General features: G+C 32.1%; 1 protein-coding gene across 1 annotated transcript; it reads left to right on the top strand.

Moving 5' to 3' along the window:
• The first annotated feature begins 41,984 nt into the window (after positions 1 to 41,984).
• On the top strand, positions 41,985 to 174,817 carry LOC125075890 (glutamate receptor 1-like). Its single transcript, XM_047687730.1, has 18 exons — positions 41,985 to 42,024; positions 73,303 to 73,455; positions 97,589 to 97,716; positions 101,575 to 101,704; positions 135,459 to 135,712; positions 136,924 to 137,073; positions 144,179 to 144,385; positions 144,774 to 144,881; positions 147,445 to 147,670; positions 148,562 to 148,650; positions 160,345 to 160,512; positions 162,384 to 162,515; positions 163,323 to 163,411; positions 164,765 to 164,912; positions 165,587 to 165,735; positions 169,793 to 169,907; positions 173,046 to 173,306; positions 174,682 to 174,817. Exons 2-18 carry the CDS (start codon positions 73,356 to 73,358, stop codon positions 174,745 to 174,747), a joined length of 2,520 nt encoding a protein of 839 aa, XP_047543686.1. The 5' UTR covers positions 41,985 to 42,024; positions 73,303 to 73,355; the 3' UTR covers positions 174,748 to 174,817.
• The last annotated feature ends 74,707 nt before the right edge of the window (positions 174,818 to 249,524 follow it).

The raw sequence follows: 249,524 nt of genomic DNA, 5'->3' as shown, positions 1-249,524 counted from the left end.
ATCTTCCTGCTAATGAATTGATATCACTAGGTATTCACTATGAGCTGTGCGTTTACCCCTAAAAGTCTAGATGCATTTACGTCTTTTTTGTTTTGTATATTAATAGATCATTCTTTTTGATGTCATTTATCATAATTTGTTCGCTAGCTTTTACCTCAACTATTTGGAGTCTGCTGCGCGTAAGCTGTACGGTACAAGCTGATGGATTTAGGAAGTGGAATTTTATTTGAACATATTTTATTTTATTTAATAATATTTAATTTAATTTTTTTTTAATTTTACATTAATGCCATTAAAAATATTTCAATCGCTTGGTTGTTTCGCGATGCTGTTTTACGCAAGAATACTATATGTTAAAGGAACCGTCCAATTTTTGAAAACAAAATTACTCTTACCAATATCTTTAGATTTTGTAGAGCCGTTGATGGTGCATAAATAAAAATTCTACTAACTTGAAACGAATTCCGTTTTATTATTTTTAGCGTAAAGCGGTGTATTTATATAACAAAGTCACAAATCTAGCATGCTAAAACTGGGCGTTACACGAAAAACCAACGAACAATCACATGTGTTGGATTAGTGATTTCAAATTTCTAGTTCAGAAGATTCCCTTAAATTAGGAATGAGGACCATATTATGAGGAAGGTCTTGGAGTATGGACGTGGATGAATATAGAGGAAGGGGATGATCAAAGTAACGATGGATGGGTTGTGTGAACGACGATATGGCTGGAAAGAATTTTACCTGTGAAATGACGTCAGACAGAGAAGTATGGAAGAAGAAGAAATGCTGCATCGACCACAAATAAAATTGAGATAAGAGTAGGAGGATGATGATAATGATGATTCTGTAAATGATCCCTAATATAGCAAAATATTATGATAGTATAAATATCATCATATAAGCGTTGAAGAAAATACTATTTCTATGTTTTTAGAACAGTCTGGAATCTCTTTTGAGAACACGATCGTGAAAAGACATGTGACATTTTGTATAATAATTACAACATTTAAAAGATTCACTCGCTAAAACAGTATTTTACCGTAAGTCGGTTTTCAACGTTTCGAGTGTTCACAAAGGGTTCTTACTGAATAGCACTGCAGTAAGTGTTTTGGTTAGATACGTTAGAATATTTAGGTGCAAGCTACGAATTAACTTAAGTATTATTTTCATAAATTAATTATGTTTTTATCTGTAGCAATAGTAAATGATAAACAATATTAATCATAAAATAAACTTTAAAATTTTATTAAATCGGATTTGGTAGGCATACAACCGACAACGACGAAACGACGACATACCATACGAGGTCACCACCGTTAATAGACACTGATACTGTAAATATTATTAACAATCCTTTACATCGTTAATGCGCCATCAACGTTAACTAAAATAAGATACAAAAATACGATGAAATCAAAATTTTCTTTATTCAAGTAGGCTCATAAAAATACTTTTGAATAGTCTTGTTACAGTGTTAAATTAAATTCAAAGCTAACACCGGTTCGGTAAGTAGATTCAACCGAAAAGAACCGACATAAAACTTAGTAGTTACTCTTTTCCACCATTTTCATAACAGAGTATGTCAGTAAACAACCATTATTTTTTTATGATGAGTAGGCGTTATCTACCCTACCTCTAGTAATTATTTATAAGAAAGTGATCACATAAATTAATATCGTTATAGCATCCATTCATACTGTAACTTGCCAAAAACAAAAAAAAAAGAACATTAAATCACCGCCATCATTCTACGGGATAACACTTGACGTATCAAGTTATAAAACTTAATATGTCAAACGCCACGTCTCTGAGGCCATTTGAGTTGGAAACGTGATGACGGTCCTGTGAAAGATATTACTGCGAGAAAAAGTTAATGTGATGTGCTTATCTCCGGGTAGTCGGTTATATAGGAAACTTGTTATGTAACCGAAGGATTGTAATGATGACATTTTTAAAGTAGAAATTTTTCGGGTGAATTTATTGCAACGTTTCGCGTGTAACGTTCGAGACTTTTTTTGCTGAAATCGGGGTTTTGAATTTATTAAGTATACTTTGCAATTTCGATTTGATTTCCTTCAAAAGAATATAGTATTTTTTACTATATAAAAATATGGTTTTACAAGATATTGTGGTAGGTACGAAGTCATAAATAAAGTATATTTTTATTTCATTTTATTTTATTCCTAATTTAAAATGTAAATAAATAATAAATCTTATAGTAAGCTTATTCTATTAACAGTCTATGGCATAACATGTTTTAAACAGATTAATGTTCATAAGAGTAACTAAAACATGTTGAACAAATGCGGTCTTATCTCAGCTCTCAAATACATCTTATAAAGGGAAAATATTGTAAAAAACTAATTTTTAAATTTCGAATTTGAACTATAATAAATAGTCTTTATAATTGGTGATTGAATTACAGGTGAAAGAATAAATTAATATTCAGATAAATGGCATTTGAATTACCAGAACACAGGACGACAAAATTAAAAGTTAATTGCTTTATACAAATACATATAATGTCAATATTATGTAATTTTTAATTAACAACACTATTACAGTGAAGGGATAGACTAAACCGTTGTTTACATTTTCAAAGTCCGCACAAAACACACGATCCGAAGGTATTATTTAAATAATGTATTTAAACAAATATAATATCTAAATTATTATAGAATACTTTAAAATAATTTATATTTTAAATTTCATTTATATATTTGCTTTGTAGAGTTTTTGTATCGTAGTATTTATTAACGCGATAATATCAAGCAAATGTTGCATGTGAAACTTTTAAATTGAAATTATGATAGCTGAATGCAGGCATATAACTCGTTATGTAGGCTTGAATCTTCGAGCTATGATTGTACGTACTTATATGAAATGTTTTACGCAGCATTAAGTTTATATAATTTCTCTGTGGAAACAATAAAAATGTCGTAAGTGACTTATAGTATAAAAGGTTCCTCTTACGAACTGCAATGCTGGATCACTGGGACAGCCTACTTTAAGCATTTTAAATGGCGATTTTGTAGTATAGCTATAGCGAATTGTAATTTATTTTGCTGTGAATCTGTTCAATTTAAGATAATTTAATTGATAGAAACAAGTGAGGTGAGGGAGTGATTAAAATATAAGATCTTTTTTTTTTAATTTATGATGTTTAAATATTATTATCTATTCATTATTCTTCTAGAATGATCTTATGAAGAAGAGTTGAAACTTGTACGCAGTGGCATTAACAAAATTGTAACATACATTAGCAGCCTGTAAATTTCCCACTGCTGGGCTAAGGCCTCCTCTCCCTTGAGGAGAAGGTTTGGAGCATATTCCACCACGCTGCTCCAATGCGGGTTGGTGGAATACACATGTGGCAGAATTTCGTTGAAATTAGACACATGCAGGTTTCCTCACGATGTTTTCCTTCACCTCCAAGCACGAGATGAATTATAAAAACAAATTAAGCACATGAAAATTCAGTGGAGCCTGCCTGGGTTACCCGAAATCTTCGGTTAATATGCACGCGTTCTAACCACTGGGCCATTCGGCTCTTATTATACAAAATTGTTATATTCCCTCATCCTGTGGAGAAGATTTAAAGCTAAACCACCAGATTTCAATGATTGCAGCAATAGTGGGAGATGGTTTTATCATGTTTTTATTGTTTACGGGCAGTAACATTACATGAATTATGAAATCTAAGTACATGAAAATTCATTTATATACTAGTCGCGTATTTAAATTTAAAAAAGTATGATTGAAATAAAAAATGTGGACGATTTTATAAAGTATCAATTTATTATATTACATATATAAATTGAAGATGAAGTTCCTATGTCGTGGTCTCTTCGTATTCATCTGATTTGAACATAGATCAGCAATATTGAATAGAAATGACATTATTATAATGTAAACTTAAAAGTACTTTTTTTTAAGTTTGAAGTTACTATGTACACTGTGTTTTCTATATGTAGTATGTATGTTATCCTTTATTATTATATACACATAGAGTTTTGCTATATAATTTTATTCATTCATAAATAATACAGCAAATAGTTAACTGCATTGCCATATTACTAAACGTAGCCGTTCAAACAGCGGCAGCGGCCTGAACTCAGCCATATATCAAAAAGGGTTTAGTCATTCCTGAACATAAAAATATGATTTTTTTATTAATAGTACAATTTTATTATTTTTTTTTATGTATTTGTTGAGTCTAAAGGAAAATATTCTTATTTTATGAAAGGAAAGGCTAGGCTGATAATTGAACGGCTAATTCAGCTAGTTGCTTTCGACATACATACAATGTTCTAATCGTGATCAAATATTATATAAATATATTAAGTAAATTATTTAACTATGTTAATATATACTCTCAATTCTACGGCATTCGATGTCAGAGTTGATAGAAAGTTTCGATGAAATAAAGTTTCAAGTTGCTTTTTTTTTCGGTCTCAGAGCTTTAAACTGAAAGTACTAATTTCAAAATTAAAATACCATACGGTTTTAAATATGTAAAAATCCTTTTGATGTTTAAAAATATAGAAATATAAAAGGATTTGGAATGAATATTCGAGAATCTTAACCAATTTTTTTATCTCGCTGGAGAGACGCGTTTTGCGTTTCCCCCACGGGGGGGGGGGGTGCTTGTTGCGACTCGCCGCTGGCCTGGACACCGAGTGCACTCCGGTACACTGGAATATCCACAAAAACCCAGCAGTACTCTCTCCGTCTCTTCGGCGGGCGCAACAGGATCGCTTTCGCCTGCTACCGTAACGAGGGTTACGAACCTTTTTTTTTTTTGTTTAACGAGGAGGAAATGCATTTACGCATGCCGCCCGGTCGGGGGACCGGGACGGGTATGTGGGACTCAACCGGGAACTAATGCCCCGTGCCAGGGCACGCTAGTGCTAATGCCCTGTCCTACCCACTAAAACCATCCTCGGGTTTCCACCATGCCGCCGAGTGGTGAGGCCACAGGATCGCCAAGGGCATGCAACCGCGACCCCACCAGGCGTAAGGCGGCTGAATATTCATGAAAAGCGCGCCTAGTGCGCGCCTTCCCCCTCATCCTCCACGCGGGAATGTGGCGAACTCCCCCAAGTCCGCCACTGGAGGCTGGGCGTCAACGAAGCTGACGCCCTGCCGCGGATAAGATAGTAGGCTCCGCCGCTGACCGCCGGTGTAAAACACCTGGGAGGCTCGAGTAGCGAGCCCTACCACTCCCTCCTAGCCAACGAGGCCACTCACATGGTCCGCCCTGACGCCGATCAGGGACGTACCAGGAGCAGCCCCGCGGCATCCCTCCCGCCAGTCTTAGCCGTGGCCGACGAGCAAGCTCAAGCCAGCCCCGTTGCCCAGGGTACACCACGAGGAGGTGACTGACATGTACCCCAGGGTTACGAACCTGGGCCAACATCATCGAATATTCATATATTTAAGAACACTTAATCATTTCGTATTTATAAAAATAAATAATATTTAAATATCCAATGTTTTGAATAATAATACATTAAATAATAATTCCAGAGACTAAAATTATAAAAGATAAATTATATATTTCGTATTATTTTTGATTGAAAGATAATTAAATTAAAAAGAAATATGGTATTGTACACTCGCGTCGTCTTTTGTTTGTTTGAAAATTTTATTACACACGAAGTATGTGATAAACATAATGTTAAAAGCGTGCATAGACTGATGTATATAAAAACTCCAGACAACCTTTGTACAACAACCTTTGTATCAGAAGTTTAACACATGGAATTAAAAATAGAGTAATAAAAAAAGAACAAGTTTTCTTCTGTACAAAGCTTGCAAGTTTATTTGTTTAAACGAGAAATTCAGCAGTTTGATTTGTAAAGGCTAATATCATGCCTGCATGTGTCTAATTTTAATTAAATTAGACACATGCAGGAGCAGCGTGTTGGAATAAGCTCCGAACCTCATTTACAAAGGCCTCTCGCCTTAGTTTAGCAGCGAGACATTTACAGGCTGACAGATGATTTAATGTTGATAATATACGAATGGCTGACTTAAGTATAAATTTATTTTTTTACAATTATCACTAATGAAAAAATATTTTAACCGAATATTGCGGAGTTAAATCGAACTGAGCAGCCAAGAAAAATGTCCCGAGAAAAGCTTCATTCGTCGTATGACATTCTGTTACAAGCGAGTTTAATATTTTAAAGTTTATTTCATAACGCAGTATTAGTGAATACCCACCATGAATTATAAAACATTTATCAACAATTCAAATGTTGAATTTATACTTTCAGTTTTTATAGTGAAGTATCAGTTAAATTCCCTACTTATTGGCGACGTTTTCTTTCTAGGAGACGGTATGGGAACTTATTCTACCATATTAATTGACGGTTTTCAATAGAAATTGATAGTAATATAATTTTATAGTCTTGCTAGTAATATAATATGTATTTAAATGCTCATAACATTGTGCTGGCATCCAATTTGTAACGTGTAATTTGTGACCAGTTTTTCCAGTACGTAATTAGCTAGAGCACGGTATGAAAGTAATTTTCCCAATGAAGTGTGCACATGACAGGTAAAAATGAGATTTTATTTTATATGAAATGTAGCCAATGCTGTTTCAATTGATTTTGCACGTGTGCGTACATTTAGAATCCGAAATTTTTCTTAGAAAACAATTCATTCAGAATACCAAACGAATACCGTTATTCAACTCATAGATGGTAATTATTATTATAATCCTTGACAAAAAACTTTAAGGCCTTATTTATACATATAAAAAAATAGTAAAAAGTAAAAACTCTTATTAAAAACAAGCTTTTATTTAAATGATCAAAAAAATTAATAAACTTTTACACTGAAGGTTTTACTGTTAACTTTTTTATATGATATAAAAATTTGGCATACATACTTACATTTCAAGTCAAATTAAAGCTTGTAAAATAGATGCTGTACAAATTACCACGTGGAGTAGTGGCAATTTCTGCAGCATTTTCACGTTGAATTGCAATTCCGATCCTCTGGGCCAAAAAAAAAAGCTCTCTTGACACCAGTGATTGCAATAAGGCGACGTGTTACACTTTTAATTAAGGTTTTTACACTACAACTCCGAAGTCCAAGTCTTCTAAGTTAATAAACAAAATATAAGGAACATCAACAGGCTTCTGAAAATAAGTCAACCACTCAGAAAGGCATACGTCGATACTAATATAGTAAATACATATTCTGAAAAATGGCCTTTTAATAGATTCAAAAAATTTGAATATCAGTAGAGCTCGGCCCCGGAGTCATGGTATATTCGATGTATTTCAGTATACTCCGATTTCATTTTATTTGCCGTCGTTAAATATATATAAGACACAAATAGTTAATAAATTTCTAAACGTATTTGCCAGTCGACATCAGGCAGTTATTGGCATAAGTTTGGCATAAACGTAAGAGTGTAATACTGATTAGGACGTGGGCTTCTCGATGGTTTAGCAAAATTTAGCTTATAAGACTGCAAATCTCGAGGTCCTAGAATAAAACCATGGGTCGGGTATTACAAAGTGTTTTTTTTTTGGATTTTTAGTTAATTATTTAAATTATGATAAACAAAATTATTCTTACTATACCATATTTGGTACAAATGAAAGCAACGATAGTCTTTTATTATAGTAACGTATAATATTTCATTCATTAAAATATATTTAAAAAAACACTGTAGTAAGTAAAAAAAATGAAAATACACTGCGAGGCATATTGAAATGATATACAAGAATTACTTTGTCAAAAATTTTATGCTTTAATATGGTTATCATTTCAATTAAAAGAGCAGTTCATGAGTACTTTCAGGTATAATATTATAGTACGGGGACCGGATGTAGAGTAACAGATACTAATAGCTTAAATATTCCACTTCTGATCAAAGGATGTATTTGTATTATGTTATTTAAGTGTGAATTGATGGAAATGTGGAGAAGACGATATGGTTAAAAAGAATGTTACTTGTGAGATGACGTCCGACAGAGAAGTATGGAAGAAGACACTTGGTGGTAGGGCTTTGTGCGAGCCCGTCTGGGTAGGTACCACCCACTCATCAGATATTCTACCGCCAAATAACAGTACTCTGTAAAAGCTCAAGTGGCTCCCAATCCGGCTTCGCAGGAATACTCACATCCTTCAACTTCTGTACTGTATTCTGTTCAATCCGTCCTCTCCTTCATATCTAAAAGAACGTTTTCAATTTCTCACTTCTTCACATAGCCATAATCTTCGTTCTGAAGAGAATTTGGTGCTAAAAATACCTCCCCATACAACATCTTTTTATAGTGACTCATTTACAGTCCATTCAATTCGTCTTTGGAACTCTCTTCCACTAGAAGCAAGACGTGCACCAACTATTACTTCTTTTAAAAAAATGATAAAAGAGCACTATCTTGCTTCATGAAGAAATACTGCAATTCAATATTTTATTTATTATGTAAGTATCTATAGCATGTAAATGTATATATTTATAATGTATATGTATATTATATTGTTATAATATACATATACATTATTTTTTTATGTATTAAATAATTTGTACACCCCTACCATCCTATCTCTCTCCTCTACCAAAGGTTGCCTGGAAGAGATCGCTGTTTTAGCGATAAGGCCGCCTATTGTACATTTTTCTTTTCTTTGTTTTTGTTGTACTCCTATTATTTTTGTCTATATTGGTGTGCAATAAAGAGTATATAAATAAATCTGTATTGTTGTGTTCCGGTTGGAAGGGTGAGTGAGCCAGTGTAATCACAGGCACAAGGGACATTACATCTTAGGTCCCAAGGTTGGTGGCGCATAGATGATGTAAGGAATGGTTAATATTTCTTACGGCGCCTTTGTCTATGGGCGGTGGTGACCACTTACCATCAGGTGGCCCATATGCTCGTCCGCCAACCAATGCCATAAAATAAAAAAAGAAGAGGACATGCTGCGCCGACCCCAAGTAAAATTGGGAGAAGGACAGGAGAATGATGAGGATTACGATGGAAATGTGGAGAAACTATCATCCCATAGATAAATTGACGTCTATCAATGTTTTGATCACAAAATAAATCAAAACACTCAAACCGCTTGCTTGAACACGAATTTCGCTAAAAAGCTCAATATCTGAATATAGCATCAATATTGTAGAAATAAACGGATGTCAAATTTGTTTTAGACTAAAATAAAATAAATTAGTAGAAAATAATAAAGAAAAGTTAATGAAATGAATGAACAAAGGTTATTCAAATACATTTATTTTTAGTATTACCTATTATAAAAAAAGATAGATAAAGGTGTAATAAGTAGATAAAGGTGTAATAAGTAGATTAAAAAAAATAAATCATATTTTACACAATTACACCTTAGACTACTTTCAACTCGTGTTGGAGCTTTTGTGGCGTCCATTCTACGTAAATATATTTAATACGAAGTGGAAGTAAATGTATAACTTTATCAATATCAGTAATAAAATATTGTATAAAGCGTATCCGAAAATAAACAATTTTGTATAATAACAGTGAGATAGTTGTCATGATGGAACGAAATAGCTTTTGCTATGTTTTACGTATTAAATAACAGACAATGAAATAAATCGACAACGTTTGGGCAAAAGTTAAAGAAATAAAGAAAAATAATAATGTTTGAATTAAAACAACAACAAAAATTAGTTTGAATAATATTATTTATAACCGAGTAAGAGATAAGAGAGAGAAAAGAAAGGAAAAGGTCACCTGGAGGGGGCAAAACGCTTTTACCTTAGATGACAAAGGAATCAGAACCAAAATAATAATCCGTTCCATATTGTTTGACTTTGGAATATTATGGGATAGTTATAATCAGATATCGAGATAATTCGTAGAAAAGAAGAAAGAATAGTATTTATGAATGGATGAAAATAAAATCACGACTCATTCTGTACCAGCATATGGACTTGTTCCATTTGGTAAGTGACCAAAGATCAAAATTATGGGAATTAGCTCTCCGCGGCCCTTTGAGAAAGAGGCTAAAAGAAGAAAACGTTTGGACTGGGCGGCATTCTGGAGATTATGTCATATTTTTGAATCATCGTTCCCACAATCACTTAAGACCAGGGCCTTCTGTCAGTGCGACCTACTTGTAATGTACAATTTACGGTACCAAAACGTGGACACACACTGTCGGACTGTGTGGACAAGGCGAGCATTGGGAAGCGCCGAAGTGGTCTGTTCTACGCGTCTTAATTGCCGATGGAGTTAATGTGGACTACCCTTAGACAAATGTACACGCTGTGGCGAGGTGGACACACAATTTATAAAAAAGGGGGCAGATACGGGATGGTTAGAGGCTATCCAAGATTAGGATGGTTGGCGTTTTATGGGGGATGCTTACGTCCTGTAGTGGACGGCAAAAGGCTAAAATAAAAAATCTGTAACTGCAGTTAAATCATGGCCACGTGTTTTATTACTATGCTCTGAGATCAAGGTATTTCAACTGCAAATGTAACAAAGACATCATTTGCAATAAGAGACGAATATTTGAATCATTTGTTCGCTTTAGCTTTTTATAAATTGTACGTAGCTACGAGCCAAAGGGACCAAACATCTTAGTTCCCAAGATTGGTATAATAAGGAATGATTAATATTTCTGAAAGTGCCCAAGTCTATGGTTAGTGGTAACCACTTTTGAAAATACCCAATAATTTACTCACCCTACATTAGCTCTTGGTTAAGCACATCTCTTGAATTACTACAACTATGCTCCACGAGTACTTCCCTCCTTCTATATAATATAGGATATTGGCTTGCATCACATCTAATGTTCGCCAATGCCAGTGACCCTGATTACTTTACGATTATTTGCTGGATTGCGGCATTTTGGTGCCGAACTAAGGATTCTGATAGTGAGATTCTGAAGGTATGCTTTGATTACCTTGAAAACCCCATTGTAAGTTTCCGAGCATCGCGACAGCAATCTAAAATAGATAATATGTCTCGAAATAATAATAACTATAAAATGATTAATGTATCGAGATGTAGACTATATTCTAAGAGACATTTATACAAGTTTTTCTTGTATTTTTATGGACTTTTGCAGTCTGGAATAAATTCGCTCACAATTTAACATTTCTTCATATACCTGAACCTCCATAACGCAATTGATAGGCCGATATTTAATTTAAGAAATAAAATAGCTGGATATTCTGTATTAAATTAAACCTACTTTCCATTGAACGTACTCACAATGTTATAAAAATGTAATATGTTATTTGTTTTTTCCTTTTTATTGATAATATACCTATTTATTATTAGCTTAGGAGTTGTTGAAGATAGACTTACACATTGAGCCTAAGGTCAAATTAATGTAAAATAAATTTAGAAAGTAATATTAAAAAGATTAAAAGTCAAACTGGAGCATAATGTATTCTTAAATACAGGCCGTTATTTTTAATATTTTTCTTTTGTTCAAATTTTTCGTTAATATTTCAATAATTTAATTTTATGTACTATATTAAAAAACAAAACAATATTTTATTACAAAGTTAAAAATATGTGAACAAGCACATTCACAGGTTAAGAGTAATTCCATAGTATTTTCTCCATTTACAAAATTTATAAACAGTATTTAATCGCGTTTCTACGGTTCCATAGCCAAATGGCAAAAAACGGAACCTTAATAGATTCGTCATGTTTGTCTTGTACGTCCGTACGTCACAGCCAGTTTTTTCCGAAACTATAAGAACTATGCTGTTGAAGCTTCGTAAGTAGATGTATTATGTGAACCGCATTAAGATTTTCACACAAAAATAGAAAAAAAAAACAATAAATTTTGGAGTTCCCCATACTTAGAACTGAATCTCAAAAAAGAATTTTTTGTCAACCCCAAACTCGTAGGGTATCTATGGATAGACCTTCAAAAATGATATCGAGGTTTCTAACATTTTTTTTTTCTAATCTAAATAATTTGCGCGTGAGACACTTCCAAAGTCGTAAAATGTGTGTCTCACTCTGCATTTCTAAAATAAGAGAATGAAAAAAACTAAAAAAAATATACGATGTCCATTACCATGTAAACTTCCACCCAAAATTGGTTTGAACGAGATCTAGTAATTAGTTTTTTTAATTTCTTAAATTGTAAATCCCAATTTACCTTTAATTCAATCGACTCAAATATAAAAAAAGACATTTAATTTCATAAACATAAACCTTGTTACTTGCTGCTACGGAATCCTTCATGAGCGAGTCTGACTCGCACTTGGCCGCTTTGTTTGTTATAATGTAGTGTCATGTATAGGAATTCAAGACTTTTGCGTCTGTCCAATGTAAGGATTACCTTTAGCTGATTTCAAAAATAGGATGTTCTCAATTAGTGTGTCTAACTTTTAAGGTCTTAAGCGTTTTTTTTTTAAATAATTTTTGTTAGCTTAAGATAGTCTCATCTCAATTTAAGTGGTTTTGAACTTTGTTTAGTTAATATTTTAAGTGTACACTTAGACAAAATTTTGAAGTCGGCTTATATTAAATTATCACTATGAAGTGACTATAATTTTTGACTGTAAAAATTAAATTCATATACTCATATTGTATAAATATACAAGGATATCTACATCAATACTTTAAATGTTTCTTATAAAGAATGTTATATAATGTACATGTGAATTGGTGCAAGTTTATTACTGTGGCGTGAAATCTCCACCTTCGAGGCTTACCCGAGTTAGTACATATTAAGCATCCCATCTCTCACTTAAGTGAGCTCTTTGGTAATCACAATGTTTTTCGTGTGAATTTTTAATTAAAATGCTTAAAAAATGCCGTACTACTAACTTATTCCTCTTTTTTTATGATTTAGTTAGGTGTACGAGCAAATATGCCATTTGATGCTAAGTGGTCTCCTCTGCTTATAGACACTGGTGCTGTATGAAATATAATCCTTTTAACAGATCACCAAAGCGCCGCCAACCTTGGGAAATGAAAGGTTACGTCCCTTGTGCCTGTCGTTGAGTAAGTTATAGTAAGCATTGGTATTTGGTAGTAGAATATATGATAGGGAAGTACCATCTTCAGCATAAGTTCTTCTTCTTAGATTCCAAATTCCAAGTTTTTTTTTGTATTTGGTTCTATAATAAGGAGATGGTTCTTTATTGAAGAGCATACATAAACACATACCAATCCAAAACAAACAAATACACATACACATTAGGATAAGGTGGTGAAGATGTCGATTTCGAGTGACTTCAACGTTGGCGGATTAGCGAGAAATTTCATCATGTAGTTTTCATGTCACGCGCATCATAAAAATTCACTCTCATCATTTTTTCATAACGCGCCGAAAGAAATATAACTTCAAAAAAATCCTATTCCTTTTGTTTTTATGATCATAGAATGTTTCTTACGTATCATAGAATGTTTCTTGGTATTAGGGCTTTATTGGTTTTCTTTAGGGGTAGGTACCACCCATTCATCAGATATTCTACCGCCAAACAGCAGTACTCAGTATTGTCATGTTCCGGTTTGAAGGATGAGCGAGCCAGTGTAACTACAGGCATAAGGGACGTATCATCTTAGTTCCTAAGGTTGGTGGCGCATTGGTGATGTAAGGAATGGTTAATATTTCTTACAACGCCAATGTCTATGGGCGATGGTGACCACTTACCATCAGGTGGACCATATGCTCGTCCGCTTACCGATATCATAAAAAAGGGCAGCCCTTTTTACTTAAAAAACATGCTTTGATTTGGAACTACACCTATTCAATATCCCTTTATGTCTTTAATAAAGTTTTGCCAAATTTCATGATGGTTTTTAAGACTGTGTGAAAAAAATTATGACAAATAAATAAATTATATCAAATCTAATTTAAAATTTAATCTGAGTTAGGATTATTTAAGAAAAGTGAGCACTATGAAAATACTGAAAATGGTTGCAAAATTGCTAAGTTGATTTCACCTTTCCACGTTTAACGTATAAGTTAAGCGGAACAACCTTGATTCCGTTAAAGCCGTGTTTTGTCGACGTTACTGTGTAATTTTCAGAGCTTCTAAATCAAGTATTTTATGACACCGTAATCATTCGAGTTTGTGACTCTCAGCTCTGGAATACAAATGTGCTAGGGTAAAGAATTACGATACGTCGATGCTGCAATATGTACAAAAATATACCACGGTATAAAATATATACACGTATGTAGTAGAAATTGTAAGTAAGTATATCTATATTATAAGACTAAGATTATTTTTTCTTTAAATCTCAGGAGCAATGAAATCGGTTTAAAAAACATATTACGTTATATAACATATAATGAGAATCGTTATCGAATCTATATCCATGTAAGTCGAGATGGCCCAGTGGTTAGAACGCGTGCATCTTAACCAATGATTTCGGGTTCAAACCCAGGCTGGCACCACTGAAATTTCATGTGCTTAATTTGTGTTTATAATTCATCTCGTGCTCGGCGGTGAAGGAAAACATCGTGAGGAAACCTGCATGTGTCTAATTTCAACGAAATTCAGCCACATGTGTATTCCGCCAACCCGCATTGGATCAGCGTGGTGGAATATAATAATACTAGTTGTCCACTCGACTTCGTTCGTAAATATCATTAAGTTACAATGAAAAGATTAACTGTGCTAAATTTCAAGTCTATCGAACCTGTAGAGACCAATGGATTATGCTACAGCCCACAGGTGGGAAGCTAGTAAACTAGTTTATACTCTTTATGTTTATATATTATGGTGTGTTTTGTTTATTTGTTTTTTTTAATAAGAACTTCTCATATTATCCCTGTATATAGTCAGATATGGGCTGAATATGTTTTGAGATGTAGCTTAACATGCCGATGACGGTCAAATTGTACAACAGCCAACTAAAACGGATATACAAAAATCTTTGTAAATCTTTACTATTTTTATAGATAATTTACAGTGATCACTATAGTGTTTAATTAAGGCAAAATGATAACTGGCCATTCATTGGCGATGTGAGGAATTATATAGTATAAAACAAAGTCGCATGTCGCTGTTTGTCCCTGTGTATGCTTAAATCATTTAAAATGACACAACGGATTTTGATGCGGTTTTTTTTTAATAGATAGATTGATTTGATAGAAAGGCTTATATGTATAAAACATGCACAATAAAGTAGAGAAACACTGATTATTTTAGAGGTTTCTAAAGTGATGTCGTAAATAAACACATTTTATTGTCCTTACATTTCAAACGTTTGCAGAACATTTAATATAAATCAACATGGCCCTTTACAGTATGTAATTTAAATGAATATTTTCGATGATATTACAGATTTAAAATGCAGGGACATAGCGGTTTGTATTGTCTAATGACAAAAAAGCTGTGAACGTTGTACGACATTCTGTAGTATATTTAGTATCAGCATTGCACCCGTGCGAAGCCGGGGTGTGTCGCTAGTTATTAATATTTCTGACAGACTATTTGTAAAAATAATGATACGACTAAAAACTGAAAATAAAATGTCAAAATTTTGTTACTTATTTCTTAATTAGTGATAGCAATTAATAAAAAAAATACTGAAATATTTTCACAAGTTTTTATTTAACTACTGGGTTATTTACAGACGGATTAGCCGTTCTATCGAATTATGAGCGTGTATGTAGAACCTGTGTTTGCTTGTGCACTATAATACGTCTTGTTTAGGGTTGCTCTTTTTTTGAGAATAGCCACCGTGGCTAAATTCGTTTAGCACGACATGATTTAAGTCAACCAATTCAACCCGAACCTACGGTTGATTTAAGTGACAATGCAATCTAGTATATTATTTTTCATTTGTTTTTTTTTCTTTTCATGTTAGCATTGAATACAAGCTCATTTTGAAATATATTATTCTATAAATACATCGAAAAAATACTTTCACTGGGTACATAATAATTTGTTTTACATTTGTATAATAAGGATTTTTAATAATATACTCTATATAATATAATAATTATGTAGTTTGATTGATTTTTAGCAACAAGATATGGTCTTGTTCCCATTCAATGTTATCTCTTACGCAAATTATAAATTAATTAATTTCGCAATGAACTTATTGGTACTCTTATAACTTATAAGATGGAAACTTGGAAAGTACATTTCAAAGATAAGTGTTACCTGGCTGACGATAATATGATACATGACTCATTTGAGAAGGATTCGATGAAATTGATTGTTTTTACATATATTACTGTTATTGAATATGGCATTAAAGAAATATTCGACACTATTTTCGAATACTTTAAATAAAAAATATTATTATTGTGATGAGGACTGGTTGATATTGATATTGGTTGTCTATGGACAGTGGTGACTGGTAAAAGTTATTTCTGTTTACGAGTTGAAACTATTCATATGGCATATTGTACCATCATGGAACGTCACATTATCGTTTGTGTTGTTACTCTTTGATGTCAGGGTCGAGTAAGCCAGTGTAATTAGAGATACAAAAGCCATCTCATTGAAGTCCTCTCGGTTGACATTTCAGACAATTCTAATAACTCTTTCAATATCAGCTCTCATTGGCTTTTTCCTCTAACTAATTGTCCCCTGCCTGACCATTTTCTCGCTTACCATATAGCCGTAAAGAGTGTTATAGCATTTTCTTAATTTATAAAAATATATATAATATAATTACCCAAAAACGTTCAAGTGACTTTTTTGAAAGGAAATTTTAGAGAGAGTGATATCAATAAGTTTTAAAGAATAGAGGTCCCAACGAGACGGTCGCGGCAGCTGCGTCATTCTTGAAATTTGATTTCAATTAAGGAAACAAAAGCCAGAACTTTTATTAAAAGGGAATATCTCTTGCGGTTCCACGACATTTAATATTTAAGAATACATTCTCAAAAGTCCAATGATAAATTTAATTCAACATTTTTGTGTTAAACAATCTGTTGGATTGATAGGCGTCACGTTGAATTATGGTAATAAATACAGAATATTAATTTGTTTTCTTTGTAGTTGTATATTATTGCCAGCGGTGAAAATATATTTGTCTATTACATATATTATATGGCAAATATTGCGAAAAAATCTAAAAAATTTAACCATGAAGTGCAAGGTCATTATCATCATCCCTAAAAATCTCAAAGTATCGATCGAGCTTTACAGAAGTTATTATCTCGAAATTTTGTGAGCAGAAATTTTCAAATGAACGAACTTCAAGAATAAAAATAAATTGCCCGTGAAATTTAAAAGGTGACTAAATTTCAAGTGAAAGGAGACGATATTTTAATTCCTTCCGTATTGTGAAGTCGGGCACAGAGATAAGCTGTGAAAATTTTGAGCGAATACAGTCGGCGTCTAAAAAATGTAAACATTTCGAACTTGTTTTTATCGTTCCAACATTACTGGCCTATTTTTTAACAGTAATTTAACAATATATTCTTTTTATGAAAATTTTATAATTTTGAATATAAAAGGAGACTATAAATACGTAAATACGTTTTTTTATAAAATCGTTGTTACGTATACAAATAAAAGCAAAAACAAGTATTGCAATATTTAAATATCTTGTTTCGTTTTATCGTATGGATAGCAATAAATAGTCTTTTGTACAATGACGTATGGATTTTATTAAACTGCCGTTCATGTGTTGGAATTTTCGTAAAAAAAGGACTTTTTATCGACTGCACTACCCACGATTTGTATGTGATATTGTTTTAAAAGTTATACCTTTTTTATTATTTATATCAATATAATTATTACATATCAATATCAAAAAAATAAAAAAAATAGTTATAATAAATTATAGCGTTTACACGTGTTTTCTTTTTGTTTTAAGATGGTGTTTTGTGTTAGGGATTAAAGTTGGATTGGCTTACTAGATTTTTTCTTTCCTGATGCAAATAAAAGTGAACTACTAAGAGTACCTTAAGTAAATCTAAGAAATTTTAATACTTAAAATGCCTCGCACAACCACTCTGTGGAATCAGCTTTCGCCGGCGGTTTTTCCGAACCGATACGACTTGGGAACCTTTAAGAAAAGAGCTCCTTCCTGTTGCAGATGTCCATGGGCAGTGGTAGTCGCTTTCCATCGGGTGAGCCTAATGCTCGTTTGCCACCTCTGACATAAAAAAAAAACTTAAAACATTTTAAAGCTTTTAATTTAAATATAGCAATGTGACGACTTAACGCTAAATGAATGTAATAATATTTATTGTAACAACCTGAACTCTAATCTCTCGGATCCGAGTCAAGAACAATTATCAGGAGTTTCAGTGAGTAAAAATCCCACAAAACCATAATTCCTTGGTTGTGTTTCTAACAAACAGGATGAATATGTTAAACATGTTGTACAAAATATATAAATCAAATATAGCTTAGTATTTTTTTTACTTCATGTCACGTACCTATGTTATTCATTACAACACGATCATATAAACGGATAATAAATAAAACTACAATTAGTTTGATGACATCCTTTAAATTTAGCAAATTTAGCAACTTGTTTGTACTTATTCGTGCATGTCAAAAACTTTTCGTGTTTACACTATAGAATTTATGTCGAAATTATAAAGCCGCGTATTTTAATTAAAATTGATAGATTGACATTTTATTCGAAACACGAACCCTAAACGTACACACATTATTTTTTTGGCATTAGCAGCCTGTAAATTTTCCCACTGCTGGGTTAAAGGCCTCTTTTCCCTTTGAGGAGAAGGTTTTGAGCATATTCCACCACGCTGCTCCATTGCGGGTTGGCGGAATACACATGTGGCAGAATTTTGTTGACATTAGACACACGATGTTTTCCTTCACCGTCGAGCACGAGATGAATTATAAACACAAATTAAGCACATGAAAATTCAGTGGTGCCTGCCTGGGTTTGAGCCAGAAATCATCGGTTAAGATGCACGCGTTCTAACCACTGGGCCACCTCGGCTCTACGTACGTAGTACACACATACTGACTTATAAATAGTGTTTCAGTCTGTTTACATAAATAACAATAATGTTAAGATATTAATTATTTTCTATGATAATATAATATGTCATCATCATCACTATTAATGAATGAATGACTTGGAATAGAAATTTTATTCTCACACTCTCGTAACCCAATTGAACGGGAACGACAGGACCGAAGAAAGTTCAGGCGCAGGATCCAACAATTTACATCCTTTCCGTGGCATGTATTACACGGCTAATGACAGAAAAACCCGATAATTTTTGGTTAGAACATATATTTCTTTCATTATATGATATTCTCCAACCAAAATTTGACTTCGATTTGTTACTACTATTTCTCTTGTGAGTATCGAATTGTTATCGCAACAAATAATAATTAAACGATTTTTATTACGTATCAATTATGTGATTTTCATTCACTTGCTGGTATGGCTTTGTGCAAAACTATCTGTATTGCACCACTTAACAGAAATATTCAGCATTGTATATGGTCCGTTTTCAAGAATGGGTAAGCTGGTGAAACTACAAGCACATGGGATATAATCATATTTTCCTAGATTGGTAGTTCTTTGTGGTCGTTTGGTATTGCCGATGGCATACTTATTATTACTTAAATGGTCAATATTTTTGGGCCAGAGTGTAAATTTACAATGGTGGATATTTGCTAATATTTTGCTAGTATAAATAAAAAAAATAAAAATGTCATAAAAAAAATGTCGATGAAATAATTTCAAGCCAGCGTACGAGCATGGCACAGTGCAGTGACGAAAGGACAACAGTTACACGAGTTTGTTGCTATTAACAACTCACAGTGAAAATACGGCACTGCATGGCAAACGTTTGCAAAATACGGTGTCTCTGCAATAAGGTCGAATAAAAATGTCAACACCTGTGTATTGATTGTTATACAAAAATATGTACTACTAAAATTGATGTGGTTTCATCACACAATAAAATCAATACTAATTTTCGTCATACTTTCGTAGCTATTGTGGACACAGAACCAGGTCAAAATTTAATTTAATGTAATTTCGATTGAAGCATTCATTCGTCATTTAAAAACTATAGTTGAAAAGGATGCCGACGTTGTCTTCTATTTCCTAATGCAACATCAAAATATTTACTTTCCAAATCAATGTTTTCACACAAAAATATGCCCGTTATAAAAATTCCAATCACTGTAAAGGTTGAATACAAAGTATTTTTTCTGACAAAGGACTTTTAATCCAGAATATCTATGAGGTACAATATTGACTGCTGCACTATCGAAATCGTTTTTCATTCGAATTTTCGTATTGATTTGAAGGCTTTAGTATCCTTTCAATGCTAATATTTTGTTAAATAACATTTTCCCACGTACAAATTCAATTTTAACAATATAGACGCGTATTTGTTTTTTTTTGTGTTTGCGATAAATTTTATTTTGCACACCTCAGACAATAGTATCGTAAGAGTATTATCATTTTTACTATATGAAAATTGCGAATCAATCTACTTTATTTTTTAATTATTGTCGTACTCGTATTCATAGTTAGTATGTTATAATGCTAACTTAAATAAAGTATATTTTGATTTGATTTGATAAAGGCTACTTTATCTCTTTCTAACATACATTGTACTTATAATTTTTATTCTAATCTAAATTTTTGTTTTAGTAATATGAAGCAAATTTTATTTTATGGTTAACAGGGAGTGTATATATACACACATATATATACAATCCCTGTATATATATAGTAAAACACGATTTTAATATTTTAAAAATATTGGTGAACAAACAATTTTTGCTTGTGGACGACTTTATCTGTCACCGATTTTAAATTGACCCATAGGAGCTTACAGTTCTACAATCTACCAAAGTAGTGCAGACCCACAAGCAGACCGCTGTTATTCTGCAGAACCTCGAGCTCTGTAGCTATAACACGTGATTCTCGGCTAATGATTGCAGATTCAAGCCTTATTTAGCTTTTCATGGATATCGTTTGTATTTATAATTAATTTCGTGCTTGTCGTTAAAAACTGAAAGGATTCAGAGGAGCGTCATGAGTTCTTACTACCTTGCTTTCATTTAAAAAAGAAACAAAATTTAACACTAAATAATCATAATTGACGTTATTCCGAATTTTTCTCATATAGATAGTTTACGTCTAAAATGACCCTGAACGGATAAAACATTTCTTATATTATATACGAACATTACCTCTACACGAGTGAACTAAGAATATATAAATGTCTCAAGAGAAATTTTTGTAAAGTGTTCGACAAAGGCCGTACGTACATACTCGATAAAATAGGTCTTTTCTTTATTCCTGCATTTTCTTGGTAGAGAAATTGTTTTATGTTACGGGTAAAGTGTGGAATTTTTAAGAAATAATAAAACCTATGTGAGTAACTGCTACTATTAACATAACGGTGCAGTCTCGGTTAAGTTGGTCTTGGTTTTTCTTTCCTGTTCTTCTACATCCTTCTTGTCACAAAGTACATGTAACGAGCTAGGGATAGTGTTCAAACGAAACGAAGTTTTGTTATAAAATAATATCTATTTATTTAGACTTTTACAATCAAATATGCACAACGAATCTAGAATATCCAAAAATGAATTCGCACCGAAAATACAATCCATCAATAACTGGCGAGTTGTTTCCTTTTATACGTCTAAAAGCCAATAAAAAAAGTAAACAATAAATAACATATTTTTGCAATACTCCCAAAATAAAACAGATTTAGATAAAATTCGTAAACCGTACTCAAAATTGACATAACTCGTGTTGAGTACATATTTTAGTTAATTGTAGTGAATTTATTTAAAATGTACTGTCGTTATTATTATTATCTCTCATACTAACATAATGATCCCGACAAATTGGAATATGACAATATATAGAATAATACAGAATATCTGATGAGGGGGTGATTCCTATCCTATCTTAGGTGGATAGGATCTCGGTTTGTAGGGTGAGTTGGCTAATGTAACTACAAGCACCAGGGATATGAAATCATAGTTTCCAAGGTTGGAGGCGATGTTAGGAATAGTTCATATCTCTAACAGCACCAATGCAGCAGGTGGTGACAGCTATACCATAAAATGCCAGTATTAATCACACATCAAATTCATTATGGGTCATTATTCTGATTCGCATATTTTTGGAACCCTACTTGGAAGCTGAATGGTACACCTTTAGGACACGTTAACAATCATTGTTTTGTTTTGTTGTTGTTGTTTTTTTTTTGTAGATTAAGTTAGTAGTTATAATTAGTTAATATGTGTTTTATTTATTTTTGTTGTTTTTCTTTTTTTTTCTATTTTTTAATTTTTTATATATTTTATAATTGTGTCGTGTACTAATAAACATTTTTTTCTTTCTTTATAAAGGTCAGTCGATAAGTCGCTTACAAATCGAAAATTCATACCATAAATAGGTAAAATTGGCGATGAGAATTTCTCTAGAAATTCGTTATTTTTTAAGTTAGAAATATAGCAATCGGTGTTGAATTTTCTTTTTACCAGCGAAAGACCAGCGTGTTGTGTTTTCCGAAGGCATATTCCGTCGAGTGGTCTGCTATTTATTTATGAACTTTAGGTGAAGTAAATATTGTACATCTACTCATTGGTCATATATATTTAGTCCTTTCCCTTTCTACAATGGAATCGGCTTATAATCTATATTCATGTTATACTAAATTAAATACTTGTAATGACCATGATTACAAAATATTTAATGAAATATCCAATCGAATCAAAATATTAAATAATTACTGTTAAAATCGAATCGAATCGTGGGATGTTGTTCAGGGTTTAATCGGTATTATCTCGTTGAATCGATTTCAATAAGCAATTCATTTTCTTGGGTCAAAATATTCCTCGGTATTTTATTACCCGCGAAAGAAAAGACAATATGTTAAATCAAACAAATTATTTTGAGAAACTTGTATCTATTATCTTAAAATGATCTTTTTTATTTAAAATGCTTGAGCGTTTTAATAGAAAATTACAATATATCGGACATAAGTTCATAATCAGTAAAATCGATGCTAACTTTTATTATACCAGAAACTGTTGTAGATTCTATCGATACAAACAATTTTCTTATCGTAAATATTTATTCATATTTCTTCGAGATCTGAAAAGAGCAATACTTTGAAAGTTTGTTAACTGTTGATGTTGTTGTTGATTCTCTAAAGAATTAATGAAACCAATTGATGCGTAATACATATATAACAAAAATAAATCGAGATGAAGGCGTGTCGTGCTCACGGCCTTGACTTTTACGTAGATATGTCGTATCCGGGAAATAACCGATAATATTTCTATGAACCTGTTATTTTTGTGTCATAACCATTTAAAACCCTAAGATTCGACTAGAGTTTCGGTTGTGAATTTAATCCCACTAAAATTCAAGCGTTCACTCAAAACGGAGTCTGTTTACTTTAATTGTTGCTCTCCGAGGTTTATTTGAGAATCGATATAATTGAGTTATTTAGGTATCTCAATATAATCAACTATCAACTTTGGAAGATCCACTTAAGCTAAAGTCACTACCGAAAAACTTGGCATCCTAAACAAGGGGAAGTGTTACTTCACACCTGGCAGCTTTATAGCAAGTTCAGGTTCATTCAAGTTTGAAGTACAGCTGGTACTTATTGGATGGCTCAGCCACATATCAGTTATATATCGTAACTCCTCTCATTGTTTCAGATTCTATCTAAATCCCACAGTTTAGGTTATTTTTCGCAAATTAAAGTTAATACCTACTTCGTATCATTGGACCACCAGACGCATGATAGACCGAACGTCATCGACATTCAACCCATTTGCACAAAATGTTTAATTGTCTCATTGCTCATTTTGAACATCTCTGTTTCCTGATGTATAGCAAACCTGTTTGTGATGTATTGGAAACGGGTATGAACCTCACCTTTTTTTTTTGTTATCGGTAGGCGGACGAGCAAATGGGCCACCTGATGGTAAGTGGTTACCACCGCCCATAGACAATGGCGCTGTAAGAAATATTAACCATTCCTTACATCACCAATGAGCTACCAACCTTTGGAACTAAGATGTTATGTCCCTCGTGCCTGTAGTTACACTGGCTCACTCACCCTTCAAACCGGAACACAACAATACTGAGTACTGCTGTTTGATGGTAGAATAGTTGATGAGTGGGTAGTACCTACCCAGACGGGCATGAACAAAGCCCTACCACCAAGTAAACTGAAAGTCATAGTCAAAGCTAAAAAATGTAACTAAAACGTAAGTCAACAATTAAACGGAGAGTATGTGTTGTGGTTAGAAAATTTAGACAACTAACTTATATCGATAGCACTCGACTAGTATTTTTTGGTCATTCTTATATTATTATGATCTCTGACATATTACTTCGAGGTAACGCTACTTGCATTGAATCAGTTTTCATGTTAGAAAGTAGTCCCGTCTGTCGTTAATATTTCAGCTCGAAATACCATTCGGGATCTTTTTAACAAAGTTGGAATACTTGCAGTTTCGTCACAATATATTTATCACATTATTATGTATATCATAATAATATTAATAATTTTAATAGATTCATAGATAATCATAATATAAACACGAGAAATACGGATAAGCTTATAACGCCAGGTTTCCGTCTCCGCAAAGTCAATAAATCCTTCGTGGGGCAAAAGATTCATTTCTATAATACAATTCTGTATATATTTTAACTTTGCGAATTCATAAATTTAAATTATTTAACACAAGATTATATAAATAATATATAATAATAAACTGTGGAGTTTATTACTTGAAGTCTTTCAGGCAGAGATACAAGTACATTGCATAAATTTAATTTTGATTGACATAAGTTTGTATATAAAATGTTGGAAAAAAATAACTAACGATTTTTTCGATTTTGTCGATTTTTCTTGGCTGAATCTACATTTCGAACCAGTGGTAGCTGTACAATACATACGATACAAAAGGGCTCGTGAAATTTAAGGTACTTGAATAAAGTAGATTTTCATTTGATTTTATTTGCCGTTAAATGACGTCAAAATTGTGGCACTGCCTACTTACTTTGCTACGTCTTACAATCCTCACTCAACGTAACCAATTCTCTGCTCCTTTAATAACGAGTGATGTAAATAAATGTTGTGTGTACTATTATGACAACGATGTTCATGCAACACCAATCTGTACTTATGTATGTATGTATTCACGTCAGTAGAAGTATTTAAAAACACCACTTATTATAAGTAATACCACTTTTGCACACCATTAACTTAAATTATAGTGATGTTAATACGATAAGGTCGATATGATTTCTTAAAGAATATATCAAAGTTTGTGAAGTATTTAGGATAGGCTATATAAAACTATGTTGTATGTATTGGTGTGTTTGTTTTTATGCATCGTTTGGTTTTGCTTCAAAGTATGCCTAATTTTAATATAAAATTATGCATACTTTGATTTCGAGGTGGTTTGTTATAAAGGTTATTTATTACAAAAAATCAATCAGTACAAAATTTTTTAGGTTATTTAAAAAAAAGAAGTTTTTTTTTCTTCCAATAATTGAAACGCGTGATTCAATTTTGAGGGATTTTTTAAAGAGTATTAAAAAAAAAAGTTAAGTTTTTTGAAAAATAGGTAGAAAAGATATTTTTACTGCTACTGGACGTCAAGCTGTTAATAGTGGAAATCCATTAGAATATGATTTCCAAAAACCGAGGTGTAACCGTAACATCGTAGAGAAAAAAAAAGACATTTAAAATAAAGCGTTATTAATTTGTTTAATAAGCTCTTTTTATTGCGTTCATTTTATTGATGAAAATTAAAATGAAATCGGCTCTGACATAAATGTAAAAAGAACGGCCTGTACAATAACATCTTATTAATAATTAACTTATTATAAATTTACTCGGATACCATTCTTAAATGGTAGATATTTAGCAAAACGATTTACGGTAATTACTGAAAACAAATAACTCGTTATTTAACTATTACAAACTTCGGACTAAAAATGTAATTTTCGTTTCGTTTAATTTAAAAAAAAAAACCTTTCGACATAGTTCGCAGCCGTACCAACTTTTTTTTATTTCGAATCTTTGGATTTCTCATCTAGTGTTATGTATATCTGTGTGTATATTATGTGCTCCAGAATAAATGAGAGTTTATGTACTCATGAATCCTTGTGGTTTTCGTCAATAAGTGATTTCATATAGTCGTGGATTGTAACTCCGTTGAAACACCTCAGCATATCTCTTAGCATGCAATTTGCTTCAGCCCTTCGTCAACCTGGTCCAGATTCATCGCGCCACTTTGACAATGTCATCGACCTATCAGGCTGGTGGATGTCCGTAGCTCCGCTTTCCTTGGCTGTCACTTCGTCACTGTCTTACTCCACCTGTTGTCACTTCATTAGTTTAAGTTTAATAAACTTACTCTACAAATTTTCTTGTTAATATGTAATATTTTTGTATATATTTTTTTTCTGGTACAAAGGTAAATAACATCTTAGTTTCCAAGTAATGGTTCCCCAGGAATGGTTGATATTTGTCTCCGGTGACCACTTACCATCCATCTGATTTTGCCCATTTGCCCGTCCGCCTTACCATAAAAATATATATTTATTTATACAAAAACACTGCGGCAGATTATTAACAAAAAAAAAAAGACGTGAGCTGTTTTTTTTCTGTCTGTTTTCTTCGACTCAAAATATAAAATTCAAATCTAAATAAAACGAGCGATATAATATGAAAAACAGTAACGAGACATACATAATATCATCAACCGCATACATATCAGCATATCAGAACACATGCGTCTAAAATCTCAGTGTTTAAATGTGATAATGAAGTGGCTACAAGCTCCTGAGATGCCGCGCATGATGTTGAATAAGTAATGAATGATGGTACAAGTAAACCATGGAACATAACACGATGCGTAAGCGGACGCGATTTTACTCAAACCAAGGTAATTATTATTATTATTATTATTATTAAGATATAATCGTTAATGTAAAGTTTATTTTACTTTGTGTATATACTACTGACATAAATCTGACGTAAATACTTAAAACAGGAATACAGTTTTTTTTTTTTATACGATAATAAATTCTTTTATTCCGTTTACTTTGATAAGTTTATATTTGACGTTGCCCTTTTTGTAATAATATTAATTACAGTTAATATAACTTAATGATAAAGCTATAAAAAAATATGCAACAAAAGAAAATTGTTTAAAGCAATATGAGTGACTACGAAAACTGATTTGGTGCTAGTAAAGGTTGAAGCCTTCCACCTCTAACAGGATCGAGCCCGATCACCAGAATTCCATGCTCCTCTCAATTATTTTAATTTAATAAAATGTAACTAAATTTTCACTGTGCACAAATTTATCATGCAATTTTAAGTAGTTTTCTAAATTTTGTACGCCCTTTAAAGTGTACCGCTACAAGAATCGCCTTTTCCATGACCCAACCTAAGACACCACGTTAAAGTTTAAACGAAACAAACTTTGTATTGCGTGTAAATAAAAAGAAAATTAGCCAAGAGACAGTTTAGTGAGCGTACGTGGAAAATTTAAGGCAATGCAATATATAATGCAATATATATTGAAACACTATATCAAGTGTATTTTACTAAAAAATAAAGTCCCACTGGTTTGTGGGTTGGAGGATACAGGCTTTGACGTTTCTTTGCCGTCGAGTTGGACATGGACTTTAAATTTGCTTTTAAGATAATAATTGTGTTATTTTACAAGTTTACCCACTTCGGCTAAGTCTTTCTGAATTAGCTAAAGCCAATTAAGCGCAGAGGTAACTCATCTCTACAAAATTGTACTCAGTTAATATTTACAAAACCGCGTCCCGTTTATAAATGCAAAAACCAATATTATTTTCTTTTGTTCAATAATAAATATGTCCTAATATAAAAAAGAAAACATTTTTATTTCTATATCAAACGAAAAAAATAAATAATCTATTTATTAACATGAAGCAAAAACTTCGTACAAAATCCGCCGTCCTCCGTCCGCGTAATTTTCGTAAAACGAGTTCTACGAAAATTACGCGGACGGAGGAGTATGAAATTTAGCACAGTTTATATAGAATAGGGGTGCAAAAAGCTAATCATTTTATATATTATTAGAAATACATTGAATTAATAAAAAAAAAAATATCATTACACACACTATCATGAGTTTGACACACACAAACACATAATATATAAATATTTAATATGAAACTGCCAATAACAACACATTTCATGTCAAAGTTCAATGACGCCTTTTCTTTTATTGTTATAATGACAGAGACATATTTTTATTAACAATTATTCATCGGTCAATAATCGACCAATGAGCGATTATTAATTATGTCATTACGAATGACCATTATTTTATTTAAATTACGAAAAATATTATCCCTTAAAACCGCATGTAAATACATAACAAAGAGCTATAATAAACATTAAAAAAAAAAAACCACATTAATCGTCGGGATGCTCTTAGAAGAACGATACAATGTTAACCAGCGTTCAGTGTAACATCATTATCGTTTAACAAGGGCTATGCGAGGCGAGGGCGACTCACCATCTCAACAAAGACGGCTTCTCGGAAAATTCTGCCTTTACAAAAGTTATCGCCGGCTCTTTAGAGCCAGCGACGTCCCACCGACTTATTCGTAAACGAATGTAATAACGTCTTTACCAAAGCTTACCGTCACATCGTCCTGGCTATTTTATACCGAATAAAATCTAAGCCTACGATCAGAATTGGTCCCGATGGAGGCTGTAAGTTATCCAAAAATCCGAGGTGATTTAATGTGGCGAGGAAGGTTTTAAAAGATCTCACCGAACGTAGCTACCAAATGGTACTCTAGAGGATATCTCTTTATTCCTTTTAATGCGACTTCCGAATTAGATTAGGCGCGAAGATACGGAAACGTGTTATAATAAAGTTGGATTGGTTCCCCGTTCCGTTCGGTGTTATACAATTCTTTGCGATTTTTAGGTGACTTAACACGAGTCAGTCGAAAGATTGTGAATTTTGAATGCGCATCAAAATGTAACAAAACGCTGTTCTCATAGCAATGGCCCATTAATTTCGAGTATTAAAAATAATATCGTGTAAAATAATTTCGAATACACTCGAAAATGAATATTCATGGTTATTATTGCTGAATAAATATTTCTTTACCGTTTTATTAACAGCTTTTTATCCATACTTATGGATATATTTGATGACAAAATATTGATTATAATTTAATTTTATATTCAAATATCGCAACAACAACAAATAACTTATTGTTATTTTATATTGGTAATAAAATTACTGACATGATTTTACAAAAAGGTTTTAATTGTAGTAAAAAAAAAATATAAAAAAAAATGATATTATCACATCTAGGGCAGATTCATTTCATGATCAAATGATTGTTTATTGAATATTTTTTACTTTTTATTGGTAAAATTTAAAAAACGTCTAAGTTTTATTCGCAAAACGCAAAAATTCGAATTTTAAAAATTTAAATAAAGAATGTAAGTTCTATTTTTTATTATTCAGCGAAATTCTCTTTCGTATTTTAACTGGCTGAGACCGTAAAGCTACCAACAAGTCTCTTTACGACAGCACTCATCGTAACTGAATGATTGCGCTCTGAGTAAGCTGTGAAATACAATAAGTTGAAAAAGGAACGTGTCACGAATGACGTGTGTATTACAAGGGAATACGTGTCGTGAAGATTGATATCGAATTATGATTACGAGGTAAGCTGAAACCTTGCTATTGGACAGGACTTTGTGCCCGTTACGTTCCAGCTTGAAAGGCGAATGATCCTGCATAAGAAATATAATATCTTAGTTTATAGGTTATTGGCTCATTGTCATTAAAATATGGTTAATATTTCTTGCAAGGAAGACAACGTCGCAGGTGGGAAGACGACATGGAGAATAAGAGAGAATTTACATGGAGAATAGAGACACAAGATCGTACTTTGTGGCAAGCTTTAGGGGATTTTAATCCTATGCTGGCAATCAAGCAAGACAATCTTGGCGAAACTGGTGTCAAATATTAAAATTTAGTATTTAAGAAACGAAAAAAAAAAACGAAACGAAAAGAAACGTATTATGTAAGATTGTTAAATAAAGGCTATTATTATTATTATATTTCTACAGTACTATTTTACTCACTCAAACCGGAACGCAACAATTCTAAGTATTGCTTTTTAGACACGTACCCAGACAGGCTTACACAAAGCCCTCCAAGTTATCCTTCCTGTTATATATTATATAGACTCATAGTTAGATATCTGACTTTTCTAGAAAAGATCGCTACAGCACAAGACATTGCACACTTTTAATAGATTGTACTTATATCTTGTACTATGTTGTTGTTGGTAATGTATGTTTTGTTTGAACGAAGAATAATTCTAGGCATAATCTAAATTGATATCATCCAGTGGTTTTTGGTAGTTTTTACATTAAGTGTTTCTTTCAACGCATGTTTTCTGAAGAACTTAACCACTGATTGCTAAATTAATCGTTTTAACATGAAAAATATTTTACTGTTTATAGTAAGATAAAATTACTACAACAAATTTTACATGTTTTCTATTCACAGGAATATGAGTATTGACTTTATTTGTATATAAAATGATACCATTTAAGATTTCTTAATAATTTTAATTTTTAAAAGAACAAAATTTTTTTTAAACCTTGCTGGTAGGGTTTTGTGCAAGCCCGTCTGGGTAGGTACCACCCACTCATCAGATATTCTACCGCCCAACAACAGTACTCAGTATTGTTGTGTTCCGGTTTGAAGTGTGAGTGAGCCAGTGTAACTACAGGCACAAGGGACTTAACATTTTAGGTTGGAAGCTACCAATGTTGGTGGCGCATTGCCGATGTAAGGAATGGTTAATATTTCTTATAGTGCCATTGTCTGTGGGCGGTGGTGACCACAAACCATCAGTTGGCCCATATGCTCGTTCGCTAACCTATAAAAAAATATATATCCACTAATACAAATTGTCTTTGAAAACTTAAAACATATCAAGTGATCTTAACTACTTTATAGGCACTAAAAAAAATTGCTCAAACACTAAAACACTATCAGAAGCTATTTTAAAAATGTTAATCCTCCTACAATACTAATATTCTTTGAGGCTCTATAAAAGAAAAATTGTAAAGATAAGTTGGAAATAGTTTACTCTCGTACCTATGAAATAGGAATGTGAAATATCGCAATCTTCCTCGCCCGACATTTTTATGGTATACCATAGACGTATATTAAAAGAACATACAAAGAATACATCGTTCCCTATCCCATAAAAATAAATAAGATCTCTTCCCGCCCGTCTCGATATTTTATTCAAACACCAACTTTGAAGTAACTATTAAAGTCGTGATATTGCCACTGGAATCAATCTTAAAGTGTAACTTTTCCTGACGGAGGTAGTCGCCTAGTCGTTGGCACAAATAATGGGGAGTCTGAATGTCTAATGAACTTCTGCACCTCCTCGCTATATTCGAATAGGTTTACAATCCATCGAATTTAAAGCGCTGTACGCTGCAATACGTTGGAATATTGTCGCGTTTGGTTCACACGTGCTGATTGACGCGACGTGTTTCTTCCTAGCGCTACGTAATCCTCACGCTCTTTGTTAAACGTGACGTAACAATAGTGTCATGAGTTATACAGTTTCGTTCAGTGCTTCATCGTGCTATACGTAGTGGAATGTAAGAACTATTTCTACATCTGAAATAATTTAAGCGAGTCGTGGTCCGCGACGGGTTCTCTTGCTCAATTAAGTGTTTCGGCTTTCATTGCTAGAAACTTGAAATCACTTTTGAATTCGCCTCAAATTCGTATACCAACTATATTGGAATGGAATGTCTTTTCGAATTACACTTAACGGGCGTCAGATGTTGGCGCTATTATTTTACGATATATTCTCTTTTTAATCCACGTGTGCAACTATTTGCTTAATTTTACAACAGATTGTTTATGTAAATTATTCACTCGCTATTGAATAATAATAAGTCGTAGTATTAAGCAAATTATGACCGGATTGTTGTTACGAAAAATTTTGAACGCTTTATATCTTTACATTTTGATGGCTTATAATATTTTAGGTCCTATAATTTACCTATCTAATTTTTTATATCGTAATATTTATATCCATAATAAGTAAGAGTTTTTAATATGTGTGAGTAATTTACATTTCGCTCTCATCATAGCGGGTTCGATGTATGTATGTACTATATGAGTACTAATAAATAAAAAATATAACTATAGAATAAAAGTAACGTCCTGGATGATAATTTTAGGTTCTCACTTAGAAAATTAGCGTTTTTCACTTTGGTCTGAAATATCTCCTCTTTGGTTAAGAATTCCAAATTCAAATTTATATAGTTGATATATTTGAGTTTTAAAAACAGTCATTCATTTGTTTTTTTTTGTCATTATTTTTTTGTTTGGCGTCACTTATTACCGCACAATGGAAAACATGAAATATCTGTATATTTACGAGTACGTTCTACCGTGGCACCAGTGTTGCAGAAACAGCTCGAAGGATTAATTAAGTTTTTGGTGTCAACGTTTTCATTCTGAAAATTTTGACCTTCAGAACAAAACCAGTGGACGGCCGGAGACCAAAGTGGAAAATGAAGAATTAAAGGCTGTTGTGGAAGCGGGTCCATTACAAAGCACTTCAGAGATAGCTACAAGCTTCGGGGTAAGTGATAAAACTGTATTAATCCACTTGAAGCAAAGCGGGAAAGTAAAAAAACTTGAACGATGGGTACCTCATGAATTGAGTGAATCGAACTTGCAAACACGCGTCGATTGCGAGCAAGGTCCGGCCTTGCTCGAACAGATTACCATTTTTTCCGGAATTCGGACAACTTCTTACGAGGAAAAAAATTCAACTCGGATGCGGCATTCCAAGCCACCTTCAAAGAGTTTATTGATTCTCGCCCCCATGGTTTTTTTAGTAAAGGGATCAATGAACTAGCTATGAGATGGCAAAAGACTTTATATTCCTCCAGCATACAATGCCAATTTCATATATTTGGAAAATTTTCATTTGGGAACTTGATGACTTACATCATGCTATGGCTAGAACATTGGACTTAAATATTACACACACTGCTGTTGTGTTATGTGTGTGTGTTATGTTTGAAAACATAATACATGTTAATTTTAATTCAGTTCAGTCGTTTAACTTGAAGGTGGAATTAAATAATAATTCTAAATAGATATACCACAGAACAAGTCGTTAAAATAATTCCGTAATTAAGATACCATGTGTATTATTAATAAATCTTCGATCACTTTGTACTGAATTTCATAAAAAAACCGTTCCAGCGTAATGTTATTTAAGTTAATTATATTTAAAAAAATTGCAAGTTTATAATATTAGTAAGGACTTTAATATGAGTCTACTGACCGGTTATAATTTACTAACAATGTATGGAATATTGATTATCGAGTGCCGAAAGGAAGTTACATCTTCACACACGTCATTTCCAAACATATTTTGTTTGAAAAATAACTGGTTTGTGGTTGAGTTTTGTCTGACAGGAAGATGACGTGTAAAATAAAGTTGGTTTCCATTTGCAAATCAATCGCACAAAATGAATCTGTGCATTGGAAACATGAGGAAAATTTAATATCTGACTTGCTATGCTAAAAAATATACAGGGAAAAAGAGACTACGCTTGCGTCATAAAGGTGCTACGCCTAGAGTTAGGTACTCTGAGATATCAACAATAAGTTGATGAACTGCTTAGGCAGAAAATGATGATAATAAGCGAACTCATAGCATTACAGGAACATTCTTCAAATATTTTCATATTGAACCAAATTAAAACTTTAAAACTTTAGAAAAAACGAATTTATTCAAGTAAGCTTTTGAATCGTCATTTTATACAACTGTTTTCAGATATATCTATCAACGGTTCGGAATGTAGATTCTACCGAGAAGAACCGGTAAGAAACTCAGTAGCATTATTATACTATATATATATCAATAAGTTAAAGTAACAAAGTATTTAAAATCTGTAAAAATAAAGTTGAGAAAATTGGAATGTACATCGAATCTACGTTTCGCCGGCCACTAAACAATATCATAGAAAAATGCTGAATAGCCACTCGGCCCTGTCTCGGCGGTCTTAGCCGCTCACAAACTTTTATGTTGTGAAACTTGGCTGTTTGCGCTTGACATTTATTGCTTTTATATTTTACGATCCCAAGGAAAACTCGCTAAATGTTATTATACATTGTAGGTAGGGAAATGAAATGGAGCTATTCAATCAAAAGTAGGTGGCGTTGAAAATCTTTTGAGATGTCTCGTTTTCTCGTTTTCATTATTTTAAAAGTATTACAATAATAACGTATTAACTCAAATCAGTGTCAGTTTATTCTCGAAGAATGTTCACCGAATTCATTTACGACATACAGTATTCTTTGGTTTCCCAAGCCTTTGTTTTATAATAACAATTTAAAGCGAATAAAAATGACATTTGTAACTTTTATAAATTAGATCAATCAAGGAAGATAAAGGGAGATCGTTGCTGCAAAACAAAATAATCAAAATAGTTGTGATTATAACCATTAAAAACTAAAGCACTGGTTTACATTTATTAATATTATTGGAATCTAGGACTTATATCCCTGTATACTTAATACAAATTTAATGTATTCATATAATATTTATAAATATTGGTCACCGTGAAATTACAAATACCGTTAGATTATAATCTATCCCGCGCGATTGAGTACGATTTGTGTTTGTATATACAATATATGTATACTGCCTCATAATACACCCGGAGTTGTATTGGTAACAAAAAAACGAACATGTTCACTGAACCCGAGACAGAAGCCGTACCAAAAAAATCCCTGTCGCAAAAAATCACGAAACTCGTCGTTGGTCGAATTGTCACATGGAATAGTACATTGTTACATACTACATTTGTTTCTGTGACTGTATCGTTACGGACGAGATGACATGTATCTGTATTAAAAACTAAACGAAAATCGGTGTATCCGTTGGGGAGCTGAGATACTATAGACAGATAGGTAGATACACAGACACGTTAAACTTAAAACCCCCTCTTTAAAAACCCTCTCTTTTTGCGCCAGGGATTAAAAATGAAGATTTTTGACCCTGAATCGTATTATATGCAGAAAATATGGTTCTACATTTTAAAATGTTTGTTTTATAAATAATTAAATTTAATCGTTAGGTTAAATGAGCATGTAAATTATGTACCAAAATATTATATACCTATAATAAACTTCATGGGTAAAAATATGGTACTAGCAAAAGAAGGCATCACTATGAAAATAAGGTGCGAATAATTGAGATGATAGTTCGCTTTACGGCTAATCTGTTTTAATCTCTTACCCCAAGTACACCCCTAAGTGAATCTTGCGATCGGCGGATAGTTCAGAAGTCAAGCAAAGGTGTAAAGCAATAGTGTAAATTGACAACAACTAAAACAAAGTTTATAAATCCTGGTATCGAGTCTGGCCGGCATGGGTTTACTGATTGATATCTATTTGAAGTTCGAATCAATCGAATTACAAGCGTCTTTAAATAGTCATTAAGCCTATGTTCTGGATTCTACAAAAAAATACACGAAAAATTTGTACGAAGACTGGTTTTGTCATGGTAATCGCTTAAAACATACTAAAATTAAATCTAAGGCGAAAAACGAAAATAGACTGTAGACTTTGTAAATGATATATGAAATTGTATATTCACTCTTTAAAGCAGTTGTTACTTGTTCTATGTACGTATATTACTCGAGATATTCGACGATTGATTTAATAGTTCCGTCATTGAATTCAATATAGTTTAGTGAATTTAATACAAATTGGTTTGTCATAAAAAGTGCAATGGTTGAATATCCGGCCATTTATATCAGGTTGAGAGAGTTTCAACGGTGAATATTTTAGTTCTCAATCTGCTATTTTATTTGTAAGTTTAGAAAAATATGTTCATTCGTTCAACAAAAGAATAAAATTGAAGAGCTCAACTTTACGGGGACTCGTTAGGAGAACCGACGCGAAGTATAGTATAAAACAAATACTTGATAGCTACCAATGTCGACTAAGATCCGATTTCTTTTTATTTTTCTTGACCAAACGGTTATAATCAGATTGTATTACTGGATGCATTTCTCGTCTTCGTAGATTTTATTCTTCATATAAAAACTGTTCAAATTCTCAACATTGCTTTAATTTTTAACATAATGTACACTTATTCGGTTTTTCCGTCGAATTTTTAATATTACTCCCCTGATTTGGAGAGAACATAAACTCGGTGTTCGTATCTGATTGTCATCTTCCCAACGGACCGTAAGAGTGAGGAAATCGAAAATGTGAAACTTAAAGACGAGTATATATGTACCTACTACTTCTTGCACACTTGGTGAGAAATACCGCCGTGATCGAAATTTGATTGGGATGATATTATATTCGTACATTAAATTTATAATTACATTTTCATAGACTAGCTTCTAGTTAAAACAAATATTATAAAATAAGGTCAATGCAAGGAGTTTTTTGACAATGGTTGGACGATAATTGAGAATAGTAAAAATAGGCAACGATGTTTTATTAATACTAGCCGAAACAGCTGCTTTACCCGAACGAAATAGTACATAAACCGTCAACCCCCATTTTAAACAAACAGTCCTTTCCCGGGACTTAACTATCTCCATACAACAAAAAAAAAACATTTAAGTCGGTTCTACGGCTTAAGTGTGAAGAGATAACAGGCAGAGTTATTTTGACATAACATTAGTATATATGTAGATTAAGAATATTGATTAGAATTATATTCATTTGAACTATATTTTCTGCTTACTTTAAATATAATATTAAACATAGTGCACTCCGTTGTCGCAGCATATTTGCAAGTGGTAATTGCATCTCATAAAATAAAAATGTAATGTTATAAATTGTAAAGCGGGAATGTCAATAATCAGTTACGTATATTGTTTCTAAGTTAAATCAAAGTCGAAAATCTTTATTCAATATAGAATTGTTTACACTTGCTTATTGATAGTCAAAAATTTACCACCGGTTCGGAATTTAACACCTCGGACCTGAGAACCGGCGAAAGAAACTCAGCGGGATATTTTTTTTTCCATTTTGCGTGTACAATAATAATTATATTTTAGTTATTTGAAACAGCCTGGAGGCGATCATTTCATTCCCAAGGTGTGCAGTCAACTAAAAAGTCATTAGTGTTGTAATATTATGTTATTTGATATAAAACAAACTGTAACATCAGTTACTATAAGTCAATACAATAACTGATGTTAAATCGACATTGTATCGTAAAATCATACGAATGTCTATTATAGGAACCCAAATACGGCTTCAAGATTAAGGAATAAAATTACTGAATGATGTATGATCCGCATTACGTTACTGGGTAATAGTTTCAGAACGAACAGTAGTATTAACGAAGTATTTACACATATTGGTATGTCTATACAGATTATTCTGTCATTGTATTGAATAGAAATTTTGTTCCAGTAGAGCCATTCTTTTAGAACACACTCGATATTTACTGCAGAACACTTGATATATATCAGAAAGTAAAATGCTATACTAATTAATTATAAAAATATGGATCATTATGATAATTTTTATGAGTGAAGTCCGAAGTAAGTCAAACAGTTGCAATCCAAGAGTACTGCCGCTACTAAAATAGAGGATGTACACAAACATTTCCTCAAAAAAAATGAGACGGTATATTATACAAATGTATATCTGTATCTTTGATTACATTTTTATCTCTACAGTTTTGTAGTACGAGCGTTTGGCGTGTCTTTGTGTTTTTGTAAGTGTGTCGGGATGTTTCTTTTTTATTATATAGATAAGTGTGGGAGTAAATAGGCCACCTGATGGTTAGTGGTCGGCAGCCCTCATAGACAATGGCGTTGTAAGAAATCATTTCTTATATAGCCACCAACCTTGAGAACTTAGTTACACTGGTTCACTCACCCTTCAAACCGGAACACAACAATACTGAGTACTGCTGTTTGGCGGTTGAGTATCTGATGAGTCTCATGGATAGGATAGGATAGGATAGGATAGATAGATATCCAGGTGGGCCTCCATAAAGCCAAACACACACATACCACAAGTATTTTACCAAATATTTTACTATGTACCTATTTATTTAAAAAATAAGCCTTTTATTTATACTCTGTTACTTTTTGTGCTTTTAAATACCAGAGACTCTCTTGTATCCGATATTTTTTTTGTATTGTTTATTTAACGTATCGGGCAATGAATTAATGAAAACGGATAAGCCTAAGTGCATTCAATAAATTGTATATTTGCAGTTATTCCAAGGCTCTGTCTTGCTGATATGGTCTCAAATCGCTTCTAAATTACTTTTAATACTATCGATCGTGTAAGTGCATTAAAAATATAAATTAACATAAAATATTTAGAGTTACTCGTTAAATTCGTCACCGTTTTTACAAAGTAGTAAAGTAACCCTGGGAATTTGCAACTGCTGGATAAAACTAAATAATTCAAAACTGAACTCCATTCCTCGAGAATAGAAGCTACTTGAATGCAGGTTAAACAAGGGAGCGGAATTTCTTCAAACTTCTGCATTCCTTAACATGTTTTAAATAACTATCGAGCTTGAGGTGGAGTATACAGCATATGGAGGCTCTAGCTTGCTTTAGCCCAAGTTTGAATCGCTTATCTTCAGTTGATATTCACATGATGTAAATCTTACTAGGTAAGCTGAGTTGCAACTTAAGAAGTCTTCTTAATCCCAACAAAACTTCCGAGGCAAAAATATATTGAGAAGTTACTTTGCCAGTTTATTATTTTTGTGTAACACTTCGTAGTTTCAACTTGATTTAATAATTTCATAAATTTAACACCTCAAGTCAAGAAACTTAATACAGATAAGCGATCGAAGATCGGTTCTTTAATCCTTGGAAGCTCAAAGAGAAAATAAGAGATATTTCCATTGCAAATTTTGGCAAGTTTGATTTTGATCGCTACTTTAGGCAGGCCAATGAGGAACAAGATTGGCTCAACTCGTAGTTTGAAGTGAGTAAAATGCAAATTCGTTTGTGTCTTAAAGAGGAAATTAGACAAAGTTACAGCTGTGCTACTTTCATCTTAAAATTGATTAAGATGGTTCCTTTTTAATTAGTGATGTAATTATTCGAACACAATTATTACAATATTCTTATTTACATTTAAAATAATCCACACATACCTATAGCCAGTCAGCTAATCACTGCTATTGATATCTAATAACGTTTGTAATAGGTTAAAACGCGTGCATCCTAACCGATGATTTTGGGTTCAAACCCAGGCAAGCACCACTGAATTTTCATGTGCTTAATTTGTGTTTATAATTCATTTCGTGCTTGGCGGTGAAGGTAAACATCGTGAAGATGCATGTGTCTAATTTCAACAAAATTCTGCTACATGTGTATTCCACCAACCCGCATTGGAGCAACCTTCTCCTCGGCCAAATGAGAGGCGGCCTTAGCCCAGTATTGGGAAATTTACCGGCTGCTAATGTAACGTGCCCTTTTTTTTGTCCAATATGTTAATACGCGTATTTTAAAATGTTCAATTATGTTCCTATAATTAGTAAATCGTAATTTTACTTAAGAATCTTATAGATTTTTAGTTCGATTCTGGTTACAGAATAGAGTGAGTCAATTAAATTAGAGTATCATAACATCTTAATAGTTTCATTAATGGCACTTTGGTAAAGTGACATGGTAATTATGTAAGGGTGTGTGTGGTATAAACCCTGAGGGCTTAAAGGATATTGACCCTAAGTGTAATTTATCATCATACTGCGTTCTATTGAAATTCGTCTGACTAGCCGCACGTGAGATATTACAGTGTACAAGTGTACGTGAATACACGACCGCTATCTCTTTTCATTCAGTCTCATCGGGCGCAGGATCTCTATCAAACGTATTTGTAATGTAATAGCATTACTACTAGCTTTTAGTCTGCGACAGAAAAATTCTTGATAAATAAATCCAATCATTCATATTACTGGTACCAGCATCGAAACCAATACATCAACGAAATCAATTAGGAAAAAATATCCGAAAAATTTTGTAAAATAAATGATTAATGTGCTTTTTTATGTCATTGGTAGACGAAGGGGGAAATGATTGCCATTGTCCATTGACTTTGTTGCATTATGAAATTTTAATCATTTGCTATTAAAATAACTAGTGCGCCACCAACTTTGGGATTTGACATATTATGTTTCTCGTGCCTGCATTTATACTGCCTCACTAAGCATTCAAAACGGAACATAACACAAATTAACATGATGTGGTACCTACCCAGACGGGTAGGTACCACCCACTGATCAGATATTCTACCGCCAAATAACAGTACACTATATTGTTATGTTCCGGTTAGAAGGGTGAGTGAGCCAGTGTTATCACAGGCACAAGGGAGATAACATCTTAGTTTCCAATGTTGGTGGCGCATAGGTGATGTAAGGAATGGTTAATATTTCTTACAGCGCCTCTGTCTATGGGCGGTGGTGACCACTTACCATCAGGTGGCCCATATGCTCGTCCGCCAACCTATGCCATAAAAAAATATATACAAGTGGCAGAATTTCGTTGAAATTCGACTCTAGCAAGTTTTCTCGCGATGTTTTCCTTCACCGCTGAGCACGAGATGAATTTTATAAACACAAATGAAGTACTTGAAAATTCAGTGGTGCTTGTCTGGGTTTGAACCCGCAAACATCGGTTGAGATGCACGCGTTCTTACCACTGGGCCATCTTGGCGGAATATAACAATACTAAAGTATTACTGTTGGAAGTATTCTGGTGGAAAAATATAAGTTGGTGCCTAACTTGCTACCTAGACAGGTTTACACAAAGTCCTACCGCTTATGTCTTATTAATAACTTCCTAGTACTTACAGTAATTAAAATATGTACTATGTTTTTTTTTTTATTATTATTGTACACCATTCTGGATAATAACAATTTAATTTTCTTATACGAACTCACCGAGCACAATCACTTGTATATATTATTGTTCGTCTTCATTTCTGCTCCTTCGAGGTTCTATTCAGACACGTACAAAAGGAACTTTATTTTGTAGACTCTTGATATTGTGATTCCTTAACACTTACACACAATACATCTGATGATTATGAATATTTGTTATCTGTAAATGTTCTTTTGAATATCGAACTATTATATTATTTATTTTTTAAATTTTTGTCGGTAAAACACAAATCATTAGGTATACATTTTCTTTTATGAATAACATTTGGTCATTTATTAACAAACTTTAAATTTTATTTTAATAGTCCAAAACTAAAATCAAGCTGTAATTTTTAATTTTAAAGAAATCTATAAATATTCGAACAGAGCTTGTTAATTGATAAAAATATAAAAACGTAGTTCATACTAAGTTTTGAATCTAAAATTTATATGCCATTCAATACATTTTATATGCGTCGTAGTTTCAAAATTGTATTAAATAAATTATTTCTGAATGGAATATCAGAATGAAGAACATTTTTTAAACATTGTTACAATTAAAAAAATTACTAATAAGAAATTCTCAGAAATCAAACGTTGAAAGTTTTCAAATATAAAAGATCTAATCTTTTTTATTTGAAAACTTTCCATCTGGTATTTATACTACTATGTACTATAGGTATTTTACAGAGTGAGATGCTCATTTCCATGAGTGACACAAGTTGATTAATATTGTTATTATTTCAAGTTGAGTGTCAGTGTTAAGAACAAACTATAGTAGGCGTTTGTGAGTTTCCAACGAGTGGGAGAGAGGCAGCAGGGTCGCGTCCCCCGCGTCCCATGCTACGGCCGCCCCGCCTAGCCATCAGTCGCCCCTAAGTCACAGGTTCGTACGCAGCATCCGATTTCGAAACAATTTTCGCACAGAATCTTTCGTAAGCGTGACATGCAAGCTAGTTGAGTATGTGACATAGCGGGTACTAACCTGTACTTTAAAGGATGTATGCTAAAAAGTCAAATCAGAAGTGGAAAATGTGTATTTTAAACGCTGTCGGTTTATTATTTTCTCTCCTCGGGGTGTTGTCGGCGCAGTCCTTTCCCGTCGAAAAGATCGCTGTTGGTAAGTTTCTGAACACGTGATACTTATTTTTTTTTAAATACTTTATTTTTTATTTATTTTTCTATTTCGTTAATTGATTTGATTGCGGTGTTAATTTATTGTTATTTTATAAGACTTTAAACTTTTCTTAACATTTTTTTTTTATTTTTTTATTTCGTAGTGTTTTGTTGCTGTCTCGCTCACACGAAATGTCTTTGCGGTTGGATAGCGATATCGATTTTCTCTTTCTCTCTCGTCGCATTCGTCTCGCTCTTTCGTGAAATCATGTGGGATAACAGCTATGAGATCGCGTTTCAAAATATTTGCAATTTTTAACCATTTTGTACGTTGACTGCTCTTTTAAATATAACGCTCAAAAATACAAAGCATTTTTTTTTTAATTTTTTTATTATAGCACTTTCATGGATGGTTACTCACTTTTACTGTTTTTATTAGAACACGTATTTTATAGACTTATACTACTATATAAATATACTACTATATACTTGTATATAAAAACTTCACCATACATGGAATTATTAATGAATAATAATTATTTAATTTCAAAAAGAGAATATCTATATCCGTTATCATATATATTGGATGCCTCATTGGTTCAATGGCTTCAAGCTTCAGGTCTCGAGGTCTTAGGATCAAATTTCAGATCGGAACGATAAATAAAAATTGGGTTTTTTTGTTAATAGATTCTTAGAAGCAGGCCGTGGTAAGTTTTCAGTGTTTACGTGGCCACACGAACATCATGAAAAGCTGTTGGTCATGCGCCTGAAATCTTAGGTCGCTCCCAGTGGCCGCAGATTTGGCGCATCTTTCGTCTCATTCCACTATGAGAATGAGGGAATAAGGCGCACTTGTGTTTGCGCACTAGTAAATACATCATATTTTGTTTATAATATTAATTTCACTGTCATTGTTGCGTTTTAAAGAAATAATTAACAAAAGTTTAGGGTAATTGGGATTAGTTGTATTTAAAATATATGGTACTATATTTTTAGGGGAGGGGTCAGGCCGTAAACAACTTCTTTATATTGAGTAAAATAAAAACAAGAGGTGTATATTATATGTTTTTAACTATCTTTTACCTTACACGTAGGCGGAAAGGGGGTATGATGACGTAAGCAACATGCCGTGTACCGTCACGGAGTACGAGTCAGTCATACCCCCAAGGCTATTAGGTGTTTCACAACAAAACCTTTATAAATAATCATCTTCATTAAGTATTAACAGTATAATTTTTTCGCAGTTACTCTTAAGATGCCAGGTAAATCCTTTTAGACATTATATAAATCCGTCTTGATGTTAGGTTTGACTGACGCTATTGACAGGACACAAGTCATTCATCATTACGTTTTTTTTTTGTAAATACAGCTCGTTCAGGCACAGCTTATTCGATACAAAATGATCTTAAATTAGGTTTACAATCGAGATTTTAGAGAAAATAAAAAAAAAATATTGGATTTTTTTTTTTCAAAACGGTGTATAAGAGAATATCGGTTGTATACTTTAGAATGAGCACATCTTATACAGCCTAACATTTAATATAGTTTAATAAAATGACGATTCGTAAGAGAAAACTGAATGACGAAAACAATTAATTTTTAATTTGTTTTCTTTTGCAACTTTTGCCGCTACGCTACTGTACTTTTGTACTACTCTCTCTTGTCCCGTCTCTTTTCATATTGCGACAATATACATACAGCGACAATTGTTCTTCTGCGGTAGAATTACGCAAAGATTATAAGCCGTTTATAATTTTCGAGTTGTAACTTTTTTGATGTGAAACATCTTTTAGCACGCCTTGGTAGTCAAATCGGTTTGCCGTCACGGCAAACGGCATGACGCTCTGATATCTTCGTCCACGCCGCCGCTCAAGACCCCTTTGTATGTATGTACACATACATACATACACTACACGCGTCGTGACTTCTCTTTATAGGCAGCGTACTATTTGTTATTAATTAGAAATTCTTATATTGACTTGAATGCTTCACATTTGCCGGGCGGCCCATGTCGTCATCATTATTCCTACATCTCGCTCTCCTACATTTTTTTTTATTTTCTATTTAGTGTAATCTAGCTTTTAAACTTTTGACAAATTAAGTAATATATATAATTAAAAAAAAAAAGTAACGTCATATTACATTTATAAATACGCCTAGATAAAAAGGTTCCGATTAAAAAAAATAAATAATAAAAGGTTAGTTTAAATGATTGCAAAGTTTAAAGAGCCCGCCTTAAGGGTTAACCCGCCTCCCCACTCTGGTAATTTACGCATTGATTAAAAATAATAGGCAATTTTTGTGTCGAGTAATAAATCAATCAGTAATAAATAATAAATATATGAATACCTCTTAATGACTTGTGAAGTCATTTAAAAAAAAAATGTGACAATGACATTCATATCGATAATATTATTCAATTATAACTCGTCGAGTCAAGCTGCTACAGATTTTTAACACGTTTTCCAGTTCGCTATTTAAATTACCTTTTTGTAATTTTAAAATACGCTGGCAATATTGGAATTATTCTGTATTAATCGTACTACGCTATATGATATATCGAAATTTTTTTAATTCTTTATACAAAATATATTTTTTTCTTGTATCAAATAATCGGGTAATTCGAAGTTTTTTTAATAAATCGATATCCAGTTATATCTATTTAAAAATCAAAGTTAATTCAATTGAACTAATAGTTAGTTGTCTTTCTATCGCTGAGATGATATTATTAGTTATTTTGAATTATTTTTTGCATAATTAAGAATATTTTAAAGCTGTTTTCATAATTAAGAAATTATACAAGTACCTAAAACGATTAATGGAATACTTGCTTACTATCCTGACTTCGTCCGGTTGAAATAAGATTTCTTTTTAATTTAAATTTCGATTGTAGCGCCATCTAGCGGGGCTAATCTTATGCATACAGGGATAATGGTTAAGATATATAGAGAATCAAATACACAAAAAATGTTATTGATTTCGATCCAACCATTTAGATAGAGTTCAATAACATACATATATATAAACTAAAGTGACTGTCTGTTTATCGTTGTCTCCGCTAACTCATTATAATCACTTAACGGAATTTGATGCTTGGTTGAATGGTTGATGAATGGTTCTTACCGATAGCGATAAACGAGGAGGGCTTGTACATATACCCACGATTGTCTACCTTTTAAGTAAAGCTCATAAAAAGTACTCATATATGATGTGTAACGTGATATCTCCTCTCGGTAATAAGAAACATCAACATTACATTCTTTCGGAGAACGAGTTAATGCCATGTGACGACCGATATTGACCAAGCGTGATTAGTAATAGATGAACAGCAATGACTGAAACGATGTTATAATGATATAGCTTGTAGAAAATACCTTAAAAGGGCGTTGTTGTGGATTATCGGCCATCGAGGTGGTGCGGATATCACTTGGAATTCTGACGCGATATTCGAACGTGAAGTTCTTCAGTCAATGGAAGAAACTGTTACTAGAGAGCTCCCGCCCAAAAGTGAAAACAGTACTCTTTGTTAGGACAAATTTAGGCAATGGGCTGACGTGAAGTGACGTCTCGCCTTGCTGAGCAGACCAAGCTTTTTAGACACCGATTTTGCTTTACCTACCAATTGAATGCGAACCAAAGACGCTTGAAACATAGACGTCAACAATTCCGATGCTAGCTGCGACAGCAAGAGGAATGTTCTCAAAGTGTTGACAAAAAGTAATTTTTAAGCGGTTAACGCACAATAAGAGTTCATTTGAGGTTAAATAGGACTCGGTTTAGCCGGTCCCAGTATGAGACTTTGGTTAAAAGTCGATTTGAGACACAAGTTTGTTCTGATTCTTGTCAACGTATTCCCGAGAAAAATTAGCATAGCTGGTCCACCGTATACACCTAATAAGGTATTTACTTTACTGTCATCTACATAGCAGAGAATATTGCTGATTTGCAACAATATGACAGAATTGATACGCAGAAGAAACAGAGTGGGTGATAGTACGCAGCCTTATAGAACACCAGAGTTTTAAGTCAGAGCATACACTGTCGACACTGACCTTGATGCTTCGATTTGTCAAATAGCTGGTGATTTAGTTGCATAATTTCCCGGGAAGCCCACAGGAAGGAAGCTTCGAAAGAAGCGCTTTGTGCCAATCAATCAATGCAATCGAAGGCCTTCACTATGGCCAAACCGGTTGCAAACGTCTTTGGTCTTAACTGCTTCCACCCATCTACATATGTGAAGCCAAGCTGGTCACTAGCAAAGCTTAAGTAAATGTTTGACTGTATATTAGAAATATTTGTCCAAAATTGATCAAGTGGCTTCTCACTAATTATCACAAAGCAAATTGAATATATTATCATCATTTAATTATAAGTCTATATTTATATGTTAGGAGTAGAAGGACAGCAGATAGGAGCAGATATCATATAAATCATGTGATCTGGCTAGCTAAAGGTTTATCGTGGCATTTTTAACATCCCTGTTTAAAATACGGCAGCCAGTTTATTAAAAATATGCAAAAAAAACAATCGGTACGGAACTAAAATATTAAGATTTTTTTTATCGTTTTCTACGTAATAACAATCTAATAAAGCAATTTATTTTTAAATCATTAATAAACACATTTGATCATTCACATCATTTGATAATTACTATAACACTTTGATTATTTTTATAATATAAATACTATATGTTAAATGTATACTCCATGTATACACATCGTGAAAGCTCAATGTGTACAAATGTGTAACTTTTCAGAACATAAATGCTCCTTTCATAGTTGTTTCAAATTCATACAATAAATCTTTTATGTACTTTTAACATATACAGCTAATTTAACTAACAAAAAAATATTATTTGGCTATGGAAGTGTTCTAATGACGTCATTTTAAGTTCAATACTATTCGTAAATTGAAATGAAAGAAAACGTCGTTCCTTCCGATAGATAAAGAAATGTATTAGAGGTGTATTATAGGAATGAAAAAAATTTAAATATATTTGATACATATTTCATACAAAGTGACAATTAAACGAATAAAATAAATTTGAATAATATAACTAAAATAAATATTTGTCAGCGATACTGTTGCGTTATATTCCATTGGTCCATATTATTATGTGTCGTTTAAGTACCAGCAACTAGAGTTTAGTATATACTATAGTTATACCATAGTCTATGTTTTTAAGGTTTTGTGTTTCTGATGAAAAAAATATTATATTATCGGTCCGCCAGACTATTTTTACGAATCTACTGGACGAAGTGGTTTTTATTTGAGAATCAAATAGATTTAGATTAATAGTGTCAATAAACGGATGCCATGTTTGGCATTCAAATTAATAAAATAATAAGAAAAATAATCATTATCTCAATCAAAAGGTCAAAGGTTTTATCGTCAAGATACCACATTTTACGATGTAGACAGATATGCTGTACCAGTATGTAAAATAAATTAAGGTCACTTTTATGAATTAAGAATTCCTAACTTCAAACTAAAACTGAACTAAAGCGTCATTGACAAAAGAAAGCAAAAAATGTTATTCGGTTTGGCCCGATTTTGAACCTAGCACACCATAATCTAAATCCGAATAAATCCGAATAGAATCGTCACTCGACTAACTAGACAATACAAAACCAAAAATCATTTAAAATGATATTGCTTGTCAAGAGTAAACAAAATACTCTGCTCAAAGAAAAATATACGAATAGAGAAGCAAAAGCTTATAGCTTTTCAAGCCATTTCTAAAAACAACACGTTTTTGTCAATACACGGGAGTTTTCAGTTAAACTGAATGAGACTACACTCGAGGGTTTTAATAATAGCCATTGAAAACCACTACAATCCACCTCCTGGCTCTATCCATATATTGGCAATAAAATAGTATATTTTCATTCTAACTTTGATAATTTTATACAATTGGCCGGGATTCAAATATATAAGTAAACATATAACCAATATCTCGCTAGGCTGTTATTGACCGCTTATCTTAGTGGATAATATTTAGTCATTCTCTAAGAACACTAAGCATTATCCATGATAATACCCATACCTGGCCTACCATTATTTCGAAGCGATAAAATTTGACTTAAAAAGCGTGTAAACATATTATATAAAACCTTTAGCGACATGTGCGACACAAATGCTATTATTAATTTGTAAACTGGAAGTGACGCAACGTTGACACATACAATTACGTGCTCACTAAAGAACAACATTATAATATGTTGTAAAATGCGATATGCATCACATTATCAATTAAGTGTGATAATTCATTACGGTAAATGAAAATACTCCTGCCGCGTTATTTACACTACAATACACTGCATCGACCGGAGCTCGCGTAATAAACGAACGTTTATGAAGTATATGACGTAATAAATTGTCTGACCACAGATTAAAATTATCAGTAAAGACTTTTATCCCATCAACGTCAAAAATATTACAATATTTAATTTTCATGTTTAAAGGTACATTTTTTATTCAATTAAGTCTTAACGAGCACTTTAAATCCGTTAATAAAATATGTTGTGACAGTTTTAAAGTTAAAGCCTTGATGAGTTACGAATGTAATCGAAATGCTAATTGAAATTTAGGTTAATTATTTTATATAAGTCCACATTTATTAATCTGAAACGAGATTACAGGCCGATCCTCGGAATTGGTTTAGTTCTACGGCATACTATTAGAAATGTAATATCAAAAACTCAGCTTAGTTCTACTGGAAAAAATACTCAAGGTTAAAGATAAAAAGTTGTTCTTTTGTTTTTTTTTTATAATGTGTGAGTTATCATAAAAATAGAATGACAAAATAATTATCTACAAAAATAGTTTATATGTTTTTCATAGAATGGTGGATACTGGTATTCATATAAAATATTGATACCAAAAATATTGCTTTCGCACAATTAAAGCCATATTCATTATTTGATTACATTCAATAATTAATACCAGAATTTTAATTATTTTATTCACGGTCAATTATATGGTAATTAACGATATTATTTATACAAAACAACCATTTTAGGACCGTTATAATTTTCGTTTTATTTAAACATTACAGCGTTAAAATAACTTTTAATTGATTATTAATTCAAAATAATGATTATCCATCTCGATTTCTGAATCACGTTAACTTTTTAACGATACTTATGTATATACTCGAGTTTCATAAATACGTCTTATACCTGTCTAAGATTCCATGGTCTACCGAGAATCCCCATAAGTCCTGCGATCACAAAAAACCATAACTTTATTTATAAAATGTCGCTTAGGGCTGATTGGGCTGTCCGGTCTACTAATAATCTTGAAGCTAGAGACTCCCTATGGGATGTTTTTAACAAAGTAGGAATACTTACAGTTACGTCACAATGTTGCGTATATTTACAATAATACGATTCTTATACTAATATTAATAAATAGCGTTAGTCGGATGTTTATATAACGAAATAATATTTACCCGTTATGTGATATGAATTAATAAATTATTGAACGTCATCGATATCGTGAATCAATAATAAAATCAGAGTGCATCATGGTTTGCTTGTTTATTAATTTGTTAAATTACATTCAATAAACATATTTAGTCTCATAATTAATTTAAATAAATAAATATATTCAATTATTTTATTCACGTGAGGTGTTATTTTATCATTCCCTATTTCGTTTGCGTTTTATAAACCAGGGTATAATAAATATATTTGATAAACAAAATATATTAATCAAAGATAAACTTATGGAATTTTGTATTTTTAATGTCCGAATTTATTTTTTATGAATTAAACCCATTTATTTTGTTCGTTTTATTTATTATCATAATAATAAACTGTTTAGTGGTTTTGTATTTTTTATATTAGTATCAGTCTGTAAATATCGTAGTACTAAACAAAAGCTACGCTCCTTGAATGTATGGTTCATATAAAGCAGAATATCATCGTAAGGAGGTTACACAGGTACATTGCTGAGGACGATATAATCTATAAACACAAATTAAGCACATAGAAGTGGCTTTAAAATGTGTTTAAAAATATAATATTAACATATATTGGATGATCTTTGAGAAGGGTACAAATAATAAAATTAATAAAAGTACTTATCTATAAATTTTTTGTTTAAAAAACTATATAATAAAATTAAATTAAATCTGATACAAAGTATCACAGTAAACACAGACGACCAAACTAAACCGTAAATGAGATTATCAAAAAGCTGATGAATGGATTATATTATATGATTTTAATATTCGAATCAATACTTTGAACCCAGCAACAGATAATAGCTGACCTTTGAAGGTTGTACAATAAGCTTAAGCAAAATTTGATTTCTATCGAAGTTCGCAATCAATTAAAAGCGAGCGAATAAAGGCTAATTGACCTCAAAATGTTTCTTGCTCGTAATTAGACGCTAGAGCTGATAAATACGATGGATGGCTTAACATACTCTACAATCCTTTATAATCCGTCGTAACAATAGTAAACCTGTCTTAAATGTATTCAGTCGATAGAGGTTTAATATAACTTTATTTAATATTTTCTCTAATTATCTCATAATTTCCAATATTTTCACAGGTTTGAACGCGATCTTATTTTGTTTTCAACTCAACGTCTACTCTTTTATGTTTCGATCTCAAAACTTCGGCTTAAGTGTAGTATTTTTTTTTATGATATAGGTAGGCGGACGAGCAAATGGGCCACTTGATACTAAGTGTTCACCACCGTCCAACCACCACAAATTGCGCTGTAAGAAATATTAAGCATTCCTTACATCACCAATGCACCACTAACCTTGGGAACTAAGATGTTATATGCTTTGTGCCAATAGTTAGACTGGCTCATTCACCCTTCAAACCGGAACACGACAAAACTGATTACTGTTGTTTGGCGGTAGAATATCTGATAAGTAGGTATCACCTACCCAGACGGGCTTGAATAAATCCGAAGAAAAATGTAGTATATAAGATAGAATAAATAAATCAATAAATAAGAAAATATACCCTTGATATATACTTAGACCATGACGAATTGAATTTGTCTAGCTGAACATCATATATCTCCAGTATGTATGAAATACTGCGTATTGTGTATTTAAAAACTCTTACTGGAGTTACTTGGTGGAATAGGCTCCAAGCGATTTTCTTAAGAGCGCAGATCTAAATTCAATAAGCTTAATTACAGGTTGTTAGTATTTTATGGCTCTTAAAATTTTGTCTCGAACTAAGATTGAAGTCACGCCTCATCTCATAGTACAAAATCTACACCAAAAAATTAAGCCTTCAATAAAATATCTTTAATTAATGCGAAATCATACTGAGATAATAGGACTACACTTAGTAGAATTAATGATTGAACATCAGATGTTTGACATAATGATAAAATGAAACTGATGTTCATGATACATACGTGACTAAATACTTGCTATATAAAGCAAGGAGTAGTTTAGTTTAACATGCGGCGCATTCAATCATAATAAAAAAATGTAAAATAATAATATTTTAATTTTTTTTTAATTTTAAAAATAGAATTTATGTTAATTTGTTAGAGTTATTTCAACCATTAAATATCTTACGTAATTTAATATAAATATAAATATTGGACAACATCACATACATTACTCTGATCCCAATGTAAGTAGCTAAGGCACTTGTTTTATCAGAATCAAAAAATCAGAAGTAACGACGGTACCGCAAACACCCAGACCCAAGACTACATACAAAACTAATGAACTTTTTCTACATTGACTCGGCCGGGAATCGAACCCGGGACCTCGGAGTGGCGTAACCATAAAAACCGGTGTACTCACTACTCGACCACGGAGGTCGTCAAACCGTTTTACGAAACATTTCAAATAGGTTGTATGTGTGAAATCGCACCGATGCAAGCGATGAGATAGTCTTTTTGCTTCATTTTGATGTGAAATATCTATTTACATGCCTTCGGGTTAGACACTTTGGCGACATTGTCTGTCTCTTTCTACTGTATACAGTTTTATAATATATTTTTTGTTATTGTTTTAATTTACACGGGATTTTCAATAACAATTTTGTCATTGGTATTTAATTATTGTCAAACGTTGTTTATTTGTTTTATTTCGTTTGTTTTTTAATCAATGGCTTTATAGCGAAAGCGATTTTGTTCCAATAGGGTGTGCCAAGAAACCTTCCGTTTTTTTTTTTTAAATAATAAAAATAATAAATATAATAAATATTGGACAACATCACATACATTACTCTGATCCCAATGTTGTTAAGCTAGGAAATTTATAAATGAATTTCAATTTATTTTACGTAGCCATTCATGAGTGTGTATTGGTTAGAAATACGTACTATTATTGGCTCCATTCTGAGATGAGACTAATCTCAAACCACATGGTCCATCTTACGGTCGCATAATTGTCGCCTTAAATTTTGTGTTATTTATTATCTTAACAATCTCACGTGTTTATTCATAAAATCGCAATTCTACTGTAAGTATATAATTTAATAAAACCTATAATTATTTTCCTTTCAATGTTTTCCTTTATGTTTATCTTTGTTTTTGACCAAATTGTTCCAGTAATTTCCGGCTTTTTGACGCTAAAAAAATATTGTGGAACATATTCCACATTTAAATAATTAATCAAAAGATTATCGATGGACATATCATAAATGAGATTTTAAACTGCTCTCGTAATATATTTAACCGGTGATAAAGCTTGGGCTTCAGAAGCTGGTATTCGATAAAAACATAATCGTAAATATTAAGCAGAAAAGCGGGGATGTCCATTGTTGAGCGCTTGGCAGTTGTATTGTTTTGCTAAGTGTGAACGAAATCAACTTTATGCCTTTATGGCATGCGATAAATCCGGATGATATCGCCATAATGGTTGTTATTGATATCTATTTTGTTCCGTTATCCGAATGTATATCAGGCGTTCGTATTATTATCTTTTCTTTATTCGAATTATATTTATTAAAATATTAAATAAATATCCTGAATCTTAAAAGACGATTGTGCTTTCAAACCAAGCGTCGCTGATTTTTTAATTGGTTAATTTGTTTAAATCGTTATCTACGGAGAAGAATTACGAGTATAGTGACGAAGACCTTTTGCCGGGTGAAATTCTGCCATCTGTGTAAAACCATGCAACCGCTTTGGAGCAGCGGGTGCAATAACATTTAACTACTTTTACCACCACTTACTTTTTTATATAATATCTAAAAACTTTAAAAAAAACCCAGTGTGTGACTAGGTTTTTGTTAAAGTATTTAGAATTGAATACATCACGTAGCAGATAGTATAACTAATAGTAACTATTTCAATTAAAAGCGAAAATAATGAAACGTGAAATATATATATCCAACATCATCTTACTTGGTGGTAAGGTCTTGTACAATGTACCACCCATTCATCATGGATTATTCTGTCAAACAACAATACATAGTATTGCTATGTACCGGTTTGAAGGGTGAGTGAGTAAATGTTATTATACGCACAAGAGACATAATATCTTAGCTACCAAAGTTGGTGGCGCATTGGCGATGCAAGAAATGGTTAATTTAACAGCGCTGATGTCTATGGTGTCTGATGGTGGTGATCACGTAACATCAGATGGCCCATATAGCGTCCGCGTACCTATTCCATAAAAAAAAAATAGCTTTATAGAACTTCGATACATAATATCAAAAGTGAATACAAGTCACCAGTAGTCTGAAACGACGCATCTTTTTGTTACTACATTAATAACTAATAATAAAAGTGACAACACTTTTCACGTGTTAACAAAGACACTTGATGTGATAGAAGATTTTTAATTCGCTTTTGTTGCTCCACTTTAATGTTCTGTGCGCTCCTCTCCTCACCTCTTATGTTATAATATGAGCCTTTAATAACACGCATACATAGTTGGCTGACATTTGCTTTAGTATTTGATTACTCCCTATAAGTGGTATTAATTGGCATTCTAGCTATTGTATTTGGAAGTTATGCGTAATTAATCAAATGATTATTATTCGATACCATTGTCGTTTGTAGCTAGTTTGGTCAAGATAATCAACATTTCACTATTCAGTAGCTGAGTGGGGAGAGTGATTGGATATTAGGCAGTACAGACGATATATTTTACCACATTGTTGATGGTTTTATTAACAAATAATACGATACGTTCATAAATATTGAACATTTCCAAATGTTTCACAGTTCGGCAAAGGTTTTTCTGCTGAAAAGTTTTGGACTTTGGACTTTGTTCCATCACACTGCTCCAATAAAGGCTCGAGGGTTCAGAAATTTAGGTAGGTTTCCTCACGATGATAATCTCATAGATTAGCACGAGATTGATTATAAATACTAATCAACTCCGTTGCGTCACCAGTATTACAATATATCATTCGTCGTAAGAACTAAGGGTTGGAACGCTTGAATGGATTTCCATTTGCTTTGTGTTTTGTTTCGATGATGTTCTCCTTCAACGGTTTTACCGCCACCTTACTAAGCGTTCGCATATTTTTCTTAAGAATCGTGTTAATGATTAATTTCTATTTCTATTATAAATATTCGTCTCTGGATATTTTAACTCAGAAGATGTAAAAAGGGATCTTGTTTATTCCAAACTAAATTTTTTTTCGATCGAAATTATCAAATTTAAATAGTAATATTATCAATGTAAAATGAAACATTCTCAACTGTAAAGGATTTGTTACCCGAGGTTATATTACAATTAAATGGTACGTTTAGTATTTTCGAGAATGTTCGCCTATGTTGTTAAAGGTTTTTGTCCCTGGGGCATTCTTTACATTTTTTAGGCATCCTATTCATATTACCTCTGAAAACTTAATCCAAGAACAAATATAATAAAAAACTATACCTTCTATTGTCAAACTTTGAATTCTACTCGTATCGAACGAAATAGTGTATATGAATAAAAAACTGGGCAAGCACGATTCGGACTCACGCAGTGAGGTTTCCGTATCGCCAGATAGTTAGACAAACAGACACTGATTTAACAACAAATTTATGATTTTAGATTTTTTTCCTGTACTTAAATATTGATTCTTGATGAATATAATGATTCAAGATTAACGAGAGGATCCGTTTAAGAATGTAATGTGTACTGAGTAATGCTATATAATCGCCTATATATTTTAATTGCGTAGACATAGAGGTTTGATTTTTTCATAGCTCCAAGGTTCTCTGAATTTAGTATTAATTTCTACTGTATACCTCCAAGTGTTCTTGGTCTTGACGGATAGAGAGGCAGACACGCGGACGACGAACTGGTAATATAAGGATTTCTTTTTTCATTCAAATACAAAAAAAAAATTATTATATTAATTGAGCCGAGATGGCCCAGTGGTTAGAACGCGTGCATCTTAACCGATGATTTCGGGTTAAAACCCAGGCAGGCACCACTGAATTTTCATGTGCTTAATTTGTGTTTATAATTCATCTCGTGCTCGGCGGTGAAGGAAAACATTTTGAGGAAACCTGCATGTGTCTAATTTCAATGAAATTCTGCCACATATGTATTCCACCAACCCGCATTGGAGCAGCGTGGTGGAATATGTTTCAAAACTTCTCCTCAAAGGGAGAGGAGGCCTTAGCCCAGCAGTGGGTAATATATAGGCTGCTAATGTAAAAAAATAAATATATATTTATAAAATTACATTAACAACAATAAGTAAATAGTTATTCAATTTAAAACTGATCCGAGTTTATTTAAAATCAATTTGTGTGTCGTTGTTGTTTGTACTTTTTCTAACTAAAGAACCCGAATGAGCCATGCAATGGCGCTATTCAAAACTATTGAGTGCTTTTTGTTTTATATATAAATATTTCGCTTTGAAATCCAGCTAGGCGAAACAACGGCGTTTATTGGTATAAAAATAAACTATTACAATGTGTCATCGGCGCAATGCTACGAAACAGTGAAAAGGGTTTTCGTTAAATTTATTCGAACGTAAAAAGTAATACTACTGTTTTAATTTGCATTGTATATGTCAATTGAAATAAGACGACGAATATGACTATGATGAAGAATATTCTAAGCCTACTGGAATCATTCATTCATTCTATATTTTATTATTATTTATAGTCGCGTATTAACTGCGATCATATAATAGCTTTATATTTTGTCCGACGTATCGACAGAGTTGCGCCTGTCGTGGTCACGAGCCGCTGACTTTTGCGGTTAGATATGATAAAGCGTGTCACCCCTTCACAATCGTCGTATTTAAGTAGTTTATTTTCGACTTTACTTCGAAATTTAAATTATGTGTTAATTTAACTAGTAGTCAATTGTTTTTTCAATCTATATAATTAATCATCCCATTGACGTCACTAGTGATTAGGGATGGTTCAATTTTCGCTCAAAGAATGGAATTACGAGTCAACGAGGGCATACTGCTACTGGCATTCTTTACCACCATTCCGCGCGTTCTTTATTTTTTTTATAGTAGATTTTTTTATAGTTTCGACTTATTTCAAATTATTTAATTTTTTTACGTAAACAATTCTTATATAAGTAAAATATGAATTATTTGTAGATTGTTTTGACTTTTTTTTTTAATTCTTAAATCACGAAAATAAAGACTAATTAAAACAAAAAATATAAACAATAACAAATAATATTTGAAATAATTGCCTACATAAATACATAAAAATAATATTTAAATTTCCATACCAATTACTTATATTACGAGCTTATACGGTATTTTTATTAATGAAATTATGATATTTTTATTTTCAAGTTAATAGGTAAACTACTGTTAGGTGTATATAATAAAATATTACGATATGATCTATATCAAATATGGAAGTTTATCTCTTACGAATTAATCAGTGTTTGTAGAGACAAGCACTGCTACACTGAGACAACGTTGCTATGAAAAATAAGGTTTGAATTTCCATTTTGAAACGAAGTCCTTTTACGTGGTTTACAGTAGTGTGAACTGACAGGCGACCTTCTCCTGTCTTTCGTTTTCTCTCTCTTTCTATTGCGTACAGTTTTATTAACATTTTTTTTTTGGTTTAATTCATATGGTAAAGGAATGTTATTAAATGAAAACGACACATTTATCTAACCTAGTGGGAAAAGATTAATGATTTTTTTCGTTACGGAAGTATTCAAGCTATCGGCATGGCAGTTATATTATGTTACCATAGGCAAAATATAATTTTGGATGCATTTTTTCTATATAACATTATACTTATTCACTTAACTAGTGTTTTGAATTATTTGGATCGTATTGTATACTGATTTCTTAATACAAAAAACTTTTTATAACAAGAAAGGATCTGAATTTATTTTTATGTTGCCGCAAGGTTTTTTAATTAATATTGCTTGAGTGCTACTGATAAGTAAAATATAATGATTATTACAATATTAGAATACTATGCTAGATAATTTTAGAGGTTTTTAAATAAATACATATACTTAAATTATCACTTTACTTGTATAACTAAGACAAAAAAGGCTTTTTAATAAATTCCGAATTAAGTTTAGTTTTCGAGTAAATGTCAAATGTGATGTATCTAATGCATATTATAGAACCTTCATGTAAAACTATAAAGCTTATCGACTTAAGATTAAGTTTCGACGAAAATTAAGTAAGCTTAAGTTAGAATATTATAATGTACTAGATGGCCGTTCTAACTCCGTACGGGTAAAAAAATGTTTTATAATCATTGAGATGTAATGATCGCGAGCAATGCTCCACTCGTGGCTCAGTGTAGCTTTCCTCAGATGGTGAAGATGATATCCCCACCCCTCTGCACTCTACACTCCTCGCTAGTGCATTCGATAGCACTAGGGAATCCCAGTGGCCATCCTCCTCATTGCCGTCTAAAATAGGACAAGTGAGGCCCTCACATTACGTGTCCATGGCCAGGGTCGCGCCCTATCTTTTAAGCTCCAGATCTCCGGTACTCGTACTGTGCCTATTTCGATGCAGCTCTACTGTGTTGTCCCTGTGCAACATTTGTGTATTTCATCTGGTAAAAGCAGTTGAGAAAATAAGAACATGTAAATAATTATACCTGAACTGTCTTGGGGGAAGACCGTCGCTTACTTGTGGCTAATCTTTTCAAGCCTAACTTTTGAAAAATGCGTATATTAGAATGTACTTAAAAAGGAATTGCTAATTTTCTTTTAAAAAAATAAAGCAGCAGCTTGTACTATTTACTATAAATGGTACAATAATTGAGAAAGATTAACACCTTTCTCGTAGCCGAGTCGTAGCCCAGCGGGCAACGTAACTAACCGCTACAATTCTAAAGAGCGTAGTAGCGACCTTGAACGCTAACTAGTCTCGCTAACTGCAACCGATTACAAAGAACAATTTCTTTCTTTTGTTTTTTGTGTCAATTCCTTAAAGGTATTTTGTATTGTGATGATACACTTGGGATGTACTTGCTTATAAACATTATTAAGTGTAATATTACTTTTAGGTTTATGAAATGAAACTTAAAACCATTACAATGTATATATATTTATATACATTAAAATAACTTACAAAATAAAATAAAATTGATGGTTACTTTTACAACCGATTAACCGTATTTGATTTTTTATAATAAAATAAACTGAACGAATCTTAAAGCTACCATCACACTGACTGCTATATAACACATATGTAACACATTCAATTGTTTTTATTTGCGAGCTGTGAGAATCATTGCCTTTGATTCGTCAGGCAAAAATAAAAATATACGTCAGTTAAATTAGTTTAGAAAATGTTTATTTTATAAAAATGAATGTCGGTATATCTGTTAGAGATTAATAGAGTTCGACACTGTTTGACCGATCACCGTGAAAATTGGCACATACATGGCATATTTTTTCATGGAAAAGTTATTATACAATCCACTTTGTTGTAACTCGTCGACAAAAGACGCTGCAGTACATGAATTTCTATACCACTCAACAGATTGATATGAATATTTGTTTTGCAAGTAACAATTAAAAAAATATAAATGTAGCGAAAAGTAGAGTAGGAATATATTAATTGATGGTATTAGTATGCATATTTTGGGAGAGCAGATTGGTACACGGTTACTAATGTCCTTATACATTGGTTCTGTGAGAAATTTTGATCATTACTTATATCAACAATGCGTTTCCTACGCTATGCAACTAAGATATTATCTGACTATGGATACACTAGCTTAGTCACCCTTCCAACTGGAACACACCAAATAAGTATTGCTGTTTGGTGGCAGAATATATAATAAGTGTTTGATAACTAAATAAATTAAAGTACATATTATGTACTTCTTCCATATTTAAATTAATATTTTGAAAAATATTTGATACAATAGAGTATTAAATTAATTTTCTTTTTAATGAACTTAAATTTTTATTTCGAAGTTAATGTTTAATTACAATTCAGAAATTTAAATTGTATTTATCCTTTATTTTAAAAGTGACACTTAAATTTGATTAATTTTAAAAATATTACCGACTAAATTGCCTAATTATACTTTAAGTTTCGCACAAACGGAACATATAGAAATGATGCACTTAAAATCTGCATAGAAATTATAGTATCTGTGAAAGCAAGAGATTCACACTTCTAATGAAAAAAAAATGTTGATGACTCTCATTCGTAAGGAGCTAAACAATTTATCTCACTCAGTCAAGTATCGTCAAATAAACTCGAAGCGTTTGGTGACAAGTCAACAATTTACATGGAACGAGTGAAACATCTCGTTTACTGTAGATAATATTTTGTTTCAGAGAAATTTCCATCCATATTGAGTTTACGAAACAACGGCGCTAAGTTTTAACAATATTTCGTTGGAGTTCACTTTACCAGTCGATACTGTATCGATGGTTCTTTAGAGACTTTTTTATATAAGACATACAATCGATGTTGCAGCTTTACTCACAAAGCTTGTGGAGACTATAAGTCCTAAATAAACAGAACACAACAGTAACAGCCTCAAAATTTCCCACAGCTGGGCTAAACCTTCCTTTTTTTGAGGAGAAGGTTTAGAGACTATTCCACGCTGCACCAATGCGGGTTGTTGGATATACATGTGGCAGAATTTCATTGAAATAAGACACATGCAGGTTTGCTCACGACGTTTTCCTCTACTGCCGAGCATTACATGAATCATAAAAACAAATTAAGCACAGGAAAATTCAGGGCTACTTGCCTGTTTGAACCCGCAATCATTTGTTACGATGCACGCGTTTTAACAGCTGGGCTATCTCGGCTCTTGGCTGAAAAGTATGCTACATTTGTTTTTTGAGTAAATAAGATATTAATTTGTCCATTCGTTCATAATTCTAAAAACCATAGACAATGAGTGATTACACATATTAGAAGTGTCAATTTTCATAGAGGACCTTTTATAAAAAAAAGTTGATACCTGTCTTTTGTATAGATTTAAAAATAATAATACGAATATCAATCCTGAGTTTTATTTACCGGTTCTTTTAAAAACTGAGATTCACAAATTTTGAAAATCACTTAGCAAATTTTTGAAGAGAAATGTCTTCGTACTTTCGAAGGACAAATGTAGACACTGCATGTCTAGACTAGTCTATAAACTCAAGGTCGATCAGCGTCCTGAGCTCTTACTATTATTGGAAAATAATCTCAGTAATGAGACTATCCAGAGAAGAATATGAAGATACCAACTGCGATAGAGTTATACATGAACTTGTTGGTAGGGCTAAGTTAAGTAGAGCCGAGATGGCCCAGTGGATAGAACACGTGCATCTTAACCGATGATTTCGGGTGCAAGCCCAGGCAGGCACCACTGAATTTTTATGTGCTTAATTTGTGTTTATAATTCATCTCGTGTTTGGCGGTGAAGGAAAACATCGTGAGGAAACCTGCATGTGTCTAATTTCAACGAAATTTTGCCACATGTGTATTCCACCAACCCGCATTGGAATCGCAACAGCGTGGTGGAATATGCTCCAAACCTTTTCCTCAAAGGGAGAGGAGGCCTTAGCCTAGCAGTGGGACATTTCCAGGCTGTTAATGTAATGTATGTTAGTAGGGCTTTGCGCAAGCACAATATCTCAGATACTACCCACTTATCAATACATAACACTATTACGATTGTATTAATTAATCATTCAAACGAAAATAGCTTGTTAACTTATTAAACGACGATATTCAACATAAAATAAAGGATAATATTTATATATTATGCTATTTTAATATTAATTGCTTATCGTGATTATACAAATGTAATACACGAATACAATACAATAAAATATTTAAATGTAAATGATTAATGGATAAAATGTTTACAATTTGACAATATCTCATGTTACAAGTTCGGTACATTGTTGATATTGATTTGCGGCGTTAATTATATTGTTTTCCTAATTGTATTAAACAAGCTGGACGTGCGTCCTTACTGCGCACGTGTAAAGTTATTGTTTAACCGCATTATATTTTGTTAAATAATATGACAAACATAAAATATATACTATATAATTCAATCACTATCAAGCTATGTGATCAGATACATACAATTTACTGATACGTAATGTATCTGAATAAACTGATACGTTTTCTTATAAGGGTTAATACAGTGAAGCGATTAGGTAGAACTGGAGTCTGTTATAATTTATACAACACTAGCTGTCCGTGGCATTGCTTCGCCTGTGAGTGAGGCTCTGAGAAGGGGACCTGTGAGGAAAGCAACACACACACACACATACACCAATATCACTCTCGCCTCACACAAACACATATGCACTTTATAATAATTATTAATATCAGTTATCTTTATTTTTATTTTATTTTTTCTCTTTAATTTTATTTATATTAAGTAAAAGTTTGTGTATTCTTTAGTTGCTTATATAACATGTTATTATGTAAGAGTGGGTCACACTGACAAGAGTATGTATCATGCGCACTAGAGAAACCCAACCTTAAATATATTATGTATTCTGTGGTAAAAAATGGCTAGACCTTTCCACCCACAGATATGAAAATGTATAGTATTGAATAAAAATATATTGTTAATGGTAAAAGAAAGAGGTTTTCAAAAACTCTTTTCCGAAAAATAAAAAAATAAATAAAAACAAAAAAAGAAGAAAATTGTTAATTGAAAATGTTTTTAATTGAAAATTCATCCTGTAAGAGGATTAGACGGGAGTTGAAAATATAATGAAGGGAAATTCATAATTTTTGAAATTCTAAATATGTAAATTGTAAATGGAAACAGGTTCCCAAAAAAATCTAATGCTTAAGAAATTTGGTGGTATTTTATCTAATTCTTTCGACGGGATATCCCATGCCAAAATTTAATTTAAGCGATTACCAAATGGTCACACAAATTAAATTTCGTTATGAGAATTGCAAAATATTTATTGCAAAATTTGACGATTGAACTGTAAATAAACTTCTTATACTCAAATATTTATAGTTATCTTGCCACTGGGACATTCCATTAGTGACGTTCTGAGGAACCATCTGACTTTTCTCAATGAATTATTCGTTTTTGGACAACCTATACTTTCTATACTAACTTTTTTACCCTGTGTTCGAGTTGGGGACATCGAGGATTTTTTTTATTCTGTGGTTGAGTTTATTCTAGCGAGGAATTAGTTTCGAATAAACAAATGAAAACTAAAGAATCCACGGAACCATGTTGATAATTACAAAAATGGCAAACTTCCCCTATAAACTTTCATCCTATTTTTTGTCCCCTGGGATTCCAAAAACACTGATTAATCTGAAAAATATTTATTAAGAGAAGCCCATGCACCTATTTTCATGACTATATCATAAAAAAATATTTTCCATAAAAACAATAATTCCCCGTTTAACTTTCTGAGGTTATGTATGAATTTATAAATATGCTGTTAATATTTATTTTTATTTATAAAGCAATTCCTTTAAAAGCAAATTTTTATATTCCTAACATTAAAATGGACGATGTAAATCGTTATCCCTTGTGAACCTTTTTTATTTCGCTGGTATAACGCGTTTACAAAATTTCTTCCTCATGAAGGGATTGGTGTATATGTAACTCATCGGGACCCGAGTGCCGAAATACCCAATAAATAGCCAGCGGTACCGTCACTGTATCATCGAAGGTTACTATTTGATGTCTTGTGCAATAAAATCGTAACGGTTGGCCTACCTATGCGGGTCTCCAATACAGAGGGATTCAAGGAGTGCAGAGAATTTCCCTTGTCCCTGTAACGCTTAAGGCGTTAGGAGAAGGTGTGCATAGCGCCTTACCACCGGTATTCTTAGGTGGAGTGAGTCAGCAGAGGAACTCTCCTCATGCAACCCCCGCTCCACGGCTTTTACCTGTTATATTACGATGATAATTAATAATAATGAAAATTCATAGATTATAACTACTATACGAGTATATAATCATTCAATTACAATTATATATATCATTTATATGAAAATCATTAAAATTGGAAATTCAAATTTGGAATTCTTAATAAAATAATAAAGTAATTTCAATACTTCCAACTACTGCAATATGAACAATAATCGCGTATACGGATTCAAGGATTTAATTTCGTATGTAATATCTTGTCTGGACTTAAAATGAACAGTAAATTGGACGATACGAGGGTAGTATGAATATAATACGTTTAAAATGCGGATGAAACTGAGCTACTGAATAATTTAAAAATAATAAAGCCTGTCGTCAGAACAGAACATCTTATAATGGTTTTAATATTTTAACTTCAACTTATTTATGCGACGTGAAATGTAATTACATGAAAAATACGCATATATGCCTCTGGCTTTATGCCAAAATGCACCGCGGTGTAAATTGTATAAAACGTTTTAAATTATCTTTAGCATAATCGTGTTGTCATCTTTAATTTATTACAATTTTCCACCTCCTTGAAGTTCTGTTTATGAACTAACTATTACAAAACTTAATTTGTCTCTCAGTGGAGCCTCTCCAAGGCTTTGTTGATTAAATACAAAGTTTAATAGGGCTACTTTTTTATCATTTATTACTTAGGCCAAAGAAAATTTGTGTTCGGAGAAATTGTACGCGCACAGAAATTTCACGCTACGCGATACAAGTCTCTTTGCCTTGTGTATGTAGGAGTGTTCGATCGTAATGATGTCCTGATGAAATATTAGGTCTTGTTTTATCTCCAAGAAACAATGCTTAAATGTTTGATATGATTAATAAGCATTATAATTAAAATACGTAGGTGCTGCAGTTTTATAAAGATGCTAAAATCAGTTCAATAGTAAAAATAAAAATTCTATAAAAACATTTTTATAAATGAACTAAATTTTATTTTCATCATATTGCGCCGTAAAATATCATTTTTGTAAGTAAAATTTCTTTAAGCTTTATGTGGGTAAATTTCTATGTCGAATTTGAGGCCAATGTTACTCTAAGAAACGTTTGAGCGAAATGCTTTTGACACAAACTGGTTGAAACCAGCTCACTTCGTCACATATACACACACTTAGACATATTTTTATTTAAATTTGTATTCATAGTCGTAAGATTAGCCGACATTATAAAACGCCTTAATTTAGGTTTTTTTTTTGCCATAAAACACGTGCTTATTTTCGCTTAAAAATTGGTTTTCGCAAAAAACTGTATTACATTTGGCAAATATATTGATATCGCTTAATAAATAAAAAAAAAAAGTTAAATTTATTAAATCGAACATTACCACATATTTCTCAGCAAATTAATTTCGTTTGTAGACAAAAATCGTTCGTTCATAATATAATGCTTACGACAACACTTAAAGTGGGAAAACGTACTCCCATTTATTATGTTTCACCAGAAAGACACGGGCAAAGGGACTACCTAATATTGAATGATTACCTCCGCCCACAAACACTGCCGCTGTAAGAAGTATGAATTATTCTTTACGTCGTCAATGTTTCGCCCGCCACACGCCGCGCAAACTAAAACACAACCTTATAAAAAAATCGCGTTTAGTACAATCATTTGGTTTGACAAGATCGTACAGATACGTTTATATCGAGAAACATAAGTTTATAATGATTTTTTTCAATAAGATACCTATAAAAGAAATATTAAATACCTACTAACTACTTCTAGGCATTCGAACGGGTAGAATAAGGATCGTTTTTTTTTTATTATTTTGATTAGCAAATATATAAAGTAAATATTATTATTGGACCAGTAACCTTTCGCTGACTTACCCGAACAGTTCACCAAATTTTCATCAAAATCGGTACAATCATTCAGGAGCGCATAATAAAACATACATTTTTGTTTAAATATACTATAGAAGATTATAAATAAATAAATTAATAAATATTGGACAACATCACATACATTACTCTGATCCCAATGTAAGTAGCTAAAGCACTTGTATTATGGAAATCAGAAGTAACGACGGTACCTCAAACACCCAGACCCAAGACAACGTAGAAAACTAATGAACTTTTTCTACATCGACTCGGCCGGGAATCGAACCCGGGACCTCGGAGTGGCGTACCCATGAAAACCGGTGTACACACTACTCGACCACGGAGGTCGTCAGGAGATTTATCAAAATTCGTTTGAAAATTTAACGAATTAATTATTCAACTTTGAAACGTTTAACAAAAACTTGAGACTTTAAATTGTTTTTCATATTACAATTCGCTCAACGGGCTACAAAGGAATACAATCGCCGTACTCAAAGCTGTACGTAAACATGTATGTGTATTATATCCGTATATAGAACGTAGTGTGTGCAATCAACGTGATAGCTCTCAACTTAACTGCAATGAACTGCGCTGTTCTATGTTACGAAGAACTTGATGAAATTCTCTTTTGATTTTGATTTCACTGATATAAACGAGATACGTTTTAGTTGTTGTTTTTTTTTATGATAGATTTTATATTTCGATGAGAATAATTATTGAACATTTGAGTTTACGTAGATTATTTTTTTTTTATTTTCGTTTTTCTCTGTGAGTGTAACTGGAACACGTTCATGTTAAAGATTGTGGATTCAAATTCAATTTGGCTATATTAAATTGTAGTGTGCAGAGCCGAGATGGCCCAGTGGTTAGAACGCGTGCATCTTAACCGATGATTTCGGGTTCAAACCCAGGCAGGCACCACTGAAATTTCATGTGCTTAATTTGTGTTTATAATTCATCTCGTGCTCGGCGGTGAAGGAAAACATCGTGAGGAAACCTGCATGTGTCTAATTTCAACGAAATTCAGCCACATGTGTATTCCGCCAACCCGCATTGGAGCAGCGTGGTGGAATATGCTCCAAACCTTCTCCTCAAAGGGAGAGGAGGCCTTTATCCCAGCAGTGGGACATTTACGGGCTGCTTATGTTATGTTATGTAAATTGTAGTGAAGAGAAGAGGAAGTATTTGACTAGATGATAACATTTATAGATTTTCACAATGCTAAGTATTAAGATTAGGTGTTCCCATATATGTTTCTGCCATTGTCGTAGTCTGAGAACCAAACGACAATACCCCACATTTATCATCATCTTACTGCCCTTATCCCAATTTTACTTGGGCTCGGCGCAGCTTGTTTTCTTCTTCCATACTTCTCTGTCAGACGTCATCTCACAAGTAACATTCTTTCTAACCATATCGTCTTTCACACAAACCATCTATCGTTTCTTTGGTCGAAAAGCTCACAATTAATAGAATTATATTAAAAGTTGTCTAAATTTCAAAATAAAAAAAATGCTATAAAATTTAATAGCGCATTATCATCACGGTCTATTTCATGAAAAGCATCCGTTCGTGAATTATCCGAAACATTAAACGGAACGAGTATTAAAGTGGCTGAAAAAGAAGTAGCGAAGAGAAATATAAACTGAACGTAGTAATATTGCAACTTGGTATTATTGTCTCATAAAATTCAAGGCACTACGACGCCGAGGTTTTAAATACTTTCGTAGCGTTGAAAAAGTTACTTTTAATCTTCTTTTAATGAAGTTACACCAGTCTTGCAGTCAGGTAAGACAGTTTAACGCCGACAAATCCTCTACGTAACAAAAATCTTTAATATCCAGACAGAAATAGTGGCTTATGAATGAGGTTATTGCGTTTAAAGTGCAATGGTTTATTTATGTTTTTAATACTGGTGATGTTTAAAATTTTATTCGTTCCGTTGCAATTTTTTATTCAAATTTTTCTTAATGTGATCCTAAAGAAACACAACTTCTTGCCATATGATTCTAGCGTACTTCAAAATAGTCATTATAATTTATTACGCCCCAAGTATACACTTAGATAGGAAACAAAATAAAGAAAATTCATGACACATCTGTTAATTGTCAAAATTAGATGTTTTTCTTTTACCGAATACTTCTGGAATAAATAATAATAAAGTAATTAATAACTTTGGACTTTAAGGACTCAATAGTAATAATAATAATATCGTTTAAGCTTTCTACTCTCATCATGACTTAATTTGTTTGCGTTGCTACACACATACTCTCTATTTCTCTCTCTTACACATGCACATACACACACACACACATACACACACACACATAAAATTACACATGCATATATAGCGATTTATATTTATATCCTTTAAGATACCTGTGAATCGCTTCATAATTTCGTGCAATTTACGTTTGAATAAAAGATAATCTTCTTCTTTTTTTTTTGTAATTGGTTATCGTGATAATAAAAGTAAAAATTTTCGCTGGTTCTATAAAAAAAGTTATCTGTCAATTTTAAGCTATCTGACAGAAGTTATACATATATGCAGTAACACTTGATTTATCGTATGTCACTTAACTATTCGTTTTTCATATGTTCTTTTAATTAAGAAATTGTTTGAAAACGAAACGAATGAAATTTTCACGTGGTCGGTTGCAATTAAAAATATAAATTCGTTTAATAAACCTTTTGTATTATTTTGACGCGGACTACATTTTGTTCCGTATCAAATGCTCGTGATTAAATTAATTTCTAGGATATTTTTTTTTTAATATGTTAACGAGTCAAGTTTCATGTTCACAACTATTGACTTATTTAATAAATTTTCTCGTTTCATAATATTCTAAATATGTTTTTTTTTTAATATTTAAATTCGATAAGAGTATATTAGGTTAGTGTAAAGACCACAAAATTCTAGTTAAATATGGGTTAAGACGGATCTGAAACATTCAATTTTTCCATTGTTCTAAAATTTCATCAAAATTGTGTTTGTTAACGAATTTGAATTCGCAGATATACCTACATACATATATTAACAAATATGCAAAGCTATGAACGGTGGAGACTACGAATATTATCAGAAGACAGAAAGATTATGACCAAAAGTTGTACAAAAGACGTTTACGAAACGTTTTCTAAGTACCTACGTTTTAATATGTCGCAATGTATATTAATCATTTTAGATATTTTGAGTTTTGAGTCCCCTCCACAAAGGGTGCTCTGACGAAATATCGAATAAATAACATCTGATCACTGTTTAATCTAAAATACCTACTATTATAAATGCAAAACTAACTTTGTCTATCTCTTGTTCTTTCACGGCCAAAAGACTGAACCGATTTTGATTTAATTTCATATGAAGTCAGTTTGAACTCCAACAAGGGACAGGCTACTCTTAAAATTCCAGCGAAACCGCTGGCGAGAACTAGTAACGTTTACAATTTTAAATTAAAACTTAACTTATACTGACGTATAATATATTAAGTAGGACATTAAGAACGCAGACGAGACTCTCGAAACGAAATAAAAATACACGAAAACAAAACGGTGCCAATAAAACAATCGACTCTGGCAAGAAAACCATTTAGTTCGTTCAAAGATCATTAACGTTTTTCCTTCACTAAACGCTCCGTTGCGAAACAATTACCGAAATCAGTTAAGAATGTGGTAACATTGGAAGTTGAATTCCTATAAACCGGAATGTAACATTTCGACGTGATATCGAAAGAAATGACGTAGCAAATGGAAGAAATATTACACAGAACGGAGCTTCGGAATGGCTCTTACGGCATAATGTTCAAACGGAAGTAAAAAAAGACATAAGGATAGTGTGACCACGTAAAGAAGTCACCAGTACGGAAATAAATTAGGGTCGGCACATACTAACGGGATAGAACCTTATTATTGTTACAATTGTAAGAGTGTTTCATGATTGTTAGTAATTTTATTTAAATAAAATCAAATTTAATTTTTAATGAGAATTGTTCACAGCTGGTAAAGTATGAGCATTAAATATATTTTGTAAGAACCGTAATTGTCCAGCGGTTACGGAACTTTGAAAAATAGTGGATTCAAAATTGCACTGAGCGGTAAAGGAATTCAAGGATTTTGTTATTAAAAAGCCATATGTGTATTCACTAATCCACATTGAAGCAACTTGATAGAATAAACCTAGAACTTGCTCCTCAAAATGAGAGTCACCATTTAGGGTAGCGACAATTTGCTACTATTTACTTAACAATTAAACACAGGGCCTACTGATCTTTCAAAAAGAAAAAATATATATTTCCAGAATAAAATATTTTTGGTGTTTCTTTCTCTTTAAATAAGGGTATTTATGTACACCCCCTTACGCAATCTAGCGTTTCGAGCACCTTTTTATATAATGGGAGAGATCTATAAATCGTATCGTGCACAGGCTTCCTTAGGAACTAGCGAACTATGGTCGAGCGATTCAGATAAAAGTTTCGGTCAGCGATCGTATATTAGCCGATGACATCCAAGAATACGGGCTGGCTCTCTCAGACCGATAAAGATGTCCAATGAAGTATTTTACGTGGTAACGCGATTTCTCCACCAAATTGTTTCATTTGAACACGTTCTTTCGAAATCTCGGTATGAAATTTAATATTTATGGCATCGTTTATTCACTTTTCAGTGTATAACTCGTTCAAAATATTATAGGAACCTAAGGCAACTTTTCGTAACTATATCAATTCGTAAAATTAAGGTTTTGTGTTATTTGTAAGTGACGATATAAATATATATTAACAAATTAATCATAAGATACAATTTAAAATACCAATTTGCTTCTTAATTTAAGTCGTAATGAGACTCAAAAGCTTAAGAAATAATGTTTTAGTTAGTTTTAGTTTAGTTTAACATTAAGCCACCCACCACCCACGCACACACAGACACACGTACACATACACGTACAAATACAAATATTATATAAATCAATCAAAAAAAAAAAAAAAACAATTATTAGTTTATTGGTATATAGAATGTTAGGGGTTTTTAGTCCAATAGTAGGACATGTTGGCTTTATCGTATAACATCGAACGTATCATCATATAACACTAATAAATGAGAAAGTAGCTCTTTCTGGCTGTTGCAAATTAGTCTTTTTATTCCTAACACCTATCAAACCCTAAAACGTAAATGAAACCGCAGGCGACAACTAGGATATTTATCTGTTGTAAGCATCTCGCATACAAAATTTACTATGATTAGTTTTAATCGAATTTCATTATAATAAACAGCACTGTCTTCCTTCAGCTACAGCGACCAGTCTCAGAGATTACTCAACTAAGCTAGGGTTTATAGCGCATTAATTGTGTGCGCAAAAACACGTGCACTTTATATTCTCTTAAATCTTGCAATTCAACCCGACCAAAGAGATCAGGGCTTTTGAACGGCTTAAAGTACTTTCCAATACACGTGGGCTTAACACTGCTAAATTCCAAACGTAACTGCTACTTAGACCTTCTTGAACTCGAAAAAGATTTGATCATTAGCAGCCTGCAAATTTCCCACTGATGGGCTAAGGCTTCCTCTCCCTTTGAGAAAAAGGTATGGAGCATATACCACCACGCTGCTCCAATGCGGGTTGGCGGAATACACACGTGGCAGAATTTCGTTGAAATTAGACACATGCAGGTTTCCTCATGATGTTTTTCTTCACCGCCGAGCACGAGATAAACTATAAACACAAGTTAAGAACATGAAAATTCAGTAGTGCTTGCCTGAGTTTGATTCCGAAATCATCGGTTAAGATGCACGCGTTCTAACCACTGGGTCATCTCGGCTCGACTTAAATGATTATATCATGAAATGGGACTAATTATTTATTTTTCAAATTGAAACTTGGGCTGCCGTAACAATTTAATGTCATTTAAAAGTAATACATATAAAATATTGAATATAACCTTTTTATAGACAATATCTTATTAGAATTAGAGTCAATTAAATAGTTCATATTTTAAAGTTTTTTTTCGTAACATTTTCGTACTTTTGTGATCCAAAGTCATATCATATTACATCGAAGTGACACGCGCCATATTGGATTAATATTTTTTTAAGCAATTTTTTTAGTACCGATTCGTTTAAAGGCTACATAAAACAATTAAGCGACATCACATTCGTTTCTATTTCATTACTTGCACAATTTGATTGTCTAGCTAAACCTGCGGGTTTACGACCTAAAAATAATACCCCCTTATATAGGCTTACCCCTTTAGGGGAAGAGTTTTGTCAAATCCGTTCTTTATGTCTTCACCCTATAACTAACCCGCCAAATTTTAAGTTTGTAGATGTTATAGTTTCAGAGATTTTGTGAATAATCAATGAGTGGTATTTCACTTTTATATATATAGATTATGGGTGAAATTAAATTATCCATGACACCATGGTTGAATTCAGTAACACCCTTTATAAATTGCTTATTGGTATGCTTGAATAAGCACAAAACGTTTATTGGGGAGGATTTATTTTGTTATTCTAATATAGGTAGTGTACAATCATGATAAATGTTCAGCTCAAGGCATTTGTCCTGAATGTAATTTTTAGGTCATTTAAATTATTGTTTTGAATATTAACATTTTTTCTTCATAATACTGCAGAGAGGTTTAGCTAACGCGACTCATAAATCGTAAATCATTATTATTATTCGTTTGTAGAACGGCTTAGATAAACGAGTTTTGATGCCTACCACAACCGCATACTACAACAACCAAGGAGTATTTTAAAAATAAAAATTAATGTTTAACAAATTATTTACGGATTTATATTTACAAAAGAATAAGAATGACTTTACGAACAATAAATATAATTTAAAGTATTCATATTCAGCATCTTAATGGTCAATGGTGTACGGCCTCCACCTTAACCGTGATCGGAAAATCTAAACTCTCCTTGGTCAGGCAAACATTGATCTGTTCTCTAAATTAAAGCCATTCAGAGAATAAGACGTTATGGGATACCACTACTGTACGCTGAATGCAGGTGGATTTTTTCTCCAAACTTTTATTAGATATAACTCCAAATTACAATATACGTAAGGCATAATTAAGAATTCGCGTGGCAAAAATTATAACACGTCCCACCATGATCGTGGTTAATAGCACGGGATTGACACTAGTGTCTTAGATATACGGTAGACGTGCTAAGTGGTGCCATGAGCGTTAGTGGAGTATGCGTTGACTGAGGTGACGTTCTTGCGAGTGAGCACAGCGCGACTTTTACTGAAATTAAGTAGGTAGGTATTAATATTTCATTATTCAATACTTACATCACATTATTTAAAAAAAATCTACTAATTACTGTATATATAACTGTATATATTGATAGAATCCAAAACATTACCACGTTAAACAAATGTAAAAACAAAAAAAGTAACAAATTCAAATTACCGTTTACATTTAATTAACGTGGTGAACTTTAGAACACTTAAAATAATGCAACAAATAAAAAAAACAGCAAATGTCACCGTCAACGTTATTAAAAAATATGCAACATAGGAAAAGCGAAAATATTTTAAAGAGTAATTTTAATATTAAATAGTAAACAATACGAACGAATGCCGGAGATGGCAAAGTTACTACGGTAAGAGAATTCGCTAATTTAAACGTAAGATAATATGCAATTTGGACTTAAAAATTTGAAACAAAATGTTTCAAATATATTAAAATTTTACCAGTCTGACTGAGCACGTAGTACAATAAAAATATTATTGGGCTATTGTCAAGAAATTTTTAATAATAGCTTGAAGTTTAAAAATGTACTGCAATTTAAGTCGTTTCACATGCGACTTCTGTAAAGTCGGTTATTAGTCCAAATAATGAGTTAGTGACGCATACTGATCTTAGAAATTTACAGTGACGGTCAATATTTGACCAGTTAATCTTATTATTAATATCTGGCTTAACAGCTTAAAATAATCTCCTTCGTTTGCTGCTCTTTTATATTCAAATTATTTTTATTTTTTTGTAAACTTACATTAGGTAAATTTTATTAAGCGTTTCCGGATTTTAATACACGTGTAATTTTAAAATTGCTGTCTTCTGTGCTCTGAATTCAGAGAAATTACAACAACATCCCATAAACTACAACTAGCATTTGTTAAACAATACTTGATCATCTTATAATAGCCACTGATTCACTATTGTTTGTTCACAGGTGCAATATTCGACCAAAACACGGATGAAATACAGAATGTATTCAAATATGCTATGACTGTTCATAATCAGAATATTAGCAGCCGTCGGCTGGAACTTCAGGCTTACGTCGATGTTATTAACACCGCAGACGCTTTCAAACTATCACGGTTGAGTGAGTATCCAATCACAATAGTCAAGCTATCTCATAAACACATTTGTAACACACCAAATAGTTACGCTGTACATTCGATTCAGTTTTGATACTTAGAGACATTTATTTTAGCCTTAAACATGTTAAACCACATTTGCAAGCACAGTCGTTTAACACCAAGTTTGAAATTGATAATTTAAATTAATTCTTTTCTCCATTAAAGCAATGCAATGTTTTTCAATTTGATGATTGATTGAGCTCATGGATTTACTATGTCATATGTTTTATGTCGTTTTTGACACTCGTGTAATAATATAAATAAGACAGGCAGCCTAGAGCCAATCGTTTTATTCTCAAAGTGTGTAACGTCATTATTTATTGTTATAATATCCTCTAACACAAAAACGTTCCTTAAGCAAACTTTTGGGCGTATCTATGCCTGCGCGAATAGCCACTTTCTGCAAAGTACAAATATCGTACTGATATCGGTTTTATTACCCAAAGCAGCTTGAAATGGATAAAATCAGGATAGTTGAAAATTTGCGGTGGAAGTAACTGAAATATACAAAGCGAGCCATATTCACATCAGTCAACAATCTAATTTTCTTAACCGCGAATGCTCCAGAGCTCAGTCTACTCTCCAACTTATTAATATGATGCGCCATTACAGTTTAGCATCGTCAGCGCTATCAAGAAATTTTGTAGTATCCATAAGGACTAACTATTTTCATACATTCGTTTTTAAGCATTTATCATTAGACTATTATTTATGCTTCAGACGACCTTACTTTTTTGAAACGAAGAGCTTTAAAAATATTTTTAGTACAGAATGTTTTGTTTTTGTTTATGATGCAAGTTAACGGACGAGCAAACGATACTCGATGGTAAGTGGTCACCACCGTCCATAGACATCGGGGCTGGAAGAAATATTAATCATTCCTTTCATCGCCAACGTATTACCAGCCTTGGGAACTGAGATGTCATGTCCCCTTGCACTTGTAGTTGTAATATAACTTATATGAATTCAAAGTGAGTTTAGTGTGATGTGTCACGATCGTTGAACGCAGGCAATAATTGCACGTGTGTGAGTATCGTTTTGTGTTAAAGAGAACTATTAATACGTCATGTCATAACATTCTAGGTAAATAGTTGTTGCCAGCATTATAATTCACTTTATATTCATACATCGGAAATGATTTGAATATTATTTATGTTACTCGTATATTATTATTGATTGTACATTATTAGCATACAAAATACTCGATTGCGTCGTTAGTCTAGTGGCTTGATATAGGTCCACATATTCCTAGGGTTAGAGTTCGAGCCCTAGGTTCGGCCGATAAAAGGTTTTATGTGGAAAAATGACGGGGACTATCTTATACATTTGTGATTACTAGCTGTCCATTTCAATTTTCCTGGATAAAATTCGTACAAAGTTACATAAATGAAAGGCTCCTATTTGGCCCCATAAAGTTGAATTATCCAAAAATGTTACGTTGCAGACACTTAAGTCACAAAATAAACATAAATTTTTTATCTTTGTACATTCAACAGATTTAACTGTGCGCTTATAATCAGAACAATAATTATTATATACGTATATAAATATCAAGGTAGTTTTAGAAACGTAGAAACACGAAAACACTTTATAGTATTTATGTAGATAGTATTTATTTTTTGTTTACTACTGATATATGTACGTGCAATATTACACACGTTGCTGCTCGCCAGTTCTGTTACTTGAACTTGGCTGTTAAAGTTCACTTTTAAAAAATCGTTTCCGGCAAAACTACAAAAACATTTTTTTCATTTAAGAAATTGGTGCCGTACGCAATTATAACTTTTCCTTACATTGCCAACGTAGGGAACTAAGATGTTTGCCTTCTTTTGCCATTGCACCTAAGTTCACACTAGCTAATACTTCAAACCAGAACGCAATAATGCTAAGTACTGCTGATTGGCAGTAGAATATTTTATAATTGGGTGCTACCTACGCAGACGGGCTCGCACAAAGCCCTATCATGTATAATACTAAGCAATTGATACACACTAGTTACTTTATAAAACGTAAAAGTAAAGTAAGCTCTTCCCCCTTTCATCTTGTGGTGAGGATTTTTAGCTAATGCAAAAGCATAAAATGGATAATGAACGCAAAAATGCTTAAACAACCACGGTTTAATCCCTCACATTACAGCTTAAATTCAGGTGTTCTAACACTATGCCATTTCAGTCGACCCAATTGCATTATAAAATACAATCTTAATTCTACCTGTATCAGTGAGTTAAGTTAGTATTTACATATTATAAATATACAAGTTACATATACCACTTATCACAAGAGCTTCAAAAACTATTACGCTCATTCAGAAAGATTCCTGGAAATTTCAATTTTAAGGGGAGAATCGATAGTGGTATCTTGTTTAAGTAACCAGTTTTATATAAATGCAGTTAAAAACTACCAACCAACTATTTACCACTTAACGCATTCAATTCATAATTGTCTAAATAGTTTAACGTTATGGTAATTTAGTTGATCCAATTCGCATCCAGCAATAAGAACTTTAAATTTATTTCGCCTCTGGTAACCATAATTATACTGATGACTTATAATTGAAGGCAAAACGATTTAATGTAGATACGAACGCAGAACTTTCATCTCGTCGGTTCCGCCAGTAGAATGTTATTCTAAGACTTCATAAATAATTGATTTATTGGTGCGAAACTTTTTAATAGTAATCGATCGTATTTTCATAATAGTTCATTGTTATGTACATGATTTCGTACATTTTACGAACGAATTGTATGAAAAAATAATTTTTAAAAATATTAATGGGTATTTTAGTATTGGTAATATAAAGGGTATCTGTTAGTAAAATAACCTCGTTTTGGTGAGTTTTCGAAGCTCATTCCACCACGCTTCTCCGAAGCCGGCTGATATTTTTTGGTAGGTAGGTAAAGCACATGAAATTTTAATTATGGTTGACCTGAACGTCTCGTGTTTCGTGTCTATCCGTTCGTGTCAGTCCACTTTACTTTATTCCGAGATAAAATAAAGTTAAAGCGTAAAATATAATTCTACGTAATAAGACAGAAATTAAATACATTTTAATAACATAAAATAAAAGTTTGAACAAATATAATCTTAAATTTTGCGTTTGTGTTTGTGCGCGGGTGTATGTGTGTGTATGTGTAAGTGTGCGTATAGCTGACGCTAATTAGACTTCTTTTTTAATAATATTTATTTCTAGATCATTGTTAAATGTTTATGTCATATGCGTATAATCACCGTTCATCCAGTTTGAGTTGAAACTTGGTACAGTCGCGAGACTTACCTGAAAGTTTCCAGTAGAGTCCCATCCACCTCCTTAGCATGTGACTATGTCATAATTGAAATCTACTCTAAATTAGAAGTATGAACTGCTAAGTTCTGAAGTTCCAGCTTGAGTTTGAATTGTACATTGTATTGCGAATGTATTTTTTTTACATATATAATCTAAATCTATACTAATATTATATATTCGAAAGAAAATCTGTCTGTCTGTCTGTTGCTCTTTCACGGCCAAAACACTGAACCGAATTTGATGATATTTGTTATAAAGCAAGCTTGAACTCCAATGAAGGACATAGGCTTTTTACGCCTAAAACTTGATTATCCCCTGAAATGCGAGAAAAACCATGGATAACAACTGCTGCTGTATTTATTTAAATAAAGAACTTAAAAAATGTTTAATGTAAAATAATAATAACTAAAAACTTCTTGCTTTTATTAAAAATAAAATGTATGTAATATGATAAGTTGTTTGCTGGTTATTTGAAAATACTTAGGAGTCATTCTAATTTCCCAACTAATAATATAATACGAATTTAATAGTGAATTCTGATATATTTTTGTAATGCAACTTCTTCTAAACATTCTTCTAAATATTTTTTTGACTACTTTTTTATAATACTACCAATTAATAAATGTCGATGTTATATTATTTTGATAATGCAATTCGATTATCAAAGAAAAACTTTAGTTCTGACTCATATTAATATTTTCAACATTTTTATGGTCTACCTAAGGAGTGTTACGATCCCGTAATATAATTAAATTGTATTATCTCCTTGATTTCCACTCGAGACCCAAAAGGCAAGGTTGATTTGATGAATGAGACGTCAAAAGTTTTAAATTTCCTCCGACTTTCCTTGATTAGTTGAAAAGCCTTAGAAGTAATAACTTATTTTCGCATGTATTTTTGTTTATGAGCCTTAAAACATAGCTACATATATTAACATGTAATATTAAGAGATAAGTTTATAATTTTAAGTCGTATCATAAATTTATTAATATTTTGGCTACTCGTCTCGTTTTCGCCTGGATAAATAAAGGATTTTATAACGTAATTTTTATCCAATGAAACGTAAACATTCGCCAATCGATCTATTGACCCATACTGTGTGAATACATATATTTCCATCGTATTTTCGCACGTTTGTTTATTTAAATATCTCAATTTATTTCTAAAACCACTGAACCAAACCGTAAAATGTTTATATGTTATATAAATATATAAAATATTTATTTTTTATATGACTACCAATTAAACAAGATGAAATATGAGCAAAGGTTTTATATATCAGACAAAAATAAATGTAAAAGTAACTTTGTCTATCTGTTGCTCTTTTACAGTAAGACCACTAAGTCGAATTTAATGAAAATTTTACAAGAAGTAAGTTTGAATGTCGAGGAAGTACATAGGCTACTTTTTTGCCTAAAACCTGTTGACCACCTCCATTAAAAGCGATGGAAGCCACAAGTGACAATTTGTGCCTAATCAAATAAAAGTTCCACGTCAATCAGATCATTATCTTATGCGAGAAACCGAGAAAAACAACACCATACCTTTACTTCAAATTTTAATTGCTAATATTTAAAATTGTGAGCAAGTATTTATAGGACTGGTAAAATAAGAAGAAATTTATTATATATCGTAATTAATCATAATAATAATTATTACTAAAAAAATAAATTATTATTAATTTATTGTAATTAACTTGCATGCATTTAAAAACTTTTTTTGTAAGTGTATTTTAACACGAATTTTTTAAGTAAACGTATTAAAGTACTAAAAAAAAATATATTGTCTAGATTATAAATCAAAATCTGAGACCTATTTACTTATTTAAACCAAGAATAATATCAGAATCTATCAAAATAATTACTAGATAGGCTTACGGCCAAGTTTTCGAACGTTGTTGACTTTAAGTATTGTTTTGTCTCTGTCACTCTAACGTAAAGCGATAGTGATAGCACTAGATTAAACGGCAACTTTAAATTGAGTAGCGCTTGAAAACTTGGCTGTTGTTTTGTGAAAAATATAATGAAAGCTTTTGTTCTATCAATATGTTTAACCGTTATCTGCGAATGGGGTAATTTACTCCCCACTTAAAATTACAGTTTATATTTCAAGTAAAAAAATCCGTATACCAGGAATTTTAATCAAAACAAATCAAAATATACTTTATTCAAGTGGACTTTTACAAGAAACTTTTGAATATTCTTTTAACAAACTATTTTAAGTAAAGCTACCCGTTCGGAATGTAGATCCTACCGAGAAGAACCGGCAGCAAACTCAGTAGCTACTCTTTTTCAACATCTAAAATTACAGTCATGTTAGTTAAATTATATATGTATGTTATGTCTCCTGTCTGGAAGTCAACAAGCATTAACTCCACGCTTTTTTATCATCTATATAATCTTGTATCGAATAATATACCTTCTTTATCAATGTATTTTTTACAAATTATTATATATACGCATAAAAGCATGATTTCGAAAAAAAAGATTAAGATCAGTGACAAAAAAATATGAGCGAAGCCTTCTGTAGTATGACTATAAAATATTAACAGTTCAGCATTTCCATTATAATCTAAATGGATATGTAGGCTAGTTATATCATATAACATAACTATGAAGTGAGAATACTTACATACATTCCTGTTCCTCTGACAGATTTCGGTCCCGACGGTATTAAGTTTTTGTATAATATTGGTAGGCGTACGGACAAATGTGCCACATAATGGTAAATGGATGTTATCGATCACCTATCATAATCATTAAGAGATGTTCATCATTTCTTACATGACCAATGTGCCACCAACCTTGGGAACCAAGATTTATCTTGGCCCACAAGAGTGTACACATTATCAACTTGCAATTACTGAATTTTTCTCTTATAATTTACCTTATAACTTTCATGGCTGCACCCGGGTATCAACTCGGCAATGTTAGCCACTAAGCCAATGAGTTTGTCGGATGTTACAAATTAAATTAAGATATCTTTGTTATTTAATTGCTAAAGGAACATATACCGTGATTACTGAAGGGTCTTATCGCTAGAATCTATATTACGACCCGGTAATAACATTAATATATTATTTCAAAATGACGAAAAATTCAATATCTATGTTCATCATATTGTAATTTATTTAAATTTCAGCATTAGCAGCCTGTAAATTTTCCCATTGCTGGGCTAAAGGCCTCCTCTCCCTTTGAGGAGAAGGTTTGGCGCATATTCCACCACGCTGCTCCAATGCGGATTGGCGGAATACACATGTGGCAGAATTTCGTTGAAATTAGACAAATGCAGGTTTCCTCACGATGTTTTCCTTCACCGTCGAGCACGAGATGAATTATAAACACAAATTAAGCACATGAAAATTCAATGGTGCCCGCCTGGGTTTGAACCCGAAATCATCGGTTAAGATGCACGCGTTCTAACCACTGGGCCATTCTATTTATAGTGATTATAATGTTATTAATAACATACTGCTAGTTTGTTAAAAAGTGTGTACTGGTGGTGTTACGTAATCCATATACTTCTCGGTGGACTAGACTCTAAGCCGCTAACCCAGCAGTGGTACTCACACTACTAGTTCGTTCTCACTTAACAGAATGATATGTTAAACTGAGTCAATTCATTCCATTTTTTACTATGTCCGTTTATAAAAGTAATACCATCTAATTTCGCAAAATTTTACATCGTTCCGTGCATTTCGGGTGATGAGATGGGTTTGAATGTGATCCAAATGCTGCCACGAATGAATTTCGTTATGTTTGTACTCTGGCTTTTTAAATAATTACTTACATTAGGACAATAATAAAGGTTTTTAGTTAATATTAATTGATTCACTTTAAGCAATTTCCTAATTATATAAATACTCTTACCCGGTACTGCTTATAGCGTCAAATATTGAGGCCGATGAAATTTTTAATTGTCTTAACAGTTTCGTTATAATTATTGAAGTAGGTACTTTAGTGAGTTTAATAAGAGTCAAGTTTCAAAGTCAATGTTAGAAAAATTTAACATTAATTATGAGATTATGATTTTCTCTTTAGAACTGAGTTGCGCAGTCATTTTGAGTTATATGTTATAATTACCTATACCGATGTTTGGCTAACAAGCGTCTAGCTTAATCTACGCGAACGCATAAAAAATAATCCTATGAAATTATTGAAAATTAAATGTATCTTTCTGATGTTATTTTATAAATCAAATATTTAGAACTATTTGATTTTAAAAATATCATAATAATAAATATTTTTAATAAAAAATTAAGATTTTGGTTTTACTTCAAAGGTTTAAAATTAAGAGTTTGTGTATGTCCCACGACTGGGAAAGAAGAACAATATTCTTAACTAGATGGGTTTTATTAATCGCTTAGTTTAATGTTCCATCCGATGGTAAGTGGTCACAACTGCGCATAGACATTAGCGCTGTAAGTCATATTAACCTTAGTTAAGATGTTATGTCTCTTGTGCATGTAATTACACTGGATCACTCACCCTTCAAATCGGAACATAACAATACCAAGTATTGCTATTTGGCGGTAAAATATGTGATGACTGGCTGGTATATACTCAGACGGGTTCACACAATACTCTATCATAAAGAAAATTAGATATTAATTTATTAATTGATTGGTTTGAAGCTGATCACTTAATTCCATTTCAGTAAATTCACAAACACAAATTAAGTACATATAATCCGAGTGGTGGTTTGAACCACCAATTTACAGTTAAGATTTCTTTTATCCACTCACATAACAACTCTATTTTATTTATACGAACATTTTATTAATTGTATTCTTTTACGTACTTGGAAATAGCTACGTTAATTGTTTAACGTCAACATGAAACACAAATACAAATTAAACCAGCAACGTTACCGTCAAGATTTATCGACAGTTCTCAATTTTAGTAGTCTATGACAAAATGACTCTATCCTGACAAATCTGTAGTGTTGCTAGAATTAAGTACCTAAGTCCCTTGACATATGAGGCGTCCACACCAGCCTTCCAGCTCGGTGGATTGAATGCATTTAAGTTCGTCGTTTACTCATATTGTGGTTGATGATATATATGAAGTTGGCTGGAGGCCAAATAAATCAAGTTTTTCAAGAGAAAATCTTGATATGTAACTCGAAAAAAAAATTGACGTATATTTCAATTATTATAGTTTTATTAATGACATCAAATTATATTATCTGCTTACTATTTGACTTAAATGCTCCTAATTATGATGCTCTCCGGTTATAAAACACGCACACACACACACGCAAACACAAAATTAAACATTATATACACCAAAGGCACAAACAGAAGATCTGTTTGTGCCTTTTTGTGCCTTTATCTGTAGACATACAAATATAACAAAAAAAAAAAAATGTTTCATGCGAGGAGTTGATCGTTATTATATGTAGTTATTATATACTATGGTTGAACTTGAAATTAGTGCATTAGTGCATTTGTTGACAAAAAATCGCAGCAGTCTCTTCTCTTATAATGAGTTCAAAAAGTTTTACTTCACTTAATTTGTATACATTAGCATTAGCAGCCTGTAATTTTTCCCACTGCTGAGCTAAAGGCCTCCTCTCTCTGTGAGGAGAAGGTTTGGAGCATATTCCACCACGCTGCTCCAATGCGGGTTGGCGGAATACACATGTGGCAGAATTTCGTTGAAATTAAACACATGCAGGTTTCCTCACGATGTTTTCCTTCATCGCCGAGCACGAAATGAATTATAAACACCAATTAAGCACATGAAAATTCAGTGGTGTCTGCCTGGGTTTGAACCCTAAATCATCGGTTAAGATGTACGCGTTCTAACCACTGGGCCATCTCGGCTTAATTTGTATACCTTTATTTATATTATACCTAGTTATATCTCTGAATTTACTTGCATGAAATGTATGTTTACTTAATATTTAACAGAAAATATTTAAAACATTTAGGAAATATTCTGATAATTAAGGTAAAGTAAGGTGGAGTAAATTAATAGAACTTGTTCGTTCCTGATTAATAAACAGTTTTAATTCGAGTCTAGACACCAAGTTTTATTACCGAACTGCATACATCGCTTTTTCTTTTGTTTATTTGTATCCCCTTAGAGATTTTCTCCTTTATGTATATTTTAAGATACATCTCTTATTTGTATTTTTTGTGTGTGACTGCATCCTTTTATTACAAGATAGGATCTGTTCTTGGTATTCAAATCAACATTTGCACAAACATTTGGGATCCTTTAAAGTGGATTATATTCGGCCAGTTTGATTTCGATATTTAAAGTTTTAAACTGAAATACTTTATCAGAACTGGACTTTCATTAATGTTAGTATCATATTTATACGGTAGTGGGGTTTTGTGCAACCCACGTGGGTGGGTATTAACCGCTAAACAGTTATACTTATTGACTGTTGCGGCTTGAAGCGTAAGTGTAAGTAAGCATAAACATTGGTCAAATTGGTAGCGCACTGATGTTGTACAGGATGGTTATTTTTTCGTGTAGTCTCAATGTCTATGAGGGTGTGACGTATGTATATAGTTGAACTATTACCAACTATTCTAAGTCTGGTCTATTTGCCAGATGATAATGAATGATAATGACATTTAAAAATAGAATCACAATAGATTCCCTATAATAATTTACATTTCTTGTCTGATATGAAACCAATGTAATGATCGATTAATCAATTCTCACTAATATCAAATTCTATTAATCTTTCAATTACCGTTACAGAACCAACCACTCTAATATGCAAAATATCGAAGTAGAAAGATAATTCGATCTCGTCCCGTTTCGAGTAGTGTTAGATTGAAATAAACTTAAGGGTGAGTTGACTTTATTACGGAATATCATATGATTTAATAATAGTAAAATACTTAGACTATAACATGTCTAGAAAAATATATTGGATAATATTCCAAAGGTAGATATTATAAATTTAGGTACTTTATAAAATTATGTTGTCTCATATCATTCATGACTAGAAGGTACCTTAAATTTAATATAGGTTGTAAAGAGATGAAAGTATTTGTAGGAGCGTATTTGAATGATATATAACCTACTTGTCAAAATTATTAGTTGTAATCTTGAAATTTTTGTCCCAGTGATTATGGGACGATATCTGCATATAATAAATCGGTTATGGTCGTTGATGCGCAGAAAAATAAAAAGTATTCTTAATTGCAATTTACTAAATTGGTACGATTTAACAAAGAATTCATTTAAGAGAGAGAAAAAACGGTAAGGGCCGGTTAGAGAGTGGTATAGTGGTATGGCTTTAAAAAATAAAAATAAAAACGTAAACTAAATTAAAGTAAATTGTTATCAACATACTCCAATTCTAACTTTAACTAAAATATTCGTTAAGAGGTAAATTTAAAGAAATTAAAATAATGGCTGTCGCTTCTCAATTTGTTTTTGATAATTTTATGTATGTATGCAAAAACATAAACGATTTTCCCAGAAATTGTGACGTACATTCTATTAATATTAGGAACAAGAATAAATTTGTTACTCCTAGTACCCGATTACACAGGGTTATTAACTCTTTTTGGGGGCAATGTATCCGTTTTTACAACAGGATCCCTGAAAACGTTCAAAATTATTCAATTATAAAATTCAAAAGAATCATTAAAGAGCGTTTGTGTGCTAAAGGATATCACAAAACCAATGACTTTTTAGTTGACTGCACACCTTGGGAACGAAATGATCGCCTCCAGGCTGTTTCAAGTAACTAAAATATAATTATTATTGTACATGCAAAATGGATAAAAAAAAATATCCCGCTGAGTTTCTTTCGCCGGTTCTTTTCTTTCTTTTCTCAGGTCCGAGGTGTTAAATTCCGAACCGGTGGTAGATTTTTGACTATCAATAAGCAAGTGTAAACACTTCTATATTGAATAAAGATTTTTGACTTTGACTTGACTTGACTAACTTATGTATACTATTTGACTAATGTAGAGTGACTGGCAGTTTACAATGAAATTAAATCAAAACAAAACCTGTCATAGATTTCGAAATTATTAAAAATCTTTTGAATAAATGCGAAGTTTCGCGGGGGACTTGCCAGTTTGTATTATTATAACAGATAATAGAAAATTTGACAATAGTGACACGTTCTAAATTTGAATATAATATATAAATAGTTTAGAACTGTCCAAGTCATCAGGGAATAAGTGAATGATTTTAGAATTTATTAAATCTTACGATGACCTAATTCAGTCGAGTTCCAGATCTACGATCAAACACACGGATGCCTTTCACGAAACACGAGTAATGGTGCACGATACAACAATGCCTCGCACCTGTTTTAATCGTGTGTTCTCTCAATTTCAAACTAAGGCTGATTGCACTTATACATAACAAAAACAATAAATTAAAAATAAATTTAATATCTGAACAACATGTAATTCATTCAAATTAAAATATATTTTATAGAACAACATTAATATTTTTTTAAAATAAATATTAATTTATTTTAATGTAGTTTTTCATACGTAAACTTGTTATTTAATAAAAATAAAAACATTTACTCCGTTTTTCATTAAATCATTGGTATATTATTTTAAATAAACAATATAATATCTTTTTATAAGGCTACGGAAACGAGGTAGCTATTTTGTTTTATATTTGAAACTTTTAGTTGCATATAGTTTTTCTATTCAAAGATTTTTATCATCGACACCTCCAACGCGTTGAAATTTTTCCGCAGAGTTCGAAACACACCCACAAATCGATTTCTGAAAGCAAATATTTGTTGTTACACAGTTCGCCACCCTTTCATGACTTTTGTTACTTTATTCAATTCAGACGTATGTAAATAGTTGAACTCATACTTTTTGTTTTAGAACATTGTTTCAGTGTGTTTATTCTACTGATCCTGACGCACTGAACAAAGGCTCATCAAATATTATAAATTTAATACGGTAAAATTGTCGGTATCTGGTGGTATAGCTTTCTTTTAGTCTTGTTTTGTTCTATTTCAACAAACAAACCTATAGACAAAGATATTTTTTTTTGTTTTATTCAAAAGTCAGAGGTTAAAATTGTAAACCTACCACTTTGATATTCTGATTAACAAAATTGTACCATTAATTACTCCATATGTATTTAAAAAACATGCTCAACACAATCTATATAAATAAGTTTATAAGACAGACGACTCAAACTCAACTATTAATTACGTAGGAAAATAAATCTTGAAGATTTATTTAAATTATTGTAAGTTTAATATAACATTCCACTAATGTTGTGACGTTATGGTATATTTTCATTTTTATAGTAAAGGCTATTTAATCAATATTAATTATGTCACTTTGTAAATAAATGGTGAGTTCGGCTCAGCTTTATGTTTTAAAGTACATTGTAATTTACGTATGTGATTAATTTGTGAATAACTAAGCTATTTAAGTGGTAAGGTATTAAGGTGGTCTTTGTGCAGAACAGTCTGAGTGGGTCCGATTCACACCCCTATTAGTACTCGATCTTCCAATCTTAAATCTGTATTTGAATCAGCAGAATGGAGCCTGTTTTGATTTATATTAATTACATAGAAATAAATGTGTTAACATTTCTTCCAATGTTAATGAGCGGATTTTCAGTCTGGAAACCGCTCCGTGGGATTATAATATTGACGGATGTGCCTGTGTTTTAAGATAGATTTTTGCTATGAATGATTACCATGAGTAGTCAAGAAAAGTCATATGGCAATGATGATCACTTATCTTGTCAATGATCTTATGGTGATCATAGCCTATCATCAGGTGACCAAATAAAAAGAAGCAGTTAATAATAATGACCTTAGTTTATTTTTTATGGATTAAAAATTGTGTGTACATTTATTTAAAAAAAATGTATACCAATAACAACTTAAATAAGTATATAAAACTATAGCAAGTATACATATCTTGAATGCGTGGAATGGTGGCAAGAATGCTAGCAGAATTTTCCCATTGATCCCAACGCTATTCCCATTATCTGGGCGAAAAATTAAAAACGAAGTTATCGTGGTAAAACCCGGCGATAGAAATGATTATAAATATGTCTATATAATATATTTTGTTGTGTTATATATTATGTTTATGTTACATACACTAATTTTATTTAGTTGATATGAAATATGTTCTCACGTAAATTTCGGCTGTTCTGTGAAGAGTTATATTTTTTACCTGCGAAAATTCTCGTGCATCTGTAGACTAAAACTGAGAGATAAAAAGCGGTTTTACATACACACACCATAAAGCTTTTATGACTAGGTGAGGATAATATTATGTGGGATGAGGGCGTCTTTGAATTTTAATGCGAAAGTGTATCCGAGCCTTTTTGTTTTTATAACTTTTTTCTTATAAAAACATAGATGTAAGTTTTATTTCATTGTAATTTACACATTCTTTATTTTTGTAAAATGTGCATGGTTGAAATTGTCATTTTGTTATTACCCTTCACGAATGACAATACAACAAAAACTATAGCTAGAATAATAATAATACATACCTTCTCGTATCTCCTCAATTTTACCCCCTCTGGTAAATTACAAAAGTAACTTAGGTCCTTTCTTTGTTTCGTCAAAATGGGTTAAGCATTTATGCTTACATACTATGACAGACGCATTTATAATATTCGTATGCATATAAAAACACGTAGTTGCAAATAGATTTATATTTTTAACGAAGTTATCTCTACGGTATCATTTTCCGTTGAGTATTTTTCAATTACATATTTTAGCTTTGACACATAAGGCCATTTTTTTACTGAGAAGTTCATTTACCGTAAAATTTATGATTGATAAAAAAAAAACAAATTAACAAGAGAATAGACATCAATGAACTTGTTCTTAAATTTCTTTGATTAATATTTCATAATTTTAAATGGAAATGGAAATGACTAAGTGATTAAAAGGATGGAATGACGAATATAAATTTGTTACAAAGAACGACGAAGAATGTTTCCGATATTGAAGCGAAAATTTAGTCGTTTCAACGTGCTTCCCAAATAGAAGACACGAACGCAGTCCACTCCAAAGCCTATTTGATTGGTGTCGCACATAACACGAAACCAAAAATGTGCAACGACTGTCCATTGTTTAATTTAGCATTCCTTATACATTTTTCGTATCATTTTAGAGATACATATACATACATATTACAGTTACATACAATACTTAATCTATAACAGTTTAGGAGTCCTTCCTAGTAAGTTACTAGCACATGTGTTAGAATGGCCCGCTCTTGCATTATAAAAAAATAAATAAATGTATGTACAATCTTCTAAAACGATAAAAATAAGTTAGATCAAACCTAGGATTTGTAAGCCTGTGTGTATGAGTATGAATGAGTATGTGTGTGTATGTTTGTATGTGTGCTAAGAAACTCTTTATAATAAACTTTCTATTTAATTCTAGCTTAAGTCTAGTGAGTAATTTGTCAATATTTTTTTTAAACTTATTGTAATTTAACGGGTAGAATTATAAGAACTTGTTTGATTCGTTGTGAATATACGGAGATTGAATTGTAAATTGTCGATTAGGTAATTTAATTTTTGTTCTCCAAGTACTTATTACACAATTTCTTTTACTTTTAGCGTTACTCTGGAAATAAGGAAGGGTCTTTTACAACCTAATGCAGTACATATCTTTTTCCTACTGTTAATAATTCAGCGTATTTAAAGAGTCCATCTGTGTGGTAGCGATAATTTTTGAGAAACATGCCTTTTAGTAAGAGCCTTTGAGCCCTCTCCACTTCGAGAAACTACTATTAAATAATAGAATTCCATATTGACGGATTACCGGAAAAGGTATTATTGATCATATATCATTTTACATAAGCTTAGCTTGTAATGTCAACTTAGAGAAAATTGGTGTGGGGTGTTTGTGAGCGAATTAAGACCTATGATTAAAAAGATACATATATATCTACGATAGTATCAGACTATTAATGCTTTTAAAAATAAATAAAGTATAAATTTAAAGTGTTTTGTAAATTAAATAAGCTTGCAGTTTGAAAAAGTACTCGTATACATAAATGTTTAACAAAATTGACGTACCTATGAATGTCTTGAAGTGTTATGCGTACGTTATGGTTATGAAGGTACGGTTTTTACAACTCCCTAGTTACCTTAACATTAAGAAACTTTCGAGAAAAATACAGAGCGTTTATGAAGACATTCCAACAATAACAACTCCATGTAGCTTTTAAACCTGCCGACTAATGTTCAGTAATACATTTTCGGATGTTCTTATATTTTTTCTTTCAGCTAATTATTAAGTTACTTCAGAAGTTATAGAATATTTTATTAGATTTTTCATTATTCATTTCAGAGATAATATTTATTTTAACTTTGACGCAACTTTTCTTTACTTTTTTTTTTGTATAGAAAAAAATTAACGATGTTTCTATGTCGAACTTATAACTTAAAAAGAACATCTTTTCGGATGGCACTTTTGATTTTTTTTTTCTTATAACAAAAGACAAATCCCTATCGGCATTTCTTGAAAGCAAGCATAAAACTTATCGTGGTAATACCAGCGGTCATTGCTCCGAGATACCGTGAAAGGAGGCCGGGTGGAAAAAAAAATGGCGAACATATTTCGTATCTCTCGGAAAAATGAGAACAATACGTAAATACTGACACGGAAATTAAAAGCAGAAACAAAAGCAAATTACCCGTAAGAGGATGAACGGGGACCGCGGAGGCGCCTATTTTCTCTAATGAGGAGCACTTTGTAGACCTCTGCGGTCCTCCGAACTGTCTGCTACTTTTTCTGGTATCTAGTCCTTTAAATGGTGCTGTGAAAGTTTTTATTGGGTTATTAACTTGTCTCTCGAAATTTAAATGCCTCGGTATACTTTTTTCTGTAAACTAGTAGCGCTTGGCAAATTAGCTCCGATCCCCTTTCCGTATATCACTGGCTTATTTAATGAAATTAAAACGACTAAAACTGCGTGTGTTTTATTATTGGAAATATTTTTTTCACTCTTAATTACTAAGAAGAATTCATTAATTCAGCTGTACATAATCTTAAATTTCATTATTAAAATTTAATTGAACTGCCAGTTTATGTAACGAATAATTCCGTGGTATTTTCCTTCTAATGTAATTCGATTTATTTGTATCTCTAGTAATATCTTCAATCCGTATCTTCATACGCATTGAATATAGTAGTCATTAAACCTTTTGCTTTTACACATTACATTAGCAGACTGTAAATTTCCCACTGCTGGGCTAAGGCCTCCTCTCCCTTTGAGGAGAAGGTTTGGAGCATATTCCACGCTGCTCCAATTCGGGTTGGTGGGATACACATGTGGCAGAATTTGCTTGAAATTAGACACATACAGGATTCCTCACGCTGTTTTCTTTCATCGTCGAGCACAAGAATAATTATAAACACAAATTAAGCACCTGAAAATTCAGTGGAGCCTGCTGGAGCGCGGGTTTGGTCCCGAAATCATCGGTTAAGATGCACGCGTTCTAACCACTCGGCCATCTCGGCTCTCAACCATTTTTTTATTAATAATTATTCCATCTCGACAAACTATTCGTTCCTCATTAAATTGCTCTTTAGAGATTTTTACATATCATACATAGTATAGAATAAAATCGCTTCCCGCCAACTGTACGCTTAGATCCTTTAAGCTCCGCAATGGATTTTGACAATAAACAGAGCGATTCAAGAAGAATATGTATAATACATGCATATTATAATAGAGAAAAGCCGAGAATTTCAACTTTTCTAGCTAAAAAAAAAAAATTTATATTTGTTCTTCTACCTATAATTTGTATAGACCTTGCGATAGAGTTTGGTACCCAACCCTATACGAAAAAACCTATACAGTAAAATATTTATTTTTTTATTACTTTATAGTAATTTTTTCTTCGTGACGTCCTCATAAATTGTAATATGGTACGCTGTCGGGTTTTTTGCAGTTTACATTTTATTGCAAAGTTATCATTGAAATTCTTGTATATCATTTAGTCATTCTTAATATTCTGTAACGCATATGTCTTCCAGAGAAATGGCTAATGTCTACATTCCAATCTATGATAATACCTCTGATATATGACGATTGTATGTACAGTAGACACATTAATTTATATGTACATAATAATATGTCTTATTGGACGTATGATTATCTAATTGTTGCTGGATGTACTTTGATATAATGTTCTACACATTGGCTCAAGTTATATCAAAACAGTATTTTGTTATTTTTGAACGTGTCAATTTAATAATAATAATAATAAATAATAAATATTGGACAACATCATATACATTACTCTGATCCCAATGTAAGTAGCTAAAGCACTTGTGTTATGAAAATCAGAAGTAACGACGGTACCACAAACACCCAGACCCAAGACAACGTAGAAAACTAATGCACTTTTTCTACATCGACTCGGCCGGGAATCGAACCCAGGACCTCGGAGTGGCGTACCCATGAAAACCGGTGTACACACTACTCGACCATGGAGGTCGTCAATTTAAAATATTGTAATCAATTATTTGTTTTTACGATTCTCAACAGTATCACTTATTTTATTTATTTTTTACTTCTTCTTTGGTTATATTGTAGATATAATCAATTTTCTTTTAGACTCAGTGTAATTCAAATATCAACTGAAATTATTTGTTTGTTTTTTTTTTTCTAATGTACATATGTATAAAAAAAACAATTTTGGTTGTGAGGTTTTATCGAGACAAACTTACTGACTTAGTTAGTTTCTGTAGATGTAAATAAAATATTAGTTTAGCATTAGTAATATCATTTAAATTATCATCTAAAAAATAATTATAATTTTTTTCATTGTTTTATAACTCGAATGAACGACAAATCATATTTAATTTATAAAAGTTCGTTGCTCTCAGAGACACGATGTGAAATTTGACATGTTATGATTTTACGTCTGTTCCTTGTGACTGTTTTTATATGTCTAATAAAATGACATAGCGACACGGCACTATCTGAGTCAGTATAGATAAACTAATAGCACTCTGACCGAAAAATTAGCACTCAGTTCAGTGGATATCGAAACAAAAAAGCGTTAATTCTGCGCCTTGATCATTTTTGTCATCGCTTTCATTGTTAATATTCATTCCAAAAATATGATAACAGTCATAAATGATAATTATACGACTATTAATTAGTGATAATGTTTGTAAAACGATCACATCGGTGATAAGTTAATAAATATCGAACAATATACCCTAAACGAGCAAATATTGCAAAATTTGTAATCAACCGCAAAATGATTATTTGATGAAATTTTCTGCAGTAAAATCTGCAACACGCAACTAGTATATACCGTTATATTCATACAGTCATGTAAGAGGAAACCACGAGCGCTAATGCTTAATCATAAACGTAAATGATAATACGGTTTTCGGTTAATGGAGTATGTATTTACCGAAATGCGAATTTTCATTTCGTCACGATGTGTAATTTATTTAGGTTTTTTCCTTTATGTTTGATTCGATTATTTAGCTACATGAAAATTCAATTTAATCAACGGTGCTAAGGACTAATGACTGCCTGAGGCAGCGATAGATTCAATATATGTTGGAATAAACAACCTTCCTTTTTGTCCCGGATTATGACGATGTCGCTCACTCATTTAAAGAGGTAGGCGATATTTGTATTTTTCTTTAGGGTTTCATGCGAAGACTACTTTTTCAGATGACATTTAAATTTCTCACTATTATAATCGAAAGTTTTCTGAGCACTAGGCTGTATTCATACGCATTTCGTTTTGATTAAAAAAATATTTTCTAGAAGACTAATCGTTTATTTTAAATTTGGCTCTTTAAACATACAATATAAGAAAATTATTGAAAATATTGACATAAAATTGATTGTAAAGAGTACCGCGTACGAGGCAAAGGGCAAGACTGCTGTCAAGAAAACGTATGATTGCAAAAAACCACTTGAAATCACTTTAGCGGCTACAGCCCTCTACCAAATCGATTCTCTTTTAGTTTAAATTTATCGAAAGCAGGCATATAATGACGACAATAAACGCAACACGCTTAATAATTCAGAAATGTCCGATAATTGTTCTATCAATCAAACTGGCATACCTCTCAAACATCGGGTCATTTATCACCACTACAACAACGATGCGACTTAAGATTTAAGCGTATCCACTTCAATCCCTCACGACTCACAACCTCTCTGGTCCAGATGCAATACGACGTGTACCACTGACTATATACACATACATTAGAACATTCGATATAAACATGTTTACTATTATTATTAATCGATTCTCTCGTTAAAGTTCTTGACATTAATCGATTTGATCTATTAGTCCAAACAAAGAAATAATCATTTTTATATTTATTTTCCGATATTTTTTTCCACAAGAAAGAGATAGATAATATTATCTAAAAAATTAAAACATTGACGTTAGAATGAAAGGAATATACGTTCGTATACATTATTGCTTCTTCTTTAATAGAAAATGTTAACGACCGATTACTTTTATAATTAAATATAAACAATAGTTTAATTACTATAAAAGCGTAAGTAAGTGTATGCATTAGGAATGAGGAAAAAAATTCCACCTCCGTCACAAAAAATGGAGGTAGATTAAATTTAAGACAATTCACTCTATTACCGAGTTCATTAAATTTCTCTCCAGCGACAGGCTTTTAAGATAATTGTGTTAGAGTGTAATTACGGTGAACGGAGGTGCTGTCGGTTGGGAAATAACGAAATATCGATAGCCAGTTTGGAATTCTCATGACGGCTTCATTAAGAATATAATGCTTAAGAAATATAATAAAAAATTTAAATTATCAATTAGGATTTTAGACAATTATTTGAATACTGGGAAGACTTTAATAGTATATGTTAATGTCGTCAACTAATATATATATATATATATATTAGGATACAAATTCAAAGCGTTAAGTGAATATATGCCCTTTCAACAAAGCGTCCCTTTTTTACTAATATAAATAGAGGTAAATAGATTTATTGGTAGTAAGTGACTATGTAAGGGAAATTAATCATCCCATACACTGTCAATGGACCAATCTTAGCAAATGAGATGTTATGTATCTCGTGACAGTAGTGACACTGACTCACGTAACCCTTAAAACTGACGGTATACAAACAAAACTAAAGTATTTGTTGGCGGTTCTATATGTGATTAGTGGGTGATAATATTCAGACGAACTTGCACAAAAACCTACCAGCAAACAGTTGTACACAAAATTAAACTCCTTTGTATAAATATTGCCAAACCTTCATCAGTTGATGAACTACGTATCTTTAATAACGTTCTCATGTTGAAGTAAGCCTTTCATCTTATTAGTACGAAATTGTACTTGCGAGTACAGCTTGCAATAATTAGTTTGTTATAGGTGCCTTCTAATAAGTGAATATAGAGGCAAAATTTTATGTAGGTGAGTTTAATATTGGTGGATTATTGTATGCCCTAATGTAAATTGACTTCCGATTTCATTTAAACTTTGTACAACATTTATAATGAAGATTTCATCCTATTCATCCTATCAATGTGCGAATACAGGATGAGAAAATTCAGGCAAAAAAAACTTTGTAACGATTATAAGTTATTAGCCCATTGGTTAGAACGCGTGCATCTTAACCGATGATTTCGGGTTCAAACCCAGGCAGGCACCACTGAATTTTCATGTGCTTAATTTGTGTTTATAATTCATCTCGTGCTCGGCGGTGAAGGAAAACATCGTGAGGAAACCTGCATGTGTCTAATTTCAACGAAATTCTGCCACATGTGTATTCCACCAACCCGCATTGGAACAGCGTGGTGGAATATCCCCCAAACCTTCTCCTCAAGGGAGAGGAGGCCATTTAGCCCAGCAGTGGGAAATTTACAGGCTGCTAATAAATAATAAATAGTCAATCAAAATCACTGTTAGTGCTATTATTATTTTTATTTTTATACTTTAAAAGTATCTGTTATTTTTTATATTATTAGGTGGTAAACGAGTCCAGAAGATGATTTGTAATCAGCGTCGCCCATACCAACGACAGGACGTTAATTATGCATTGTCAGATTTGAAGCATTTGTATTTACATTAGAAGGATCATAAGTCCACCATCTGCACGACTGTAGAATGATCCTGAAACTTGTATATTTATTTATAGATATTTATTTATTGTGCTAGTTACATAACTTACGACTAAGCACATATAATTGACAACCGATATAGGTAACATTCGAAGTCTTTTAATTGCTTATTAAAAGACGTGACGTCATTTATTAGAGGGATGACAAGCGAAGGCGATAAACACTCGACTGTACGGTGTGTCTTTTGTTTATCGTGAAAAATCTAAGCAACATGACTGTTTATTATAATATGTTAAAGTATTTATTCTCAATACTATAAAGAAATCAATTCACAAAATTATAACTTGAGATCGAAACAATAAGACAATAACTTTTTACCATCGGGCCTTTCCATTTGAGGACAAAGTTCAGAGCTGCTACAATGAGCCTACAAAGTATAACACAGTTCCTACATATTCAGGATTCGTCACTATGTTTTCCTTCACTAAACAAAAGAGGAATTACTCATTGATATTTTTCAATAGTTATAATTTTTGAATAGACTTTGTACTTGCTTACGTTCACACTTGTACAATGCAATGTCTCGAACAGTTAGCTAATCTCTCTAGTTGAAACACAAGTTGAAAGCAGGTTTTGAGAGCAGTTTTTTTGTGATATAGTTTTATGGACAGGCAAATAAGCAACCTGATAGGTCAATGTTCACCAGTGCCAATGGACTAATATCTATGGGCAGCGCTAAAGAGCTGTAAGAAATATTAACTAATTCTTACATCGCCACCAACCTTGGGAGCTAAGATGTTATGTCTCTTTTGGATGTAATTATACTGGCTCACACCTTTTAAATCGATACATTATACTTGGCAGGACTATGTATGATGAGTGGGTGGATACCCGGACGTCATAAAACCCTGGCTCCGGTAGTAGTATTATAATTTATCTCATATTTACTTCATCTGATATGGTTCAGTGTATGTAACAATATCTAAACCAAACATCGCGGGTTAATATAAAATTATTAAAGGTACTATTTTTATAATTTATTTAATGTAAGTGCACTTGTCGACTAAAATTATATCACATGTTGAAGCAAAGTACGAAATTCCCCTCAAACCCAATCCTCAAGAGGAAAAAAAGATATTTGCAAGCTGTCGCCACTTAACTTACTTACAAAATATAGAAATACCAAAAAGTTTTTAAGCTTTAAAAATTTCTAAATAAGATTAAGACGGTTTCCGACTCATACAACGTAATTTATATTCAAAAAGGAGTTCCTTTGATATAAATAGCGTTAATATTTTGCGTTTTCGCTTCTCGGTTTCGTTTGACGATACATTTACTTTGAATAAAACTAACTAACAACGGTCGTATAAGTTTGTGTATTAATTAACTTATATAAAAATATATTTGATTTCAGTAACGGATAAATATGAAAAGTATTTCTTTATCACAGTGTAATTTCAATAAAATTATACGTATTACATTACACTGCATTACAAAAAACAATATCGATAACAACTATAATTGCTGTTACATTGTTTTTGTTAAATTGTTACAATTTAGTAAATTGTAATCGAGAATTGTTATCTCATAACACTGGGACAAAAATCGGCTTACGCTATTAATATATAAGATTTGTAATGCTTCTATAATAAAATTCCGCAGAGTTTTTTAACTTTGTCGTTTCATAGATTCAAGTCATTTGTAAAAAATACATTAGTAAAGAAGGCATATTATTCGATACAAGATTATATAGATGATAAATAAGCGTGTAGTTAATGCTTGTTGACTTCCAGGCAGGAGACATAACATGCATATCAAATTGTATTTGAACTAACATGACTGAATTTTTATATTTGGAAAAGAATAACTACTGAGTTTCTTGCCGGTTCTTCTCGGTAGAATCCACGTTCTGAACCGGTAGTAGCTTTACTTTAAATAGTTTGTTAAATGACGATTCGAAAGTGTTTGTAAAAGCCTACTTGAATAAAGTATATTTTGAATTTAAGACACATTAAGTGATCGTCTCTGTTTGAAATTCCCTATACCAGTAATATTATAAATGCTAGCGTAACGCTGTCTTTTACTTACACTCAAACCGCTGAACCAATTTTGATAAAAAATATTCCTTTTTAATCTACCCCTTTATTACCCCTTATCCTTTTTAATCTATTATTGTTTTATCTATGTAGGTAAAACTTCGAGGGGGTGTAAGTTTGTGTGCTCTAAAGTTTTACAAATTTCGCGCGAGTAAAGTCGCGTTACACTAACTGAATAGTTTACTATAAAACTATATCGTACATAATTATATATACGTACATCACCTTTTGCGTTAATTATGTTATATGTTTACAATAACTATTTTTAACCACCTGATGGAAAGTGGTCACCACGTGAGAAATATTAACCATTCCTTGCGCAATGCGCCCTCAACCTTGGGAACTAAGATGTTATGTCCCTTGTGCCTGCCTTAAAACCGAAATACGATAATATTGAGTACTGCTATATATTACATATTCTGCTATATATACTGGGTGGTGCCTACCCAGACGGGCTTGCACAAAGCCCTACCACCAAGTAAACATACGTTCTAAATTTTCTTTTTGTTCACTTTTAATCTTAAATATTTTTAAACACACCGTACTTCCTTAGCTAAGGTCACTGTTAACCGTAGAATCTAAGATTAATTAATTATTTATAATAACGTGTGGACTAAATACTAGCACAATTTAAATTTACGTATCGTGTACGTTACAATGAATATTTTTCTTTCTTTTACAGTTTGCAATCAATTCGCTCGCGGTGTATTCGCGATGTTGGGCGCCGTGACACCTGAATCATTTGACACTCTGCACTCTTATACGAATACCTTCCAAATGCCGTTTGTCACTCCGTGGTTTCCTGAGAAGGTAAGTCTTATCACATTTCAACTTCACACTTAACGTACATCGTGAATAATAAAATATAAGAACCTGTTAGTTTGTTTCAAAGAGAGTTTCTGATTCAGGACGTTTTATTGCTTTTTAGTTGCATTCACTTTCGGGATCACCTTAAACATCATCTACGAATATTTCACTAATACTCTTCAAGTGTATATTTAAGTCATTTTATTAAAAGAGAGCAACTTTTCAATAGATTTTTACTAAATGAATAAAGTATTTTTTTTGGTGTTTTTTTTTTAAATACATACAAGGCAAGTCTTTTCAACTAAGCAGCTAAATAATTAAAAAACAATAAAGCGTATTACGTTAATATTAGCATAAATAATCCGACTTTAATTATAGCATATGAAACTTGTCACAAAAGTATTAAATAATTTAATAAATTATTTATAATATGTTCCTTTGAATGAAAATGTTTTCGCTGTAGAAAATACACGTTTGACCGCGTTAAAGCTAATTGTACAAACATCGGTATTATTTGTTATCGTATGTTTCCATGAAAAATAATTAATATTTACATCAATATATCTTTAATTTGATTCTTGGAATATAAATTAATTATATCACTATTATACCCTGTTCAAGTTATCTTGATCTATTGAAATACGGGCTAATTATGTCGATGAAACGATGGAATGCGTAATTCAAATTAGAATATTTTTTTTAACTTTTTTTTCTAAAAATAGTTATACCAGCTAAAAAGACCCCAACCAAAAGGAACCCCGTTCGTAACAATAACTTAACAATAATCTTTAATAAGGATTTTTGTAATCGATATTTGAAACAGTTACTGCTTGTTATTCGCGTCCCTACCGTCCGACCGATGTAACATTGTGCAAGCGTCTATTATTTTCAGGGTTTCTATTTAAATTATACTTTGAAGCAATAATATATAATAGAAAAAGTCTTTAAATTTTCGAATAACGCTTGAATCTTTAGGTTTTTTTGTGTTATATGTATTACACACGGTGCTGCTCGCCTTCTGTTTTCTCAGTTCTGTTACTTATACTTGGCTGACACGCTACCGCGTGCCTAGATTTTTAAAATATATTTTTTTTATTTTTAAAATCATTAAATTAAAAAAATAATATGTTTGTCATTGCAAAGCTATGTCGATCAGAAAAATTTACATCTGTCAAAAAGATCAACCTATCTTGTACATGTTATATATAGTAAAGGTAATTTTAGCAAATAACCTAGTTGTAAAATGAACTCGTAGTGAATATCAATTTTGACGCTGAATAACATAAAACCTAAAAACTATAAAATAATAACAGAAACCAGACCACGCTATTAATTCAATACCGAGGAAATAAAAAAATATATATATACTGAAATACGTTTTAGGTGATCATGTTTACATACAAGTGTTCAAACATACGTGCCTAAAATAATTGCGAATGTGTGCTTTAACTGTAAGTTAGTATTACTTTTGATAGACTCAACTCAACAAATTATAATGAAATTCAGCTTAAGGCCCCGTAAGAAATTCAAAACATTTTTACATCTTTAATGCGTCACATACCTTGCTAACTAAGCTAATATATCCTCTGTATCTCTAGTTACACTGACTCACTCATCCTTTAAGCCGAAACACAACGATACTAATTGCTATTTGGCGGTAGAATACTTTACTTGCACGAAGCCCTACCACCAAGTAAATTCATATGAAGAAATCATTTACATTTATCGAAATATAGAATATTCGGAAAAGAATTCTCGCAATGTAGGACGTTAAAAAGCATTCAGTTTAATGAATACCTATGAATCTTTTCGATAAAAAATCGGACTAAAACGTCGTTCCGATTCTGCTGACAATCATTCTTTTCTTAATTTCGTTGCTCAGCGATAGATAGGAATCTATCTATCGGATTAAATACTTGTAATTTTCTGTAAATTCTTCTCTTATGTATTGAAATATTCATACATTATTATTTAATAATGTACGTAGTTAAATATTTGTTTTACAACACGACCCGTTAAAATTATGTTTTGAAATTAGCTATAACACAATAAAATATCATTTTAATTATAATATATTTTATTCATTATTCTCAATGTAATTATAGTATAAAAGTTATTTTAAGATTCTTAAGGAACCGGGAGACCAATCTGCTGTAGAACAGTCTCTAAGAGTACAGTGGTTGATGCCATACATCCATGAGACGAGTAAATAACATAACTCAAAGTATTTTATATGGTTAAGACACTTTTGTAATATTTATTATATTACAAAAGTGTAATAAAAATCTTATATATTAATAGCGTAAGCCGATTTTTGGTCTTATTTTGACGAGCGTCAGCCGTAGTTGTGCAGAAAATTAAAGAGGATTCTTGATTCGTAATTTACTAAATTGTTACGTTTGAAAAAAGCAACTGGCCGGCTAGAGAACGGCGATATGACCGTGTAAAAGAAAATAAAAGTAAAACGTGTGATCAGACGTCGTCAGATTGCAATGAAATTAAATCAAAACAAAACCTGACATTGGTTTCGTAATTCCTAAAAATCTGTTGAATAAAAGCAAAGTAGCTACTGTTGATTATTGATACTTCGGAATCTGTCTTTTTATTGTTATATTTGTACCCGAAACTTTGTTGTATCTGTATTTATTTTTTTTTTTTTTTTGTGTGCGTGCATATCTTTATTACCAGTCAGCATCTTATTTAATTTTGGAATCTGTCTTGGCCAAATAACCAACATTACTTTAATACACATAAAGTCCTCCCGTAATCAACTTAAAACCACCAACCGGATTTCTATACTGTTTTCGCTAATGGACGGAGTGATGCACAAGGAAGGTTTAAGTGTATAACTCATTAATACAGATTATGTTAAAATTGGCTGAAATATGATGAGAATTATTAAAGTTATCGGAAAGAATATATCGACCAATAGTGATGCATATAGATCCAAGTCGGGTTTGGTAGCTAGTAATGAAACATTTATAAACTATATTTAAATAATCGAATCGGCTTATAGCTATAAAACCCTATATTTTTTATCGAACTATTTATTTACAAATATATATACGCTAAATTTACTATGGAAGGCTTAGTATCAAGAATGAAAACGCAAAATCAGGCCCGGTTACTCTGGTCGAGTTATTAATAAATTTAATAACTCGACCGCAGCCCCGACATAGGTAATTAGTATGTGGAAACTGCTTATTTTAATGAAGCTTGCCTTTATAGTTTATCTCGGGTAAAATTATAGAACATGGTTTATTTATCTTGAGAAATAAAGCCGCTTTAATAACACACTTGATTTAGAGAAGCCGATGCCGTTCTAATTCAGCAACTGTTTTTAATACAAAATGTACTGTTTTAATATAAGCGTCCTATTCTGTCGATAAGTTAGAGCTTATGTCACCATGTTGATTCACTTCCGATTGATGGATCAACAAACGACAGATTTTATTTATCTTGTAACTTTTCTGACGACATTTACGTACACTTTTACGGTATCGAACAGTATCGAATATAAATTGAAAATACAAGTACAAGAGAAAAATGTGTACTTGTCCGAACTGAGACCGTTAAGTTTCGATCAATAACGATAAATTCATTTTAATACTAATAATAATTATATTATTGATCTCTCACACAGAAATTGTTACGGAATTTAAAACATAATACATGCTGTTATTAATAAATACATTAATTTATTTATAATTATATGAATTTATTAGACCTTCTAATCGGTGATGATTTGACTTTTAGATAACATTCTGTTAATTATTTTATATTTGCAAAATTTACATCGAGTTATTTCTTTATGTTTTAAATAAATAAATCTATAATTTGTTAATTATCTGTTTTTATCAGGTAATACCACCTTCATCTGGACTGATAGATCACGCGGTCAGCATGCGGCCTGACTATCATAAGGCAATCGTCGATACAATAGTGCACTACGGATGGAGGGATGTGATTTACATCTACGATTCTCATGACGGTTAGTATTTTCTATAAAGCGCATCTTATGTATTTGTTCTAGATACAGAACCAATTAATCGTACATTATCCTGATTGGCTTAAAATAATTTACTTTAATATATTCACTTGGTGGTACGATTTACGATACGTACGATATGGACGATACGACGGTGGTACGTGAATAGATTGATACCTCTCACTTATCAGATATTCTACCCCCAAACAGCAATATTTAGTATTATTGTGTTCTCGTTTGGAGGATGAGTAAGTCTGTGTAACTACAGGTACATGGTTATAGCTTCCAAAGGTTGGTAGTGCATTGGCGATATAAGGAATGGATAATATTTCTTAGAGAACTAACCTCTATATGCGATGATGACTACTAAGCATCAATCGTTTCATTTGCTCTCCACCTATATTTAAAATAATAATAATACAAACATAGCTTTAACGATGATTTATTCTTGACTGTTTTCGGTTACGGCACCTGTTTAGGAGAATTGTTGACTGCGTTAAATATAATGTTCTAGCACGAAAGCAACCATCGGTGCACGCTACTAAAAACTTCTTGAAGTTAACCTGGAACAATGGGTTACACAGCCTCACGAACTAGTCAGTTATTGACTAACGAGCAATCATAAGACTGTTAAACATAAATTATATTTCGTATTTATTGACTGCTATTTCCATAAAGGTATTCATAGATACAGTTTGCAAACACTGAATCGCCGATAGACCCTCTAAACTTTCACCATTCGCGCTCACTTGCTTCAAACAGAGTTTAGTTCTGCATCGAATTGCAAGTTGCACATTTTGAACGAGCCCTTACAAGTTGTTTACTTTGAATTTCACGAAAAAGGTATGCGTTTAATCCTGATATTTCTTGATATATTATTTCGCTATAAATTATGGAACAGTAATATTTTCTTTTAAGCTATTTCTTGCGGTGAATAATTATATCTTATCAATGTTGGTTGGTTATGATAATTTGGAATACAAGATGATTTTTTTTCTTCTTTAAAGCTATGTACAGGATGTCTTTAAAGTTTAAAAGAAAAAAAAAATATTCATGAAAATAAATAGCAATTAGCTTATTTTATTATTCAATGCTTAGATTTGACATAAAAACGACATAATTTGAAAATGCATGCAAAGGATATACCTCACTATGTATATAATATATAAACGTCAATATTGCGTATCACTATTAGTCGATATTTAACATTTCACTCGTGGGAGATGAAACGAGTCCTTACAGAATGGTACTACGGAATACAATCCTCACTGTGGCAGACAATTTGTGACATCCATTCATGACACAGCCAATAACTTCCTTTGAACTCGGAGTCTTTGATAATTATTACATTTTACGTTTCGAATATAAATTAATTGAGAATTTGTTGATTAGAATTGGACTATAGTCTTTTCATTAGTTATACTGAGAACCGAATCATTTAGGATAAATTCAACACGTTAAATTTCTAGACCAAGCAGATACAAATATTATTTTACCACTTAAGGCTGTGGCTAACTACTGCCGTAATTCCTGCAATGGAGAGACGTGATAAAGAGTGATTTATTTAATAATGTTAGTGTAATGTTTGTTAATTATCCGTCTCAATATCAAAACCAAGGGCCATTTTGAATAGTCTTGTTACATGGATCAATTAAATGTAAAGCTACTATCGGTTATTTTACCGGTAAATTCTACCGCGAGAAGAATCGCTAGGAAAGTCCGGTTATTTTTCAAACAAACTAGCTATTGCTAGTGCATTTATTTTCGAGAATATGTCATAGTCTTTCAGTTAATATAAGTTCACTTCACTAAAGAAATTCTATTATATTTACTTAAATATACAGATTTAAATTACTTATAGGTAATATTGCAACTATAGCAGTAGATAACTGTACGTCTGTTCACTTGACCGCGTCTAGAGGTGCAGTTTTATTACTTCAAACAGAGTAACAATGCACAATTTGCTGCACCGTATAGCTCCTGGGATTACACGGAAGCTGACTCGTTCGATAATAAAACGTCGACACGAAAGAGATTGCGGTTGAAACGGGAATTGACGCTAATAGTCACAGCCGAGGCTTAATGGTGTGCCTATCACCAATGGAACAACGCCAAGTTATTTAATTTGGTCCAATATTGGCGACGCGTAAGGACACTGGCTTGGTTGGTGCTAATACGATGCCGTCGTTTCTATCACAATTTTTGTTCGATATTTTTATATAGGTAGTTATTGGAGCAAAAAGAAGCCATAGCCATCAGTATTAAAAAACAAATTTGACCTTTAGCTTAGTATTGGATTTAAGCTGTTAAATTTATCTTTGTTATAATACCGACTCGCTCATCAACAGCGTAATACGGCGCAGTACGTCGTTAGTTTTTCTCACGTTACATTATTAACAAAACAATACGTAGCGTTGCTAACTGAATAACCGGTTTGAACTGGTTTTAATAACTGGTCTTTACTGGAATGGATGGTAATTATATAGATGAGTGTACAATGAGGCACACAAACAGTACGATATTCATGTAATAGAATCGTGTTTATCTTTTAGTGTTTATGAAATTTATTCATCCTTTATTGTTTTATTTGTTTAAATAACAAATTTAATTATCCTCTGGACTGTATTTAAGCCATTTGAAATATTTTATATGTAATTTAATTAATGTCTCAACATGTATCAAACCAGATATATACTGGAAAACTGAATCCGCGTTATTTATGAAAACTTTTTACAGAGTTCCATTGAAACGAAAGACATTTTAAAAAAAGAACATTAATTTTATATAATACATAAGATAGTATAGATGTTCAATTAAACAATTAAATAATCAATAGATCTTATTAATAAATTTGTTATGTAAAGTTATTGCCTCAGGATTATATTTTTTCATAATACAGCTGAATCTTTGCGAAAAAATGATGTAATATTCGTAAAATTGTGGGTGCTTTAAGAATTTTTATACGCTTCGTTACTTATTTTCTCAACAACTTTTAAAAATGTACATCTCAGTTTATTTTCTTAGAAAGAATACTCGCTCCACCTTTATTCGCGCTCGCCGGGACTTCTCACTGAGCATAAATAATATTAATAGTATAGGAGCTGAACACCTCATTTGGGACCGCCCCACTCGACTGCAGTTCAAGTTATGAAGTCTGGATTTATAGTCCAAGAGTCAGCTAACACTAACATATGTATATGAAAACTATCAACTTCAACAATGTATAGGTCCGTAACTTTGTGTCCGAATTCCCTATTCACTGAAACTTGTATTAATTGAAGTTTCAGTATATGTATATAACGATATATATATTAATTCTGTAGGGCTATAATGTCAGAACTAGCCCAAAACCCACGTTAGAATAATTTTTATTATATTTTAATATAGGTCATCAGCATTGGTTGGTTAAATTTCACAAGTATGATACGACACAAGGTTTTTTTCAAGAACAGCGTTTTGAATATATTTTCATTTTTTTATTTGATTTGTTATTAAAGATTAATTATTATTAACAGCTTTGAATTACTATTTAGATTCTCTGGGCAAAAATTAACCAGCCCTCCTGTCACCGCTGAACGCAATATGAGGAAGTATAATAATGTAATCAGTATTTAATTTTTTTTTTTCAATCGTTTTAGTTTAAATTAATTATAAATATAACAACGATTTGGAATTTAGATTCTACTAAGAACAGGCAACGAACTCGGTAGGTCTGTATTTCATAAATATATATTTTTTATCGTATATATTATCTTATATTAAATTTCTCATTAATAATAATTAATGTTCTAAAAAAAATAATTACTTCTTATTATTCGAATATTTTTATTACAAACGAGCGAATGACGAATTATAAAGATAATATATGGTGATAAAATAATATTTGGCCGAACTCTATTACACTAAATTATAGCAAATATATAACTTCAGTTCGATATAGAAGGATACTTGGAGGTAGGGTTTTGTGCAAGCTCGTCTGGGTAGGTACCACCCACTCATCAAATATTCTACCGAAAATCAATTCTACAAACAGCAGTACTGAGTATTGTTGTGTTCCGGTTTGAAGGGTGAGTGAGCCAGTGTAACTACAGGCACAAGGGACATAACATCTTAGTTCTTGAGGTTGGTGGCGCATTGGTGATGTAAGGAATGCTTAATATTTCTTACAGCGCCGTTGTCTATGGGCGGTGGTGACCACTAACCATCAAGTGGCCCATTTGCTCGTCCGCCTACTGATATAATGAAAAAAACACTAAAGTAATTTATGTATTTAAAACAATTTTAATAACCACGGAGCGTAAAAAGTGAAATAATCTTCAAACCTTCGAGTTAAGAATAGACATTTGACCAGCATTGGGAAGTTTATGTAAACATTTTGTTATTAAGTAAAATTAAAATGTATCTTGAATAAAGTCGGAACAGAGTCCTAATGCCATCTTTTAATATATATGAAACATAAGTAATTTCCTTGTTAGCATTGTCAAACACCAATCCCAAAAACTAACCATCGGAAACGAGATATTATGGTGGACAAAATTCCAATACTTTGAAAAAGAATCTAAAATATTGCATAAGCCTATCACAGTACCGAAACAGTCGATATCTGATGACATCAAATTAACCACTAAATCAACGAAGCATTATATATATATTAACAACGACTATAATACTTAAATTTTACATCAAATACATTTAATTATATTCGTTAAATAATGACACATTTCGTATTGAGTGGTTAACGGTACCTACGTTCAACTTAATCGTTAAGTTTAATGGTCAGCGCACGGATTGCGACCACAGTACTAAAGCTATCTTAATGATATTAGGTCAGTCTTTCACTGCGCTCTTTATCCTTTTCTATTATAGGAAACGCTGAATATGAATGGATTGGTTAATGGAACCATAGAGGAATTAACTTGATAAGTTTTTTACAAGTTAAATTACTTATGACGTCGTATATATCAAGGTCAATTTTGATATTCGTGTCATACGTTTCTGACGTCAGTAGTTTTTCTTCTTTGCGTTTAATTATCGTTAAATGTAATATATTAACACAAACTCAATTTTTTTACACACTATATTATTCGAACTTATAATAAATTTGTTGCCCAGATTATCGGAATTCTGATTTTACAAGGAAATGCTGCGGGGATTTTGGTCATACGCATAACTTTACATAGTCACGATTTGTAAATAATTTATTTAAACAGTTTGATATTTATTAAATAACAAAAATGCCACTTTTAAGGGAGTTAATTATTTAAATATTTAGCATCAGTCAGGGTAGAACTTATGTCCTTCACACCGCGAGGGCACTTAATCTATTGCGCCGTTGACAATTTTGCAAAATCATTTGATTTTTTTTTTTATTTCTAAATACAAACTTTTAATAGTATTGTGCAAGCCTATCTAAATTAGTAGCACCCAATCTTTACTTATTTTCTATATTTAGTATTGTTGTGCTACAAATTGAATCCTGTAATTACACTGGGCTACCCAGTGACAGTCTAAATACAGGCACGGAGGACCATTATCAAATCTATTGTGTAAGAAAACACTCGATGCTCGACCGTAAAATATTGACAGCGAAATTACGGTGATACGATATTTTGTTGCATGTATCAATCGTACATTGTAATTATTGTAGTCATTGTCGAATTAAACTTTCTGATATAACACCACGGTCGAATTCTACTAGTTTTGTGGCTGTTTTATATACGGATAATCAATTTAATAATAAACCTTACTGCTATTAGTGTCAAATAAATAATTGTCAATATTTTTCTCAAGTCTGACCTACTTACTTTCTGTTATTTATTTAGGTTTAAGTGGAATTAATCATAAGAATCTTATACACGAACTCAATTAATTTAGTCAAACATTTGATATAAGAATGACATTACACATCTTTGATTAACTTTTTCATCGTACATCAGTCTAAGTATTCGCTGAATGTTTCAGTAAAAGGATTTTAACTAAACATTGAAATGTAAGAGCGTTTAAATTCAAGATTCAGCAAAGAGGTTTGATGAGTTTTTTTGGATTTTTTTAAAGATCGAATCGATATATAATTATAATTAAAATGAATTGTATCTTCTTAATTACAGCCCGCGTTCATTCTTATCAGAAATAACGAATTTAATTTAATTATTATTTTATAAAATTATCATAATAGTTAAACGGATTTTAAATTTCGACTTTTACTTCAATATTAAAATAAAATCACAACAGCTGATACGATCGTTAAAACTAACATAAATTTTGCTTTCATACATAACTGTATTTTAAATTAATAACCAAGTAATCATTTTTCTCTCTTTCTGTCATTAGTAATTTGTCATTTGGAAGAAGAAAACAAAATATAATGTAACATAAAACACATTATTGATCAATAAGTGATTATCATCATATAAAATTCAATTAATATATATACAGAACACGTTGCATTCGACATCAATATTCAGACACGGTCAATGTCAACTTTAAATAAATAACGGAAATAAAATAAAATAAACTGAAATATTATGATTTTAAAATGTAAATAATAAACGAGAAACTTTTGTAAGACTTTCTTATAAAATATTTTCATTAAGTAAATTAAAGTTGGCATCGAAAATTCATTTGTTGGTACAATTCTCTAATTAATTACGCAGTCTTAAAGTACCATCCAACTTCGGCCATGAAAATGTCTTTGACCATCCTTGAGAAAGGGTATAAAATCTTTGATTAGTGGTCGTATTTAATTTTATCTATAAATTAAAAAAATAAATTAATTTATATGAGTGCGAACAGTAGTTGCAGAAGAGAATATTGTTGGAATATGTTACTAAAACGTTATAAATATAAACTTTTAATCGAAAGAAGTTTTAAATAAAATAATATTTTATCAGATATGGCGCAGGGGGTAGATTGCGGGCATCTTAACGGATAATTGCGAGTTCAAACTCAGGAAAACACCACTGAAGTTCTATGTGTTTTATTTGTCTTTATAATTCATCTCGTGCTCGGCGCGTGACGAAAAACATCGCGAGGAAAGAAAAACTGTATAATTCTGTATAATTCTTAATTTCAATAAAATTCTACCACATGTGTCTCTAAAACTTTTCCTCGAAGAGAAATGAGGCCTTAACCCAGCAGTGGGACGTTGTAGACTGTTACTGTACTGAATATTCCCACAAAATATGTTAAGATTTCAGCGAATGTTCGTTCTATACCGTCTTAAATGGGAATTGTAAATCTCAGTCTGTAGAATAACAACTAGAATTCCTTTTATTGCGGTAAATGAGCGGTTCTTGTAGGATAGCTTTTTAATACAATTACAAACGATAAAACGACAATTAACGACTAAAAGCATTGTGATGAAATTGAATATGTGAAAATTAAAAGCACGTCAATTCATAAGGGAGAATAAAGAGTAAAATGTATTTTTTTCAGAATAAGGTTTTAACGAATATTTACACGTTTTTGGTCATTTAGTGACTGGATATCTAAGTGTTAATATCGTATTGAGTTAGATATATGTAGTGAAGGAAAACACATACAAAAATAATATACTCGTATACACACACGAGGATAAGACGTAGGATCGCTTTACGTGATTTCCGAGCCACGAAAGTGTAACACATCCTACTTCCTAACTTACTTAAATATTAAAGACGATTTCCTTGTTAATAAAGTAAATGTCTACAAAAGAAATATTAGGTCACATATTGTTACTGAAGGTTTAGTGTAACTTTTTAAACACCGTTGCTACTAACTTCACCGAACTCTGCAAGCTAAACTTTTTAGTCGACTGTACAAGAAAAACTAAAACTCCATCCTTCCGGTTATCCGAGGGATTTTTCCGGGAAAATGAAAGGCTTCCTCTACAACGTTAAAACTTTCGACTTTTATAGTTTACAAACCATCGAAAAATTGAGATATTGCAATCATTTGAAAAAAAAAAATAGCTGTGTTTGTTCTGGACAAAACTTTCAAAAATAATTTCTTTGAATGCTTCGATTTAACCTTTATTCATTTATAGAAATAAAACCTTATTTTGATTGTAATTTCTATATAGTTAGAGTGTGAAAACTATTCGCCATAAAGACAAGCCTTGCGTCATTGGTTTGGTATGGCTAGTACTAAGGTTCAAGACAGATGTTGGAGTTCACTTAAAGACTCAGAATACGCACGTCTTAAGGGTCTCCTTTGAGGCCGGTTCTTGGCTTACGACGTCGTTGTCGAGAAAACGCATTACATTAAGCTTCACATGTTTGTAACAAAGTCAGTACCTATGTGAACAAATCTAGGACAAAACTGTTCACCTTTAATTATAGTACATATTAAAAATTTTTTAAGGGTACGAGGATGTTAAGCGGATTATATAAAAATTGATTGTTACTGAGAGCCAGTAATTGGATATTGGAATTATTCATTGAATTAACTTCTTGAGTTTTGGCTCTTTGGTGTCGAGAGAGGATATATAGAGATAAATTGATAATATTATTTAAATGACATTTTATTTACTATCTGTTTTAATGAAGTCAAGTAACAGAGCATTTCTGGAGTAAGGATTATTTTCCCGTTAAGAAATAGCTTTTTAGCTTACTTAACCACGTGTTGGTGGCAGGTTACGACACATGTAAGGTTACTTCAGAGGTTTTTTCCATTGATGAATTATAAACACAAATTAAGCACATTTAATTTTAAAGGGGCTTTTCTGGGTTTAAGTTTCTTACCTTCAGTTAAGATTCACGTGTTCAAAATACTGGGCAATCTCGAACCATTCTATCAATAGCATAATTTTATCTCAATTCAAGAGAAGGAACTGGCTCAAAATTCAGTTTCAACGTTGGGTTGACAATAATGGTTGAAGTTATATATTAGCTTGATATAAAAAAAAAATCTTATATCGCGTCTAGCACGGTACGACATGAGTGCAACCTTTTGTATCAGAAAAGTTTTATTCGACTCCGATATTTAACTTTCAGCGTGAGTTAGCATGAATTAGCGAAGCATTGTGTTACAATTCCAACTTTTTTCTCAATCAAATGCATAAAGTTAACGCTCGAAGAACGCTTTAACGCTGCACATTTAATTAACCTCATACTGCAATTCCTTTATTCGTCATATGTATCTAACTTGCAAGTTCACTTTAACCTGTAGAAAAGGACGTCAAGTGTATTTGCAAACATTTAGATAGTTTCCATGTTATAAATATATCAATAATACCATTTCCTCTTTACCTAAGTGATCTTGTTTATGATTTCATAATCCGATTATATAATTTATTTTTTATTTTACGCTAAATATTTTAATCTAAGCCTAATAATATTTAATCTTTACTAATATTATAAAGGCGAAAGTAATTCTGTCTATTGGTCTGTCTGTTACGATTTGACACCCAAGACAAGAATTTAAGACATTGGGTATGAACAAGCTTTAACCACACGGAAGAAGATAGGATTTACTTTTTATGCATAAGCCATATGCCATAAGCCATATGTAAAAAAAAAATATTTTTGTATTTTATTATTTTTATCCATGTCAATATAATGTAAATATAAATATGTACATATATTTAAAATTAAAGTTTAATTTGATTGTATTAGTATAGTTGTTAGTTCAAAATAAATAAATATAGAGGTACGTAAATAAATATAATATAAAAAAAAAACTTTCCCTAAAATAACTAGTTGCAATTTCATTTAAAAACCATCGGAGCCTTTCGGTTGCCTTTGTTTGTTTTTATTTTATTCTTCGAAATCGGCGTTAAAACAAATAGAATGAGGATATTTAACAATATTTCGAGTTATGTACCGCAGAGTATCGTTGCGAAATAAACTCCCTTACTTAGTGGTACAGCTACGTGCAATTTCGTCTACGTAGCCCCACCGATATTACATTATGCCCCGAATTATTAATACTATTTTTTTTTGTATTCCAGTCTGATATATGAATATGCTATTGTAATCACAGCGACCAAAGACATAAAATCTTTGTTTTCAAGACTAGTGGCATATAGAAAATGTAAGAAATGGTTATTATTTCTTATATGCATGTTATTTTTCATGTTTAATTACTTAGTATTATCAGGTGATCCTTTCATTCTAGTCATGGATAATGGCGTGAGGCCTCTAGCAGAACTACTGAAAATGATTAGGGCTTGTGCTCAATGTACACTTATTTGAAGGTGGCAAGAAGATTTACAGCCTTCTGTAGATCTGAATTAGAATTGGTGGAGGTAACTCGACTTTACATGAATTGATTGGAAAATGAATGGCATAACCTCTTTAAGGCTATCGTGATTCTCGATGTAGGTAATATCTGACATTGACCTTAAGTACCCTGAGCCATTGTCAAAGCTAGGAAAACCATTAGAGGCAAGCAGTCTTGGCGTCACAGATGTAGCCATAAGTAATCGCGTGATGTTCTGCCATGAAAGATTAAATATTAGAGGGTTTTAGATGCGTAACCGTAGTCTGGAATCTCCTCCCCATGTCACAATAGCAGGGAATAAATCATGAATTAAAAATAATTGTAAAGGTAAACAAATAAGCGTTTGGCTCAGTGTGGGAGATTTAAGAGCTTATATTGTTGCACTTAGATTATTGATATAAAAAAAAAAAAACAATTAACTACATAGTACCTTAAATATAAGTTACTAAAATAAGAGAAAGAATCCTTTAAAACAGCAGCTGCAAGCCTCATATTATTACACTTTTTTTTTTCTTCTGCGAAGTAATATGCCACAAATCGGTCACCCACTCATCTTAAACTTGAAGATTCAACTTAAGTTTAAAGTAGCAGCCAAACTGCGTCAGAAACAGTTTCACTTAAAGTTATGGGTGTGTTTTAAAAATAAAAAAATAGCTTTACATAATTTTAGTAACCTCAAGTAATGTAATGTAGTATAGTAATGATATAAATATAATTAATTATAAATATATCAAATACTTTAAATTAAAAAATATTTTGTAAAATATTCGATGCTGTAAGAATTGATACATACACTTGTTATTATTTTACATAAAACAATTGTTCAAACAAAATTTACGGTTTTGGAAAAGATTAAACTAAGGATATTTAAAAAAAAATCCTATGTGAAATATATTCTTGAATCGAGGGATATAGTCGTTTATGCAATATCCATTTCATTAGCTTAAATGATATATTGATCTCTGAGTTTGGTACGATTTGAAGGTTCCACCACACACCCGTTTTTGTTGATATTTGCTTCAGAGACCTGTTTGAATCTCCATAAATTATTATTTAAAATCAAATTTACTCTCAAACTTGTAAGTACCTATTACTCGTGAAGCAAAAAAATCTATAACTGTAACTGTTTACAATATGGCAATTTTTCTACAAAATATAAATCATTCATACATAATATGTAAAAGCCTGCTTTTTATCTATTTGTAGCTACATTCGTAAGCTACTGCATCTTATCGTGGGTTTGGATTTTACCTGCCATCCCCATTTGATTTCATTACACGATAAGTCGGAGATAAAACATTAGATATTCAAATAGACGAGGTAGAACGCTATCGTATCCACAGAGAAGTAAACGTCAGAAGTGCCACGACCAAAAATTGTTTGTCTTTAACGTCGAAAAATATTACAATATGAAAGTCAAGAGTTCAGTTATTAGAACTTTAATGAAAATAAAAATTGTTTTTTATAAACAGAAAATAGTCTGTCTATTGTTTATTTCCAAGACTAAATCTACAAGAAAAAAAAATCTACAGTATAAATAATTTGTCTTATTTTTTATTGCCGATATCGGAGTTGTGTTTCGACGGGCTTATGCTACTAGCACTCTCGCCTATCCACGCGGTCATGATTTGTATAGAAGCAATTATTACTTTAGAAACATAAATACCAATTTCGATTGGTCGATGTAAATAATTATTATGTAAATAAACTTTACGGTAACGAGAATTTCTCAACAACATTTGTGTTTAAGAAATAAATATTTATTTGATTTGTAATATTAGCTTCCCTTGTATGTAACAAAGATGTTTTGAAACAATATACCTATAAATAATATGGCTTTAAAAAATATCGTCTTAATTATAGAGGTAATTAGATTTATCTTGGCAAAATTTTATTAGAATTATTTTTAAGCTATAGTTTTTATTTTAATTACGTAAACGAAGTCAAATCAATAGCACTCGCAGTATATGAATTAATCGAATCAAAAAATTTCAATGAGAATATATGAAATGTATTCTTTTGTAAACAACTCATTTGTGATGAATACTGAGTCAAGTATTCTAGCTTGTAGTTCACCACTTCTGTAGTATTTTGCTCTGAGGATAAGTAAATGCAATACACCAAGATCATATCAATATTCAATTTATTCCAACTCCATTGGTAACAAACAGTAGTACAAATCGATGACGTGTAAGTATTTTCATATGCAAAATTATTCGTGATCTTTATTATGTTTACTTTTGAGGAATTTGTTTATTGAATAGTTTTAACAATACATCTTATTTCAAAGCTGGTACGTCGGGATTTTATCCAATGCAGAATTTCGATTTATGGTATATTCTTCCCCCAAATAAGATGTATAATTGAAAAACTCTTTAGTCAGTCAATTTTGAAATATTTCTTATAAATAGACAACTAGGATTTATACATTTTTGAAAAAAATAAAAACAAAATAGCGCCGACGAAAATTGCTGATCTGTTATAACGTCTTGTCAGCCTAAATTTTTTTATAATGACACCAAATCTGTATGACCGTTGACCTTGATTTTATTAGAATTCAAAACTCCGTCTTTTTTCGATTATATTACGAAGTCTAAATTTTTACTTTTACATTTGATACATTCCTAAGGAGGCAAACGTTAAATCACAGGTCGACTAATAAAATAGGTACTCCGTTTCCTGAAAATACTCTATATTTTGTAACAGCGGATGTGTGCGGTTTTTTGGTTGTTTAATGATGTTACGGTGCCTACAGCTAACTAAAGGGATTACTGATTAGAAGGATATTTATCTGTCGACCTTTTAATAATTATAAAAATATTAATTATGACGATGGGATTATATAGGCTTAGGACCGAAAGGCGCCGTGTACTAAGGTCGTATGACTTTCATTAACGTTTGCAATGCCTACGTTCCTACGTTCGTTGTTTTTATTTTTACGTCTAAAGTTACGTCTTTAACGACGAGCTATGGCAGACTTGTGTATCTTGTGTCATGAAAAAACTGATAATTGTTTTAATTCCGAATGATTAAAATTTAAGTAAAAAAAAAACCTATTTAATAAAATTTTAAAATACAGAGCAACAGTCACTAGTATTTTTTAACGTCCGGTTGACTTCTTTTAGAGATGTTAAAGAAGGTTTCAAGCAATGCGTAAAAAGTAGTTTAAGCGGAGACAGTATTAGCACACAGTTGGTTGGTTAGATACGGGTGGATTTGGCGCGAACGTATTAATTTCCACACACTATATACACTTGACAAATCAGTTGAAATGTATCAGAATAAGTATATTTGGTGGTCGGGTTTTGTACAATCCGTCTTTCTACCACTTGTCACATATTCTAACGCCATACCATATTTAATCTTGCTGTGTTTGGTTTTAAAGGTTGTGCGAGTCAGTTTACTTACAGGCACAAGGAAAATCTTAGTTCCCAAGGTCGACGGCGCATTTATTGTAGAAGGGATGGTTGATATTTCTTACAGTTCATTTCTATAGTGAGCGTTGAATATCAAGTGGCGAATATACATTATACCAATATATTTAAAAGAACAAACGAAAATGTAAAACGCCTTATCTCCTATTATATATATATATAATATCCCAAAGCAATACAATTATATATCGGAAATCAAAATAATAGAATAGTCTAGAAATCCATTCTGTAAGTATACGAAAACCAAAAAAAAAAACAAGTAAATATTAATGAGATTTCATTTTTTACACGGAATTATGTGTACTTATAGCGTGTTTTAGTTCCAAAATGTGAATTTATTGAAAATAGCCTCTCTATTGATATTTATGTACAGCTGCAAGACAAGGACCATGAATCTCATCTCTTCCCTTAAAGTAAATAAGGGGAACGAAAGCTTGACTGGCTTAAGCAACACTCTCTTTTTATTACGTTACTGTATATTGTTTTGAAGGTAAATTGGCATATTTACTATCTCATTGTTTTTTTCATAGCTTTCACAAGTAAAGCCTACCAAATTTTTTTTTAAATTTATTTGATATTATAATATGATATCAATAAAATACTAATTATTTTTTTATTGAAGCCTAATATTTAACGTATTATTTGTTCAAGAAACTCAATAGGTTTATCTGATATACCTTATGTCGAATATAGTGTACAATTAAAAAAAAATAACCGTCTACAAATTATTTATATAAACGGAAACAAAGTATTTGTCCTACTTGCCGTTTGGTCCCACAAAAAAAAAAACAAATAATTTGGTTCATAAATGAGGAAATTTTGGGGTAACATGTAAAAAATAGAACCGAATTGTTAACCTCCTTTTTTAGAAGTCGGTTAATGAATTAATCTTTTCCGAAAGATATTGTAAGCGAACAATTCTAAACGATAAGAAAAAAACAGCACTTGAAAATTCACGAACGAATCGAACGATTCATTTATAATTGGATTGTTGCTTTATATCATTCAAATCAAAGACTGATTTGGTCCTTTTTTAAAATGGCAACATAACCAAGGTGGCGCATTAGCCTTGTAAAGAATGATTAATATTTCTACAGCGCTATTGTCTATGGGCGGTGGTGACCGCTTATCATCAGGTGTCCCATGGGCTCGTCTGCCTACCTAAAGGTTTAAGTACTATACGAGGTAAAGGATTTAAAAATAATGCCAATAAATAAACTCTGGGTTTTTAATTGGTCCGACTTGAGGCAGGAACAGGCAGGACTTGAGGAAAATCCAATACATCAAAAACTGTGGTCTTATAAGCTAGATACTGGACCAACGACAAATGGAAAAATAGCCTTATTAGACTCAGTTAAAGCTTCTTCCAACCGTTATATTGAGTGCGTTATTGCTATTATTATAAGCTTACCACCAAAGAACATATTGTGGATGGCAATAAAAAGAATACCTTTTCAAACTGCTTGTTTCTTGCTTTTTTTTTAAGCCTTTATTTACATTAAAATGTCATTTATAATTATGATGATCAACATTACATTACATCCGTATGTTTCGAAAATGTTGGTATAATAATATTAAAACTATTACAGGCGACTTTCGTACTATATTACAATTGGTGTACCCTGTCCTTATTATTTTCTTAAGTTCAATGTTCAAAGCCAGCTGCCAGTAGCCAGCTGTGAAATAAAATGATAAGTTCTTGAGATCGTATGGATGTTTAATTTTAACATGGAGTGGAATCACCGAAATTGTTGATTATTGATTTATAATTTACATTACTTATGCCACAAGTATATCACGTCTTTAGTAGCCTTTTTAAGTTCACTTCAAAATCAAACTATCTAACTCTCATCTCGTGGTATTTCATACGCAAATTTATTTGTAGACCAAAATATATTTAAGGAGAGTACAAAGTTGTGCCAATAAATAAGTCTTATATAAGTTTAATGAGAACTGCTTATCACTTAATTCAAAGCCGTAAGACGTAGTGATTGATGAAAATGATGACATGCTATCAAGAAAAATAATCTTTTAGACTAGACATAAAATAAAAACCAAATAAAAATGGTGTCAACTGCTCGAATGAATACTTTTCATAGTTTGAATAACGAAGTTTGTTCTAATAAGCAACTGGAAAAATTAATGGCACAATGTCGAATTCGTAAATTTTAAATATGTACATTACGGTAGAATATTTGACTTTTTTTTAATAATACTTAAAATTGGTCCTTCAAGCCGGATCACACATTACAATTATCATAAATGAATTACATGTGACAATTTAGTTACTACAATCATCATAATACGAATCAAATACAACACAATATTAATCACTATATTTACATCAACTCATCAAAAGATACAAACTTTCTGAAGTTTCTGAACTACACTCGAGGGCTATCGAAGTTGTATTAATTTTAAACTTAGAGACCATAATGAATATTAATGGCCTTTACTTTTCACAGAACATGAATATACTTCCAAATTTTCGTTACTACCAAAAACATGAACTTCTTGATCTTTAAATCGTTAACACGAATCGTTGGTTAATTGATGTGTTAAACTTTTCGATCGACTTTTATTACAAATTTATGTTTCACGAGTCTGTACTAATTATAGTTCTCAAGGAGCAGCTGCCAATTCTCACGGTATATTCGCAAGTGACCTCTACCACAATTACACGAACGATCTTTCGTTCATTTGACTAAAACTAACTACACAACGTTTAACGTGAAGTAATTTTGTTTTAACGTATGGTTCAGTTTTGTATATTCGTTATATTTCGTATGAAGTGTATATAAAAAACCTGAATACTTACTCACATATAATTTAAAATAACACGTGTTTCTTCAAATTTATTTTTAATTGCAATCAAATGTTTTCTATAAAAAACACCTAGCGTTGATATAAATATATAAATAAATATAAATATTGGACAACATCACATACATTATTCTGATCTCAATGTAAGTAGCTAAAGCACTTGTGTTATGGAAAATCAGAAGTAACGACGGTACCACAAACACCCAGACCCAAGACAACATAGAAAACTAATGAACTTTTTCTACATCGACTCGGCCGGGAATCGAACCCGGGATCTCGGAATGGCGTACCCATGTATACCGGTGTACACACTACTCGACCACGGAGGTCGTCAAAACACGTCGTCGTCGATACATTTAAACACATAATAAATTTTTTACTATATAATACTTCTAATCAATAAATATACATGTTAAGTTTATTTGATCGTCGAGTAAGTTCTTATTAAATCGCGTCTGTTATAATGTAAGTTCCAAATTATTTGCACAATTTTGTTGTTTGCAACAACACGAAATTAATTATCACGCGGAAAAAATAAGGAATTGATTTCAAAAAGATTTTTAATAATAATTTATTTTCTTACTAACAGTTCTTGTATAAGTACTTACCGTTGGTTTGCGATCAAGAAAGTTTAGAAGTATCAAAAGTTACAGAGAACAGCGGAGAGAGGAACTCGACGGAAATATAATACAAGAATTGGCTTGCCTACAATTTGGTCTGCCAGCACTATCAACTTCCCATTCAATACTGTTGAGTTAATATTTATCGAAATTTAATACAGAGCTAAATTAAATTTTATACTTTATGTAGAAAATAAAATTAGCCGGAAATCGATACGTTTATATAAATATTTATTTAATCTAAAATTAATCGAGCACATAACTTATTTCGCAATACGAGTCTCCTTTATCCGGATTCAATATCATAACCAGTTCTCAGAATATGTAAATTTGATTTATATAAAAATATGACCACAGAATACGTTATTACTTTCCTTAAATATCTATAAGGATTGTGGTCTAATATTAGAATCGAATCCATGATACGATTTTCATTCTGCCGTGCGTTGTGAATTTGTAACGTCTTAGAATTAATAGCATGTTGTGGATTTAAAAATACATAAGACGACGATATAACACGTTGAACAACTGTAAAGTATAATCTCGTTTAATGAGCTTATTCGCTCTTTGAGTCTAACTGCCGCATTCGGAGACATTTAACGGTTACTTAAGGTACTCAAGATTTGACATGTAAGGCGCTTAAGATTTGACATTTAAAATCTATACTAAGGGCGCCTTAAGTACGTTACATTATATAGTCGCTCAGCAGCAATAATACATAAAATAATCTCAGGTTTCATTTTGTAAACAATTCTAAGAATTCTAGATTTTACAGAAATATTTTGTGAAATATGTAAGTCTTATTTCGTCTGTAGCGGAATTCCAGTTAACTATTTGAACAATTTAAGCTGGATTTTCAGTTTCTATCGTTTATGTTCTTTCAGGTCCGCAAACTAGTTCATCCATTTCGTTAAACGAACTTGTAAATAAAATGTTGTTTTGAGAAATTCGTATTAAAATCGTTTTGAGAAATAAATTCGTCGGTGGATTTTTAATAAAATAAAATTATTATAAATAATATTCGACAATTAAAGTACCTATTGTTTATTTATATTATGTCAATTTAGTCTTATGTCTATTTAGTCTATGTCAAGTATTTAAGAATATACAAATTAAAATTTAAAATAGCTTCCGTATAAATTACGAACATGCGGCGGTGCAGATGTGTGTAGGACACACACTTGCACATTAATATATACGGAAGAAAATGATGGACAACCATACACACGCTCACCCTTTATTTAATGATTACCCTCTTAGGTATTGATTTGATGATGATCTTTAAATAGAAGCATAAATACTTATTTCCACATTTCTAACATGACGAAATTTCACACAAATATTTTAACACTAATTCACCCTCTCAAGGGGTACATTGCTAAAAGTGCAGCTACTACTGACTTTTACTTTTACAATATAGGCGTACCCAATTTTATTTTTTCACCCTCAATTATAATGAACTTTGGTATATACTTTCACCCCCAATTTCACCCTCTTAGGTGATGAATTTTGATAAATACTGATTTCATATTTCGAATCATATATAAAAAAATATATATAGTTAAAGGTAACTAACACGTGACAATAATATTATAATTATGGACGTTAGTATGTTACATGTTTTAGATTATTAAAAACTAGGTATGAAAGAGTTTATAATAAAAGTTTGACTGTTTTCTAAATCTTTCTTTAAATTCAGAAGTTATTTAAAAAACCTATGTTTCTTAGGAAGCAAACACGTCCTATAAATGTTCATTTGAATATATGATGCCCATAACAAAAATAATAATTTCATAATATTTTACCATAACTTAAACTTCTTTTAAATAATGATAGATAACCCTAGATGTAAAAAAAACATTCAGAATCTATCTTTCAATGATTTAAATAGATATGGTTTATTAAAAATTTGTGAAAAAATTGACACAGACTACACAGTAAAAAAGTTGTGTGTACAGTGCGTAAATTTCTCCTAAAACGTTACGCGTAAACGTATTATTGATGAACAGGCTCATGACGTTATCGATTTTGCCGCTTCACGAAATGCAAATTTGTTCATCGACGTTCCATCAATACAATTCGTCTTTTTTTATTGGACACAATAATGTGTGAAACTGTTCAACTTTGCAAACTAGTCAGCGGAAAATCGAATCGACATCAATCAGCGAGTTAGGGTCTTTACAAACTGATTCGCATCCTTTCGCAATTAAACGCTGAAAAGTTTTAATCCCAAAATCGCTTACTAAAAAATTTTTTTTTCTGTAAGGTAAAATATTATTTATTTTACGTACAACTAAACAGTTAAACGTTCTGAATAATTGAAATCAGTTTATAGTTCCACGTCAAATATTGGCTTCTATAGACAAGTACAATACAAACACCACGGTAGAGTCATGTTATTACATGATACAGACTATATTGAATATCATTTTGTTATACGAGTATACCTGATTTGGCATGGCTGTGGCTGAAAATATCAACAACAGAATATTTATAGTTTGACGGTGGATTATCTAAATATATATTTGAAAGCGCAACGATTAAGCTAGAATTAAAAAATGATGTGATATGGAATATTATAAAAATTCCAATGAGCAGATAAATCAAAAATTTCAAATTTATGCAATCGACATATCAGTTACCAGACTCCTGCGGACAAGTATATTTCCCAATATTTTAAAGTTATACGTCAATTTCAAACAATTCGACCAATGTGCGGTTTATTTCTAACAAGGCAGATTTATCATAAGTATATAACGTACTGTCCACGTCGGTTAACATTTTGATTCATAACAGAGTCTAATCTCTGAGTTGATAATGTGATTAATACTGGGAGACAAAAAATTACCAAAGTTAAGTTTATCGTATAACTTTCTACGCAGAATTATGATATATGCAAAGTTAATTTGTAGCCATTAGACTGACGGAACAATGAAAATATCGTAAGATACAAGCTCAATTTCAATGGTATGATTAAAATGGTAGTTTTGTGTAATTAATAACAAAATAACTTTTAATAAATATTATATCGTCTATATAATTGAATACATGAATCAATCATGGAAATGGATTTGAAACCATACAGTTATGATTGAATTAATTTTTCAACTGTGTAAAATTTATATTAATGCTATCAAAGAAATGTAATTATCTTCATTCCTAGGGCTCATATAAAAGCCTTGTAAGGCGCTCTCGAGTAAGCGGTAACATGGCAGCAGGGGTTTGATCTTACATCATAATTACCTGACTTTGAAATAGTGCCTCTTCAGATTCCACTCTTTTTAATTAACTTTTGCAGTTTCAATGATGATTTTTTATTTTTCTTCATATATTTTCATATATTTCTACAAATAGAAAACACGTGATGTTAATTCTTCATCACCATCATCATGATCAGCCTGTATTAGTCCACTGCTGGACATAGGCCTCCTCCAAGGCGCGCCACTGAGCCCGTTCTTCGGTTTTTCTCATCCACGTTTTATCAGCCACTTTCCGTACATCATCGCTCCACCATGCCATAGGGTATCATACACAACGCTTGCCGATTCGCGGTCTCCGTTCTAGAACCTTCTTGCCCCAATGGCTATTGACTATTACGACTATTCACTTTCTGTTTAAATAAAAATAAATATATCTTATTTTAATTAATATCGGTTTGAGGTTTATAAGACCTTTATAGAGTAAATATAAATATCTTTAGAAGTTAAATAAAATTATAATTTATCTTTTATATAAATTTTCATATAAATATACTATTTACTAGAATAATAAATTTAAATATTTAATTGAATAAAAGAATTTTAAAAGTTTTCAATAACGGGATACCGGTCCTATTTCTTATAACAACCAGCTCAAGTTGATACAGAATCCTTATTATCGTTGAATACAATTTAATGTGTTTAATTAAATATTAATTTTGAAAAATATAAAAGACGAAAAGATCGAAATGGCTCCGCACCAGTCACTAACTATAAGTTTCCGGTCAAGTGTCGTTGAACCTACTTTGTGCAAACACCTTTATAGTTCGTTTGCACTTAGATAAAATAATAATACACGCAGTGGGACTAAAGACTTATATAGCCTAGCTAATGCCGAAGTCTGTAAATAGACCGAAGTCTCATCAATGAATCAATATACTGAAGTCCAGTGGGTTATACAGCAATAGCCACTAATTTATAATCTTGCCGCAATCAGAACAAAAATAGAAATCGAAGATCGAAGTCAGACAATTGGTCACAGCTAAAGAAAAAACTATGGGTTTTACATTCATTACATAGTATAAAACAAAGTCGCTTACCGCTGTCTATTACTTTTAATAGATATATTGATTCAAGAGGAACATGCACAATGTAGTAGAGAAACACTGATCATTTTAGAGGTTTCTGAAGTGGTGCCGTAAATAAAAGAAATTGCGCTTACTTTGCAAATGCTAGCTGATCCTACGAGATTTTTAGCATTTTTCCTACGAGATAGATCAAAATAATGTACTAAAGTATTATATACCATAAAAAGGTTTTCAAAAACTCCACGATTGTATATGTCTATCTCTGAGGGATAGTCCATGCAACCCTTTTTTATTCCTTTCTTTTTACGAGAAACAATGGCTTATATTTGAAGCAATTTTAATCAATACAGCATCAATCCTTTTCCAATTAAGTACCTTAAGTACATTGTGCATTTAATATAGATTAATATAGCTCTTTAGTTACAGCAATAACTGTAATTTAAATAAATATTTTCGAAGATATTACAGATTTAAAACGTAGGGACACAGCGGTTTGTATTGTCTCATGAAAAAAAAATGCTGTCAACATTGTACGACATTCTGTAGTATATTTAGTATCGGCATTGCACCCGTGCGAAGTCGGGGTGAGTCGCTAGTTAAGAATATATTTAATCACTGGGCTATAATCATAGAGTTAAATCACAGGCACACAAACTTAAGCGCACAACTGGCAGGCGTTATAATTCAAACAAAGCGCTTTTCGTACTTATGTACACGGTAATGGAGTATCGGTATTTAGTAAGATCGATCATTATGGAATAATATTCAATTGAACAACGTTGGAATTGTATTAAATACCATGTAGGTACCATTAAAGTGAATTAATATACTCATTATTAACTTGTCCTTGACTACCTTACCGGCTTACGGCTTAGGGAACAGATATAAGACCGCAGATCCCGAGGTCCTGAATTCAAATCGGGTCGAGGCGATAGAATATGATTGGTTATATGGTTTTCTACTGAACAATTCTCAGTAACATACCAGACAAAGTCTGAAAATTATATCTGTTTACACTTCCGTGCCTCGGAGAGCTGTTTCATTCCTTCTTTTCCTTACATCTTCTTTCATTTATATCGCCTTAATTCTTTCCGTTCGTGTCGGATTTACCCCATCGGATTATGAGAGAGGAATTATAGATTGCAACCAAGTCTGCGTACACGGGTGTGCACTATAATATTATGTCCTGCCTTGATGATTGGTCTCTTTTTGACCGCTGTTGTCAAAATTGCTCAGGATAAAATCATCACTACTAACATAACCATTGTAATATTGCTTACAAAGATTATTTATAATTTATTTTTTTTATATTTAAACGTCTAGTAATATAAAAAAGTCTTCTGGTGAAAACTTTCTCTCCCTTCGTGGTGAAGGTGAACCTTATTAAACCAGGTGACAAAGTACGTGTTGTTCGAAACAAATGTGTCAGACTTTCGTTGAAATCAAACGGCAGTCGTTTTGTACATTTATTATTTACTGAAATAAGTATGAAAAAAATATGGATAAAAAATATATTGTACAATTAATAAATAAGCCTGGATAGGTCCTATGATTGTTAGCAGCATTTCATCGTTGAATCGCAATATTAATTATCAGATTCTCATATAACATACGAACCAGCTCTCTTGTCATCAGTGAAAGCAATTTTTTTTTTATAAATGTGTACTGTTCTAATTGTTTTGACTGCGAACGGCACATACATGTATATTTTGCAATTAGGAACGATTATTTGTTTCAGTATTTTCCGCGTTGATTCGCTCTTACAAATTCTTTATTATCAGGTTCAAACATGTTACCGCATGTAATGCGAGCCGAAATGGCCCAGTGGTTAGAACGCGTACATCTTAACCGATGATTTCGGGTTCAAACCCAGGCAAGTACCACTGAATTTTCATGTGCTCAATTTGCGTTATAATTCATCTCATGCTCGGCGGTGAAAGAAAACATCGTGATGAAACCTGCATGTGTCTCATTTCAACGAAATTCTGCCACATGTGTATTCCACCAAACCGCATTGGAACAGCAAGGTGGTATATGCTCCAAACCTTCTCCTTAAAGCCAGCAGTGGGAAATTTATAGGCTGTTAATGTTATGTAAAAAAAAATGCAATGCGACTGTTTACTAATACGCGAACTCTACTTCCGCTTGTTACATTCTAAGTATATGTACGAAGCTCGTAAATATTATGACCTGTGTTTAATTAAAGTATAGAATTACTTAATTACAAATGGCTCACTCATCCCTTAAATCGGAGCACAGCAATACAGCGTATTGCTGTTTGACGGTGGAATAAATGATGATTACGCATAATTAACGTACAAAATCTCGCACCAGATGTTATTATGTAATACATAAAATATTATTAGGAATTCTTAATATTTTCTACCAATGATAATGCTGCTTTCAAGGTCAAATTTTCATGTTGTTAATTATCAATATAGATGTCGAGTTTCAACAATGTGCTTATTTTATTGTTGAAACGTCAAGGTGGTATTAAAATAAATTTAATTAATTAATTTTGTAATAGTCTTCCAGTTATGACAGGTCTTTGTAAACGTTTTCAAACAGTTTATAATCCAATAATAAGTTGAGGTCTTTCGAATGAATCGGTCCCCTTTCTCTTGTCTGACCAAAATTTTATTATTACAATGGAAACTTAATTAACGTCTTTCCTAATACACCTCTGATTTCTTTTGTAACGTCACGGATATTGAACTTGTGGCTTATTTTGTCAAGCGATGCTACTATTAAGTTATTAATTCCACTTTCAATTACAATGAAATATCATCGATCCGCCATGATTATAGTTTTTTGACAATATAGTATTTTTTTTAAAGTATTTTAAATAAATCAATTCCATCTTATAAGTGATAGATATTCAAATAAATTACCCTGAACACTATTTATTTTAAATTAAAACTATAAAAAAAATATTAGATTTTTTTGTTAAATATACCAAATATATTTTGAATCAACTTTAATAAATAGATAAATAAATGTTCTTTATATTTTGAATGACCTATGACGCAATATAAATGAAAAATAGATTAAAATATTACATATTAAAATACATTCACGCATGTTAAGGCCAACTTTTTTTTAAGAATGTTATACCAAATCCGAATAATTGCCCCAGCTAACAGCAAGTGGAAAGCACTTCATAACAGACACCGTCAATGTATTGCAAATCACGGGATCTCTAACATTTAATATATTATTTAAATTTTTATATTACAATAATAATGTACACAAAATGTATTCATGGATGTCAGACCTTAACGTCATTAGCATACACAGTATTTTTTCGAAGTAGTGTCGTGTCCTTATTCGATGTTCAGCAAAACTGTTACAGAAACAAAATTCATTATTAAATTTATTAAATATTCTGCATCAGACCACTCACCCATGACGTGACTCTGACTCTTTGATGTATTTTCATGGAATTTGTCACGATCAACGGGCGCTTTTTTCAATGTTTTAAAATATTTTTGTCGGAAATTTTAAACTGGCTGAATGAGAAAAAGATCAGAATACACGTCCTGGATTTGTTTCCAAGGGCATAACGACACGGAGTGCTATTTTTATACATTAATACTTGTGAATGTAAAATCCGAGTCACATGAATATAATTTAAAGTTCAAATTTGAGTGCATAATACATTTTTGTAACATTTAAATGATATTTGACGTGTATCTACAGATTCGTGAAAATTAATTAAATTTTTCGAGTCTAAAATCAATTGAGCATGGTACAATTACCTATCAGGCGTTACTTAATACGACAACCTCCGTGATCGAGTGTTACATTGGGATCAGAGTAATGTATGTGATGTTGTCCAATATTAATTAATATATATATATAATTTCTTCTATATATGAAATTACGATAAATTTCGAAGTACTCGTATGTAACGCATAGGAACGACTTTTACGTCTCGTTCATCGTAACTCAAAAACGATGAATTACTAGAACATGGTAAGGATCCCTTCAATACAGAAACCAACAACTGAGAGAAACAACTAAAAACAAAAAAAAAAAATATTACAATGCACAAAAACATCAAACTACGAAAAACACAAAAACAGTTTATTTTAATGTTACTAAATTAAATATTAATTAACACTATTATTATTATGATATATTGTGTTGTATCATTTTACAGAGCAGATATTGACCTCTGTATAGTTAATTAATCACGGAATGAGCACACTATTTTAATGCGATTATGTCAATTAACACAATGTCAAAATATACATTTGAGTAATCTCTGGTCCGAATTCAATGTTTTAAAATACTATTAAATGTAAACAAATATGAGCCGAGATGGCCCATTGGTTAGAACGCTTGGATCTTAACCGATGATTTCGCGTTCAAACCTAGGCAGGCACCACTGAATTTTCATGTGCTTAATTTGTGTTTATAATTCATGTCGTGCTCGGCGGTGAAGGAAAACATCGTGAGGAAACCCGCAAGTGTCTAATTTCAACGAAATTCTGTCACATGTGTATTCCACTAACCCGCACTGGAGCAGGTTGGTGGAATATGCTCCAAACCTTCTCCTCAAAGGGAGAGGAGGCCTTAGCCTAGCAGTGGGAAATTTACAGGCTTCTAATGTAATCAAATATCACATCGAGTGACAATAAAAATGTATAAATATTAAAAAAAAACTCAATTATCGATTTAAAAATTCACTACTGAAATAAAAGCATTAAGATCCTTTAACAAGCCTAAGTAGGATAGCTGATCTTGTACATTCTTAATTCTTTAATAGAATTTAAACTTTAGTTACGTCCATTTTGAACAAAATAATTGAATTCAAAGAGTAATGAGTTCCTGGGAATATAATTATGACTGAAAGAAAATTAATTATTTGTGGTGACGTCAACTGGGGCTGGTTGGGCAAGTATGGTCTTGTCTGGCATTGCCGGGACTCAACCGAAATCAGTTTATTTTATCTACATGTAAAATCTTAAGTATGGCGATAGTGCTACGACGGAGCCAGCGTCATATATTATGACACATCAAGTTCATTCTCACTTGGGGCAAAGTTTCGAGATGTAACATGATCTTCAGCGCTATGATCTACAATCTGACCATGTACAGCATCACACTTAGACGAATATTCATCTGACACATTTGGGATATTTATTGATATCCTTCGATAAGAACTATTATTATGTTCCAATAGGTATGTAGGTAGGTAAAGGAGATGATTTTATTTTTGATGTGTAACATCTTTCCTCTTGATTTTCTATTGATGGGACTGATTTCGTGACAGGAGGCGGCAATGTGTAACAGAAAGCCGAAGAGAGTTAGGAGACACATCATATGCGACTACTGTAAAGCATGCTTGTCATTTTAATTTTAATAATTTGATATAGGAAATTATAAATAAGTTTTCTTTTATCTTTAAATATACCAAAACTGTGAAGAATTTCGTACGTGATTTATTTAGAGAATAGTGTCTTAGACAAACTGAACACCGAACCAAAAACCTTAGCTAATTATTGTAATAACGACATTTTCTCCAAACTACTTAAATTATAAAATTTATGTTTTGGCGAAAATCACAAAACAAATTTCAATGAAGGTTATTTTTTTAAAGTATTTGACAATTTTGTTAGGAAAATAGTAAATAATTCCAAAAACATCAATTTTTAGGAACCAAGGTTATAATAAATTTAAATGTTAAAAAACCATGTCGTACTCGTTTAAATATGTGTTTCCATATAAAATTTTTATATACATAACATTATGTACACGTATATTAGTATCACGTTAATGCTCTGAGGACCGTGAAAATTATACTGTAATTGCATACTAAAAGTTTGCAGTATTAATTACCTAGAAAATAAATTTGCCTGTTAATTGTTGCAATTTAATGAATATTTAGTTCACACTTCATAAAATCAATCCTTTGATCAATTATTTACAAAACTTAACAAATATTTTAAGCGGAAACTCACACATGGACGCTTTACGTGTATATTTTTTATGTGGAATTATTAAATGAAAAAGTATTGTATAGTTGGAATATTTTCTATGATATATTTAAATAGGCGATTCTCTTGTTGGTAAATGTTCGCCACTGCCCATAGACATTTACTCTTTGTACCACAGACATTGGGGACTAAAATACTATCACCCTTGTACCTATGGTTACACTGATTCACTGACCCTTCAAACCGAAGCACAACATTTAGTATTGACTGAGTATTGCTGTTTGGTGGTAGAATTTCTGATTAGTGGTACATACCTAGACGGGCCTGCACAAAGCCCTACCAGCGATTTAATAATAGTATAAAAACTTTCTTGGTAAAAATCGCATTAATATTCAAACATTGGAAATACGTCATCTCAACCAAGATCTATTGTTCAATTTAAGGAAAGCAAACATTGCTGCTATATATAATTATCTTTTATCTCTGTCTTATCATCCTTTCTCTCTGTCTCCTCATCGCTTTGGGGCAAAGTGCTGACACAGCTTTCCAACTTATTCTATCAGTGGCCACATGCTTGACTGAAATTCCGGTCATTCCGATGTTCTTCGGTTCGCCGACGACGCCGTTTCGAGCGCTCTCGATTTATACGGAAACAAAACAAACCAGAAACAAACGAAATCAAAAATCAAGTTTTTTCAGCGCCTAATTATTATTTAATTGGATTAGAATATGTTGTCATTACTAAACCGTACTTTACAAAGTAGTATTTCATTTTATTAGTACCGAAACTTATAATAACGAAGAACTGTATTTAGCTCAGCAGAGGGACACTTACTTACTTGTTTAGAACGGCTTTAGACTTTGTTTAAGAGATTATCAAATTCAGATGTTAGATTAATATACAAAATGTATCAACTTGAACAACAAAGTATAGATTTATGTACATAAGAATGATTAACATTACGGCCTTACTTATAAACAAATAAAAATTAAAAATAGTTACTAATAAATCATGACTGCGTGGAATGATGGCAAAACTGCTAGCAACATTTTTCCGTTGACTCGCAATTCTGATCCTCTGGGCAAAAAGTGAACCAGCCCTCCTGTCGCCAGTTGTGGCAATAACTCGAGCTGTTATACTTTTAATAAAGATTTTTGCACTACTACTCCAAGGTCCGAATGTTACAACTGTAAATAAGACAAAGACATAATTTGGACTAAGAGACGAATATTTGGATCGTTTATTCGCTTCTTCCCGCGACGTCTCCGGTTGTTACCACTGTTATAAATATAAATATAATCTTAAAAAATATAAATAAAATGGTTTTATATCATTATTACTATATCTGAATAATTTGTTCTAATAGTCAAAGCATTTGCCAGTTTTGCTAAACAATGTATAATATTATCAAACACTTAGCATGCCTTTAATATATCCCGTATATTTTCAATAAACATGTCGACATTTTATATTTTCAAACCACATCAGAAATAATCATTATAAAAAAAAACCCTTGTATTTACAATAAAATATGAAAAATTTGAAAAACATTTGCTAATCACAATTAGACAAATGCCTTTCGTAATTCTCGCGAAGTGACAGTTCGTATGTCAACATTGACGATCGGAAATTATTACACAATTTTAACGAGCCTGAAGGCTTATAAAATTGCAGATATTTAATAAAACTTTAAGTAAACTGGACTGAAGACTGGAACAATTTTAATATAATCTAAATTACTATAAGAAATCACACTATGAATTATTGATGCGCAATTTTCCGTCAGAGCTGAGATGGCCTAGTGGTTAGAACACGTGCATGTTAACCGATGATTTCGAGTTCAAACCTAAGCAAGCACCACTGAATTTTCATGTTCTTAATTTGTGTTTATAATTCATCTTTCGCTCGGCGGTGAAGACAAACATCGTAAATAAGCCCGCATGTGTCTGATTTCAACGAAATTCTGCCACGTGTGTATTCCACAAAACCGCATTGGAGCAGCGTAGTGGAATATGCTCCATACCTTCTCCTCAAAGGGAGAGCCGGCCTTAGCCCAGCAGTGGGAAATTTACAGGCTGCTATTATAATGTAATGTTAAAATTGTCAGTCAGTCAGTCAGTCAGTGCAGTCTTTTGAGGCGCCACATATTCTAGAAGTATTTGTATGCTTTGAGATTCTCATTGTATAGATTATTCAATGTTATAATTAAAAAAATTCATCCGACTCGTGAGAATGTTTTATTGGACGCGAGATGAATTTCAAATACACGTTGAATGCTATGAAGTTCGAATTATGACTAGATTTGAAGCAGTAGAAATATGTCGAAACATTTATTACGAAAATTTTAAACAAAGAGTTTTCAGAATGAATTTTTCACTAATTAAATTATTTTTTGCAGTCTATGACGTAGTAGATATTCTAGTCAGTTTTATAAATAGAAGGAAAGTGCTTTGACATTTAAATAAATGTTGGTGTCACCACAATCAGTTATTTAAATAAAATCAAAATAATCTCTATCCAAGTAGGCTTATAAAAGTACTTTTGACTCGTTATTTTACACTGTTGAATTAAATTTAAAGCTACCACCGGTTCGGTAAGTAGATTCTACCGAGTAGAACCGGCAAGAAACTCAGTAGTTACACTTTTCGATCATTTTAATTACAGAGTATGTCAGTAAACAATTTTTTTTTTTTTATAATACGTCCTGCCTAGATTTCGATTTAATACTAAGTGGACACTTTTTTATCCTTATTTATCAATGTTTTTTTTATACGTATATATATATATATATAAATAATAATTTTCTTTTGTTTAAGTATGCATACATACAGTCAAATGACTCATTTTGAATTATTAAGTAGATCAAAATGAGCCTTTACTCTTTAAGAAATATTCGCCATTCCTTACATTATCAATGCGCCGCCAACCTTGAGAACTAAGATGTTATGTCCCTTGTGCCTGTAGTTCCACTGGCTCACTCATTCTTCAAATTGTAACAAACTTTGTTGTGTTAAGCTACATGTATCTATTATATTACTAAAATTTAATGTATTCAAAAACCTAAATGAGATCGCTATCATATTCAACTAAAATAATACATCGATTACAATTTTAAATCGATATCAAAATCGATTTAAAATTGGCCAAAACACCGAAAATTGTATTACTTAATCTATAGTACGTTACTATACTTGAAGGTTGAATTCTAGTCTTAAATTAAAAACCGAAAACCATTCAAATTTAGAATGGTATATCCATATATGTACTTATAATTGATGTCTACCAGACGTTACACGCCATTAGTCGAGTGGCTTAACCTCAAGGGTCATGGGTTCAAATGCGTCACGTGTTGCAAATAGTACGGCCGAAACTTTCGTTCCCCGCACATTTGTCTCTTAACATTGAAACTGTTTTGGATAAAGGGATTAAGGACGATGTAATTCGATTTATTCAGTGAAAATCAGCTCCATACATCGAGATTATTTAATGGTTTTTGGTTGAAAAATCTCAATTGCGATTAAACGCAATTGATTAAATTAATTGTATTCAACACAATATCATTAAATGTTTTACCTTAATATATCTGCAATATTCGTATTGTTATGTTTCAGTTTGAAAAATAGTATATCCTATGTGATAAGAATCAGATAGTATTTATGTTTTTTTTGTGAAAGGTAAAAAAAAGAGTTCTTGAGAACTAAGTTTCTTGTTGATTGTTCTCGTTAGAATCTACATCCTGAGAATGCCAGTGGCTTTATATTTAATATTGTGGCGTAAGGAATCAAATGTAAGATTCAACTTATCTGAATAATATATTCGTATGATTTGTATTTATGTGCCAGTGTAAGTAATTACAGGGACAAAGTACGTTACATTTAAGTTTGCATTATGAAATAGTTAAAGATCAGTGCATCAATCAATATATGTGTCGGTCGTAGTGGTGACGAGCATATGAGCCACCTGATGGTAAGTGGTCACCACCGCCCATAGACAAAGGCGCTGAGAGAAACATTAATCATTCCTTACATTTCCAATGTGCCATCAAATTTGGGAGCTAAGATGTTGTCCCTTGTGCAGTCACAATGGCTCACTCACCTTTCAAACCGGAACACAACAATACTGAGTACTGTTGCTCGGCGGTACAATATTTGATGAGTGGGTGGTACCTACCCAGACAAGCTCGCACAGATCCCTATCACAAAGTTAACGTAAAGTTAAAATCTCGTTACAGTACTGTTAAATTGTGATTATAAAGCCTTTTAAAGATTGCTCAACGAATTAAATTAGGTCTGTACACTGTACACTGCATTACCAGCCGCAGTGTGATAAATATATGTCAAATAATATTCCTGCATATTATAATAAATATACTATTACGTGTATAGTATAGACAAGGTATATAAATGCTAGTCATAAAGACAAAGTAGCGAGAGCCATGTTACGTAGCAATAAGCAACCGTTCGTAGATTCCTAGTATCAAAAGGCCTTATGAAATAAGTTTACAAGAAATTAACCAAGACTCACATTTTATATGAAGTATATTATAAAATATTGTTGAATTTTGTTAGTTGATTTTAAAATACAACAGCGATATTTATTGTGTGTCACAAATCTTACCTCTTTATATATTATTAAAATTATAAATCTAATAATACAAAAAAAAAAAATTAAAACTATTTTGCTAAAAGAAATCTTAAAATATATTAGTGGTACAATCCAGTTACTGTAAACTAATCGCTGACTGTCATCAAGCAATTACATTTTACTATTTCATAGATTAAAAATCGATTTAACCGCAAAACGAAATTCATTTCGTTCGTAAAAAAACCGTCGATAGAAGCTCACATAAGAATATATAACGTAAGAAAATACGTAATATCGACTCAAGGTTTCCCTCAGAGAAAAAACGTTTTCCATTTTTTGCCTCTCTGCAGCACGCTTTCTCCTTTTTTCGTATCGCTTATTTTATATGGGGCGTTTAATTCGATGAAATTCGTGTAGACTCGAATTGGTTTAGAAAGACTAGCAGATAGACCGAGACGAAACGCCTCCGGCTCTTTGAATGTTATTATATTTGTGAAATTTTTGCTCGACCTCGAAATAATCGTGCTTACATCATCGTCCGCTGGGTTGTAATTTTGCACTGTCAATAGCGTTGTATAGCCGTCGGCGTCAATATTTTATTAGTTTTAAACTTTGATTAAAGCCGCAGTAGAATATTTCAACACATATTGGTATTTGTCGCATCAAATTATTTCCAAATTTAATCGTTGTTTCCCGTGCTTTATGACATTCAATTTTGTAATAGCTTGATTATAAGCCGATTCAGTATAAAGTATCCGTGAAACTAAACCGATGGTAAAATGGTCCTTACATTGAATTTTCATATAGGTCCATCCTGAGGGAACCTGCATGATTGGATGTAAATACTAGCATATGTATATACGTATATGTCCCGTAGATTGCAAGTTAAAACTCGGTCAGGCACCACATCAAGTAGTCAAATGTTATGGAAAACTTCGTTAATGAGTTTGCTCAATTCTATCACATTGGAGTCCAGAACTCCCCTTTACTGCTGTGTAGAGGAATAAGCTCCAACATGTCTTCTCGATAAAAAATAACTGTACTAGAATAGCCCAGTATAAGATTTTTTTTTAATAGGATTTTATAAAAAAATTAGGTAGTAATTTAAATATTGACCGAAAGTAACTTTCAGATACGATTCGCTAACGCACGTTTAAAATTATTACATAACTTTTTTTTATATGAATGTTAAGTAAATATTGGAAAACCTTTTTTATGTACGCCGACTTGTAACAATACGTTCAAAATGAAAAAGAACATGCTATACGATACGCAATACCAATTGTTGAAATTCATTTGAACGAAAAAGTATAGGGAGCTTAGTCGAATTTTCCCGAGTTCCATTCGGAAGAATGTCACTAAAAAGAGGAGAAAAGTTTGTTTTCTATCTTTCATCTAATTCAGAGTTTGCCAACTACTTGTAGTTACGTGAAACTGTAAACCGATGCTTGGATCACCTTTGAAGCAAAGTTCAAACTATCGTCTCGAGTCTATCCGGATTTAGAATTGGCGACAGATAATTTCTACTATCTTCGGTGTAATTTATGTTTTTATAATAGAAGGAAGTGAATATAATATATATATATATAATATATATATATATATATATATATATATATATATATTAAATATCAAACCATCACTCAATCACACATTGAGGTATTTTTCAAAGGAATACCAGTTAGCGATAATGCTTATACTCCTTGAGATTGGTCGCCTCGCCAAATTGATCAAGGGGACGTTATTAATATTCATATCGTCGTTATTAATATCATAGTTCGTAATTTCGTCTTATTTTACTCCAAATATATAAAAAGAAAATATCGCAAAACGAACTACGTAAGCTTTAATTAAACTATCTGTTACAGGATTGCTTCGCCTACAACAACTATATCAAACAATGCAACCTGGTAGAACAGCTTTCAAAATATCTCTCGTGAAACGCATTTACAATGCAACTGATGCAATGGAGTTCCTGGTCGCACTGGAACAACACGATCGATGGAGTAACAAGAGGATTGTTCTGGATTGTAATGCAAGAAATGCGAAAAACATTTTAGTCGAACACGTTAGGAAAGTACAGCTGGGTCGAAGAACATATCACTACATGCTAAGCGGCCTGGTAATATTCCATTTATTTATCATAAATTCGTCGAAAATATATACACAAAACATCACACCACAGTAAAAAATTATAAATTATATATACTATATATAGCTATGTATTTACTTAAATCTCATTTCATTATAAAATTTCGATAGCTTAGTTTTAACACAGAGTAATTTGCCATATTATTTCAGAAGCAACTACCGGCAAATCGGCTTTTCTGAACTTTATCGATTAAAATCATTTTCCTAGCTAGATTTAACAAAAGTTGTTTGTGATAGCCGGGAACGATGGCTTAACGTATTCTCTGAGGCATGATAAAGACTACGCCAGACAAAAAAAAACATAGAGCGAATATTTGACTCGAGTAGTTATCGATTTTGCGTTATCGTTATCGATTTGGGTGGTGAAAATAGGTTCTAAAATAATTTATTAAAACGTGTTAATACTTTAAAAAAAGATTATATACGTCACCTGTACTTTAAGGAAATTTTTTATTTGTTTTGGCGTTTTTGACACATAAAAAGATAATACACAAAATTCAACAAATAGTCATATATGATGATAATTATTATTATTTGTTATTGATTGTTTGAAAAAAAAACTTACTAGTTTTGTTGCAACTAATAACAAATTAAACTTTACAATTATATTATGTATGATTACAAGTTCACATTTTAACGTAATATAATAACATAACGTACGAAACGATAAGTCAATCAAAACCGTTTTATACGTCTCAGTATTGAGAATTGTTCTTTAAACTTGTTTTAGAAGACAATATTACGCTTACAATTTTTGAGTTTTCTATGATAATATAAATATCTCAGTTTAGGAAGCTCAGCACTATAACTAAGACGATACTTATCGGGATAACTTTATTAATTAAAAAATAGAATTCTGAAATAGCTTCTATTCGATTTGTTATGTAAAAGTTGTTTTGTTTTGAAAATAGTTTATTTATTTCTTCTTTCAATCTTAATGTTTGCATTTAATCATTGGACGACCGCAGACAATAATCTTTAATTATTTTAACGTTCTCTTCATCCATCAAGGAATGCAATATTCTTAAAAGATCATTATTTTTCTGCTTCCATTAAGTTTCTTGTTATTTCATTTTTTTAGTAGTATTTAAATAGAGTATACAAGACGAATGAACTATAAATGCAGCTCATGCCATAGTCGAGTCACGTCTTGGCTGGAACTTATGGAATTCCCATTTGCAGGTTATGGACGACCATTGGGAGAACGAGGTAACAGAGTACGGGGCGGTGAACATTACCGGGTTCCGTATCGTGGATCATTCGAGAAGGACCGTGCGCGATTTCATGGAAGGCCTGCGTAGAATGGATCCACGTTTCAAGGGAACTGTTTCGGTGAGTTTAGAGCAATCTCTCCCAAAATATTGTACGTTATTACAAAGTACATAAATAAACATCGATTTACTGTGTATTTGTCTTAAAATACTGGATTCCTGGCTTTCGAAATGGTGCGCGAATTTCGGTACATTCTCCGCAGGCGGGATATTTAAGGGAATTTATTTGATAAATATTTATCTAGATATTCTCGTTAGAGGCATTTATAGTATACCCATAGATTTCACCGTTTTAGAAATATTCTTAAGTTATTGTGAAGGCAAATAATATACATAAAGATCAATAGTTTTAAGTATTCATTTGGATCAAATTGGGAACTATGAAATAAAATACCTTAATTTATATTTTACATATTTTACGCTTAAAATAATATCTAATTATTCCATAGTACTCGTATTGATGAATTCCTGATTAGAAGAAAATGTGTAATCCATATTTGTGGGGTAAACTACGAACGATCTCGGTACAAAAAAAACCACGCCAATCGATCGCTCCCTTGCTGCGTGAAATAAGGACAGACTATAAATATACGGTCCTATCGATTATAATTGTACTTCTAATATACTTTCAGTGCCATGCCATGGAATTATCACTCACGTACTGGAACTGGAGGTATATTGGAAGTACAACAACATGGTGTTATTAACAGTCATTATATAAATTACTGTTCATTGACTAATATTTAAAACTAAGAGTTCTTGCACTTAGTTTTACTTTTAAAAATATAATATAATCGTAAAACTTTCAAATTCACGTTTACGTAGAAAAGGTTTGAGTTAAATTTCAAGATCGAATGAAAAGTTCGTTTAAGAAAACAGTAGGAATACTATGTGAACGGAAATTTTTTGCAGCAAAATATCCTTCAAACGAGATTTTAACAAATACATGGAGTTCTTGATGTTCTTCTTCATCTTCTTGATGTTCTTCATTTCCGAGCAGGTTAATATTATATAAAATATACTACATAGGGCGCAAATTCGGCCTCACATGGAGTATTGCTCTCATCTCTGGGCGGCTGCTCCTCAGTACAAGCTTCTTTCATTTGACTGTATCCAACGTAGAACAGCTCGAATTATTGACGATCAAGTCCTTTCCAATCTGCTTTATCCTTTGGCTTTGCGTAGAGATGTTGATCACTTTGCATCTTCTAAGGCATTTATCACAGGGAATGTTCCGAGGAATTGCTTGAATTTCACCTTTGGACATCTCGTCAAAATTTCAAGTTTCACCCGAACCACCTAGATGTCCGAAAATCCACAACAGACTTTTAAATAATTTTCTGCCTCGCACAACTACTCTGTGGAACCAGCTATCGCCGGCACTTTTCTGAACCGATACGACTTGGGAAACTTGATGAAAAGAGCGTACACATTTAAACATTTGGCCTTAAAGGCCGGCAACGCACCTGCAATACCGCCGGTGTTGCGGATGTCCATTGGCAGTGTTAGTCACTTGGCGCATTGGTGTTGTAAGGAAGGTGTTAATGTTCCTTACGGAGCCAAAGGTGATATTTACCACAAATATCAGGACCACCTAATTTGCTTGTAAGTCTATCCATTTTATAAAACAAATTTCTTAAACATTCATCATTAAAATTTATAAAACAAAGTTTTTATAAACTGATTACTTCTTAAAATAAAAACCCAATAATCGTTTCATTGACCATACTCCCTATTTTAACCCATAAGCTGTGCAGTCTTATAATTAGCCATTAAACCAACGAGCAATTTACCAAATTAGTGTGTCGTGATCCTACGAGTAAGTTTGCGTTTTGCATAATAAATAATGTTCGTATAACATTATATAACGTTGGATAGTCTTGATCGAAGGATTATTATGTTTACGTTCGATAAACTCACATCGTTTGCAATGAACTCACGGTTTCATATAAAATCCCATATTTATAATCGGAAATAATATTTTATATCAAAAATTATTTTATAGATCATAGACTGTTATACTATAACGATGTTACAAACGTTTGAGTTATTCAAATATGTACGACCCAGAATAAATACCTAAATTGAATGTGCTTTTTTAATGAATATTAGTTATTTTCAAAACGTTTGTTTTTTTTTCTTTGATTAATCGTTGCCTTTATTTCAAAAATTACTTTATATATACACCAGCTGCTGCCCGCGGATTCGCTCGCGTGAAAGTTGAACATATTTACGGATTAACTTAATATATTACGTTAATTTAAGACCTCTCTGTATACCACGTTGGTGTGTATTTCACATCTTAGGGTAGAATATCCAGAAACGCCTAAATACATCACTACACAATTTTTAGCAGTAGCGCAAAAATAAAGTTCTATGCTTCTAACTTTAAAAATGACGATGATGATAAAAAATCTTTCAAACACTATTCTACCCCCTTAGGGGTCGAATTTACAAAATTCCTTCCTTATTGGGTTTCTACTCAATAAAACAACCCTACTCAATAAATTTAATGGCCCTATCTTTAATAGTTTACGCTCGGCGATGCTATAGCTATATTATATCTATAGCATCGCCGAGCGATGATATATATATATAAACATACGAGTTTATTTTTTGTTTGCTTTACTAACGCAAATAAAAACTATACTATTTTGAAATTAACGTTCATTTTTGATTTACTTTTATTGGAAATAGCCAATATTTAATGGCCCTTAATTTCCTTGAAAATCTGTACAACTTTATATTATTTGTTTGTTTTGTGAATGGTGTTTAAATTCTATGATATTTCTGGCGTATTACGAATAAACGAATGTACTTTTTACACTGCAATAAAAACTCAGACTCACCATCGAAAACGATCGTGAAATTATCGTAATGTGATATATGAGATTTGTTAAAATAGTTACATTTGTTTACACAAATTAATGGATTGACGTATCAAAATCACCAAGTCGGTTGTAAAAATTACACGAGTGAGATGCGAAGTGAAATCTTACAGAATCGCACTGCTGTAAACAATATAAACCAGGTCTTACATCGCCAATGCGCCACAAACTATGCATGCATAGTTACTGTGATTTTAACTCCTTTGTTCCTGTAATTATATTTTGTAAATTAATTAACGCACGATAAAATAGTTTACCAAACGAACCAGGACAAACTACAACGAAAAATATAGCGTGTAAATGTAAATGTTTTTATAAACCTTCGTAGTTTACAAGATAGTAATTAGTACAGTTATTAACTTGTTTCATTACACACTATAACTTAAGTAAATGATGATGATTTCATTAATTAAGATTTTTTTTTAATTATTATTTTATCTGTTTTTATCTAACGAATTACAACAGGTACTGAATGAATTGCTAATTATTACTTGGAAGAACAACAGTTGACTGCAATTGCCACCAACCTAGGGAACCAAGATGGTATGTCCCTTGTGCCTGTAGTTACACTGGCTCACTCATCCTTTATAGAGACACAATGATACTGAGTATTACTACCAACGTCTGTCCATAGAGATCAAAATAACTTATACGCCTGATAATGACCAGAGACAAAAACTAATCAAATTGAATATCTCTTTGTCTTTATGCAGATAAAAATTAAGTAAAAATACGCTCTCCAAAGGCATGCAATTAGCATTCAAAGCAAACGAGTTCATTAGAACCATCGGACGCGCTTAATTCCTTTTTTGATTGCATGCGAATGATTACTTGTTGGTCGGCATTTTGAATATTTTATTTTATTATATTATATTTTAAAATCCATATACATAATCCGACTCTACGCTGCATACCTTTAGTTTTAACGATCATGGATTAAGTATGCAATAAAGACGATCCTTCACTAGCACAATTGATAAGATACTTAAATAGAAGTTTTTTAAAATTATGTGTACCTATATATAATTATAGATATAAATATCAAATGGGTTAATATAATATAAATATACATTGAATTTTTAATTCAGGCAGTGTAGGAAAATTGGATGTGACGTATGAAAATCTGCCAACGATTCAATGCACTTACAGACAGTTCGAAAGTTACTCTGTTTGTCTGTCTGTCTGTTGCCCTTTCACGGCCAAACTACTAAGCCAAATTGGATGAAATTTGATAAGAAGCAAGCTTGAATTCCAAGAAAGGACATAGGCTTTTTTATGCCCTACATCTAACGACCAACCCTTAAAACACGACCGAGGCCACGTGCGATGACTAGTAAATTATAAATTAAAGTAATGTTATTCCACAGCTGATGATAATAAACAACAATAACTTAAACACACCACTGAAATAAGGATCAAAATGCAACTTAATTATAGTTCGATTATTACCAGTGCAAAGTAAACCTAAAGCTTTAACTCATAAGGTGTGAATTAGAATCAACCCTGTAAGAAATTAGTTCACAGAGGCAGTGTAACTGGATCAGTCAACACATACTTATGATAAAATAATGGCTTATCGTTACTGAAAGCAAAATATAAACGCCTTGCTAAATAATTAAAAATTAAATTCCGTATAATAATAATGAATATTTATACGAAATATCATATCATTCGAATTTGCGGCTTTTTAATTTAGTATGAGTCCTAAATTATCTAAAATCGATCGTTTTGGTGGTACTATATTGTTAAAGTATTCAAATTCAATAATAAAATTATGAATATCAATATCTAATAGAGACAAGCTTTCCTTTGTATACTTTTTTCCCATTAAATATTCTTAAGAACATTATTCTTGATATTACAAAAATTAAACAAACGTGTAAATTTAATTTTATGACGCGCTATCTACTCTTTTATGTATATTCAACAAAAACTATTTATTATATCGCTGTGATCAGTTAAGCGACGTTCCTGCTCTTATTGAGCATCGTGAAAGTAGTAGTTTGTTATGTTGGCAAGCGACCAGATGAACTCACACTGTTTCCTTGGTAACGAGAACGGACCTTAGTGACAGTGGTACAGTCTTATACGAGGAAAATAGTTTAGAGGGCCGAGACCATCGTACAAATGATGCAAATATTCATCTCTTATATCAAACTGTATATGTTTTTGAAAAAAATCCTATATGAAAAAAGCGTATACATGTTTTAAAGGCCAGCAACGCATCTGCGAGCAAGGTGTTGCAGATGTCCATGGGCGGTGGTAATCACTTTCTATCTGGTGAGCCTCCTGATCGTTTGACACCTATACAATAAAAAATACAAATCCTACTGATTTAGTTTTCTTACCTGATTTTGATAACAGTTGCCTTCTTATCAGAGACAAACTGACTGTGCAGAAGATATTAATGTGCACAAGTATGTGTGAAGAAAAAAACAAATTCTCTAATTCTTTACTCTTATAATCGTAATACACCGATCGATACACCGTAAAACTGTAGAGTGTTCAGGCCCAAAACCGACCGCTCTACCTAAACCACTCATATTAACAGGAAATTGTTTTCGAGAAGATTATGGAAAAACTATTATAACGTATTAATCCATCAACCACGTAAAATAGAAAATAAATTCACTTCCAAAACAGGATAGTCTAATTTTAAATATAGCGCGAGACTTATTTTTCCTCGAAACTTTAAAACCATTGAAACCATTACGTAATACGATAGGAGGATAAAATAAATCGGAACATTCAAAACAAAACAAACAAAAAATTCCACATTTAAGCAGAACAATGAAAAAAAATATACACAGTATTTTAGAGCTATTCTATTTGTTAATTATCAGCATCTTAGTGAGCGTGACTTAGTGGTAGGGCGTTTTGCAAATCTGTCTGGGTAGGTACAACCCACTCATGAGATATTCTGCCACCAAGCAGCAGTACTTGGTATTGTTGTATTCCTTTTTGAAGGGCCAGCGTAACTACAGGCACAAGGTACAAAACATCTTAGTTTCCAAGGTTGGTGGCGCATTGGCGAAGTAAGGGATGGCTAATATTTCTAACAGAGCCAATGTCTATGGGCGGTGGTGACCACTTAACATCAGGTGGTCCATTTGCCGGTCCGTCTTACTATTACATAAAAAAAGATATGATTATGATAAGTGTAAAAGCTGCAGAAAATATACAAATAAGATTACATTTCATAATTAACGCTGATCATTTATCATGAATGGGGTGTATTCGTGAGTCAATAGACCTACACCTCCGTCGTAATTGCAGATAAAATATATCTATAGAATGATGTTGCTTCGGTAACGATAACCTTACACCATTTGATACGGCTAGAGTAGAAATTATAGTACTATTTTGTTAGAGTTCACTTCGTATTTCACTCGTGAAATATTGAAAACCGAACTACGTTGATACGCTATTTTGATGCGTATTATCACTTCGTAAATCACTTTTAACATTCCACTATCGTATTATTTTGTGTGTTTTAAATTTAAACTTTCATAATAGCTCTCTCTACTGATAAGCAAAAAGTCCATACGTATAAAAATACTCGCATCGTACTCTACGGTATATTTATAAATCTACTTTATTACACAGTAACAACAAAATTTTACGACAAAGCCAGGGTACACGATAAAATGAGCCCCGAGGTGTTAAAATCTGCTCCCGAAGAAAATTTTGACGTGGAATAATAACGCATTTATGTAGATTTCACTAACTTACGTTCATTCTAATGAAACCATAAGAGGGTGTGCGGAATAAATTATCATCTCGCGTTGATATCCGAAACTCGCCGCTTTTTAGCCTTAGAGTTACTTCGGAGATTGCTGTTCTTAATACATTCGATGAAAAACGACTGTTTTATCGTTAAAGTTGTCGTGATGTTTTGTTTTTTGTTTTATTGCGCGGTTGTCGTCTTTGCAATGTTTCCTGTTCGTATATTTTCTTTTAAAATCTTACGACAAGGTACTCAATTATTAAATTTTAAAATATGATTAACCTAATATTAAAGCTATTTTATTTATAATTACGAATAATTTGAAACTGAAATAATATACGATAAATAAATTATTTATTACTCGAATAAATGACTGGAATTTGGAAAATTTACATTAATTGTTTTATTAATGTAAATTTTCTAATAAATCATTCTTTTGCTCTTAGTATTACAATTCATGTAACAATGAATTAAATCAATAATAAACTTTTTAAATAACAATCATAACAAACCGCAACAAATACTCAAAATTCCAATACTTTTACCAACAGGCTCAAACAGCACTAATGTACGATGGAGTGCAAGTTCTAATGGACGCTCTGGGTCGACTCTGGAAAAAGAAACCAGATGCTTTTAGGAGTGCGCTCAGACGTGCGGCTGCTCAGGCTAACTCGACCAAGGTCATTGACTGCAACCCTGGTAAAAGTTGGGTAGTCCCCTTCGAACATGGAGACAAGATATCGAGATTGATCAAAAAGGTATCGTATCTAAATATAGTATAAATTTATATTATCAAAATAATATTTCATATATATTTTTTATAGATATTATTGCTATCTCAAACCTTAAACAGTTTCATTATTAATGTTCACATCTTTTAAATGTTACACATGTTGCGCAAACATAAAGCTAAAAAAAAAAAATGTTGTAAGGACCAGGCGAGCATGAGAAACATGTTTACGATTCGCTGTAACAATTCACATAAGTTACAAGAAAGGGTCCTTGCTACTCGATAAAAAGTGATTTCCGATCTACTACATCCAAACTTGGTAACATTACTTAGGACATCTGTTCCAACCACCTTTATTTTATATTCCCCTGGTACTAAATCAAACACACTATATATTTTTGCTAAATTCTTTTTAGACGGATATAGAGGGTCTCACCGGGAATATATCTTTTAACGAAGAGGGACATCGGTGTAATTTCACTCTGCATGTCGTTGAGATGACCGTCCAGAGTGCGATGGTGAAGGTGAGTAAATTTTTTTATAAGGTTATAAAAAATAACAGTGCAAAGTGTTTGAGCGAAACAATAAACTTCCCTAATATCTTGGATTGGGACCTTTTTGACGACAAAGTGTCATCTCGCTTTTTTTTTTAATTCTTTTAATTATTATCTTTGTTCAAATGAAAAAGTTTTTATTTTGCTTTCATGTTTGTTCTTTATAATCTGTATCTTCTAAATATAAATTATGAATGTATAATCAAATTATTATGCAACCACACAAATATAACCAACTTAATTATAATATTTAATTGAAATATTTATTATAATTAAATAGATAGACCACTTGCATTTTAACTGTAAAATATTAACCACCGACTTAAAAATAAATACCTTAGTCCTTGGGTGAACTGTACATTTACTTTCAAATCAATAAATTGAAATGAACTAGAGGCGATTATTTTAATATCAAGTTAAGTCGTTATTTTTATCATGTCCCTAACAAACGATACTGCTGTAAAGCTCATACCAGAGTTCCACAAAAGTGCTATTAACCTGGTGCAGTTCAGTAAAGGACATCACGAGTTTATTTCCTGGTATTAATAGGATGCATGTCACAACTTACGTATGAAATTCACACTTCTCGCGTCAACAGTTCAAATTTAAAACGCACTGCCAAGCGCGTACATAAAACACTAAACATTTTTCAGAAAAGAATCTCATTGCTGGTATATATGTATTCTATGTTAGTTTTATTAGTTCATTTACGCAAACAAAAGTAAACGTATAGCTTACATACAAAAAATTACGATATTTTTACACTTACATACCTAGCTTACTAATTTTTACACAATTATTGCGCGTTCAATCCAGGGAAGAATTACTGATGTTTCTCATAAACCAGATTCAATTCAACCCGCAACGGAGCGAGGTAATGAGCTATAATCTTCTGATGGGTGGGATGAGTTAGCCCAGCAGTGAGAGCCCAGTAACAGGCTTATATTTTAAATAAAATTATTTCGTTTCTAAAGCGTCGTTTCAGCTAAATCTATTCAATTACACCGGCTATATTGCATTGTCGCTTGAACTCTCCACTTTAAGTCAAAACTTTTCGCATCACTTAGAGGCACCTTTCGTAAAGGCTAATTTCAACTTCATTTCACCAACTCGGCTACAACTCAGTAATGATTTCTCAAAGTCCATAAATCAACGTTTGAACTTAGTTAGATCGTTGTAAGAAAATTTAATTGTTATTAAATATACTTATTTTTTTAGTGAAGCATGCTTATAAAAGCACTTTTGACATGCTAAGTATTGATTTAAAGTTACCAAGTGTTAGGTAAAACATTCTTGATACTTTTATGATATTTCTAGAGGTTAGATGTTAGGTAACCCAATAATGCAAAATTATAATAAAATTTCATGATAATAAGTTGAGTAGTTTAGTTCCATACATATATATCGATTAATTCGTCTAACGCAAACTGATTTAATTTTTTTTAATTAATTATAAATAATTAAACATTTTAGTATTCATTTTTTAGTTTGTAAGTAAATATTTAAAACATGATTACGGTAAATTTGGCGATCTAATACTAGTGGGTCACATCTGCCATATATCTTGCCCCTTTTTTTGTAAGTGCTCACCACCGCCCCATAGTCATTGACGCTGTGATAAATAACAACCATTCCTTATATCACACCAAGACGCCACCAACCTTGGGAGCAAGATGCTATGTAACTCGTGCCTGCGGTTACACTGGCTTACTCACCATTCAAACCGGAACACAAAAATACTTAGTGTCGCTGGTGTACCTATCCAGACGGGCTTGTATAAAGCCCTATTAAAATAAAATAAATATTAACCCAGAATATATTTAATGCCTTATCTCTTGTACCGGTTTTTCTACTGTCTCGCTCACCCTTCAAACTGGAACACAGCAAAAGCGATACAATTTCGTAGTACTCTCATACATTTTTGTAAAAATACCGACCTTATTTCAAACTCATCGTACCTGTGTTATTGTGTTCATTACATAAAATGTATGTTTATAAATATTATATATTATATATTTAATGAATAAAAATTTAATTGTGCTTTGATTTAAGTATAACATTTTTCGTTTTTCAATTGATACATAACAAATTTTAAAAGAACTATTACGAATAGACGTTGTTTCGAAAACATATATTTATTTATATTTAAGTTATTACTCAATTCTAATCTCACGGACATCGTTAATGTAGAAGATCAAAGTTTGACTTCGGAGATTGCTACGATCCTAGCTTTCAGTCCTTGGATTAGACTCATCAATTTTAACGGATGTATATTAACTTCGCTATAGTTATAAGCGGAGATAATATCCAGAACTTTAATGACTCCCTCACTAAATGATGCAGGGCGAATATATTTCTAAATGTTCAAGTATGCTATTTTATAACGTGGTACTATTTACACATCGAAAATTAATAATAAAGTTTTTCCCCTTAAAATATCATACGTTCGTCTTGATTAAACTGGATCATTGAGCATAATCGTCATTGTTTTATTTAAATCTTAAAAGAAAATTATATTTTTTTTTCCTCTCAGGTGGCAACGTGGACAGATAAGCAAGGATTAAAACTTGTGACACCAAAGTACATTCAGCTACACTCTCCGGTTTCTTTCGATACTAACAAGACGTACATAATCACGACCATTCTCCAGGAACCTTTCATGATGGTGAAACCTATAGAATATGGTCAAAGGGAGGAACAGTACCACGGCTTTTGCAAGGATCTTGCTGATTTGGTTACTGCTAAACTTGGGATTAAATGTAAGTATTCATTGCAAGTAACCTACTAGATATAAGTTAGAATAAGTGCCGATTTCTGATTATTGATATCCGAATATATGAAACCTACGATAAAAAAAAAAATTATATATATTAATCTGTATATAAGATTCGTACCTCAATATTTTAAATACTGAAATTGTCGTATGATCCTCTTTTTATTCAATTTCCATACTCGGTCGATACATGTTAGATTGGGTCATACACTCATAATTTTAAACATCAATGACTAGGATACGTGACAAAAATCGCTCATGTAACACCACCTTCGATCAACTCCTTTGTATGTTACACGAGCGTGTTTTGAGAGGTATTTAAATAAAAAAAAAAACCATATAAGACGATAAATGAATCACTTATGAGTCACGGAAATGTGTTACGTTACATAATTGGTAATTTAAAATAACGTTATTAATAAATTCCATTTGATAGCTCGAATTTTGATTCCTGTGGGTCGGATCATCCCTGCTAATTTTACATGTAAGGGTAACACGATATTCATACGGCTGATATAAGAGAATATTTATATTTATACATGTACCTACTGAGAATTAATTACATTTCGGATTTAAAACTGGCCCGGATAACTCTTCTCAATCAAATAGAATATTATTGGTATACTACCTAAGATTTTATTTTAGAAGCATTCGAATCATCAAAGTAATTTTAAAACTAAAATAAAATTAATTAGATACTTATTTTTTTTATAAACAAAACTTAAACATTGTTTTTTATATACTTTTTGTATATAAGAAAAACAATGTTTAAGGTGATAAAATATAAAGTCTTCTTTATTCTGAAATAACTCTTATCTTTGATGAATATTTTAATTTGTGAGTTATATTTTTTTATCAAGCGTAATTTTTGCCATAGATGAACTTCGTATCGTAAGGGATGGAAAATTCGGAAGTGAAATATCTCATAATGCTTGGAGTGGTCTCGTTGGGGAAGTGTTCAGAAAGGTAAGTACTCTTTTTAAATTTTCACTTATAATAAATATTGGAGTCGGGGCTTATGGTAGGTATATATTTTTCTTTTTTTTATATAGAACATTGGTTATGGGCCAACTGGTAGTAAGTGGTCATCACTGCCCAAAGTCATTACGGCACATTATCACCGTGAGCAATCTTAAGCATTCCCTAGACCAGCACCAATGCGTCGCCAACCAATGGGAACTAAGTTGTTATATCCCTTTTGCCTTTAATTACACTGGCTCACTGATCTTTCAAACCGGAACACAACCATAATAAATATTGTTGCTTGGCTGAAGGATATGTGTTGAGTTGAGTTCCGAGAATATTTTATCGAATAATTGTAATTGTAAAATGAATTGATGTATTTGCCGACGCTCATTTTAAATTTAAGAAATTAATATTTGTACACTTTTTAACAATTGTTAACAAAAGTATATTTAACTTATTACGAGGTATAGAGTTCTTGTAACACTAAATGAAATTTTACTCTAACTAATTGACTTCTTGCTTAATAGATGTTTCTGTTGCCAACATCAGTGTGAATGCGGTGTCACTTGTAATTGAAGCACCATTTTAGCTTTTCCTGATAATGTTTAGTACCTTTTTCGAATTAGTTTCAAGTTGTTTTAATAAATAAGTAAAATAAAGTTACTTATTAGTTTGAATGGTATCGAGATGTTCATTTATAATTAGTGTTAGGTATTTAAGAAATATGAATAAGATTTAAGAATAATTTAATCCTTATAGCAAGGATTCGATTAAAATAAAGAAAATAAACATTCTAACACGTTTTATAAATCAACGTTATAAATATAAAACGTATCATAGTATAGACCTTGATATTTAACGATCAAAGATAAACAACGTTAAGTAAACGAAACCGAAATCAATAAATATTTACAAATACAATGAAATTTCAAAGGAAATTAATGAGCTAAAAACAGTGAGAGAAATCGCCGAAAAGCCGTGCATAGGTCAAAAATGTCGGATTAAATTCGTAGTGAAATGAAAACACGTGCAGCAAGAATAAATCTCTATTCTATTAACTGTTGCAACAGAGACTGAACTTTGCTTTAAGTTCAGCGCAGATTCTCGACAAGACAATTTAGATTCAAGTAAAACAATCAATCAAAATATATTTATCGATTTTGATGAAATATTTAAATTGTGTTGAAAATAAACCACTTTAGACAAAGGTTAACAAAAAACTAAACGATCGGAATAGATTATTTACTTCTTAAATTTAATTGTTTAGTGATACATGATTTAAACTGAAAAAAAAATTGTATATGAAAAACTGGAAACTTCGAAAGCCGCAGTTTGTACAGGTATAATTAAATTTTTTACAGGGCAAAAATATCTCTTCATATAGCCGTCCATTGCGAAATCGCCGGTCCGCCACCATTGAAATATTTGAAATATTTTTTAATAAAACGTCTAGACTCATGTCTGCGCAGACTCCGAGGGGATTTATACTCCACGATAAAATAATGCTGTTTATTGCATCTTCGATGTATCCCGCTACCGTGCTCTTACGCTGCCTTTTTGTCCGAAAGCAATTTTGTATAAAGTTTTGCAAACATTGCTTCGTGGAGCGATGTTTGATAACCGTCTACTGTTTATTGGTTTTTATTTTCTGTCTAGATATGGGGCAGTTAAAAGCAACGTTTTCATCAATCTGTTTCCTATTTGTTTATACGGTGAATTTCCAGATTCAATTTAGTGTTATTTTACTTCGTGGTAGGGTTTGTCCAAATCAGATATTCTACCCCCAAATGGCAATATGTAGTATTGTTAATTCCTTTTTAAAGGGTGAGTGGGCCAGTGTAACTGCAGGCCCATCTCAGCTCCCAAGGTTGGGATTGGCGCAATGCGCTGTTAATTTTGGGATTTCTTGGGATTCATTAGTTACCTCACCGTGTGGTGTAGGAAATTATTAATATTTCTTAAAGCGCCAATTATGGGAATTCTACGTATATATGAAAACTAAAAACTAAAATGTTTTAGAGTTAAATTGTATACTATTTGAATGAATCTCAACCTAACTTATAATAAGTATTGTAAAATAATCCAATCAATAGATTTAGTCTGACTGAAGAGTACATCCGATCTCTGCAGCGCTTCTTATTTTAATTTTCTAATGCAATAATCAGATTAAATTAAAAAAAAACTAGGTATTTTTTCAAGTTTTTATCCTGTACGGCGCTTTTTGTTTATACAATAATGTAAAGCTAACAGCATATTCTTCCAATAAATATCAAACAGGCTACTATACAGACTTCCTTAATATTTAATTAAGGTAATACAAATAGGAGCTTATTAGATTAGTTAAGTATTCTATTCCTGTAATCTTTTCTTATTACCTATTTTTTTTAATTAATTTCCTATTTTATTATACATAGAATATTGTCCTAGTATTGTTTAACATCTTTTCAGTACAAAAATATATTAACCTTGAAAATATTAAAATTATCGTAATGAATAAATAAATGCCCGAAAATAAATTCAAATTAAAAAATAATAATAAAAGTTTTTACTACCATATGTACAAACACTGTGAACAATAGCACGACGAAGGTTTTTTGCCATTGAATAAAAGAAACTCTTTTGTTTTAGGCGTTCTCCAAGCTATTTTTGTAGGTACGGACACTTTCCGAAAAATCTTAGTAAGCCGTAATGCATTTAAAATAAGGACCAAAATGCAACGTATTGCATGTTTAAAAACGTTTGCTTCCCTACTGGAGCAACCGTATTACACAGCTGTAGTCGAGAATAAAGATCTAATTAAAGGAGTATAAAGTGACATCAGCCGTCCAGGAACGTACAACAGTTACAAAGGACTAAAAGATAAAACAATTTTGTTCATGTTTATGCTATTTATTTTTTATCCGTTAGTTTAAATAATTCTTTTTGGGTGCATCTTCAAAGTTTTTATATAAGGCGTTCTATTTTATTACGTATATGTTATGGTATATTTACTTGGTGGTAGGGCTTTGGACAAGCCCATCTGCGTAGGTATCACCCACTCATCAAATATTCACCGATAAAGAGTACCTAATACTTAATTGTTGTTTTCCGGTTTGAATGGTGAGTAAGCCAGTGCAACTACTTCACAAGTGACATTATATCTTAGTTTCTAAGGCGATGTAAGGAATCATTCATATTTCTCATAGTGAAAAAGTCTATGGCCAGTGGTGACCACTTCTCATCAGGTGCCCGTCATACATGTGCCCGTTTCGCCTAACCATATCATGAAATAGATATGGACTTTTGTGATATCCCAGTTTATATTTGTCAGATATGAACTAGAAAAATATCCACATGCAAAAATGTATAATGTTCAATCTGAAAATTTATCACTGCTACTCCACCACGCTGTTCTAATACGGGTTGGTGGATACATGGTAGAATTTCGTGCAGCATATACAGATTTCCTCACGATGTTTTCCTTTACCGCCGAGCACGAGATGAAATATAAACAAAAAGAACGAGTAAAACTGACTACCCAAATAAAAATATTCTCTGTCATAACGAAGTTAACATGAAAATTTTAAATCCTTTGAAACTCTTAAACTAAGATTATACAATGTTCATTGAATAACCAAGTAAAACAAGTTTATGACATTAAAGCGTTAGCGAAGACAAAAAATTCTAGACTTTTCTTTGAAAATATTTTATAAAAGGGTTTCGGATGATTTTACATGGTCAATACAAAGTTGCAGTCTTATTTTTTATATACGGATTGGTACTCGGACGAGCAAATAGGTGATCGTAAAAAAGTATTCCTTACATCGCCAATGCGCTCCCGACCTTGGGAACTGAGAATTTATGTCACATGTCCCAGTAGCTACACTGGCTCACTCTTCATACCTTAACACAAAAATATTAAGTATTGCTTGCTTACGGTAGAATATTTGATGTGAAGCTGGTGTCTACCCAGACAGGCTTAAACAGAGCACCACTATCAAGTATCCAGTAGCACCAGAAAATTCCTTTAGGTAAAGATCTCTCCCATTCTTAAAGAAAAGGTTAGAACTTAGTGCTACCATACTATTCAATGCAGTTAGAGAATTTGCACACACACACACACACACACATGCTTGAGCTTATATTTTTTTCTATCAACATGCACGAGATTAATTCGAAAGGTAAACTAAGAACGTGAAAATTAAACTTCACTTCACTTCTGTTCCAAAGGACCTTTGACTAGCAGTGGAATATTTAAATGCTGTTACTTCACTTTTTACGAGTAAAACATCTAAATAACTTAAGAAGGCGGAACGATCGAGCCCGATATAAAAATCGTAGTCTTCGCTTAAACTCGTAACCAAGGCGAGCGTTTATAACTATTTAATCAAATTTTTCAAGACGTAGTTGTCGAGTCGTTTATTGTATGCAAGTCAAAGAGTATCGCGTCTTTGAGCCTCAGCTACCCGTTTGTTTTAACTCGAACCGAGGATTTAATATCCGGCCAAGCTAAAACTTTACCCCTTTCTAAGGCATATTGTATGTTCGTTGCTTTGTAGTCGTATCGTTGATAAGATTTGTTATAATACCTTTGATATGATACTCGAGCTTGAGGCTACATATTTTTTTCACTATAAATTGCAATTCAGTTGTCCTTATTACGCACTTCGATTTTTTTTTACTCACATAATTAATATTTATAATTATATTTAATGCGTTTAATATTATTGGCATTTACGATAGAATTATCAACATAGACATTTGAAGGTAATGATCGGCTTATAAGTACACTTAGAAATTTTAATTTAAAGACGATAATAAGAAAATATGTGTTTGATCTTTAGGCTGTTATTATTTTATGTATTGATAAATTACACTTTTAATTTATTATAATGTATGTTTATTTATTATTAGATATTTTTTATATTATTAATTATATTTTTAATTCTTTGGAAATCTTTTGAAACCTTTTGTTCTATTGTATATATTTGTAATTGCTGAGATTGTTTATATAAGCTACGATCTGCTTATAACAAGGCTTACCGCAAAGCAAATTCCTTATCGCCGCAACAAGGACGACGTAACCGAAAGTCTAGACTAATTAATAGCCTAAGTGTTAACAGCTATCATTGGCCATTAGAGATGATAAATTAACACGGGTAATAATGTCGTTACGTGAATAAAACAAATTACAATAAATTAGTAAAGCTTGTAATATCACATTAACAAAAATAATATATTATTATAGGTAGCATTTGATTTTGAAAATATACAATGATAGAGCCGAGATGGCTCAGTAGTTAGAGCACACGAATATTATTCAGACTTTGTGGTTTCAAATGAAGTTAAGTTAAGAGATATTTGTAGGCTGATTCTTTGTGACTCTTTCATTAAGTAGGACAGGATAAACCTTGTTGTTCATATACTTTTGAGAAAGGTCAGTTGTCGGCCGCGACTTCGATTCCGTATTAGGAGTTTACCGTCAGATGTTAGGTATAAGAAGTAAAGTAGCCTACTTCCGTCCTTGGAGTTCAAAGTTGCTTAATTTTTAAGATAAGAATAAGATTTAAGAATAATTTAATTCTTATAGCAAGGATTCGATTAAAATAAAGAAAATAAACATTCTAACACGTTTTATAAATCAACGTTATAAATATAAAACGTATCATAGTATAGACCTTGATATTTAACGATCAAAGATAAACAACGTTAAGTAAACGAAACCGAAATCAATAAATATTTACAAATACAATGAAATTTCAAAGGAAATTAATGAGCTAAAAACAGTGAGAGAAATCGCCGAAAAGCCGTGCATAGGTCAAAAATGTCGGATTGAATTCGTAGTGAAATGAAAACACGTGCAGCAAGAATAAATCTCTATTCTATTAACTGTTGCAACAGAGACTGAACTTTGCTTTAAGTTCAGCGCAGATTCTCGACAAGACAATTTAGATTCAAGTAAAACAATCAATCAAAATATATTTATCGATTTTGATGAAATATTTAAATTGTGTTGAAAATAAACCACTTTAGACAAAGGTTAACAAAAAACAAAACGATCGGAATAGATTATTTCCTTCTTAAATTTAATTGTTTAGTGATACACGATTTAAACTGAAAAAAAAATTGTATATGAAAAACTGGAAACTTCGAAAGCCGCAGTTTGTACAGGTATAATTAAATTTTTTACAGGGCAAAAATATCTCTTCATATAGCCGTCCATTGCGAAATCGCCGGTCCGCCACCATTGAAATATTTGAAATATTTTTTAATAAAACGTCTAGACTTATGTCTGCGCAGACTCCGAGGGGATTTATACTCCACGATAAAATAATGCTGTTTATTGCATCTTCGATGTATCCCGCTACCGTGCTCTTACGCTGCCTTTTTGTCCGAAAGCAATTTTGTATAAAGTTTTGCAAACATTGCTTCGTGGAGCGATGTTTGATAACCGTCTACTGTTTATTGGTTTTTATTTTCTGTCTAGATATGGGGCAGTTAAAAGCAACGTTTTCATCAATCTGTTTCCTATTTGTTTATACGGTGAATTTCCAGATTCAATTTAGTGTTATTTTACTTCGTGGTAGGGTTTGTCCAAATCAGATATTCTACCCCCAAATGGCAATATGTAGTATTGTTAATTCCTTTTTAAAGGGTGAGTGGGCCAGTGTAACTGCAGGCCCATCTCAGCTCCCAAGGTTGGGATTGGCGCAATGCGCTGTTAATTTTGGGATTTCTTGGGATTCATTAGTTACCTCACCGTGTGGTGTAGGAAATTATTAATATTTCTTAAAGCGCCAATTATGGGAATTCTACGTATATATGAAAACTAAAAACTAAAATGTTTTAGAGTTAAATTGTATACTATTTGAATGAATCTCAACCTAACTTATAATAAGTATTGTAAAATAATCCAATCAATAGATTTAGTCTGACTGAAGAGTACATCCGATCTCTGCAGCGCTTCTTATTTTAATTTTCTAATGCAATAATCAGATTAAATTAAAAAAAAACTAGGTATTTTTTCAAGTTTTTATCCTGTACGGCGCTTTTTGTTTATACAATAATGTAAAGCTAACAGCATATTCTTCCAATAAATATCAAACAGGCTACTATACAGACTTCCTTAATATTTAATTAAGGTAATACAAATAGGAGCTTATTAGATTAGTTAAGTATTCTATTCCTGTAATCTTTTCTTATTACCTATTTTTTTTAATTAATTTCCTATTTTATTATACATAGAATATTGTCCTAGTATTGTTTAACATCTTTTCAGTACAAAAATATATTAACCTTGAAAATATTAAAATTATCGTAATGAATAAATAAATGCCCGAAAATAAATTCAAATTAAAAAATAATAATAAAAGTTTTTACTACCATATGTACAAACACTGTGAACAATAGCACGACGAAGGTTTTTTGCCATTGAATAAAAGAAACTCTTTTGTTTTAGGCGTTCTCCAAGCTATTTTTGTAGGTACGGACACTTTCCGAAAAATCTTAGTAAGCCGTAATGCATTTAAAATAAGGACCAAAATGCAACGTATTGCATGTTTAAAAACGTTTGCTTCCCTACTGGAGCAACCGTATTACACAGCTGTAGTCGAGAATAAAGATCTAATTAAAGGAGTATAAAGTGACATCAGCCGTCCAGGAACGTACAACAGTTACAAAGGACTAAAAGATAAAACAATTTTGTTCATGTTTATGCTATTTATTTTTTATCCGTTAGTTTAAATAATTCTTTTTGGGTGCATCTTCAAAGTTTTTATATAAGGCGTTCTATTTTATTACGTATATGTTATGGTATATTTACTTGGTGGTAGGGCTTTGGACAAGCCCATCTGCGTAGGTATCACCCACTCATCAAATATTCACCGATAAAGAGTACCTAATACTTAATTGTTGTTTTCCGGTTTGAATGGTGAGTAAGCCAGTGCAACTACTTCACAAGTGACATTATATCTTAGTTTCTAAGGCGATGTAAGGAATCATTCATATTTCTCATAGTGAAAAAGTCTATGGCCAGTGGTGACCACTTCTCATCAGGTGCCCGTCATACATGTGCCCGTTTCGCCTAACCATATCATGAAATAGATATGGACTTTTGTGATATCCCAGTTTATATTTGTCAGATATGAACTAGAAAAATATCCACATGCAAAAATGTATAATGTTCAATCTGAAAATTTATCACTGCTACTCCACCACGCTGTTCTAATACGGGTTGGTGGATACATGGTAGAATTTCGTGCAGCATATACAGATTTCCTCACGATGTTTTCCTTTACCGCCGAGCACGAGATGAAATATAAACAAAAAGAACGAGTAAAACTGACTACCCAAATAAAAATATTCTCTGTCATAACGAAGTTAACATGAAAATTTTAAATCCTTTGAAACTCTTAAACTAAGATTATACAATGTTCATTGAATAACCAAGTAAAACAAGTTTATGACATTAAAGCGTTAGCGAAGACAAAAAATTCTAGACTTTTCTTTGAAAATATTTTATAAAAGGGTTTCGGATGATTTTACATGGTCAATACAAAGTTGCAGTCTTATTTTTTATATACGGATTGGTACTCGGACGAGCAAATAGGTGATCGTAAAAAAGTATTCCTTACATCGCCAATGCGCTCCCGACCTTGGGAACTGAGAATTTATGTCACATGTCCCAGTAGCTACACTGGCTCACTCTTCATACCTTAACACAAAAATATTAAGTATTGCTTGCTTACGGTAGAATATTTGATGTGAAGCTGGTGTCTACCCAGACAGGCTTAAACAGAGCACCACTATCAAGTATCCAGTAGCACCAGAAAATTCCTTTAGGTAAAGATCTCTCCCATTCTTAAAGAAAAGGTTAGAACTTAGTGCTACCATACTATTCAATGCAGTTAGAGAATTTGCACACACACACACACACACACATGCTTGAGCTTATATTTTTTTCTATCAACATGCACGAGATTAATTCGAAAGGTAAACTAAGAACGTGAAAATTAAACTTCACTTCACTTCTGTTCCAAAGGACCTTTGACTAGCAGTGGAATATTTAAATGCTGTTACTTCACTTTTTACGAGTAAAACATCTAAATAACTTAAGAAGGCGGAACGATCGAGCCCGATATAAAAATCGTAGTCTTCGCTTAAACTCGTAACCAAGGCGAGCGTTTATAACTATTTAATCAAATTTTTCAAGACGTAGTTGTCGAGTCGTTTATTGTATGCAAGTCAAAGAGTATCGCGTCTTTGAGCCTCAGCTACCCGTTTGTTTTAACTCGAACCGAGGATTTAATATCCGGCCAAGCTAAAACTTTACCCCTTTCTAAGGCATATTGTATGTTCGTTGCTTTGTAGTCGTATCGTTGATAAGATTTGTTATAATACCTTTGATATGATACTCGAGCTTGAGGCTACATATTTTTTTCACTATAAATTGCAATTCAGTTGTCCTTATTACGCACTTCGATTTTTTTTTACTCACATAATTAATATTTATAATTATATTTAATGCGTTTAATATTATTGGCATTTACGATAGAATTATCAACATAGACATTTGAAGGTAATGATCGGCTTATAAGTACACTTAGAAATTTTAATTTAAAGACGATAATAAGAAAATATGTGTTTGATCTTTAGGCTGTTATTATTTTATGTATTGATAAATTACACTTTTAATTTATTATAATGTATGTTTATTTATTATTAGATATTTTTTATATTATTAATTATATTTTTAATTCTTTGGAAATCTTTTGAAACCTTTTGTTCTATTGTATATATTTGTAATTGCTGAGATTGTTTATATAAGCTACGATCTGCTTATAACAAGGCTTACCGCAAAGCAAATTCCTTATCGCCGCAACAAGGACGACGTAACCGAAAGTCTAGACTAATTAATAGCCTAAGTGTTAACAGCTATCATTGGCCATTAGAGATGATAAATTAACACGGGTAATAATGTCGTTACGTGAATAAAACAAATTACAATAAATTAGTAAAGCTTGTAATATCACATTAACAAAAATAATATATTATTATAGGTAGCATTTGATTTTGAAAATATACAATGATAGAGCCGAGATGGCTCAGTAGTTAGAGCACACGAATATTATTCAGACTTTGTGGTTTCAAATGAAGTTAAGTTAAGAGATATTTGTAGGCTGATTCTTTGTGACTCTTTCATTAAGTAGGACAGGATAAACCTTGTTGTTCATATACTTTTGAGAAAGGTCAGTTGTCGGCCGCGACTTCGATTCCGTATTAGGAGTTTACCGTCAGATGTTAGGTATAAGAAGTAAAGTAGCCTACTTCCGTCCTTGGAGTTCAAAGTTGCTTAATTTTTTTTTTCAAATTTGATTCAGAAGTTTGGGCTTGAAAGAGCATACAGGCAGATTTACTTTCATATTTATAATATTAGTATAAACTAGTACCCAAACTTTCAGTCGCGTTCGTTTGGAACAAAAAGTTTTCTTTGAGCTCTTGTTACTTAGGACGTGATCGTTAAACTTTCTAAAATTAAATCTTATTAGACAATCTCTACTAAGTTTTGTGTCTGCAGAACTACTGAATATTATTTATTCGGAAAAACAACTTAATAAGTTTCGTATGTGTTTTGATATAATTAATTTATCGTACATAACAAGCCTAAAGACTTGAAACCATACAAGGGCAGTTTCTTAAATACCTAGCGTACAAATACTTAAAACATTTAAAAGCTACCAAATAGCTTGTACTCAGTATGGAAACGGCGTCATCAACCAACCAAGAGAGTAATGTAATAAGCTATTCCTACAAGCGATTTTAAATGTATAAATAAATTGCCCTAGCTAATTGTCAGCCTTCTCAATATTTGCGAAAGTGATTCACGGGCTTGCTGCACCTTCACAAAATGTACACAAACTTTGATACAAAGTTACAGCAATCACTATAATCATCTGGATTTATTTTTCTTAACTTATAAGAATTAAAAAAAAATAAGTATCGTACATGAATTACATGAAAATAATGTGAAACGCAACATAAAAATTGAACCTTTAAGCTTTCTTTATACACACACTTACACACTATGCACACTTACACACTATATACTAATGCGTGTACAAACATAAAAGTATATCCAATAAATTCTACATATCATCGGTCTACCAATTTTAGTATAAATTTAGTTAATTGTAGTTATGTCGGTGTAAATGCTCTTGATTACAGATAAATAAATAAAAACAATTATCATAAAATATTACAATAAATATAGTTTTGTCGATTCACTAATACAATACAATTTAATTCTTAATAACAATTAATTTTAATTTTAATTATTGTTAGTCGACTCTACGTAACTTAACTTTACCATCCGATGACGCTGACGAGGCATACATTATCAAAAACAATGTCGTGTCAGAAAAAAGACAAGCAAAGTTTTCCACTCGTTAGTAATAAATAATTATTCAATATTTCTACGTTAACTATAACACAAAAATATAGAAGCGATCACTGAACTTAATTACATAAATATTATAACTTTCGTCGAATTGTTTTATTTATCGAGAAGTTTTATTTTTGGACCAATAGATCTATTTTTGTATTCAATGAGATAATAAAACATTTATATGAATAAAATAAAATTTTAATTTATTTTCTAAAAAATATACCGAGGTATTTATAATCATGGCTTGTTCTTAATTGTATCTTTTGTTACAGGAAGTAGATATAGCTATAGCTCCTTTAGCAATAACAGCGGAAAGAGAGAAAGTCATCGATTTCAGCGAACCTTTCCTATCCATCGAAACACCTATCAAGAACACGAAACAGCCGAAACGATTGGCTGGAACATTTAGTTTTCTTCGACCACTTTCAAAAGAGATATGGGTGAGTTTAAATTTTTATTAACTTAATTGTAAAACTCGGTTTATCCCCCGATTAAAAATTCTAAGAGATCCATTTTAAGTTGATTTACCTTTGTGCCATTTCATAATATTGTGTCAATAAAATAAAATATAAAATATCGAATACAGCAACCGCTTTTAATGGAAGTGCAATGGTATATGATATATACCTTGCGCTGCACAAACAGACCCAAACGTAGAATAAAAATAGGATAAGGGTTAGCTTATATGCATACACGAAAAAAACAGTGTTTAGCGTGTAAGTTATTATGTGCAACAATAATCTTGATTGCCGTAGTAAGCTGCTTCACTATGTAGAGTATAAGAAATAATTAAAGTGATAACTACTTATGGGAAGGTAAACCGCTTCGTTACGTAACGCGTTACGGCACCAGTCTGTCTGGCTTCCTGTTCTCTTAAGCATTCTTAGTTACATTTCTTGAATATGTACATTAATATATTTTAATCAATGAAAGATTTTATTACTAAATAACTTTTTCTTACATTATCATATTAAAATACATAAAATTGAAGTAATAACCGAAGCCTTTCTCGAGTTAAACAATTTCAATATTAAATAGATCAACGTAATTTGTTTAAGTTATCACATCTGTCGGACGTCCGGAGACGCGCATGTATTTTTTTATCATTTTTAATCTCATTTACGAGTTACATATACTCACAAAAGGTATGAAAAAAATAATTCCAGGCCATTTCTTTTTAATATCGAAAATTATTACCAATTTGAAAAAAGTGACGCTAAGCTACGTTTGTTGGTCTCACTCAGGACTGGCTAGACCTTCTTCAAATCTACTATAAGAAATAATATTTTTTACTAAGCCCAATTTGAATTGAATAAACAATAACAGCCATCAAGTACATCCACGTGTACGAGCGTGACATTTAGTTTTAAAATCAAACAATGAGCAAGCAAAAGTTACATCTCCATTTACATAACGACTAGCCCGAAGCGTATCCAAACATTTTCCGATAAAAGCGTGTTCGTATTATGTTTATGACAGTTCTTGGGCAACTGAACTGCGCTGTTTAGTTGTTCGCTCTGATTTATGATTCGAAACTGCAGCGTGATCGTGTTAGCAGGCCCGTACTGTGGACAGACGGACGTTGTTTAACGGACACGTTAATTAAACTGGAAATCTGAAATCTTCTTATTCGAATTTATTTGGATATAAAAAAATATTATTGGCTGAATATAAACGATAAATAAGTAATTGTGCATGCGATTTGAAATTAAACATTAAATTTATCATAGTATAGAATCAGAACCAAATCAAATTGAGTTATATATATGTATTAGATCAATCTAAGAATAAGGATAGAATCTAAGGAATCTATTAGATTTATTATTTTGTAAAGGATTTGCTTAACTTTTAACGTGTATATACTATTAGCGGCTAGCTTATAAGTCAATTAATCACATGGTTTCGGGTTTAATTTTGGGGTAGGTCTAATAATGCTTATTGAATTTTTCCATTAGTAAATTAGCAGTCTGCAGTTATTGTACATTAATACTTGAAAAATAGTCGTGAATCTGCATTGGTTTTACGCCTGATCTCCTTCCAGTTGGTGTTTTGGATTGCCATACAATCGGACTATGACAGTAAAGAAATACCGAGTAAATCTACATTTACATGCACATTCGTACACTAAAATACATTTTACAGTAGCCTCAGTTAAAACAGCTGCTCAAAATTTATCAGTAAAACATCATGTTTATCAGATAGATGATCTTATTAATTTAAAGAAAAACGAATACACGATTTGATATTCATTCGAGCAGTCATCCAAGTTTTGGTAATATTTCTCATTTTAAACACCCAATTAATGTTTTAGCTCTGCGTACTCTTCAGCTTCTTTGCTGTCAGTATTGTTCTATTCTTGGTGTCGAGGTTTTCACCACACGAGTGGCGCTCAGTTTCCATCACGGATTCGCACTTGGAGCAACCGATAAGCAATACAAATGAGGTAATTGAGGAACAAGAAATGATTAGATTTTAATTTTTATTTTGAATCTGTGATATAATCTTGCAACCCAAGTTTGATTGATTAGCTTTTTATTCTTGTATAAGCGAATATAACGAGTTTAACTTCCATCTGTCAGGGTGGCCTATATTTTGCCGTTTGAGTAGCAGGCATTTCTAATATTTTCAATAAAGATCTATTGTATGTTATATATAGTGGAGAATACAAATAATAAATAAACTAAATCTCTTTAGTTAAGTAAGTAAATGTAATTTATCCCCTGCTGGGCAAAAGCCTTCTCTCCCCTTGAGGAGAAGTTTAGGGTTTATTTTACCTCGCTACTCCAATGGTTAATGGTTTCCTCGCGATGTTTTCCTACGTCAAGCATGAAAAACACAAAATATTTTTTCTCGTTTTAGCTACAAAAATCTCACTTACAAGGCTAAATCAGGCCTTGAACGCAGATTATGAAATTAATTTATAATATGCAGGTCACTCTAAATAGATGCCATAACCAGAACTTGAGTCTCATTTTTTTTTCATGATTATTTATTTTATCAACAGAGTTTTTCGATTTTGTTTTTATACAACAAAACCAATTTCACAAACGCACCTTTTTGATTTGAAATCTAAATATCTTTGGCGCGATTTTGATGTAAAAAATCATAGTCAAATTTAAAAAGAACATTTTATAATTAAAAGTTTCTGACGCGGGCAAAATTTAGTTTAACTTCTATCACATGTCGCTGAACTTTTATATATTTTTTTTCATTTAAACCTAACAGAACTAAAAAAATCGAATATTTCCAGATTATCTTACACAACGAGTTCAGTATTTGGAATTCCTTCTGGTTTTCGCTCGGATCATTCATGCAGCAAGGCAGTGATGTTGTACCAAGGTGAGATATGCGTTTGCATTCATTCCACTTCAACGCTTCCGCTGCTGGTTTTACTTCAAATACATTTAGTTGAAGCGAAATCGAAGAAATGAGTGCTTACATACGCTCAGTGCTCACTTTCCTACAACTTGAAGCAAAAGTTTTTATAGAATTCAAAGTTCTTCGACGAACTAATCTACCTACCTTAAACTCTTTTGGACTATCAACTGCATTTTGATTGGTCCATTAAATATGTGATAAGAATATCATAATTTTTAGAGACAGGTGTCTGTGTTCAACCAGTTTTTAAAAATTGTATAAGGATTGTATTTTTATATAATATATTTTTTATATATGATAGCAATACAAATCGTTTCAAGTATTAAAACATACCATCATATCGGATAGTGGGGATAGTTCACAAGTCCTAAGTCCAAGGTTAAGATAAGTTTAGTGACCAAATAATTAAAAGGAAAGACAGAGAATAAACGTAAACATGCTCAGGACATAGTTATCCAATTATATACCTTGCTTATAGTCTTGGATATCTTAGTATACATACATCTATTATTCATAGTTTAAAATTTACGCTTGTCTGTTAATTCAGTTATATTAATCGCAGTCATTCGAACGATTAATAATATCGTTTTATACAATTGATGAGTATTTGCCTACAGTTTCCTAGAAAGGTTGACGTTTATGGTTATTGCCCATCCCCTAAGGGTAGCATGAAGTATCTTACCTAACCGTCTTCAATAAATCGACTATCTAACACAAAAATAATTATTCAAATAGATTCTGTAGTTTCTAAAGTGAACGCGTAAACCATACAAAGTATATTATAACATCCAGCTTTATCATAAATAAAACGTACGCGTCATTTTGTTTTTATTTTATTTAATCGGTATCGATAAAAACTTAAAGGCTCCAACAATATAAAATATATAATGATATGAAGATTATTATAGTTGAACTAATTACCTTAATATTTATGATTTTTTTTAAATAAAAAGATAACATATTTATGTGAATTTAATAAATGTATAGTATGTTTATTTTGAGCTTGGTAATTGAGGGCAATATTACAAAATAGGAATTTGGATCAAGTGTCGTAGAAATTCATCAATATTTCTAGGAAACTGAACATAAAACTTTTATGCGCATCAAGACACTGCACTTTTCATTAAAATGTACTGTGAGTTAGACGTGCATAAATATTACTTGCCTTCCTCCTCCTCCAATTACAATAAATATCACAAATATAAGACTACTGCTTATTTATTAATTATAAATAACCAAACACTCGAATGGACTGTCTATTGTTTGAAAACAGAACCGTGGATGATGTAACATTATGAATTTTGTTCCTTTTAGGTCTTTATCCGGTAGGATTGTGGGCACGGTCTGGTGGTTCTTTGCTCTCGTGCTTGTATGTTCGTATACCGCGAACCTGGCCGCCTATCTCATTGTCGAGAGAATCGCAGTGCCACCCCTCCACTACGAGACGAGAGTACAAACTGAAGTAAGAATCAAAATTTAATGATACAGGTAAAACTGCGAGTATAAAATAGCGAAGCGATGCCACGGCGATTGTGAGAAAAAAATTCGATGTATTGCAAATTTTTCTATGTGTTAAATTATTACTGTGGGTTTACGATAAAACTTAAATCATAAGATGAATGAAAAATATAAACATTTGTTTATTATATTTAATTTTGTCTACCACTGAACATCATTTCACATACCTCGCACCTCGCTAATCTATTATTGCTGTAAACGATAAAATAATATATACAAATAAACGATCTATTCGTAAAACATTGGAAACCAACTTGTGATACGCTATTTTGATGCTTACTGTCGCCTTAAAAAAATAGATATTGTTAGATTATAAACTATTCCGCGATATTGTAATCTGTCGAAAATTTGCAAGCCGTAACATAATTATACTGCTTAATTTTTTTCGGTACATCCATCTAACCTAACCCAGTCGAAACTACTGTTTGCAATTTTTTAACATTATATAATCTATCGGTACTTACTAATTTTACATATAACAACGTAAAATATAAGCATAATTATATTTGTGACATTTCGAGATTTAGTTTATTTTTTGCGTTACGACTTACGACTTAGATAATAGCTTTACTGTTGAAAACGCATGGTTTCGTTAGTATTACGGAGTTAAATTTTCAGAATCTACGTGCGAATAGCATGGTGAGAGACGTGGAGGTATCTGATGGATCATATATGCAAAATATGGACAACGACTGTTCAGTGTCGAGAGCTTGTAGATACAAACTCATCAATTTCGGTATAGCCACTACCAAGGGATCAGCATTGAGGTAAAGTAAAAAAAAATATAATCAGTGTATTTCAATTGTGAACCTTAAATCCTATAAAAAAGGCTCTTTTTATCAATAACTAGTTTCTGTCCTCCCTTCGCCCCGTGTAACAAGCCGTGACAACAACAACGTGTATATTATAACAATTGTATTTTCTATTGGAACCCATCGCCTTCATTAGCTTGTGTATTCTAACTTACGGTATCTCAGCTCAATTTGGTTATTGAGGTACAACAATTAATTTTGAACGTACGTTGAACGTATCATTGTGCATCAATGTCTTATTGGTTCAATGTATTATACATCTATATTGGATGTCGAAACACATGATTAAGCAAAGTTCAACAGAGAAACTTTCTAACTGATAGGACAAAACAATATCTGTAAGTATATTACACAAAGTGAATAGAATCTTTTATACTTCAATGGTATAATGATAAATATCTGTGTGTTTTCATCCGATGTCACGAATAGTATATATGCACTCATTGTAGGTTCACGATAGCTCCGAACCCTTCCAAACGTGATTCCATCAACAGCGGCTGGCTTAATATCCGTAGCTCCATCGGTTCGAAAGCTGAGAGTTTTTGAACCCGTGGCTTATCTAGTGGACTCTCACGGCCAATATTCTCCGGGCGAACGGTCAAAGCGAACTTTGTCACCGAGTGCATATATTTTTTCACCGGCTACTATTTTAAAACGATTGAACCTTCGGAACATTCATCAACATTCAGTAGTTACAGTGAGTTTTTCAAACGATTTGTTTATGGTTAAAACAAACGGTTGACGACGAAAATCATGATTATTTTTATAAATTACGAGTAATCACAGTAACTATATTTCAGATCTCTTGTATTTTTTTATAAAATACAGGAGTTTAAATTAAAGCAAGTGAAACTGCGAGGCTACTGAAATCTTCCATTTCATTACTTAAATACGTCGCCTTTTCTACTGTAATTTTGTAGTTTGATAGATTGAATTAATTGGGGTTAAGTATATTTACTCTTTAAAGAACATAGTTCACTTGTAATAATATAAAGATTACAAACTTCATCAGTACTTACCGAGAAGCATGAATAAAATATTCACAAAAAGCAAATTCTACATGCATTTATTTATTTATTTTTATTTATTTATTGGAAAAGTTACACCATCAACTTATCACTAAGCATTTAAAATTAATATCTGACTTGGGTAACGTACAAAGTGATACGTCTTTAAAGGTGTAAACAACGTGCATTGTAAGGTTACGTTAAAAATATTGAAAGAGAGGTGCGCTACCTCTCTTTCAATATATTTTTATAAAATTAATCGATGTATATCCTATTAGTACTTGATATCAAAAAATATTCTACCAAAAGGGTTATTAATAATGATTATCAAGTGATTTGTCTAGTATAGTCCATCAAATGACATGCCAATATTAGGCGATAGATACATACGCAACTATCATTACCAGAATATGTATTAATGATCTCACTTCTTAAACAGTTCTTATAATACTAAAATAAAATAAATAAATAAGAAAATAATGAGTTTTAATATTTCGTAACAATATTAAACTAATTTTATTGTAAACTGTATTTACGCTTTTTTTATGAAATGTTTTTTTGTTTTTGTTTAAAAATACTTTCATTTGAAGATTTTTCCCCAAAAATTTAACATGAACAATATATTCAAGTTAAATTAATAAATAGTTAAGAACAGGCAATATAGTAATCAAAGTTTTTTTAAAACTAAATCGCAGTCTTCCTAATGTGAACAGAAAATATTAACAAATAAATAGGAGTACACTTATCTTGTTGGGATGAGAAACTACAACCATTGTAAGGATTACAAGAATGGTATAAAATTAAAAAAAAAAAAAAAAACCATCATAATTATTTTTAATGAATTAAATATGAAATAAAGTACGGCTTGCGTTAAGATATGAACACAATACTGTCGGATAGATCGCTAGGTCCGATACACATTGTATCAAAATACTTCGTTATGAATAATCATTTCATCATTCACACATGGAAAAACATGATTAGTTAAATATAATATAGAACAAAAACGATTTCAATAATTAATGAGATATAACTTTTTAAGCCTCAACTTCACTGCGTCGTAATATTCGAATGAACAAATTGATACGATTCCTCTCCGATTCAAGTCCAAGAAAGCGAAAATGTAAAGAAAAAATGTACTCCGTTCCTTTTCTTTTCTCAGCAACAGCGTGAAACTAACTTCATCTGAAACAAAGTAAAATAAGTTTCGAATAATATTTTGTTTGATACAAACTTATTTAGGAAGTAATAACCTCAGTGCTGAGAGAAGATAAAACGCATGCTTGGAGGTTCTGTTACTTGAATATAATAAATTAAATATTATTTACAAGTTATATGAGATAGTTTTCTACAGCAATTTAGATATGAGCTTCTAGAATAATCCTAACTAAGATGTTATGTACGCGCGTTAGAAATTCTGTTTCTTCGGCGTAATTAAAAATAGTTTTGAATTGCACGCAAATAATTAATTATACAATAAACTAATGATAATTATTGTGATAATTGTAAGTTCTTCTTTTTCACCAATACTATAAAAACCACTCACATTCACAATTTAATTTTGTAATATAATAAATATTGTTAAATAAGACTTGACATTTAATTGGCGGCTTAGCGAGCAAATTTATATTCAAGATTTCATGTTTCCCAGCGCGCGCGTCATGAAAAAACATTTTCATTATGTTTTTATTAGGAGCTTAGAAGTACAGTTTCAATAACTGATATTTTAAGTGTTTTTGTGTCAAGTTTTCACGCCTTAAATACTTTTCCGATAATCGTGACAATTTGCGTACACGTTTTCCGAGGTACAAAAGAGGACAAAGACTTTAAGCCCGCCTCACTCCTAGCAGACAGGCGAAATTACAGGCGGAAACTAGTAAATAAATAAATTGTATTCTATTTCGAGTATTTGAAGTTTTTTCGAGTAAATTTCAGATCACAGCATTTATACCAATTGATCGGAACTAAGCAATTTACTTACTGGCACCGATTCCTGTGGTTATTTCGAACAAAAAATAAAATTCAACCATTTCCCCTCCTTGAAATCGCGTGCACAAAAATAAAACAAAGTTCAATAATGGAACATTAAGAGCGAGCTAGTGAACGATTTCATTGATTTTTAATCCATAGAAAACCTCAAATGGGTATAAAACAAGCACTGATTTTTGCTCCACGCTAGCGGCTTAGCCGTTTATAACGTGTCTTCGAGCAGAAAACTGAATTATGGCTCCGTTCACTGAAATAGCTTCGAAATATTACCGGAAGGAGTGTACAAATCGTATAAGGATCAAATTGGAAAAACTCAATGGTTGGTAAAAGTCCATTTCTAGAGGCACGGTGGCACGGGGAAAATAAAAGAGCCGCAATAATACGGATATCGGAGGACGCGCACACTCGCGCGAACTAGCTGCTATACAGGGTGTTCCCGTTATCTAGCTTAAATCTCGCCTCTGTGCGGTAATTCCCGGTTGAATACTGAATAGTCGTAAATTTACATGGGGTACGTCAGTGGGGAAGTGGGTGCTCTGCATTTCGAATTTATACCACCCCATTTTTATGGTACACGATTTGCGAACGTGATTTTTAACAACAAGTTAAAATTTACATTTTATAACGTACAGCTGTGATTTTATGATGGCTCGGTTCACGAGGGACTTTATTGGATGCAGTGAATTCTCGTGATTCTTCTCCCAGCTGTGTACGGCTAGCTGCTTTTCACACTATCCTGGATTTCTTAAGAGCATTAGATACGTAATTAAAAACTAAATTCGACAAATTTTATACGCCTTTATTTTTTCAAAACAGAAACCGGTTTTTATTTTTTTATTTTATGTATGAAGTAAGAAAAATATAATAAAATGACGAAAAAATTCAATTAAAATTTTATTCAAAATTTGGTTCATCATTGAGAAAGAATATTTGTTTAAATATAATCGTATCATTTTCCTTTTTTAAAAAAAATGTTATCATTCCAAGTAAATAAATATAATCAATATCTTTTCCAGAGAGAGTATAAATATAGCGATCGTCAGTTTGAAGAGTGATGGCGTATTATCTAAGTTGTGGAAGAAATGGCTGCTAACCACAAATAAACCCGATTGCGATTTGGTCAAAGATGAGGTATGTGTTTCATTTTACGCAGTTTAAGTAATATATAAATATTGGACAACATCACATACATTACTGATCCCAATGTAAGTAGCTAAAGCACTTGTGTTATGAAAAATTCAGAAGTAACGACGGTACCACAAACACCCAGACCCAAGCCAACTTACCAACCATAGAAAAGTAATGAACTTTTTCTAAATCGACTCAGCCGGGAATCGAACCCAGGACCTCAGAGTACCCCATGATAACCGGTGCACACAATACTCGACCACGGAGGTCGTCAATGTTTAAGTTTACATTAAAATTTAATCTAAACCAAAAGTCGTGAGTTCAATGGCAACCAACATTAATTGATTTCAAAATATATACAATACTCTTAATAAAAAAATAATGTACGTCCATCTGTGAGATTTTCGAGGTATTACAACTTGTATTAATACTAAGATTTTACGTGTTAAGTTTGCAATTGAGTAAAAACGATAATAGATTTAGCCCATAATTCTTGTTTGACATTTTGACTTTAACGAAATACCTAAGCGTATAGAAACTGAATTAAAAATAGATATTCATTTTATCTAATTGGAAATAATTAAATCAGAATATATTATTTAGTTTTAATTTAATTTAGTTCGGTTAAAGTTCATTCGTTTTAACCATTTACGTGGATAATACAATCGCTGAAAAACGATCTCTAGAAATGGCGGCCACACGGATATGACGTGGAGTCGCAGGAACTTTTATGACCTAGTGAGAGGCTTGCTCAGTATCGCTTTTGGAATTCAGCCAACTGAGTAAATTCTAATAGATCTCGTTGTAAATAAAATATAAACGTAAAATACACGATTGAATTGTAATCATTATTCGAAAAGTTCGTTTTGCATCGTCCATATTTCTACTAATAGAAAGAAATTTCTTACACTGAAATGTATGCCGTAAACACTGGTGATTACGGTGTAATGTTCATTGTAAACACTAATCTTAATCAAACCGTATCATAAAAATTATTGATGGAAGAAAAATTATTGATTAATGAATATTGCCCACCCAGATAGGTTGAATACAGTGCTACCAATTAATGTTTAATTTATCTTTGTTTTATATTAGAAATACTTGTTATTAAATTATTATTTTTTTATACTGTAATATTTAAAATAAAGAAAGAAACGTTTATTTAGGACACAATTATAAAAAAGTATAAAAAATTTAAAGAAAAAAAAAAGAAAGATCATATTATATACCTATATTACTTAATCTACGAAAAAAAACAACATAACAAACAATTATAGTCCCGTCCTAAATATGTGTACCATTCAGCTTCCAAGTTGGGTTCCAAGAACCCAACGCTAATTTTCAATTAATATTCATTTTTATATCTTGTCTATCTTTTTATATTGTACTAATAAACAAATTAAAATAATGGAAGACTTGTTAAATTGAATACCGCTAATATGATATATGAAATGCCATAGTACGATATTTATGAGCGTTATATTATTATATACATAGTAATAATAATATCGTCCTAACCGATTTCGGCGACGGCGGCCAATGCCAAAGGCAACCGACCAACTACGCAGGGCATATCATTTTGCACAAGTGTGTGTGCACAGACACACTCACACTCATAATCTAATTGGACATAATTCCATGACTGGAAAGATTTAAGTTCTTTCCGAGGCATGGAAGTGTAGACACATGAAACTCTGGACTCCAGGTTGACTGCGAAAAAAACTTAATAACTTTTTACTGTACCAACTTGGAGTTTGAACCCAGAACCTTGGAATCTGCGGCCTTATAGCCACTAGGCCGACGACGCATTCGATATTATATACATACAAACACATGTTCCTTTACGGCTCGCTCGCTCACGTTAAAGGACTTTGGAAAAGATTTCCTGTTTCATTGACCGTCATAAAGGGTGACTATATCCTAGCCCCTTTCATAGCCCGGTGTTGCATCGGTATCAATTCATTGCTTTAATTCAGGTTTTAATATTGCTTTTATATTTTCACACTTACTGAGTTAATCGTTCTTTATTCAAATTGTTTTTATATTATTTTTTCTTCAAGGAAGTATATTTTTTTAAACCACCAGCAATATTTGTATGAATTTTATTTAAAAACTTTTATACATAAATAATTAACGACGTCAACCAGTACTTCCATCAGAATAACTATAATAAATGTTAAAACCTTTTTTTTAGCATTAGCAGCCCGTAAATGTCCCACTGCTGGGATAAAGGCCTCCTCTCCCTTTGAGGAGAAGGTTTGGAGCATATTCCACCACGCTGCTCCAATGCGGGTTGGCGGAATACACATGTGGCTGAATTTCGTTGAAATTAGACACATGCAGGTTTCCTCACGATGTTTTCCTTCACCGCCGAGCACGCGATGAATTATAAACCTTAAAACCTTAAATTATGCATTTAAGTCACAGCGTTGTAGATCCGTTGTTATACTTCGATCATTACGGTTTATTTGTATCGAATACTAAAACTTGTCATTAGTGAGCCAGTGTAATAAATACCAAGTACCCATACTAATATTAATTCAATATTTTAACAAGATAAATTTGTGAAAGCAGCCTTATTTAATGGACACGTACATATGTACATAATACTATTTTTGAAGAGCCGAGATGGCCCAGTGGTTTGAACGCGTGCATCTTAACCGATGATTTCGGGTTCAAACCCAGGCAGGCACCACTGAAATTTCATGTGCTTAATTTGTGTTTATAATTCATCTCATGCTCGGCGGTGAAGGAAAACATCGTGAGGAAACCTGCATGTGTCTAATTTCAACGAAATTCTGCCACATGTGTATTCCGCCAACCCGCATTGGAGCAGCGTGGTGGAATATGCTCCAAACCTTCTCCTCAAAGGAGAGGAGGCCTTTATCCCAGTAGTGGGACATTTACGGGCTGCTAATACTATTTTTGAACTGTCCAATAGGAAATCTTTATTTTTTCGGTATAATAAATATCGTACTGGTAACCAAGCCATTACTTATTGAACTTTAAAGTTAAATTAGTAATTAAATCTTTATCTCAATAGTATCATGATTTAGTGATGTGATGTGTGTTACTAGTATTTCATTAAAGTCAATTTGAAGACGACGATTTTTTCTTTAATATATTACATTTTTATTTCAGGAGACAATAATTGCGGAAATGACACTATCTCAAGTTGCTGGCATATTTTACGTCCTAGTTGCTGGATTGGCATTAGCTCTCGGTGTCGCTTTATTAGAATTCTGCCAACATGGACGCGCTGAAGCGGCAAGAGCTAACGTCCCGCTGAGAGCTGCGCTGCGTGCGAAGGCGAGACTCGCGTCGCATGAGAGAAAAACTCCGCAACGAACACCGCAACGCGATCAGGACAGACTCGGGTGGAATGGAGCTGCTTTCGCTGGGGTCAGTGTGAATGATTTACTTTACTAACTCATCTTTATACAAAAGTGATATAACGAAACACTCGTTATCTATTTTATTCTTATACATAAGAAAGAGATGGCTATATAGTATTGGTGAAACAAGTTGCTACAGCTTAAAATTGTAATGTTCTTTTCTTAGTACTTATGTACATTTTTAGATATTTGTATTCATGATTATTGGTTTTAGTAATTTAAGCTACGTATTAAATAGTTTTATGTATGTGGAATTTGTGAAAAATATATTATATTACCGTTGTGTTTGTTTAACATTAATAAAATCTAATTGTAATATATTTTTATAATCTCAGTACAATGACTTCCTCCTAGGAAGAGAGTTGTTGGACACTAGGCATCGGAAGATGTTTTAAGCGTTTACAACTTAATAGTAAGTTCAAATATTACCCGTTCACGTCCATGAATGGCTAATGTGGCGTTTTTTATGTAACATGTGACGTCTGTTTAATCATGATGTTTATTAATCCTTCGTTAAAATAACTCTTTTTACCTGTATTTATTTAAACGTGCAGCCAAACTAGCATGAAGATCTTTAAAGATTTAACAGGACATTTTAAAAGTATTTTCCATTCTGTCCGACATCAAAATTCAGAACGCGTGAATAAACGTAACAACGTAAATCGGTTCATTAAAATCGGTCGGCCTGCCGTTGTGTCCTGCATCGCGCCCCTGCACCCCCGCACCTGCGCCCCCGCACCTGTCCCTGTGACACTTGTGTGAAAAAGTGTTAAGTGCTTGTATAATCAAAAACAATATTAAAATTTTGCTACACGTTTAAATACAATCATGTTTGTTCCTATGTTCCATTTATGTGGTACTAAGTCGTGATACATTTTTTTAATATTGGGTTTGGTGAGGCAAATCAATTCATTGGTATACCTTTTGTTATTTTTATTATCTAATATAAGTCTAATCGACTGTAAATTATTAGTAACGATCAGAAGCAAAAGCTATACATTTATGTCTAAAAATATCATTTTCTAACCACATTTGGCCTTAAAATGATTAAGACACTTGTATCCCAAAAATAATTGCGGAAATTTGAGGACGATTGCAAGATTTCATTCTAGAAGCCCTATGAAGAATGAATTCAATTGCGAATTGAGAGTAATACTTAATTTTCGTTTTTTTTTTCAAATTCTTTTAAAATAATCAATATATAATAGTAATATTATATTATTTTCAGTAAACGTGGTTATAGTTAAACTTCTTTTTTCTCATAAAGAATCATAAAGATAGAAAGAAACCGTCTTTACGTATTCATCTCCTAATCAGCGTTTAATATCGAGTATATTACTATATATGATTTTATAATGAGATAATATTTTTTGTCATTTCAGTATTTCCCCGCGGGAACCCAAATCTCCCAAGAGGACGCGGTTCACGCCAGTTTCACTCACGTCTGATCCGCGGAGAAGAGCGGCCTCAACATACGCCGTTCTTCGGTCTGCAAATCTAATAACGTTGATCTCTATCAACTCTAATCACTCCGTAACTGTTAAACGCACATAGCAGATTTATCAATTAATAATAACTATTTCGTAACACACTTATTTTAACATCATATTTAAATTGAAGAAAGGTTTTATAACAACAAATCTGTAGTGTGCGAATAACGTTACTTATTTTTGCTTTAACATTTTGATATCTAATAATTTTAGACTTATTTCCTACGTAAATATGTTTAATTATGTTATATCTACATACATTATGTTCGATATGATGTATATGTTAAGATCTCTCAATCTTTCAAACATATCTTTTTCCTTTTACGTATTTAAAATTTAAAATACATATAATTATTGACTTCATTTTAATACTATTCTAAATAAACAGTAGCAGCTTATTTATCTGCATCGCTTGCAGCGCTTTCTCTTTTCAACGCTTTATTTAATTAAGCGCGTCAAGCTATGTTTAAGTGCTAATTAATAAAATTAATTGTTTATTATTCGCTTAAAATAATGTAAAGAACTTAAATTTTAGGTAATACTGAACGATCCGATACGCTAAATTATGTAAAAGCTTTGACTAAAATTTAATTAGTGGCGTATTCGGTTTGCCTTTTACTTAGGCAAACGCTTGCACACCGTCAAGAGTATGTGGGTTTTGGATCATTATTTATGATACGTGGCGTTGCTTAGCGCAAACTTTGTTGCTCAGCTCCACGTTCGGAATTTAAAAAAAATAAATAAAAAAAGATTTTTGTTTTTGCATTCAATACAGTGTCAAGATGATATATATGCAGAAACAAAAAAAGTTTTAGATAATTTGAATGAATAATGTAGTTTAAAGTTTAGGTAACACAACATTGTAACTGTTATCACTGATCATTTGTATAAAGCTGGATTACTAAATGCACTCAATTAATTATAACTCGTATTATTATTGTCTGATGTGTAATTTTTTAAAAAACGAATATGAAAAAAATTGAATTTGGATTGAATCATAAACGACTTAATTTTTAATAACTAGAAATAATTATTACAAAATTAATTGTGACAAATATTTAGGTGATTAAAACGATATTACCATGTCGGTTAAGCTTTTTCTGAATTGATTTTAAATGATAAGTAAATAAAATAAGCAATATATTAAATAATCTATAACGTTCCATGTACTTATAATTGTGGCAATAATTTAGAAATTTCATAAAAAATATGATTTGGACTAAAAAAACATCTTATAATAATTTATATTTAGGTAGTCGAAAATATAAGTATTTAATTTATTAGTTAATTACTGTAATTTTATGTAATCAAATATAAAAATGAGGCTATGATTATGCATACAAATTTTCTTTTTCGTCAAAATTTGTATATTTTATCAATAACATAGTAGCTCTATAAAAATAGAGCAACTTTTACGGGCAAAGACGAAGAAGGCGCACTGAGATTTGAAAATTTTCAATAGAGCATATAAACACACATTTCAATACATATAAAAATATGTAAAGCCAAACCTCAATGCAAGACATAGCTGCGATATATTAAAAAGTAATTATCAAAATCGACTATAGTAATCATAATGTTATCTATGATATTTACACATCAAGAATGTTTGTTGAGCTTATTTTTAAAAACTCAAAAAGGTGATTTTGCCTGTTCTCTGTAGAGAAAATGAAGGAATTATAATATTAATATTAATTGTTAACTTAATACTTTTTAAAAATAAGTGATTATACAATCATACCGCAAATACATGACTCTATCAATTTCGCTCGCGGAACGTTTGAATTAAAATATCAGAGCGTTTTTAAAGCGAAACGTTTTGTCTATAAAATATTGTATATGATGATTACACATGTTTGTCTTGATGTAAAGTTCAAAGCATCGTCCATGCTTTGAACGGGACGATTTGATGATATTAAACTTAGAGTAAGTGTAGTGGCCGCTCAGTAGTATCAAAATGTCGCAAACTCTATTCTAAGTATGTCTCTATATGGTAAATATAAGCATCTATTAAATAAATCGTTAACTCAAGTTCTATGATTAGTATATAATATAGATTAAGCTGAACGATGACACACAGTCAGGCAGTAGGAGATTATTCTAAAAAAAATCATTTTTTTTTTTAATTGCGTTAAATTTATAAAATAATTATAATCTACTATGCATTTAAATAAAATTAATAAAACAATGTAATCTTCTCAAATATGAACTAGTACTAATATATAAGCACTATTAAATATCAACACACGTCTAAACGAGATATGATAATTAGTAATTTTAATCGATGGAAATTCTTAATAATATTGACATCTAATCGTAGACAATTTTTCCTCCGTAGTAATTTTAAATAAGTAATTAAAAAATTAGTTGTAAGGTTTATCCTAAAATTCTTCGTAAATTATTTTATAGTAATTAGTTGTGGCTTGTACTGCAATTTAAGCTATTTATTCGATTATGTCGCAGGAACAAATGTAAACTTTTTAATTAATTCAGCGGTAATTTTTAATAAAATAACAATACTTATCGTATAATTTGTCTTATCACTGGCATACAATGTGTAAAAGCTTGCTAGTTATCTCTATTCAACCAATAATTATTCATTATTTTATTAAATAATTAATAATATTCATAAGTAGCTCAATTCAAAAGGCCACACTAATACTTAACGTCTAATACATATATAGTAGGCCAGTCAGTATAACAGGTCACCTAATACATATAGTAGCATTTTCACGTGAATAGTCTAGTTGTAATAGAAATTATACATTGTGTATTCTTTATTAAATACAGATGCACCGTACTGTCTGAAGGAGAATTTTTACTTCTAGTATTTATATTAGACATACGTCATGTAAAGATGACGTCTGACCTGTATAATTTGAACGTATTAAAATGAGAGCATTCGTATAGACATGATGTGAACTCACGCCGAGCCGTTCGACACGAGTTCTGCTTTGTCCCCGTTGTCAATATTTCGACAAATCTCTTTGATGTTTACGATTCGAGTCGGTATGTATCGACGCACGCAATATCTCCTTTCTATCCTCTGACATCTTCATTCGAACGAGGCAAGCATTTAGAGAACAACTCGCAACGAAAAGTTGTCGCACATTGTTAAAAACGCCGTATGGTTATCACGTTCGTTGCGATTTTTACGTTGATATAATACTGAGGGTCTGACATTAGCTTTATCGAGTTACATGAAATGTGCACACACACACACGATTACACAAGGTTCTTCTTCATGTGATCGTTTCTAAGCTGTCACGGAATAAACTTGATATGGGCTTTGTGAATTTTATTTAAATAATTTTTAGTTTTTTGTAATTTTGTAAATTAAAACTTACATGCATTTAGAATATTCTAACAGAATATAAAAACAAAAATTAAATGTTTAGTTTTTCATTAAAAATGATTGTAAATTTTTCAGTGGAAGCATCATATTGTAACGGATATCGTTTAATTTAAAAATTTAAAAAATATAAGGATAGTATTTATGAATTCGACGGATATGGTATAACGACTTAAAGGTCTAACTAACTAACTAACTAGCTAACTAACGTCAGCTAATCGCGTATAAAAGTATATTAAAAAGTGTTCATTGTCACGTATTTATCCAACCTGTTTTTTACCACTAGAAAACATATACGAGTATTTTGTGTAAGATATAATGAATACATAAATAATACATTTTCAATTCGATATCAAATTATTTATTTAATAATAGTTGTCGCGTAGCTTCGCTCGCGTTTTACGCGTTGGTCGTCGGGTTTCTTGGCAAATTTCTTCTATTTAACGATTTATAAAATAAGTATTGATGTCAAATGTTTATGTTGCTTTGACTTTTATTACCAAAAGTTTCTTAAAAAGCAAACATTCTGTTAGTACCGAGTAGATAATAAAAATAAATAAAAATGATTATAATCATCGAGATCCTATCATTATAAGTTGTGTGCCAAAAATCAATCAAGCAAATATTTCTCAATGTCAGCCATTCAAAATGTATGAATCTTTTAAGGGATGTGTTTGTAGATGATGATGAAAGATTATAATTAAAATCGATCTTGCATTGTGTTATATTGAAAAACTCATAAAATTAGTTGTTACAAGTTCCACAGTATTTAACTCAGAGTTATAACAAAAAAAAAAAAAAACATCGACAACAAACTGATTTTATCTGTTTGTTTTTTAATACAACGTCATTTTATTTTTTAATTCTTATTCATATACATAGATACACCTGTAATACATTTATACTTGTGTTGTATTCTTTTTATAATTAATTTTAATGTATGTAATGATACAATAAACTTTCTCGAAATTAACTTATTCATTAAACAATAGATTCATGTACAAAAAAATTTGATTGTAATATTTATGATAAACTGAGTCAGCTACACTAAGCCGAATTATGCTGTTTGTCCAAAAATTATACTTAAACGAACTATGAATTTAATTATTGTAATTTTAATTAACAAAACATCGTGTAGCTTTCATAATGTTTTTTACTATTTTCATTATAACATTAAAAGTAATTTTTGTAATTGATTAACTCTATCAAAATTGTCACTGCCATTATTAACATTCATGTTTAGACGCACATTTTTTGAATAATTCATTAATAACTGTATGTTATACTATAAGCGGTTGAATTAAATTTTTGATGTTGTGGGACGTGTCGTTTTAATTCTTTACCCTGATTTTTTTATAAGCAATACATAAGATCCGTCTGTGTTACATTAACGAAACGATTATTCGAAAGATTATTCGAAATTTGAAATTTTTAAATAAATTTATTTTTAATCAGTTTTTTACCAGCACCAATTTTTGGTTTTACAGAATAAACCTTCGTTTACTTTGAATTCAGTTTAATTAATATATGGGATACGAATGATTTATTTCATACAATTAAAATTAATTAAAATTAAATACAATTTAAAGATAAACGAATCCGTTTTAAATCGTATTATACTATTTAAATTATAAATTATTTATTAAAAATAATACAAATAAAACTATTAGGGTGTTTGCAACGTGTGTATTTTTATTTTGGTTTTAAATAATTAAATGTATTATTAAAATGATTTTATGGACACGTTTTAAAAATAAAAGTGATAAGTTGACTTGAGTTCTAGATGAAATTGTTCTCTAAGTCGCCAATCAAGTCGCTCGAAATAAAAAGCATCACCTTATCTTATTTTACAATGTTTATTTTATTACAAATATAAATTGTTTCAATTTGTAAGTTTAATAGTAGTAATGAAACAAGAATAACATTCATATTTATAATTAATATATAATATAATTGTCAATAAGTAAATACAACATTATTATTACTTTATTGTAATTAATTATTTTCATACAGTAACAACAATTTTTAACTTCTGACGCGCGTACATATATAAAATTATTTTTCTTTTACGTAGAATCATCCTTACTTTTAATTCAGGTATACAGGCATAAAATTTGACAGGTATTTAGAGTTTACATGAAAAAGGAAAGCAGCAAACTCATATTTTATACAATATCTATTAGTATAAATAAAATTAATTAAAAAAAATATACGCTCGAATTTCGAACAACGAGTGGCCCCTAGAGTAATAATAAATATAATAATAAATATTGGACAACATCACATACATTACTCTGATCCCAATGTAAGTAGCTAAAGCACTTGTGTTATGGAAATCAGAAGTAACGACGGTACCACAAACACCCAGACCCAAGACAACATAGAAAACTAATGAATTTTTTCTACATCGACTTGGCCGGGAATCGAACCCGGGACCTCGGAGTGGCGTACCCATGAAAACCGGTGTACACACTACTCGACCACGGAGGTCGTCAAATATATATTATATTATATATATTATAACTTTAGTTTATACTGAAACTGTCACCTGTGGTCGTTATGCGGAACTTTTTTATTTCAACAAAACACGCAATGGAGGTTCCACAGAGGTTTTTAGCGTTAATTGTATTACAGCGCCATCTGTTGATACTGTCTGTAACGACACGCTTCTGTGTAATTCTATTAAATTTATAGAGATGGATAATGGAATGCGTGTTGAAGTAGGTGTTCCTACTTCAACAAATTAATTATTCAATAAAAAATCAAATTTAAATAACCCTTGTCTGAGATAATTCTTTTTTTTAATTTTGATAATAATAAGTTCAATTCTAATGACCACTAATCAAAATATATGAACTTATGAAAACACTAGAAAAACACTATTATACATATACTTCGATATGTATTATGAAAATGAAAAGATTCTACAATTGCCATAAGTTTTTTTACTAAATTCAAAGAACACCCTTACTTTAGCCCGTTGGTTTGCAATGCCACAAGATTTAATCAAATTTCAAGTTCGATCGGTTCAGAAAGTAAATATTGCCGGGAATAACCGACAAGAAGTTCAAAAGTAACATTTATCCGAAAATAAGATACTTATATTTTAAATTAAATATCTGCTACCCATGTAGCTACCCATCCTCGTTTTTTAAATAAGTATATAATCTTTTATAGAATAAAATACGTACCTTATTTATTATTGCATTTTTTGCCAATGCTAATAGTATTTGCTGAGTTCTTATTATAAAAGCGAACATCCAAGGAAGAATAAATTGACTTTGAGGAAACGGAAACTTGTGCCACGAGTTCTTTATTACTTGACGAGTTTTCTACAATGTTTGTCATTTATATCTATAAAATTAATAAATATAATTGTGGATAATGCATTATATTATGATGTCGTCTTAACTTGACATCTTCGTAGTTCATATTATCGTGCAAAAGTGTGGGTATTTGTTATTTGTGTGTGTGTGTGTGTGTGTGTGTGTGTCTGTTCCCTCACTTTAATAATCTTATGCGACCAGAAAGAGTTCAGGCGTAGCCATGGATTTACGTGTTACCTCGCGATTTTTTTTTTGCCGAGATTGTTTGATATAAATCTCAATATTTTTTAATGGGCCTTATAGCTAGTCTCTACAATCAGACAATGTATATGACCTTCTTAAAAACTGGTCGAAGGGAACCTCAACATCCTTGAAACCTTAAAAAACCTATACCTATCATAATATGAATAACCTAACTTCGTAGGTGTCGCTACCTTGACCTACACAAAAGTTTTAAAAGCATCCACAGACGGCATGAATTTTTGAATGAGGCTTGAACTTCAAGCTATTTTAACAATAGTCTAGCGTCCTTGTCGAGGTCAGGATGAGATTTATCGTTTGCTTAAACAACATTTACAACAAAACTAGTGCGGCACCGTTCCCGGTAGTAAAATATATATTTGAAAACAAAACACGATCGCAAATCCAAATCTTTTTACAGCGCAAATATCTACTTGCATCGTGAAAAGTGTAAAACATTTTTTTAGAGTTTAATTTTGTGTGATTAATATTATTTTTTTTTAGCTTTATTGATTTTTTCTTATTTTATTTAACTTACGTTGTTACGACGTTGCGTGTAGTGTCAATATTAACTGTATTTTCGTAAATGCGTTATGACACTGTACTCATTAGCCTAAACCTGCTACGACTTATCGTCCTAGTAAATTATAAATTTCTGTTACTTACAAAGATAATATAAATCACTAATAACACAACTAAGAATAGTGATACTTTTCTTAATATGTATTTTTGTCGCGTTACAAAATTCAATATTAGATTCCTTTAAAAATAATATATATAGTTTATAAAATTATTATGTGGCAAATATAAGCTTGCTTTATAGAAATCTATTATAAAACTCAATCCCAGGAAGGACGCCGTGTGAACTCAATAACTTGCAGTCAGAAGCGAGTTTATTTCACTTCTCTTGTTTCTACGATGTTTTGCAGTCTTACATAACAAGGTATAATACCTAAGAATTTTAATGGGTTATTTTCATAAAAAGATGCAGTAATCTTTATTTTATCTACCCGAAAACCATGGTTTGTTTCTATATAGTCTCACAAATACAATATAAATACTAAGTCATCATTATCGATGAAAATATTTTTGATATATATTTCTTTATCGATAAATAATTGTCCTGTTTAATTATAATTATATGTAGAATGATAATATACGTGACGTTGAATATTCGTGAATACCTATACTAAATTTATTGCCATTGCTTTATGATAAAATCTAAATTCCGATCAAAATAACGATTTGAAAGTCTAGTAAGACCCTACTTGTATACAGTACAATTTTATTTTTATCGAATAGCATAAATAGTAATAACAATTTTTATTTAAAATCATGACAATTTCAGGGTATTATTATTAAATTATTTATAAAAATTATGGAATTGTAAGAATTAGTCTTACCTCTACATCAACGCAAAGATAAGAACATTGTCCCCAGTGTCTTTAAAATTGGTTACTATGATTTCGAACTAAAAGACTTTGACTTTTTATGTTTGAAAGTGGAATATATGCATACCGTAGATGAAATAGAAACCGCATGGATAATTTTCCCAAGAATTTTGATTTCTGTAATATGTAACGTGATATCTGCATTCGATGCGATTATTATTACCCGACGACGACGTGCATGTAGATGTAAGATTGGCATCCATCCAAAAAGTCATATTTGAATCTAGAACATTCCGAACGATCTTTTATAGGAATAGTTAAATTATCAAAACATAACTTTATAGCCAGGACATGTGTACGACTTCCCGAATACAATTGTATGAATTGTTACGCGATATTTTTGTTTTCTTCATTCGAATGACAAATTATTGATGTAAGATTAAAAAAATATTTGTATTATTGTATTTATGTGTGTGATTCTATAAACATATATACTATATTGTGTATCAGGCGCCGAAATCGTTCTTTTAATAAAATATACTCCAAGAAAATAAATAAATTTTTATTGTGTTATGTATATTTCCAATTTAATCTCTTCACGACGCTAATTTACTTATTAATAATCAACATGACACTCTGAAATTACGTCCCACGTCCCTGGGCAACTGTTAGCGTGTGCCGCCATTTTATACTGAGATCCTTGGTGAGGTGGATTACAACGTTTTGCCCGTTGCAAGTGCTACTTACTTACAGCGACTCTGTCAACTTTATATACCTAGATAGACTATGAAAGTTGAGAATTGGTTGAAAATAATTATAGCCAACATTGACGAATAAGAACACGCACACTAGTAATGTAGTGTGACTTTTGGCGAATGTCAAGCGTAGCTGTCACACACACTGTGATAATAAATTTGCCTCGTTTGTTTTTGTTATTTTTTAGTGCGATAGATTAAAAATATAAATAATCTCAGGCTGTCAAAATTATATAATATGTTTTTTCGACAAATAAAAAATATTAATATGTAGTCACATCAGTTTTATGGTTGATCATTATTTTGTATGTGTATGTTACTTTGGATAGTTTAATGCCTTGTTAAAATTTAATCCATTATGGTAATTCGTATTATTTATAATTTATTATTTTAATTTTTAGTACCGTATGTAGTGTATGTTTGAATATATTATACAAAAATTCGTATTGTAGATACGGCTAATGTAACGGAAAATGTAATACAAGCATTTTTGAGTGTCAAACATATACACTCAGAACGTGTCAATTTTATTTTAAAATTTGTAGGTAGGCGGAAGAGCAAATATGCAACCTGATGGTAAGTGGTCAGCACTGCCCAATTACACTGGCGCTTATTTCAACCATTTCTTACTTCATCAATGTATCACCAACATTGGTAGCCAAGATGCTATATCCCTTGTGCCTGTTGTTATACTTCCTTATTCAACCTTCAAAGCAAAACACATACGAAATATTGCTGGTTGGCAGTGGAGTATCCGATGAGTGAAATACACTTATCCAAATAAGCATAATAAACCATACCACTAAAAATATAAAAGTACTATATCACTTGATGAACGCAATTGTATAAATATGATTTAAATTCTTAGTTTACATTACTTTTTGAGTACAATTTAAGAGTGTTGGGGGGAGAATGCATGCTTTTGTGCAGTTTGCTTTTATACATTAAAGTATAAAATATTAAATAATAACGAAATATCACAATACGACCACGAAAATACGAATAAAATACACAAAAATTGCAACGAAATGACGATTCATTTAATTTCTTTCACGCTTGAATGTGGTACAGGAATGAATGGATACAAAGCGAATTATGCAATTCTGCCATTTTCATTGTACTCCAGAGAGTAACAGCAAACAGAGAATCAACAATTTTATTTTTCATAGATTTCGACGGAAAATAAATAATACAGGTTAATTTTCGAATATATTACGAAGTTCTGTTGATTAGAATCTGTAACTGTGGTCAGAATAATAATAAAATATTTGAAAAAACAACATCCACTTTTTTACTTAAAACGCCTTTGTGCAATTTATCAAAAACAGAACATCATTTATTTTAATTCTTGTCCTTTTTCCCGGAATAATTTTCAAAATTGCTCAAAATTATCAATTCAATTAGTATAATATTCAATATAAGGCGGTACCTTTAATATTAATATACGTACCAATTAAAATCAAAAGTCTATTAAAAATTCGAACAAATTAAACATTACAAATATTATTAATGTATAACGTTGTTAAAAACACGGGGCATAACTTTACTAGTATTCAATGATAGGTACCCGTCCTGGCTTAGCTATAGAGGTCTACATAAATCGTTTATATTGTAGGACAAACATACAAAGGACACTTATGCTTACCTATAAGAACTCACCAACTGTAAATCACAATCATAAATATAATCATTTCTAAAGATAAAATGAAAAAGTTATTTTTAATTATATAATAATGAAAGCAATAAGTACATTTTGGACGCCGTGCAGTTCAGCCAAGAATACTCGACTCATTTTAACTCGTGTGTATTGTAATAGCATACTTACGGATTTATTTTTTAACGTAATGTCTTGCGAGAAATTCTTTTATATTATCTATTATTAGTACAATAATGGTCTATTTTTACTCGCTGATTGAACAATGAACATAAATTATACATATAAACCTTCCTAGTAAAACGCTCTGCTATAAATTAATATTAAACTGCTAAGTTTCTTTTTAAGGTCCTTCCCAGGTCGGAGTTATTTCTTTACGATGGTAGTGTTTAATTAAACAATCAAAGAATTAGTGTTATGCTTCCGTTTTGAATAAATACATTTGATTTGATATCAAAATTTTAACGTACTTTCTCGTAACCAATATAGGCAAAAACTTTACAATCACTGGCTCTGCGCTCTATGTGAATTTTCAACCGCACTGCAGATTATCATATAATGTTACAAAGAATAATTAAACTCTATTTAATTTTAAAAGGTGACTTATTTATATGTTCGAAGTTGTTGTTGAAATAATCTATAATATTAGAAAAGTATTCGAAGTTTATAATCATTCGGCTCTCGAGGCTTGCTTTGAATTGCCGGTAAAACGTAATTAAATATTCTACCGGTTCACAATTAAACACCGCAAATGACAACTATTTTCGGCTTATAAATGTCACACTAATATCCTATTACCTACTGTTTTTAAATAATGACGTATGTTATTGGCGTTTTGATTATTTAACTTAGCGGACAAACGGTTTGAAGGTACAATTAAAATTATTTCAACATAATTGAGCAGGATATGTTTTTCGTTTGATATTATATTACAATAATCAAATATAACACAGTCATTAAAATACTATTTTTAGCTTAACAATAAAAACACGACTTTACAGATGAAATAATCCATTTATAGCCGGTTTCATTGGGGATGGTGTAAAGCTTCCAACGATAATATTTACATCCAAATCTGATCAGGCATTAAAAAGTGATGGTAGGATGAAGAATTTCATATACAAAAACCGTATAAACGTTTACGCCCTTTGGCAGTTGAGTTAAAGGTGTAGGCTAGCGCAGATGAAAATGCTTTTCAAAATTTGATTTAAGAAACGCAACAATTATAAAAATCATCTCTCGTCCTTCAAATCGGAACACAAAAATACTGAGTGTTGCTGTTTAGCGTTAAAGTATATATAACATGTTTGACGGCCTCCGTGGTCGAGTAGTGTGTACACCAGTTTTCATGGGTACACCACTCTGAAGTCCCGGGTTCGATTACTGGCCGAGTCGATGAAGAAAAAGTTCATTAGTTTTCTATGTTGTCTTGGGTCTAGGTGTTTGTGGTGGCGTCGTTACTTCTGATTTTCCATAACATAAGTGCTTTAGCTACTTACATTGGTATCAGAGTAATGCATGTGATGCTGTCCAATATTTATTTATTTATTTATTATTTTTATTTATGTTTGGTGGTACTTACCTTGATGGGCTTGCACAAATCCACCAGGTAAAGTAGTAAGTCTTTCGATTTGATTCGAATTAAACGACAAAAATTGTCTCGTATGAACCCACTACTAGGGATTAAATAATTGACGATCGCTGATTGGGTAAAATCCATTGAATTAATTCTAATAATTAATAATTTATATTAATAATCCATGACTGTATTGGACCAATGTAAATTGGAGCGTTAGCGATTTTATTTATTAGTTCATTACAAATTCAGAAATCGATTTAAAGCATTAACATTCCCGATTTAGACACTGAGATTAAATTCAAAAGTAATGAATAAAATAGATTAAAAATGTTCATGATAGTCATTTGTATAACCTAACCCTAACTTAACCCCTCTTTTTCTTTGCAGTGGATATTGAGTAAAAAGTGATATTAAAATAAGTAAGTCGTCGCATCTACGAATGCAAGTATCCTCCTACCTACGACTCAACACACTAGTGAGAAACTTGATAGAAGTAATTTAATTTTTTAATATAATGTTTTTTTAAACAAATTTTCCGAATTGAATTTTTAATAAATTGTAATGAAAATATATTCTATCTGATTTATTGTGATATTAAGGTTTGTATGGAATTGGGTCACAGTCGATATCGTTATTCGTGTTCACTGAATGCGAGACAAAGGAAACGTTCACGAATTTAAAAACATGACAAATTTATGAATGCGACTTTAAAATATCGAATATTATCAAAATTTAAATTTTCAAATATCGAACCTCTTATTTTTATACAAAAGACATGTAGTAAGAGAATGATTTAAAGCTACGTAAGACTTCTCATCTAGCTTATGATGTGAATAATTTTTTTACAAGCAATTTTTGGAAAACATACTCAGATGTATCAAACTCATCTTAGATAATAATAGATTTTATTTGTGTGATAGTATGTTATTTATTTTACAGAATAAGTATCAATTGTCACTCGACGTCATCATAATGTTCGCAAACCGATTTTACAATAATTCACTTTTTTAACCGACTTCAAAAAGGAAGGGGTTATCTATTCGTCTGTTTTTTTTTTATTTTTTTATGTAGTAGCTTGGCGGACGGGCAAATGAGTAGGTGACTCATAGGTAAGTGGTCACCACCGCCCATACACGATGACGCTGTAAAAAATAATACACAATTCTTACATTACACTAATGCACCACCAACCTCGGGAGCTAAGATGTTATGTCCCTTGTGCTTGTAGTTACACTAGTTCATATAGCCTTCAGACCGGAACACAACGATACTAAATATTGCTGTTTGGCGGTAGAATATCTGGTACCTACCCAGAAGGGCTTGCACAAAGCCACTAAGCGACTTCTCTCCTTATTAAATTTAGTAATAAGATAATATGGACAGAAGTTAGTAGCGATCGGATCTCCGCTAAGTGTAAACATGGTGTGTCTAAGTGTACGCACGAAAACACGCAAATATTTTTTCGTAAACATTCAGCAGACAGTAGAGAATTATGCTCTACTTAATTCGACAGTCGTTTTCTTGAGGGTTATTAAAACAAAATTGGACATAATCTTCGACGATAAAGAAATTTCGGGATGAAAGTTATTTTCTTAGAAAATTTAATTCTTGAAATGCGTTAAGCGATCAAAGAGAAACGTCGTGGAATACTGACATTGGGCGTGTCGTTTCTTCACGCTGGCGTTCCTGTTCATCGATCGCAAGTTACGGTCTACGTAATCCGCACTGTTGTCATCGATATCTTTGACCACCAAATTCTTCGGACATCTCAAATATAAAGTTTGTGTATCTGTTATAATTTCGGCAGCATTTATAAGCGCCTGGACGGACATACTTCCGACGATGAATATTGAGCTGTGTATATCCCAAATAAAATGCAACAATTTCAATCCGAATCGAAACTATAAAATAAAATAATGTGAGTAAACTATAAAAAATCCCAAAAAAATAAACAAGCGAACCAATGCTACAAATATATATTATAATCGACAATAAATATCGTCGGAAACTGATTAACTAAGTTTCAGTTATATGCCAACAAATTATTATGAAATTCATCAAGAATGCAACTGACATTTACAAACATGTTACCACCATGACAACCCCAGAATTCCCCTTCTTTTACGTCTCAAAGGGGACGTCACTTCCTTAACTACGTCACTCAGTTTTCGTTCTACATTAATATATATAAGATAACAAATACTGATAAAATTCTTGCCACCACTCCACGTGATTTATACAATAACTATTTTTAATTCGTATTTGTATATATTTAAGGATTTAATGTTAACCATTGCCCCTAATTAGCTCTACAAATATAATATTTATAATGCATATAGCTTATCTTTTATAAGTAAGATTTATTTATTTATTTTCCGAGCATTGTATTTCACAGAATTTTTAATAAACAATGAATGTTCAGAAATAAGCCTTTTAAAGCCTTATTCATAACGTAATTAATTTGAGTTGAGACGTGTGTTCTATTTTCTGATATACGTCTGTACTCTGTTTACAACGTTATTTGCTTTAAAGGAACGGATCTTGTAATTAAACTACGTACATACATGGTAAAGAAATATAATTTACAATGACTTTATTTTTTATAATATATATTTTATTTTTATAAATATATGTTGCTTATTATTAATATAAAATACTACTCTATAGTATATGCCTGTAAATTTCCCACTTCTGAGCTAAGGCCTCCTCTCCCTCTGAGGCTCCGATGCGCGTTGGTGGGTACACATGTAGCAGAATTTCGTTGAAATTACGCACATGCAGGTATCACATGTTTTCCTTCACCGCCGAGCACGAGATGGATTATAAACACAAATTAAGTACATGAAAATTTAGTGGTACTTGTCTGGGTTTGAACCCGCAATTATCGGTTAGGGTGCACGCGTTCTAACCGCTGGGCTATCTCGGCTCTTTTAATTTTTATTGTTAATATATTTTCTTAATAATAAATAGCAGCTGCAACAAAATATGCGCATCACGCTCGACAGAAAGGGTATGACGGTATAAGGGAGCGTCATGCCAATTCAACGCCAATAAAGACGAATAAATAAGCCACATAAAACAAATTTTATTTACTTAAATGAAATGTTTTTTTTCTAAATCTACTTATAGGCACAACCCTAAACATTGATTTCTAAAATCGATATTAATCTAAATACAAAACTATAAATAAACTCCAGTGTCATAAACATTTTTCAGAGGTTTGTTCCAACCTGTCTGCACCACCCGCTTGTCAGATGTTCTACTGCCTTATCAAATACATTATATTATCAAATTAAACATAAAAAATATCATAAAAAATCGCATGCATAATTAAACTATCTTCCTTTCTGAATTTAAATTAATAAAATTCCAATGTGTTAAGCTGAACTTTTATAACATTTATTAAATTTAATAATAAATGGAATTTATATTTCAGATAAAAATTTATTACGATATTTTAAAATTTTAATGAATGTGTAAATACAGCGTTGCTCGCTGAATAATAATTAACGGATTAGGAACTGCTGCCACGGTTAATTATTATTTTGCTCGCCTCGAGGCGATGTTTGATGGACTTTTATGTGATAATATTATATAAGAATAATATTTATTTATTAGTTCTCTGTGTGGTTTTTGTGTGGGTCATGGTGTATGTGTGTGCTTGTTTATTTAAACATAAATAGTGATATCATAGACACAATTGTTTTTACAATTCGTTTCTAAAAAGAAATGCTATTCCAACAAAAAGTTTAATTTAACTTACATGTTTGAAGAATATGAGAAAGTATTAAATATAGAAGTTCTTCTCGTTCACAACAATCGTTCCTCTTCGTCGTGACGTCGCCTGTTTATGTCATTTTGAAGGTTACTTCTGTCGTTCTAAATTTAAATGTTTACTATTAATTCAAATTTAGTCGTCATTAGGCCACTCCTTGTCAATGTCTAACCCTGAAGGTTGAACGGCTTAACACGGACGTATATCTGTTTTTTTTTAATAAAATTTTGCTATTCGTTTTTGTTTTAAGTGATCCGTTGGCTTATGGCTAACTTATTAGGCTGCTAAGCTGTCTAAGATTCTCATTTCAGTTAGTGTCCGGATTTTGTAAAGACTAAGTACTACTACTATTTATAAAATACTGTTTTGTAAAGGCTAGTATTACAGTATCGTGTTCAGAGTATTACGTAGTAGTACGACCTTCATATAATCCTCTTTTGGTCATATCGGCTTTCTATCCTTTGTGACTTTGAAGGTAAATAAAGCACACGCTGTATATTCGCACATTGACAGTATACACAGGTGGCTTGAAGTTAGATCACCTGCCAGTAGTCGCATTTCAACTAGGACATTGTTAAATGAAAATGATTTTTATACGATTAAAATATATTCGCCCACTTAGAATTCTGCTTGTGATAAAAATTCTTCAAGAACTTGTACACAACACTTTATCCATGTATACTGCTCGAACTACAATAAATCTTAAGATTTAAGAGTAAGTTTTATCTTTTACCGACATGAGTTGGTTGGTAAATGTAAGTATTTTTGAAATTATAACGATTTTTTCGGGCTCTTACCATTCGAATTCAGTATATATTAGGTTTTACCGCTGTCAGGTAAATGTTGGTTTCAGGAATAAAACAATGAGTAATTCTTAATAAATAATTAAGAATTTCCATTAACTATTAGTCATAACCTTAGGTACTTTTTACTATATATATCAAGCGATAGTCATTAAATAACTAATCCTAACCCATTTAAATCATTTTCATTTCGGATATTATTTTACAACAAGCTATGACATGATTTTTCAATATATTACTCTGCCTTTAATGTGAATCCTAAGATTTACCCAGTGAACAGTGGTAAAAGTTCGAATCGAAACGTTTTTGGACATTTACCATTAAGAATAGGTAAATCTTAGGTTTGACTGGAAAATCTTACGATTTACCGTAGTTCCAGCTCTTAAAGTAACATAATTATATTCTCCCATATAACATGTTTTTGTCACATCTGTCTAATATAAATAATACAATTTGCAATGCGACTTTAAATAAACGGCCTAAAATATAGACGCAAATTGTCTTAATTTCGATTTGGAACGCAAATTGTCCATTAGAAAGACTGAACAGACAAATGTTACGAAAATTGCTTGTTCAAATCCAGACAAGCGACGCTCGACTTTGAAGGAAAAACATCGCAAGGAAATCTGTCAGAAGAAATTCTGACACATGTGTATCTGGTGAAATTACTCCTTGCTTCTCCAATCCACCGCATTAGATACATACGTGTTAATTTTAGGTTTTGTTATACTACGCAGTAATCTCAAAGGTATTAAATTTATAATAATGTTGTTATTACTCCTGATGAATCTAAAGAGATATAAATTTGGAGTATATTTTTGTGTTTCTCTATAAATCCATTTCTGCTTTAATTTACATATAGTTCTTTCTCTCGTTAGGTATCAACATAGGCTGGTTGTGAAGAGAAGCTTTTGACCCGACTCAATTCCGATAAACGCCGAAGCATTTACAAATATTCACAATGCTATTTCTGATCACCAATCACGAGTCGAATCGTGACGTCATCCATGAACTGCCAATCTCCGTCTACGAACGCTTGGTTTATATCTGCCGCATCTATAATACAAAACTTATCAAGCATTACATGCTAAGCTGCCCTCGTCAGTGAACCATATAGCTCTCTGCTCTGATTAGTTGATCCACAAAATAATTGCTTCAGGACATTTTTTATTTCCCTTAGAAAACAATAATTAAATATCAATTCTTTATTTAGCTTTTGTTTTGTTTTCAATTTTATTTTTTGGTAAATAACACTGCTTAATATTCCTGTCTTCCAGTGGAACTACGGGCTCAATAAACATAACATCTTAGTTCCAAAGATTTGGTGATTCGTATCAACTATGTGCCAGATGTCAACTCGATGTTCATGGAAACCGTAAAATACTATATACGCTTTTTGCGTTAATCAAGAGTAAATATTGAACACCAACATTCGTAATTGTATCAATCAAAATGATCGTGAAATATTTGTAAAAGCTAAATATTGTGTTAACAAACACAATACGTATATAACGATTAATTAGTCTGATTTGAATCGAAACACACTATGCGGATATTCGTGTAATTATATAATAAACGATTTTATTTTGGAAATACGATTAGACATTGGTGTTAACTAAGAAATATTTGTGTTTATATTTTAATTGGCCACGCGGAGTTTTATTTTACTGTCACTGTGTTTTACGTATAGAGTACAAAGGCCATGCTATAAAAGCCATCATTAGGAGTAATTTCTTCCAGGCGCACTTTACCTTTTTTCCTTCTGGGTATAACAAGGAAAAAACATTAGAGTGCGGCTAACCGCGCTTTAATGATAAAGTCCAGCCGTAAATTCTTCGTAAAAGTTCGTTTAGCATAATAGTTACAGAATAGATAAACGCTTAGCACATATTGTATGAAGGTAGTGTGATAACCCTAATTAAATACACGTTTTTTTCGATGGTAGCTCTCTGATTGGTTCCGAAGCTAAATTTTTAGGTGTTTTGGATTCCTTTTGCCGCGATTGTTTATACTGATTTGTGTTTTCATTTTAAACATATTTACTACTCAATGTAACTGAAAATTTACATTCAGTAATATTATTTGTTAGTAAATTGTGATATCAAAGGCCCAACCAACAAGGAAAATTACGTGACTTTATTTCTCATATTTAATTGTTCATGCATTTCTTCTGGGTGAGCTTTAGCCTGTCTGGGTAGGTAATACTCGCTCATCAGATAATCTATCACTAAACAACAGTACTCAGTATTGTTGTATTCCCGTTTGAAGGGTTAATGACCCGGTGTAAGTACAGCCACAAGTAACATATTAGTTCTTAATTTTGGTGGCGCATTGGAGATGTAAGTAATGGTTATTATTTCTTACATCGCCAGTGGTGACCATTTACTATGAGGTGGTCCATTTGTCTGCCTAACTACGCCATAAAAAATGTTTAATATTATTGTGACTATAATAAAATTACATACTATCACAAAATATTCATTATTTATTAAAAATATTCCGATGGCGTCTGTAGTTCAAAGACTATAAACAGATAGCACCTTTTTTGTATAATGGCAACAATTATAATACGTCCAATCAAAATTTAAATCCCAGAACATCATACTCATAAAAAAGTGAGAATGATCGTTAGTACTTTTCAAGGTGAAGGTTTATTATTTTAATAGACGTAGGCTATGAAATTATTATATAGAAAAAGCATAGCGCATGCAAATCGTGAACTGTCGTTATTGTTGATAATATAATTTATTTAGGTCAGAACTGCATGATGGAAAACAATATTTTTCGCACGCAACTCTACAGTTTAATATCGATCGCCCTATGACATAGTTTGCTTTGCATGTATCGGTACAGCTTTGTTAATCCGGATATAACTCTCTCTCTGTGTGTCTCTTTCTTTCAATATGTGGAACGAAAAATGTAAAATACGATTTCATTGACAAAATATGCATTCAAATAAATGTTTAATAATTTTAATTTCTCTTTACTCTATATTTTTGACGTTCTCGCAACATCATTAGGAAATAAAAAGGTGTTTACAGACAGAACTCTTCAAGGCGGATTGATTAATAAAAAAAAGTTTATCAATTTAAATATGAAGTAGGGGAAAGGCTAGAAAAAAGTGTTGAAATATAAAGATTGACTCCAAAATTAACTGATTAGGTATAAACATTATTTTTCAAACAAATTATTTTTAGCTGTTAATTTAAGTAAACACGCACGCCAAAAAAATAATCGTTTTTGTACTGAAAACGTTTTTAACAATGAAATGTATTAAACGCTATCGTTGAGATTTAAAAAAAAAAACTTGGGAATCCGAATTCTTTAACTCATTTACAAAGAAATTAAAGACGACTTAAAAAAATCTCTTTGTGTACTATATTTGAACCCCAGGAATTAATTCCTGTAAAAGGTTCTTGGTAATAATAATGTTACTTTTCACGTTATAAATATACCCATATACTTTTTTATTACCTTGGTAAATTAAATAAATGTCAAAATATATGAGTACTTGTTTCTAAACCATAATGAGATGTATACGAGTTATAAATTTAAATATACATACATAGTAGAGAATAAAATTATAGCAATTCGTCTTTGCATTGTAATTCCAATTCTTCTTCCAAAACTTCGAATGACATCACGTGTCAAAGAAAACAATTGTAATAAAATAATGCTTTTATTAAGCAATTGGTGTCGAATAAAAATATCTCAAAAAGTTCAAAAGCAAAGGTGCACTATTTATTCCCGTTCTGTAGTAATCCGAGTGAGTGTAAAATCCGTGTTTGAAGTACTTTTCAAGGCACAGGAGTGTAAATTTCTATTCAATTTCCAGAATAAAGGCTATTACTTAGATATTTCCGACATAAAATTCGAATAACTTTTTAATGAACTGGCCCGGGATTTGATTCCCAAAAATGTGGAATGGACTGCCTAATGTTCTAACTACTAGACCAACTTAACAGGCAAAAGGTAGCGACAGCAAGTCATGATATTCGTAAATTATTATTTTTTTCAAACATCACGTTAAATCTAAAAGAAAAAAATGTAGATCCTTCGTGAATACGAATCTAAACTAACTACCACTTAGAGCAAAGCCCTCTGACCTGATTCTTAGTTTTTATTGAGTAATTCTTTCTACTTTGTACTTGCATGCTACGTGGCTAGCATGTTTGCCGCAAATAGCTAACATTAGAGATTTTTAATACCTAACCCTTTTCGAGTGTTTTGTAAACGCAATTCACCGTAGGTCACCTTTATCGTGTTCGTGATCGTTAAATTATAAATGTAAATTTAAACACTCATTGCCTTACTTTCAATTCTATGAAATATAAAACATTTTATTTTATTAGCATTTTTTAATTTAAAGTTGTGAAGCTTAACCTTAAAATTACATTTTATTTATATGTGTATAGCATACGTTGTGCTATATGTCATATATATATGTCATTTCCATCGTCAAGAAATTACTTATATTAGTAAAGTTAAGATCATCTAAAATTATTTTAAGCAAATTATAGATCTCGGTGGTAGGGCTTTATGCAAACTCACCTGGGTAGATACCACCCACACAACAGATATTCTGCCACCGTACAGCAATACTTGGTATTGTTGTGTTCCGGTTTGAAGTGTGAGTGAGCATTTGTAACTGCAGGTACAAAGGACATTACATCTTAGTTCCCAAGGTTGTTGGCGTATTGGCGAAGTAATGGATGATTAATATTTTTAACAGCGCCAATGTCTATGGGCAGTGGTGACCACTTAACATCAGGTGGCCTATTTGCCGGTCCGCCTATCTATTACATAAAAATATATATCTAGATACTTGTTTTATACAGTTAGGAATTATTTAATTGCAATATTAAGTTGTACATACTATTAAATAACTTTTCTGTTATGAGCAAATGATGGATGTCGGAGATCCAAATAAATAAACAACAGCAAACTACCAGCACACAAAGCGTGAACGTTGAGCAAGCGACCGCACGTAAAATGTTGTAAAATTTACGTGCAGCTCACCTCTGCTTTCGCCATTGCGAATCTCTAAATAAATTAATAATGGAATACGAAGGAAGATTTTGTTTATCTTTTGTTATTATTTTTCATCGTTTTAACTATCTTAAACTCATACCCATTTTTGACAATAATAACAAACTTTTTATATTATGTGGTTTTATATTGTTAAAAAACGATTTATCTTAAAGGTACATTCTGTAATAATTATATAATAGGGCTCAGATAATAACAAAAACGAGGGCCCAGATGGCTCAGTAGTTACAACTTGTGCATCTTAACTATGAATTTATATGTACTTAATTTGTGTTTATAATTGATCTCTAGCTGCATGGAAACCATCATGTGTCTTATTACAATGAAATTCTGCCACGTATTTATCCACCAACCTGCATTGGAGCTGTGCGGTTGATTAAACTCCAAACCTGCTCCTCAAAAAAGAAGAGACACGATCCAGCAGTGAGTCAGTTACAGGATACTGTTAATCAAAAAATATTATAAAAAAAAATATTTTTACCTATTTGCATGCTTGATGTTAATTTTTATTCTAATAGCTTGCGAGAAGCTTCGAAATTAACAGAAGTATTTTTTATCCGATTACTTGCAAATATATAAATGACACATGTTTCAGAGAAAGAACTTACATGTCGATACAACATATTTTTACATGTTTACCTTTATTAATCTTATAATACTATGTATACTTCCTACAGCAATATGAAACGGTCGTCACGAAGCAATATACCGACGTCTGATAGCAATATCCCTGATTGAAATACACGGACGTCCGATATTTATAATCATATATGTATCAATACAACCTCCATGTTACCTCGTTATTGGATGTCCATGTAAATATCGAAATATTTAATTTTTGTAGTCGAAATTACAGTTGAATTAATACTTATTTTTTAAAACGAACAGGATTTTGTGAGGTAGAGTTTTTATTAATATGGTTATATTATATTGAGATATTTAAAACGAGCTGAGCCCGCGCGATATTTATAGAACTTTACCTATAATACAACGACCAATCCCCTCGAGGGGTGAATTAAAAGAAGGTTGCTCATGCCATTCCCCGGGTCTCAAACTAACAGTGTTACTTTCGTATTTATAATATTCGTATAAATATTTAAATATTGCTTCCAAATTGTTTTTTTTTAACACTGGTAACATCGTTCACGTTTATTTAACTAAAAATTAAGAATAATAAGGAAATCAATCAATGGGAAAGTGAAACAATTCACTTATAAATGAAATATCTTTTTCAATATTCATAGTTTTTATAGAGAGATTGCAAAAAGCATAAGACGAACCTCGTTGGACTAATGGCTAGCTTATATAGCCCCTCGTCCTGAGCATAAAATCTCAGTGTATTCACCCCTTCTTTCAATGCTCATCTAAGATTTGCCGTCCTATAAGATTATGAGTTTACTTTGTATTGGCTCACATAATTTTATAATATGTATACCCTTGATAATTACATATATTTTTTTAGCATTAGCAGCTTGTAAATTTTCCCAATGCTGGGATAAAGGCCTCCTCTCCCTTTGAGGAGAAGGTTTGGAGCACATTCCGCCACGCTGCTCCAATACGTTGAAATTAGACACATGAAGGTTTCCTCACGATGTTTTCCTTCACCGCCGAGCACGAGATGAATTATAAACACAAATTAAGCACATGAAAATTCAGTGGTGCCTGCCTGGGTTTGAACCCGAAATAATCGGTTAAGATGCACGCGTTCTAACCACTAGGCCATCTCGGCTCAATATGATATTCACATATTAGGCCGAAATTGGTCAAAAGAACCGATGATTTTTCATGGACCTATTATCATTATATACATTTTGTTAGACTGTCATTGGTGAAAGTTTTCGTGATTTTGTTTTATTTCGCAATAACGTGACAAAACATTTCGTTCCAATACCAACTAACTATACTAACCCCAGATATATAAACGCGAACTTGTTGAAGTTCACCAATTTCACCAATAAACTCTTTTCAAGGTAATTGATACATGATATAATATGTATCAAATTTAAAAAGTCTTCTGCACGTGAAAAAAACTATTAAAACCTTTAGATGATCTCTACAATTTAGTCGAGTATAACATAAAAGGATCTACTATGAGCACCATGATACAATACGTCACGACAAGATTCCTTGCTACGTTCTCAAGCTTTGTGTGCTATTTTTGATACAAAATAACTTGAATGCAATTTTTTAAATCAATTCATTTACGATATTCAAAATAAAGTTACTTTCTTTGCTGTTTTAAACTAGATGGCTATTTTTTCAATTTAAACCAAAGCTTTTGAAAACTCATAAACGATTTGCCTTCATTAATTTATAATAACACAGAAACATATCTTTGAGAAAAACAATTAAAGTAACAATCAAAAGTTCCAGACTTTAATACAACTGAGGTCGCGAAAACAACCATACGAATTCTTTTCTTTGTGTTAAAAGCACGCCACGGAACTTGACAAATGAAACTTAATAGCGGTAGGCTTCTTGCCAACTACAGTATACCATTAGACATAGTAGCATATGAGGTTAGGTTAGCTTTAGATGGTAAGCGTTAATATTTGGTGATAGTAATCCAGAATGATCTTCAAATGGCTAATTTTATTATTAATCAATTTCCTTTTCTGACTGTTGCAACGTAGACTCTTTTGCGTAGCAAATAATTGAATATCGAATCTATTGCCTTAGAAATAGAGTTGATTTCACAGTGCATCTTTAAGCACTATTTCTGTGAAATATGGGTAGGTAATATTTCAAATCCGTTTTTTTTTAAGTAACAGTTCAGATACAGTTTGACGATAATTGTAAAAAACGTAAAGGGGATTACATTTTTTTGCATTATTTTGCTATGAATTCGAATTTCAAATTTTCAATCTTTGTTTTTATGCAAGCCATTATCGCTACAGAACATTTGGTTGGTGGCCAAGGTTGGCACATTGGTGATATGAGGAATGATTAATATTTCTTACAGTACCAACGTCTATGGGCGGGCAGTGGTGACTAATTACCATCAGCTGGCCCATTTTGCTTGTCTTTTTAAAATACAAAATATACAATACGGAATACAAAACTGTATTTTAAAAAATTTTATATTTACATCTTTTTGTTTTTAAATTCTTAACAATCATATTATTATCAAAATAAAACAAAAAAATAATTCGATCTCACCTACGAACGTGCATTATAACATAAAGCTTGAATGAGTAGTTGGCTGCTTATTTCTTAAACAGATAACATTACTGACGGTAAGTGTAAATACCACAAGATGGTAAGTATGTAACTCAGTACGATAACATGCATTTTGATATTATAAATACGAGTAAATATGTCCAACATTTTACTTATTACCGACGGTGTCTTATGAATGAAAACGACTTTGACATATTATGTTATCAATTAGGCATGATATATGACGTATGCATACGTATATTACGTATGCATACGTCATATATTATCAAACCATATGAAGCCAGCTTAATACGTCATATGTATCGTAAACAGGACACGTGCCAAGAACGGTATACTAGAAATTTGGCACTGAAACTGAAAACGAAATTAACGATACGAAAGTTGCTTTGCATTAATGCTTTATAATTCTTATAATTATTATATTGACCAGTGTAAAATGATACACAATGAATTTGATAAAATCACCAGATATAATGTAATCTTATATATTGTTTAAAATTTTGTAAGTGGTAGTGCCACACTGCATACCTTCGGGTTGCAGCCGAATGGGCCGGCACGCCCGGGGAAGTACCACTCTCTCACTTAAAATCGGCGTGAAGTGGTAGCTATGTTACCGCGTTTCGTCTGGTATGTGAGAGTCCCGGAGGCCCGATACCCCCCCCCCCCCCTTAAACATGATGGTTGTGCAGAATTTGGTTACATTACCCCAGGAGGGTACCATCAGCGACTGCGGTGGAGAATCCCTCTCTGGGCATCCATGCTCAGGACATACACCACCTGAGCAGGGATGCCCAGGCTGCCCTCCGAATTCTGGGGGGGGCAATTTTGCGCTCGCCACTGTTCGGGGCAAGCGGAGCAGGCATCATAAGGCAACCCCTACCACCCTCACTGTGGACTTCTGCAACATAAGGGGACTCAACTCGAACTTGAACGCCGTCCACTTTCACCTTGAGACGGCGAAGCCGGCCTTGCTCTTTCTTACCGAGACTCAGATATCTTCTCCTGCCGATACGACTTTTCTTTCCTACCCCGGGTATAAATTGGAACACTCCTTTGTACCACGAGCTGGGGTGTGCGTTTACGTCAGAGATGATATCTGCTCTCGACGCCTCGGCAGCCTTGAAGGACAGGACCTATCAATTATCTGGCTGCGTGTAGATTGTGACGACCATCCGCGAATCTACGCTTGCCTTTATAGGTCCCATAGCGGTAATGCCGAAACCGACCGACTGGTTGAGCACGTCCAAATGGCTACAGATTCCGTACTGCAGCAGATCCCATCCGCAGAGATCGTTATTCTTGGCGATTTTAATGCCCACCATGCCGAATGGCTTGGATCGCGCACTACCGATCATGCGGGTAGATCTGTTCTCGACTTCGCTTTAGCATATGATTTGACACAACTAGTCCCCTCGCCAACGCGAATACCAGACGTGGAGGATCATACACCTTCCCTGTTGGACCTTCTGCTGACTTCCCATCCGGATGGCTACCAGGTTATCGTCGAACCCCCTCTGGGCTCGTCGGACCACTGTCTCGTCCGAAGTACAGTGCCGGTTGCGCGTTACTCACGACCTCGTTTCGTGGGCTGCCGCCGAGTGTGGCACTACAGGTCAGCAGATTGGGATGGGATGCGGTCCTTCTTTGCATCCTACCCATGGGGGCAGGTTTGTTTCTCGCCGGATGATCCGAGTGTTGTTGCTGACTCTGTTGCCGATGTGGTACTTCAGGGTATGGAACTATTCATTCCGTATTCTGCGGTCCCCATCGGTGGCAAGTCCCAGCCCTGGTTTGGTCGTTTCTGCAAAACGGCTTCACGCAGAAAATGGGAACGCTACCAAGACTGGGCTAACGCATCAGCGTCTCGTGATGTAAATACCAGCGCAATCAGAAAGGAATATAACTCTGCCTCTAGGTCCTTCAAAAACGTGATTGCTAAGGCGAAGACGGAGTACATTGGCAGAATTGGCGAGAGACTGGTGCGCCTCCCTTCAGGAACACGTGCGTTCTGGTCTCTCGCCAAGGCTGTCTTAGGGAATTTCTGTCAGCCTTCCCTACCATCTCTGCACAAGGACGGTGAGTCATTGGCCCATACAGCGAAGGAGAAGGCTGATCTTTTAGGCTCTCTCTTCGCAGCGAACTCGACTCTGGATGACCGAGGAAAGTCACCACCAACAATCCCGCGGTGTGATACCACGATGCCGGAGGTTAAATTCCGGCAAAGTGCAGTTCGTAAAGCACTTCTTTCCTTGGATATTCATAAGTCGAGTGGACCCGATGGCATCCCTCCAATCGTGCTACGGACTTGTGCTCCCGAGTTGGCGCCGGTCTTAACGCGTCTTTTCCGGCAATCCTATGCATTCGGCGTCGTCCCGAACTCCTGGAAGACTGCTTTGGTGCATCCGATCCCTAAAAAGGGCAACCGCTCAGACCCGTCCAATTATAGGCCTATAGCCATCACCTCCTTGTTCTCCAAGGTAATGGAGTCCATTATAAACTGCCAGCTCCTGCGGTACCTAGAGGAGTACCAGCTGATTAGCGACCGCCAGTACGGTTTCCGTCGGGGTCGCTCAGCCGGTGATCTTCTAGTTTACCTTACTCATAGATGGGCGGAAGCAGTTGAGAGCAAAGGGGAGGCATTAGCAGCCAGTCTGGACATAGCGAAGGCCTTCGATCGCGTATGGCACAAAGCGCTTCTTTCGAAGCTTCCTTCCTATGGGCTTCCCGGGAAATTATGCAATTGGATTACCAGTTTTTTGGCAGATCGGAGCATCAAGGTCGTTGTCGACGGTGCATGCTCTGACTTAAAATTCGTCAATGCTGGTGTTCCACAAGGCTGCGTTCTATCACCCACTCTGTTTCTTCTGCATATCAATGACTTGTTGCAAATCAGTAACATTCATTGCTATGCAGACGACAGCACCGTAGACACCTCATACACCGGCCGTGCTAATATTTCTCGGGATAACGTCGAAGAAAACCGGAACAAACTTGTATCTGAAATCGAGTCTTCGTTAAACAAAGTCTCGAACTGGGGTCGGTTAAACCTAGTTCACTTCAACCCCAAAAAGACGCAAGTTTGCGCGTTAACTGCTAAAAAAACACCATTTGTCGTATCTCCACGATTCGAGAACATTCCGTTAGCCGCTACAGCTAGTATCGGAATACTTGGCGTTGATGTTTCGAGTCTCGTTCAGTTCCGCGGTCAATTGGAAGGCAAAGCCAAATTGGCATCAAAAAAGCTTAGTGTGCTCAGCAAGGCAAGACAGTATTTCACGTCGGCCCATCGTCTAAGACTATACAAGGCGCAAATTCGGCCTCACATGGAATACTGCTCTCACCTCTGGGCGGGTGCTCCCCAGTACCAGCTCCTTCCATTTGACCGTATCCAACGTAGAGCGGCTCGAATTATCGACGATCAAGCCCTTTCCGATCTGCTTGATCCTTTGGCTTTGCGTAGAGATGTTGGATCGCTCTGCATCTTCTACAGAATTTATCACGGGGAATGTTCCGAGGAATTGTTCGGATTAATCCCGGCTGCTGAATTTCACCTTCGGACATCTCGTCAAAATTCCAAATATCACCCGCACCACCTAGATGTCCGAAAATCCACAACAGCGCGATTTTTAAGACATTTTCTGCCTCGCACAACCACTCTGTGGAACCAGCTTTCGCCGGCGATTTTTCCGAACCGATACGACTTGGGAACCTTCAAGAAAAGAGCGTACTCTTTCCTGAAAGGCCGGCAACGCACCTGCAAGCCCCCCGGTGTTGCAGATGTCCATGGGCGGTGGTAGTCACTTTCCATCAGGTGAGCCTCCTGCTCGTTTGCCACCTTATGACATAAAAAAAAAAAAAAAAAAAAAAAAAATAGACTACACTGGCAAATGAGTTACCTGATGCTACGTCACCCCTGACCATATAGTTATATTGTTAATGCACAAACTATGGAAACTAAACTATTATATCCCTTGTGTCTGTAGTTAAACTGGCTCACTCATAAAACAATACTTTAATAAGTATATGGTTTGATGATATAATATGTATTGGCTTTTTAGACGTCAAAAAAGGAGGAGGTAATCGGTTCACTTGTAGTTTCTTTATGTTTGTTACCTCAGAGCCTCGTCATTTATGAAACGATTTGGATTTTTTGTTTTTGCTAGAGGTTATGTATAGTTTTAAACGGTTTGGATTAAAAAAAAATTAAAGATTTTTATGTGTGTGACGACGTAAATTTTTACTTAAAGAAAATTATTTATTATGTCATGTAAACGAATTAGTGTTTAATTATTTTGCATAAAATGTTCGTCAAAATCGAAAATATCTATAGTTTGTTTAAATATAATAATAACTTTAAAACATATGTATGAATAATTGTATAATATGGTAACTAATTATTTGTTTCAAATATGATGAAATTCAAAACTGCAAACGAGCGCCGAGACAAAAACCTCACATGCTTATTTGACCCAACAATTGTAAAGTTTAGGTCGTAGTCTTACGGTTATGCGCATGTGTGTACTATGCTTAACTATATTAATTTATGAAATTGGTTCAGAGGACTACTAATTATAATAAACACCGATATTAATATCTCACGCCCTATTAATCTGAGCTAAGTGCATCAGACTAAGTAATTAACAATGAGGAATTTCTTGTGATATGAGTACTTTCATTTCAATAAAATAAATTCGCAGATATTTTTAACATTGCCGATATATATATTTCAATCTTTTTTAAAAAAACTAAAATATATCGTCATAATTTAGCCAATATTTGTCAACTAACATAACTCGATTTTAAATGTTTGGAAAGAGTATCTAATGAGTTTCTTGACAGTTTTTTCTCATTAGATCTATATTCCGAATCAGTAGCTTTCCTTTATTATAGTTCTGTAAATTGACGTTCAAAAGTGCTTGTAAAAGCCTATTTGAATACAGTTCATTTTGATTTATTTTGGTTTGATTTATAAGTTGCCTTCTTTATTTTAGATTCGAAATTTAAAATTATTATTGTCGTGTAATTCTTGTTAATAACTTTATATTTCATACCGTTACAGCCTATGATGTATTTTGAGATGGCAGAATAATAAAATGCTTCTATGCATTAAATAATCAACTAAAACAAAGACAAAAAAAAAAACGGACCATAACTCGTAATTGAGGAAAAAAAAAATTAATAATACGTACGAATATTTGTGTAAACATCTACTCATCAACAGCCATAGCCAGTAAGTACATTTTTCTTGTGCTTTTCAACCTACCTTTTTAATTTAATCGATAAAAAAAAAACATAATAATGAAAAGTAAAAAATGTTGATCTCAATAATGATTATTTAAGGTAGATTTTGTTTGTAGTTGTAACAAAAGCCTGGCCTCGGTTTGATGATTAAAATAAATACAAAAACGTTAGTTAATTAAGTTTTTTAAGCATTCATCAATCAACCAGTAAGAGGTTATGTATATAAGTTGTCCTTTTTTCAATACTTCATACAAGTATGGAAATCGGTATACAGGGATTTATTTATGAGTAAAAAAAATAATCCGTCAGGGTGAAATTAGGGACGAAAAAAATTGGTGTTTAGTCTGCTTTTTATAAAATACCAACGTTGTAGTTTTTCCGATTAAATTTCCTAACGGGTACAAGATGAGTTAGTAATAATTATCTCCATTTTTTAATTCAATCTGATCTGAAATTAGTATCAACACAAATATAAATTCCAAGAATTTCATCAAAGATAGCAAAATTAATAAATTCCCAGTACAAAGTAATGAAAAAACTCTTGCAATTAAATAAGACTCGTTCTATTGTTGACTATTATGCACTAAGTCTGATTGTTGTCTATTAACCTTTTATGGTAGCCCGGGGATTTTCCGTCTGTCCAACTGTCAGCGGGGCCACGAGAAACGAGACAGTCGGGAAATAGGGGCCGTGGGATTTGATGTACTATCCATGCTCATAGATATCCACGCCTTATTAATCGTTGATTTTTACGTAGGACACACAAATTGAATTCGTTATAATAAATATATCTTATAAATAAAAATATATTATTGTTCATAAAAATGCCACATCAATTTACATCATTGAATAATTATTGAATTTATTGTATATAGCCATTAATGCTGAAACATATCAACTTCCTTACCACTAAACCAATTGACATGACAATTAGTGTCAAGGTATAAACGACGTCTTCTATATATTACTATTATAAGGAGAATCAGTGTGAATTTCCGAACGTCATGCGTCAAGCTGTCAGACGTCTTTTAAATTCATTCGCTTTTTGGCGGGAAGCAGCGCGATATACTGTCAGGCGTATCATTGTTAAACTGTTTTTGAAATAATATTAGCAAACCAGAAATTTATTAAAGTATTTTTTTATTAATTATTTTATATTAATGTAATAAATTTATTAAAAGTAAATTTGTTTTGTTAATACTGTTATATTTTATTTTTATATATATATATTATTCCTTCTTTTTCGCCAATTGTAGCTCCTCGATTAATTAAAAATTAAAATTTCGATCTATTAGTTGAGGAACAACCAACTTTATTAAAGTAGGTATATTTTGATCTGATTTCATTCGAAATATAAGTCAGAAATCGGATTCCAGTCAATACAAATAATATGAACTCATGTCTCATGACAAATAAGTCAAAGTTAACTATTATATAGAAGGCACGTTCCGCCAACACGGAGTTGAGTTGATTCAATCAATTATTATAAGAGATTTGTAGTCGAACAGAACTAAAAGAAAAGCCATTGTAAAAATATATTGATATTTCTTATTTTATTTTATTATAGGAACTAGCAAAATTATTTACTGGATAGACAATCTATACCTATACTATATCTTCGTCTATAAACAATCATTTTCATCATCTTCGGGTTAACCTGATCAAATAGATTTCTCCCGCCAGTCCTTTAGTAACCAATTAATTTTAAATAATTTTCCAAATAATACAGTTATTCAAGCTATCGAAAGCCCTGACTCGCCCCACCTCCACGGACACCGGATGGTCGTCACTTGTTCAAGATGCCACCCGGAGCAAATACACATTCGCGCGCACCTCCGCCTGGAGTTCTCAGGGAAGATCGCCCACGAGAAGCGTCGCTGCGGTCCACGAAACCATACGGTGTCTTCTGCGATTTTCGCAGAAGAGACCTGTTCTGAGCGGTGAGAACGTCAACCATATATTTATGTTGGCCTGCTCAGAGCCTATAGAATATGAAAAATATAAAGTAGGAATAAGGCGTTACTCTTGAGATGTATCGGCTACTGTCGAGATGTATTTTATAGACTAATTTAGTTGCGATAATTCATGCTTGTCACCTCAATTATAGAGTTAATTTAAAGTAAGTGAAGCTACGATGCCCACTTACTCGTATAATTCGATTAATATAATGTACATCTTCTCGTGTGATATTACAAAAAAAGTGTTTTTACCTTTAATAATAAAAATATTTTAATACGTATAATTTAAAAAGCAACTAGATTCCAAGAAATGAATGACATTGTTTATACTTTCCCATTTATTCCATTAATAGCTTTCTATGAATTTTTCATTTCCATTCATTTTATACATTATATTATGCAGGTCATAACCTCGATCATACTTTTTTAATCCCTTTGTTTTTTGTAGTAAAATAGTAGAAAATGCATTAATAAACATTAAATACAAGGCTACGCTTTGCTTTACAGCGCAGTGCAGTTAGAACTAAGCTCCTTTAATCTCTCTACGTTTTACGACATTTTTAGCCGTTTGTACTATTTTTAAATAAATAACTTAACGTAGTACAAATTTGCTTACAATTTAGTTTTTTGTTATTAATATTAAATAATCTCCATGTTATTATAATATCAATATAAAAATTTAGAAGGACTTTGCGTTTGATTATATCAATTTATTATTAAATGTGCAATCATTATAATATTCAATCATAGCAGCCATTATCGACTAACATATCATGCTTGACAGAGTTAATGTGGGCGCAAATATATACATAAACAGTCAACGGGTACTCTCTCTAATCTGTAATGAATCTGTAATTCGAGTCTATTAGAAAGAGTTTTAAAATTAGCAAGAGAAATATTGAGATCGTTGTTACATTGTTAAAAAATAATACAATTTATAATGTTAAAATTATAAACTGCTATAATGTTACTTCGCTACAGTCGATGGACGAAAATCACAGACGCTTCAATCATTGTTTGGTATCAAACACCAAATAACGGTTGAAGCACGTTTGGTCAACAATTTGTTTAACAGCCTTAATTTCTAGATAATCCGTATCATAATGATTAAGTTACGTGCTTTAGCGAGCGATTGACACCGTATGAAATCTTTAATCTTTTCCACAAATTTTCGTTTTTTCAATTAATTATTTTACATCACGTCTTGAACTAAGTCTAGTCTCTCTATAGTATAGAGAGACTAGACTAGTAACGGCTTCACATCATAGCCTACGTTCGTATCCTGGTTGAGCTTGTACATCTTAATTGTAGCAGCTTGGCGGAATAGGCTTCAAGCCACCAGATTTAAAAGGTTATATTTTAAATGTTTATGAGTATTTATTATTATTATTGTTTACTAGGTGGTAGAGATTTGTGCAATCCTGTTTGGGTAGGTACCATCCACTCATCAGGTATTCTGCCACCAAAGAGCAATACTTAGTATTGGGTTCCGGTTTGAAGGGTAAGTGAGCCAGTGTAACTATAGGCTTAAAGCATATAATATCTTAGTTGTCAAGGTAGGTGGCGAATTGACATTGGTGGAAAATGCTTAACATTTCTGACAGCGCCAGTATCTATGAGCGGTGGTGACCATATAACATTAGGTATCCGATTCGCCAGGCCGCCTGCCTGTTACATAAAAAAGATTTTTTTTTACATTAAACAGTCTGTTTTTTTTGTTACTGTAAATATTTTTTGAAAAACCTTTGAAGGCATTGCATCTACAATTTATTTACCAACGAATATATTTATAACAACATATAATGTCACATCGTTATCGCATTCTCATTCAAAATATATAATACGAAACTTAACATTGCAACCGTGTCTGGTTTAAAAGCATAAATGTTCGCGAAACGTGCTTGTTGTGTCTGGATGTTGTTAATATTTTCTGAACGATTTCTTGAAAACTCGAAGCTCGAGCTCCGTATTTTTGTCTTCGATTTCTCTTTACAGTCCAACCAGTTTCGTTGTTGCAGAAAATAAAAATGTTTTACGTCCACAGTTCGCTTCGTTGTAGTCGCGTTCCTTTTATTCAAATTTCACACTGCATATTTCGTGATATATATTTTGTGTTCTTCGGTACTTTATAGATATTTGCAGGCCTATTCTGTAAGTCACTTTATATTTCACTCGTCATATAATTTTTACACTGTAAGTCACTTTATAAGTATTTCACTCATCGTCTAATTTTTACATTTTTTTTTTAAATTATCATCGTAATGATTTTTGTTTATTATATGACAAAGAATTGATAAGTAATTGTATTTACAAATGGTCTAGTGCTGACTTCAAGGTGATGTTTACTCTTTTACTCTTTCTATCCGTAAAAGACTACATCTATTGTTTCGTGCAACCTATACGCGATATAGGAAGGAATAAGAAATATTTACGAAGAGTTGCAATACTAAAGAACTATATTTTTTTTTTTAAATTAAGCTTTGCTCTTTCCTTTTCAAACAACATATTTTAACTTTTTTATAAATGTTGATCTATAATTTATTGTGGATCACCCATCGAGTCTACCGTAATCCTGCGAGAAATTATTATTTTGAACACACTTTCTGACCGCATCCGTAAACGTCAAGCATGGCTGCCCGTAGAACTTGAAATTTTATGTATTTAATATCAAAATATCTCAATTATACGAAATTTGAAGATATATTTTGTCGACTAAAAAATTATAATTTTTAAACGATTTATAAGTTTGGATAGGTTTCAACTGGGATTAGGATTGATTGATCTTTATTTATTATTAGTACATACATACATACATACATACATACATACATACATACTTACATACAGGTTTGAAAATTAATAATTAACATAATTATGTTCCTTCTAAGTAAATATAACATATGTATATATTTTTAAATTAGAAAGAGAAAGGTGCAAGGTCATATATAATATATAATTATATATATATATACGTATTTCCACTTTAAATGGATTTTAAATTACAAAGTCCAGAGAGTGTAAATGGAGGAGGCTTTAATTTAAAGTCGTAATAACTATGATTAAATGGAACAGTAATCTCCTTAAGAGATCTTGGAACTAAATGTTAAATGTACTTAATAAATATTTTATTTTATTTTTTGTTCATCTACGTAAGCCGCTTAATTAGTGTGGTTTAATTAACATCCGACTCTTGTCCTATGCTATAGCATATATATAATGTGCTTTAATTTATATTCAAATATCTAATGACAATTATTTTAAATAATAGAATTCTATCAGTCATTCTCGTAAAGGTGATATCAGACGGTTCATTCGAGTCAATGTTATTTTGAGTGAATCATTCATTTTTCTTTCATTCCATGTTCACACGGCTTAGCTGGAATGACGTAAAAAAGAACACTTATCCATAGTTTCTTTCCATATGGTGTCGAATGAAGTCGTGTCTCTTGGAACGTCTCCGAGTGAACGTTCACTCTGTGTTCAGACTGTTCATTTTTCGTTCATTTTTCGGAGTGGGAATGAAAGATACCGAATGAACCGATCCAACGTCGTTGGATCAGTTCACTAATGAATACATTCGGCACTTTTGTTTCACTTTAAGTTTAGACGTGTCACTTTGAGTGAAAGATGCAAAATGAAACACGAAAGTGAACAAAAAATAAACCGTCTGATTCCACCTTAAGATATCTTTCGTAAAATCAAAGATGTCGTAATGTAATAAATGATTTAACTAAATGCTTGAAGTAGTTAGTAAGGCGTTGTGTTATAAATTGTTAAGGATTTATGTGTGATAAATAAATTTATGGTTATCTTATATATTAATAGCGTAAGCGCTTTTTTGTCCCAGTGATTATGGGACGATGGTTGCACATAAAAGTCTTAGATGTTCAGAAAATTCAGAAAAAAAGAGAATTCTTGATTGCAATTTACTAAATTGTTACGATTTAATAAATAATTAATTTTAGAGAGTGGAAAAAAGTTACTGGCCGGTTATAGAGCGGTACTACGGCTATATAAGAAAAAAAAATCGTAAACATTCTAACTGAACTAATGTATACTATTCGATATTCAAAAAATCAGGTTATTATTATTATTATCAATAAAAATATGTTATCATTTTAAAAGATCTGCAGACCTTAAACTTTGATTAATCAATTACTGTACTTTTGGCAGCGTTCTCTCTCTGATATACTATCTCTTAGTACGTAGTGTGAGCTATATCTCAAAAATATACATAACATAAACATACTATTTATCCTATATGGGCCTGAAATTTAATATTACCAGATTTTACGATTAGGATTAGAAGTTTTTAGCTAAATCCGAATAAACGAATTATATATCTAAGTATACTTTGAAAAGGCGAACTGTAAGTATCTATTATTACGTACTTACTTAATTTCAAGTAAGTACGTAATAAGAAGTATGTTAAGCTCCTCGGAACTCCTTTCATAACTTATAAGTTCAACTGATGTACGAATTTAATAACCAATCTAGCAAAATAACTTTTAACCTGGCGAGATTAAATGATATTCGTTGCTGACATAAGGACTTAATCTGTATAATGTTACGTATATAAATAACTACGAGTATTAAAAAATAAAATTATATATGTTGTAGTATACTAAGCGGTAGTAGCGGAGATGATAATATTAAGAGGAATGTGTGGTGTTACGCAAATGGGTAGAGTAAGGAATGAGTACATAAGAGGAAGTTTAAAAGTAGCACCGATAACTGAGACGGTATGTGGAAGGACCATGTTATGAGGAAGGTCTTGAGCATGGACGTGAATGAATACAGAGGAAAGCGACGACCAAAGAAACGATGGATGGATTGTGTGAAAGACTATATGGCTGGAAATAATGTTACTTGTGAGATGATGTCAGACAGAGAAGTATGGAAGAAGAAGACATGCAATAAAATGATTCATTCCAGTAAAATTGGGATAAGGGCTGGAAGATGACGATGATGATGTTGTAGTATAGTATCTATCGACATTTTTGTATTACCAAAATGTAAAGCAGATAGTAGATATCAATCAACGCCTTCTGATTATCTCTAGTACCGATTTTGATCAAATTTTTTGTGCATGTTTGAGTGGGGTTCCTTTATGATTCATATTGAGTCCTACTAGGCTGGGGGCGCTACGATCAGATTCCATGATTTTCATTTGACTATATTTATAGTTAATATATCAAATTTATACAATTATTATTTCACAGGGATACCAAGGCAATACATTTGATATTCAGAAAATTCTGTGTTATTAAAAACCTAACATTTCTGTAATTGCTATCGGCCTAATATTATATTCTTTTGAACACAAAGAAAACAGAGTAATTAAGAAATTCTGTTTAATTTTCCACCTGTCATTTTATAAACGAAGCAATAAAATTAATTGTAAGATACTTAAGTTCACACATATGTCGACAAATAATTATCAATGATTATTTATACACCTTAGACTATGCTTGTATTGTTTTGAATTGTATGTGTGCGTTCGTTTCTAAATCTGCATCCATACCTTCAAAACGTTGTTTAATATAATGCAGATGAGTTTAAATTTTGAAAAACACTTTTTGTAATTTGAGTTTAATTTAGTTATTTTTTAAGTCGCATTGCGGTGTAAAACGTACCCGAGACGCGTGCCAGGACTGAGCTCGTAAAAACCGCTTAACGTATAATCCAAGACTTTTAAATCCCGAGTAACTTTTTTAAACAAGACATAGTGTACCTATAAACTTACTCTACAAAGTGGTTTCTAGAGGATTACAGCCTTAGAGACCGATCACGTGGCTGTATTGTGCATGATCGTTATACTCACATATATCACAGATACTCAAACAAGGTATGGAATTTCTCACATTCAATTTATATGTGAACCTGTAAATTACCCATTTATAAGATAAAAAAAAGATTTCCTCTTTGAGGAGAAAATTGGGAACTCGGTCACCATGCGTTATTTATGCGGGTTGGTGCTTCACTTGTTTGCATTCCTCTTCCAATTTTTCCGGGCTTAAGCCGAGCTTAATATTTTATTATTTACACATCTAGATAGACTGTTTAAGCTGTAAGCGTGTCGAAGAAAGTAGTAGCCAACAGTATGACGTTTGTCGAGCCTTCAATAAAAAAATTAATTTGGCTCATTTAGTTTAGTTGAGCCACACTTTATCTTAATATAAATAATCTAAGCCGGCAATCTTCGTATTACACTTACTATGAATACATCAGAATACAACTATATGTTACGTTATCGTTTTATATTTTAACAGTTACGTGTTTATGCTTAAAATTCTTATCCTCTTTTCCTTAACACTTCCTTTATTCAGCCTTAGGATATGTACATTCTGATAATGTGATTTTCTTGTATCTATGTTGGTAGCACGACGTTAACGTGACGTTAACGCCTTTCATTTAAATTGTATTGAAATATGTTATAGCAAGATCGTTTATCACTTCGAGAGTATAATACCTGTCATAATTATTTTATTACCAATATTTAGAGCATACTCCGATCTCCTTTTGGCTAAATTACACTGCTGCACACTATTTATTGTTTTATATTATTTTAATTATTAATTTTTTACTCTTAAAACTTGTTCTGTTGTAGTTGTATTTTTAGTTATTATTATTATTATTTTTTTGATGTATTTTAGGATAAGTGATATTTTGTTATGTTTCGTTGTTTATGTTGTGTGAAAGTAGTGTAATTTGCTCAATAAATGTTTATTATTATTTATTATTATATGTACATTTACTTAGAGCTTATTAAGAGCTAACATTGTGGACAGCAGCTATCCGCTATAGTTATTCGCCAGGAGCCTTATATTGCAACCGTAGTTAAATTTTGTGGAAGCACTTAGAACGGGCTATGAATACTGAACATCAGAACCTGTACTGCAGATAACGTTTCACGTACTCCACTGTGGTTGCGCCACTGTTAAAGCCAATCCAATGTTTTTGGATATAAAAAAATATATTAATAGTGGAATGGTAACTCAAAAAAGAAATTGTTTGATTTGGTCCCCTTCGAATCTCGATCGATACTATCCATCAGTGTTACTAACCATGAGATCTCCGATACAATCCAAAATTTCCAGAATCTTTTATGAATATTTAAACAAAGTCGTAAACATTAAAAAAACGAAAATTTAATCATACCACTATGCTAAATCAGAACGACAAAACTAAGAATTGAGCAAAAATACAAAGGGTATAAAACAAAAGTATTACAATTTCATTAATATTGGCAGCTCAATAAAGACCAACGTAACCAAACCAACGCAACCAACGTGACCAACGTGACAAACTTTGTCAAATTTCAACGGGAATTAAATAAAACTACATTACTTTTTTCTAGATGAATTATACTGTTTCATTTAACTGGATTTAAATTATTTATTCGAATTCTTACTCACAAAACCTGCTGGATTTTTTTTTTCATTTAAATTCATTCATTTTTCATTTTATTCATTTTAAAACTATGAGGTATAAACGATAATTTGACTCTTGTGGCTATAATTACACTAGCTCACTCACATAACACATCTTCTGCTCGTGTATTTTATATCACTGCCATTAAGAAAAGTAGTGACAATATTCATGCTCCTAATTTAACGAGAAAACTAAATTTTGAAGATCATTGGCCATTTGTTAATCAATCTTTTGATGTTCTATCAATATAAGCTTTATCGATGTTTTTTTGTAAGTTGTCCGATTGTTTAATCGGATGGGAATATTCATTCACAATAGCCAATATAATATACAGTAACAAGATAAATTAATTATGCAATACAGTCTGGTACTACAATAAATAGACTTGAGAAAACCGTTTAAAGAATATCAACCGCTTTTTTTTTCTATGTCCATGATTGCTAGCAATTTTATACAACACGGCCTGTAGGCGATCGTTTTGTTCTCGCTATAGGCTTATATACTCACTAACGATACTATAAATATTTTATTTTTAAAATAATTAGTATATCGTTAAATTACGAATTACGAAATTGAAACTCGAATCACCTTTCGAGGAGAAGGAAATTCGTATGGAAATTTGACATTTCTTCAGTAAAACTTTGGGAATCGCTGTTTAGCCTTATGTTATTAAATTAAAGAAAGTTTTTATATCGTTTTTGAAAGTAGATGACCTAAGAGGGTGAAATCGGGTATAAAAATTCTATAGAATTTCGCCATTTCTTTATATGGAAATTGGTGTTTAGCCTTTTATTTATTTGGGAGTTATGATTGTAGAAATTTTGTCACCTAAGAGGGTGAGATTGAAGATGGAGATAAGCAAGTCAATTCGAGGTCAATAATTGTGGATGAAGGTTTTTTTTATAAAAGTTCACCATCGTCAAAGTTAGAAATATGGAAATTGATCTGTGTTATACTAGGAAACTCCAGTATCAGAGCGATTTTAAGGTGAGAATGTAATTATGGATAAAAGTTTTCATAAGTGATGCTCATTCTTAGAAATATTGCTAAGAGGAAGCAAGATGTGCAAAAATAAAGTGTTCCAAGTTCCAAGTATTTCAACTCAAAATCGGGCAAAAACATATTTGGACAAAATAATACGTCATGTTGGAAAATAGACCCATAGCGGCCTAAAAGTTTTCATTGGCAGTCTACAAATGTTAACAATCCTTTGGTGTTGGGACGTTAAATGTTAGGTCCCTGTGCTTGTAAATACAGTCACTTAAATATTAAAATTGATAATAAATATTAAAAGTAATAAAAAAAAATATGCGTCACAAAAATTTTAAGTAACATTTACATATTTTATAATAATTGCACACAAAATTTTATCATAAGTTCAAAGCGGTACGCTCTTTACTAAATAAAGACAATAATTATTATGCATTTCCATCAGTTCCATTATATTTTCATTTTTAATAGTTCACTATTAAAGTTCAAATATATTTCACGCCAACGTCGTTCAGTGTACGACTCATATGACGTGTGTGTCCTATATTTCCCTAAAATATTTGTAATAAACGCTGGAACGATTAAAACTATTAAGTGCTTTATTAATATATATAATTTAACCTATAACATTGCTGTTAATTCGATTCACACCTTGGACTACAATAGGTAATGCGTATTAATTAATATCATCACTGCCTCTAATTGCTGTTATTCATGACAATACAATAGTCCTATTATTGAATAACGTTCAACCACTAATCGTTGCTATTCATATCAATTAACTAATAAAGACCTTTGTCCGCTTGAGTTCGATTATTGATTCACTCTGCAATATCTGTAACGTAGAATTGAGATGTGCCGAGAATGCCCGGCGGCGTTGTATTGGCTCTATACATTGTTTTGGATATAATATCCTATATCCGGCTTACACGGAACTCATTGTACGTTGATGTTACTCTGCCAAAAGCCTTCATCAAATTGCCAAACTTCGTTGATTGTTCATTCGATTGAATTAATCGGATAGTGAATAAATAAAAGCGCAGTAAATGAAAGATAAGCATTTTTTTATAGCATTTGTTGGCAGTCTGGCAATTGATGATAAGTGCCATTGCCAGTACACAATGTTACTGTAAGAAATAATTCCTCATAACATCAATGCGCTACCAACCTTGAGAGCTAAGATGTTATCCCTTGTTTCTGTGGTTACACTATCTAAATCAGTCGTCAAACTGGAACGCAACAATACCAAATAATATATCTTTATTACTAATTCAATAATTGTCAAAATTAATGAGCCTAGTGGTTAGAACGCGTGCATCTTAACCGGTTTCAGGTTCAAACCCAGGCAGGCACCACTGAATTTTCATGTGCTTAAATTGTGTTTATAATTCATCTCGTGCTCAGCAGTGAAGGAAAACATCGTGAGGAAACCTGCATGTGTCTAATTTCAACGAAATTCTGCCACTTGTGTATTCCACCAACACGCATTGGAGCAACGTGGTGGAATATGCTCCAAACCTTCTCCTCAAAGGGAGAGGTCTTAGCCCAGCAGTGGGAAATTTACAGGCTGCTAATGTAAAAAAAAAAATAACATAAAACTCGCCATCCATCTAACTTGTACTAATTCATTTACATCTAAATTCAGTGAAGTAAATAATGTACATTGATAGTTTGATAGCTTCGTGACATTAAATAATCTTCATTCTTTACTTTGTAAAGTCGGTATTCTTAAAGTGGATATGACTCATGATTATGTAGTCGGAGGGATGTCAGTTAAAATTGAAGTAAGCATCACTGAGTTTTAAGTTTTTTTTTTTAATGATTAAAATAAAAGCAGGCAACGGGCAAATGACCACCTACTGGTAAGTGGTCCGCACTGCCTATGGGCATGGCTATGGCCATTGGCGCTGTAAGATCACACTAATACGCCATCAACCTTAGGACCTAAGATGTCATATCCCTTGTGCGTGCGTTCACGCACCCTAAAAACGGAATGTCAAATGTGTCATTGAGTTTCGCTTTAAGCGGTTTAAAATCAATACGTTATGCGTTAAAATTTCCTGATGTTTTTTTTTCTACAGAATGTTTATACTACGTAATACCTGAGTGGTGCGTCCGTTTTTGGAATTAAGCCAATAAAGCCTGAACGGCCGAGTGCAGGTGAGCTTTGAATAATTACTCTTACCTTTCATAGTTTTTGATAACATTTTGTCGCTCGCTGGCTTTAAAATTTTCACCGAAATACAATATACAATGCTTTGACCTATTTTTTTATGAAATTCGATTGGTGTTTCTATCGTTTGTGATATTGACCACTTTTAGTCACACACATACACACATCTTTTAGTCTTTTTGAATTACTGGTCTCGATAAAAGTGTTAGTTCTTTTATTTCAAATTTTTAGTTGTAAAATTCTTTTTTAAATTTCAAATAGGATTCTTATAGATTCGTTTCTATGAATATTACTTTTATCTTTTTATAATAATATACGTGGCTTTTTTAAATTTATAGAACACTATTATTGTTTTTATAAGAACATTTTGACAATTATGGCTATTAATTTATCTATAGAAAAAAATAGATTTTTACGTTACATTGACTGAAAAATCTATTATAATTCAATATACATAAAACTATTACTGGAAGATGGAACCACGTCTTGGAGAAGGTTTTATATTATAAAACTATTGAAAATACAGCTGCATTTCTCACTATCAATTGCTTTAAATTAAGACGTGACAAGTATGAATTTTATAATTATAACAATCGTGTATATTAATTTTACATCCCGAACGTTTCAAATGCTTTTCATTGCATTGTTATCTTTCGTCCAAGTGTTTTACAAGTATGTCATATTTAAAAAAAATATTCACATCAAAAATAAACCATATATATAGATATTAAAAAATAAAAGCAATTTTTCATTGTGCACGTTTTCGTCGACACATCAAAAAAATTCAAAGAATCGTTTGAATATTAAAACAGTTCTAGATGGTTTACTTCCAATTTTCCAATTACGATCACTCGTTCGAAACTTTTACGATTCATAGTTTCGTCGAAGTATTGATACAGGATGTGATATTTTTATTAATAAAACTTATCGACGGAATTCGTTTTTCGAGCGGTTATTACTACACTGCTTGATGGGATATTGAAATTTTCAACTATTTGAACACGCAATACTAAGTTTAGATTACCTAGTAATGCAAACATGTTGTCTAAATATATAAATATTATTCGTATAAAATATATGCCGAGTTATAGTGAAATACATCACGTGTTTATCGTATCATTAATCGAAAACTGAAACCGAACGATACTTGCATACGCCCTGGGGTACGATATTTATTACAACAAAATACGCTGTTGCAAATTTATTAGTCTAACCAAATAGACATAACCAAATATAAAAAAGATAGTGTTCTATACATTAGGACTTGGTCGACTGATTACAATATAATTATATAATGCTGTTTTTTTGACTGAGTAGAGATTAAATCAATACTGTGATGATCGATAATGATTAAATCAATATTGAATGATCATATTCGTAAAAATATATGATTAATGTAATACTATAAATCAATTACTCTTCACATTGTCGGTTAACCCGTGTAAAATTTAACATAAATGATATCCGGCCAAATGTAAAAACATTATTAATATTTACGACCCGAATACCTCTTGGATGCCGTCCAATACCGTGCAGAACTTCCATATACCTTATACAGGTGGTACAATAAATAATAGCGCTTTGGAAATCCACGATATATGTTACGTGTGATAACTTGTGACCTATAATTCACTTCAGTCTAAAGGGTTAATTGTGACTAAGAACCATGTTCATCTAACCATTAAATAAATGATTCGTTCAGGTTTCGTTACGTAATTTTAGATGACGTACTGTGTTTGGACATAGTAACATGTATTGTTAATTTCCGTCCGTGGCTCGGCCTTGTTTAGGCCCATGTCAAAGTTAGGTTTCGTTTTGCATAGGTCAGCGTAATTACTGGCACAAAGGACAATATGTTTACTCAGTCAATGTCAGATCGTAAAATATACGATATCATAATATAATATATATCTTGTCTTTTACAATATATATGATATATTTACTTGGTGGTAGTGCTTTGTGCAAGCCCGTCTGGGTAGGTACCACCCACTCATCAGATATTCTACCGCCAAATAACAGTACTCTATATTGTTGTGCTCCGGTTAGAAGGGTGAGTGAGCCAGTGTAATCACAGGCACAAGGGACATAACATCTTAGTTCCCAAGGTTGATGGCGTATAGGTGATGTAAGGAATGGTTAATATTTATTACAGCGCCTTTGTCTATGGGCGTTGGTGACCACTTACCATCTGGTGACCCATATGCTCGTCCGCACACCAATGCCATAAAAAAGATATATACGATATCATAATATAATATATATCTCGTCTTTAAAAGTATTGGAAAGATTTGTGCAATATCCAGATTCAGAAAAAATGAGCCGTTATTAAAGCTGAATGGAATTACTGCGGTTGAGATTTTGCTCGTTAAGCTAAAACTTAAGTGACCGGCTAGAATTAAGTTCTCAAATCAAGTTAATTCCTCGTTGTTATTTGAATACTCATCAGATATTCTGTTTCTTTGACGCAACCAGTTTTCGTATGCGACAATTTAATTTGGTCTCATAATATTGTATTGTGAAGTATATCCGTTAGTAGACCAAGTTTGTATCGACAGAATATTTTCATTCAATACTTGAGATGGGATAACATGGGAAATGTTTATATCCGTATTATTTAATTAATAAATTTTAATTAATTTATATCTGTATTAATTCTCAACATAACATAATTAAGTATATCATAATAAATACCATTAAATGTTATAATATAAATGTGATACAATTATTTACAAGTATGTATTTATTTTAGGTACTGCATGTTTGTAAACCTATATCAGTTGGAGTATTCCGATTTCTTACTGATGTATTTTTTTAAAGTTTACTTAAGGCATTAAGACCGTCTTTGTTCATCCAAATTTTAATAAATTAATGTGATCTACTTACCATATATGTATTTTATGTGCAACCAAAACTTTTTTTCTTTTTTCCTTTTCTCTAATGGGTACGTTGTATATAGACATGCGGATGTCAATTGGAAAATATATCTCTCACTCTATAGAGGTTCTTTGACTAGTTCAGGCACGAAAAAAAACAGTTGAGTAATAGTCTAAGCTATTACCAAGATTATTATTAAATAAGATCTCGAAAATATTTCGAGACCACAAAAACATTATCTAAAGTAATGAATACTTTAGATAATGTTTTTGTGGTCTCGAAATTAAATAATCTAATTCAAGTATTATATAAAATAATTTGATTTTAGTTTACTTTTTTTTCATTTCAACTGCAGTAGTCGCTTCAATAGCGCCAGCCACCTAACTCTTCCCAGTCCCCTCTGTTCCACGCCTCATCCAATCCGGTCCACAACGTTAGATAAAAAAAGTCTCGCCTTTTTTTTTTTGTCTCATTTTTACCTTTTACTTATGTCTGTTGGACTTTTTATTCATTTAGTTACCATACAATTTAAAAAATGTAGATACATTTATAAAATATTGCCGACCACTCATCAGATATTTTACCGCCAAACAGCAATACTTAGTATCATTGTGTTCCGGTTTAAAGGGGTGAGTAAGCCAATGTAACTACAGGCACAAGGGACATAACATCTTACCTCCCCGGTTTTTGGCGCATTGGTGTAATGTAAGAAATGGTTATTATATCTTACAGCGTCAATATTTATGGGCAGTAGTGACCACTTATCATAAGGTGGCCCATTTGCCCGTCCGCCTACCTATTACATAAAAAAAAAACAGTCATAAGTTTAATCTTAACCCCTTGACTATTATTGTATCTACTCCTAGCACAAACTTTATGCTTTTTATTATTTTTATTAATACAGTTTATACAAAATTTAATCTTTTTAATTTTCGATACGAATGTCAGTTCGTTGGTTTTTGCTTCGTATCGGAGTTTTTTTAATGTTGTTCAGGTTTATATAGGAAGAAGTAATCTTTTTTTGATAACGCTGTTTCGTTTAATCGGAATTGACTATTGATGCGTAAGAGAAAATCAATTTTGAAGATATGTTTTGTTACAAAAAATGCTGGAAAGTGCTGATGAATTTTATTATGTTAAGGGATAAAGTGATTCAATGAACTGTTGCTTTAATTGAATTTAAATTTAATATTGATTTAAAATATATCATTTTATTTTTCTTCAAAATAATATAATTATAATATCTCACTCTTACAATATGTACGGATAAAATAAATGTATGGTTGAAACCCCCTTTCAATCATTAAACTTGTTCATTAGAGTCTCCAAGTATGAATTAATTTAGCAGACAAAAAAATGAAAGATGGAAATCTAATTGTATTGGTAAAATTTTAAATATAGTTCGGAATTGTTACACATTTATTACGCAGAATGATTTTCTATTCAGCGCTTTAAAAGACATTCATGTCCAAAGTCGTACTGATATTTATTGTCTTACTAAAAATGCAATTTACTCACTTCCATCGGGAATTTATTGCGAAGTCAAAGTTATAGGAGGATATTTGTGGATGAGTGTGCCAGTGTGTGTGTGTATAAGTTTTCGAGAATGTGATTTTACATATATATTGTAAAATTGGACTTTCTTTTGGGTAATTATTTCAAGTAATAATGAGTTTTATAAAGTGCCTAATAATACTTTTAAAAGTAATTAATAAGTAATCGATTTTTATGCGAAACAAAACAAGACTGTCCTGCCATAAAACTGAAAATGGAGCTATTCTATCTTCATCCATTCACGCATAAGCGTAACTTATAAAAATTATAGCCAATATCACTTGGGATGGATTTGAAAAAATAGATACTCGTACATCAAAATCTGTTGATGCATTTAAAAGTTATCGAGAAATAAATAAACTCACTATAAAAAACTATACCAATGTAGATGATAAAAATGCTTGAATATACAATACAATTTAATTCTTCACAGTCGACAAATTCCATGTGAGATAAAGAGTAACTACTGAGATTCTTACTAGTTTTTCTTGATATAAAACAATCTAAACATCCAATTTAATCCTTTCAAAATATGCTGTTTGTATAAAAAATATATTCAAAAACTAAACTCTTAGTTAAACTCCTAGCTATCACGATCGTATAGTTTTCATTCCGCATTCGTGACCTATCGGTTACGACAATCCGTTAAAAAGTTTTAGATGAACAACTGAGAATTCTCGATTGAAATGTTTTCTTTTTTTTTTCACACCGTCCGATAACGAGAATTGCATTTGAATTCAGATCGACAACGGTTATCGAATTCCCAATTTTTTTTGGATCTCAATACGCCATTTTAAATAGAGGCACGAATGCTATTATTTATTACAACTGAACAGGCTAGCGAAAAATGTTTGTAGGAATTCCGGCAATTTCGTGTACACTAAAAATGTTTTTTTTTTTATTCAAGCTATGAATATATTTCATTACGAATACGATTTTTTGCTAAATAATTACAAAGCATTATTTAATAAAGATGCGTAAAAAACCGAGTTAAAAAAATTAATATATTTTTATTAAAGTGGAGAAAAATAATATTTAATTAATATTTATATCAATTATGTCTTATTTGTAAAATTGTACACAATTACAAAAGTTGACATAAGAATCAATAAGACCTGGTATCCTAGCCTGAAGAAGGTTAGGATATTTTCTTTTCCGAACCGATGAGAGTTTTCAACTTTGATTATTCATAAGTTAGCGCAATGCTTCGACATTGAATGAATTAATTTTAAAAAATATTCTCAACAACAAAGGCTACTTCTCTTTTATTTCTTTAGGGAACATAAACTTATATCGACAAGGATAGAACATACATAAACCCCCAATCTTTGTCTTATCCCAAGATTGTAGGTTCTAATACTGGGATGCACTATCGAGTTTTCACGTGTTTTAGGTGGTGACGTAAAAGCGTGACAAAATATTAGAAGTTAGTAAAACATTCACTGCCAATCTTTTCGAGGGAAAACCAAGTCTTTGTACAGCAAAAAAAAAATGGCACGTACAGAAGAATATTTGTTAAATTACTTTGTTGTATGTGAATGATTCACTTCTATTGGACAGATTCATGATTTTTTTATACGATTAGCATAAAAATCTTTCGTCATGATTGCAATGTCATGCCATGTCATGTCTTACCTAAAGTAACCAAAAGTCTACAAGAGGAGTTAGATTATTTACATGTTATTTTCGCGCTGCAGATTTTTATTGCGTCAGTTCTATTTTTAAAACGTCAACAAAGACTTTTCTGGATAATTTAGGTCAGCTCGCAACATATACGCCACCTTTGTGTATCTAAGAATGGCAGTGCAGTGGCATTGTTGGACCATTGCAACATGACTTTTTATAATCAAAATAATACTATTTCCAAATCATTCTTGCATTGGTGACCAATTGGAAATAAAGTATGGTATGCCTCATCTTACCAGATATGCAAATGGCATATAATATCAATCTATCTATATTATTTAGAGAAATCCGTCGTAACCATCATTCATGAACTTTCCTTCCTTATTGGTTTCCAGTTCTTATGATAGCACAGTCACTTACCAGCTATTATGCTACAATGCAGAAATTTGAATTGCCAAGGTCCAGTTGAAATAGTTAGTGATGTTTACTGGCACAAGAAACATAAAAATGGGTATCTTCAAAATGGTTCAAATTTCATGTAACGTCAGTTTTATGCAAGCAGTATTCACCATTAGATTAAAAAAAAATTGTCTATAATCTTTAAATTAATAATAATTACTGATGTACACTTGATAAAGTCAGGTAAATATTTTATTTCTTTGGAATTGTCTATTCGACCTGAAAATTAAGTTTCTTTTTTGCAAATTTGATAGACGGAAGAAGAGGTTACAATCAGGCAAAGATATTGGTACCAATGCGCACTAAGCTTTGGTATCTAAGACCATTGTGCCTTTAGTTACACTAGCTTACTCTCTCTTCAAACCTGAACAAATGATAAACAATACTGACAGTTGCCATTAGGCAGTATAATATTACCGGTGATATTTTTCAACGCATGTATCGAATCACAAACATCACGAGAATTAAAAATAGACTCGAAATGCACAGTTAAATAAATACATTATAAAAGCAACCAAATTTCAATTCAGACGTACACGAATATTCATGCGACAATTCCTGTCGGTTCAAAACAATCGAGGTTCTCGTAAAACGAAACCGTTTAAAATCGGAACGATGTTGTGGCCGATTCAATTTAATTAAAACAATTTAGATGCGCATAAAAACCTACACTATATAACAATGTACAGTTATATATTTATTTTACGTGCGAGTAATTTATCGGTCGTTGAACTATCTGGGCGTTACCCTAATATACCCTGTTCAAGTTAGCTTGATCTTTTTGACAGTCGGGCTAATGATGAGAAACAGAAAATATAACATATATAACAGTCGATGGAACGATGGAATGCGTAATTCAAATTAGAATTATTTTTTTTAACTTATTTTTCTAATAATTGTTATACCAGCTAAAGAGACTAACCTAACCTTTTTTTTTTGTTTAACGAGGAGGAAATGCATTTACGCATGCCACCCGATCGGGGGACCGGGACGGGTATGTGGGACTCAACCGGGAACTAGTGCTCCGTGCCAGGGCACGCTAGTGCTAATGCTCTACCCACTAAAACCATCCTCGGGTTTCCACCATGCCGCCGAGTGGTGAGGCCACGGGATCGCCAAGGGCATGCAACCGCGACCCCACCAGCGGCAGCCGCCGCAAGGCGGCTGAATATACCATCCAAAAGGGCCCCCGTCCATAACAATAACTTAACAATGATCTTTAATAAAAAATTTTGTAATCGATATTTGTAGCGATATAACATTGTATAGTACAGTAGCAGCCCGTAAATGTCCCACTGCTGGGATAAAGGCCTCCTCTCCCTTTGAGAAGATGGTTTGGAGCATATTCCACCACGCTGCTCCAATGCGGGTTAGTGGAATACACATGTGGCAGAATTTAGTTGAAATTAGACACATGCAGGTTTCCTCACGATGTTTTCCTTCACCGCCGAGCACGAGATGAATTATAAACACAAATTAAGCACATGAAATTTCAGTGGTGCCTGCCTGGGTTTGAACTCGAAATCATCGGTTAAGATGCACGCGTTCTAACCACTGGGCCATCTCGGCTCAGTATAAACATTGTACAAGCGTCTATTATTTTCAGTGTTTCTATTTAAATTTTTCTTTGAAGCAATAATATATAATGAAAAAGTCTTAAAAATTTCGAATAACGCTTGAATCTTTAGGAACTTTTGTATTATACGTATCTTTGAAACATTTTTACATTTTTTAAAATTATTAAATTAATAAAACTATATGTTCGTCATTGCAAAGTTATGTCGATCAGAAAAATTTACATCTGTCAAAAAGATCAAGCTATATTGTACAGGGTATAGTCAATTGTTTTACATCTAATGGGGACGAATTAAGAATATAAACGATACTTAGACTTGTTGGCTATGTTTATGGTAGACATTACCATTGAGGGTCACCGAGTCCAATCATATGCTGGACTTCATTTCTAAGGTGAATTATAAAAATTATTTCAGCTATTCTATCTGTTTAAACAATTATTCCAAGGTCATTCGGGTATACCTCACAAATTCCCGACTAAATTATCTAGAGAGACATGTACTTAGATTGCATCAGCATTTGCTTGTATAAAACATACACATCATCGAGAATATTTAAACAAATTCAAGAAAAACAAATCATATTTAAACATTATCGCATTTAAACTTAATACAATGGATATTATAATCAGAACAATAGCTCTTACCTTTAATTGATTTCGCCATCAAAGCACCAAACGAACTGAGAACTAATCTACTTAGAATTATAATTTATTTTACTTATTGATTTTCTTACATTTTAATAAATATAGTCATAAATATAATGAAACTTATAACCATATTTATGCTCAATAAGCACATAGCTTATGATTGAAACCGTAATACTCTAGTAATTATCAAATATATTAACACAATTATAATATCACTAGTTATATCAACAAAAGGTTCTTTGATAAATATACCTAATATGGTTTCTAGCTACACAAATTGAGTTTAAACATCATCAATGCTAGCAATTATTACGTATATTTCGTGTCACAATGACCAGTGTTATTCGAAACTCGTACCAACAACTACGTTAAATTGACAAGGGTTCTGAATTCAAAAATGAAACATTAGTTGCTTAATAACAAAAATAATAATCCAGAGCATCAAATTGAAAAAAAAAGGAACCAATGTATATCACGGCTGACTTAAGTTTTTTTTTTAATGTGATCATTTTGACCATCACCAACTCGCTTAATATTACACTGACTAAATACTCTACAAACCAGAACACCGCATCACAAATCATTGAGTGAGTGCTCCCATTGAAGGTTATCTCTGGTTTTGGTAGATAGAATAAATAAAAGGGAAAACACGTTTATATATAGTACATTAGTTGTAAACAAAGGTCGCTACACACTGCAATTAGTTACATGAACAAGAGAAATGAGGTCAAAGGTGTAACTGTAAAATGCTGTTAAGTTAACGACTAACATTACACAACTTTTAATTGAAAAACTTACCAAAATAATATCGTCATAACGTCGGAATAAATTAATATCTGCAAACCTGGACATTATTAATAAATAATAACTGTTAATCGCAACTTTTATAGAAAAAAAAACATGTATATTTTTTATTGATTTTATAAGGTAGATAATGATTATGATATGTTTTATGATATAGGTAGGCGGACAAATAGACCACCTGATAATAAGTCTTCCCCACCGCCGATAGACATCGGTTCCTTAAGAAATAGTAAAAATAGAATTACTGTTTGGTGGCAGAATATCCAATGAGTGGAGTGCATCTACCCAGATGGTTTTGTAAAAAGCCCTACCGCACATAAGAGAGCATCATGCAATTTACTAACCCGGCGTAAAAGTCAGGTAGTAACTGTATAACAACAAAAAAACATGTTTTATATCCAGCGAAATAATCCTTCGTTTAATTTGAATAGGTGCGCGTCTCCCTGCCCTACTTTACGGTTTTCTTTAGCGTTCGTGAAATTAGTTTCACCGAATGCCGCTGGTCAACTAAGATATTAGACAAAAACCTTTCTTCATAATGCAACGGTGTCAAGTACGGATAGCATCACACACATTTTTATTAACGTTTTTTTTATTTTGCAATTAAAGGTCAAAATTAATTAAGATACTTATATTCAGTTTAAAGCTTTTGTTATTTATTTCTGAAGTATCAACACAGATATCCTCAAGTATAATAAGAATAGGGAGACTCAGAATGGATCAGCATTTCAATTTATGAGTATAATACACGCCCCTGAATAGGTACTCCTTTTGAGCACAAATTCATAGTATACTTTAAATTAATTGTCATTGCGGTCTTGCGTGACAGTACACATGAATATACCATAACTAATTTTATTATTATCTTATTATAGTTAATTAGTGCAGGTATATGAAATATGAATTAATTTAAATATTTAATGCGGAATTTTATCGAAGTATCATCGCACTTTAATGTTATTAGTTTTCAATATTTAATAATTGAGTAATGTTTTATTATTTAATTTATCAAAGCAAATTTCAAGTTAGTTTTTTTAGATGGTTTGTTCGTAATAATTTATCATTATCACAAAAAGATAAAATTCGCTCTTAATTTTATTAATTTGTATTTCTGTCAGATACCTATATAAAGTCTTTTTTTTTTAAGATTGAGACTTTGTTACATATGTGTTTATGTAGGTTGTCGATTATAGATTATGATGATAATTATGTCGTTTTGACCGATTACGGTCACAGTGGTCAGTATAAACGTATCGAACAAATACGCATGACATATCATTATAGTGCACAAGTGAGTGAGCTAATATAGGCATACTCTATATTCCTTCACTCTCGTAAACCGATGGGACACGACACGACCGGAGAGAACAGACGCTTTCCGAGGCGCGGTACAGATACACTTCCTATTTCCAGAGAATTTTTCACCTGAAAAACCGAATGAATGAATGAACTTTTATCAGGCTGAACTTGGATTTGTAGCTAGGACCTCGGGACCTGTAAACGTACAATATCTAGACCAACAAGAAATTTAATTTTAGATGTTATTTATTAGGTTAGTTGTAAATTATTATTGAGTTAAATTTCGGTAGGTGATTGTTTGGCCATTAAAAAGAAAGTTGCGATGGTCCAATATAGAACTTATGTAACTTAACCTTAGTTGGATTATTTTTCATGTTTAATTTTTGTATTCAATTTATTATTTGCGTTAGGAATATATTTCGAATGTAATACACCAAGCCGAACGGAGTAAGCCAAATAAGCTTCGGAGAATCAAAAGGAGATGCAACATAAGCTTAGCTAGTGAATTTTTAGCAAACTATTACTTTATTTTTAATTTTACATCTAAAAATTTATAATATGTTTTCCATTATAAATAATTAAAATTTATATTGCTAGAGTAGCTTGAGTTAAATAACTGGATGTTTTTTAAGAACATCCTGTATCGTGTGTTATGTAAATAATATTCAAACTACCTTCGTAATTATTTAAAATAGGAAGGCGAACAACAACGGGCAAATTGAACACGTGATAATAAGTAGCTCTATATGAGCAGTGATGACTACTGGTTATCGTGATACCTTTTTTTTCTCTTTTAACCAACAAGTCACAGATGTTCCTCAGCAAGTTTTAGTGTATCTTTCTTTTAAATTAACTGTGTTTTCATTTCCAGGGCTTATCCCAATTACTATTTAAGTTTCTTTTGTGATTTTTTCCTTTGAGGCTCTTTTTATCAAAGTGTTATAAACATACAAAGAGACCGGTTTTTTTTTTGCGTAAAGTTGTATATGATATGATTTTATGTATTCGGTACCTTAACGGTGTATTAAAGTGATAAAATCGATACATACTTAAATCTTCTCAGACATGACTATTCGGTATAAAAAGGAAGGAATCCATTAAATTCAGTTGAAATGCGTCTGGGTCATTTTTCATACATTATTCATCATCGCGATCCATTTTTCACCCGTATTCCGTCACGATAAAATATTCTCGAGTAATAAATATAAAAGTTTTACCTTTCCATCCTACTCAATCGGATATAATATTTATTTGATTGCATCCAGCGAAGAGACGGATGCTAAATACTCTTCACGATAATTGTATAAAATCAACTTTGCGATTCAACGGGGAAATGCTGCTACATTCTTGCCAACATGCCACGCGGTCAAGATTTATACAGTAACTATTTTTAATTCATATTACATAATATATACATTTTTAAGCACTTAATGTTATCAATTCTTATGTAAATAAATATATACTTTCTACATTAATTTGATTTAATTATGAGTATACGATTACAAATATTAAAATATGGTAATTCAAACAATGAAAAACCTTCCCACCGTTCGTGTAACCTCAATATATTTGACCAGTATTCAGCTTTACCAATGGTCTTCTTGACTATATCATATACCCGATGATGAATATGCCTTGCGCGAATCAAAAACGTGAAATATTTAATTGGCGTCTTATGTTCGAATTCATTTATTCTATGTAAAAGCATTAAACATTACAGTCAAAGTAAAACTACCCTAGTATTGGAAAAGAAAAGACTCTGAAGACTGATTTAATAGGAACTGCTGAAAGAAACTCAGTGATTATTTTTAATTTCTCAATATTTGCAATATAACAGAAAAATCAGCTAAGAGGCGAGCATATAATTGAAAATAAGTTATGAATTTTGTAATAATTGTTTTTTGTGGATAAACAAATGGACCACCTGATGGTAAGTGGCCACCACAGTCCATAGACAATATTGCTGTAAGAAATATTAACCATTCACTGCATCGCCAATGCGCCACCAACTTTGGGAGCTAAGATGTCATGTCCCTTGTGCCTGTACACTGGCTCACTCACCCTTCCAACCGGAACACAACAATACTAAGTACTGCCGTTTGGCGGTAAAATATCTCATGAGTGGTATCTACCAAGACGGCCAATTGCGCAAAACCCTACCACCAAGTTAATATAATAACCGTTTAAATACAACAAGTTCCTCTGCAACCGATAATCATCATGTTTCCTTAAAATTCGTTCTCATAAGTAAATGAAACGTAGTACCTGCAACGCTGACGCTCAAATACGCTGGCGGAAAATACCCATCCATAAATTTCTAAGTAAAACATTATATTCATATAATAAAGTCAATAGACTGTACTATAGTAGCTTGAACTACATTTATCGAAATAGCAATTACATTTAAAGGCTTCTCGATTTATTACAGAGACGACTTCGTGAAGATTTCTCCTTATAGTTTAAATTTATTTCTTTGAAACATGGAACTGCTGCTTTTAGTAACTATGAATGAATACTAAAATAGTAATATTATAAATTGTAAAGTGTGTGGGTTAGTTTCTTTCAGTAGTTACGTAACGGACAGAGGTGATTTTTTTTCTTAATGATAGTTTACACGTTGGAAAAACAGAGTCTAATATAAATAGTGGACTTTAATTTAAATGTTTGCTCAATAAAGGTAGTAATAAATTATTTTTGCTATATCATTACACAATAGGTTTACACAACAGCGCGATTATTAAGACATTTTCTGCCTCGCACAACCACTCTGTGGAACCAGCTTTCGCCGACGGTTTTTCCGAACCGATACGACTTAGGAACCTTCAAAAAAGAGCGTACTCTTTCCTAAAAACCAGCAACGCACCTGCAACCCCCCTGGTGTTGCAGATGTCCATGGGCGGTGGTAAACACTTTCCATCAGGTGAGCCTTATGCTCGTTTGCCCCCTATAACATGAAAAAAAAGCGAGAACGTCGTATATATAAAGAAATAATGTATATTTAGTATCAGCATTGCACCCGTGCGAAGCTAAGGCGGGTCGCTAGTAATGTAATAAAATAACATTATCCAAGAAAACGTCCGACCCTATTCGCTTTATTATCACATTATTATTATAAGCATTATAAGTACATATGGAAAAGATTATACACGTGACGCAACAATGAGTGCAGCCACTATTTAAATTCACTGAGGGCTTTCTGTCCGGAAGATTTAGGGCAAACAAACAAGGCTATATAATGATGAGCTCTGTGGCGAATATACAAGTACTGAGCTTCACTGGGGCTTAGTCATTCGAATGTCAGAAATGAACTCTTACATTAAGCATCAGTATCAAACTCAACCTAGAACGCAATCATGCAATGTCAGAAAGTGATATGCAACAGTGATTATAACATTGATTTCATATAAAGGACATAGGAATCAAAATAGCGTATCAACGCGAGGCGGTTACAACATTTCGCTAGTGAATAACGAAGTGTTCTTACTGAATAGAACTGCAGATCTGTTTTGTTGATTCATTATTTCATCTATTTATAATATTATGCGTCATAACTAAGAGATTCGTCACATGAGAATGTGGTGGTCGTCGGTTCAATACCGAACTGTTAGGTTCTAATCGTAAGCTTTTACAGATATTGAGTTTTAACAAAACTGGTACTTTGCGTAATGTTTAAACAAATACATAATTTTTCGTTTATAATATTAAAGCAACCGATCACTGGCATATTAATGGGCAAATGAATCTTCTCCTCGTGAAGAGAAGGCTTAAAACTAATTCCACCACGCTGTTTCCATACTAGTTGATGGATACACTTACCCAAAATTCTATCCGACACATACATTTCTTCAAAATGCTTTCTTTCATCGGCTAACAACCTACCGACGGGTGATCTATCAAATTATTATTATAATTATTCACATATTGAAGCGATTGATATATCCCAGTTTTTAATAATAGTAATAATAAATATATATTTATTAAATGGTTGTCGTTCCGAATTTAAGATGTTAATGTAAAGGAAAAAGAAAAGAAACGAAAAGTAAAGTCTACTAAAGATACCGCGTCTGATGTTAGTTCCATCGTCTGTTACAGCCCAGCTTATTTTACGCTCAAATAATCGGCTTTGTGATTTAACCGGTGATACTGAAATCACAGTACTATTCTGCGTTGCTTCTGATAATAAAAAAGTTGTTTAAATATTTCGCCCACATTGGTGTGTGATTCTGTGTAATCTGCTTGGGTTTTGGGGCTAAGCAAACACCATGGAGATACTACTATGATATTTATAGAAGTAAAACTTAATTGTGCGAGAGTGTGAAATTCCATATTCAAATTTGAGTGTAAAGTTTTGCGTGAAACGTTTATTGCACAAAAATATTTCACATCAATCACTCGTACTAAATTGTATTTCAATTGTTTATATGAAAAATCTTTTTTTTTCCTTCATTTGGGTTTCAGGTTCTCTTGCGCCGCTATAACTCTCTAATTCCTTGTGTGTGCGCTGTATACGATCCAGTTATTAATTACAATGTTACTATACACTACATTGAAAAAGAGAAATGTATGTTTCTTTTGCGTTTTGTATTGAAAGCTAACAATTGCTCATAATCTGTCCATCACGGTATTTAACAAATTTAACAATATATTTAAAGCTGTGAGAGTATTTGTTATATATTTTGTCACAGTGAACAGTCAATATATTTTCAAACATACAACGAACTTTCTGGAAGATTGAATATTGATAAGTTTTGAGCATTGCGGTGCATAACATGAGGTTTCACGTTCAAAGTTAACGTTGTGTACGTGAATATAAGACGTAACGACGGAGCTCGCGTGATGAAGGAAATTTTCAAAGACTTGTTTATTGTTGAAAGCAGAAAAGATGTAGAATGCATTTCACATCGTAGCTACTTTTCAAATGTAAACACATTTTAACTTTTAGTCGTTTAATGAATACGAATTTAATTTTTGTTTATATATAATTTAATGTTTGTTTTAAAAAGACAGACGAATATTTAGGTCTCTGTTAGTGTCACTCACACATACAAAGTAACAGAACAAACGAAAAAAGTGACTGAATGGTTTTTAATTGAATTAACTAATATCTTAATACATGCACGAATACATTTAAGACCAATATTAAAGAGGCAGTCGAAAATAAACGAACTAAAGGACATCGATGTTACAAAGGTGTTAGTTTTTAGTGTTAGACTTTTCCCCTCCTCGCAAAAACTGCTGATCCGTGATATATTTTCATGACGAACATAGAATATGTACTAAGTTTATAATATGATGCCCAGTTTCATATACGGATGTAGCCGAAGAGAGAATTGTCTATCCAGACGTTTTCAAATATAAATACAAAAACTTGGTACGAAACATATGTTGGTTTGCAAAATATCTATCTAAAAGTTAGAGATAGCATATTGCTACCTTTTATCGGTAGCATACAACAACAAGCCGCGATGGCCCAATGGTTAGAACGCGTGCTCTTCTCCTATGATCACGGATTCAAACCCAGACAAGAACGACTGAAGTTTCGTGTGCTTAAATTGTGTGTAAAATATATCTCAAGCTTGGTGAAGGAAAATATCGTTAGAAAACCTGCATATGTCCAAGTCGCATTTTAGCAGCGTGGTGGAATAAGCACCGAACCTTTTCCCCAAAGGAAGAGGAGGTCTTAACCCACCAGCGGTATATTAACTGTTACTTTAATCAATAACTTTATTTATATGTTTAAAATAACGTTATATGTTTAATAGAACAACATCTGTAGTTCTACTTTTCATCTTTTAAGCATATATTTTCCTTCTTCTTCCATCCTTATCAAAATAAATACCATTTTTATTTAATACTAAATAAATAACGCCTGTAACTTAGCAGCTCTAATTTATAGTTTTAAAAATATTGAGATATTTAAAATGAATGCGTGATAAAATACACGTATATTGTACAACGTATTAGTATGATACGGGGCAATAAATCGCTCGGCTTATAGCACGAATTCAAATCAGCAGGCACTTAATGCTATAAAATACACAATTTTTTATTTAAAAAATAATAAATATAAGAATAAAACTATGTAATATTTTCAAATCTACTTAATTGACTATTACTACGACTGACTTTAGAGAATTTAAGAAAACTTCAAAAGATGAAATTGTAGATGAAATTCGAAAAACTCTTATTCGTGAGAAAATACAACGGGTATCTTTATAAAGTTTCCGATGAAATATCCCATCGGCTACGCTTTACTCAGGCATATTATATCTAACGGATGTAGGACTAAACTAAACTAGTGAAGAGCAGATTGCCGGGGGTCAGCGAGACTGGTTAAGAAACCACAGCTTTCTCTATCTGCTGCGAGCAAACTGCCATAAAACACTATCCGCCTCCAATAGTGAGCTTCTGGGATCAAACCATTTGCAGAATTAACAACGGATTGTAATTATTACTAGCTTGCCCGTGACTTTGCCCGCGCGGAAGTTCGAAAAATTTTCAGATTAACTTAAAATTTTACGTTAATTTAAGACCTCTTTGTAAGATGCCGCTGCAGACCCGCTCAGCCGAAGACGACCGGGGAGGAAGAAGAAGCGCTACGCGCACCTTCTCCCCCCGCCTCAATAGGCGTCGCAGGGACTAGGGGGGTCTCAGTACTCTGAGAACCCCCTCTAGGTGTTGGAGGGGCCTCCAACAGGCGGGCCGACCGTCAGGGCGTCACGGTAGCATGCGTAAGCGATCCCGTGTTACCGCTGGTTTTTTAGTGGGGAAGCCCGGTGTACCTGGGCGCACTCGGCGTCCAGGGCTCCGGGGAGTCCCACACGACCCCCCACTTACCATCACGTGGGGGAAGCGCGTAAAGCGTTTTTCCAGCGAGAAAAAAAAAAGACCTCTTTGTATACCACATTTACATACAATTTCACCCTATACTGTAAAATATCCAGAAACGCTTAAATACGTATGTATTCATTATTAACCAGTATCCCAAAATAAAATTCCATTTTCTAACTTAAAAGAGGACGGTCTTCAATACAAACTTTCAACACTTATTTCACCCTCTTGTCTGTTCAATAAAACGATCCTACTCACCAAATTTCATGGCCCTATATTTAATAGTTTCGGTGATGATGAATCAGTCAGTAAGTTAGTCAGGATAAGTATAAATAACAGATTTTTACTAATTTCAATGTTTGTTAAAGTGAAAGTTATAATGCATTTTTATAATAAGAATGACCTGACTGACACAAAAATTCGTATTAAAATCTTGCTCTAAAAATATTTAATTTTATTATTCTTTTATATTATTTACTATTGATTGTTTAAAATGAATTTTTGATCAACATAATATACTTAACTTAATTAAATAGAATCAATCTACGATGCTATTTTGAATTATTCATAAAATATATTGTTAAAATATTTGTAATTCCGTTGACCACAATAAAATGTTACCAATGTAATAAAAATGTGAAAAGTTGTACGATGAGAAATCTCCGATTTGCTCTAAAGGGTTTATGGAATCCGTATGTGGAAAAGGTTCGCGCTATTTCATGCAAATTCCATGCTTCACAATTCCATAAAAATGATCTTATTCCATTTTCATTTTGAATTATAATATCTTGGATTTGAATTTTACTTTCGAATTTTGAAGTAATGAAGTTAGCTTGCTCGTACGCTACATGATATTAGGTCGATACATAAAGGACTGGTGATTTGTCCGAGATGATCTTATCATAAATAGAGGTATATTATAGGTTTATTTTTGGTGTCATATATAGGTAGCTGGTAAATGGGTCACGTGATGATAAGAGTTATGTCCATTGCACCCGTATTACCAGCGGCTCACTCATTCTTATAACTGGAACACAACAATATTGAGTGTTGTAATTCGGCAGTAGATCAGATGATGAGTGGTAGGTAACATTGTTTTCATTCTATAAAGAATTGTATTTAAATAATTTCGTATACCGAAACCGGAGAATTTTCTATTTAGCGCCCCATATTAAACTCAATAAAAAATAATAATTATATAATTTTTAAAAACAATTATGTAAATGTGACAGACGGTAAGGAACACTCGAATTATTATAAGAGTTTTGGTTTTTTTACCTGTTATACGGAACCATAAAAGCATTAATGCAAGCGAAATTTAATGCGAATGAAATTTGTTTTCATTGAATAGAAACTTACATTGAAAGCTGCACATTCAATGACGGTATTTAATTTACATGTTTGTATGAAATAATATGTCTGTCATTATGTTTAGAGTTTCAACCGCTTATTGTATCCAGTCTGGTTTAATTTAGCATTCTCGTATAATATTTATTACATGTCATATTGAAAATCGATCATGATGAGGGTGGGGCAGGGAGTGTCAAGAAGATTTGGTAAGCACGGATTAGCCAGGGGGTAGATGACAGAGTCCTTTGTGGTTTCGCCATCGGACCCTGCGCGGATTACTCTGATGGATTGTGCTGCTTGGAGCAACAGATCTTTTCCCTCATGGCAGTAACTTTTCCCTGCCCAATAGATAAACGTTAAAAAAAACTATAGTCAATAGAATTACTATTCTCCTAAAATATGCGAATATTTGCTACACAAGGTTTACTCATTTCTGTAATAACAGCAACACACCCATCGTACTGAAGCTTTACGTATTTCCGCTTTGTTGATGAATAAAAAAACTAGTATATTTTAGTGCCTCGTTAGTAAAGTAGCTGTATATTTCGAGGTCCTGTAATCGTATCCCAGGTCAGGCCAAAAATAAACGGATAACCTTTTCATCGGAATACATGTGTATTAGAGGGGATAGAGTACATCTGCATTTACGTATACATCTAAGCAATATAAAATGAACACAGGAAGTCTTCTGCACAACCCTTAGTGTAAGTAATACTCATTACGTATTCTAAAAATCAATAATACCTAATAAACATTTATATGTACCAGTTTAAAGGTGAGAGAGCCAGGGAAACTATAGGCATTAGGGCCATAACAATTTAAATTGTGAAGGCGACACTTTTTTTTATGACGTAGCGTGCTATCCTGCAAGATGCACTAAAAGAAAGTGACTAATAGACAATGGCAACACCAAAACAATTTCAAGTGCGTTTCCGGGCTTCACGACGGCCTTTTTAAGATATAGGATGGAACCGGAAAGAGTACAGGCGCAGCGCGAATTCCAACTTCCAGACACCGTCTGTTACTAAGAATTTTTCAATATAAAAATGCAATATTTTTTATCTGCCCGACCCAGAGCTTGAACCCGGGACCTTTAGGTACCCAGCTTTATATATGGGCCATTGGACAACCGAAACAGTAAAAAATCTATAACTCTATTTCAACGAAACTTTACTGTATTCGATGCAATTTGTAAGTAGTAGTAGAATTGGAAATACATTTGAACTTATTTGACCCCGCAACCTACATCTATTCAAATAGATTGGACCAATCGAAACAACACAGTTAGCATACACGTCCTTTGACAAACATAGCTAACCCAGACCAATCAAAATACTAATTCGCGAAACCACTCGCCAAACAAATTGTACGCTTTGAGCGAAATCAAAAATACTAGTTTTTTAAAATGAATTTATAAATTGTATTGTTTTCGTCGCTTTCATAGTCTGATCTAATAAAGTGTAAAGAATTTAATAGTAATATAAAACTTTAATATTGTAATTGAACAAATATTGAAATATTGGCTTATAATAATTTGGTTCGGTTTATTTGTTTTCGCATTTTCCATAAACTTTCAACTTAAATAAAATTGACACATTTGGTGTATATTAAATAAAAAAAAAAAATTAAAAAACTACTTCGAATGATTAGCGAGCGATAAATATAAAAAAGATTTTTAAAATACGTGTTATTTAATACTGCACTAGACGTTTTAGTCTATAAACTAAAAAAAAATAATAGAAAAATATGTTACTTTATAAATTTAAAATAAGTTGTACAAGTAAATACTTATAATCATGTTTTAATTATCATTACTCAAGAATATCAACCGTCAAATTACGAGGTGATGTTCAAAAGGAAATTTACGAAATTGAGAACCACTCCTAGTTTCAGTAATTTTTAGATTAAAACAAAGGAATTGACAACATACTAAAAACTTATTATGTTATATTATTGTTATAAATAGTAAGGTAATGGACTGATCGATGCAATAAACAAAAAACATCTTGGTAGTTTGATTGTCGAGGCTCACGATTCTAGCAAAAATTGCATTGCATATATGAGTTTAAGACAACTGACATAATAATATATTAATTTTTTTTTAGTACTATTACATTACTCAAAATATATATGATATAAACAGCGGACTTCATTCTTAAAACATTATATTACAGACAACCTTATGAAGTGCAGGAATGCATAGATGTAGCTGTTCTATGTAACGTATCAATGATTTAAAGAAACACTTCTGTAAAATTAATGATACGTTTATAAATAATTTATTGACAAATTATTGGCATTACACACATTCAGTTTGTATTCATGTACCAACTACTTTAAAATAACACGGTATTCTAAGAAATTAAGTATTAGATTAAAACAGTTTCTTAACTTAACGTGGAGTTGCGTGAACTAGCTAACTAGCTGTTCCGAAGCCGAACTACTGACAAAGCGACGGAGACATATGAAAGTACCAGTAAAATGGAATATTAAATAGTTAATTACTAAACGAACAAAGCACTTTATCAAGCAAACAAAAGGATTAAACTAGGGGTGGTAAACTAAGCAAAAGTTTCTTATGTTTCTGCACTTTCTAATAGATCTTTAAATGAAAACGCGTAATGCAAGTGGTGTTAACAACATCACAACGAACATGCTAATGAGTTCATGTCAAGAAAATAATAAGAAGCAAGATGAAAGATTTCCGCGAGGATTTCCATCGACTATATTATACAAAAGAGAGTTTCACTCTTTACTGCAAATGACCTTTCAGTGACCTTGATGGAAATAAGAACTCTTTGATGAGCATATAATATCATTCAAAGTTATATAGCAAGCCGAAAAATCATGATCAATTGTATTAAAAGCCTTGCCGATAGACATTAAGTCAAAGATAGTAAATCATTTCTTTTTCAAAGCTTCATTAATGTTGATGGCAATTAGATATTCTGCCGTCAAACAGCAGTAATCAGTATTGTTGTGTTCCTGTTTGAAGAGTGAGTGAGCCAGTGTAACTACTGGCACAGGGGACATAACATATTATTTCCCGAGGTTGGTGGCGCATTGGTGATTTCTTACAGCGCCTTTGTCTATGGGCAGTAGAGACCACTTAACATCAGGTGGCCCAATTGCTCATCCGCCTACCGATATCATAAAAAAAAGTTGAGCAGTGTACCGGAATCCCAATTACAATAGGTCAAAAAAAAGGTTTTATAAGAACTAAGGAAAGTTAAGTATGAACAGTAGCGTAATCGTGTAATATGGGTAAAGTAGTAGTCCATTACAATCAGGAGAACAGAGATGCGATATTTGGTAGTGTTAAGATAAAACACAATTTTTAATATGTGATAGGGACAATGTATGTAGGTTTATTAGATATAATCATGAACATAATTCAGTACGATACATAATATTTAATTAAAGATTATCCATTAGACATTGTCGGTTGTTCATGTCATATTCAAAACGAACGTTTCTATATCTAGAGTAGAATTAGGTCAATATTTGACTAATTTAGAGATTTGATTTAGAAATTGGAGATTTCAACATCGCAGTTTTAGGTCATTTTAAATGCAGATTTGAAATTCAAAGAGTGCGGAAAATATAAATGTAGCATATCCAAAAGAACTTTAATGATTCTTCTTAATTCTTCTTCCTTTTAAATTGCCTGCCTTAAAAGCTAATTGAGATACAATTTAAGAGTATTTTTCAAATAAATGAATAAATATTGGACAACATCACATACATTACTCTGATCTCAATGTAAGTAGCTAAAGCACTTTTGTTATGGAAAATCAGAAGTAACGACGGTATCACAAACACCCAGACCAAGGCCAACATAGAAAACTAAGGAACTTTTTCTACATCGACTCGGCCGCGAATCTATCCCCCGACCTCGGAGTTTCGTACCTATGAAAACCGGTATACACACTACTCGACCACGGAGGTCGTCAAATACACTGTGTATTATAAAAAAGATAAGTAATTCTTAATATGGAACTGTAAAACGATTTATGTAATATTTAAAATCGTCCGTTGTCTGTATTATGAGGCAGCTGAGCGGTTGCTTTTATCAAAATTCAACTGAGATTCAAACAATATAACGCCAGACAGTATCTATTCATAGTTCATTTCAATTTATAATAATAATAATAATAAATAAATTGGACAACATCACATACATTACTCTGATCCCAATGTAAGTAGCTAAAGCACTTGTGTTATGGAAATCAGAAGTAACGACGGTACCACAAACACCCAGACCCAAGACAACATAGAAAACTAATGAACTTTTTCTACATCGACTCGGCCGGGAATCGAACCCGGGACCTCAGAGTGGCGTACCCATGAAAACCGGTGTACACACTACTCGACCACGGAGGTCGTCAAAATTTAAATCTTCTCCATAAATAGTAGACAGCTTTTAACTTAGAATTCTGACAAATAACTTGTTATCTCCACTAAAAGTTTCCACTGTAAATTTTCGTTATTGATATTTTCAGTAGACTATTTGATTTCGGAGGTTTTGGAATTTAAGTAAAATGCAGAGTTCGATGAGTTTGATTAATTCATACCAGACGAGTAAGGACAAAAACGTGTGGCACAACTGTTTTGTCTCGAAAACTAATCAGTCATTCCAATCAGAACTAAGTACGTGATTAGTTCACGTACTTACGTTCACGTTATAAATCTTATCAAGGGTATTTCAATGACATTAATATTATTTTAAACATATCTAAATGATTTCAGATGTGAGTAAAATACTTGGATCTTATTCGAAAATTTGCGTACTTCAAATTGAGTGAAGTTTTTATATTCTGCTTAATTTATATTAAGAATTGATATCTTGTTAAGGGTAAGCGTCGTAAAAATACCTTATATATCTATGGGATAAGACTCTACCTGTCTGCTTTTGAGCTGAGTTATAACCTCCAAGTCGTCTCGAGAGAAGAATGTCAGTCTTACGGCTTAAATTAAAGCAGATAAGCCTTTTTTATACAGAAATAGGAAGCAAACGAGTTATTATTTTATTATGACTTCAAAATTATTATATTAATGGATCATATTTTTTTTTTGATTCTCGATATCTCTACCGATTAAAAGAAACAGTTAAATAACTTATTTACTACCGAAAGTTTAATCACGTTTTCTTCAAATAAATTACAAAATATTTTCTAGTTTTTGTGTTACTTTAGCTTTCGTCTCAATTTTCACGAGGAAGCCAAATTACTAAGAATGTAGAACAATAAAAAAACATTAAACAAATGTAAAACATTTGAATTGAGTCTCACCGTTGTGTTACAGTCAGTGCGTTCTCTTTGCCCAGATTCAATTGTAACACATCTTGCTGTTGATACTTTGTTTTTTTTTTACATTCACACATCATAATACCTATATAATAATTGACCTATACAGCGGATTTTTTTCCTGTAAGCCTTTTTTATCGTTACAATTTACTCAGAGTAAGCCGTCTCAGCGCCCCATTAACGTCTTTTAATGATTTTATTACAGAACATCACACTTTATCTAGTATTTTTAAATTAAGAAGTAACTACGTATTTTTACGAAATGAGCCACATCGTGGTCTGAGATTACCGCTACATATAGACTTTTTAAACTCTCCTTTCATCGCCATAGCACCACAAACCTTTAGAACTAAGATGTTACGCCCCTTGTGTCTATAACTTTACTGGTTCACTTACACTTAAAACTGGAAAAATCACTAAGTATTGCGGCTTAGCGCTAAAACCGATCATATTTTTAAAAATAGACGCGAAAAGCAATTTTAATTTAAAATTTTAACTTCAATTATTTCATGTTTTTATTCTATATTTTTAGTATACAATCGTTAAACTCTGGTTGCCTATGTAATAGTTAATAATATATTCTACAAAATATATTGTTCATTTTGAATAAATATAATTCGTTTTGTAATTTATTCGCTAAAACAGCAATAAAATATTAATGTATTAAGAGGAAAAAATACTAATCGGCCAAACTGAACAAAGTAAACTTTTGTGTTATATAAAAATACTAGTTTAAGCCAGTAACTTCGCTTGCGTATTATGGGTTGTAGGTATAAAAAGTAGATGTCCTTCCTTGGGGTTCAAGTTCACTTCATATAGAATTTAATCATATACAGTTATGTGGTTTACCCGCGAAAGCGAAACAGACAGAGTTACCTTTAAATTTATAATATTAATATAGATATAAATTACCATATCCCTTATTACCTTTTGCAATTAATCAAGATATTTTCATAGTACAATAATTATTTCACTAAACACAAGTATTGTGACGAATACATACGAATACTTAAACCATCCAATAGTTAGTTACACAGCAACTATCACTATGGAAAATATAAGGCCAATATTGACAAAATACTTTCAATTAAATGGGTCAATCATACAAGTAAAAATATTAATACGTCATTTCTGTATTCCACCAAATATGACCTTATAATTATTAAGTGTTATAAACAATAATTTGAATCCCTGTATTCCAGTTAGCAGCAGTACGACATATGGATATTTAGGTAATCATATTTAGTGTAGTGTGGTGTATAGTATAACTGACAAGTGGGGTTGCCATTGAATTAGGTCTGCACAAAGCGTCAATATAAGAATAATGATAAAGAAAACCATGCGTTTTTCTAATGGCCCGTCTATTATTGTACACTACTAATATTACGTTACATTAGCAGCATGAAAATTTTTCACTGCTGGGCTAAGGCCTCCTCTCCCTTTGAGGAGAAGGGAGAGGAGGCCTTAACCCAGCCAATGCGGGTTGGTGAAAATACACATGTGGCAGAATTTCGTTGAAATTAGACATATGCAGATTTCGTCACGATTTTTCCCTTCACCGCCGAGCACGAGATGATTTATAAATACAAATTTAGCACATGAAATTCAGTGGTGCTTGCCTGGGCTTGAACCCGAAATAATCGGTTAAGATGCACGCGTTCTAACCACTAGGCCATCTCGGCTCTATTTCTTTATTATTTATCTATAATTATTCTTTTATCTATAATTTTGACTTCCAACGTTTCCACGACTGCTTCGTCACCGCACAAAACGCCTTTTATTCGAGAAACATTAATGAATATCAAAGATGTTATTGTAGATGTAATTAATTTGGATTTTGTCCTCTTGAGGTTTAAATAGGCACTATATATAATATATTACATTAATATTGTTAACATAACAAAATTTCGTATTTAGAAACTCCATTTTGACTTAAATGGAGCACCGGCGCTTTTGCCCTGGATCGGCTAAATCCTGCATTCGTGAAAGCCATAATTGGAATAATTATATTATCAAATCCATTTCATTTATATTGTGACCTATTAAAGACTTGTTCTAGATGTTCAATGACGTCACGCACGATAAAGTATTGCATGTTTAAATATAGCCTTATTACATGTTCCACTTTGTAACTATATTTTTATTTTTAATAGCCTTTATATCACGATTTTAATAGGTATATAGCTATTGGTTTTAGTAGCATTAGCATTAGCCGCCCTTAAATGTCCCACTGCTGGGATAAAGGCCTCCTCTCCCTTTGAGGAGAAGGTTTGGAGCATATTCCACCACGCTGCTCCAATGCGGGTTGGCGGAATACACATGTGGCAGAATCTCGTTGAAATTAGACACATGCAGGTTTCCTCACGATGTTTTCCTTCACCGCTGAGCACAAGATGAATTATAAACACAAATTAAGGACATGAAATTTCAGTGGTGCCTGCCTGGGTTTGAACCCGAAATCATCGGTTAAGATGTACGCGTTCTAACCACTGGGCCATCTCGGCTCATTGGTATTAGTAACATTTCATATAACATATAGTTTTCCATTGACAACTTTCAGGTCAGTGTCAGGTCTTTTTTTAGACGAATCTCGTATTTGTTTCGTTTTATATGTGTGTGTTTGCGTATTTGGAAACGAAAAAAAAAACGTATATTTGTAGATAAAGCAATTTGGTTTGACGCGTACATTTTAAATACCCGACGTATATCTCATTTATTGAATTTTATTTAGTGTCGTTTTAAAGTCTATAGACTTTATTAATGTTGATATTGTGTTCATTCTAAGCCAGTAAAATTATTAATAAAAGATGAAGGCTGTCTACGTTACACCCTAGTCAATGTTTGTTCTTCACCCATATTAAAAAAAGCAAACGCCAATTTAAGCAAAAAAAAGAAAGATAAATAAATACACTTCGAAATCTTAAACACATTTATGAATTAGCACTGTTTTAGACCTCAATCGATGAATACGTATTCCATTATGTATGGTATACAAAGCGTTATCTCCTCAAACGAACGGAACCAATCATCCCTTAAATGCATGATTAACCTCTATAAAGGGATGCACTTACACTTAATTTATACCACCTAACGATACAGCTATATCTATATGTATATATATATCTCAATCTTAATGCATCGTTGAATTAGTGGCCAGCTTATAATACCGCCGAGATGGCCCAGTGGTTAGAACGCGTGCATCTTAACCGATGATTTCGGGTTCAAACCCAGGCAGGCACCACTGAATTTTCATGTGCTTAATTTGTGTTTATAATTCATCTCGTGCTCGACGGTGAAGGAAAACATCGTGAGGAAACCTGCATGTGTCTAATTTCAACGAGATTCTGCCACATGTGTATTCCGCCAACCCGCATTGGAGCAGCGTGGTGGAATATGCTCCAAAAACCTTCTCCTCAAAGGGTGAGGAGGCCTTTAGCCCAGCAGTGGGAAAATTTACAGGCTGCTAATGCTTATATTACCGCCTGAACTGCACCAACAGGATCATGGATTTTGCATCAGTATTAGCGCGGTTCTGGAAGATGGTAGTGTCGAAGCTAACATAACTTTGAAAACATGTAAACCGTTGAGCTTGTGTCTGAACAGATCCCGGGCTACCCATCCCACTCACACACACGTCCACAGGTTAAGAAGAGAGAAGGAATGGAGTGTTCACCTATGTACTTACTTGCACATATTATATCCCACGCAGATGTCTGGCTTTGTCTGTCTTCCTTAATAATAGCGATGTGGGTAAAATACGATCCTCTGACCCATACAAATTTGGTCTGTGTTAACCCATACAAATTTGATCCTATCTATAATTAAATTTGATTATATGTAATTAGAACTGAACCATACATTGTTACTAGTTGAGAAACATCAATTGTATCCTCTAGGTACGTATTATATAATAAGCTTCACATATTTGTGTTATTAAAAATAACGCTTTTGTTGTAGTAGAGAAGTATTGTCCTTTAATCTTTCTCTTCGCTTATGGAGAGCATGAGGCAGATTTTTGGATACATATGACAAAATTTATAATATCTATATAATTGAACTACACATAAACATTCACAATAACATTATATACAAAGCTATATAAGGGTTTAATAACTATACAATAGTTGGACGACAAAGGAATGTGTAATCCCTTGATAATATCATTGAGGGTTCTCTGCTCAAAATATATTTGGTAAATATTTACTGTCAATTTACGTCCATTGAAATAATTTAAATGCAAACATATATATTTGATTCAATAAAGCTGAAGCGAAATGAAGAGACTGTTTATTTTAACAAGTTTATTTATCAATCTATAAGACTCTAAATAAATGGGATATTTAATGCAAATTCATCAAATAGCCCAATTATTGAGAGAGGTGTTGTTTGCTTTATATACATTATTTATATACATATATACTTCGTATCCATATGGATTAAATGTGTTATGGGAGTAAAAACATCAGTCTTTTAATGTCCAAACGCTTTATTTTAAGAAGTAAGTTTTGAAGCATAGTGCCACAACGGTGCTTCAAATGAGCTCAAAGTGACAGAATTTCATCCAACGCAGGCTATTCATGATGTTTTCCGTCAAATACGAGTACAAAACTTTAAACACAAATTAGCAAGTGGTTCGTGCTTAGTTTGAACTCAAAATATTCGGCTAATATTCAAGTCTTCTTACCATTGGTTCTTTTCGCAAAATGCAAATTCTTGCTATTGAACAATTATGCAAATTTTTCGCGTTAATTTTTTTAACTTTTTATGACTGCATTTTGTACTTCAAATTTTATGCATTGTTTTGAAACGACGAGAATTTTATTTGGCATTTCGTTCCATATTCAATTACTATAAGTTACTACGAATTGACGTGTGAAAAATACGATAGCAAGAAGCTAAAATAGGTGACGTAACAGGATTACCCGTATGGTCCACGTTGAATGTGATGAAAATTGCATCGACGTTAACTTGCTTATGAAGTTGATCACGTGAAAATTGTAGTTTTAATTTTATGTCATAATCAGGCTTCTATCAGGTGTTATTTTAGTATAATTTTGTTTACTTAATTTTTTATAGTATAAGCAAATAATCCATATTATTATAATTATAATTAAATATATCTTCACGAATTTTTCATAAGTAGAAAAATGTTGACAGTAATTATCATTACACAGTATAAAACAAAGTCGCTTACCGCTGCCGGTCTGTCCCTGGGTATGCTTTTGATCTTTAAAACCCTTATCCAATTAATTAACCTTAACTACATTGTGCATATAATATAAAGCAATATGAGCAAAGCCAACGTCACATATTATGACCACGCCTTAAGGGGATCCATCCATTGCTTTATGCGAATGACTCGACTGAAATTGTCATTCTGCAGCAAGCTTAAAAAAATATATAACACCTCGGCCTTAATACATTAAGTAAATGTGATTTTTATTTGTTATTATAAACAAATATCATTATTAATTAAATAAAAAAAAAAAAAAATTGTTCCATCTTCACTTTGTATATTTATTCGAGAGCAATTTTGAATACGGCCAGCCTAAGCTGAAATGTTTATATCGACGCATGACAAACTTGAACAATCATATCAACTCAACTTTTTTTATATATAGTTGGTGGCGGACTGGCAAATGGGCAATGGAATATACAATGATACTCTAAGAAATATTAATGATTTCTGACAACACCAACGCGCCACTTTAGGAACTAAGATATCCTTTATCGTAGTTACAGTGACTCCCTCACCCTTCAAACCGGAACACAAAAATACTAAGCGTTGCTGTTTGGCGGTACAATGTAGTATAGAACGTACCTAGAGGGACTTTCACAGATTCTTCACATCTAATAAAATAGTTAAATTCACGCCATTAAAACTATTTAAAATATTTTTTGTATACTTTTAAATTTTAATACTAATATTTTTTTGATGTTATATGTTTTATGTTTTCTTGAAGGTTTCCAAGTCGTATCGGTTCGGAAAAACTGCCAGCGAAAGCTGGTTCCATAGAGTGGTTGTGCGAGGCAGAAAATGTAATTTTTGGTTTGTTGATTTCGTTTATTACGGTAATTACTTTGACATTTATTTATTCATTGTAAATAATGTGACAGCGTAGTCTTATAATAATACTAGAAGTACCAGATGAGTTTTTGAATTCTTTTACAGAACAATATAATACATCAAATTGAGATTCGAAAATTAAGAAATTAAGTTTCTTATGCAGATATGCTTTTTGAAATACTTTTTAATTGTAACCTCTATATTTTTTTCTAGATCTACAATACAACATATGTTCAGATTACTTCGATTTACTGACCATGACACCCAGTTTCTTATATCAAACGAAACTATTTAAACGCGCTTTCAAGTACAGCGCATCTTTATCGGAATAAATTGGGCGCGGCTAAAATATCGGAACTCCGAAAATCATTATATGCTGTTACCGTCGCAATTCGTAAGCCATATTATTCTCATACAAAAAATTGGTATGCTGTGCAAATTAAGCACCACTTTTGTGCTTAGTTTGACAATCAATAAGTAAGTTCAATGCTTTTATATTTAATAAAGGAATTTGATTTGATTTGATTCATTAAGACGTCAAATTGATATATTAATGACAAATGGCATCCTCGATACATTTAATATTACTTAGAATATTCTCATCATCGATTACATTATTTATAAGTAAAATACTATAAGAAAAAATAACTTCAAATTAATTTTATTAATTCGAACAATTTTCTATGAATTAATGGCAAGGTCTTTAATTTTTTTTTTTTTATTTTCGTATTCCACGAATAAATTGTATGGGTTATGTGATATGTGATGACATAAAATGTTAAAAAGTAGAGAACCGAGTTGATCTCCTTTTAATACTCCAAAGTTACAAAGACACAATACAGTCTATATTGTTTTTACATATATTATATATATATATATTTGAAAAATATTCGAACATATTTTTATATTCCTTGGAATTACTTAATACTAATAACATCTTGTTTAATCAACTTGACAACTAAACAAGTGAAAGAAAATGCAATAACTCATGTACGTGTAGGGAATTAAGGGAGAACTAGGATGTTGGCATTATAGCTAAAGGAAAAAGTTTTTTATCAACTAGCGGATAACTGTCCATAAACTATACTGAAAATAGACCTATTTACTTCTTTTTTTTTGCACAAAGCTCTTATAACTTTTGGAATATATAATATGACTACATCCTACACACACAGATCCTTTATATTCCTTATTTGTTCTTACTGCTGAATAATTAGTGCTGCTTGTCCATAACACGGATATCTTCGTTTTACATATGTTACTGTAAAAGCTCGAACTAAGGTAAATCTTAAGATTTTCCAGTAAAACCTAAGATTTACCGACATAAGTTGGTAAATGTAAGTATTTATTATAAAAGGACGACTTTTTCGGACTTTTACCATTCCAACCTGACCTAACCTAACATGTAAATCCTAAGATTTACCAAGTTTAGATGGTAAAA

This window comes from Vanessa atalanta, chromosome Z, assembly GCF_905147765.1.
Source record: "Vanessa atalanta chromosome Z, ilVanAtal1.2, whole genome shotgun sequence".
NCBI lineage: Eukaryota > Metazoa > Arthropoda > Insecta > Lepidoptera > Nymphalidae > Vanessa > Vanessa atalanta.
This window is presented reverse-complemented; position numbering and strand designations above follow the sequence as displayed.

What these genes read in the sequence shown, in the direction of transcription:
- LOC125075890 (XM_047687730.1), top strand. Translation starts at nt 73,356, where the DNA reads ATGACTGTTCATAATCAGAATATTAGCAGCCGTCGGCTGGAACTTCAG. An exon ending in CATCTACGATTCTCATGACG is followed by an intron (nt 101,705 to 135,458) that starts GTTAGTATTTTC and finishes TATCTGTTACAG; the next exon opens with GATTGCTTCGCCTACAACAA. An exon ending in CGATAAGCAATACAAATGAG is followed by an intron (nt 162,516 to 163,322) that starts GTAATTGAGGAA and finishes GAATATTTCCAG; the next exon opens with ATTATCTTACACAACGAGTT.